We start from the raw sequence: 288358 nt of genomic DNA on the forward strand, positions 1-288358 counted from the left end.
AAATATTTATGAAAGGCACTTCTGATAATCTGCACTGCTAACAATTTGTGACAGCTAAAATCTTTTGCTGTGCTCTGTGCAGCTCATGTGCCTCCACCTCCATCCCCTGCTTATGCCTGCCCAGGGGCTGCCTGGCCCTGCCCGGGGGCTGCCAGAGCGCGGGAGAAGAGGCTGGAGCCGGGCATCCCCTCTCCCAGCTCATCTTGCCGTGGCTGGGCTGGAGCTGTCAGGTCACAGGGAAAGGTCCCGCTTGGATTGGGATGGTACGGGAGCTCCTATAGGGCCTGTTCAAGCATGACAACGGCTGTAGCTCATGTGAGATCTAGTGAGCGATAATCAGTTGGTCTGTGTAGGTTTGATATTTTGACACCAATATGCATTTCAATACAAATCCCTGGAAAGGGGCTGTACCTCTTTAGTTGTGCGGTTGCCTACACTTACTACACAATGAATACCCAACTGCAAGGCAGTATTAGCAAAAAAAGGCTCACTTTTGCCTTTTTTGATGAGCCAGTGGGGCTCATCTTCCTGGCTGCCCTATAGTCAAGGGAGGGAAGGACACCCCAGGACACTGGGTAGCAGGCAGTAGGCAGGCAGCCTCACGACTAAGAGCAGCCTTTGTCGATGTCTCTCAGTGCCTTGGCAAGCCTGTAAGTCTTTTCCTCCTATGAGCATCCTTTATCATCAGGAGAGTTTCAATATTTCACATCTCATCTTAGCATAAAATGTACATTTCTTGGGAGTGTAAAGGACCATGATTTTATCACCTTTAGAGTGACATAAACCCAGGGCCAATGTATGCAAAGTTACATAGGCACAATAACAGCCAGAGTCTCACCAGAATTTAGAGGATTATTTTTACTTTAGGAAAATACTATTTTTTCAGCTTGTTGATCCAAAATTTAATTATGTGACTGTGGAAACAAAGCCCTGCATCCAGCCCTGGTTACAGCTGGGGCAATACTTTTGGTGGGAAGCAATGTAACGCTATCATTCACTTATCATCGTGGTATCCAGGTATTAATTATTTTTCTGTCTTCCTGCAAACTGCACACATTTCTCAGCTATGCAACCTGATATTCCTGGTAAAAAGTGATTAAAAGTATGACTCCAGCAGCCCTGGTATCTCTGACAAAACAGGCAATGTCAAGATAGACAGGGAAAGAATAATTTAAATAATTCATAGGTTCATTTCTCCCCCTGTATGACATATTGTTCTGTTTAAAATTAATTTGTGTAACCTGTAAAATAGGAAGGTGATCATTAGATTACTGAGCAGTTGGACAGGAATTTGAATGAGGCAGATTTGATCTCTGCATGAACCTTGTTGCAAAAAGCTGGCACTTGAGTTCACTTCCTTAAAGACTAGCTCAAACCATAACATTTTACAATTATTTTGAATAATTTGAAAGAGCTGTATTTCAAAATCTCTCTGCTTGCTGCACTGGAGCTGGGCCTTTTCCCAGTGCTCAGGTGCTGACAGAGGAGCCCTTTTTCAAAGATGCTCATGGCCTAACTCTCATGCTCATTTCATGTCAAAATCTAACCACTTCTGTTTTGCTTAAATGCATTTCAAGGTCTCTTGAAAAGCCTGTCCTTTATTACTAGTATTTTAAAAAAATAAAAATCCAACAAACTAAACATTGCTAGTCGCTAGCGTCAGTCTGTGGGCAGTGGATGCAGTGGCCACAAGCAGTGCGTCCCCAACAGTGGGATGGGGGCTCTGGGGAGGGAGCAATTTTAAAACTAGCCATTACTTTTGTTATAGTGGTAGAAGAAAGCATTAGACTTTATGCACAGTAAAACTCAGGGCGCTGCCCTAATTTTAGGGCTACATTTCATTCCTCTGTTTTCGTTATACTATCAAAGTTTTGTCATTTTTTTTTTCTGAAGTTCTGAGGTCATTCAGCTATTTTAGCAGCTGGCAAAGTGCCACTGCTGAGTGAAGATAACAATATTTGCCAGTTATTCACCACATTCATCAACATGAAGGCTTTTTGGACTGCCCTCTCATAGGTAAAGAAGAATCCTCTGGACAAGATGATTTTACTGGCTGGTAGATTGGTGTATAACAGAGATGCTGCAATAGGAGCTTGCTATACCTATGATAGTTGACACCACCACCGCCCCTCTTCTGCTCCGATATGTCCAGTGTTCACTGGTATTTCCAGGACTCTTTGCTTGTTATGTGCAGGATGCTCTTGTTCCTCCTCTGGGCTGTGGGTGCTGCCAGCACGACTAGGTGCCTGGGCGTTTGGCACTTCTGTCCCTCTAGCTGTAAGAGTTTATTCAGAGCCTGTTGCAGAAGTACTTCTAAATGCCTAAACCCCAGATAAATTCTCTGTGGCAGGGGTCAGTAGCTCCACTGACATCAGCAACTCTGTAAACACTTTTAAATGGTCAAGACTAGGAGCATAAATCAGGTACTCCAGGAAGAGTACTATGATGTTTGACAAGCAAGAGATGATGGCAGCTACCCAGGGCTTCTGCAGCTGCTGTGGAGAATAAGTTTGGTGTGTGATGTGGTTGGCTGTAGGATGAGCCAGGTAGGATGATCCCATAGGAGACGCTGCCTGGCTGGCTTGGTCACATAAGCGTGAGCTCCTGAGCCAGCACAGCCTCGCTGCCAGTGAGGTGGCATGACCCAAGGATGGGAGCTAAGTTTTAACTGCCCAGGAGTGAGACATGGCCCATGAAGTATGGATTGGCCACATCTGCACTGCAAAATGCCTTTTATAACAGTAATAACGGAAAGAGATGACAGTATGGAGAGAAAAGGCCCTTTCCATCCCCAGGGTCACTGGTACTGAAGTGGGTTCTGGCTCTGAATGTCATTAACAATTGAGCATGTAATAATGTATCTTCATCAGCAGTTTCTAGAGCCCGAGAGAAGATTACGGTGGGATTTTCCTGCCAAAAAGTAGGTCAGGGATGTTAGAGGTCTCCTCTCTCCCTGTTTGTGTGTCCTGGTGAGGTGCTATGCTCCCAGTTAAGAGTGGGGGCAGAACCATGCATAGTCCTTTCTGCCTCCAGCCACTACTGCTACAGAGCAGACTCTGTTGCATTTGGTTTTACCCTGCTGCTCAAAAGCACTCTGATTTGCTTTGGCTGCGATAGGGATGGCCAGCTTCCCTGCCTCCTCTAAGCCTCATCTGACAATCTTTGTAAGGGAAAGAGTCATCAGATTCCCCCGTGCCTCCAAATACCCTCTCTAACAGGAGAAAAAGACCTTGAGAAGATGACGAGCAGAGATGAGAGCAGCTCCTTGGGAGTTCCGCTGCTCTGCTCTCAGAGGATGAGGAGCAGGGTCTGCAGATGGGTCCCTGACTTTTCCCATCCTCCCCGCAGGCACGTTGCACTGTTTCCCATCGTGGCAGCTCTCATACCAGCACAACTTCACTGCTTGTCATGTGGTGTTAGCCAGCGCCGCGGTGACGCCTGAGATGCTGAGAGAGGTCATGGGCTGTAGCTCACCCCTGATATATACATTATAACTATTACTAAGTTGATGTAAGCATGCTGTTGAAAGGTGATCTTTAAAGCATACTTTACAGGGTGTCTGTCTTCCAAAAGATAGCTATTTAAGGTAAAGGACTATGTAACTACTGGATGTAGATAGTCTGCTATTCGAAGTTGATTACCTCTGCTAATGGAAGGACTAATATTCTGCAACCGTGCAGCGTATGTTTATTGTGGAGCAGATGTTGGGATTTGGAATATATATTGAAAAGACTCCATTTTCTGTTTATTTTCAGCGTGGTATTTGTTGCTTGAATGTATGTTATCGTGACTCATTTCGGAAGATTAAACTTGTGCTTACCAAGCTCCTAGCGCACAGCAAGGTGCCTTGAAAGTTCTTGATGGTTGATGGTAGGGTTTGCTCCTTCATTTAACCATACTGCCTTAATGAGGAGTGCATTTACAGCACCCACGGGTCCCATCCAGATGACACAGATTGGAGTCCCCCACTCCAGAATATCAACACAAATCACTTCTGCCACTAAAGTTCAGCCAAGAGAATTAAATTATTCAGCAGTGATTTTATTTTTTTGCCACATGGCTTTAAAACAGTGTAGTTGAGTGTTGTGGCATTTCTCTGTTGTAATCTGTAGTCTCTGTTCAGCTGTAATTACTAGAGACTTTCCAGATCAATATGTTCAGCATTTTAAATTTTAGATGCTAATTAAAACGTTTTTCCTATTACCATTGATTTCCTTTTTTTGACTTTTTCCATCACAGTCAAGAGGAACACTGTTACACCCTGTCTCTGTGGAAAACGTACGGATGAGAGCAGCTAGCCATGTTTGAAGCAGTGTTAGCTAGAAGTGATACAATCAGTATGGCTAACTTTTCCTCTGATGCACTGTAAAACAATTTCAGGGTAAAATAAGTTCTGAGCAAGTAAAAAAAAAAAAATCATCACTACAGCCTGCTCCTGCTGGAGACAGAAATATATGGATTAACAGGAGAGAGGCTTTTCTGGGTGAAGTCACTAAAAAATTCAACAATTATCTCTTGTATCCCGTCAGTTAAGAAAATTGCACTGAAAGGCTTTGATTATAGTGTGGAAAAAGAGAAGAGGATGAAAGATTAAAGGAGCTGAAACACAGGTTATTCCACATGGAGTTAGAAACGTCTGTGTCTGATCTGTGGCTTGAGCATTGCCTGCTTGCAGCTCTCTCCTGGCCAGGGCCATGGGGATTCGGGGGCACTTCAAAGGAGTAAGAGAATTGTTGTTACGTCCCTGCTCGCTATGCGGTTTCTGGCTGTTCAAAGTCGTGTTGTGATATTGTTGGCTTTATCCTGCCTTGTACCATGTTGCCAATGATTTACTCCAGAAGTTTGAACCTGAGAGCCCCAGAAGAGAAAGTTGCACAAGGCCATGGGAGATCCATGGCAGCCACCTAGTGCCTCATCAGAGAGGAATTAATTGCATGTAAACCACCTTTGTACAATTTATTCCTTGGACTAACCCAGAGAGGAACCTTTCTCAGCTCCCACAGCCATCTACTCTAGTGTCATGCTATCTTTACTGCTAGAAAAAAATTCAAATTGCAATTGAACCCTACTAGTTCTTGTTGCATCCAGCAAGAGCACAGCTAATGCCCTCCCTTTCGGCAGCAGCCTTTTACATGTATGGGTGTCCTGGTTTCGGCAGGGATAGAGTTAATTTCTTTTCTAGTAGCTGGTACAGTGTTTTGGATTTAGGATGAGAACAAAGTTGATAACGCACCGATGTTTTAGTTGTTGCTAGGTAATGCTTACACTAGCCAAGGACTTTTCAGCTTCCCATGCTCTACTGACTGAGAAGGCTGGAGGTGCACAAGAAGCTGGGAGGGGGCACAGCCAAACTGGCTAAAGGGACATTCCATACCATGGGACGTCATGCTCAGTACATAAACTGGGGAAAACTGGCCGGGGGGGCCGCTGCTCGGGGACTGGCTGGGCATCGGTCGGCGGGTGGTGAGCAATTGTACTGTGCATCACTTGCTTTGTGTATTATTATTATTATCATATTATTATTATTATCATTTTATTTCAATTATTAAACTGTTTTTATCTCAACCCATGAGTTTTTCTAACTTGTGCTCTTCCAATTCTCTCCCCCATCCCACCGGGTGGGGGGGAGTGAGGGAGCGGCTGCGTGGTGCTTAGTTGCCAACTGAAGTTAAACCACGACAATGGGTTTTCTCAGTGTGGTGGGTTTTTTTATGCTAAGCCCCGGTTCTTTCATTGTTTCCTCAGAGGCTGACGTCTGTCAGTACCACAAAACCTTGTTTCTCAAAACCTTTGCATTGGGTTTCTTTCGTGTCAGCACATTATTTTGTGATTTGCTGTAACGATTGAACTTATCTCGTTGTGAACCTTGAGTAGTGGCTCAAACAAGTGTGGTTGGCTTGAAGTCTGAGTGAAAATGTGTAAATCACAGTTATCTTCAAAAGTCTGCAGGACCGCAATCCTGAAAAACACTGTCTGCACCAATGATGCATAGGCTGACAGAGAGCAGAAAACAATGTAATACATGGTATGAGGAGAGGGCTGAAACACTGTGAGGAGTGAAGGTGCCTTGGAAATAGTGCTTAAAAGAAGATGCTGAAACTAAGGAAAAGGATGTTTGCAATGGATTGATGTCATTTTGAAATGGATTCAACAGGTAGGCTGAATAATGTGATTTTCCCCTCCATATCCTTAGTGGTTCCCCTAAAAACATCCGTCAGGAGCAGGGATTTTGATGTGATCAGGCAGGCTTGTGAGCACCCGCTGAGACAGTTCAAACATGGAGAACAGTTCCAGTTTGTGTAAAAAAAGGGGGATTTTGCTTTGGAGGACTAAATTACAAATTGTTTTACTGTACCTGAGCCATCTAGACATGTGTAAACCTAGGGTTTAGCTGTCAAACCCCAAAGAGTCTGAACCTATGTTATCACACACTTTTTTTTTCCATGAACGATGTGCTAGAGTGTATAAAAAGATGCAGGCATCAATAGATTAATATAACTCCCCATTCCACTGCCAGTATAAACTAAGCAATACAGAAAGAATTTCACTATTTCAGTATTAACAAGATCATAAAAATTCATGAGGCATTCAAAGCTGCTAGTTAAGCTGTGTGAGAATTTCTGAATATGCTTTGTATAGGACTAGACTAAAAATAACTCATGAAAACTTATTTTTGGTGGCTTTCTAAGCTGCTCTAAGTTCGGCAAGAGTTATGATTTGCAGCCTATTATTATTTGGCCCTAGATTTGCACAGACAGCTTGCGTGGAAGTACACTGATAGTTATTACAAACTTTGCATCAATAACGGAATGAATGTAGAAAAATCCAAACCAGCAGGGAGCTGCAATCCCTCTTCGCTAGTTGTGCACAGTTGCATTTGTATTTCAAGGACTAGAATTATTCCAGTGATGATTTATAGAACTTCTCCTTTCTAACTAAAGAAAGCAAATCACTAAACTCTTCACAGATACATGAATAATTTAATTTAAAAATCTATGAACTGGTCTGGAGAAATGCTTCAGTTCATGCAATTTAATAAAGTCATACTTAATCCAACATGCGCAAGGAGATACAGTTTACCGTATTTATGGATTACGGCTATTGGAATATGGAAATTTATTTTTTTAAAATCTTGTAGGGCACATAAAGTCATATTTTTATATATTTTATATATATAATAAACATATATATAAAAAAAGAATTCTGCACATGAAAATGCATATATAATTATTCCTTTAGTGTGCATATGATTTCCATTATTCTGGGAATGGATCTGGTAACTAAATGCAATTATTCCAATGATAGGCCATTTTTGTACACATTCTCTGTTTTGAATAAAAAGTTCTCTGCATTTGTAATTTTGGAAATTAGTCACATAGCTGCACTATTAAACCAAGAGCAAGATTTTTCTTGAGTCTGAGATGCACATTTCTCTGTACATAACTATTATTTGAATGCATTGTAGAAGAAACATCTGAAAACAGCAATTATCTGAAAATTATCTGAAAATTATCTGAAAACGTCTATTCAAAAAACCTCCAAACCCTTTCACTACCATCGTAATAACAGAAGGCATTTAAAATTCATGAGCATTCTTGATAGTATACTGAATGTATCTAAGGAATAACTGACTAATATCTAGCTGTCTAATGTATGTTTTACCTTCTGTTTTGCATTGGGATACATCTGATGCAGAGCCATTAGTCACTACAGAGACAGAACTGCATTTGATCCATCAAATAAAAGTGAGGTCTAACCAAACTGGTATATGATTGCGGTGTCACTGTCAGTGGACTACCACACCTGAAGTTAAGCAAACTTTTGACCACTACACATATTTTTTTCAAGCTGTGATTCTTCCTTGAGCTAGAAATGTTTGTAGACGTTTATGCTATGTGTTAAGTCTAATGTGCTGAGGCTCCACCTTAGGTCAGAGGGTCAGCTGGCAGAGCCTAGCTGGTCAGAGCCTGGTATTTAGCTGCTATTTCTGCTTCTCACATCCTCTTCACACTTTGGGTTTTGTCTGAGAAGCTGTTGGAAACATAAGCAAAATGCAGCGAGGCAGAGTGGTGCTGCTCCTTCTCTTGATGTGTGGTAGGAGCTTTGCAGCCCCCAAAGCTGTCGTGCAGGTGGGAGGTGGGCTGGCTCCTTCCAGGTCAGAGGCAGCTGGAGGAAGAGGGACTCTTCGAGCCTCAACACCTTTGTGGACCTTTATAATGTTTGTTCTTGTGCTGCTTTATCCTTGTTCTCTTATAGCCCCCAGGTAAATCCAGCTGACAAAAATACAGATTTTGAAAGGGGTTGTGATTATGTTATCTGATGAGGTATTAAACAAATAAAATTCAAAGTTATATTTTGGTTTTATAATGCAAGAGGATCTGGTCTCCCAGGTGTCTGCAGCTTAGAAAGAGGCAAGGGCTGGAGTTCTTTTGCTATGAAAAATATATGTACAAATGAAGAGACCACCAAAAAATACAGAATGAAGCAACTTTTGAAATTCATAAATATGAAGCACAAAAGGTCATAGAGCAGATTAAGCATTTATCATGTATCTTCTCAGTAAGTTGTAAGGTTTTGTCCTTTAAGTAACTGTTAAAGGACTAAACCAAGCACTTCTGCCAGGCAGAGGGAGAGGGACTGGATCTCAGAGCTGCTGCCAGCAGTGACGATGTGTAGGAACTCGGTCCAACACAATCAGTTGTCAGGACCGCGTGCTGGTCGAGTTGTATATGTAGGTCAGATGAAACATTACAAATAGATGCCCAGGGCAAATCCCTTCATTGTACTAATTCCTACAGAGCAGTTTCTCAAAGTACAAAGCAAATTGTAGAGGTGGTTTTAATTTCACTCTTTTTAGGTGGTAGTAGTAGTATTCTGGTTAGCTCCATAATAAATCTATAGGACCACAGAGGTGGGAGACTGGTAATATCTGCTGTATCTGCTGTTTGAAGAACAAGGACCCAGTCCTGCAAATTTTTCACCTTCTGATTAGCCCTCATTTATGTTGGTAATCAATGACTTTCACACCACCTCAGGCATTTATGTGAATAATCAATGCTGTGTAAAAGTTTTGAGTGAAATCCTAACCTGCGATGGAAGGGAAGGGTAAAATGCCAATTAGCTGCCTTCAGGATAATGCCCACCATTAGCTACTTCAGATCCCATCTACAATCTTTAATGGTAAAACCTCTCCAGGAACTATGGCCTGGAACTCCAGAGCTGTATCAGTTTTATACTTGGCTATTTTGTCATTTTTGTTTTGATCATGAAGTAGGAGCAACCTAAAAGACATTATCATGTGGGGCTGGAAAGAATTTTCTACTGTTGGTCTGGTGGAGCTGTTCATGGTATAATTGATCAAAAGTGGCCGTCAAATAGGTGTCCATGATCTAATATTGTGTACAGAAGAAAGTATTGTCAACATCTTTCATTTGAAAGAAAAAAGAAATGTCTTTGCCTTCAAAGTCATATTTTTGAAGTAGTCCTGAGTAGCTTAATGACAGTGAAAGCATGTATGATGTGTTACAATTTTCTGTCACTTCTAAATTTAAAAAAAAAAAAAGTCTTAGAGCTGTGAACAATTTTGCATTCCAGAGCGATCATCTCTTCAGCACCATCTACATCCCGCGTGCCAACATCACCCACTTCATTTGGACTCTATTTCTTCAACCTGTTAGTTTGGACCGCAAGACTGACCCCATTTAGCAATATAGTTTGAGAGTATCTACAAAACCTACTTATTAGGCTTTTTAAAGTTTAAATAATCAAAGCCAGCTGTCCTAGTTCATAGAAAATACACAAGCTTGCCAGACATGCTGATTGTCCTACTATTGCTGAATTATTACCATTTTTTCCTGTCTTACTAACGTTCATTTCTAATGCTTATTAGCCAAGGCTGTGAGCAATCAGAAGAGGCTGAAACTTGTACCATATAACAGCTTTGCAAAATTGAGTTAATAAAATGTAGCAAAGCTCTTAAAAGAGCAAAGAAAGCTCAGCACACAATTTTCCAATGGTTATCACTAGGCGTAATGTTCCAATTTTCATCTAAAAAGTTCCCTTGTATGGAGAAAACTTGGTTTTTTTTTCTTTGGAAACAATTGTGAGACTTAGAGTCTGATTTATTCATTGATTGGGCAGTGGTGGGATTTCCCCACTTCTATTGTATTCTGGGTCAGCTCATAGTGCTTACTGCCACCTGTAAAAATTATGGCAGCATGTCTGAGCAATGATCCACATAGAGTGCTGTCTTGTCTCCATAACTTATCCATACATCTCAAAAGAAGGTGAAAGAATGATTTAATGGTCAATTATAGGCTACTCAGCTCCTCAGAAATTTCTCATCTCCTATTACTGTAGCTTTTCCCTTTTTTATTTCTCTTGCCTAATTTAAATTTGAATGATTTCATCAATTTAAATATCTAATCCTATAAAAATTCATTAATTCTAATTTGTGCCAATGAATTCTACAGCTTTAGTTATGCATTTTTATATTTTTCTATTAGTTTTAAATTTATTTTTAATTTGCTCATTGAATAGGTCCTGAGTCATGTACATCATGTACTGTAAAAACAAGCCATCCATCCGTCTTGCATTTTGTTTGCAATGTTTCATCATGTCAGCCATGTTTCTTGTTAAGTTTTTTAACTCTAATTTTCCATTAGAAAACTTCAAATAATTATCACCTGTGTCCTCCTATGCCCCTTTTAAGAGAGGGGGACCAGACTTTTAATATTACATTTTTCTTGTGATGTCCTTTGCTGTCCCTTTGGCCCTTTTTCTTTGATTACTGTTGCAAAGCGAGCAGCGCTTTCATCATTAGCTCAGTGATACCTGAGATGCCTTCCTGTATGTTTTATACTAATTAAATCAACTGCGGCAATGTCTAAGCCACTTGGATGATTTCTCAGACACGGATTTCATCTGTTGGCAGCTGCTCGGACACAAACGCCGAGTCTCTTCCACCGTCCTTGCAGCTGCAGCGTTCATGCCCTCTCTAAAGTCTATTAAAAAAGTTTAATAGTGAAGCCATACCTGTCTGCAAGAGGTCCACGGGTTGCACAGCGTCATCCTTTCATCCCACTGAGAGCTGACCCCCCTTTCTGCCTCTTGATAGTCTTTCACTTCTCAGCTGATGAAAATGTCGTTTCTAACGACATGCTAGTGCACCTCATCCTGGAGCGTGCCGGCATGAGCGGCAAAGCGCAGCCCGTGGCGGGGGAAGGTGGGGATGGAGGAGGGAAAGGAAGGGAGGGGGTGGCAATGAGGCCTCCCTACCAAAAGGTTGAGAGGTTCCGATGTACAAAATGCATCTGAGTTTCACTAGATACTGGAAGAGTATATTTAGCTTAGTCCAGACTGGATGCTAATACATCCTGCTTCTTGAGGGACTTCACTACAAATCTGTCCTCTAGTTGGATGAGAAGACTTTTAACTTTTTAACTTTTTTTTTAACTTTGATGCTTCAAAAGAAAACCCAAAAGTTACCATTAAGGATAACTTTTCTATTGATAATTATCAAAGCCTATTTGACAAAAGGAAATTGGTTCTCTTACTACATGTTGGCAATTATTTTAGCATCAATGTCCAGAACTGGAGCTATCCTGAGAACGATTCCCCCCAGCTTTGCATCAAGGTGATTGTGCTGTGCAACAAGCACGTGAAAAGCTCTTGTTGACTATTAGTCATCCAGATGATCAGTCTATCACAGCTCAGTGAGTGTATTGATTAGGAAGATAAGGCTTCAGCCAGTCAGTGACAGAATATAAATTGTCTAACCTTAGTTTATTGCATTGTTGTGTTAATATATAATTTCTTATATTAGCTATTTACCTGACATATGTTTAACAAATCATAGTTCAGTAGAATTTAGAAAAACTCCATTCTTTTTCCTCTGAAGTAAATTATATAATACTATCTATATTAAAAGATGTTATATATTTTAATACGTATTATAATACACGCAAATATAAATAAATTTTATATATATAAAAATTAATTAAATTATATATCTATTAGCATAGTAGTCTCCACCTAGCAGTTTTCTTAGAAAAGTGCAAAAAGAAAAATCTAAGGCTGGCCAGAAGGAGACAGCCTTGCTAGACAACATTTCCAAACCTAAATCACGCAAACTTTAGCTAAGTTCGTTAATGCAAGTATCTGAGCACCATCAGAGTCTAGTTCACAACTTGACGTAATATCCAAATGGCCCAATTTCTTTTATGTATGAGAATTAAAGCAGCTGAACTTTTTCCATGGAATAACATAAAAGTCTCTCTATATATACAAATGCATATATATAGTCTGTAGAGTTTAATTCAATGGGATGAAACCATATGCAATTTGGATTTAAGTGATTGACTCTTGAACTAATCTTTGAAAATGTCAGCCTCCAGAGAAAATTGTATTTATCATTTTTTATAATCTTTGGCATGTTTGTTTTTCCTAAGTTAAGTATTGCTTTCCTGTTTTCAAATCTGAACTGTAAAAATATTAATATAATTGGGTGGAACAAGTCAGAAACAAAAGGTGGAACAAATGTAAAGAGGTGAGCATTGCATTTAGCTTGACTGATTTTTTAACTGAGAGAAACAAGAGAAAATGAAACAAAAATCAGTATCTCTGTGTGGCAGCTTACATAGCAGCAGACAAATTATCTCCTACCCTTACAAGATCATGCTCTTAATGTATTGTGTTTCAGGGGTCTGACAGAGTTACACTTTGCTTTTTACCTTTTGGGAATTATATTAAGACAACCAGCAACTCCAGCAGTCTCATGCTCGGTATTCTTCTTTGGCATATGGACCAGACATAGTGCTCCCACTTAAATAAAAAAACCCAACAAACCACCAACTAACCAATCAACTCCCCGCCTGCAAACTCAGAAGAAGAGCATCAGATTAGTGCTTTTGCAGCATCTGAATAATTATATTGTTTTCCCAGATTGAGAAAGCAAGCCATCAGTTTACTATCTAAAGAAGATAAAAATGTGCAGGGTCTTCTAAGCTTAAAACTCCTTTATGTGTACCGTGCCTTTCTTGGGTACTTTTGTGTGGTTGAAGATGCTGGAGGACACTTCTGTTGACTTCACTAATCACTGGGTAAAAGTCTCCTGAAAGCTTTTCTTCTATGCTTTTTAAAAATCAAAATCCGATGTTTCAAAGAATTTGACTGGAGTGCAGCCTTAGCAGGAACATCTCAAGAAGGAGCCTGACCATCCACTGCCTGCGTTTCTCTTAGGTCATGGCAAAAGCGAGGTTAATGCAGCTTAGCTTGCACAGAAGAGGGTTGTAGTGACTCAGGTTATGCATGATTGCTTATTGAGCTGTGGTAACTTGATTAGGAGTCCAAGTACCAAGCTTTTGCTATGAAGTTCACCTTTTCACAGGGCTCACTCCCAAATAATATCACTTGCAGAGAGAATTAAGTATGGACCCAAACCTGATTTTTTTAACAACTTGAATATTTGCATTAACAAACCTGCTTCATAGTTTGGGTCTATATAGTTCAGGTTTTTAGATTGTATCTGAACCTTATGTTCTGGAGTCAGGCTGAAAGAAAAAGACCGCAGGCATCTCCAAACACTGCTTTACTCGGATTTGTTCTTCCTGCTGTGTGAGGTGATGGGAGCTCTAATAGTTTATATGGTAACTTCTGTATGAAAAAGCACATAAAAATAGTCAAAGGGAAGAAAACAAATTTCAAAGAGTTGTTTTTGGTGTTTCTTTTTTCATTTTACTCTGAAGATGAAAATTGTCCCATATGGCTGAACTACTCACATCTTCCCCCACTAGAAAGCAGATCCTTGTGGAGTGAAAATTGGCTTCAGAACCTGAAGTATGAAATTCAATTTTTTATACATATTTCAGATCTCAGGTTTTGCATATCTTTGTAGCAGAAATAGTCATTTGACTGAATTTCTCATGAGAAAGTAGAGCTTTAGCAACCCAAAGTCATCCACTGCAAATGACAACTTTTTGCAAAAAAGCCTCACCAGATTCAATAATTCTTATACACAGTTATTACTATTACTAACCAGTTTTAATCATTTACCTCTCACCGATGTCTGTATTTTTATTTCTAAAGCCCACTATAAACATACGAATGAATGAAGCATGGAATCTGATTTGAGAAGCAAAATGTAAACAATGCTCAAAAAATATACAGTTTCAGAGATTATTTTCTTCCCCGTAACTCCCAACCACCCAACTGTGGAGTCCAAAATTACTCGAGTCATCCAGACATAGGACTGTACGGTCTTGTAGTGGGACATACAAAAACCCAGGGAATCGTATGATGAAACTTGTACAGCTGTAGATATTCAGATTTACCCAGAACAAAACCTACATCACTTTAGTTTAATTCCAAAGGTTTATTTTGCAATCACTGTGCATGGACATAGTTGATTGCACACACGTAACCCACTTGTGGTACTCGTACAAACACCACCTCGCAGTACCTCATCCCAGTGTCACAGACAAGAAAAGAGAACGTGGCACCACACAACACTTACTGACAAACACATGGGCTGTAGACAATTTTATACATTCAACAAGAAAACCAAATGATAAATTGCTGATATTTTCCACTTTGTCCTCTCTTTGCTCGAGAAGCTCTAGCAGCATAACAATGGAAAAAAAACATTACGGAACAACTTGAAGAACAACACAAAACTCTCGTTAGGGTCAGAGATGAGAAAGTTAATGCAGTACCGGCACATCTGAAGTTTCCTCAGAAACTTCCACAAACCAAGGCAGAGGAGACAGCAGCCACTTTCCCTGGCCAGTGAGCAAAGCACCTGCACATACACGTCTGGAGACTGGAATTGCTTTTAACCTGTACCATGGGCTGGAGCAAACCGCTGGCAACACGTGCTACCAGTCCCATGGCGTACTCAGCATGTAGCAGCTCTCTTTGCAGTTGCACAGAAAGTGCTTATTTGGAGTGTGCCTATCTCAGGTAGGGCAAGAGATGGGCAAACGGGGTTGCAGAAGAGGAAAACGCAACCCCCTGTTGCTAAATCTGTACAAGACCCTGAGCTGTGATAGGAAATTCTATCGAACCATCTCTTTACCAACACATTCAGAGCTGGGCTCCAAATGCAACTGTAAGCAACTGTAAGATGATTTTATCTTGTTGCAGAAGTCCAATACAACTGCCATATCAGGCCAACAGCATACTTTACTGAAGATATCCAATGGCAACATTATCAACACGTAATGCCTGTAATGTACATTAATGAAAAGCACCAAGTGCTAAATTCTCCTAATTCTAGTAATAATGGTTTCCAATCCTGCCACCTTGACACAGATCAGATCACATCTATGTTAGTAGCCCTAACTGCAATGTAAGGTAACTCTCAATCGGAATTAGAGGGCCTGAACTTGCCAGTCTTGCTCTGCAGGCAGAAGAGGAAGAATTTCTTCCTGAAATTGTCTGGAGGGGTGGCATTCAAGCTCGTTTTTTACATAGCCATTCACTTAGCCTCATGTAACACATGGAATAGGCAGCTAAAGCCACTGAAAGATGATTTTTACATAGTGGTTATTTTACAATAATTTTACAAGTGGTTATTAGAAGACATCTTTCTTCAATCTTCTCCATAGTATTTGATTAGCTTCTATATATGGTTATCAGTTGGTATAATCCCTCTGTTTCTTAACAGTAGCACCAGTATCATAAATCTGATTTTTCATTCTTAATTCTCTTCCTCATATATGTTTTCATTTTCTTACTTGTTGCTGTACCTCTATCCCAGTAAAATAGCATAAATCCTGGCATAAAGGCTCAGACCAATTTTTCTTCTATTACCCAGTAGTGAAATTGCCCTATTAGGTCAGCTTACAATGTGTGCAGTAAATATGCCACATATAAATAAATCACAGTATAAAACCATATACATCATCTAGTACTAACAGCTGAACATTAGGATCTCTGATTTTGATTTACAGTATAATTTACAGTGTAAAACAAAACAATAAACAGCTTATCACTTGGGGAAACCTGAAAAAAACAACTATTGGAAAGCAATTCTCCATTGTATATGTATATGAATATACATATTCATATATTTCTATATTTGGAATATATTCATATATATATGAATATATGTGGATTTTTTTTTTCCCAAAAGACCCCCAAATTTATGAACTTCTGGATTAGTAAATATAACTTGTGGAAGCAGCTGGCTCTACCTAAATGCTTCACTTGCTTCTTGTGCCTTACTCCTAACTGAGAGCAGCTCTAAGACTTACTGACTTTTCATATAAAACAGCTAACTACTTAATTTAAAAGTGCTTATTACCCCCTCAGCATCCAGGTACCTAGAAGGATCAACAAAAAGTATTATTAAAATTAGAAACTGGAAAGATGATGTTCATAAAGAAAAATCCCATGTGGAAGGGAATGGATCACCTAACTCCCGACAGCCTGCTGAGTCTTTCTATCACAAAATTAAGCAGACTCTGAGGACAGTTTTACAAAGCATTAAATAGCTTAGAAACTTATTAATGTGAACTAGGTCTGGAGCTTCAGAATCTAATGCCCAAATGAAAATTAGTGTTTAAATAAGAAATAGGCAGCCAAATTCCTTTGGAGATCTGTGTGTTAAGAAATGACAGTTATTGGGTCTCAGGGAAATTTTGGCTCCTAAGACTTGTTTTAAAAGGAACTTGAAAAGAAAAGCAAAAAAACAATCCAAAAACCCCAACCCTTGGAAAACTTGGTGTTTGATTTTTTTTTTTTTAATGCTACACCCTACACGTACCACCAGAGTTCTCTCACTTCACCATGAGGTTTAGTTTTCTTTTCATATTACAGCTTCTATAGCTATTCTTAAAAAATAAAATTAAAAAAAAAAAATATGCACAGAAATGCAGTGCCAGCAAACCCAGAAACTAGAGGCAACTCTATTACTAGTCAATCAGGATTTGCTGGAGAGACAAGGAAACCCATCAGGACCCAGAGCTCCCCATTTATGAGAAGCTGGGAGGCGTTGAGACGAAGCAACTGAAAGTCAAAATAGCTGGAAAAGGAATGGGAGGTCAGGGGAGTGTCACGAGTCTTCTTTCAAATCCTCAGTTCTCACCTGCAACTTTAATGACGTATTGGGAAACGTGGAGAAATGCAAGCCGCTACCATTTCAGGTTTGCTTGCATCGATTCTTAGCAGACCTCTGCTGGGATCTCTTCCCTTTTCCCTGCCTCCTCCTCTTCCTCCTCACGACTGCACACAGGGGTGCTCAGCCAGCTGCTGCTCACAGCCCCTGCTCCCCACCGCCACTTTGCTTCTCTGAGTCTATATTCCCCACCCCACTCACCACAGCACCAATTTCACAGGTGCCCAAGAAAACTCCGGCTCTTATTTATTTAACCAGCTGCTGCTACTCCCGCCTCTCATTTCCTCAACCATCACCCTAGCTGCTAACAAATTCACCCGTGCTCACTTAAAACATACTCAAGGGGGAAGCAGTTCATGCTGTCACATAAAAAATACAAGTTGTGCGTTGCTATAAACATACTGAATGAGAAGAGCATGTTTTCCCCCGTCCCCCGAAACAGCATCCTGGCTTTACACAATCCCTTTTTTGGTTTCCCCATTGTCCACCGAAGACGTGAAGTTTGATTCTTGTTCTGCACTCGATTTCCTCTCCCCCGGGTAGTGGTTCATTTCTTGCATTTCTAAAGATACTTTATTCCTTTTGGCAAATGCCTGGCTGATTTCATTAAATGTCTTATTTTTTGTTTCAGGCAGGACAAAAAACAGGTAGGTAGCTCCCGCAAAGCAGATGGCAGCAAACACTAGGAAGCAGTATGTCTGTAAACCACCCTGTGAATAGAAAACAAAGGAGAAGGTCATTATAAAAGAGACCAAAGTCAGAAGAAAAGCAACATCAGGAATGGTTTGAAAGAAAAAATGGGTGGTATGGAGCAATTTTTAACCAAGTACAGTAAGTGCTGGCATTCATTGCAAGTCAGAGTGCTTAGTTGTTCATAAAAATGCATGAATCATTAGTTCTTCCAGCACTGCCTGTGGCCCATCGATGGAAAAGCAGGCTCCTGGCAGAGGCGTGCAGATCTGCAATCTGGGCGACGCTGGGAGACACCAGACTGAGTTCAGGCACGGCGGGTGTGAGGAGAGCAGGTGGCAGCAGGGCTCCTGCTACGTGCACGGCTTAACTGAGCCTTGCACTGCCGCGGTATTTCTGGAAATGAGGCAGATGTTTCACCGGCTTCTTCTGCACACTGCCTTGCAATTTCTAGGTACAAAAAATGAGGCCTGCTTTTGCAATGCCGTGCACCTGTACACAACACACGGGAAACCTGCCATAGCCAGGGGCATCTGCATCACAGTAGTTACAAGCTTTGAGATTTGCAAAATAAACAAGGAAAAAACACCAAATGGCAGACATTTGTATCATTTCTAAGGTTACGGGAGCTTACAGCAGGAAAAAATCCATTAAATGCACTTCTTTCATGCTAGAAACTAGTGTAAGAATGAACTGAAAATGAAGTACAGGACATATTTGAATGTTTCGGATTTTACTTCACTGCAAAAAAAACCCAGTATAGACACAAAGAAATTAATTTATAAACTGATTATAAAGGCTCCAGCCAACTAGTAGGAGTTGCACTTCACTGAAACATAAGTATTTCTTGCCTGGTATTATTAGATCATTTAATAACTTTCAGTTACATTTCAATAGTACGGTTTCGAAAAACATTTGATAATTACGATATTGCCAGCTGCGCTTTGTTGAACTAGGAAGAGGTTTGGTATCCTGCTAGCCCTTGAGGAAACCTCCCTTCCTCCTCTATTGATTTACCTCACTCTGTGTCCTGAAAACAACTGTCCAACGAACACATATTTGTGACTTGTTTTTATTAACAAGGCTGAATTAAACCAAAAGGGGTATCTCCAGCTCCAAAAATAAGGCGACCTTTCCGTGGTGCCTTGTGTGAGGTCATCAACAGCGAATATAAGGAGAGCTGGACCCCTCACACATCACCCCAGGTGTTGCAAGGCAGAGGTTACCCCAGGGAAAATCACTCAGGATGGAGGAAGCAGACGTGGCTTCCTATATGTACATATTTACAATTGCCATTAAAGGTATGTACCTGAAACAAGTAAGACAGAGCTAGACGATGTAACCCTGACTTTCCACGTTTTTCTAATAGCTCCCATCATCGTTAATTATACCAGTCCTACACAGCAGGCTGGTTAAGCTCCCTGCTTCGGGGGCTCAGCGTGTACGCAATTCCTAGGACTATTTTTATGTTTCACTTGCTCAGTATACATCATATATGGGGTGGAAGAAGAACGTGAATTCGTGTGTGGAACGAGACAGAAAAAAAGAAAAAACCCTTTTCTGCAGCTGCTTTTTAATACCATGGCTGATTGACAACCTGCCTAGTCACAATGTTTTCCATGGATAATTCATTACCTAGTTCAGTCCTTCAACTCCTGTCTGTAATAGGAAAAGCTGGAAAGTGCATCCTCTGATATTGACTATGGACTCCTGAGATCATCAATGCTTTTTTTGTTAAATCCTAGAAGCACGAACTCCTGAGCAACCTGACAATCACAAGCCAAAGAGCATGGGTGATGAGGGGGGAAAATATTCTGGCATGGGAACAGATATGACTTTCAAGCTTATACAGAGGCAGAAGCAAATGGATTTAGTAGACAGGAAAAAATAACTTCACAGTGCCTCAGAAATCATCCTGTCATGTTAAGAATTCAAATTTTGCATCTGGATCTTCTGCATTTGAAATTTGAATTGAACAAAAAAAACTTGTTCAGCTGAATGGTAGAGCTCCAATCTGGAATCATGTTTTTCCCTTTTTAAAATCTTCATTGAACTAAAACTTCTCTGTGATGAAAACGAACCATTAATGCCTAGTATGAATAAGCCTGGCAATCAGATGCCACAAGTTACCTGCATCTTTTGGTGGTGCAGCCACAACTTTGTCCCACCTTTCTTATTCCCGTTTATTTCTTTGCTGTCCATGATCTAAATTAGCGTTTATTATCATCTTTGATTCATGTCTCCTTAAACCTTTTCTAGTTGAACTGAACACTCTCATGAGTGCATATTTTATTTGCAACTATTTTACATAATGTATTTACATTTATTGGTAATAAACTTGCTCTCCTTAATTTCTGCAGATCCCTTTAGAAGTAGCGCCCAAGGACCTCCAACTGAAGTTCCACAGAGAATAAGCTAAAAATTAAATTTTGTTATAAATCCTACAAATGGGGTTGTGGGAAGAGACCAAGACTTTGCACTCCTTGTGTTCAGCAGGATTAGCACAACAGAGCCCTAATTCCCAGACAGGAACACTGCAGGGCGATCACAAAATGCCCTTTTCTCACCTGCTAGTCTTCAGTCACAATATTTCCTTAAAGCTGATTATTATTTTACACACACAGGACAGACAAACACTCATATTCATAACTCATATCACCCAAACCTGCATTTGGCACAGAAGAACGTCACATGTGAATTACATTACTTGTTATAAGCACGACACCTTCTACCTGCTCCGCACACTGATAAAGGATGTAGAACAGAAGTACAGGATAAAGCGGAAGGAAAATGTTAAATCCTGAATCCTAACTCAATAGAAACACTTAGTGGGACACGGGTGGGAAACAGCTCAGCCTAGATGTTTAATTTATTTTTATCTGTTTCTGATGTATTCTGAATTGCCTGGTGCTGGAGGGAAGATCTGATGGGTGGAACAATTAATAGATTGGCCACAGCATATCTGCTGTGCCCATCAGGGGAGCCAAAAGGTAGGATAATGTGCTGGGAAAAGGGTAAATGCTGAGTTACTGAATGACAGCTACTACAGAAAAGGTACTGATACACATATCTGAGAGAAAAATGGATCTGTGTCTTTGTTCCATGAAATTACTATACTTTCTCTTATTTCTATTATATTATGTATTATTTATATTACGCCCATGAAGCCTGTATCTCTCATTTACTCTTTGACATCTGTAATCTCCAAATCCACAGCCTCTCTTTGTTGTTTTACTCCTTCCAACTTGTCAGAGACAAGACATCTATAGAGACTGCAGCTGCCACTCTAGAACTAAAACCCCAGAGTTTTGCTTACCTTGGGCTGGGGTGGGAGTAAAACACTAAGGAAGAAGTTCGGTTAAAGTGTTCGGTGGCAAAGCACAGATACTCTGCAACTCTGTGTATTTGGCCCAGTGGACATGGTCTCAAGATCCTTTACCGACATGTGCATTCTCAATGATACGAGAATAATGACAACATATATGATAAAATTTGAAAAGGTAAATATATTTCTATACTTCATGACATTATTTCACTAACTACGAGGGATACAAGCCTCAGTGTTCAAAAACTGAGTACTTTTACCTACCTGAAGAGTAGCTGACTCTTAATAAAAAATACCATATCCAAATAGCTGGAGTGGAGGGTTAAAAGAGGAAGGGAAGGGAGGGGGCAGAAGCAAAAGCAAGCCAATTCTGAATGGAAACCAAAAGGTTAGAAGGAAAACAGAACAAAGCACTACAATGGTCCGTGCTTTGTAGCTGTTCTCCCCTAACATTTCTTCAGTACGCCCTGAACATCCAAGGTTCAAAGTTGCCCAAAATTTCAGGTGGTTTCCTAAATAACAATGGCTCTATCTCTTTATAGGCTCATAGATATTCATTCAGAGTCACGATCAGATACACAGGCGAAGGTCCTTGAAAGGCCAGGCTTTCTGTGGGTTACTGAAGGTCACCCGCCCTCCCAGGTGCACAGGGGAAGGCAAGAGAACAGCTGACACACTTACTGATGCAATCTCCCGAGGAAAGCACCTTGAATACCTGTAAGTATTCAACTAAGTTCCTAGTTAGTCAGCAGGCTAATAAAACCTCTCCAAAGCAGGATTTACACTGGATTTTTCAAGGCTGGTGAGGGCTATTGCTATACAGGATATTTAACAGTTAAGCATAAACTTTCAAACTCATCACCTTCTATTTTCATACCAGCTTTCTAAGCAGGCTATTTCAAACACAGCATTTCTGAAAATGTCCTGCCAGCTGAACCTTAAATTACTCATTTTTATCTTCTCTTTTCTGCAGCCGATCAAGGCTCTGTATTTGTCAAAAAAAGGAAACCAGGAAATGATTCACTTAAGACACGCATGCAATTACCACAAAAAAGAACCAAAGTCGAAGGACTCGGGCAATTCTCCCAAATCAGATCCCAGGCGTGGCAAGCAATCAAACCTGACTTTGAGGATGAGATGTAGCTGCATAAGCGAGGTGTATGAATAAGTAGGTGCAGCTCAGCCACATTTTCTTAAGCAAAGAGGTTAACAAACATATTCCCAGCTTGTGTAGGGCTGCTATACACATTAGGCAGAATGTACAGGCATTTCCTCCACCTCCCTTTAAATAAAATGGTAAAGAATACTTAATTTTTACCATTATGACCAGACTTAAAGTGCCCAGAATGAGCAAGAGAGCTCATTTTTTCAAGCTAAAAAGTAAACTGAAACAAATAAAAAAACCTAGCATTGAAATGATCACATTTCTGGTTTTGATTAAAAAAAAATTAACAATTTGCCACTTCTAAAGTCTGTTAGCTGAGAACAGTCCTCCTGCTAATAGCTTTCATGCTGTGAACACCGTAGTCTGGAAATACATAAAAGTAGTTGAGTAGAACATCATCACATGCTATTTAATGATGGCTGCTTACTGACTTAACTCATTCTGTAGCAAAGGTTAAATTCTAAGCGGGACTGTGATACTGAAAACAGGAAAGTAGATATTCTAGGGCAGAAGCAGCAAAATAAATGAGCAAATGAACAAATTCTGAATCACATTTAGCAAGCTTAACAAATTAATATTTTTAAAACAGAACTTTTGGCTCTTCCCAGCAAATGCCAAAATGTGATTCTAAATTCTCAACTTGCAATGTCACAGCCCCTTGGCACCGGCAATGGGTGCTTGTATTTGGAAGTTGCCATGAAGATTAGCGTCATGAGGTGGGGGTCAAACTGAATTTTGAAGTGATGAGGTCAAATGATAGTGGTTAGATGTCTTACTAAAATGATCAGCAGCAAAACAGTTATTCATGTAGACATTTGACTTTACTTACTTTGCTTCCAATTAATATAACCCACTGAAACAAATGGATGAGAGAGTTTGTGTCCTTTACCCGTTGTCCTTCTTCAGTTTCAGACATAATTTAAGGTTCTGCTGAAGGTGCAGGACAATGAAGAAGGACAGAGCACTAAAATATAATGTACGAAACAAATTTCCTAAGTAAAAAAAGAGACATTTTCAGACAGGAACTGCAATTTCAACCCCAACCCTCACACATTCACTACCTTAACTTCACAAAGAAGTTAACAGATCCTTGTATTTTATACTTGAAGTGCGTTGCTTCTAGTTAAGAGCATTTTTTCTCATATCTAACCTTCTGATAGCCTACATTTCGTTTTCACATCTTTGAGGGGAACTTCAGCCATTTCCCTTAATACAGGTGCACTGTAGTTACTTTAAACATCAGATGTATTTGCAAAAGCTCAAAATAGCTTGGCCGAGGGAATTTATATATAGGCTTCTGTGCACACCTTTGTTATTGAAATTCTTGTACCGCATAATAGAAAAAGCCAAGGGGTATTATTACACAGTAAGGAAATAATAAGGAAAACCAAAAGACAATCTTGCTGGGTAAATGAATCTTGATGCACGAGAAGGAAAATCTCAAATGTAAAAATAAGGAAGAAACAGAGCAGAAGTGCAGGAGAGCCTGCAGTAACAAGTATAATGACTCAGAAGTATTACTTCACAGGCAGAAATAAATTAGTTTCTGAAAGGGGGAAAATAAACACACATACAGATCTTTGCATTGTGCTAGTAAGCAATCTGAACTAAGGCTACAAGCCTTGTAGCACCTGTATCCCATGTGATACTGAGCTCCACCTGGATCACAGATCCAAGCAGGTTATTTTTCAAGACACCTTAACTAGTCTAAAAAGAAAAGAAAATAAAAGTTTACCCAATTTCTAGCTAGTGACAATTTATACTTTACTTCTTTCAGATGTCTTCTACCCTCATGTAAGTAAAAAGCTTATATGAAGAAGACACATGAAAATTCAAAGAGTACTGTCTCTGAGTTCCTCACTTAAAAACCCAGCTAGTAAAAGCACTCACTATTTGGGGGACATGATGTCCACCCAGCTGTTTGTTCTCCTTTCCTGTCATCTCAGCATCTGCCTCTGCCTCTCAGCATCAGCCAACCAAAGCGCCATCCCTGACTTCCTACGCCAGGGCACAAGAATCAGACCTCCACCCACCAGCTCAGAAACTGAGCACAAGCTGACTACGACGGGCTGCAACGAGCTGCTGCACATCTACAGCTATGTCCTCATTTTATTGCCCTGATCCAGAAAGGTCAGGCAAACATCAGCACTCAACGCCAAGGATTTCTTCATTGAAAAGGTGTTTCCCAGCCACAACTACAGAGGATATAGGCAGCTCTTCACAATAAATATTTAAAACTGATCTTTTGTCACACACTCTCTATTTACTATATAATCTCCTTCATATCCTTCTTTGCTCATGCTCTTACACTGTTATTGTTTTAGTTTTCTGAGAACAAAGATATTAACAGGATTTTTTAGTTATTTTAAAGGTTTTCCTAATGTTTGCTATGGCTCAGAATAAGCTATCACCTTGTTGGCTGAACCTTCCTGTGAAAACACACACCATTATGGGAGGGACACTGATGGGGTGCGACAGGACAGCCCCAAAACTTTCCATCAATTTCTCAGATATTATTGAAGCCTGCCCCAAATCTAGTGACTTGTTTGTCCATCATAAAAAGCACATAATTTTCCATTGCCAGTGAACTGGACAGGAATTACAGAGGTCATTTCTGTCAGTTGCTTGGTTCCCCAGCCTGATGAGCCAGGCTGTAACAAGCTTTTTATGCAAGTCTTCGCTAAGGTCTGAATGTTCATCTCTGAAACCTACAGCACAATATATATCTGCTTTACCAACATGCCCCAATTTCAAATTACAGGGAAACAATGCAAAAAAATAGATGATGGAGGATAGATATAACTATTACGACCTTGTAAAATCAAGCTGTTTTTCTGTAACTGGACAAAACATTCAAACTGCACAGTGACATTTATTAGTCCCCGCAAAAATGAGATATTCAGTGCTATTGCTCTGCCAGAGAGCTGCAAAACATCTTGCAGTTTATTACTATTATTGCCTCAGTTTTGCTGCAAAAATGCTGCAAGAGAATGATGCCTTTGTATCCCATTTTGTGATAACACAAGTTTCTCCTGTGGCAGAAGTAAAAGAGGGGAAAAAATCCCTGCAGTCCTCGGGGACTGTACGTAGGCCTGGCAAGATGAAAAAGAAGTTCCTCCCATTTCTAAATGAACCTCATTTAAGTCCTCTCATTTTCTTAGGAAACCATAGCAGCAATTCAGTTCTTTGTCATTTTGATAGGAAGCTACATCACTTTCTAGTACAACCATGCAGAGGGATTTGAAGACCTCCATCGATCACTTCCCCAACACTTCTAATGATTTCAAAACTCTCTCTTTCCTTGCTGTAGATGTGTAGCCCCGCAGTGCCAAAGGTAAAAGTCAAACCCCAGCCGGGAGTAAAATCAGCTTTCCGCTTAGTGGTCCTGTAATCATAACTGGGTATTCCTCTGCGATCCCTGGTTATTGGAAACATCTGTATTAGGAGGGAAGCCCGAAGATGAGTTGTTCTGGAAAATTACTGATGGGATAGAGAGGGAACCAGAGGAGCAGTAAAGATGCAGCTGGTCTCTGCAAGGCAGAGAGGTGGAAAAGGAGGGCTCTGAGTGGTCAGTTTTGGTTGCTGAGATGGAGCAGCCAGGCAGAGGTATCTCCCTGCTAAAGCACACTCATCAGACTGAAGGCCAGTTGAATGAGGATGGCACAGGGGCTAGCAAAGAAGGGTACAAAACAGAGGCAAACATAAGCTCAGCCAGCTGCCATCACCATAACCGGGGGGGGGGGGGGATGTGCATGGGGCAACGTGTGAGCAGCAGGCACAGGTAACACAAGAGATGTTTACAGAACCAAGTACGAAACCCCAAGAATATTTACAGTGGATAAAAATGACTAATTTCCTTATTTCCTCTCTGGCTTACGTCTGCTTCCAGTATGTTACTGGGAAAGGAAAGCATGTAGTTTAGTATATCCATGCTAAGATTCTAGTTTCAATAAAATACATAGCAATTTAAGTATTTCTTGAATATGCACTGAATATACACTGTGACTTTGACACCAAAAAATGACTCTGCACAGCCTTCTAGAAAGAGAAATTATTATGACAGAAAACTTCTGGAGAAATCTGCTATGTTGGCCTGCAGTATAATACTAATTTATCATGTAGTCTTTAAGTGCCTCATAACAATCTAATGGAACAAACTGAAATATGAAATAAGAATGCATCAGCATGTAATGAAAATAACATGTCATGAAATTAATTGCTAATTATTAATGCTTAGTAATTCTTTGTATTTACACAATGCATTACAAAAACTAAACAGCACCTTTTTCTAGATAACACATAATTTAAGGTCCTGCTACGCCATTGAATTACAGAAGTCTGTCCCTGCAAAATTACTGTTACTGAAGAGTAACAGCTTAACACATGCCTATTCTATTGCACCAGAGGTTTTCAAGCCTTTTAGATTGTGCTTTTCTGCTGCTGTAAGTTTGTTGTCCCCTCTGCCTGCTTCAGCTCATTGCACCTATTTCCACATATACATACACTCTAATTTCTGATTTACCAAGCATCCTGTTCTCCACACTCCAGCACCTCCTCAGCATATCAATTTCTACCAGCTATCACTCACTCTTTAAAATAGATTTTTGAACTGCAAGCTCCAGCAAAGTCAGGCAAGACCTCAGATTTTGTTTCCAGCAACATAAAATAAAACAGAAAGTCTAGGGAGGTGATGCCAAGCAATATCCACGAGTAACAATTCTGAGTCTGGCTAAATTAATAAGGGTGTGCCTGTATCCATTTGTGCATGTGCACATTTACAAGATCGGGGTTTTGTTCATCTGAGTGCTTTGGAAATAGTTTCTGTTTATACATGTGCCTGTGAGAAAGACAAAGCAGGAGGCTTATGGAGAAGCAAGCATATTTGTTTTATATGCTATTTAGCCATTCATTATTCTTCCGTTTAAGAAGTTCTTCATTAAATCAAGGACTGGAATAAATATCCTGTGGGATGATGAATTCATGGTTTGCAAGTGACTTACAGAAACTCCACTGCTTGAAATACATTCACATGAACTCTTCAGCCAACAATTAAAAATATATCAAAACCCCCAGTCTGTTCTGTTCCACAGAAGATTAAATAAACAAAAATTTGCAAGAAATAAAGTATCTGATGGCTGAAGGGTAAAGTCAGTTAAATTTAAAACAGAAATAGAAGCTATTTAGAATTCATCACTGAATTCCCTATTGAGAAGTATGAAATCCACTAGAAACCTTCAGTGGTAACTGAGTACTGTACATGTGAGAGACACGCTAGTGCAATTAGAACATACTAATGCAGAAGTAGGTGAGTGATATTTGACGGCTTGTACCTTAAACCAGACAAGAATATATAGGTTCCTCTGGTCATATTTTTTTTCTTTTTTTTAATGAGTCACTACTGCCAAAGGGAAAATTATCTGTTTCCTCTCATTATCCATAAAAGAAGGAATATATGAAATAGTAATAAGCTTCCAGAAGGATGACTAATATAACCTTGAAGGCCTCCAGGTTAGAGATTCCTCAAATTTCCGTGGATGCTTGATTCTTGCCCAAATTGTTCTGAAATCACAAGGTCTTTTCTGATGTTGGGACACAGTTTAGTGGGCATGGTAGTGTTGGGTTGACGGTTGGACTCGATGACCTTAGAGGTCTTTTCCAACCTTAATGATTCTATGATTCTATGTGTCAGAGAAGATTAACACTTTCTGATCTTTTTGAACTGAAGAAATTGTGATCTCTTCTACCTCCTCAGTTGTTCAGTTAGCCTTTCCTTTCTCAAATCTTTTCTCCAGATGGAATATTTTTAGGTTTGCTTTCTTTCACTCCAAGTTGATTGCAATTTTTGCCATTTCTTCCTCTTAATTTTTCTGCATTTTTCAAGTTAATTTAGCCCAAAGCATCATTACAGTATTCCTACTATGCCATCACCATTTCCAAGGAGAAGAGTAATTACAGTTGTCTTCTACTTTTTTTTGGAGTTTGGATTCTCCTGCCACCACAACCTGCAGCAGTCCTTCTTGCAGTGACATGTGATGTATCACAGAAACAAAAAAAAAGCTTAAAGGAGCCTTAAAGGAGCCACATGCTGTGTGTACACTTAATGAGAGACACTTCCTGCTCTGAAGGCTTCAAAATGTCAATAAACTCATAGAAAACCAGGAACACAGATGCCAGCCAGTCCATTCCCATTACTAAGGCAGCCTCAGTTCTTGACAAACATCTGTCTGCCTGTCTTTTATAGATCTCCAGTAATGGACAAGCTACAATTTCTCCACACATCATTACACAGTTACACTATTCTCATGATTAAAAGGTTTCCTAATATCCTTCTTGATGCAGTTATCTGAAAATATAACGTGCATTCTCTCTGCTTCATCACCTTTCTTGCTGGTGAAATCACTGAACAGAACAGGCCTGGACCCAAGATAAATAGAGGATGGGGAAGCAACTGCAAGTGGGTCTGGCATGCCTGGAAACTTTCTAAACTAAGTTGGGTATCAAAGCACCTCCCTGCTAAAGCTGTTAGCTGAACTAACTCCTTTGCAATGCTCAGTTACTGCAGAGGACCTTGTGCCGGACCTCATTAAATGAGAACTTCGCATTCACTGTAGCAATCAATAAAAGAATCAATTCATTCTAATGGAATTTGATAAAAAGGTTTTATTATGCTTCATAAGGGTTGCAGAAGCCTGAAAAGCAAGGCTCGTCTGCTCATATCTGACAGGCAGCAAAAGCCACCTGGGACGGGGACTGGGAGCTGGGGCCTCTGATTGCTATCACTATTCAACTCTGACCAAATGGGCAGGCTGCTGGACACAGTGCAGACAGCAATAAAATAGCATCCCGTTTTTAAAAATACATACTACGGTCTCTTAAGTGCTTTATTCTTTCTGTATAACCACAACCAAAAGGAGTATCCCACCACCACTGCTATCACCTGACTTTTTGAACGTGTGGTCTCATCTACCATTAAGTACTTTGTGCTCCGTCTTGCAGATTAAGGCACGCATGGTATCAGCATTTGGCAGCTCTGCCCTTGATTACATTAATAAGATTCCTAAGGACATAGTACTGGACCAGTAAACACTACTACCTGTGAAGCTGGGTCCAAGTGCCCTGTTGAAAGTGAAACACGCTGTGTCCAGATGAGCAGGGATGCAAATCTAAGTTCCTCACATTTCAAGACCCTCTTCTGAGAAAAGGTTTAGGTGCAAATGCAACCCCAGTCTGGTTTGGGGTGTGGATAAGTAGGGAGAGATAAAACATCGTTGCTGGAGATTGTACAGTGCTAATATAAAAAGAGAACTACAGGCACTAATATTGTTCCTAGTGTATCCATATTTAGTAATCAAGCAGCTCTGTGCAGGAAAACAGCTTTGCATATTTTCCAGACTAACACCCTTCCCACTGGCAGTGATGAAGATGCTCTTAACTGACTTTGACCTTAAAGAATACTTTTCTCATGTCTGCTATACAAACATTCACGCTTTCATAGTGTGGAGTCACTTTCCAGGAAAGAAAGTTAAGATTTGATATCTGACAGGCTCTACATGTTGGAACAACAGCCAGCAAACTTAAACCACATAATCTATTATCTTGGGAAAAACAGAAGCCACATAACCACTGCTGTAATTAGTCTAATTTTAAAAGGTCTGCAAGTGCTAGATTAAAATTGCTAGGAAGAAAGCAAACAGAACACAAAGAAGAGACCTTCAAAATTCTCCTTTATGCTGCCTACAAACAGGTACGCTTTTGCCTCCTGCATAAAAAGCTCGCTTCTTTTTTTAAATCTCTTTGTGAATTCTAGTCAAAGACTAATTGATGTCATGTATTAAGCTTCTTAGCAACCTGAAAGATTTATAAAATACCTACAGTGTAATTATTGAAAAGAATGCTTCAGTCTAACCACGCAGATGAACGTTACACCTATTAAAATACCTGGAATTACTCGCTAAAACTTACCACAACAACAAAAATTTAAGAATATGTACGTTCTTCTTCCCCCTAGAAGTTCCATTGGCTAAAATAAATTATGGAACTAAGTACTAATTATTCTGCCAGTGCTATCCATTCTAGTCAGTAGATTTAACCTGAAAATCTGACATACTCAGGTTTGTTATCCTGAGCTGTGATTTTATAATGTATCACCGTTAATGACATTAGAACAAAGACAGAACAGAGGCATTTAAAGAGGAAACCCCCAGTGATGAGGAAGATCTCCATGTAAAGCACGTCTTGGTGAAAGTGGGCTTCCTACTCCCTTAGTTGGGGACAGTGCTAGTTTTACCCGCAGCATGAAAAGATCTTCACGATAGCTTACTCCTACAGGAAATAACAGTAGCATCATCGACACTCGTGTTCTCATCAAAACGGCATTAGTATTTTTCTCAAGAAGAAACTAAAGAAACTGGTTGCCTCACATTGATTTCTGCAGACCACTAATATGACTGATCTGTAAAGCGTAAGGTGAGAAACGTCCCACATACACCTGCAGCTCTGTGTATCAGAAAGAACCATTTGGCTGCTGCTTGGTTATTCTGAAACATGGGAGAGCTTGAAGGCAAACTTCTCTACTTCACTATTACAAATATTTTGCACTCTCAGATGTGCACAAAGTTCACAAAATTCATATGATACAGGAACTTAAAATGGTCCTATTTTGATTTTGTCTGTCTTCTAAAAATGAAATCTGTATCTAACTATACAATCTCCCTTTTCTCTCAAGATGAACAGATACCCTCTGTCCCATAGACTCTTCCTGGTTTTCTAAATAGAGTTTCACAGAGGGAGAGTAGAACAGATGCACCTGTTAACGTCCAGAAAGCATCCATTTATTAAGACAGGATGAAACATTTGCCATAATTTACCCTACAAAATACATTGATGAGCAGCAGGAAGCCTCAATGTCTTTTCCAGAATTTTTAGTGAGTTTTATTTCAACTCAGGATTGACAGTGAATAATATTGAATTTTTAAAACTGAGATTAAAACTATTCTCAGAAATGGCCAAACTCTGGCTGCATTTTAGCTACCGTCAGTTTTGATTCCAGAGTTCTCTGAATTTAAAAGCTAACTAACATAGGAGTACCAGATCTTGGTGATTTTTAAGACACAACTGGACAAGGTCCTAAGAAACTTGGTCTGATCTCACAGCTGACCCTCTCTGATGAAGAGGCTGGACCAGAGACCCCCCTGGAGTCCCTTCCAGCTGGAACGATTCTATAATTACATCCACAATTGCCCAACACTTTCACTCCAAAAACTTTGTTGGTTTGTTATGTCTGCTCATTTGAGACATAAAATATTATCCCCATTCCCAAGGGATGATATGAATAAATGATGGAATGATTTGTTGTGGATGACTACAGAAGCTCATTCTCAATACGCTTTCTGCACACAAAAAGAATGAAGTTAAGTACTCACAGGTTTGCATACTGAGCATAAACTCTTTTCAGGTACGAGCAAATACCTGGAGTCTGTTTTACAACACTCAATTTGCTCCATGTGTTGCAGCTAGCTTAGAATTTAGTCAGAAAGAAACCACAAAGAGAATCTGTGTCTTATATTCCCAGAAGCTAAACCATTAGGAAATAGAAGTTACACTAGCAACACACGGAGAAGATGACTAATCCTCTGAACTTGGCATACCACATTCATACGTTGAGATACTCTGTCGATATCATAAAGCACCCAGAAGCCCATTTCCATCAATTCATACTATTTTAATATGAGTAAGTGAATTTTACTAGTAGGGACAACACCTAGCACTTTTTCTCAAGAAGAAAGACAACAAATTGTCTATGAGGGAATTTCAAACCACATTCATGCTCCCACTGCAAGCTCCGCTATGACACAACTTACGTGCCACATGAGGATTACGTGCTTGGGTGATCTGTACGCAAGATGTCCATGATGGAAATGCTTATTTTAGAGCTCAAGAAACTGCATTATTTGGAGGTCTCAGGAGAACAGCTAGCCTTTGGAAGGCTTGGTTTCATCACCTTTTCCTTTTCTAAAATAATTTCATATATTAAAGAGTCATATTTTCAAAGACTGATTTGATATGAACACATCAAAAAGAACAGTTGCGCTTTTATATGCGTTCTGAGCAAGACAGTGCTTTAAAACATTTTTCAGAGGCTATTAGTCACAAAAGGAATAATGGATGATTTGTAACACCGCGCATCAAAACTGTAATATAGGGCAGGAGCTAGAATCAGTATTATTTATCATGATTGTGAGACAAGCCCTGCTGCTACCCTGAATTATCTATAGCAACTGAATCATCACAAAGAGCAAGCAAGGGAGAAAGACTTGGTGTTTGAGGGAGTTTAGCTGAGTTGGGTCTTCACCCAGCCTGCTATTAAATGCTTTCTGTGAGATGCTGACCCTGAAGCATTTCTGCTGAAATTTCAGCAACACAGCTGAAAATCAGATAAATTTTGTAATTTAGTTTAGGAACTTACAGGAATCTAGCTTTAACAATTTTGACCAGATAATGTGGTGTCCAGTGTAGCAATTTCATTTATGTGGAAGAACACACTGCACAACTTTTTTCTTTTTTTTTTTTTAAATTTGAGTCATTTATGTGAACTTTTTTATTAAAAAAGCTTTCTATTTAGAAATCTTTTAGAAAAGTGAAAAAATTAGACACGCATAAGGAAAAACGCTATTATTTTCACCTCTACATATTGAAACAATGAAAAATGTAACAAACAACAGAAAACAGACATGAATTGAACAACCAATACTGGATCTTTTAGGTTCGGATCTTTCAAAGGCCTATGAACGCACATTGATAGCTTTATGAATGCAAGCCACCTTTAAATCAAATGCTGGAATTAAGTGTTTGCATAAGGCTCTAAGAACAAAGCCACAACACACCTATTTAGATATGACAATATATTCAATAAGCTTTTCATCAGCTCACACAAATTTTGAACCTTTCTAAATAGCTATTTTGGTTAGCTCACAAAAATTTGAAATTCAAATCTGATTGCAATGCATTAAAAGTATAAAGTATAGTATATAATGTAAAGGCAAAATGAAAAGTGTTGAAGTTGTAATTATTTCAGATAAAGCATTTTAATTCCTTCAGGCTTCCACAAGCATTATTATAACCTCCAGCATTCTTCTCCAAGTGGCCAAATTACTTTTTTACTATTATGTGGTTGATTCAATGAACGTTGTCACATCCTGTGGTTCCATTCTGAAGAGAAGCTCCCTACGCCACCGCTCACATGGTGCGAAGCAGGAGGTTGTTTATGGACTGCTATGATCTCCTGACATGCAAGTGCCATGCAAAAACATGAGATGTGCAAGTCAGAGGAGAGGGCAGAGGGCTGAAGTGCTTTCTTACCTACTCCAAATACTCACTGATGGATATTTTGCAGGAATGAAAATTTGGAGATTTGGCATCCAAATAACAGAGCATTATGACCCAGCTCTAGCACCTGTAGGAGCACTGAAATGCTTTGAAGGGAAGGGGTCACCATGTCTTTATGAACCGTTTCAGGCATAAAGCTGGTCTACTGGCTTATCAAAGCTTATCAAAGCTGTCTTCGTCTCTTCACAGCTCGTTGTTCAGAAAAGCCTCACGCCTTCATTCTCACGTGACGGCAATGGCAAAGAGATGCTGTTGGGTGTCACTCAAGGTGACATGTTTGACATTTCACAAGGTAAAGCTCTATGTTAAACACAAGTCTGAAATGCCTTCAGACCTAAAACCAGATCTTCTGTAATTCCTCTGTATGTTCTAAGATCCCATGCAATAAGGCTTCTGCAATTACTGTATTTTGCACTAAAAAGAGATTTTTAAAAAGGCACATTTTTGACACCTACTATCAGACACCTCCTAGTTATCACATAGTATCAAATGTACTTGTGAATTCAATATAGTACTGGTTATCATTTTAACCTCAGTTCTGATTCTTTGCACCAACAAATTTCTCAAATAGGCAGTGATGAAGGCTGGAACAGTAGCCACATTTTGTATTTTTTGTAATTTGTCAAAAATTGATTTGTATACTAGCTTTTCAATCTCATCCATACATTTTAATGTATGACTCAAGCCAGTGTTTTATTCTATTACATGTATCTACAGATGGTTGAGGGGAGAAAATCTAGGCATTCAAACTAGTTAATTGGTGACATTTGGAGAACTAACTACTGGTTGATTTTTTGAATAACTCTAAAGTTAACACATTTGTTTCCCAAACGTTTTTTTGTTTCCCAAATTATCCCAATTTTGTAGAAGCACACCAATGATCAAAAAAGTGTCTGTTGTCTCTCAAGCAATCAGATTAGTATTTAAATACACAGAAGGTATTATGCATTCATTCTGTGAAGTAATTTTAAAGATTTTTTTTTTCTGTTTTAGAATTACAAAAATGAACTAAGGAGGGGCTATTGCCTTTCTGTAAAGAAACAGGTGACTCAAGCTGAATTTTGAGAGTAAGGTTGACTGAAATAGGAAAACAGTGAAAGTTTGGGAGTGAGGAGACGTCATAGTTTGATCTTGCGGAAAAGCTTTAAAAATCAAAGTCTGAGTAACTCTGCTTTCATCTTTAGGTGCAAACTCTAAGCTCTTTCTCTTTATTACTTTTTAAAGAAGAGAAAACCAAAAACCCTGCAAGGTAGAAATATAATTTACCTTCATTAAAACTAAACTGGTAATTTCGTAATCACACAACAGCAAATTTTTATGGCACAAAATGATAAATTCCCCAAGGCTACAGCAAACTTCACATGGATGCATACTAAATCACTCAAAAAGATTTAATATGCATATGGGAAGTTAGAGAAAGTAGATTGCGCCTTTTTTATTTGAATTTACTGAGGCCCTTTTTAAACAGTCCCCACCAGGTGATCTGTCAGGTGGGATTAGCAGGACAAGAAGGGAGAGCCCTGAGTTGCATGAATTCAGATCCGACTGACAGCCAGAGCTCAGGTAACTCCTCAGTTTTGTGCAGGAGGCAAAACCCACAATTTTGGAGAAATGTGATTATTCCTTAAATGTCTCTGGATAATTTAAAAACATAACAAATAAAAGTATTCTGATTATACACCCCTAGATTTGAGACCTCGTTCCCTGCCACCTGCCCGGCCACCACAGAGGCAGGCGGTGGGACCACTAGTGCCTGGCCAGCCAGAGTGGAAGGCAATCCCCAACACTGCTTAAATAGTCAGTCTCCATCTTCTTGGAGAAACAGGTATTTATCCACACAGAAGCATCCACTTGCTGGATGAGCTCATGGCTGCCTCCTGGACCATACTGATGCTGATGACTAAGGTTAGGTTTTCAAAAACACAAGGGAATTGTCTAATTCTTTCTCCGCTGCATATGGTAGATGTTCTAACGACCTCAGTGTGAAAAGAATTATGTCTCTACCTGCTTTTGAAAATCTCACCTTAAATGTCTAAGCTGGCAAGTCCTTACTCTGTGTCATGAAACTGGGGAAAAACACTCACTGATTTCAGTAAGCATTAAAACAAGCTCTTAAGACTTATAGCTCTGAGCAGTCTAATTGAAGTTAATGTTAGTAGGAGTGCAGAGTTTGGAAGGATGACAGCCTTTATACTCATGCTGACTTTTGAAGGTGATCCAAGTAATCAAAATGACTGGAGACTTTTTCCTTTTACAAGAAATTTTAAATTAAGTGTGAAACTTAGATCAAGGGTCAGACTTTGTAAGACTTTCAAGTTCTCCCATAAACTATCTCATACAGATAATTTTAAACAGTACTACTTAGTAAAAGCAGTTTTACTTGTCAAATGAAAATGAATATATAGTCTTACAGTATAATTTTACAGTATCTGCAAATACTGTTATACAGTATTGCATATGATAAAGTATCAGATAATTTTCAGTTGTAAGAAGGCACAAAGAGCATTAACACCTCCTTGCCTGTTATTCAAATCTCTTACTCGGACATGATTTGAAAGGTAATCCAAAATCTCTCTCCTGGTTGTGAGGACCTGCAAGTAGCCTGGAGGGCTTGCTCCCCTTTGTGCGCTTCCCCTGCCCCTAGTATTTTCCTCTGTGCATTTAAAAAAAAACAATTGGGACTTATTTATTTTGTGCTGAAGTTGTGAGCTTCACTCTTAAACTGTTATCAGTGGAGCAGGATGTCTCTTTAAAGAGTTTGGACATGGTTGGTCAGGGGACTGATCAGCCGTCCTTCAGCTCCTGAGACAGAGAATCAGCTCCTGTGTGAGCTCCAGAGGCTGCGGACGGTGCCTGGGAGAGGTTCATGGTCAGGAAAAGGACCTCAGTGTGGTTTTGAATGAGAAGCTGCTTGAAGCCTCCTTTGCCAGACAACGACACATGAACAATGATGAAGTGTTCTTAGGAATCAGAGGGGTAGATTGCTGCTCTATGTTGAACTTTGAATTTTATTTTTTCATTTTTTAAAAAAATTTAAATTTTATTTTTTTAGAAAATAAACTTATCCTGTTAGAATACAAACATCAGTTGTCAGACAGCTCTTGATGAAACTGGCCTCTGTCCTCCATGTGAGGAGGACTAGTTCAGCCATGAAAATAAAGCAATCCACTAAAAGCAAAGCTTATGGGAGCCTGGGGAAGCTGGGACAGGAACAACTTAATCCGTGCAGCAACTAGGCTGCAGCAAGAAGGAACCAGCTAATGAAAATAAAAGCTTGACAGAAGAGATTGAAAAAAAGAGAGCCATGAAGCCAAGCTTAGATGCAGGAAGGAGAGGAGAGGAGGGAAGGGGAGGGGACGGGGGAGAGGATCTATTCCCCAATGAGACTAATAAGGATTCTCAAAGCCTAGGGTAAACCAGAAGATGGGTGGCCTAAAGGCTGAAGAAAAAGGCAGTGACAATCATCATCAGTGACCATGAACTCTTGACACAACCATCAGACTACATTGCTAAAGCACTCCTGTGGGGAATTTGCCATATTCCACAGTTACAATAATTTTTCTTCTGCAAGACAATTTTCTCCAGGACATTCAAACAAGGAGATATGTGGGTAGCACAATTGAACTGTATCAAAAACATGGTGGGAATTTCATCCACTTCAATAAAGACATTTACTATTACCTGAAAATTACTATTCAAACATCATATGCTACACTATACCAGCTATATCATAGTATATCAGACATCAAGGCTGCCGAGTACCTGAATGAAAGGGAAGAGCAGTCCGACTGCGAAGTTGGAGAGCCAGTTGACTGTCCCAGCTATCATGAATGCGGCCGGCCTCTGCGACTGCTGGAAAAACTCTCCGGTGAGGACAAACGGAATCCCACCTGAAACAGGGTCCAACAAGTCAGTGGATTTAGTAAACTTCCTCTGCCAACAGCTGTTTCACATACAGAGATGAACATGCTCTGTGCCGCACACTTCAGTGACTAGCTCTACAGCTCTCTGCTCAGGTGTACACAGGGGCTTCTGAGCCAGTAAAATGTGATTTGTCAAAATCATCCTTTAGAGAAGTGACACTTTCCTCTTTCACGCCACCGCATCTCCTGTTTTACATCCTTTCAGTGTTGGCAAGCAAGTAACAGAGCAGTGAATCCACACAACAGCTTCTGGAGTACCATGTGACGTGCCATTTATTAGAAATAAGAATGACTGTTTCTACTAAAATGCTTGAAATTCTGAAAATTCAGAAATACTCCAAAATACTTTCAGACCTTAAGAGTTGGAAAAATGGCTCCATAGAGATTAAACAGTATTTTTTAATAATTATTACTCACTTTATTTCAGCAATAAAAAAGGCAAAACATTTGCTTCTCTATGAGCATACTTTTCATTGATGCTTATTTAATACATTCCCTTACTAGATATACTGCTGGCACTTCTGGCAAGGTCTATTTCTCCCATCAGCCAAGGACTCTGACCTCCATAATAACAAGCTCAGTTGAATACCAGATTTGTCACTCGTGTCTCCTTCCACTTAGGCAGTAGACTATTTTGTACAGCACTGGCATATTGCTGGCCTGACAATAATCCCTAGGGAATAGCTGTCTAGTAGCTGAAAGTCTCAATTTATGATCTTTGGCTTCCTTCATTCCAATAGGATATTTCAACAGAAATATTTCAATTTTTATAGAATAAAACATGTATTACATTTGCTGATTGGCTACATACATCAGTTAATGTTGCACATTAGACATGCATCTACTTGCAGAATTATTTCACCACAGTTTGGAGAACTGTAAACCTAGTAACATCAGTCAGGTCTTCAGTATTCTCGTGCTACCAATTTCTACCTCTAGGTCCTCATATCTGTCAGTATCATCTGCCTCACCACTTAGCTTTGTAGGCGAGATCCATGTACACACGTACTATCTAAGTCCTTTCTCTGCTTTAAGCATTTTAACAAGTTAGTGTGAACAATCAAAAACATATTAATGGACACACTTCCTCTCAAAAACCTCTGTAACAATCCTGACTTCCAAAATATATATAAATTAAGATAAATACACCACTAAAGACTTATCTACCCACTGGATCGTATTGCATGTTTTTGCTTGATCTGTGTGTTTATCTTTTGCACTGCCCTTACTCTTGGACAGTTGTGAAGACATCTGTAAGTGCCTTATGGTGACGCATTGTCATGTAGCCCCTTGTGCCCAATGGCACTACCTGTAAACACATGCACCAGAAGCTGTCCTATGAGTAGTATGACACAGGAACTTGTCAACACGTAACAGGATGTGCAGATGACACATGGTATCAGATATTCCTCCATTCCAGATCTTTCAGATGCAGACACCATGAATACGTGCATAAAAGAAAGGCAACATGATGCACCAAATGGCTGTATATGTTAGTAGGCATCACTCTCCATCATGAGCTAATGTGACTTTTCGTGAGAACGTATCTACAACGGTAGCAAAGGCTTCAACTGAACTTTCTGTCCCAAAGACTGCCAGTATAAATTACACCAAAAAAAGTACAGAGCAAATAAATTTCTTTACTCCTACTTATACATAGGAAACTGAGATATGGAGAGTTTAGGCCATCCAAGCCCTAGTTTAGTGTCCTTCTACAAGCTGTATGTAGTATCTGAATTCTGTGACTAAAAAAAGTGACCTCTCCGAATAGCACTTTGAACATGTACAATAAGCAGCTGAACAGGCATAACATTGAAATTCAAGCAACATGTGGTCTATCAATCCTTGGTGGCTTCCACTGCCTATTTTGTCATACACTTGGGATTTGGGTTCAAATCCTAAGATATGGCAGGCAAAACAATCACATCTGTTCTGTCAGCATCTGCTTTAGGTCTCAAATGCCACGCAAGGCAGTGGTTTGCCAGGGCACTTGCCCCTTGGAGAAAGGAACTGAAAGACTGGAAACACAGAAATCATGTAAAATGATTTATTTATGATCATTTATTCTGTCATGCCTTTGCTGTAGGACAATCTACAGAGGTGTTGCTGTTCTTGTCAGTATAATAAAAAATGCTCTTTGAGACCCATTTGGGAAAATACACATTGTACAAGACAGGAAAAAAGCCAGAGGCAAAAAAAAGACCAAAAAAAGTACAAAAGGACAGAAACATACCAGAAAGCATAAATGTTATGGAAATAAAAATGCATGGGCACTATCTTGGAAAAAGGTTCCTTGAAATTCAAATGTAATTTCTAGATACATATTAATCATCACTAAAACTTATTATTAGTCACACTTGCCACAAAAGCTCTTCAATCTAATTTGAAAAAAAAATCAATTAAACTAGTGCTGGTAAAAATAGGATTTTGCAAAGTCTAAAAAAAAAAGAAATTAGCAGCTGCTCTGAGTTCTTTCAAATGTTCTGTAGAAGAATAGGAAAGGTGACACAGACAGACCTCCAGACTTTTTCGTGGCATAGACAAGCATCTCCATAGCATCACAAAACAGAGAAAGTCAGTTTCTGTAGAGGGATGACTTAAGACAAATTATACTGAAGAACCAAGGAGCCTGAAAAGAGAAATCAAATGGAGCCAGGTCATTGCTGTATATTGCTATATGCCTGGAAGAGCAGAGACTTGATCTTACTAGCATGCAGAGCAGGGGATTCGAATGCCTGCCAAGAGCCACACCACTGTGAAGAACACACTCCACAACTGAGTGAAGTGAAAAAGAAATTAGGGCAACCTGAAGGAAAAATGTAAAGCCTTAAGACACAAACAGTGAAGACACCTGAGATCAGCTGAACTGATAGCTCCAGGAGTCCATCCCCAGCCATTTCATGGTGTCAGAGGTGTGTTCAAGGACCCCTTTTCTCCTGGAACTTGGTTTATTTGAGAAAGAAATCTGGGTGCATGGGATTGAAGGAAGCTGTAGTATGCTTTGACTAGGTCAGTGTGGATCTGGGCTGCAGTGTGCCACTACTCAGTCTGCGGATGCAGGCCTGGTCCTCCCTCACTCTCTACAAAGTCCCAGGATTTTCCATCTTACTTTTTGAGTAGTTGAGTCATGACAACAATATGGCATGGCAACAACCGTTCCTTATAGAGTCAGTCTCATTGCAGGGTTCTCTACATAATCACTAGGCTAGATGGGTCCATACTGGCCTGTGTTCAAATATAGATACTTGGAAACCACAGCCAGAAGCAAACCAATCAAACCACTGTATTTTTTGAAACAGTCTTTTTGTCATGGGTTTTGCAACTTTAATATGTGCTTGAACGTGGGTGAAATCGCTTCACAAAAAAGCTAACTGATGTTCTTTCTCATGGGGGATGAACTTGGCATTAGCATTTCCCCTGGAAGGCTTTCCACACAATTTTCAGTGAAACAGCTTTATTTTAGCTCTGATCATAAAAACAAAAATGTATATTAGGATTTCCTGTAGGAGTTTTTCAGCAAGTTGGCTTCTGAACGTGAATTTAAAGAGGTAATGCTTTGACCACAATAATTATAGTGATTCATTTCTAATACGTCTGAATTCTAATACGTTTTCTGAATACAGAAAACATGAAAAAGGAAAGAAAATACTGAGATCCTCATTCTGTTTTTATCCAGTACCTAACTGGGAGTTGAGCTCATGGCTATACATATGATTTATGAAATGAAACTGTTAAAAGAATAAATGCCTAATACAAATCAGGGATATTTATTACATTGGTAAATCACCTCTAAAGGCGATGGAAACTTTGTACCCTAAGAACCAGTGAAGAGGAAGGAACTCACTCCCTGAGCCAGCAGCTCATTTTTCAATACACACTCAAGACAAAACTCTGTGTGTTCAGGCAGTGGCCAGGGCCAGCCGTGGGGTTTCCAGCCCCAGCAGGAGGACCACCCATGGCCACACAGCCTAGTGGCTTCCTGCACGACTCGGCACTCCAAATTCTGCCTGTATAGGGGGGAGTCTAGAAATCCTGAGAGCCCTGATTAGGGCAAGAGCTCCCAGACTTTCCAACTCCATGCTTTGAGAGTAGGAGTCTTCAAAGTAAGATGTTTTGAGAAAATAGGCAAGTACTTTGCAACCATGTTCTGTTTTAGAAAAAAAATGCCTGTGCAGCTCTAGACAAGATCAAGCAAAACAGCTTTTGACTGCATCGCAAGGCTTGTAGAGAAGACTGATCTTTCCTAATAGTGATGGGAGATAAAGTACTATCTCAACAAAAGGCTTGAGTATTTGCAATTCAAGGGGCAAAAGACAACTCCAGAGGGCAGCTGTGGGAGAGAAGCAATGGAAGCGAGACAAAGATCCTGGAAGAAAACTGCTGGAAAAACAACCCAATATTCTTCAGTGAGAGAGCAAAAGTTTCTACCCAGACCTTAGCTATTAAAAAAACAAACAAACAAGAAACCCACACAAAAACCCCCAACCAACCAACCAACCCCCCAAAAAATCCCCACCAAACCCATGGGAAAATATACTGCAGGAGTACTGCTAGTGAGGGATGCAATGCAACTACTGAGTTTCTTCCATCTCTAAGGGTCTACAGATAGAATAAGAATTTTGCAAAATACATATCTCAATCTTTAAAGAGGTGTTGTGTAACTTGTCAGAGTATTTTAACTTGTACATCGTAATTGATAGAATAATACCCCACCAAATAACATTGCATAGTCAGATATGACAGCTGTATTGCCCAGCTAATCCTGTTGAGAGAATTGGGAGCAGAACATGTGATAGGGGTGTACTGAGTCAGAGCTTCATGCTACAGACTCTGCTATCTGTCTCCAGCTCTTCTCCATGGGAGAACTGTTGATCTCACCTACCGCAGAATTAAGCAAAACAGGCACTTGTTTTGTATACTTGCTTGTATAAAACAGTATAGTTCATTAACCACATTAATTTGTACCATTTGAAGAGCACGGTCTTTTCTGCCTTAGATTAAAGGCACGTGAATAAAGAACATTTAGAGCTAAGTCAGTCTATGGCAAACCAAAAATGCAAACCATAACACCAGATTAGAAAACATAAATAATACAAACCCTGGCAAAAACCAATAACATAATAATTAGTACCTATAGTTATTAACAGTCTAGTTTTTAATACAATATTTTGTGGAAAGTGTTTTTGCATTAACTGGCTCTTGGTTTAGCATCTATAAAACCTGTTACTCTAACAGCATATAGAAAGCCAGTTCTGGAGGTATTTTGAACTTTGTTGGTGCAAGGTAACCCACATCATTCAGGGTAAAGAAATAAACTAAGCAATGGTGCAGAACAAAAATATTGATATACTCTGTTGTAACATCATTAGTTAAAAATGTTGATTCTTGGTTCTCAGGTAATTTACACTAAAATGGCTGACATACAACAACAAGGCTATTATTATAATAATTCCTTTTAAATACAGCTGTTTCCTGGAAGCCTGAGTAATATCTTCAATTTTTAATAGCTTTCCCTTTTCTGCTTTTTTTATTGTAATAGAAACCAGCAGTACAGATGTAGGCCATTCTGTCAACTGCTGTACAAATCCAATACATCTTTTTTTAGTGTTTTGGTAACACTTTCAATCTGGTGGGGTATTTTGTGATTTTTTTTTTAATTATTTTTGTTTGATTTTTTTTTTGTGTTGGCTTTTTTTTTTTTGGTAAAAACTGAACATCAACATTAAATTTCTACTGTAGCACTTAGCAATTTTTTTTTTTGGTTCACCATTATAATTCTGCATAACTACTGAAGAATAAAATACAATTGAAAAATACACTCAACTTTTAACTACATGTAAATAGTATTTTAAACATTTCTGCTATATTTTCAGACTCACTTTATCAAATCAGAACCCTAATTACAGCCTGACTTTGTTCTTCTATTTGAACATGAAGAAAAAATTTCTTTACTGAGCTATGACTAAGTCTTTATGATATAATTAATTTTATAATTATTCTCAGTAACAATGATGATCAGACACTGATTAACATCACTTCTGTTAATATTACATTATTAAAAACAATTATCTCAATGACAAGATCAATGATGAGAGTTTTTACTTTAATAAAAGCACCAAAGGATCCCTTACATTTTCATCCACTATACTGATGGCAGTATTGTGGAAATACCTGAATTAAAGACTCACAAGTGTGATCAGTCCTAGGTAAGTGAAATATTCATACAGTCGCATCTCTATGACAGGACGGAAAACAGAAAAAAACCCAACTCCTATCTAGTCTAGGGCTTATTACTTCTACAATAATCTACTGGAAAAAATACAAAGTCATCAGCATGATTTGCCTGTCAGGAATTCAGGTTGACAGCCCATTAGCACGAAATGCTGCTGGTTGTGAACCTATGCAAGCTAAAAGTCTTGAAAACTCGGTGTGGCATGTCAGACTTTCCTCATGAAATATTTTAACAAATTAATCACAGTAGCAGTGCACAATTATGTCATTGTATAGCTGCATTCATCCTGAAGGACCCCAGGAGTAAAAATAGTGGACCAAATTTTCAGAGAAGCTGGGACAGAAGAGTCTCTCCCTGTCCTCCTTCTGTTTAAGATGGGTAACAGACCACGTCTTCACTGTTTATCATTTCTGAAAACTGTTGAAGTCTTTAGGACATGGGGCCTCAAATGCCAGTGACTAAAGAATTTGGCTGCTGCTCCAGGATGGTAGACAGGGTATGGAGAGCAGTAGATGTAGAACTAATGAATGTAGGACAATAAAAATATTTCATTTTCCTTACTGTGGCCAATAACCAAAATAGATATAGCAAATAGCAAGATCTGTTTGCTACCAAACAGAAAGGAAAATGAAGAGAGAGCCAGAAGGCGCCCTTTGACTAGAAGTACCAGCTTGAAGAAAGACAGTAACAGTCTTGCTGCAAAGAAAGATATAAACCTTCTTTCTGATGAAATTCAGAAAGAAGTCGCCAAAGCCATAACTGAGCGTTCCCCAAAAAGTGAAGTTTCTGGAGTAGGACAGATAACATCTGGAGATTCAAAGGAAACAACTGCTTACTCGGTCAAACTGACACCATCAGACTACCCTTGTTCATGCAATTGTCCTTCTGACCTATTTTTCCCCCCTGAGAGTCTCTTACTGCTGTTTATTTAGCTTTCTATGTAGTAGGCTGGCTATCAAGAAACACTGTCTAGTCCCTAGAGCAACTTTCATTGAAACATAAAACTAGTAAACATTTGCATTTAAATGCTAGCCAAGGAGCTTAGCCAAAAATAGATGAGATGAACTTAGAACTTCTCTGTGCTGTGCACTGTGCCTGGGCACAAGGAAAATAAAATATTTTTATTGTCTTACATTCATTAGTTCTACATCTACTGTTATATATATTTATTAGTTTGCACTTTTATAAGTATAAATATTTTATACTAATTCACAGGAGAAACAGTACTTTTTTTTCCGAGGCTTTCTATATCCAGTCCCCATTAATCTGAATAATGTACCTAGTCACTTACACAGCTTTTGAATAAATCAATTTTTCATGGTTACATGAAGCTCTAAAACACATGGGTGCATTCTTCCAGCAGTAAATTTCTTAAGTGTTGGAGTTGTGTGCCATCAGCAAGTAATTAACAATCATTCAGGAAAACATGCTAGTTCAGGTAAGAAGAGTGCTCTCAAGTGTCAAAGCATTCACATTTTGAAAGCTTCAATTAAGATAATTTGTAAATCTATTGTTAAAGGGATAAAGTTCATAAGTTTTCCTGCTGCTAAGAACTCCATGTGTCATCTCCAGCAATTCCTTTATCCAACAGATACGGTCGCCTTTAAAATACTAGGAGTTCATTTTCTTTAGAACTTCCACTAATTATGAAGAATTGAAATCACTTCTGTAACAGAACTGTTAAAAGCTACACATTTACTCTATGCTGCTCCTTAAAGAGAGAAGTATTCAAACAAAACATAAAACAGGTGTTAATCCTAAAATATATGCTGAATGACACCGTATTCAATATATTCAAGGGGCATGTTATCTTCCCCCCCAAAAAATTCAATGAAGATGCAGCCAGATTGAAAGCAATTCTAGTTTTATTTCTTAACAGCCCCAAAACTCAGTTTATTCACTGAAAGGCAACCAAAAGATAAATTCTCATGTGAAACCCTTAAACTTCCCATCTTTTCATCTCCTTGACTTAGTAGAAGCAGTTGAAAATACTCCTGCCCCCAAGTGTAGGCAGGAGCTTTTTCTATTGCTAAAGAAAAAACAGAGAAGGAAAGGTAAATCAGATCTCCTGTTGCTGTGCTTCACAGCCCACATAAATTAATGCAATGGCATTAATATGGCAGGCCACGATGGCTGGCAGCTGGGAGGCTAAAATGCCAACCCTAAGGCTACCCGTGTTGGATGGATGGTAGTCTACAGCAATGGAGCGGCACAATGGGGCAGGGGATGGGGCCAGAGATCCCTCAGCAAATCTTCAACTGAGACTGATACATACTGCATAATAACAACAGATCTCCAGGTTATTATGAGTTCCTGAACTGAACTGTAACTCCTGTTTGCAATATTTAACTGCTTTTAATGCAGCATGTTTTAAAACCTACTGTTGTGCCCACAAAAGCCTTACAACTATCAACGAACCAAACCTTTTCTTAAATACCCAAGAAAACTAAAGGTTACTTCTGCACAAATACCCTTCTTATCTGCTGAGGGAACTATCTGACATTTTCAAAGGATGCTTACCTGCTAGAAAGACTGTAAAGGCTTCTAGTTTACAGAATAAAAGACATTTGAAAATTAACCTAAACTTTCAAATCTACTACTTTTTAATTAAATATATAGCAACACGGGTTTATTTGTTTCTTTTTAACATGATACACTTTTCTAATACAAGGAGAAGGTTTTTTTCCACTCAAGCAAACTCCAAACTCTTTCTAAAAGTGTACTAAAAGAAAGTGTACTAAAAGAATGCCTCTGTTGGAGGCCACGAGCATTAGAAATTCTTACATCCCATTCTAAGTGGAGAAGCTAACACAACATCACATAAAGCTTCTGTAAATCAGGCAATAATACTGATGCTGACTTTCATTTCAGCACTTTTATGTCTACGTGTGTGCTATCACACCTTCGTTTGTGTTTCACATCCAAGAGAAGATTTTTTTTCTTCCCTGATGGCATTTCAGATTGAACAAACCTCATGACTTTCAAAGTGACCCTTTTAACACAACGGCTCCGCTGTCAATACAGCTGCATGTTGGCATTCAGAGTAAGAGCACAGGCTGATTTAAACTTTAAATATCAAAATACCTTTGATACACCTCAGGGCACAGCAATGATTTCCTCCAAGTTTTCTTTTGTTTCCTTCATAATGTCAATTTAACACATGCTGAATATACCATTATCATCTTTCCACTGTGTCTGTATTCAGCTGTGCTAGGAAAGGCTTCACTCACACTCCATAAACCGTGACAAGTTTTATAAAACTCAATTATAAGAAAAAACTCTCAAAAAAGATACAAAAAGTGAAACATTTTTCTGAAATGGTCTGGTTTGTTAATGTTTCTTAGCTGCGTCTGAAAATGCAATTGCTATAAAAAGCAACAGTTGAAAAATTAAGATCTCACTACCATAAAATTACTATGTTTTCAAATTCCATCAGAGAGTGGATTTTATCGATTTCCCTCTTCCGTAATGAGAGTGTGACTGGAAACACACCACTGATCTGATTTTGTCATCCTTATGCATCCTGAATAGGAGCTTATTTTAAAAGTAGGAATTGAAGCAAAATCACACTGATTCACGTTTGATCCTACTCACACAAAATTCAACCTTGCACAAACTCCAGTGAAGTCAGCGGGACTTCTTCTGAAGGGAAGCACCACTCATCCACAAAAATACCTACAGGATTTAGGACCAGAATAACTACTTCTAAGATGTTACACAGCATACAACAATAAAGTTAAATGCCCTGAAGCTACTATGTAAGAACTAACCAGAGAATAGTGCTTTCTTCTCACTGTAGCACCACTGATTTAAAAATAGCAGCTATTGATGTAAATTAAGTCAGGGGCTGAATGCTCTACGTAATGACCAGCTAGAAGATCCTCTCTCAGAACATGCTCATCTTCAGAGACACATGGGCTTTTTGACAAATGGAAACAAAGACAGACTTTAGACAGAGGATCAAGCATCTCCCTTAGAGATAAAGGAAGAAGAGGGCTTTAAACTAGAGAGGCCGGGGGAGGGGAACCTCAGTCCATCCCAATCCTACCAGTTTGATGCCAGGGCCAGCAATAGATGCCCAGAGCCTGGAGAAGGAACACAGGTCAGCAGGAGAGCGCCTGAGGAGCAGCACAAAGGAACTCCAGCCACTAAGACAGCTTCATCGGGGGCCCAACTTAAACGCCTCTATGCAAACGCACGTAGCATGGGGAATAAACAAGAGGAGTTAGAGACAGGCACACGCCTGCAGGGCTACGACCTTATTGGCATCACGGAGACGTGGTGTTCCATAGGAGCGGAGTTCCCGCTCCTATGATTGGAGTGTTGGGATGGGGGGATCCAGGCTCTTTAGGAAGGACAGGCAGGGGAGATGAAGAGGGGGTGTTGCCCTCTATGTCAATGACCAGCTGAAGTGCATGGAGCTCTGCCTGGGGATGGATGAGGAGCCGACCAAGAGCATATGGGTCAGAATTAAAGGGAAGGCAGGGACAGGTGACATTACGGTGGGGGTCTGCTACAGGCCACCTGACCAGGAAGACCGAGTGGATGAGGCCCTCTATAGACAGATAGAAGCAGCCTCATGCTCACAAGCCCTGGTCCTCACGGGGGACTTCAACCACCCCAACATCTGTTGGAGGGACAACACGGCAGGACATAAGCAATCCGGGAGGTTCCTGGAATGTGTCAATGATAACTTCCTTCTCCAAGTGGTAGAGCAGCCAACGAGGAGAGGTGCTCTGCTGGACCTTGTTCTCACCAACAAGGAGGGGCTGGTGGGGAACGTGAAGCTCAAGGGCAGCCTGGGCTGCAGTGACCACGAAATGGTGGAGTTCAAGATCCTTAGGGCACCGAGGAGGGCGCACAGCAAGCTCAGTACCCTGGAATTCAGGAGAGCAGACTTTGGCCTCTTCAGGGATCTGCTTGGTAGAGTGCCATGGGACAAAGCCCTGGAGGGAAGAGGGGCCCAAGAAAGCTGGGTAGTAGTCAAGGATCACCTCCTCCAAGCTCAGGAGCGATGCATCCTAACAAAGAGGAAGTAAGGCAAAAATGCCAGGGGGCCTGCATGGATGAACAAGGAGCTCCTGGACAAACTCAAACACAAAAAGGAAGCCTACAGAGGGTGGAAGCAAGGACAGGCAGCCTGGGAGGAATACAGCGAAATTGTCCGAGCAGCCAGGGATCAGGTTAGGAAAGCTAAAGCCCTGATAGAATTAAATCTGGCCAGGGACATCAAGGGCAACAAGAAAAGATTCTATAGGTATGTCGGGGATAAAAGGAAGACGAGGGAAAATGTGGGCCCTCTCCGGAATGAAACGGGAGACCTGGTTAGCCGGGACACGGAGAAGGAGGAGGTACTCAATGACTTTTTTGCCTCAGTCTTCACCAGCAAGTGCTCGAGCCTCACCACCCAAGCCACAGAAGGCAAAGGCAGAAGCCGCCCACTGTGGGAGAACATCAGGTTTGAGACCATCTAAGGCACCTGAGGGTGCACAAGTCCATGGGACCCAATGAGATCCATCCGCAGGTCCTGAGGGAACTGGCGGATGAAGTTGCTAAGCCACTCTCCATTGTATTTGAGAAGTCGTGGCAGTCCGGTGAAGTTCCCACTGACTGGAAAAGGGGAAACATAACCACCATTTTTAAAAAGGGAAAAAAGGAAGACCCGGGGAACTACAGGCCAGTCAGTCTCACCTCTGTGCATGGGAAGATCATGGAACAGATCCTCCTGGAAGCTATGCTAAGGCACACGGAGGACAGGGAGGTGATTCGAGACAGCCAGCATGGCTTCACCAAGGGCAAGTCCTGCCTGACTAACCTAGTGGCCTTCTATGATGGAGTGACTACATCAGTGGACACGGGAAGGGCTACAGATGTCGTCTATCTGGACCTCTGTAAGGCCTTTGACACGGTCCCCCACAACATCCTTCTCTCTAAACTGGAGAGGTACGGATTTGATGGGTGGACTGTCCGGTGGGGGAGGAATTGGTTAGATGGTCACATCCAGAGGGTGGTGGTCAACGGCTCAATGTCCAGATGGAGATCCGTGATGAGTGGTGTCCCGCAGGGGTCCGTATTGGGACCAGTACTGTTTAATATCTTCATCAATGACCTAGACAGTGGGATCGAGTGCACCCTCAGCAAGTTTGCAGATGACACTAAGCTGAGTGGGATCGAGTGCACCCTCAGCAAGTTTGCAGATGACACCAAGCTGAGTGGTGTGGTCGACATGCCAGAGGGACGGGATGCCATCCAGAGGGACCTGGGCAAGCTCGAGAAGTGGGCCCGTGTGAGCCTCATGAGGTTTAACAAGGCCAAGTGCAAAGTCCTGCACCTGGGTCGGGGCAACCCCTGGTATCAATACAGGCTGGGGGATGAAGGGATTGAGAGCAGCCCTGCCGAGAAGGACTTGGGGGTACTGGTGGATGAAAAGCTGGACATGAGCCAGCAATGTGCGCTCACAGCCCAGAAGGCCAGTCGTATCCTGGGCTGCATCAAAAGCAGCGTGGCCAGCAGGTCGAGGGAGGTGATTCTGCCCCTCTACTCTGCTCTGGTGAGACCCCACCTGGAGTCCTGCGTCCAGCTCTGGAGCCCTCAGCATAAGAAAGACACGGACCTGTTGGAGCAGGTCTGGAGGAGGGTCACAAAAATGATCAGGGGGACGGAACAGCTCTCCTGTGAAGAAAGGCTGAGAGAGTTGGGGTTGTTCAGCCTGGGGAAGAGAAGACTTTGGGGAGACCTTCTAGCAGCCTATCAGTACTTAAAGGGGGCTTATAAAAAAGATGGTAGCAGACTTTTTAGCAGGGCCTGTTGCGACAGGACAAGGGGGAATGGCTTTAAACTAAAGGGGGGTAGATTTAGACTAGATACAAGGAAGCAATGTTTTACACTGAGGGTGGTGAAGCACTGGCACAGGTTGCCCAGAGAGGTGGTGGATGCCCCATCCCTGGAAACGTTCCAGGTCAGGTTGGACGGGGCTCTGAGCAACCTGATCTAGTTGAAGATGTCCCTGCCCATGGCAGAGGGGTTGGACTAGATGACCTTTAAGGGTCCCTTCCAACCCAAACTATTCTATGATTCTATGATTCTATTACACAGGACTTGGAGATAAAGGAACACAGGATCAGATTGGATCATCTGGTTCAAATCCAATCCTCAGCTGTTTCAGGCAGCATTTCATACAGTCCTTTTAGAAATTTGTAAAACTCGTGTGTTTAGTTTCTCCTTTTGCTGTTTCCATTGAGAAGCTGATACAGAACTCAGCTCCTCTAGTGGATAGGAGTTTTCTTCCAATTTCTATGCTAAATTTATTTATGGCTAGCTAGCACCTAGGTTTGGGTTTTTGTTGTGATTTTCTGCAGCAACATTTGCCTTCAGCTTATTTTCTCAGTGTTATTCTCCCTTTCAACCATGCATTTAGAAAGAGAAATCATATTCTCAGTCTTTTTGGTTAGACGCTATAAAGTTACTCTGTATCTTTTCATATAAAAATGTATTTTTTTCACCTTCACAGCAGCCCTTCTTTGCAGCCTTCCTAGCAAACTGCTGCATGAGCATTTTTGTGCTCCAATGTTCATCTCTAAGTCATCATCTCAAAAATGATGACGTGACACGACAACACAATAAGCATTTTTCACATTACAATACAGAGCAACAATGAATGACAATATGATGCATTAGGTCTCAGAAAAAATGTAAAAGAATGTGCATACAGTGTTAATATAAAAAAATCTTTCAAATTACTTTAGATAAAATATAAACAGCTATGGAGAAGTTTTCTGTGTGACACTTACAGATATCATTCTTATATTCTCCCTTAGCTAACTGGCGTTTTCAGACATCCTTAAATCCTCACCCTGTTCCTGAGTTTCTAAGCCTCTTTTTCTCTGCAACTGCCTGCAGTTATACATGTCCTATTACTAAAAACGGGTAAACTGTGAAAGATGAAGTGAGATTTCAAACAAATCACTAATCTCAAACTTAGAAGTGCTACCAAAATAACACAAATTTCCTGCACAAAGATGGCTTGAGTTATGACAATCAAGCAATGGGTATAAAAGCAAATCCTCAGATTTCTGGAACTTCCCCTAGTCTTACTGCTTGTTGTAATAAAAGCTGATTTTCTTCCTTCCAGAGGACTCCAAGGAACTCCTGGGGAATGTTCCCTGGAAGAGGGGACATTACTGCACGCCTGCCTGGGCACACGTGTGACTGACCTCCCTCCCAGCTACAACGGTCGAAGGAAGGGCAACACACTTGTGCTACACAAACACCTTTTACAGGTCTTACTGCAACAATAGGGGTTTGGGTTATTTCTACTCATTCCCAATGGTAAAATAAGTCCAGTGCTCCAGTTCACTGTATTTCCAGAGCCACAAAATATGCAAAGGTTTGATTCAAAAGAGACAATACTTTTTCAATTTCTGAAAGAAGGTGATAAAGGAAGGATTACTTCAAAGCCAGGCATATTATTAAAACAGTCCACCTCCTCCCACCCTTTCATTTAGTTAAAGACAGGCATCATACCTAACATCCCCCACCATGGTTTCCTTTCCCGTCTCTGCAGCATTGCCTCCTCCGTTTATGAAAACTGGATAGGAGGACTTTACACTTAAACAGAATATTCTTCTAAGGAAGAAATGTTAATAAATCTCTTCATACAAAGATAATGCATGGAAATGCCTTATGCCAAGTTTCCAAAGTTCTCAGGGCCTCGCTGTATCTTTGTCATGCTTATTTCCATTGGGAAGGTTATCTGGAAGTTCATGCCAACATTGTGTCCTGGTTTCAGCAGGGATAGAGTTAATTTCCTTCCTAGTAGCTGGTACAGTGCTGTGTTTTGGATTTAGGGTGAGAAAAATGTTGATAACACACCGATGTTTTAGTTGTTGCTAGGTAGTGTTTACACTAGTCAAGGACTTTTCAGCTTCCCATGCTCTACTGACTGAACAGGCTGGAGGTGCACAAGAAGCTGGGAGGGGGCACAGCCAGGACAGCTGACCCAAACTGGCCAAAGGGATATTCCATACCATGTGACGTCATGCTCAGTATATAAAGCTGGGGGAAGAAGAAGGAAGGGGGGGACGTTTGGAGTGATGGCGTTTGTCTTCCCAAGTAACCGTTACGCGTGATGGAGCCCTGCTTTCCTGGAGATGGCTGAACACCTGCCTGCCCATGGGAAGTAGTGAATGAATTCCTTGTTTTGCTTTGCTTGCGTGTGTGGCTTTTGCTTTACCTATTAAACTGCCTTTATCTCAACCCATGAGTTTTCTCACTTTTACCCTTCCGATTCTCTCCCCCATCCCACTGGGGGGGAGTGAGCGAGCGGCTGCGTGGTGCTTAGTTGCCGGCTGGGGTTAAACCACGACAGTCCTTTTTGGCGCCCAACGTGGGGCTCGAAGGGTTCGAGATAATGACAGGTTTGATTGGAATGTGCTAGATCGAATTTATACCTGTTATAGCTGTTTAGCTATTAATTGGCAGGCTCCTGTGCTTGCCATGGGGCTTGCTTGCCTTACTGTATATTAGAGTCCAATGCTCGTTAGTGGCTGTTTTTTGCTTTCACTGCTTGCTGTACTGCTTATCATCGTATTCTGCTGTGCCTGGGAACATTTTGATAACGCAATGGCGATGTGCCTGGGCTGGCAGATGGCCAGGGCATCCCTGCTGTTTCTGTGCTGCTGTACTGGACAGGCTGGAAATCCAGTGTGAACTCGAGTCGAAGGGACTGTGACCTGTGGATGAGTCCATGCGGGAGCAGGACACCCCAAAGTGTCTGTGGCCGTGGATAAGCCCATGCCAGAGCAGGTACATCTCGAAGCGTCTGTGGCCGCGGTTACGTTTGTGCTACAGCAGGTTTACTTCTGAAGGGACTGTGGCTGCGAGTAAGGCCACGCTGGAGCAGGTATATCTCTGAAGACATTGTGGCCCATGGAGAAGGCCGTGCTGGAACAGGTGCATCTCAAAGTGACTGTGGATAAGTCTATGCCGCAGCAGGCGTACCCCTGGAGAGACTGTGGCTCATAGATAAGGCTCCACTTGGAGCAGGTACTACCCTAAGGGACTGCAGTCTGTGGATAAGTCCAAGCCAGAGCAGGGGCAAGGGGAGGAGTTTATTGCAATGTTAAACCCTATGGTTTGATCTGAAGGGACCAGGGGTGGAGATTGTAATGGAAATACCTTTAAATTGTTGTAACCCATGATTTGAGTTGCGTGTTATAGGAATTACTATAGCAGGAACCACCCGAACAAGTGGAGGACAAGCCTTACAAGAAGCAGTGCAAGTGCAGCAGTGACCTGACCTGAGCTGGCTTTGGTACCCAGTAACTCCACGCAACACACCACCTCTCCTGTCCTGAGTGACCACCATCACAGATGGAGCCCAAAGTCACGGACTAAATGAACTCAATGGATATTTCATGGACATTTCTGGACATTTTACAGACATTCCACAAGGGTGGTCCATAGACTAAGGGAATGATATCTGTGTGTTATATCAAAGGATGGAAAGCGGGGTGGTTGGTTAATGAGGTTGCACTGGAAAATATGGGACTTGAGCATGGCGTAGATGGTATAGAATAAGGGGTGGATACTGTCCTGGTTTCAGCAGGGATAGAGTTAATTTCCTTCCTAGTAGCTGGTACAGTGCTGTGTTTTGGATTTAGGGTGAGAAAAATGTTGATAACACACCGATGTTTTAGTTGTTGCTAGGTAGTGTTTACACTAGTCAAGGACTTTTCAGCTTCCCATGCTCTACTGACTGAACAGGCTGGAGGTGCACAAGAAGCTGGGAGGGGGCACAGCCAGGACAGCTGACCCAAACTGGCCAAAGGGATATTCCATACCATGTGACGTCATGCTCAGTATATAAAGCTGGGGGAAGAAGAAGGAAGGGGGGGACGTTTGGAGTGATGGCGTTTGTCTTCCCAAGTAACCGTTACGCGTGATGGAGCCCTGCTTTCCTGGAGATGGCTGAACACCTGCCTGCCCATGGGAAGTAGTGAATGAATTCCTTGTTTTGCTTTGCTTGCGTGTGTGGCTTTTGCTTTACCTATTAAACTGCCTTTATCTCAACCCATGAGTTTTCTCACTTTTACCCTTCCGATTCTCTCCCCCATCCCACCGGGGGGGAGTGAGCGAGCGGCTGCGTGGTGCTTAGTTGCCGGCTGAGGTTAAACCACGACACATTGCTGTAATCCCCAATTAATCAGTTGATTGTTTTTTTTCCCTGCATGTTCCACCATCCGGCGTGAATCTCTTGACACATGGCAGAAGAGCCATTCTCTGGTTCAGAGAATGAACATTTAGTTGTTTTATACAAATTGGAACAGCATCAAAAACAAAGAATGAAAGACCCTCATCCCAGAATACATGACAGCCTCCCTGGCAGGTGGGGTCACATCCCTGCAGGCAAATACGGAAACTGTCCCTGGACAGTTTCCCTGACACATTCTGGGTCAGTTGTTTTTGTTGTTGTTGGTTTTTGTTTTGGTTTTTTTTAAACTATTTGGCTGGTAGAGAAAAGGGGTCAATCTCCAGCGACTTTATAACTATCTCCAATCACCCAATGCACACACATGCATATAGATATTTTTCAGTTCACCCAGCAAAATCAAAAATCAAACAGTTTGCACAGCAACTGTTGCAAAGACACAATGGATGAACTGGTAATTCAAGTAAACAGATAAAAATAAGTAGAACCTACACTTTTTACGCTTAAGTCAGATTTTAGTGTGGTTTTCCTGAAAGAGACATAGATTCTGCAAGCACAGTTCAACATGCTTCAGCGTCCACGAAGAGGCAGCCACACAGGTTTAACTGAGAAAGTAGGGATAACTGCTTTTAGCTTCTCCTTTTTCCTTAAATACTATCTAAGACAAGCTTAAAGAAGGAAGACATTTCGCATATACCTAAGCCCATCTATCACAACCCAAATTTCCAAGGAGCTGCACGTTATTTACCCACTCGGTAAAGGCATTCCAAATCAATGCATTTGCTCATGACGCCTAACCCGAACAGCACAAATGTTTTGTGGAGATACTGAAAATGTTCTCTTACTATTTTACTTTGATTTGTTTTCGCTATTGATTTTATATTTTTTTTTTTGCTTTTTGTCTTCTTAGGAGCCAGAACCAATCCCCACAGTTCTTTCTACTTCCTCTTTGCTGAATGACAATTCTTCAGTTGAAATGTATCATATATTTATTTCGGGTCAAATAAGTGACCAAGAAAAACATTTCCATGAAGCTTCTGCCTTTTTCTTGAAGTGAAAACTGTAAAATTATTTACTAACATGTTCCCATAATCAAAAGTAATATTGGAAAACAGTATGTTTCTCTGCAACCGAATACCTTCACTTGTGTATAATTAACCCAATGGGCACAATGAAGCAACTGCCTGGAACAGCATGGCTCCTTAATCTATAAAACAGTAAGCGATTTTTGAAGGGTATTTTTCTTTCAGATCATAGATTTACTATCTTGAACATAAGGGTCCCTTTAATTTTTAGTAAATGCATGAAAGCTTTCTGCTGTTTGTCTTTTGATAAAAATGAAGTACCAAATCACACACATGCCTGAACGTACCTGTTGTTAGCATTACTGTTTCAGTCCCTAGCAATATGCCTGAAAAACATCTGCAAACTGAAAAGCCGAGTTCAGAAAAATGAAACAAATAAAAAAACCCCACAGTTTATAGTAACAGCTGATCCTAGCTGTAAAGGAGCAGATGGGACTCATCCATATGCTATCAGAAAGTGGGAGACCACACAACATCTAAGCTATCAAGAAAGTATCAGATGTTCTAACAGGAGAGAAAATATTGTATTTTTAAAGGCAATTTTATGCTCTAGAAAGTTATAGCAGTATTTTTATAAGCTCAATTCCTCACGTTATTTACTATTTTCAGATGGAATAATTCTTCCAAGTACCAATAGCTCAATGAACGTAAACTGAATTCATTCTAGATGAAGATCTGTATCTGCAGAATCATTACAAACCGTGTGGAATTTATTCTGAAGAATGCTGAAATGCTCTAAATAACTACAGAAGGAATTAAATAAGATACTAAACATTAGTAATACCATGACAATTGTACCTTTTTAACCAACACAAACAAATGACGCTCAGCCTTCTACAAAAGGCTAAAAACATTAAAAATCTGCAACAATAATAGAGTATGCATTAATTTTCTTGACGAAAAACCCTTTCACTGACCAGAAAGGTGGGAAAGATATTCCTAAACTTCAGCCTTGTCTTGTTGAACTACCAGACTGCTGCAAAAGAATACTAGATTATTGAAATTTTCCTGCTAAAGCGGTGTCATAAAATACCACTGAGAAGAAAGCAATAAGAAATAGCCACTCAGTCTGGAAAAATCTGAGGTGATAAGGTAAAAGTCTACAAGATCACAAGAAACTTGAAGAGGGAGGAAGGGGATCAGTTGTTCCACTTCCAATGAAAGACCTAAAGGGCATCACACAAAACAAAACAAAGAATGTCTTCATGCACATGAGAGGTGGTAGACATGTAGCTTTCTTTGCTAAAGGATGCTAAAATTTTGCACAGTTTCAGACATGGAAGACTATTAAAATCTTGGAAACTATGTCTCAGGAAGACCTTAAGCTGAAAAAAAAGTGTACTGGTTCTGGAAAAGTGTCTCGCCTGCTTGCCCTGTTCGTACTTTTCTCTAGACACTCTCTAACAGCCACTGCATTGGAGATGTGTTCAAAAATGTGTTCTTTCCTACTTACTTCCTCTTGCTAAAACTCTAACATTAGTAGGAAATGAAAGAGAAGGTTAATTTTCAGCAGTGACTTTCCCATTAAAAGGAATTATGTTTTTGTGTACCATGACACTCCACTAGCATTGCACACTTCTCTGAGAAAGAACTTAGTTCCTTAGTATATGTATGATACATATATATGCATATGCCATATCTGTCACATATAGGGTATCTTAGTATAACTGTCACAGTATAGTTTTGAACAAAACAAAGCCAATTTTAAATCAGTCAGTAAGTGCTAGTGAGTAGCACTTGCCCTGTCTAGGAAGATCCAGAAATACAGATTTCCCACTGGACTACAGAGTTCTGAAATAAAAAAACAGAAGTACAAACTATTCAATTTTGATCTTTGTATAGTAATTAAGGACTCAAAATCCTTGGTAGCCTGCTCAGCTGTCTGTAAGCAAAGAGCTTTTCCTTATAGTCACTGCATCTTTCTTGTTTCAACATACGCCTTTTGTCTCTGAAGCACTCCCACGACACACCACCAACAGGAGCCTGGCTCTGTCATGGCAACATCCTCCTCATAGGTACTGGGACTGCTCTTAGATGCCCCCAAAGCTGTCTCTTCTCCAGGCTGAAGTCTAGCTCACCCAGCCCCTTCTCACAGGGCTCCTGTCCCTGACTTGGTGACTCTCCAGTGGACTTGCCCCAGCTTATTGATGTCTTTCCTGTACTGGGGAGTGGGGGTAAAACTTGACACAGTAATTGCACTCAAATATTGAAGTTGTGCTTCAATGTGTGTGATACAAAAAGCAGTGGATGTCTCACTTTTTGGTAACACTTTCTTTGTTCAGAAAAAAAATATACACGCTTTCTTCTCATTCATCCATCTTAAAACACGGCTAATAACGGAAGTTGCTTTCATATTCTGAAAGAGAACTGCTCCCAGGTAAGAGAGAGCCAAGTAGTTTAGATCTCCTAAGCCCCACTAAACAGAACAGAAAAGTTTCACTGAAGAGAAATCTGGCCCTACTGAAGTCAGCTAAAATATTGCTATTGAGTTACAGAGGAACCAGAATATGATTCCTCGCAACTTCTTCTCAACAGCTGAAGTTTCAATTAAGAAAATTTTCATAAAAAGCAAAGCAACGTTCAATGCTACTGAAGTATTCCCACTATTGTCAGGTATTAGAAATGTTTGAACATACACAGGAAAGGTGGAGAGGCCAACTAGGTAGCTACTGGTATAGTATTAACGGTTTTTGGCTTTAAAAGCAACGAGCACAATGAAAAACACAAAAGAAGATTTAATTTTAAAGAATTTCTGTAGAAAGCAAGTAAGTAATATCAAACAAAAGCTGTTTGTCTTGCATGTATCTGCAGACACTGTTCCAAAGAGACTGCAAAGTACAATAGAAAATCCTGAATAGCATCGGTAAAAGGAAAGAAGCTAAGTGAAGAAAACCAGAATCCATTCTGAAGAATGGTGAGGTGAAGGAGAAAAGTAGAGGGTTAATCTTAATATGCTGAAAATACAACATGTAAGAACATATTGATCTGCAAGTTCTAAAAATCGGTGGAACATGTTTGGTGAATGGAGTTAAATCCAGTTGGCGGCCGGTCACGAGCGGTGTTCCCCAGGGCTCAGTTTTGGGGCCGGTCTTGTTCAATATTTTTATCGATGATCTGGATGAGGGGATCGAGTGCACCCTCAGTAAGTTTGCAGATGACACCAAGTTGGGCGGGAGTGTTGATCTGCTTGAGGGTAGGAAGGCTCTGCAGAGGGACCTGGACAGGCTGGATCGATGGGCCCAGGCCAACTGTATGAGGTTCAACAAGGCCAAGTGCCGGGTCCTGCATTTCAGCCACAACAACCCCATGCAGTGCTACAGGCTTGGGGAAGAGTGGCTGGAAAGCTGCCTGGCGGAAAAGGACCTGGGGGTGCTGGTTGACAGCCGGCTGAACATGAGCCGGCAGTGTGCCCAGGCGGCCAAGAAGGCCAATGGCATCCTGGCCTGTATCAGAAATAGTGTGGCCAGCAGGAGGAGGGAAGTGATCGTGCCCCTGTACTCGGCACTGGTGAGGCCGCACCTTGAATACTGTGTTCAATTTTGGGCCCCTCACTACAAGAAGGACGTTGAGGTGCTGGAGCGTGTCCAGAGAAGGGCAACGAAGCTGGTGAGGGGTCTGGAGAACAAGTCTTATGAGGAGCAGCAGAGGGAACTGGGGTTGTTTAGCCTGGAGAAAAGGAGGCTCAGGGGAGACCTCATCGCGCTCTACAACTCCCTGAAAGGAGGTTGTAGCGAGGTGGGTGTTGGTCTCTTCTCCTAAGTAACTAGCAATAGGACGAGAGGAAATGGCCTCAAGTTGCGCCAGGGGAGGTTTAGATTGGATGTAAGGAAAAAATCTCTTTACTGAAAGAGTGGTTAAACATTGGCACAGGCTGCCCAGGGAAGTGGTTGAGTCACCATCCCTGGAAGTATTTAAGAGACGTGTAGATGAGGCGCTTAGGGACATGGTTTAGTGGGCATGGTGGTGTTGGGTTGACGGTTGGACTCGATGATCTTAGAGGTCTTTTCCAACCTTAATGATTCTATGATTCTATGTCTGTAATATGGAAAAAAATTACAATTTGTTTCAACAGAGTTTTTTAGATAAAACAAAGGTAGATGTTGCAAGCAGCTGCACTCACTTGAATTGTTTAGCTACTTAAAACACTGGGAGGGAAGTTTTCAAGACATTTCAAGTCAACATTTGACTTTCCTTAGGTATTCAAAATGCAAGAGCAGTTCTATTCCACAGAATTCTTCTTTCAAAAAAAAAAATCCCAGTCTAAGAAACATAGTCTGCAATACTAGGGACTCAGCTGAACCTGAGATTTGTCCTTACGGAAGGACAAAGGGATTGCAAGATTGTTTGCACTATTTGCCTTGCATGAAGAGCTGGAAGTGAGGAAGGAGAACAGTCTCCATAGGCCATCTACAGTCCAACATCAGGTGCATTAATGACGCTAGTCAAGCCTGTTTGACTCCTTCCTTCTTCTGGTCAGCTACCATATGCAAAGGAATAAGCACAGAGATTAGTGATAAACTATTTTCCCAGAAGCAAGGGGAAAAGGAATATTTTGATCTTCTCTCCTTTTTCCTCTAAAGCAGCATAATTTGTCCTCAGCTTTTCCAAAAGAGGATCCACAGAATTACAGCCCTGTAGAGTCACACGGAATATCAGCAACTTACTTTCCCCAAATAAACCACAATCAATTAATTAGATCACTTCAGTGGTGAAGATGTATAAACAGTTGATTAATGTTTAATGTCAAACTCTTTATAAAGAAAAAGAGGCAATAAATGGTGCATGAAAAAACCTGAGAACTCAGGGGAACAGAAGTCTTGCTTTCAGGTTTACAGCAGAACACCTGTGAAAAAACTCCTAAAAAGCAGTAGATTTTTCCCACTTTTGTGGAGAACAGTTTGTAAGAGAATCTTTGAAAATTTAAGCACTGTTTTGACATCTTACTCTGTATGTGTATTGAATTTGGATTAAATTCCTCTTTATCTGTCTGCAAATAATTTTTGTTAACATTTCATTATTTGGTAACTGCAGGATCCGATTCTGATTAAGTACCCGAAGGCTAGAGCAACAATGTTTAGAGAACTACTACACAGGTAAGTATTTGCATATTATGCATATCTATTAAAATGCATTTTCCAAAAACATGATGCAATTAGAATCACAGGATAAATTAGGTTGGAAGGGACTTCTGGAATTCAGCCTGTGGTCAAAGCAGGGCCGGTTGTTCATGAACTTGTCCAGCTGAGTTTTGAATAGCTCCAAGGATGGAGATTTAAAGTCCACTTTGAGCAATGTCTTCCAGTGTTTAACCACTCTCAGTGTAAAATTTTTTCTCTTCTATCCAGTCAGAATTGCCCTTGCTGAGACTTGACTGTTGCTCTGGTCCTTTCATTCTACACTTCTGAGAAAGGTCTGGCTTTATTACTTTTTTATTCCTTAAACATGTTCTTTGTTAAAGCAAATAAAATACAAAAATTACAACCTGGGAATACTGGACTTTATAGAAAGTTGTATCCATCTCTAAGTAATCAAAACTGGGCTGGGGAAATAGATCTGATAAACTCATTACAACCTACAAAACCAGTTACCTGAGGGCATCAGATCTGAAATGTATGCAGTCAGTAAAGAACTGCCAGACAAGCAGCAGCTCCACCATTAGGACATCTACCTTTTCCATCATCTTCCTAAAGAGAGCATGCTCTTGCACAGCACTTCTCTATCTTTGGAAAGGAAAAGAAGAAAGGAACCACACACAACTGTCCCCTTCCTCCACCAGTGTCCAATTTGCATCCTACCGGCATTGAGCTGCTAACACAAGCATTGATAAATAAAACACTCAGCTTCCAGTCTGAGTGTTTTTTATAGATTTACAAAATCATAGCAATCCTACAATAACAGCCAACATTTTAATTTGGTACTGATTGCAATTTAGGCACTCGTTCTCAATTATGCTGACAGCTAAGTGGGAATGCGTGTGTACATGGGTTTTTATCGAGAATATTGCTATCACTTTGTGTTGCTATCATCTTTTACTGTCTTAGAACCCTTGTGGTCATCAGATAAGGGTAAAGTGAAGTTCCCTACAAGGAATTTGTTAACATAGTGCCAGTGCAAAAATACCTGTGCTTTGATGTACAAAGAAACATGAAAAAATATAGACATACCTGGTCCAATGCAGAACGATGCAATGATTGCAAGGATGCAAAATATACTGAGGTAAGGAAGCCAATGCACCGTTTTCTGGGTAGATAAAAGACAATCATGGTAAGTATATTGTACATACCAATATTAAAAAAATCACAGATAATAGTGTTTTCAACGATTCTTTCTCTATTTCAGAATTTAGTATAGGATTACTTTAGAAAATCACAGTATTTCTGTAGAACTTTATTAGATTATTTGTATTAAAGGTCTTGGTCTCTGTGGAATCCCTGTAGAGAAACACTAGAGAAGCTCTTGCACCACAGAAGTCACAACTCTGAAAGTTTACAAGTTCTTGTGCTAAAGTTCAAGCCATCCTGGAAACGAGTTTTTCTTTCCATTGAACAGATTTGGCGCCTCCATCCTCCTCAGGTATTTCAGCCATGTTTAAAAGGAGCAACTATGATGGCCCATAGAGCTTCAAAGTTCCCCAGTTAAAGGCTGGGCTGAAGTCTAGACACGACAGGCTACCTTTCGGTAGGACAGCTGTATCTGAACCTTAGCAAAGCATGTGAAAGTCACAGTCTAGGGATTTTAGCCATAATCTAATTTTGCAGACAAGGAGGGCCATGTGTGCAAACAACAGGTACAAGGAAAAGAGAACAAACTATAAATGGTTCTTTAATGGAATTGTAAATGGAATCATTCTTGAGTTCTCGTCTGAACTCAGATCCAAGGTCTCTAAAGGCACTGAGAGAGAGAAGGTGCAAAAACAGAGTAGATATAAATTCCCCTGAGATCAAGCCTACTTGTACCCTAGGTCCTTTGTTCAAAGCAATACCTAATCTCTCATACTTAACAGATTGAGACACTTCTGAAAGGAACTAAAACTGGAAGGCACTCAAACTTCAGAGATTTACAATAGCTGAAAGTCCTCACGGATCAGACTAGGTTTTAAAAGATTTGGAAGAGAATTTTTTACTGTTTACTTGCAATAACATCTCTCTTCTGGAGAGCTGTCTTCTAGTTGTCGTGACAGGTATGTGAAGTAAAGCTTTATTGTGCTGTACATACAGGTAGGTCAAATAATACTTTGCAATGGTGTGGCATACACCTGCTAGTCAAACTGACTTACTGACTCTCTTCAACCAAGAAACAAGATTTGAAAGTCAAATTAATGGCAAGACACAGGAATCAACAACAGCAGAAAAACAACTTGGTGAAAGACCACCCAAAACCATGCCATTGCAGACTGCCAGTTTTACTTCTCAAAAGCCCTCAGGAACAGAAAGAAACTGGTTTGTTATGAAAATGGAAGCTAAACAAGGAAAAATGACTCAGGGTCAGTATTTAGATTGGTTTAATAATCCTCCTCTGACCATCTGAAATAGCTGGGGAACTGACTGCTAATAACATCTGAGCACTTAAGTGCAGATGTTCTGCAAAGGCCAAGTCTTTATATTTTCAATAAAAATATCAGATATGTAACTTGAAAGAAACAGCAAACATGGAAATTTTTCACTACTGGAAAAAAACATCCAAGCCAAGAATAAGAATGACATATAATGTATGAAAGAAATCTCAAAAAGACTGCATTACAAACAAAGATAAAAACCACAGAATATGGGTAAACTATTTACCCAAGTATGGGTAAAATTGTCTTCATAATAGTTTATGATATGCATGGATCTTTTGAGTTAAGGAGACTGAACGTGACAAAGCCCCTATGGCTTTTTAATGCAAAAGCTGCTATGGCTAACCATAGTAGATTGAAACCAATAGATTTCACAAAGAAACAAAAGAGACCTTCAAATCCTTATGTCAAACTGATTAAAAGGACTGGCTTATGTAGGAATGCCGAGGCAAACAGGTATCGAGCACCTGGTGTTTAAAACGGGCAAAAGAGAGTAAAAATAATGTAGTGACTGTAGTGTTACCTGTAAAGTCAGAGAGACAGTAAGTACTGCGAAGAAGACAACCATCAACCCAAAACCCCCAATGAGAAGAGGCCTGCGTCCGAGCCGTTCAATAACTAAGCCCTGGAAAACAAAAAGTGGCATTTGACTTTCCTGATAAAGCACTGAAGAACTCAGACCATGTAATATGTTCTCCTAGTAAACATGAACACCAAAAATAAAACCATCAGAGTTGATTTTGTACTATTTATCAGGTATGATGTGTTCGTAATTGTGTTCACAATTATGTTTACATAATTCAACCTCTTTGAAAAAACAAGTCAGCATAACATCCTTATTTAAAACCACTGAAAAAAATGGGAAACCATCAAAACCAGTACTTGTTAATAGTTTTATGCCTGGATTTCCTCCTACAGAACAAATATCACCATATTGGTAAGACAAAAGAATGTGCAACTGGTAAATTCAACTTTAATACTGTTAGCGTGGTAGATTTCTAAGTTACTACTACATTAAACTTCTTCCATAACAATTTAATAGTAAAACAAGGACTGTACATTAGCTATATAAAAATGATTAATATGATGATAACTACACAAAGTTTTATTTTTTTCCTTATTTATTGTTTATCTTTTTAGGGGAGAAATAACTCTACATTGGTTGAACTGCTTACAAATTTGCACCAAACTCCTATAATAATGTTCTTAAAATATGTAATTTTTTCAGTGTCAAAAAGTTCAAACACTTTGACTATTTAATTTCAACATCTCTCTGAATTTAAGCTTAAAAGGCTTAAAATCTAAGCTTAAAAACTTTTTAGCATAGATTAAATAATTTTTTATTAATCTAAAATTTATTTTTAATTTCTTTTTTGTCCAAACAGAAAAAAACATTTAGTCATGATCTAGGATAGTTAATGTAATTGGAATAGCCAGATAAAACACATCCACCTGTCAGAAAATTTTGCTCAGACAGGGGATTTTAACACTGATACTTGTGCACTCACGCACATTTTGAATTTATATTAACACCTGAAGATAAATCAATTTCGTTAAAAGCAATCACAAAATTTGAATACTTATCTGCTAGAGCAGAACACAATGAAGAGATTCTTGAAAAGCTGTAACATGGAACTGTCTTGTCTTTGCTAGTCTGACTCATTAAAATAGGCTAATATATATATATTTTAGGTCATAACATCTAATGTACTATTCCTGTTGATAACTACTGTAATTGCTAACTACAGTTGGCTTTCTTATGAGAAAGATAAAACAATTTCATGAAGCCTGAAATGTATCACTTCAAATAACCTGAAGTCAGAATCACACAACTGTTTGCCACATCATTATTTACTGGAGACTGAAATCACCCTTTCACACCTCCCTCGAGCAGAAGATAAAATGAGCAACTAAAATGAAATCTGGAGCGATACCCTTAATTCTGGGAGACGATGCACACCGTTCCACTGTAAGCATCTAGAAGAAACGTGTTAAAGGAAAGTACAAAGTCACCCAGGGAAGAAATGCCTTATGTGGCAAGCGCTTCTCCCACAGCATCAGGGTCACCAGCAGATTTTAGGACAGGCTTCAAAACACGCCGACCCTGCACCCTGCCGAGCTGGACTTCCACACTGGAGACACGCACCGTGATGCTGCAGAACATGGAAAGCAGCTCTGGGGCGAGCTTTAGCATTCTTTATTTCTTTAAATGAGGAAATATACTCATTTTGACAGTTTCCACAGCTTCCGTAATAGAATTTATTTCAAAGTCATGTTTAAAATAGACCCGCACTGATGTTATTAACATTTCACATTGTGCTCACAGGGTCCAAATGTTCCAAAACTGCAACTGCTGCACTGTCAAAACCTCTACAAGATGCCATGTATTTTCCACTATGATTAATGAATCCATCTTGCAAACACACGTGGCCACACATACACTTAACCAAGAGACATTTTTTATGGCTGTGAGGGATGAAAAGTTATCTGATGGGTCCATAAGAAGACGGAGACTTCTGCAATAGATGCTTCACATGTAATTTGATATGAATTACACGTTCAGCAATAGATGCTGCGCATGTAATTTGACATACCAAGGAATTTCCCTTATTTTTTTCAATTCTGGATTGGTGGTTGTGATTAAACAATTTTGGTGTTACACCAGCTGGTGGGGTTTGTATTAAAACGGGGTAAGGGATGAATGTTTCTCTTAGAGCGAAAAAGGTTCATAGACGGCTCTCATACAGAGCAAAACATGGGAAAAAAGTGCTACATGGTTTCTGGTGTTAAAGCTCAAAGAAAAGCAAACCCTACTAAGGGAGGACAGTTTGGACTAGGTCCTCCAAAAAGATGTGTGTATGCACTTGTGCCTAAATGCATTGAGAATAAGTACTCTGGACACTTTGGGGCAAATCTAGGTGGGTTGGTGAGGAAATCCCAGTTTTAACTGAGAGCAGCCAAGTATAGATACAGTTACAGCAGATCTGCGGGCTCCATATCCTTTTTACTGAAAAGAATATTAGTTTCTAATACATTTAAATTCTTTTTTATTCAGAGACAATTCAGGAAGAAATAAAGCAAATCCACGTACAGTCATTCTTTTCCCTGAGCTGATGCCAGGTTTCCCAAGCATTCATCATTGCTATTTATTTAATACAGGAGCAATGAGGAACTTGAATGCTTCAGCTTCTGGGCACTCCCTGCAGTTTCCATCCCAAAGAATTTACAATTACAATTCTTGGTGACATTTCTTGTGATTTATGGAATGGACCAACTTTGTTCACTGGAAAAAATAAGCAGCAATTTTGTCCTTATTCACAGAGATGCTATGATGTACCAGAATTGCTGGGAATCGTATAATCACTTCCAAAGTTGATATGAAGTTAAGTACACTGACAACACTAATAAATCTAGGAAATAGAGACTCAAAAGGCTTCTCAATTAGACATGATTAACTTGCACAGTTATGGGGAGAGAAATGCCTATTTCCATTTTAAAGCTAAGGACACCCCTAATTTGTTCAAATGCGTGACCTGCCTCTTGTATCACCAGTTCCAACCCAACAAAACACATCTGCTTGTGGCACAGATTCAAACAAGGCCCACCAGTCTCTGCTGAAATGGGGTACTACACAGAACCAAGCTCATGAAAAGCCAAGCGCAACAATCAAAACCATGCTCCCTACCTGGTTATAAATTACAAAGCTGTGGTCTCGTGAAAGGCAGCATGTGTGTTTGGAAACACATGGGTCTGTGGCTTTGCTGGTCAGGAGGCAATGCAGAAGCATCCCAGGACCCATTGGCAGATCAAAGTTGTTCAACTGGGAGCCAATCCACAACAGAAAAGCCTCTCAGGAGGCACCATCTTTCATCAAGGCCAAAAAGGTTTTTTGAATCGTTTACGAGCACGGACACTTCAACAGCCAATCCATCAAGCTGTTTAGGTCTGCAGTATTTCTAACTAAAATTTGATTTATTTTTGAGGATTTCTTAATAAAACCTATCACAATACATCAGTACCTCAAATTTCTCTGCTGAACTGTTTGTTCCCCTTTTCTTGATGGGAAAAAAAAAAAGCTCAGATAAACTCTTAAGTTTCAGCAAATACTTGAAAAGAAAGGTCTAACGTCTTCTATAAGAGCGAGTTTGCCTGGTGAAAAAAATGCTGGTTTTGAGTTTATAAACAGACAACAACTTCATTTTTAGTTATGATTATACAAATCCAAAACTTGTTAACTTGCAAACCCCATTAAGACACTTATGACTCATAAGAAGTGGAAGATGATTCACTGGTTTTCCAGTATTTATAGTTATGAATTCTCCACTGCTATGTGCTGGTAACTGTTACCTACTGAAGACCTATAACAAGTCAAAATATACTATATGGTAGAGTAAATGAAATAACAAGAAATTCAGTATATGCTCAAGTACAGTCAAAAAAGATTCTTACAACTGCTTTGTGATAGCACACTGAGTTATTTGCCAAATTGTGTAGGCTGATAGTTGTTTATGTGTGATCATAAACATGCATTTGTAGAAGCCTATACCCAGTCATGGCAATTAACACAGCTGAAATTACTGAAAATGTGTAAAAAAAATTTGCAACCAAAATTCTCTCAACACAAATGTTTGGTGATAATAAGGCAACTGATATGCAAACTAAGTTAACAGTTCACACAACTTACTTTTGTCTGGAAGGAAACACTTGTGAATAAAGTTAAAAAAGCAAATGTCAATCTTTTCACTTGAGTCAGCTGCAGATACTGGGGCTGACATAATGAAAGCAGAGCACATTAAAAAAGATCAGACAAGCTTCTCTGGATAAAATGAATGTGTAAGCGAGTTCTACAGCCCAAATGGGAGGTCACCGAGTACTATTCCCTACTTATTTCCTGGCCCTAAATTATACTAAGAAAACCCTATTAGATTTTCTTGATGTCTCAGCTCTGTAAAGAAGTTTGATCTATATGCTAACATCAAGAGTAGCCACATCTTTTTTCTCTCATGTATTTTGGATATAGGACTGAGTAAGACTGTACGTCTAGATTCAGACTTAATGTGACAAGCTAACTCTGTGTTATTTCCATTTGAGATAGCAGGATTAAAATGGATAATCACATTTATATCACTGTCAGGTCTATTCATGACACAATGTGTAGTATTTTGCATCCAGGAAAAGGAGAGAAACAGAAGACTGAGGGTTACAAATTGTTTTTTGATTCACATTTTAATGTATAACCATTTACCTACTGTATGAGTTATATAGTTGTAAAACAAAGAAACAGGTTATTTTATTTAACTACCCAAATTGGAATTTAGAGGCCTAGCACCAAGTTTGACCATCAAAGCACAAGCCTTAAATAAATCTGTGCCTACCCTGGCTCTCACATCAGTTTGTCTGTATCTGTGTTAATGCCGTGACAGGATAAGATCCCACACATCACCTATAGTTACCAGGCTAGGGATTAGTATCAGCAACAGGTGGAATTGATTGCTAAGTTTCTAAGCTCAGTCTGAACTATTTTGCAGTAGAGCATCCTTAATCAGCTTCACTTGGCAGTGAAATTTTCCATTCACAAAAGAGAGTCTCCATACTCAATGCCTGCTGGACCAGCATGACCAAGACATAGTCCATGCAGGGATTTGCTCTAGCTGGCCGCTTTCACCTCAGCAGTGCCTAGGAACAGCCCTTAGGGCAGCACAAAAAAAACCCATTACCTTGTTCCTGTTGTGTCCTTGCAGTAAATTCTAGATATTTTTGAAGCAAAGCTCCTTCTGTTAATGATTTATTTGTTAAAGGCACTAAGTTTTGTCTTGTGTCAGGTTCATGTTATAAAAGCTAGACTAGATCTTGTCCTTGATCTATGACAGATTACCATGGTTGGTGCTTTATTTTCTAATGATGGTATTATTAGTAATGATGGTACATTATTTCTAATGACGGTATTATGATGCAGATCATCTTGAATAGACTGGGAAAAAAACTACTCAAAACCAATTTTTTTTTTAAATACTCAAAAGCAGGGGATACATCTTTAAAACTTTCAATTTCTGAATATATCCTGCAGAAGGATTTGTACTACATAAATACAGTCTCTAACCCACTATATCTTGGGTCTTAGGAGTATTGTTGTAAGGTAGATCTTCATAAGGAGACTACTTCTCCCGGAAGGCACTACATGGTTATTTCAACACTTGTAATCTTTGTCCATCCAAGAGCCCAAGTGTAATAAAATGATTAAGAAGGAATAATGTCTTTATCTAAAAACGATCCCATTGACCACGTGTGGATTAAGGTAGAACGCATTAACACAGTCACATTCTGCAATTTACCCTGCAGTGAAAATGTGCCCACATGCACTCCGACTGTTGACAAATACCATGGTCTGGGAAGCTGCTTGGTCAGTATCTCTTTTTTGTACTGCTGATTCTTTCTGATTACATTTTGCCCAATACAGTGACATAAATCTGACTATTTTTCCACTCACAAATTTGCTCCATAAAGATTGCACACATTTACATTTGAGATCTGAAATGAGGATTAATTTGTGACTAGGGAGTAATTACTGACTCCCTGAATCTAAAAGAATTCAGTATCTTATATTCCAAATGAATCACCGAGTATTTTTTTGGATTTCACTTACTAGACTACTTAGCAGTGCTTTTGTAGGACTGAGCAAAGCTTATGTAAATTATCTAAAAATTCATGCAATTGAAATTTTATATTGGCCAAACAAATTAGTGTGGTAGGCAATTTTGGAAGCCAACTGTTTGCTCATGTAGGCAACTATTTATGGCTTCTTAAAATTATAGATGAGCTGCATAAATATTTCTCTTGGACAAAATTAACAGTCTTCGGTGCCAGGTAACTTCTTCCCCCCAAAACAGGCAGTAGCATATTGACTAAAGACTATTTTTTCACCTCACAATTTATTAGTTAAAATGAGGCTTTCATAATGATGATTACTGAAAATCCCAGAAATCTTGGTGAGTTGATGGCAATGTCTGAAAGCCCTGGATCTGGGCAGACGGAACACCTATCTTCTGTTATGCAGGGAGAAGGAAGACAGGGTCTGGCTTTCATCCCCTCCAAAACACTAGGATGAATTATTAACCGATCAAACAGTCTGACAGCAGCTAGAGGAGAGCAAGGTGATAAGAACAGTCAAAACAGATTTGCTCAGTGCAGATTAGTGTGACTTCTTTCACTGTTGGGGAGGAAGCTGAGTTGATAGAAAGAAAATGACAAACATGATAGATTTTGACTTCAGTAAGCCTTTTGACACAGTTCCACATGACATTTTCTATTTGTGCATATGATTTTTTCCTTTCCAAAGTGCAGTATTGGGTACCTTTCCTTGCTGAACTTCAACTTACTGATTTCAGGCCACATGTCTGATTTCTTATGATCTTCCACAGTTCTTGCAAATACTTTTTGAGTTTCTCCCTTTGGAGAGTTTGGATGACACAGTCGATTATAAAAGGCTCTGTTACCTCTCCCATATTATTAATGGATATTTTTATGATTAATTAACCCAGGGCAAACCACCACAGAATATCACTTGATATTTCTTCATATGACAGTGAAGTGTGATTACTACTCTCTCAGAATAGCTTTGCAGTTAGCTGAGCATCCACACTGTTATAATTTCATCCAGCCCACACCTACTGGACCTTATATTCTCTAATCTCAATATGAGGGACTTTTTCATACAATATGTAGTTAAACCACGAAATCCACTGCTTTAGGATTCTGTGGGTTCTAAAAACATACGAAAGTTGAAAAGTAACTAGACAAATTCAAAGAAAAAATTCTATCAAGGCTGTTGAAGACCAAGATATTACCTTCTAATTCTGGTACTCCTTGAGCAACAGCTTGTCAGGATGAGAGGAGCAAAAGGGGAAAATGCCATGTTTGCCCCATTCTTGCACTCTTCTCTACTTACAGCCTATTGGGGATTCTGGGTAGGTGAAGGTTGATTCTGACCTAGTGCGAACAATGTCACATGGGACTGCATTAAAAGTCTTACTGAAAATCAGATTATACCAAAACTTGCTAAGAACCCTTGAGCTGGAAGTATTTGTCACCCCATTTTTTCCACTTGCTATGACTGGCTGTCACTGCAATGTATTTCTTCCTGTTCTGACCCCAGCAGAGCCACAGTGTTTCAATGGAGATATCCTGCATTACCCTTTGGATACCATGGAGGAAATGTGTTAGTGATGAGGACACTTACTGAAGTGTCTGGAGTACCCTTGTTTTAAGATGTACCATGCCCTAAGCGGGGAATCCCTTCTTGTATGTTAAGATCTATTAACATTAAAAGAAACACAGAACAAGTCTAAGAGCCCTTTCTCATGACATCCCAAAGCAGAATAACATCATCTCACCTAAGAAAGCTGGCTTCCTTGACTTCTGTGTGATACTGCAAAGGACTTCCTATATTCTTTTGTGGTCTACTACTGAATTATATTTTAACTCATTCCAGGCTTCGCACGGCTTGTCTCTGTCACAGGCTTTGGAAAGCACATTAGTAACATCTTGATGCATCACCTTATGGGAAATGCTTAAGGCATAATCTTCTCAATATAGTCATAGCTAGCCTCTTTCTGTGAACATTATATAAAGACCAAATGTGGTGCCACAGATGGCAAAATTGGACGCGGGATGCTTAATTTGAATAACATTCCCTTTTGTTCTATGCTGGTTTCATGGAGGGGGGGAGGAATTTTTTCACGTTTACTTCTGTCTCCCTTTCCATTCAGCCTGTTGCCTTTTCAAAGAAAGGCACTGGCAAATTGTTCTTTCTGTCCACTAAGAGTAAGACAACAGCTAAATTAAATTAACCTCAATTACTAAAAATTACAAAAAAGCCACAGTAACCAATCTTACTAAAGAATAACTAAGTTTGTAGAGTCCCCTTACTGTAGAATTTAAAGAACAGACTTGTAATCAACACATATTTGCCAGGGAATTATTTAGGTATATTCCATCCTGCTTCAAAGCACGGCATCAGGTTAGATAACTTACTGCTGCAACACGTCTATGAGTAGGAAATCTATTCAGTATTTCATTCCAGAGGGTACCAAACTTCTTCAGAAGCAAACTGAAATTAATGGGCACTCATTAAAAAGTAGCTTGTCTAGCCAGTCCTCTAAACTGAATCTGTGTTCAGGACAATGGGTGGAGGAGTCTACAACTAACCGAAAAACACAGAAAGTTTATATTGTCTCCCCAGAGAGAAGCCAGGGCACCAAGTACGCAATGCTACAACACAGGTATTTCATGAAGTGAACTAGGAAGTGATGGTGTAAGCAGGAGTTGCAGCCAAATTATATAAACGTCAGGAAAATGATGATGCACGTTTCATTTTTCAATGTCTTGTTTATGCAGCTTTTGCTTGAGAGGAAGAGGGATGGAGCTGTAGGCAAAGCATGCTACTAGCAGGCATATCACGTGATCTGAGGCAACACAGAGCTATAAAAAGAATGGGATGTTGTTTGCCTTTCCTCAAGGACCACATCAACATTATTACTATTATGCGGCTTCTCCCAGGAGACATGTTAAAGGGAGACTTCCAGTTTGAATGATATTTTATCTCCTAAATATTATTTTGCTTCTTTGTGAAATATATCTATTTCAATCTTTTCCTTTAGCATTCGTATGGGGCTCATCAATGGATGAACCCCAAGTATTCTAACTGAGGAAGAGAGTCTCATGACCACCTAACATATGCATAATGATTGGAGATGGTACATGATTTCATTATGGACCTCTCCAATGGCTATTTCATTTACAAGAACAAAAACTCTACTTCTGTTACTGATAGGAGTACCTACTGAAATCCTGGAATTTATTGTTAGTAAAATCTGGTTTCTGCTAGCAAGCACAATATATGAAAACAGACCAGGAAAATTAAGCTCTCCCCTTGCTTTCTCCTGCTTCTTCTTCCCTTCTTCCCTCTGAGTAGTATATAAACATATGCACCTGACTTAACATTAAATGCTGTCAAATAGATTCAAAAAGAGGTAAAAAGAGCAGCTGAGAGGTTGGGAGTGGGAGGAAATTCCCCATCCTTAGTTCTAGGCATGAAAAAAATTTAGAGGAAGTTACTTGTAGAAATGAGAAGCTGCAAACCCTTCAATTGAAAAACTAAATTCATGTTGTTGTTCCTTTAAACAGCAACAATGAAACATTTATGAAGATTACTGAAATAAAATTAAGGCTACAAAGCAGCATTTCTCTTGAACTGAAAGGGCAAATTTGAAGGGAGTGGAGATATCAATACATCAGCATTTCCAGAGGCACAGCAAGTAGCTTAAACAGAAAAAGCATTAAAAACACTCCTCTTGGGCATAAAAAAAGCTACCACACATACCAGGAACTAAAGCAGACACATCCACCTCATTATGTATGAACAGCATGCTCTGAATAAGCCCCACAAACCGATAGCACAGAAGGAACTGAAAAGGTGACAGACCCTATTCACAGAATGGCTTTAATATCATGGAATCATCTCAATGTAATTTTCATTTGTTTCCACAAAAAAGAGGTGTATTCTTCACTTAAATCACTGGCAGAATTATTATTATTTTTACATATATCTTAAACAAAGAAGCATTTCTGCAGTATCACGAAGAAGAAATTGTAAGAGGTAGGGATTTCCATACTTCACTATTTCCACCTATTAAAAAGAATGTCCCTTTAATTAAAGAAAAAAAAAAAAAAAGATGGTTTACCCAAAAATAGATTTGTGGAAATTTACAAAGATCAGAAGAAGGTCTTTGTGACCTTTGAAGAGTCCTTATGTCCTAGACTATAAGAAAATATACTTGATAGCTGGATTTAGTTTAACATTTTATAGGTCATAAGCAGTTGCTCTGCCACTGGAAAGGATTTTTTTGCCAAAACCATTCTTCTGACATTTAAAAATGCTTGTCTGGTGTGTCCACTATTGTGCAAACACAGTTGGTATAGAATATAAGAAGGAAAAATTCTAACAAAGAAAGAAAAGAGTGTTTACTTGTTTGCAACTTTCCATTCCAAAGACCTCTCCCATTGTTTCTTATTTATTGCAGTGCAAACGGAAATGTATTTCCTTTAGCAATTAATGGTGTATTCACATACAAAAACTTTCAGGTTTAGTTTGCTCATTTAGTGTATTTTTTTTTCCTAGTCAAGTTTTCCATTTTGAAATAGGAAAGAAAAAAATGTGCATGGATAATTTTTTCTATTAACATCCTCCTCTACATTCAGTGCACAGCAAAGGTACATGACCTACTCAGGAGCCCACGTGTTATGAAAGGATGCCCGCTTGCCCTCAGTGAATGAGATAGCAGAATTTAACACAACATGGGACAACCTTGTTCTAGTGTGCTGGCTTACTTTTCCAACAAGCTGGGTTACAAACATTTACTCCCATATTTTTAAATGGCTGAAGAATTTTCCTCACTGTTCGTAAGCTGCTATACAAAAGGTGTTATTAAAACATGCCCAGTAAGACACATGGCTGTTTCTGGGATCCACACTGAACACACCTAGCTGTACTATGCTTGAGCCTTCTCCAGCAACACTGCCTGCTTCCCAGCAGGCACACAAGAAGACTCTGAGATGTGAATAAACTGCTACCAGGTGAAAGAATTTATGAGTTATCACTTAATATACTTCAGGTCTTGCTGTTCCTGCCTTCTTCCTCTTCACTCATAAAAAGTACCTCAGGATAAATGAACTTTTTTTGCTACTTTTATGCAACTAAAACTAGAGAGCATCTTCTTAAAAAAAAATCCCAAGCCACAAAACTGGGCTTAGGATTAAACCTAGAAACAGTATTTTCAATTGCTTAATCAACCATTACACTTAATCCTCAACATACTATTGTGTTTATATTTTAACCTGTATAAGGAAATAAGTAGTTTAAATATCAAGCATGTTAATGGATTTTTATGACCATACTTACAGAAAAAACAGCAGCCATAGTCTCAACAGCACCAGTACTTAGAGTAACATAGGGGATTGTTTCATGATTGATCCCAGCTTCACTAAAGATGTTGTTTGTGTAGTACCAGATCTGTATCAGAGAGAAGAAAATGAGTTATTAATCATTATGGCTTGAACTACAACATACCGGTATTCAGTTCAAGCATCTGACCTGCTAACGGCCAGACTTGTTAAAACACTGAGCACTCCTGAATGACCGAGGGCTGGGCAGGACAGCAAATGAAGAGAAGGTGCAAATTTCAGGTGGATTAGTCACAACACTGCTGTACTTCTGCTTGCAGACCCAGGCAGAATTACAAGCAGCTTTAACTCAGTTTAGCTTAATTCACTTTAGGAGTAAATCAAAGAAACTCACTTTAAGCTTGAACAAGAGGATACAAATAGGTTTTGTGTGGCTGAGCCGCACTGCTTAAAAAGCAGGTTTGGGTGGCTTTATAGAATACTTCAATGGCATGTAACAACAGAGGAGAGAACAGGAAAGAGATGCTGAGCGGCATGGCAGAAACTGCTCCTTTTCGGACAGAAGGTGTGAGATTTATCTCACACTAACCTCACTGCAGCGTGGACATCTGCAGTCAAGCCATCGCCCTAATCTCTCTTTATTATCAACAGGAAGAAAAGACACTTTTAGAGTGAGAGTTGCTTGGTGAAAAGTAAAAAGCCGCTTTTAGGTTGAAATGATTCATAGGCTAGAAGGAGCTGTCACTAATGGACAGAAACACAGGGAGCATAGCGTTACTAGCTTAGAGAAGTCATTCATGTTTGGTCAGTGAAACCACATCCAGTGGTGACAATATCCAGACAGAGAATATATAGTGATAATACCCTAAAATAACAAGTCTGGTAAGTATCAGAGCCCCATTCACATCACAAATAAAGTATGAAACCCATATAATATTTATGTTGGACTCAAGGTGACAGCAAAGAACTAGCCAAAGATTTTGGCTGCCAAAAGCATGCAACAAGGAGAGACTGCCTCGGAGAGAAAAAAGATAACTGATTTACTAGAGAAGATGAAGAACAATTGAAAAAACTGATTATCAGAAGAAAATAAAGTTCTAAACCACAGCTGATTACCTGCGACAACAAAACTGAAAGCCAGAGAAAATGATGGCACTAACCATAAAAGTAGCAGTTGTATTTTTTCCCATATGCTGTCCATGTGACAAGCCCTAACAGGGCAAGCACTGCTAAAGAAAAGGCTTGTCTGATGAATGGAAGTGTTTTGATCGTGTGAGGAAAACCCTGCTGCCTGCCAACATATTATACACATGCTACATCTGTTCATCAAGCTACTAAACTCAGGAACTTTGGAGAGGAAAAAACAAAAGTAATTATAAATTCCCAACTAGCCCTTCAGCAAAGCTGCTTGTCCCACACCAAAGAAGAAAATCCAACTCATCTTATATAAAACAAAAATAAAATAAAATACCAAGGACTGAAAAGTCGCCTGTATCACCTTACAGATAAAGAGAAGCTGACTGAAGACTTTTATGCCTACTGCTGGCACACCAGCTCTCACCAGAATAGATGCAGTGACAATAAGTGATAGCAGCAAACTTCTCTATATGAAGTAATCTGCCTTCACGTAGCGTGCACTGGTGTTAACTGTGCATTTCATTGGCCTGGTGATACAGACCACAGACTGAAGCAAAACCAAGGATCAGCTCCCAATTCCCTCTGAAATGTTTATACCCAGTGACAAATTTTTGGGACCCAGTACTCTGACAACGTGTTTACCTCCCATACCTCTATGCAGAATATAAGGGAAAAAAGGTAGCATGAAACCATGATAAAAGTAATTTTTTTCTCCTTACTACAAGTTACAAGATTGAAAAACTCATGCAATGAAAGTTAGAAACCATGTAATTTAGGCATTTCATTCTTGACACCAGTTTTGCATAGTAGGTAGAGCTTCTAAAAACGATGGCGGCATTGCAGGTATGCAGACCTTGAAAAAGAGGAAAGAGGCCGAAGAGTCACTTAATCAGACAACTCCTGAATGCAATTTGTCAAAATGTAACAACTAGAACATACGGTATTTCGCAAGTGGTTTTACAGAAGAGCATGCCTGATCATTGATGGTAAAAGTGGCAGTAAAACAGCTAGATTAACAAACCAGCAGAGCAAAGACAGGATGAGGTTCACTGACTTATTAGTCCCTGTAGCAGCACAAAAATAAATTAGGGTAAAAATTAACAAGATGTGCACATTTCAAAACAATAAAAGTGAATGTTTTTCAGCCTGTGTATCATTAAACAGGGAAATACATTGCTCTAGGATATTACCGAGATAAACTTACTAGGCTAATGATGACTACTCTACTTTCACTTAAGTTATTTGTCTAACATGGTTTTTGTTAGCTAATGATTTCATTAGCTAACAAAATTAGCTAATGATTGGGCTAAAAGTTTTGGAATTAAAGAGCTGTGGAAAACGGGGCAGAAGGTCCAAAAACCCAGAAATAACTGCTGTCAAGTCCAAATCAACACAGGGACATCTGACTTCCTACGTCCATGGTGGGTTGCTGTTGCTTCACAGGCTGAAGTAAAACTTGGCAACTTTGGTCAGTTAAACAGCTGCCATGAGGAACAGCTGTATCTCTGCAGTCCGATTTCTGTGAGTTTGGAGGTAACAATTTAGCATTCTTGCCTGTAGATTACAGTTAGCTGCATGAAAGTTGCTTTCTTTGCTTATCATAAGGTTTTACTTCTATAAGCTCTTAAAGCGGCATGTGTTATACATTATCAGTGGCGTTCCCAAACTTTCTCACACCATTGACCCCTCTAGCATTGACTCAATTTTCCAGTCCTTTTATTTCTCATCCAGCTCCCTACGTACATTTCTTCCTAAGAAATTCAACTCTTCAACAGGAAAAGAAAGCAACAAAAAAAAAGATGGGCAACAACACAGACATACACTGTGTTGCACACTGCATACTCATCCCTTCCCACACTATCTGATGCCAGGTCTTCTCCATAGCAAATGTGAAGAGCATACTATGGTAGATCTTTTGCACACTGAAAACACGCGTTGCTGTTTGGACCCCCATCCCCAGCATGATTTCTTGCCATTTGAAATACAGCCCTCTACCTTAAGGCCAGACCCCACAGAAGCCTAGGGATCCCACTTTGGGAATGATTTCCTTAAAGCAATATGCAGTACAGTATATTTCTTGAGATGAAAAAGGATAAAGTTCACCAATGAGAACATCACTGTAGTTTTGTGTCTTCTTTAGAACTGAGATACAATGATGGAAGACAAATAGATTTATTATGGATGATATGTATCATGGATAAATTTTATCAGATGAAAAGAGACTAATGGATTCATTTATTTATGTCAATTTAGGTAAGACTGTCTGGTATTTTGTTATAATTGAATACATTAATATGATCAGGTCTTCACCAGGATTTCTGTTCCATGTGGAAACCAACAAATGTACTGTTTTTAAGCAAAACAAATTTTTATTGTAAAGTAAAAACCTTAAAAGGAAGCAAGTGTTCTCAGATACCAGCAGGATGATTACAGAAGTCTGCCAGTTGGTAATTTCCCCAGAGAGTGACCTGAGACTCTCGCCTGAAAGAAGTCCAACTTTCCCATATGCCCTGCCCAGATGGTAGCTGTGGAAAAGACCAGACTGACTCACAGGGCACTACAGACAAAGCAAATGATGAGAGCTATGAGTTAGAAGGAAGCGTTTGCAGCCAGTTAAACCTTGCTGACGCTGGCTCGTACCCAGCAGGTTAGCTCAGATGCAGCCAGGCAAACCAAGACCCAGGTTCAGCAGTATCTGTCACACCTGTACCTGCCCATTAATCTCTGAGCTTCAGGTGACTTGAGCGAGATCAGCCAGGAAAGACATGCAGAAGAGACAAGGAATTGAAACCTGGTCTCTCAATCAAGTGGTCCAACTATTTCTCTTAACCTCTCTTATCATTTGCTTGTTTTTCCTGGACGAATGATTTAAAAAATCAATTTCAGAATTCAGATTTTGTGTGAATAATTTTTTTTCATGTTTAGTGGCATTATAAGGCAGGAGAAACAAAGTAATAATTAAAAAAAAAGGTAAGGCTTAAAACAGCCAAGTTGTTTCCTGACAAAAATAGTTTTTCTGAGGCATATTTTCAAAGTGGCCACCTAATGATACTTCAAAACAACTCTGGTATTCATTTTGGACTGGACATGTCTCACTATCCCCCCACGCCCCCACTCAAGCTGTGAGAGTGTGGCTTTGTTCTGCCATGGAATACTGGACAGTATCTGTCATCTATTAAGTGTCCTCAAAGCCATGACACTCTTCTCTTTCCCCTGAAAATTTATCTGTGGCATTCTTTTTTTTTTTTTTTAGGCAACGTGCTTCATTATTTTAAGTCTGTTTTTTTACTATAAGTGTCATTTTATTTCACTTATGCGTTGATAAATCTTAGAAAGACTGGATTACAAGATAATTCCATTTCTTTTCTTAAAAAAACATCCACAATGAGGAACAAAATAGCCTGTCATCAGCACCAAAATCCTACAATTAGAAGAAAACACCACCTATACAAACATTTTTATATTTCACTCCACAGTATGAAAGAATCTTCTAGTTCCCTCCTAGTATTTCGTTAAAAACTTTTAGATACCAGAGTTCTAACTGCATTAATCTTTCATACGGTCTTGGACAAATTACTTTGTATTAGGAGTTTTAAGGCTATAGAGCTACCTGAGATAAGCCTGAACTAGTTGTCTTAGATATCAGAGGCATTTACATTTATTATCACTGATTAGCCCTGGGGAAAAAAACTAGCTGAAGTACGCTGTAATGCACAAAGCCACAGTGAGAGCTCCTTTCAGCAGCGATAATACTGCCTTTCATATACATAAGCAATTAACGCCTTTGAACTATGACGAAAACCCCTTTTGCTTTGAGGCGCTTCATGAGAACATTCATGTTGCACAACGTAAAGCATCTAACCCAGATGTCACAAGCTGCAGCAAGGAAAGTTCTGGCTGGATATAAAGAAAACGCTTTTCACAGTGTAAGTAGTGAAAACACCTGGCACAGCTTGCCCAGGGAGGCTGTGGACTCTTCAACCTTGTTGAGTTTTAAATATCTCCTGCACAAGGCCCTCAGTAGCCTGAGTCAACCCTGAAGTCAGTCCTGCTTTGGGCAGGGTGTTGGACCAAATGACCTCCAAAGATCCCTTCCAACCTAAATTGTCCTGTGACCCTCTCCTAGCTGATGCAATAGGGTCAGACAGATGGAAAAGGAGACTTTGATATCCATTAGCCTCAGACACATTAATGGTCAACAGGACTTCTCACTATTGACCATTTTGTGTCTTTTTTCCTCTTTTGCTCCACTTTCCAAGAAAGGCATATTGAAGTGCAGCTTATTCTTCAAATTGTATGAAACAACAACAAAAATCAAACATCCAGTGCAACCTCTTAAAATCACTTACCGGAACTTTTGCTGACTTCTGTAAGTACAGAACTGAATTAATCCAAGCAGAAACATCTACTGAAAAGACCAAGTTTACCTACCTTGGACAAACATGGGGCCAGATCTTAACTGACCAGAAACAGGGAATCTGAGTATCAGAAGCAGAAGCTGCACACTCTTTCTTTGCTGATCTGTGCTACCTTTTCATGTGTTCCTTCAAAGTTAACACAACATGGCTTCCCCCGCTTTTTTGTTTAAAAAAAAAAACCCAAACGATACAGCTCCCCGTGGACCTTCCCACATGCTGGTGTAACAAAATCATTACTAATAAGAAACAGCCAAAACCAGAAAGTCATAGAGGTTGCTGAATGGTATAGCACAAACCTTGTATTAAAAAGAAAAAAAGGAGCACCCCAAGAGATGCCATAGCCTGAAGAAGGACACTTACAGCATTTAGTCCACAGAGCTGATAGCAGCCCATGGTGACGACCACGGTAATGACCTGCCATCGCACAGCGTGGGTTCTCAGGAGCTGAAGTACTGACACTAACTTGGTGTTTCTTTGGACTCGAGACTCTGCCAAAACTTCTTCTACTTCATGAGACACGTCGTCTTTCCCAAGGAAGGTCTGAAATGCTACAAAGAAAGGACATGTAATTTAGGCCAGACACTTGGCACTATATGCATTTATAACAGACTTGTTTCATAGAAATGGAAATGTGTGACACAAACAGGAGACATAGATGGGCTACAACTTAATTATTCTTCTACCAACAATTTCATTCTGCTCTGGGTATGAGCTGGCTCATCCCTGCAATTGGTCTCAGAAACTGCAACAAGAATACAAATTATTTGACAGCCTACCAGATCTCTCCTTACATTATTTCATATATAATACAGCCTAAGGTCCAGTGCAGAGTCAAAACCCTGTGTAATCTGAAAAAAGGGTTTAATAGCAAAGGAGTTCGGAACATTATTTGACTTGGCTACTTTTGCAGCCTAACAATATAGCAGACTTCATTGCTGGAGATAGATTGGATACAGAAGTAATAACATGTAAAAAATGTATGTAAGTCTGGTAAACCAAGAAAAGGCAGACATTTGAAAGGAATAGCTATTACTTTTCATATTACCTCTTGTTTTCACTAGCATATAGACAAGAATTCACTTTGTCAAGATGATTAATATTAGAAAGAACTACCCAGAGCAGTTCAAGACTTTCTATTTGTCAATGCTGGAGACACGGGAATGAATTTACCTGGCAAACGTAAGCAAACAACCAACCTCGTCTCCCCAGAAAACTGTATCATTTAGTATTTTATTATTGCACATCGATGACTTGCTGAGATATCCTTCCACTGTGAATAATAAAAGCTCTCCATCTCACACCTCCTCCAAGAGGTACTACAAACAGATACCTCCTAATGGAGGTGGTGTATCTCCACCAACCTTGTTTTACAGATACTGTATATGCTGATGATACTTTCCTCACAATCTTATGAACATACTCCAGGGGTTGGCTTTTTAAGAGATGTTTAAAATGCTCATCATCTTGGAATGACCGCAGAGAAACAATTACATTACACATACCCATGCAACAAGGCTTTGCGACCCAGTAGGATACTAACTCCAAAAACAATCTTTACACAGCAGGTCACTTACAATTGTTATTTTTATTAAGTGAATAAGCTGATTTAGTTCTCCTAAGAGCCAAATCCATTTTTCTCTTACCCACAGCTTTGCATAGTACTGCCTATAAATAAATGACCTTCAGCTTTTTCAGTAAGTATACATTCTTTTGGATCATAGAAAGGACTTGGACGGTTAAGAAAGCCACAGACACTGACTAGTCATGATTAAAACACCGGGACTCCATTTAGTTTTTGAAGTTATAAAATTTAACTTTACCCAGTAGGTGAAAAGGCCAAGTAATGGCATTTCAATGTTGTGAGGGATAGGTCACACAAATGAACTGATGATCTCCCCAGAGCATCCTTCTCCGTCCCTTTGGCGAATGTGCAACGCTGTGTGCTCTGCCTGGCTCCCAGTCTGGCAGCACAGAGAACTAACTTGAGCTCTGGGCCAAGATTTTCACATGCAGTTAGCTCTTCTATTGCATTTTAATAGGCTCTAAGTGACTCTGCTTAACAAAAAGGATGATTTTTTTTAAGGGATGAACACTGACCACCTCTGGTGTTGAGTCAATTCATAACATTCATTTATTCTGATATGCAGTTTCTCTCTTGGGGGAGGAGAGGTCAGAATTTTTAAATCCTTCAGAAACAGCATGAGATTTATCTTTTCACATAGGCCTTACAATCAGAAATGAATTAACAAATTCGGACCTCAAAACCCAGAATTTAAGCTGCTGAGTTTTGCCCTTGTGCCACTGCCCACTTATTATTAAATGACATGCTAAACGCTTGTTAAAATGAGTGTGATGTTGTTAAAGGCTATGATAAGAAATGTAAAATTAGAACAATATGTGCCTATGGTATGTTACAGTCCATGTCTCACGCTTAAATTATGCTTTCCTCAGTATTATTAGAGCACTGATAAAGAAAAATACAGATAAAGATGAGAACAACCAGACATATATCACTGTACTCTTCTTTGAGAAGATTCTCTCAGATTTTTAAGCATCTGCTTTATCAGTGTGAATTAGGTCAGTGCACAATTTTCTTTATTTTTCCTGTCCTTAGAATCCTCAGCATTCCTGTAGGGCATACAAGTCAAAAACATAGGTGCAGTCAAGTAAAAAGATAGCAATCTGTCTTTTCTGCACAAGGGAGCTTGCTATATTTCTAGAGGGACCAGGAAGTAAAAAACCTGCAATTACCAAAATTACCAAGTACAACGCAAGAAAAATATAACCTTTCTTTTTCTTGCCTCCCTGATATTAGGACCAGAGAAGTAAATGCCACTAGGAAACTTTGATGGATGCTTAAAATTACCAACGAGTCAAGAAATGCTAAGAAAATGCTATGCTATATATGCATAGTTTTGAGTAGACAACAGTCAGTTGTCTTAGAAAAACACATTTTCCTGCTATTCAACACATCTTTAATTTTCTTCCATTAAGAGTTTTTCAGTACAGTAAGAATCACAATTTTATACATAATTAATGTGGAAATAAATTCTACATTAGCAGGGAGATGGGAAAACTCAAAGGTCTTTCAATGCGTGATGTTCAATTCTATTCATTTTACATTTTAAACCCCTGCATTATTGGCACTGAGAAGCACAGCAGTCATTCCTCTCCCCGCTGTAATGACTCATTTCCCTCCATCACTGGCTGCTTCTCTCTATAGGGAAGTCTTATTTTCATGTCACACTTAAAACCATCTAAGGAGTTACCATCTAAAAGTTCTAGCAACTTTTAGACCTTTTCCAGATTTCTTTTTAATTCCCTTGGATCAGAAGGTCCTAGATGCTCATCTTTCAAAAGCTGGTACACTGCCTTTATAAATAGCAAAAGAAGTGGATGGTTCCAGTCAAGGGGAAAGGAGATAGGAAACCCTTCCATTTACACCACCAGCTTTTATTCATCTCAGCTAAGTGAAGACAAAGCATCTGAAAGTGGTTCGAAAGTCTGAACAAAATCAGGTCAGTACTGTCTTTAAAACCAATCAGGCCTTTAAATTAACTGAAGATGGGCACTCAGAAACTCAACTACATGGGGAATTACTAATTCTTTTTCCACTGTAGTGCTTCCGTGACTGTGAAAAGAAATCAGCTGTTATCACAAAGACTGAATTAGTATGTAAACTTTGAGAAGACATTTAAAAGGATCAAAATGCTATTGTGTGGTTTACAGAATAGAGCCAGCCCCAGGCAAGAAGAGGCAGAAAAAGAGAGAAGTGGTCACAGGTAGTAGTTTGGGCAATAGGGCTTATGCCTTTAAAAACTAAAAAAAACAAACAAAAAAAAAAACCTTAAAAAAAAAAAAAAAGAAGCTGCATGAATATTATTGTCATCTGTTTCCCATGGACACGTTCATTTTCACTGCACTGACGATTAAGTATATTAAACCCAGTGTCTTTAACACAAAGCTTTGTCTAAGCTCCGCTTAAACTGCATCTTCTTTGGCCACTGTGGGAGACAGAATACTGGGCTGTATGGATGCAGTCAGGCATCTTCTATTAATGCTGGCTGCTACTTTGAGTGGCATTAAACATACGGGATGCCTCGCTGTTTGCCTTAGCACTTGCAAAAAGTTCACCCAACTTCAATGCTTTTGAATTGAGTATGTAGTAATTTCCCTGTAGTAACTTCATGTCAACACAAAAATATCTGGCAACGTGAAAAAACAGCTATTTTCATATACCACTAATTTTATTAGAGTACTGAATAGCCAGAAGAATAATTTAGATGTACCTTGCTAGAAGAGATTTAAATAGCTATTTAAATCTAGCAAAATATTAATTAACTACTAGCATGTAGCATAGCAAAGTTTAAGAATAAACCTCAAATTTGCTATTCCAATTCAGTAAATATAACTGCAAGCAAAAGGCTTTAGGCTTTTCCCATGTGTCACCTCCTTCTCCTTCTAAGTAAAAGAACACACAGATCTTCTGTGAGTTATCATCCAGTTTGGGATTACATCTTTACCTGTTCTTACATCTGGTTTCACAGATCATCAATACAAAATAGGCCTGTTCAGGTTCACTTGAAACTAGCCAAGATGTACCGGTAAAAGAAAATATCCACATGCCACCCTAAAATAACACAAGAATTGGTACACTGAGTTGTATCAAAGGTCCAGTGAACCAAGTATCTTTTGTAAAAGACAGGAGGTTTAAGAAAAGCTTAAAAACAAAACAGATGCACCATGATCACTCCAGCTTTTGGCAGTCAGCAACCATCTGAGATGAAGCCTCTACCGTAAGCCAGGAAGCGTAGTAGTCATAGCTGTCTCTTCCTTTCCAATAAGCATAGCTTATAATGCTTAGAGACATACAAAAAGCACAGATAAGCAAAAATAAATCACGTATGTCCTTATTGTCCATCATAACAACTTCATTTAAATCACTGTACTTGCAGCAATTTGTTCCTGCCGTAACTTTGGTTTTAATATCTCTCCTGTCCATGTGGGTCCCATGAGGGGCTTTGTGAAAAATTAGCTACCTGCCTTTTTAAATCAGGAATGGCCTCACTTTTTTATCACATCAAAAGGTAACAACTCTAATCCATCTTTCTAAGAATTTACATCTACACTTCTCGTTATAGCTGGTATAATGCTTCTTTCATAACCATGGGAGTTTTAATGTATGACTGAACATACTAGATGAACAGATTTTGTACATCACTAACATGTTACTGTGGCATTATATCTAAGTTATTTGACTCTTAAGACATAACAATATTCTTGTTCTCTGGCAAGCTGGGATGCCAGCTGAATTCCAGTATTGATTTACACGACATGCTACTGTAGCTACATTGAAAATTCAGGTTTCCTCCTTGTAACAGTATTCTTCAAGAGAGACACATCAACCTACCAACTGAGAGTGTTTATAAGCAATGTAGTTAGTGATAAAACTGTTCTGTTTTATCACACTGCTACTACTGTTTTTATTTATATTGCGTCATGGCCACAGTCACAGATCAAGGGTCCACTTGGCATGCAACTAATAGACAACTAATGTCAAATTCCTGTCTTACCATCCTAGAGCTTGGATAGTAAACTGCCTGATGTAATTATAGCAGCAGGTTTTTCTTTTTCTTGCTGTTTCTATCCCTGTTACTCTTCACTCCCACTGCTCTCTAGCAACTGAGTAACAATCTCCTTCCAAAGTCCTTCTCCTCAATCACTTGAATACCCATTTCTCCTCCACTGTCTGGTGAGCATTATGAAGAAGGATCACATCAGTTAAATGTCAGGCATTTTTCTCCCTTCTTTTCTTACCAAGAGAGAAGAATGTTAGTTATGGGACCTGGGAGGGGAGCTGGGATGGTTCTTCCCTCTCCCCATTACCAGACTTTTAGCTCTTGAGCAAAGCAGGTTTATGGATTGTGCTGTTGGTCCAGTCCACCATTCTTCCCCCACAACACATAAATCAGTTCTCCTACATTCAGCAGTGAGACAGGAATATGGGAGATAGTTCAGCTCCTGTTGGTCTCAGGGAGTCAGATACAGGATGGTGACCTCCAGGAGGACAAGCAGAACTTGGCTGCTAGCATTGCTTCTGGCAGCAGACAACTGCAAGTCAGCTACAGTGTCCGAACGGCAGCTCAGCCACCCACAGCGTGCACCGTTTATGCTGCTAGAAAGGGGAAAGCAGGGAACCGGGTAGATCCCTGTTAGTGGAGCTCAGGAGACATCACTCATCTGAGGCCTTGATACTCCTGTGCTCATGGAGTAGCTTTCTCTTGTGGTGGCATGGTTTACGTTCGCACATCATGCCCGCCTGCTCTAACCTCACCCCTGCTCTTTTTTCATCACTTACACAACACATTTTGGTCCTTCTCCCTCTTTCAGTCTCTTATTTGCCACTTAAAGGCATCATGCTCTTTTACACCTCTGCCAAAAAAGAGAATGAGGCCGCTTGTATTTCGGTAGTTATAGTCTGGTTATCTCCTGAGGACAGAAGAAAAGGAGGGGATGAAAGCAGGAGCAGAACTTTGTGGAAACTCCATGACCTACATTATCCCACCGGATTTTTATTGCTCTAAAACAATTAGGGAGATTAATGTTGTCATCTCCATTTTAGAAGCTTTGACACACACATACATTTTAGAGTATTTTATAAAGACTAATGTAGTCATCTGACTTAAATACAGCAGACCTTTAACAAATAAGTTTTATATTTCTCCAATAAGATATAATCCACAGTGAAATGTATATTTGCTTGAATAGCCTTGATCCGTTAAGGGAAAGAAAAAGGATTTAGTCAGAAGAAAGACTTGCACATTTCTGGTATTAATATGCAGATTTAACCTAAGAGGCAAAGAATTCAAAAGCATTACTGTAGCCATCATTAAAATGGAGAATACCGCATTGTCATTATATGGCTTACAAGCAGTAGTTTTTTTTTTAAATAACCCACAAACTCCTCTGGTCTCCCTAATACTCAGGCTTTTCCTCCCCCATTTCTGCAGATAATGCTTAAATCCAGATGATTTTTCTTGATTGTTGATTCACAGCTATTCACCCTCCTATTTTGTGAATTCCCCCCACTCGCTTTCATTATTCCACTGCATTACTCCAGATACCTGAGACTTGGCTCGTGCCTAATCTGGATTTCTCCAAGTGCCCTGGGGCAGGGAGGAGGGCTCCAAACCCCACCTCTGGGCTAACATCACAGGTGTCCTCTGCCCGGTCCTTGCATGAATCAACCCAACTCCTTTCCCCACCTACCCCCATGCTGAACAGAGATCCGAAGATACTCTCACTTACAAATCTACATTAGGAGAGGGAATACAAAGGATGTGCAACGGTAAGAAAATTACTTGTGTTCCTAACATGCTTCATAATAAGGCATGTAGACACTTTATAGCACAGAAGTGTAAGATGATATGATCTATGCTGCCTTACAGGTGCATTTTATGGATTATGAACTCCAAAATTATGTTTAAGAATCATCCTTACCTATTTTGCAGCTGATACCCTACAGGCTACCTTGCCCGTGCAACAAGGTGGCCAATTCTGGAAGCATGGCTGCTTGATAGGCAAGGAATGGGAGGGAAATTCAAGGGGATGTGTACACCTCACTGCCCTACGGTCCCTTGCAAATCTCTGTCTAGAATCATTGGTCCCTAGCTGTTTTGAAAGCTCTGTAGACTACACTCAAAATGAGTTTCACTCTGTACTACAACATATCTCAGTATTAAATTTATATTTTAGAATTAATCCGGTCCAAAAGCTTCTATTGATAAGCAGTTACTTTGAAAAGTTTTTTATATCAGCCTCCTTTTTTTCTCAGTGTCTAAATTTATAGTCTTTAAGGTGGCTCATGAAAGCCACTTTCTCATAATCAGCAAGTCAGCTGCTAAAACTCATTTCCTTTCAACTACCAAATAAGGTGTGGGTAACTGCTCTCCTGACGTCTTCTACTCCAAAATCCACCTCCAATGCTTCTAGATTAGCTTTCAAATCATTTTCAGAACACGTATGCCGAAAACATCCCAGACTGCAGTTGGCCCATTACCAGCAACAGTAAATGGTGTGAATTTCAAGGCAGGTGGTGTTATTTTACTGCCAATTTTTTACAATTTTTAAACTCTACCTGTAAGAGGCCCAGCTTCACTGTCAGTGCTGAGGTTTCCAGGTACTGTGGCAGTATTTCCAATAGATCCCTATAACAAGTGTGACATTATGCAACAGCATTGCAGATGCGGACTCTTTGCCAGCCATAGCTCCGGAAATACATTTACAATTTTATCAGGTAGAAATGAGCCAGTTTAAACTTGGCACCCAAAGGTATTTCTTCCCAGCCCAGCCGTGGTGCTGCAGAGGTTACCACCCAACAGCCAGCCCCAAGCTGCTCACCACTGCGTCCCTGCTGGGCGCTCTGACCATCGCTGGCAGGCAAGCCCTTTCCTTCATGGTCCCTGGAAAACCTGTTCTCTACCTCACCAAATCTCTCCTGACTCTGTAAAGCCGAAGAACTCTCCCCAATGTCTTCTTGCTTTTGTCCTCTCCTTTTTTCTTTTCTTTTTTTTTTTTTTTTTTTTTTTAAAACACTACTGTATCCTTAAATGTTTGAGGCTCCAACATTTACAAAATTCTTCATTCAACACCAAACTGAGACAACATGGGAGTCTCTTCATTAGTATGCCATTTCTATTTCAGAGTGCTCATCAGAACAAAAAAAGGCCAGTTTTTCATTTCACAGTAGAAGAAACAGGATCGAGTGAGTTACATTCATTTCATGCTGAAAGATTATTAAATTTACGTTTCAGGGGCTGATTCACAATTTGCAGGTGATTTTGCAAGCGACTGAAAATGTTAAGAGTTATATTCAAATGAAGTTTTTTAGGAATAATTTTCAAAGCTCAGTTATGTTCTGCAAACATCTTGGTATTATAATCAGGCTCCTTCCTTCTTTGTACACTCCTATTTTTAATGCATCCTTATAATATGGAAAAAATTATTTTCAATGTTCTCTCAATCATAACATGATGATATATTGGAACTTACAAATGACCATAGTAATTTTAGTGGGGCAGAGTATACAGCAGCTGTGATCACACAAGCAAATTTTTTTTATACATAGAACCTAAAGAAAGGACAAAATATTCTGGTCTGTGTCTTTGAAACTGAAGTAAGCTATATGGAAACACTGAAAAATTTTAGTTAAATAGGTGTACGAGGTTTTTATTAGATCTACAAATGTTAATGAGTTACAGAAACACACGGTCAAACACAGTGACTACTGAACAAAACCCAGCCACAGTATCAGTATTTTTCTTATCTACAGTCTTTGCAGTTTGGCTAAGAGAGAGTCATGAAGACTGAAATCATCTTTCATTCCTGAATGAACCCCGCATATAGTGGCTGACACACAACAGGAGGATGATTTGGTTAGGTTTGTATCACCATGCATATTGCTATATAGGTTAGTTTCTTGGAGAATTTAATTTATTTTAAAAAAATCAAAGCAACAGTTATTTTTACACATACACACAGACAAACAAAAAAGGTGAGGGGGAAAAAAAAAATTGCCAAGAGAATTTCTCCTATTGGAATATTCTGCTTTTACTGTGGTATCAGAATTACTTTTCAGCCTGCATCCCTACAATAAACATCCTTTGTTGCAACAAAGTAACACATCATACCTTTTTCTGCCTTGCTCCTGTTATGTTTTTCAAGTAGGAGGTAACGAGGACTTTCAGGAAGAAACGGCAGAATCACGATTTGTATCAATGAAGGAACAATGATCGCTCCAAATAAGTAAGGCCACCGAGATTCCTGCAAATGGATGCAAACGCAAGTCAGTAATACTCTCCCATAGTGATACCAGGAAGAAAAATAGCTTTGATAGGAAATGCTGTAGCTTTTCATCATTCAACATATTGTGTCAGTGAGCAGAGTGATGTTTTCTGCCTGAGCTTAGTAAGCAGTTTGAACACTTCCCCCTCAGATCGCCTTAGTCAAGGGCCAAGGAAGACAGAATTCAAGCCATCAACTGACTGGGCATGGAAAGCGAGAGGCAGGGAAGCTGGAAAACAGCAAATACATAACATGCTTTTTCTTTCCATCAGCATCAACAACGATACATGTAAAAATATGATATATACTCAAATATATATTCTACAAGTCATCCCCACTCACAGCAGTATCACTCATTAGCTTTAAGAAACAGTACAACACTATTTTCATACAGTTACATATACCTGCATGTTGTCTCTTTGTCTAATCTAATTGATCTAAAAAAAAAAAAATATATATATATATATTTGGCTCAGTCCTCTAATTGTCATAGTATGAGTAAAATCCTGATAACACTTTAGCTAATCTGCAGTTTAGCACAGTTTTGTGGTTCTCGGTGTAATACAGGCAGTGTCCGTTCAGCATTTCACAGCTGCTGGGAATGAGCCAAGTCAGGTAGAGGTCTCACCACAAGCCTCTTCTACTTGGAAGAACACAACATTTGCCTTACCGGTACAACTAACACACAGTTGGGCAGTTTTCATTTCCATTCAGAAAAGAAGACATATAGAGTTCAACGCAATTAGTGAAGACAGCTATATAATTTAATGACAAACAAGATATCTGGTAACCTGAGTGAGGTTATCTTTATGAATGTTTTCTCTTGCAACCATTGATTCCACCTCTTAAGCTGGTTTCCATGCTAATTTAAGTATAAAAAAAATGGGTTTCACCTATCCTCCTGCTCAAAATCATAGAATATCTCAAGTTGGAAGGGACCCATAAGGATCATCAAGTCCAACTCCGTGCTCCTCGCAGGACTACCTAAAACTAAACCATATGACTAAGAGGGTCGTCCAGACACTCCTTGAACTCTGACAGGCTTGGTGCTGTGACCACTTCCCTGGGGAGCCTGTTCCAGTGACCGACTACTCTCTTAGGGAATCACAGGACCTTAAAGACATCCTTTGGTTCTATGGTAGTGTACCTAAGAATAATACATTATACTGTTTCCCACTCTGAATTAACTAACCTAGCTCAGATGTTCAAATGAAACACTGACAGCCCTGTTTCCCAAGTCCATGAAATAGAAAGTACTTTTTCTATTGCCTTGCAAGTGATCTGCTGGAAGTCTCCAGCAAGGACCTGAAACACGAGAGCCATCTGCAGCATCCCCACCAACGCAAAGCACTGATGACCCCTCTCTGGCAAGTCCCTCTTACAGAAGGCAGGCAGTTCTAACCTGCCAGAGCCCCACCGCAGTGTAGGTGAAGAACACAAGGTGCTGCACTATCCAACGCTATTAATATGAATCTACTCAACTGCTAGCAGATTTCAGATACAACTTGACTTTGATAATTTTCTTTGAAATCAACTGAAATTAAGTTGTTAACATCCTCAAACACATTCATTATTTAAAACCAGCTACAGAAGGTGACCTGAGCAAAGCTCTTCCAGGAAAAGGCTGGGAAAGGCAGTAGACAGCTCAAATAGCTCTCTGGACTTACTCTCAAGACAGAATACCTTCAAGTAGCTGAAGGAGAAAGGTGCCAGCAGTATTATTTTCTCCTGCAAAATGGCCCTCGATCTGTCCATGTTCTTAAGATGTCTTCTGTTCCAATTGAATGTCAAGATGAATTTTTTTAGTAATTTTCTCCAAGTTCAGCATTCATCTATTTAATTCAATGCTTTCTAATTTGAGACTTGGTTCTTAACTGAAAAGCCTGCTGAGACTTCAGTGGGCTTAATGTTCAGGCATCATGTCTAGCACATTTTCAAAAGCTTGGCTAGATCAAAAGCAGACTGCACTGCATCCTGGCTGACTGAGCTCCGAGCGGCACCAGGGGTTTGGATCCCGTCCCTCCATCAGAATGAATCCATCCATTCAGAGCCTGCATTTCCCCAAACAGAGCTGGATAAATTTTATTCCAATATAATTTTCCACAATTAAATCAAAGGTCAAAAACCCCCAAACTACTTTCTGTTGATAGTTTTTATTTTACATTCTCCCACTTCAGCAATGCAACTGCTAAAACACAACTTATTGCACGGTACAGGATGTAATCCAAGCCTCGAACCTGAACTGAGGCCTGAGGTAACCTAACATAGAATATGCAGGGTATCTCCTAATGAAACTTTTCACCTGCCCTTTAAGTGACAGGTTTTCTTTCTTTTTTAAAATCTCCTGGGATGGGAAAGCAACTTGAGAAAGGGATTTTTTCAAACAATTTAAAGCTCAAGGTTATCAGTCTTCCTTAGAGCCTCCATTACCATGAAGACTTCAAGATCCTATTTCTTCATTCTGAATTTTATTTTTTTTTAAATGCAGTTGAGTGGAGAACTTTATCTAATATAGGAGAACCAAGAGTGGCTAACAATCTGTTTATAAATAAATGAGCCTCAGTCTTATTTTAAAAATTAGAAAATTAAACTTATGTTAAGACTTCAAGATCAGTTAATGAATCACATTAAAAAATAGGTACCTGTTTGTAAAGAATAACTTAAGAAAACAGGCAGTACAACTGATCAGTTTTAGTCTATGTCTGCCTGGAATCAGACATTTCTTTCATACAAAGTAATTAAAAAAATTTTCATTGTTTTATTTAATCTCTATCATTATTTCCTGTAATATAAATACACTTGCTATGTACCACATTAAAAAGTTTATAGGGCATTAGAACTTTTAACAATACTTTTAGATAAAAATCTTACTCTTGATCAGCACATCGTCTTTCATGCAGGTTTTTTCCACAATGCCAAGGACACTTTTTAAAGGGGGGGGGAAAAAAAAAAGTCTCTCCTGTATATTGTTGTTAACATTCTGCCAACCTATGGAGACTTAATTGGAATAAGCTTTCACCCCTTTTAAAGTCTCCCATAGTGTATGGTTTTTCAGTCGGTTACATTTCTCTCAAATAACTCTTCTGAAAGTGTTATTCTGAAAAAGCTATGAACGAGACTGAACTTCTGAACTTACCCTTTGCAATAAGTAACAGACCCTGACAGTATAATAAAAAGCCCTCTATTTTCACCACATAAGACACTGAGCTTCCTTTATTTCCTCTATGAAAGATTTCTGTTTTACTTTTTATTATGCTAACTTTTAAAACCTTAAAGTAAAACAATCATAAATATGCTCCCACTTGCCATTGCTGGCATGAGTTGATCAGTAAGTCACTGAAGTCAATAGAAACTTCTCCATTCATTTCAAAAGTTCTTGGATGATGCCTATTCAATGCTATAGAACATGCATTCTACTTGCTTTTCTCTTAATTTACATTATTCACGTTCAAATTCTTCATCCCACTACAGAAAAGAAATAAAAGGACTAAAATAAGTTTAAAAGGTCCATACGTTTGTTGGTCTGAAAGTATAAAATACAAATTGCTGAAAATCAAGCTGAATTAGACCCTATAAAGCAAATTAAAAGAAGCCGGGAAAAGAGAGGTTCCCTAACCTTTTTAAGAAGGAATAGGACAAGATACAAACTGGGACAATGCTCAGAAGCAGTAATAAGGTAAAGGCAGAAGACAGCGTAGGCATAGAAGACAGTGTAGGCATGACTTAGAAGACACATTAACACTTCACCTCAGTTGTCATCAGTAAGGAGAAGCACACAGGCACTACTGAGAGAAATGAAAACAACCACATCCCATTTTATCTCAGGAAAAACTTAAAAGAGCATTAAATATTTTAATTACAGGGGACCTGACTCATCACCTGCTCAGAATCGGTACAAACAACATGTCAAGATGGTAAGATTTTAATTTTAAACTGTCACATTATGGATATTTGCTTAGGCTGGAGCATGAAAAACACAGCTTCGATCTATTTACAAAAGACAGTTAATAAGCAGAGCGAGTTTGACAGCCACAGACTCATTCAGTGGTTGATATAATAAAGTGCAAAGCTGCAGAAATACCAGGTGGGGGGGAAAAAAAGGAAATGGATAAAGCACGACATGGATTTATCAACTGCAAATTAGACAAGATTAAATTATACCGGAGATTTATCAGCTAAAGTGCAGAAAAGGGAACTTACTGTAACAATTAAAAGGTGGAAAAGAAACTGGCATGGGGAAAATGTCAACAGGCACTGCTGACAGCTCAACCATTAGTCTATACAAAGTTCAATGACCTATTTAAGCACGGGTTACATTTAACTGATTAGGAAGATTTCAATAAAATTTGAAGACACTTTCAACACAGAAAAGGGTAAGAATATGCACATATATATAAAAATTTTAAAAGGGAGAACTGAATCGTTGACAAGGTCATACAACAGAGGTGGGAAGAAGTGCTGTACTGCCCTGTACGTGGGCACTCATTTTTGCAAAGATCTAGTGAGGCCCAATTAAGTATTCCAGTAGAAGATGTACGACAGGATAAAAAAGACTGAGTAAGGAAATACATGACTGCCACAGGCTCTACTCCACCTCTCTCCAAATAATTTTATTTATTTAAAAAGTGTAATCTGGACATGCATCCCACTCCCCATTCCCAACTGAGTACCAACGACTACACCGTAGTCAGGCTCCTCGTTTGCTCTCTGCACCAAGTTTGGTTTTCTCTGCTGTGGAGACCCCCACATCCAGCCGAGCATCCCTGACCCCAACTGCCCCAGGGCACGCTTCCCACATTCCTGTTTCCTGTCCATTCTAGAGCCACAGGGAAATTACTGCACCCCAAACGCAAGCCCCAAACACCTCCTCCTAGGCAGCAGCCTGCACATGGGGTAGCACAGGGCACTGCCCAGAGGACTCCAGCCCTGCTTTGCATCCCAGCATAACAGCCACGCTGCCTCACGGAGCTATCGAGGGCTCATTTAGCTCTACTGCTTGAAACTGGCAGGAGATCGTACCAAAATAGATACTCACTCTCTCTTTTTCTCATTCAGTGCACAGGATGAACTGTGATCTCTCAGTGAGCAGGTCTGTTGACCAGTCACTATTCCAAACTCCTTTAAATATTAATTCTGCAATTAATTCCTTGGGGGTTGGGGTTATGATGGGTTTATTACAGCACTGAACACTTTAAAAACAGCAGTGGTTTTTTGTATAATACCTTTCCCACGTAAAATGACGTTTTACTCATTTTATATGCGGAGAGCAAAGAGACAAAAGCCTCTTGCATCCAATGCAAGATACTCAAAATGTCCAGGAACTAGTGATGTGGCAGTCTCTTCTTTTTCATGTTCCTACAAGAAGCAGGAACACATTTTAAACTTTAGTTTAGCAAAATATAATCTCACACACAGAGACAAGAAGAATTACATCTTGTGTAATTTCTAAATGCCCTGAAGCATCTTGCCTCGCCTTCCGCTGCAGCCCCAGGGGTTTTCTGTGTCAGATCTGCCAGTCCCACAGCGATATCTAAGGTACCCTAGGGCATCAGAATGATACTATATGCGTATGTTCAAGTAATTGAATCTTATTATCTTTAATAGAGTTGGCACGAAAACTTCATATCTTATGAGAAATATTGTTTGCCACACAAAAAAAATCACATCCCTGCTCAGAACAGACTGAGTAGACTTACTCGCGTGTGCAAAGCTGAGAAGCCTGCACAAGTCCAGCATTTCTCTGTTAATCTATTCTGTGCCACATAAAATACTCCTAAATGTAAAGGACAACCTCACTGGCCTGGCACCAAGGACTGAAAAAGCATTGAGATGGAACTAATTTCTTAGCATTAGAATTGCCTTCTCTTCCTTGAGTCAAGGGTATGGCACAGAGGTGATGATCATGAGGCAGCTGAGAAATGAGTACATCTTCTGTACGTCCGGCTTCAGACCAGCTACTCACATAACATGCTGGACAACTACCTTCCTCGTGCCACTCCAAATGCCGCTCTACAGCCTCCTCTGGCTGCAGAGGAGGGCACTAACCTCCCCAGCTCACAGTCGCATCCCTGCTGGATACAGTTTTCTCTTTGCATGACCATTCCTGTAACCCACTTCTGTCAAAATATGTTTTAATAACAGAGTTACAAATTGCTTACCTTCTCATTTAAAACAGAGGCAACCCAGGTAGTACGTGTATTTCACCTCTGTTCTGCACCCACATGGATATTTATTTTTATATGTCACTACTACAGATATAGCTCTGACAACAAGATTTCTGAAGTCTCATGTCTTCCCAGGTATTAAACAGTACAGCAAGTTATCAGACTTAAGGGTGTACAATCCTAAGTTGAAATTCACAGAAGTCAGCGGGAGGTTTTTGTTACTGAGTAAACCACCTTTGGACCAGGACTTAAAACAGCCTTTAAAGTGGTTGGTGTCCAAATCCCATGACCTTCTGTTCATTAAATTGCATGTTAGATCATGTTGTACATATTGAGAGGGAGAATTAAAGTATCTGTTACAAGTTCCCAAGATGCTTTTTGGTCCAACTTTTTATTGGAGTAACAGCTAGCTTTTTACTGAACACTCAAATGGCGTAATGTGTCTTCACTGCTTATTAATTTCTGAGAAAAGCAAAAATTTCTGAGAAAAGCAATGGGAAATGGCAAGCTTTCAAAGGGGATTATTATCAGCAGCCAGCATATATACTTGGGCTTCTTTAGAAAGAAATATTAGAGGCACGTTGGAACTACGCAAAATTTCAGACACACTTCCTCTCAGCAAAGCATGTAGACTCAGGTTAACTTCTATAAATAATATAAAACAGTAAATTAAAATAATAGTAAATTAATATAATTGAAGAGGATAAGATTCAGTTGCTTGAACATAAGCATATAGTATCATTTTGATGCCCTATGGTACCTTAGAAGTCCCTGTGGGACTGGCAGATGTGACACACACAACTCCAGAGACCTGCATCCTCCCGGGGCTGCGGCAGGAGGCGAAGCAAAATGCTTCAGGGCACCTAGAAATTACATTAGATGCAATTCTTTTTTTGTGCGATTATATTTTGCCAAACTAAAAGTTATAAAGGTCAGACTAAGGTATATCAAAGATAAGGAAAAAACCAAAGAAACCACAAAGCACATCTGTTGTTTTTAAAAAAACTGAAACAGCTGAATATTTAATCTTGACACTGTTTTAATGGCGACATCTGTTTTAGATTAAAAAAAATTTCATTTTAATTTGACATTTACATTAAGTTAAAACAAACCTTCAAAATATTAATCACAAATATATCTCCTGATTTTTCTTTTTGCCAATGGTTTCAAAAGCAAACTAAGAAACACAAGTCTAGAAAATACACCCTACTACTCAATAAGATGACTGCACACTACCCTGTGATGCTTGACCAATTTACCACAGCATTAATATCCAGTTTGTAAAGGACAAATTTACATATTAGGAAATGAATTTGCAATAATGGGTGATTTTACAAAGGACAATGGAAATTAAAACTGAAATGTTAATCATCTAGAACACTCAAAAAGGTTTAAATGGTGCTTATCTCCCCAGCGTGTGAATCACACTGGGAAGGAAGTCACAAGTCAAGTCATTTTAGATTTATTGCTTAATAACAGATTTGTAAATATTATCAGATACTCAAGCACTAAGGAGACAGGCACATCTTCATCTAAAAGGTTTACTTGCTCATAAACTTCTGAAGCAGAGTCTAACTAACACAGCATAAGATGAGGTTCGTAGACAGACACTGTCTGTTATTAGGTCAACTACAATAAGTGAAAAAGTCAACCTTTTTTAAGTCTGACAAAGAAGCAAAAAGTCAAATCATATATATATATAAACAATATAAACAATTGCTCTAAGTTTAGTTACATGTGTTAACTGTGTTTCAGTGGAACAAGAGAAAGCAGTACAACAAATTATAAGCAACTGCTCTCAACTTCCATGGTATTTTGAGGTCTTTACTTCAGATCTGTTGAAGGACTGCTTTCAATGAAAGCTTGTCTACTGCTTTTCCAACCGACCTAACTAAACAGAGTATCGCTACATAGAAACCTTATCTTCTCCAGGTGGGCACTGTTTCAACTGTCTATGCGACAGTAGTCCTCACTGATGATAAACTGTCATCCAAACATTAGATGCTCTGCCATTAAGTCTGTTGTTCCGCAGTAAGTCTAAAAATAAATAAATATATATCTCTCTATAGTTCTCTTTCTTCTGTAACCACACTTCCACTTCCACATTCAGACAGATTCTCTCCTGCAGGATGCTCCCCTTCACAAATGCAAAACTGCAACATTTGAATATTACATATGGCCAATCAGCCATGTGTTGTTCCTAAAACTTCAGCAACTGAAGTCTCACAGCACAACTTTAATGGACTGAAACTCATTTGCCAATATGAAGACTCACAGCTGTTTTCCCATGCATTACTTAATGAGTTCTGTACAGAAAAGGGATGAATAAATACCTTTGTGTCTGTCTGGGGGAACCAATAAAACATTGATTTATAATCTCCAGTAAATACATAATCTCAGCTGGTCCACAGCAGATATAAACAAAATACCTCATTTAATGTCTCCATTACAAATATATCAACACCCACCACATCCCACCAACAGGGCTGGTGTAATAGAGCAGACCTTCTCTTCCCATGGGTACTACTGAACTATGAATATGCAACAACCCAGACGGTCCTGGCAGCGTTCCTGTACCCTTGTCAGCACCACCAAGGCCGTGCATCTCTAGCCTTGTGGCTGCACAGCAGCTTCCCTTGGCTGCATCAACTGTTGGGTGAGGTGACCTCCAAGCCCCTGATCAGCAACTCACAGCTTGTAATTAAGTGCAAGTGCCTCGATAAATGACGCGGAAATTGCTTCAGCAAGAAGAAAGTCTGTGTTACTGTGAAGAGATGAAGGAAATTTCCCATTGCTAGATAAAAAAGGAACCCAGTGCGTACTTCAAAAAGGATTGCCATCTTCAAAATCACTACCTAAAGCAATTCTTAATTGGCATGTCTGGTACCAGTTTGGAGGAAGTGCAGGCAGATTTCCATCCAGATACGCATAATCAATCCAGGCTCAGAAAGGCATACAAACACGTGCTGAAATCGGTGATTATCTGAATAAATGCTGAAAGGTTTTCTTGTTCTGGGTTTCTGTGTTTTTTCTTTTTTTTGTTGTTGTTGGTGAGTTGTTGGTTTGTTTGTCTTTTTTTTTTTTAAAGATTGTATTTAGAAGATCCTTTCTTTTTAAGGGTGTTTTTCTTGAGCTATTCTAAGCAGATACCATGCCATTATGGATTTGAGCAGCCATTTACAAGCACCAATGTATCTCCTGCATCCTCAGCAGAAGTTTTAAAATACTCTTCTGGGCAGGCTCTAGCCTTTAAGTCAGAGTTTTGCATTTTATTATGAGAATATAAAGAAGCTTTTTTATAAAGAAGTCCTGTCACTGGGCATCAATGAAAGGAGCCTGGCTGCATCTTCTTTGCACCCTCCCTTCAGGTATTTATATACCTTGATAAGATCCCCCTGAGCCGAGCCTTCTCTAGGCTGAACAGCCCCAGCTCTCAGTCTTTCCTCAGTGCCCCAGTTCCTTCACCATCTTAGTAGTCCTTCTCGGGACTCTCTCCAGTCTGTCCATGTCTCCCTTGTACTGGGAAGCGCAGAACTGGACACAGCACTCCACGTGGGGCCTCACCAGTGCTCAGTAGAGGGGAAGGACTACCTCCCTGCTGGCAATACTCCTCCTAATTTAGCCCAGGATCCTTTTCTTTGCCACAAGGGCACATGGCTGGCTCATGTTCAACTTGGTGTCCACGAAGACACCAAGTCCTTTTCTGTCAAGCTGCTTTCCAGCTGGGTGGCACCCAGCATATACTGGTGCACTTCCTCCCCAGGTGCAGGACTTTGTACTTTTCCTGGCTGAACTTCATGAAGTTCCTGTCTGCTCATTTTTCCAGCCTGTCGAGGTCCCTCTGGATGGCAGCATGACTATCTGGCGTATCAGCTACATCTCCTAGTTTGGTGTCCTCCGAAAACTTGCTCAGGATGCACTCTGCACCATCAAACAGGTCATTAAGGAAGATACTGGGCAGGACTGGACCCAGTATTGACCCCTGGGGCACACCACTAGTTACTTGCCTCCAACTAGACTTTGTTTCACTTTGTTATATTTCTAGAATATAACTAGACAGAATGAAGATGTTACGTTTTTCTATTCTACACAGCCAGATGTTTGAAATCATCACAAATAGGACACTTTGGGAATTAAGAGTGATTCTGGAAAATGCTAAACTAGTGGATGCTTTTGTCCTACTCTAATGAAAGCTACAAAAACCTTTTTATATTCTGTAAACAGCATGCATCCATGAGGCATAAGCTGCTTTCATTTCCAAGATGCTTCCAGTGGCAAGAGTTCACCTGCCTAAGTTCTCCTCTGTCTCTTATTGCCACAAGAGCTCTCAGTTCTATATTCTGAAATAAATTCTCACTCATATCTTGAAAGATAAATATCTTTAACTATAGTCACTATCATGGCTCAAGGGGAAGATAAATGTATAGAACAAAAGAGCTCACAGAAAAATACGAGGAAACTGGTCGATTCATACTTTGTGTTATCATGCTAATGTCTAAATTCATTTCAAGAGCATCTCCAACAGACCATTTTGTCACTGGTGTCCACCTGCAGGCTGCAGGTTCCCAGAGCAATTCTGAATTGCTTTCTTTTCTCATCTATAATTTATTGACAGTTTTTAAGGAATCCTTGAATATGAGTCAAGAGTCTCAGGAAGAGGGATCACGTAAAAAAAAAAAAGAAAAAGAAAAACAAGGGAAAAATCACACTAAAAATGAAGCTTTGACAAGTAAAATAAAAGCTTAGTTTTCAGAACAGCCTTCAACTGCACAGGCTGTACAACTACCTATTCCATCACTGTCTATTTTAGTGCAAGTGAAGGAGTACTTTTAAAAGAACTTGGTAAAGCAAAATGAAAAGTTCCTATATAAACTTTCCTATATAAACTATCTATCACTTCAAATATGTCATTTTTCAGAGGTCTTGTAAAGAAAATCAGTTTGACACAGCATCTACAGAAGTTTAGTTTCATTTTAAAAAAAAGAAAAAAAAAATCACAACTATTCCTTGCCAAGGTCCACTTGGATAAAGAAGAACTAACTTGAAAGGGACTCATCACAGAGATCTTTCCTTACTAGACATATAGTACAGTGTCTATGAAGTTCATTAGTCCTTTCCCAAATTTAGCTCATTTTGCTGTAGAAATTGATACTTATATCAGCAACAGAATTTGCTAAAATAATCAACTGCGGAGGGAGGACAGTTTGGCCAGTATCACCATGTGTCACAGACTTATTTCCAGCTAACTCCTTTTTAAAAAGCAGATAATCTCTAGCCAGATATGCATTAAAGCTGCCCAAATTCTTTGAAAAAGTGGAATGTAAAACTGTAATTCATGTTGTTTCAATGACAAAGACAACATCCAATTAATAAAGTTCATAACCGTAACCACTTACACAGCAGTTCTGCAACATGGCAAATTCCAAATGTGTTTAAAAAAAGATCGAGGAAAATCTAGACAAAGACAGCATATCATTTAAAGACAAATTCTGAGTCTTCTCTGGTGTACTTCGTTTTGCATTGCTTTAAGTGTTTACCCAGCATGGGGTGACCCCATAGGAGCTGTGGAGCCTTAACCCAGCCTTTTCTCCTTAAGAAGCCACTTCCCATCTCTGATCATTGCTGCTCCTTCCTGTACCTTATATTGCTCGATTACACTCTTTTTAAAGCAGGATGACCAAAACTACCTGCAACCTTCAAGAGATGGACACATCAGGAATTTTACTGTTTTTCTGTTTGCTCTACTTTTTTTTTTTCTGGAAACACCTACAGTAGCAATAGGGATTATTCAGAAAGTGTTGCCCTAATAAGTCTTAGAATGCAAGCAAAGCAAGGTTTTTAGGACAACATACTATCCACTATGAAACAGTGCAATACAGTTAGACAAGCTTGTGGGTGCACGACCTAGAAACACTTGACATGTACAAAATAGGGTTGCCGAAGTAAACAAAATCTATTTTTCCATTGGCCTACCTATGGCAAACAGCTGTTCTGGTCAGAGAAGCAGCTGGAGCCAGCCAGCCACTGGGGGCAACTCCAGGGGAAACAACTACAGCTCGGCAAAGCCTTACACACCACGGGAAAGGGGGCTCAAAGCAGAAGTCTGAGGAAAAGATGGCAACAGGCAACAATTCGTTTTATCTGTTCTGAATACATACACACACTGTGAAACATTCCCCCCCCCCTTTTGCATATCCGTACACAGATGAAAGAGATACTGAGGCTCAACGTATAAAAAAAATTATGAATATATTAACTACAGCAAATGTATTCATCAACTAAATCCTCTATCATTTAAGTAAAGATTAAAGCCCACCTTCATTAAGCAGGCTGAAGCAACAGAAGAGAAAGCCTGGTGGTCTACAATATTTAAAAGATGTTACCATCCTAAGGAAAACCTTTGGAGCAGGACATTACATGCAGGAGGAACTACATGAGTTAGTTACAGAGAGATTACCCGAGGATACACAGAAATGCCAGAATCAGGCCAGACAATATTCCCCCAAGATGCTAAGTGTAAATTTGAACTTTCAAAACTGAAGTTGACAATGCGCTGGCTTTTGCTTTGCAGGGAGCAATCTGTCTTGCTGGGTGAAAAATGGGCTGGGTGATTAAATTGCAGAATCACAGAAACAGAGAGAATGGAAACACCTGAAGGGCAGTGTTTGAAGTGACAGGTCTGAAACAGTTCCTCCTTATCTCAACATCTGTTTTTTCCTTCAGTCAGATATATGGAAAGCTGCACATGCTATACAACCAAAAATGCCCCAAATTAAATAATCTCGTAGCCAGTAGCAATAATTCAGTGCCCACATTTCAGCAGATAACATGGTTGCACTCCTGTGGGCCAGCACCAAGTTGTCATCTACAGTTGCCACGGCTTCCTGAAGAATTAAGGGCTCTGGCTTACAGAAGACTAAACCAAGATGCTAGCACATGAAAACGAGCACACTTCTCTCAGCAGTCAGGGTGGTGGAGAGAAGCAGGTCACCAGCACATAAAGTGGTTGTGCTCTGTAGTCTGATCACCAGCCAGCTTTACCATCATGTGACTTTCCAAACCTCAACGGAGACATAGTAGATGTGGTTTCCCATAGGTTATCACCTACATGAGTCAGAACCTTGAATAAAAAGAATTGCTGGGATTTGTTGGATGGGAGGGAATTAAGACAGGGGAAAGAAAAGAAGAATATCAAACCACAGCAGCAGAGGACCCATGTCATGACTGCAGCTTTTCTCCTTCGGAATAATCACTCTTGGTAAGCATTGCTCGCTAAAGGAACACCTTCCTCAGACTTAACACTCTAAAATTAGTACCCCTGGAGACAAATAGAATAAAAGCCTATATATTCAGAATCCAAAAGAATGCCTGTATTTAAGTATTAAATCATTATTAGATTTTTTTTCATCTGCTCTTTTATACTATAATTTAAAAATTGGATGTAGTAGTGTTTGGCAAGTTCATGTCAATATGGTATGACAGAAAACAAAAAGTAAATGCACTTCTAGAATATTTCAGCCAAAATATTTCCAGGAGAACCAGGAAATAAGGGAGTATTTCATATAATTCTATTTTAAAAAGTACCATTTCATTTGGGTTATCTGTATAATCTTGTTCTCTTGGGTTCAAATTTAAAACCAGAATTGATACAGAGGAAGGCACCTAGGATGAGAAGGAGATTAAAGAGCTTGTTTTACTAGAGGAGATGAAGTCTAACCTGAAATGCAAAGATCACAAGTGACGGGGGGGAAGAGAAAGGAAACACACTTCGGGGGGAGGGGGAGGGGGGCAGAGAAAGAAAGATATTAAGGGATAAATAACAGTTGAATAATGAGAATAAGCTGACAGAACTGGCATGAAAAGGTATCAGAGGCAAATGAGAAGATCCTCAACTATCAGCCCTTCCAGTAGAAAGCCTGGGAAGGCTGAAGGAATAGGAAATAGCCAACCAGCCTTAAGACAGTAACACGGCCAAAGCTGACCATTGCCCCCCAGCACCGAACGCAGGGCTGCCCACATGCCTCCTGCTTCACCTGGGCTGGTCTTCATAAATAAAAGATTGCTAAAAAATCACTTTGGGGCTGCTTAACCTACTTGACACAAAAAGCAGTAAGGACTTTCCGAATTGCCTCAAGTAATAAGTGCTTCGGCGCTATTTTTATCACACTTCCACATTTAAAGGAACACTGTTGCATTTGATAACAGAGGAAGTTATCAATTAGGTTGTTAATAAAAGCTTGTAAGGCTATGTCCCACAGCCTACATAAACGCTTTACTTTTCTGTGGAAAGACTTCTACGCAACCATTGAAAGCAGCAACCTCATATAGTCCAGATAAATGCATCAAGCTCCAACTTAAAAGTTAAATTTTCTGCTCAAGCTACTTCAGCTGGGAGTCTGTTCCAAACATCACTCTGCTGAATTTCAGCATAGAATTACTCACAGAACATTTATAAAAAGTTAATCTTGTAGCAATACTGTCCTTGAGATTAAGCCACTCTATTCCCTCTGTAGTTCTTCTTTCTTGTGTTAACACGGTGCAGTCAGTTCCTCTCCCTTCCCTCTATTTACTTGGCCACACAAGCAATGTTGCTGTCATCTCCTTTTAAAGACAGGACCTTGGCCATGCTTGCAGCCCTCCCCATCTCCATTCCTGTTCCAAAGAGCCTCTTCCAGCAAGATGCCCAACTAGGTCTTTGTCCCTTTCTTCAAAACCATTACTGCTTAGATACTATGGTTAATAACCTCTTAGATACTTGCTCAAGTTACAAGTAATAGATCCATGAAAAAGCTCAGGAGAAAATTGTTATGAAACCATGACAGAAGGCAAGTATTTGTAACTAGTATTATTTGTAAATAATATTCTGAAAGAAACAAGCAACCAGCCACAGAGCAACAAAAACCACTCCTGTGAGGTTTTAAGCCATGAAAAAAAGCTGGACATTGTTAGACAGACTTAAAGGTGGTTTTCCACATGCTGGTGCAAACAGTTTTGCCGAACAGTGATCACTGCCGACAAGCTCCTACTGATCACAGTTGTCCTGCCTATTTTCTTTAAACAATTCATGAATTTTACAAAGGTAGAATTTTACCACAGAATGGCATATTACAGTCTTGGCCTAAATATAACGCAATGACCTCAGGCTTCTGAGGAAAGCAAGAGTTTGCTTTACAGTTACAGCTGAAGTCATTAATAAGACACCATAAATGTACAGCTGTCTCCAAAATACAGTGGCTGTGGATCTGGAAACTGGCCTCACTGCAAATGCGACAAAGATTTCTCCAACAGAAGAAAGGGGGGGGGGGGGGGGGGGGAATTAAATAATATGGGAACGATTTGATATGAAGCTTTTACATCATTAGTGAACAGAAGTCATGAGGTAAATCCATGAGATGCTGACAACTAGAAAATAGCCTGCAAATGTCTTGAACCTACTTTTGAACTTGATCGAACAAAGTGACAGAAATTTGAGCAAGGTGTTTGCCAGGGAGGGGAGAGGGGAAAGTGTTGCAAGGACTAAAGAACTCAGAAGCAGGACACCATGTTTGCTGCCTCCCAGCTTCAGCAGAAGTGAACTCATCACACATACCCTCTGCAGCAATGTCCTCTGGCAATGACTGCTGTTCCCGGTGCAAAGCTCCCACTGACTTCAATGGGAAGCACACGAAGCTAGGGAGGAAAATCCTGGCTTGACTGAAACCAACAGAAATTTTGATAAAGCCTTCTAAGAAGGATAAGACTGCACTAGGGAATCATATTTCAAACAGCCTGAGGTTTTCCCTCAGTGCTAAATTTTATTAATATATTAAAAGGAAAATATACCCACATACCCAACTGGCTCCAATAATTTTCCTGGAAATATGCTAATTCACACCAGCCAAAACTTTGCTCCTTTTACATGGTGACGTTACCCATCTTGAAAAGAACTAATTCTACAGATAAAGCATATTTCTTCTTACATAAATTAATGGCTATCTTTAATGGTATAATATTAATTAACTGCATACTAAAGCAGGTTGTAGAAGCAGAAACACAACTTCCATAATTTGGTAGTGACAACAACTGGGAGGGAGGCAAGGGAAGAAGAGAAATAAAAAGAGCAAGAGTGACCTGAAACGAAGGAGTAAGTATTTCCTATTCAAAATATCTCAAAGTCCTAACAGGGAAATAAGAATTTGCATGACAACTCACCTTTAAAAGTGTATGCGTGTTTGAAAAAAAAAAAAAAAAAATCCCAAACCAAAAAAAAACCCTACATATATTCTAAGCAGTCAGATCAGCCTCTTGACATTTAATATGCTCATTTGTAACAGACTAACTTTCAAAGCAAGAGAAGGGACATCTGTAGAAGCCACACAATGAAGGTCAGTGAAAGCCATTTTAAGCTTTTTCCTAAAATCTGTTGCTTTGGTGGTGGTGGTGGGGTAATCTGTCCTTCAATAAAGGGTAAACTGAATCAAACCATTTGCCTTCAGGAGAGCTGAACAGGATAAGTGAGCCCAAAGATAAAGGGACAGAATAGGAGAGCCGGTCAGACAAAAATGTAAGTGTCAAGGAGGATGGTATCATGTATTTACAAAGAGTTGAATTTGGATGGACTCAGGAGGACAAGCTCTCCTCACTTTTCAACTGTTTACTACTTTTGCTGGCTGTCAGAAAGGATTCTTAGTTCAGGTTTCATTGAGAGAGGATTGCTGCAGACATTTCCTCCACACCGCCTTGAAGATTCATCTCTGGATGAAAAGTGTTTCCAAGTGCCAGCCTGAATAAACCTCAGCTTCATTTATTCAGAGTACTGACGACATCCAGTGGCCACCAAGTTAATCTCAGCCTATGACAGCAGATAACTTATTATATCAGAATAGATAATCTCTTTCCATAAAGTTATCTATCAACTCTGCTCTTCCACCTCCTAGTCTAAAAGTAGGAGTGCATTACAAGGAACACTATAATCATTGAGCAAGAGTCTTCCTATTCAGGTCCTCATACAAACTCTAACCAAGCCTTTTTCAGTTCTATCTCACAGTGAAAAATTATAAATGAAAAGCGCAAAATCTCTTAAGCACTTCCATGGTACTCAAAGAAACTGGAAACCAGCAAAAATAAATGTACATCAAGAAAGGGGTGGGGGGTGGGAAAACCTGCATACGCACACACACAAGCTGCTCAAGGTATTAAAACTGCTTGCCACATCTACCAAACTCAAGTCACACGTACACACTTTTAAAACACATGGAAGAAACCACTTTTCAAAGTGCTTCAAAACAAAAAAACCAATGTTTCTGTTTTCCACTTTTGTAAGGAACTCAGTCAAAATATGAAAATATAACACTTTAAGCATGCTTGTGTTCTTTCACAGAAAACATCTGCTAAATACTTACTTGCCCGAATATTTCTGGCAGCCCCAAAACTTGACCAGTGAAAACACCAATACAGATGAAAATTGCTGTGACCTGACCCAATGAACCACGGATTTCCTTAGGAGATATTTCACTCAAATACATGGGAAGGGCACTCAGAGAAATGCCTATGAAGGAAGGAAAAAAACACATATTAAGTCAAATCACCTTTTCATTATGCCAGGTACAAAATAAACATCTATTGAAAGGAGTCCGAGTGCTAATCTGCTCACAAGAGTGGCATAAAAACATGCAAAGAACAGAATTATATCTGTCCACAGATAATATGAATTATCTTCTCTGCATGTCTAATTACTCTTGCACCATTTAATAACTATGGCATTGATTATCTGTTACAAATCTACAGTGATGTGCGTAGGCTGCTATTCGATGAGAAGCACCAAAGGTTACTCAGAGATGAGAATCACCAGGAGAACAGATTTTATGTTTTAAATTTGTTCATTCCAAAGCAAGCAAAATCATGTTAGCACTGGTGCAGGTAAGGAAAAAAACCCCAGTGAGTCAGGCAGAGAGAGCAGACACCGTCAGATGAAATATTTTTACTGTAAAGGGTATTAGCAGATGTTCCTCTCAATACAGGCTTACAGCTGCAATGAACTCTTAATAGCAGGCATAAAATAAGGGTGAGAATGCTGCTCAAAGCCAGGAGAAAACAGATGCATGACCCTGGTTAGTATAATGACAATATTTACAAAGCTCCTAAAGTTCTGTCATTTGGTGGTACTCTGAGACAAAAATTAGCAGTCAGCACCAAAATTACCTATGAGCTTCACATTGCAAGTGACAGACACATCCACTTTCAAACAACCGTAGTTTGTGCTTACTAACAACATAGACAAAGCTTGCCAGGCAGGGGGCTTAGCGATGCAGAGGTCAAAGCATGTTCCGTTGTTTAGAGTCATTACACTGAGAGGATAAAACCACCTTAATTCATCAAGTCTGTCTCCACATTAGGTAAATATTTCTCACCATCTACCGATCTGTGAAGTCGCTGAGAACCTCACTGCTAGCTGCAAGACTATTCTGATGCAGCAGTGCCTCCATGATTTACTTTTAAACCGGGAAGACCATGTTGCTAGGAGCAAATGCTGATGTACCAAACCTTCCACTTAATCCTACTGGTATTAGCATGGGATCCAACAACTTCTAAACACAAAGCAGCAAGCAGCTTTAATAAATAGACTACACCCTCCTAGCCAAAGGATTTTCATGGTATGAAGACAGATACACTCTACCAGGGCTGGAGGAGGAAGGGGGAGAAACAACCAGGGTGGACAGCAGTGGCTGGCATCCATTCCAGTGTCTTCTCCAAACATCAGATCCTCCGACCTTTATTCTGCTGGTTTGCCCCAGTGAAAACAGTGTGGCTAGTCCCTGAAATGCCTCTTTAATGTAAAGAAAGATCTAACGGCAGGAGAGGAGAAAGATTATGCATGGCGCCGGCGCTTTGGATATGTATGGCATGATAAAAGCTTACCTGCATCAACACCCATTATAATGCGGCCCAGTATGAGCATTTCAAACGACCCCGCCAAGAAGGAGAGGGACATCAGCAACGCAGCTGTCACTGCAAACACGTTATTGAGGAGCAATGTACATTTCCTAAAACGAAAAGATATTTTATTTAGATACCTGCATCACAACAGTTAAATCTAGTCATATTCAAAACACACTAGGCTTTTATTCTTAAATATCCATAAATAAAAATAAAAAGTGCCTAACAAACACTGCCTCTTACATGTTGCGTAGAGTGCCAAAATAGAACACTATACCCAAATGGATACAGTTCCAAACCTATGCCACAGCTTTAAAACATATCATAGTTAACTAAAGAGCGGTACTTCAAAGGCATGGCAATTAGCCATCCTACACATCCTAAGAACCCAAGTGCCATGCCCAAGACTCTGTATATGAATATGAACAAGCGTACTCTGGCTGAATGTATGTATGTAGGAACCAGAGAATATACTTCAGTAGCAACAAGCTGATACAACTACAGGCATTTTTATGCTACATATAGTTTTTGCCATTTTGAGAACTTCCCAGCACTGACGTATTTATGTCATTATAATTCATCCTTAAACCCATGATACTAAAAACATACATTGAGGAAAATTACTACTTGTAGAGTTAGAAAAAACACTTGGGCTCACAGGAATGATAAAAATCAACCTCTTCCCAAAAATTGTTTAAATTAACCAAAATATTGATTTACAAATTTTTTCCCCCAATTTTGAAATTATTTCGTTCTATAGCAGTCAAATAAAATGTGAAAAAAATATTTCTTTCAAAGAAATGAAATGTTCCTTATGGAAAATTATTACTTTGTTGGAAAAAAAAAAGAAAATAATGCAAATATATTTTTAAAATTTCAAAATGTCTCAATTTCTCATTCACACTACACCAACAGCTGTATTTCTTACAGTTTTCATCTTACAGAACTTTCTGCTCAAGTTTGAGGGACTCATTAATTCAACAGTGACTCGTAAGTCTCATAACTTCTGCAGAAGGAAATAATTTACAAAAGAAATGATATGTAGGATTTCATGGGCCTTTGACAGTCAGATTCAAACACTGACATCCAAGGTCTCATTTCCTGGACACTTGGAAGAAGAATGGTTAAAGATATAAGATCAATAGCTCTGCTGCAATGATTCTCTATTGTCAGATGAAGTAGAACACCCACCCAGCACTCAGAGAATCACTGCTACCTTATACACATCTCTCCACAAATACGGATTTAAATGGCTTTTTGCTAAATTACAGCCTGCAGCCAAATGGCTAGAGAAGCCATTATCATCAGGTTCAGCCTTGTGAGCGACTGAAAAGTTTCTTACGATTCCCAGGCAGAGTCACAGCCAGGACTGGGATATCTGCTGGAGATGTGGTGGCCTCTCTACAACACATCACGAGACAGCTGCTTTGCATTGCTTATGATCTAACACAAGACAAGACACCATAATTTTCACAATTACGTGGCAAGAGAATGATTGTACCCTATGTTTTCCATCTGTGAGTCACCTCAGTTATACGTGGTAAAGCAACGGAGCTTTGTCTTTACCAGTCACATAATTAAGCACAGTCTTGTTTTGGCTCTAGAAGTACAAGTCAATACTGAAGCCTCCAATCCCACTCACAACAACATATGAAGGAAACAACTGATTTGAAAACAAATTTACCTGGAGATAAACAACACTGATGATATAAATTATGAGGATTCTTTTAACTTTGACAGTAAATAGCACAGGCTGAAAATATACCGATTTTATTAAAAAACTAAAGTGGTATTAAATTTGTACGTATTCTCAATGGATTTTCAGTCTTTATATATTGTAATTTCCATGCAAAAGAAGAGCAATGACCAGAAAGGCTGTCTACCCTTTTCTTTTCCAAAGCAGGTAACAAACTGACCCAGCGGTCCTCATTCTTCTCGAGTTCAACACATAGGTACCAACTGGAAATCTCCCACTCATTGAACCAGTCATCCAACTTGTTACAACAGATCAATACATTTTTGATAGGAAACATTTTTAATACTTGTATTTTTAATTACTGCTCCTGCTTTCTAGTGTTTTTTGAACATTGTTGGAATGAATAACATTGTTTGAAGATCAAACAATGAGAAACAGCTCATTTAAAGTACATGTTTATACAACATAGCTGTCAAGCATGATGACTTTACCATTTGAAACAGATTTTTCAAATGGATATAATTTGAGAGGGCTAAAGTAATATAAATAATGCCAGAAACAGAAACAAAATGTTCATTCAAGTCAAACAAGTGCTATACATTCATCTGAAGTTATTACTTTCTTCTTCTTTAATTTAAATAAAACCTACAAAATATTTATCTTCTTAGAAAAAGTTGGCCAGTGACCCCTTATTCTATGCAGCAAAGAACAGAAAAGTGCAGCCTAACTAACAAAGATAAAAACAAAGAATTTTGTCTTTGCCAGATTGAAAAAAAAATGAAAACAAGGAAGTAATATGCTGTTTAGAGTGTTACTATATAAAGCATGTAAAGTTTTGGTAATGAAAACACTGTGCTAGGTGTCTGTGGCAAGGTTTTGGAAGTGAAGGGGCTGCAGGGGTGGCTTCTGTGAGGAGACGGAACGAGGGAATAACAAGGTCAGTGGAGGAGAAGGTGGTGCAGGACTGAGCAGGTACATCCCCTGAAGGACTGTGGACCACGAAGGACCAATGCTGGAGCATAGAGAAGAGTGAGAAGGAAGGAGCAGCAGAGGGAAGTTGCTGTGCACTGACCCCAACCCCCTGCACCGCGTGTTCCCTCACTGAAGGGACTGAGTGTGACCTGCCGTGGTACCAAGGGCAGGAGAGAAGCCTGGAGTGATGTTCAGCCTGGGAAAGTGGGAGGAAATGTGTTTTAACATTTGCCTTGTTTCCCAATACCTGATCGGTAATTAAGTATTTATGCTAATTGGCAATAAATTAAGTTAAATTCCCCAAGTTGAGCCTGTTTTGCTCATGACAGTAATTGGTAAGTGTTTTCCCATTCTTTAGTTTGATCTGTAAGACTTCTCGCTCCTGTTCCTCCTATTTCTTCCCCAGTGCCCCCCTCCCACTTGGGGGGTGGGGAGTGACGAGCAGCCAGGTGGGTGCTTGGCTGCCAGCTGGGGCCAAGCCACCACAAACATAAACAGTGGAAACAACTTCTCATCACAGCTCCTAAGAAAAAAATACAGCAAAACCCTCCAAACTCCCCATGCTGTCTGAGTTTACTTCCAGTCAGGTCATATTGTATTCAAAATTGTAATAATCATAAAACCCCCTATGCTTTCCTGGTCACGTAGGCCAAAACCGTATTACCTTAGCAACAAGGCATAGGGAAAAAAAAGACCCAAACCACTGCTTGTATAGCTCTAATTTAAGTTATATAAAGATACCACACTTAATAAAGCACTGCAGCAGACACTTTCCCTTGGGAAAGTCCAACCAATCTTGTCAGATAAGTGTGCACACCACACTTACAAAATATAAGCGTGGAAACTTCAACACTAAGCCACCATAACAAAAGACAAACACTGATGTGTTGGTCAGCCTAGTCATTTCTCTCACATCCCAAATCACAAACTGACAACGTACCAATTGTCCAAATGGTACATGAAACCTATTGAAGTATAAATATCATACCTAGTTCTCACGTAGCACATTTCATTTTTCAGTCTTGCTGAAGGCTACAGAGCACATCAATATCCCTATTTCTGTAACTGGGTAAACAGAGGAATAGATAGCGAAGTGGACTCAACCTAAAGCTAACATGCAAAACAGCGCCAGACCTGGGAAAGGGAACCTGGACTCAAGTTCCAGTCCAGAGCCCCACATGGTTCTGCTGCAGCTACTGCACTAAGAATACTACACTAGCATTCATTTAGAGATGAAGATTTTTGTTCCTTCCATTCAAATAATTCAGAATTTTCTCCAGCCAAAAAAAATAAAGCACTTATGCGTTCCAAAAGGAAGATGCTTTCAAAAACTTCTGACTGAGCAGAGAGCGTTTGTCACAAGCAGCTACGTCCTAAGCCAGGCAGTAAATGTTGCAACTTAGTGCCAAAACTGCTTCTCTCTAAGACTGACTACCCGTACTGCTGCAGGAATGTAACTTCCAATCCTGTACTCAATCTGAAGTAGTCCCAAGAGAAAAGACATTTGCTGAGTAGAAATCCGTTTCTATAAGCATTCCAGCTGAGACAGACAGTTCACCCATCAGCTAGACACAAACAGAGCTAAGCTTTAAGGATTTTTTTATTGCCTTTTTTAGGTATTTTGGATATTGAAAACACTTGAGAACCTCTTCCTCAGAATTGCCCTTGTCTTTTTGCAAAATCACATACGATTAATCTCTTGTGATTTCAAGGTTGTCATTTGCTCTCATGATACTGGATAGTTCCAGAGGCCAGAACAGAATCCTAGCAACTACGTGCCCTCCACAGCTGCAGTAACTTTAATTAGGGATTTGAATTAATAATCCTTTTGTCTAAAACGCACAACTAGGAAAATGATAGAATTAAAAGTTTTGTCAAAAATGTATTGTTGTCTCAAAATTCAGTAATAAAAAAGACTCTAGAAGCTCCACTTGGGAGCAAATATGATACCTTATACAAAAAGGATAGTAAGGGAACTAGGTGTTTAAATAACAAGCTGTGTGTTCTTTAAACTAGGTGTTTAAATAAAAGCCAGTAACAGATTGAATACTAGAACACCATTTCAACTACAGTAGATGACTGTGGTAGCATTCTAAGATAATAACGATAGTGGTAGCATTACTAAGATAACCCAGAAAAATTCCCTTAATCGCTTCATACTCAAAACGGTTCAGTGTGCTAGAGGGAAGGCCTTGTCCCTCTCCTGCAAACGCCTCGCCTGCAGTGGCCTAAGCAATCCACTGAGCATGTCACTCTGGGTGTTCAGGATACGCAACAGCAGCTGCTCTTTGGTAGAAGATAATTTAAATTATGAAGTGTCAAAGACACATTTGAACATGGGACTTACGCTTACGTGGATGAGGGCTCTCTTTGAAAAAATTACATCTCTCGAAGTAAGTAGGACCTAGGAATCTGGTAATTTGCAAATTATGTTATTAACCTTACAGCAATATGACTCAAGAGTGCTCTTTTTGAAGTCATACATTATTTCTGACTCATGCTTCTGATCCCCCTTAGTTCATTATTCTGTGTCAGTGCAAATGGAGCTCTGCTTCATCGTACGTACAACCCTCCAACCTACACTTGAACAATTTAACAGCAAAGTATTTTATTGTTCTGTCAACATGTCATAATGTGCTCCTCAATTACCGTACCAGTAAGTCAGTCCGGTTTCCTCGACCAGACGAACACATTGCAGTGTGAACAGCAAACTCAAGAACCACGCTTTGATGAACAGCCCTTATCCACTGTCCCTGAGAGACACAATCCCTTCCCATCTCTAATCAAGTACTCGTACGCCGTATCTATAAGAGAGCTGTTTTCATGATTTAACAGGGATAAACATAATGAACAGGGGCAGAGTCTGCAAGCTTTGAAGCTCTGTCCTGGCAACATGATCTGCTCCCATCAAAGTGGTATTCATATGACCGAGATCAGCCACCACTTTAACAAACCTGCACACAAAGTTGTTCTACTCTTCACCAAAAATTCAAGTCTTCTATGAACCCATTTTTTACTTCACTTTTTAATAAAGTAAAGAAGACTCAGCAACAATTCTGGGAATTAATCAGTGAGTCAGGCATAGTTTCATATATTTAAGAACTGTGTAAAAGCCAAATTGATGATTTGGCAGAAGAAACTGCAAACCTTAAAAAAAAAAGTGACTATGAAAAATATTTAAGAATTGAAAATCAAATGGTGAAGTGAAGGGACAGAATAAATTAATGAAGAACGGATAATAGTTTTACTGTAAGCATGAAATGGAAGAACCTGAAAACATGATCTTTGAGGTGAAAAATGGGATGTGGAAGAGTTGGGAGAATGACAAACAGGCCTAGGAGGGTACAACCTAAAGTGATGGAAATAGTAAAAATGTAGAACAGAAAAGTAAGAACAGTGGAGGTGGACGCTTATATTTAAGCCTCCATGAGGACCTTCTCCAGTGATTTACCTGAGCAAAAATTATCAAATGATATAGAATTTACAATTAAGGAAAATCCAAATGAGCAGTTAAGATGAATGCTACAATGGCTTTTTTTTTTTCATGCCCTTCTAAATATAGGTAAATTACAAATTACTTTTAAAATTCTCTTTGGAAGACTGTATGAAACAAAAACTTGACAGAAATATCTAGTTAGTACCTGCAGCAAAAATGCAAACACACACCAGCACAAACATTCCTAACACACTCATATTCCCTATGGTCAAGTCTTGGTCAAATACTGCATTGCATAGAACAGGGAAGGCGTCCCCACGCTTGAGGAAGACCAAACACAAACTTCATCCTAGTTTAGTTCTTCAAACTGTGTTTTAAGTTGACACAAGGAAGGGGGGGGGGGGGGGGGGGGGGGGGGGGGAAGGAACAACAAATTTTTATTACCATATGACAACAAATGTTGTTGAGATGCAAACAAGACATATTGATAGCTTCACCTGTGGACAGTAAGATACTCAGCAGACTCTTGAAACAAGAATCTGCCAATCCTTTGTGACATCTTTCCTATTTTATGGTATTTTCCTTTTGCACTCTTGACAATTCAACCTCCTTGACATCTAAACCCACTGCCTATTCAGAGCAAATGGCTTCTGCGACTCAAATGATGCACAGTAAGGCCAGTGAGAAAGGTACTAATTTTACTCTTGGAATTTGGAACTCTTAGAAATGAGTTTTCATGATTTGAAGATGTTTAAATTTGCATTCTGGTGAAGAGGGTTTTTTAAAAAAAAAAAAAAAAAAAAAAGTAAAGCCTTCTAGAGAGACCAAGTGAAAAACTGCTTTAGAAACTAGAAGTTTTCCCATACACTTACCGCCCGAAGAACTTCACAATCGGGGTAACAATAATGGCACCCACAAGGCCACCAATGGCAAAAACAGAAACAGTTATAGACCAGAGGAGAGTCAGCGTGCTTTCATCCACTGAGAAGCCATATCTTCTTTCCCAAGTTTCATTGTAAAACTTCTTGATATACTAAAAGAAAACACATTATAATAATACTACATGTAAAAATCACACTTTAAGAACACAACTGACAGAAACAGAATAAAAAAACCAGTAGCCTGCTTGCAGGAATCACCCTTGCTCTTGTATCTCCCTCCTCCAAAAAATGGGGCCTCATTGCTAGATGCAACTGCAATACAGGCTAACTGAACCAGTCAAAGCATACGTACATTTAACTACATGCCAGTCATATACAAGGTGGGGAAAAAAACACAGGTAGACATGAATGTAGAACAGGCTGATAAAAGAGAAACTCCTATAAAGCAAGCATGTTGGAATAAGTAGGAATTCTTTTGGTAAAAGCCTACACTCTGCTCACCATGAAACATTTATCATCTCTATTTTGTATTTCAGTCCTAAAATGCAGATCTCAGATTTGCTCAAAATTAAGTGCCTTTTACTAGACTATTTTTTCCAATGGGACAGTATTGTAAAAGTAAGTGACTCTATAGCAATTGTTTAGCGTAACACTAGAAAAAAAAAAATAGAGTGAATTGAAAACAATTGGCATTCATGGATTGAGGGAAGAAGGGAGGCTGTGTCCACTTTTACACTGTATTTATGACACTGCCGCATCTGGCAGCCATACAAAATCAAGGACCTACTAAGCCAAGCAATGAAAGATAACATTTTTGTCCCAAAGAATTTACAGCCAAGACAAATAACTTTTAGAGGAGGGAGGCAAGAGCTGACAGCTGTTGGTTTGATACTGATGGGGGAAAAAAAAAGCCCACAGTATCGGTCAAAAAGAGCTAGTTGTCTGACACCATTAAAATTAAGAATCCCAAATCACTTTTATAAGTATGTTATAGCTTCTCCCTTCAAATTTATATAAGCTGCTTTTCGAATGAAGTTCAGGCTGCTGAATAAGGTAAGCAATTTCTTTTCAGTAATGAAAGATGTATCAAACACGAAATCAGACACCTAAGATCCTGATATGAATCTATCTGCCAGACAAGCTGGTTCTCTTGAAAATGAAAATCTGAGACCTATCTTCTAACTCTTCAGCTATCCTGAAACCTACAGTTTTCTCCCATGGCAGCTTAATTTCTTAAGAGCCTTCCATAAGGGCCCTTCCAGGGTATCTTTTGAAAGTCCAAGTGCCTCCTGAATCTCTGGTGAACTCAGACAGATGCCTGAGTCACGGTTCTCCTTTGCAGAAGCCACGCCAGCTCTTCCCCGAATTCTCACTTTTCTACTACAGTTTCTGCTAGTTTGTCAGGTACAAATAACTAGCAAATTCTTAGCATGTATGTTCCAAGTTTTCCCCCTAAAAACTACTTTTTTCTTAAAGTCACATTAACCCTCTCAGTCTCTCAGTTACTAAAGCTATTTAAAAAGAAGCTGAACTGTGATAAAAAATAATTCAAAATATAGGCTTTGTCAGTCTTGAACAAATGCTAAGGTATTTTGGCAACCTGACACAAAATTATCACTAATTTTATTCCATATCTCTACTGACATTTCAGCTTCTCCAACATATCCCCGATAAAGAAGGTTCCAGTGTGGGACTTTCCCAGACTTTTCCAATCCAAAACATTAATCCAGGTTTCTTGTTATGTCCTCGTATTTTCTGAACACCCTTTTTCAGCTTCATCTATTAGCCTTATATCCCCAAGCCCTCTGTCTGGACATTTTTTGTGCCTGCTGAAAGCACCCAAACTCCAGGACCAGCTCACTCTTTAAGCCTTCAATGTGCCAGAGTTTATATTCTTTTTCTGCTTTCCTCACATGAGCACAACTGCAGGTTTTTGAAGAATGTCTTCTAACAACTTCCCTTCCCTGATGTTTACTTACAAAGTTTCTTCATCTTTCGAAAAGATAAAGGATGTCATAGCTCCAGTATGACATTTTTACGCAGTCTCTGTATCGCTTGCAGAGACATCGCCTATTTATTTTCTTTTTAGTCAAGCTTCCTCATTTTTATGCTGTTCCTGTTTCGAAATCAAGGAAAGCTCCAATGCCACCGTGGTGTCTGATGCTCTGGCGAGGATACAGTACCAGGCAGTCACTACTGCAGAAGGGCATGGCACGCTTGGGCAACACTCTTACCTGTTCTGTGTCACCACTCTCTGACAAGCTCTACAGTGTCCCAAAGTTTAATCTTGGCACTTTTCCCCAGTTTCTTCTCAGATTTCCTCCAGCATGTCATAGGTAGTAAATTATCCTGAGGCAGGACTCTGCAGTACAAGCCTACCACAACATTTTCCCTGCTCAAACTAGGGATTTCAAACTTCAGGTATTCCAGCCTTGGACACATAGACTATTCGATTTGAGGACTTTATTTAGATGAAACACTACCTTTCCACCTGCAAAGTACCTAAGAATGGTGGAGGTAAACGTAGCACTTACTGTCTTACTTCTATCAAGTTTCTCGTAGGCCTCTTGTGCCCTGAGTTAAAAGGAGGACAGGGACATTTCTCCCATCCTATCTTATATGTTTCTATACAAATAGACAAAAAAAAACCCTCAAAAAAGAAAAAAAAAGTCAATTTGGTGCTTGGCCCATTTAGAAGAATCTCACAGTAAATTTTCAAATGAATCTGCCATTAAATCAAGTAATACATCTTCTCTTTTTAACACCAATACTCAGATTATATTTAGATTCAGATATCTACTGATTTATTTGAAGTTCATTGCTGATAGTAATGAATACTAAGAGAAAACATTTTTAGAACACTATTAGCATTTCTTGCTAATGATAATGGCTAAAAATAGTATGCAAATTATTCTCCCCTTGTGTTATGACTAATTTTCTCAGCATAGCTTTCTTATTTACATGGAGACATCAAATAACTGCAAATATTCAAGAAAAGAAAGTACAAACTACAACACTCAATAGTAACAGATAAATGTGCTGGCATGTACATCACCTGTGTCTGGATTCCCACTGCCAATAAATGGGAAGCTAATAACACATACAGGTTTTGAGGAGTCGCACACGAAAATGAAAACCCAAAGAACAAAACAAATCTGATCCAACAAATCCACTGGATTTGAATCCATTGAATTCTGTGGAAAGGCTCCTTTGGGATTTTAATCAGTTGTCTGAACAACGCTAATGGCATAAACGTGTATACAAAAATTTTAGCCCCTAACCAAGCCTACAAGGAGTGGTAGCTGACTGCTATCAGCATCTTGTCTTCTGCTGCCCCAGTTCATTAAGGTGCTAGGGTGGAAAATATAAGGGGAATAAGGGATATATATATATATTTTAGTTATTTATACATACATAAAAATATAAGGGATATATTTTAAATATAAGGGAAATATTTTCCTTGTCTCTTTAACTGTAAATAACTTACATCAAGGGAATAGATGAGCTGGTCTTTAGAGAAGAAAAATTACCTTACCCATAGTTACAAGGGTCACTCCCACATAGCGACAACTATCCAACTGGCTGACAGCAGGCTATACATTTTTGCAATAGTCTCACTTTCTCCGTACCAGCTCTAAAAGGAATGCAGAGCTGCAGCCGCCTGCAAGAAGGGGCAAGGGCTGCGCGGCAGTAAGTGGCAGAGACTTTGCTTCCCGCACAGGGCACAAAGCACATCACTGTTCTACGGACGTTGCCCACAACCAGTCCATGGAATGAATTGTAGAAATTCAGCTCAGAAAAAGGCAGCTTCAACTTGTATTCAATTAAAGCATTTGTCTTCCTACTGCCAAATGCTCCCACACGTTTTTAATAAATTCTGGTAACTCTTTGAACAAGCCCATGGAGACTTCCAATTCTGGGTTTATTACGTGGTCAAGCACTGTGTGCAGGGGGAAGCACACCTGCGACGGGCCACTGATCTTTCCCGCAGAAAAGTAGGGGACCGAGTGGGAAGCGATCTCTGCTCTGAGCAGAGTTGGTGCAGTTTATTCCCCTCTTGCAACAAAAAGGAAGTTGGACTGACTCTACCTTAAGAGATGACCTGCAGTAAAGTTCACTAGTGAGAACTGCAGGGGTATTCCCCTGCAGTTTGATGAGCTGGCACAACGTTCAGCACCATAAGGAAACATACACAAGCATTTACAAACAGTTCTTCAATGTTTCAGTCTTAAATGAACTTCCCCCCACCCCAGCTTAGTCATCGTGCTGATGTGTTCAGTTCCAGGATCCTGGAAACATGCCATGTTTCAGTCAACTGTCATTATCAAGCATTTTTTCAATACCTCTCAAAGCATCACACAGTCCTTCTCTAAGGTTGGAGGACTTTAGGCACCAAAAGGAATTGTATTGAAGTAAATAGGGGCAGAAGATATCCAACACCCTACAGAGAGATGCTCATACGATGCAGGCTGTAAGCCACACATCACCAGAACAAGTTATTTGTCCTACCAAGTTTATAAATGAAACTCAGCTTACAGCTTTTAGGAATTACTGCACTCCCAATATAACCTCTTATAAGAGTGCTGTTCATCTACAGCTAAAAACTGCTCCCCTTTGATTTTCCTCAGTCACCTCACATCAGTATTCCCAAAGGGTCACCTTGCAGCAGATTTGGTGACATACAGGGGGGAAACAGATGGGGCAAAGGTTCCTTTCCTTATGCTGCAAGAAGCACAGCTTTGGAATGGCTCGCTCCTCCCCACCATGGCTACGAGCAGAGCCCAGACTCTTCTCTTCAACCTGGTCACTGCAGCTCCGGGGACAGGGTCAGGAAGGTGGCCTGCCCTAGGCAAATGGATGACACAGATTAATCCTGGGGCTAGAGAGAGGACCAGCGGCCACACTGGTATTTTGCCCTTGAACTACACAGCCATGTATTCCTTGTCAGTAGGGTGTATAATTAAGACTGCTCCTTAGCCCAAGCTAACGTATGGCTAAACATGAATAAGAAGGACATGAAGCTCTCAAACACTGCAACACCACGCTGGAAAAAGGCAGACTTCATGCATACCTGTCAACAGTATGACCAAAGCCATCAACATGGTGCCCAGTTTCAGTCCAAAAGCAACAGTAAAGATCTCAAGTGAAAACGGACAATCCTGGAAGCGCTGCTAACCACAAGGCCTGGAATTTAGCATTTGTCACAGCACGGTTGCACCTTCAACCTCCCCGCCCGCACTCTGGTCACCACTATAATCTATCACATGGTTCAAACCTAACCATCTGAGTGTTGCCAAAGAGCACGCCCTATCATCCTTTCTTTCCCTTACTCCCGCAGGAAGTGGCAGCAGAGCTCTGATTACCAGGACGGCCCATTTTCTAAATGGCGCTTAAAAGTTTAGAAGCCGGACCATTCTCACTGCTCTGCTGACAGTACCGAGGCAGTGCAGGAACGATGTCTACCATCAGGACAATCAACACCATTGCTCACAGAATTTCAGCTTCCTGCTGATTTCTTCCAAGCCATGTTTATCTTCTGATGACTACTAAGGTGAAATGATGCCTAGACATGTCATGCTAGAATAAACATCCAATCTGTCTAACCCTGTGTTATTGGTACAGAAAGTACCAGGAACTTCAAGAAAATTCCCAGAAGTTACATGGGAGGCAATTAAAACTTCCTACACGGTGTGTCTCTTCCTAGTCCTTTGGGTCATCAGTTTACCAAATAAAATACACATATGAAACATAAATTTAAAAAAAATTCTTCTTTCATTATTTGCATAAATATTGCATCCATCTTTAATGTGACCAACCAGTTCAGGTGGAAACCTAGCCACACATTTTAATAAGAGATTTCCATAAAAGAAGGAACTTCGCTTTGGAAAGGAAGTATTCTGAAATGGAATTTCCACCATTAGTTTCCAAAATTTACTAGCTACTTTTTCAAAATAGTATTGCTTGTAACTCCATTGAATTGCTTACTGTTGTGCTTGACTGAATAAGGAGGATCTCTAGACAGCCAGTGTGAAAACAGAATGTTCAGATTTCCATTTGTGATAACTGGTATTTTAATGAAATCACCCCAAATACTGTAGACTGATTTCACAGTGCTCTATTCATCAAATCTATTCCATATGTTGCAGCCAACAGATGGTCAACACAGCAGTTTTGAATTCAGAACCAAACAAGGCATCACCGCGAAATGCAGAAGAAGAGGCCCATTATTTAAGAGGAAGCCAGAGACATTTTTTATAATATTGGTACTGTGGGAATGAAACATTGTGCAACCCTCCAGAACTGAATGATGCAAACAGAAGTTGCTGAACACGTGCATAGAGCTACCAAATACTCACTAGTCAGAAAGATAGACTATTAAAAATACCTTATCATGCAAAAGCGTGCAAGAAGATTAAGTATTATTCTGGGCTTGGGGAGAATGAGAAACAAACCACGTGCACCTACTCACCTCAATCGCAGCGTTTAGTTTCTTGATAGCTACTGAATTTATGTGAAAACCTCACAGACAGCAGAAAGAAGCTTTTGGGCAAAGGGAAGTTACCATATGAGATTTAACCTCTTCTACTACATCAGGAGGATTATAAAAGCAGGATGTTGAGGAGTGCACACTAGCTGGACAAGGCTGCCCTCTACCGATATTCAATTCCAGTTTTGTAGTCACTTACCGCTGCAGGAGCATTCACCACCGAGAGATTGTAACCATAAAGAAAAGACGACCCAAAAGCACCAGTTAAAGAGGCTACAATAAGACTCCCGGACCAATTCTGAAAAACAAAGAAAAGATGCAGCCATTGTTAGCATACTGTAAATTAACGTACCTCAGGTTTTAAACACTCCTTACACTATCTTGCATAGCTCCTGCAGGCAGATCTCCTTGCTGCAGAATGGCCTGAAACACTTCCCCTTGCTGCAGTCCGAGGAACAGTAAATTTGAAGTGACAGCAACTCAGTTAACATTTACCGAGGCACAAGTGAACATCTGAACTTCTTTCAACCTCACAGATTTTTGCTGCAAGCATCCCATCAGCCTCCACACCAATAAGTAAAATGCTGGAGAAGCATATACTCAGCAAAGGAAACTGTTGGCAACATACCACTAACATAATGAAGCAAGGAGTAGTGTATATTTGATGCAACAGGTCTGTGGGTAGACCTGACTTAGGTGAAAGCCTGTGAGATGGTATGCCCCCTACTCCCATGCATATAAGGATTAGTGAAACTGTGACCAAACAAATTAAAATGATGCCTACAAACTAGGTTTTGTAATCCACATGCAAGTCTCCAAGAGTAATTTGCTGCCACACACACATACACACACACTCCGGTGGAGATGCCATTTGCCCTTTTTCCCCAGCGACACACCTGTACCTCTCCCTTTTCAGCTCTCCTCCCTCCATCCCCCTCGTCCCTTTTTTAGCCCACCTCTGCTAACAATTTCTTCTTCCACATCAGCTGTTGAATAAAAGGTAGGGCTGCTTAGATACTGGAGTTTCAGTCAGTTAATTTGACAGATTTTTGCATTTTAGGGTCCTTTCCACCTTCCCCAGTGTTACTTTCTGCCACTCAATTCTCCTGCTGCATTACAGAGAATGGCAGAAGTGACCATTGCCATTCCCAAGAGACATTAAAGTTAGTGTTTTGGTGGCTGTTGGTTGTGAATGTTGTTTTGTAGATCACGGAAGACAATGCACCTTTCTTGACTTCTGGGTATGTTAAAGTGGATGGCTTTTTAATGTGTTTTTAATTTAAAAAAAAAAACAAACAAAACTCTGCTAAGAATCTAGAATTTCAGGCACAGCTCACTGTCATTTTATGCCCAGCCTCATCACTCATCGAAGCCTCAATCTTTTCAAAGGGAGAAAGAACTGCTTAAGGAGGCCTAATAAACTCAGCTTCAGTTATATCACTTATAGCAGAGTCAATACATTCTGTCAACTGCACAAAGCTGTATGTTTGCTTTGGAAAATGAAGACTTGGAGCATGAACTAGCTTTGTGTAGCTAGCACATGGCATAGCAGCAGCGACAACGGACTGGAACGAGCTCCACCAGCCCCACAGGCACAGCAGGGCAAATGAATGCACCATGGTTGTCAGCATATGCCAGAACTCACGTTCCACACTGTCGCTGTAGACTCACTATGATCCGTGAAGAAGGGATGAGATACTCGGGTGCCAGGGCAGGGACTGCAGCGTACAGCCCAGCACGCGTGGGGTCTGCCACGCTCCGTAGCTGCCACTCCTGAGGGCTCAAAACGTGCCCTGTGGGACAGCTAAGTGTTTTTAACTTCTTCCACACAATGTGGGAACTTTTTAAGAGATTACACGGTTTGTTAACCAGCCTGTTTTCGGTCAGGTCAGGAGGAAGCATACGGGATGGGGGGGGAAAAGCCTCATGTAAGAAATATATCCCGTTGAGTTCATTACATAAGCCAAACACAATTTCTTATTATTAGCCAGCTTCTTAAAATGAACCTGCCACACACACAAAGCTTTGCGCCATTACTTTGGTAGCAAAAAGTAGACATTTTGACACAAGGCTTTATTGAGCTTCTGGTGATAACACCTCATATTAGGTGTCCATTATTTCTCCACTATACACAAGCATTCCTACACTTAGGAGGAACTGCTACTACTCTGAACTAATGACGCTGAGGAGAATATTCCTGGAGGTCTACCAGGCTGCTCCCAAAGGGCTCACAAATGATAAGCACGAGTTCACAAGTGCTACGTGGTAATCTTGATGCAATATTGCTAGCCAACAATGCCAGACCCATCAGAAAAATCCTGCAAACAAAAGGATTCTGATCATACAGCCTCATGTATATTAAAAACTCCCGTGAATGCTTAAACCTTTCAGCACAGACAAATTATATGCACATGGGGCTAAGGGGAAGATAATGCAGGACAAATCACAGAAGTGCTGCCAAATTAGAAAACCCTACATCCACTTTATTTTCAAGTGTTGCAAATAGCTGGATTCAGAGCCTACTTCAACACCAAGAATTTTTCAAGTATACAGCCTGCTGCAGAAAACCTCAGACTTACTCAATTCAGAGTTTTACAGTTCTTGGAACACGAACTTCAACTTCTCTGTGACCTGTCTCCTCACACACTATTTTAAATATTTGCTTGGACTTCAGCAATGCCAGATAAAAGATGAAAGCACAATAAATTAAGAACGCAAAAAAAAAAAAAAAAAAATCAAACTGTTGCTCAGAAAAATATTAACCTGTGACAACACTAACAAAAGGAAAAGAAAAAAAACCCAACCCAATGTGTTTTACAGTGACAGGGAAACAAGAAGGTGACCACGCCTCCCTCATAGTTGTTCCTTCACCACCATCCGTGTGCTCATGCGTCGCTGCCGTGAGCGTAAGGGCAGGTAGGTGTGACCGTCACCACAGCAATAAGTGTTCAGTCAGGAAAGTTGCATGTTAGTTCACAGCCAAGACCTCCAGATACCTGAGAACTGCTTATTTGTGGGAGTCCACATTTTTGGTCTTATCACAGATCCCAGGGCACCGTGCTCTGAAAGATGCTTTTCCCAACTCCCGTCCTTGTTCAGCGTAGCATTTGTGTCAGCTACCATGAGCCTTAAATTGTCTTTTTCAAAGTGCATGTCAGTTTGCATTTCAGTTTTCAAAACACAGTTTAGAATACTGTGTTTTGGTTAATTAGGTATAATCCCCTTCTCAGATTAAAACACACTTGTCAGCGTACATAAGGAAGTTTTAATACTCTTAAACGGATACCGCTATGACTTTCTATTGATATTGAGAACCTGCATTTTGGAGCACCTTACCCGATACCCTTAACGAGATCCAGTTTCAGGGAAGCACCGGGTACCCAAGCACTCCTGAACTCAGAGAACGGCCGAGCCCCTGTTGAGCACCGCCGCGAGGCCGGTGGCTGCCGGCAGGCGCGCCCGTTGGCACGGCGGGCCTTCAGGCTGCTCTGCCCCTCGGGGCTGCGGGAGAAGAAGGGAGACCTCCAGCCCTCTCTCCGCGGGTTTGCCCTTGCCCTGAGGACTTGCCGATACGGGCGGTCTTGGGAAGAAGCGGTGAAGCAGCCCGCGCCCTCGCCTTGTTCTGCTCCCGCCGCCTGTGGCTCCACCCGCGGGGGCGGCTGCTCTCCCGTGCGGGCGCACGGCGGCTCCCGGCGCTGCCCTCCGCCCGTCCTCTGGGTCCCGGCTCGGCGGCCGCGGTATTTTTAGCTCTGCCCCCGCGCCTGCTCGCCGCCGGCCTCTCCTGCACCGGCACCAACAACTTTCCGAGCGGGGAAGGGCTCGGCGCCGCCGCTGTGCAACCTGAGCTCTGCCTCGCTCTCGGGGGAGCAGCGGGGAGTTACTCCGGCTCCCACAGACACCGTGCACCAGCCTCGCTTTTCCTCCCTCCCCACCACGCTGGGGAAGGACGGAAATCACCCCCTCTCCGGTTAACCGTCCCCGAGGCGCGGGCAGCGCAGGCCGGGCTCCCCGCCCGCCTGCCTCCGCCGCCGGGCTCGCTCCCGCCCCGCTGCCCGCTCCGCCGGTTACCCACCGCTTAAACAGCGACAGTCATTTCCAAAACAAAATACCCTCGGGGAGGCGCCGCGCTGCTCCGCGCTACTTACGCTCCTGCCTGCGCGGCGGCGGCCGCCCCCCTCTCCCCGCGCTACCAGCGTGGCCGCCTCGGGCCCCGCCGCACGGTCCATGCTGCTGCCGCACGTGCGCAGCGGCCGCGCATCTCCGCCGGGCAGCGCGGGGGCGCGGCCGCGGGAGGCGGCGGAGGCCGCAGCCGCGCGGGGGGGGGGGCCGCGCCTGGCGCTCGGGGGGTGCCCGGGCGGGCGGCGGCGGTGCCGGCAGCCCTGGCCCCGTTTCGCAGCGCCGGCCGCGGGAGGACGCGGCTCCCGGGAGGGGAGAGAGTGGGTGCCTGGCGCACGCCGGCCGGGGGCTGCAGGCAGGGCTCAAAGGATGGAACAGCCCGAGGTCATTTATCTGCGTGCTTGTACATAACTGAAGCAAATGTGCGTGCCCGGCGCCCTGCGTGTGGTTTCCCGGCAGGCCTCTTCCCTCAGCAGGCATCCACCCGGCAGCGCAGGGAAGTGTCACGAGTGGGTGTTCCTCCCGGCCCCCCGCCGAGTGGCACGGGGGCTGGGGGACCACGGCTGGCAGGGGGCGCCCACGCCGCGGGTGCCGTCTGGAGACCTAGGCTGCCTTTCTGTAAGCAAGACGCTAGAGTAAGGAGGGGAAGCGTTTTCCCGTGTTGCCAGAGGCTGGAAAGTGAAGATACCACAAGACTTGTAGCCAATTAAGATGTTAACTACGCGGTGTATGGATGTTTCCACAGCCTTAGGAGGCTTAGCTCTGACATGCCACAGTACTGCTGTGCAACAGACGGTGATTAGACGTGCTACCTGGGGAAGATAAAAGCTTTCGGCTATTACTTTTGAAGGTACCTATTTGCAAACATGGGGATTTTGAACTGCTAAGAGTTAAACTACACCTAGTTGGCAATGGATGAGTATTAAGTGCGTCTGGGAGCTACTCCCGGATGACTGCAGTTAATATTGGTGTAAATCTGTGCTGTTTCTGCTTCTGACATGCTACATACCTCACAACTAGCTTAGAGCTCTCAAAGACACAATAAGTAATGCTATAAAGCACTGGAGGTTTGAAAGCAGGTTATGATGCAGCAACTTTGAAGTTTCTTTGGCTCGGATCAAGCTGAGCAGTGTTTGAATAGAAAGCCAGATGCTACTCATTAACATGTAAAATTATCGTACATATTGAGAAATGTCAGCATAGAGAGATGATCCGGACATCATTTATAATCTCTTTGAATAGTCATAAGCAGTGAAAAAGTCAAGTTAGGAGAATCAAGCCTCTAAAATACATGGAGTGTATTTGAGGTGAATCAGACACCTGTGTTTTATTTAGTTTCATTTTAAATAGCACAGTGCAAGTAGTTCAGTTCATACTCAAATACAAATAATATGGCTGCGTGTGATTAATACGTACATTGTTTTTCACCTTAGCACACTTGCATTTTTTGACCTTTTACAATCACTGTTAGTAAGTTACAGAAACTAAACACATGCTCCTTTCTACAGCCCTCAAATTTTCATCCTGGCAGCTTCCCCTTGCTCAAATCTCCATGTTCCCGTGGAAAGAAGCATCAGTTTGCTCTTCTCTTACAAGTCAGAGCAGAAGGGGAAAAAGGGGAAGAATGCACAGCTTTGCGGATTCTTGTAGAGGAAAGGTGTCAGAGACAAAATCAAAGCTTTTTTTCCACACAATACATCCTCCCCAAATTTCCTTTTGAAGGCACAGAAACTCTCCTCCAAAATGTTACCACTGTCCTCAGTGACGGAGTCCCTCTCATAAAAGTGAGGCTTTAACCTATCCTAAAGTCACGCAATCCCAGAATGGTTTGCCTAAACAGTCTTTTGGCTAGTTCAAAACCAGACATACATATAAAGAGAAACACAGAACAAAATTAGAAGCCTGTGATGCAGCTGCACAGTAAGGCCATTAGCAGTCTAGGTACCAAAGGGAGAAAGGAAACAGCAGCATTCCTGTGTTTAGGATGCTGAGCCCATGCCTGCAAGTATTCATATAGGTTCCAAATAGTTATTTTCTGCCTCCAGTCCCCAAATAGCAAATAAATGTGTTAGCAGAAGATTTGGGGAATTCACTCACCATTTTTTTCTTCACTGCCTTATTTTCTTTCATCTCACTGTCGCTTTGCTGTTTGTTCTCCATTCTGTTACCTTGTTAGGTAATAACTGAGGAAGAAAAGAGAGAAAGTTGTGGTACTGTTCAGCTGAGGGAGGTTTTTTTTTTTAATAAAATCATAAATCTGACACAGGAAGGACTTGAAAAAGTGTGTAAGAAGCCTAGCTACTCCCTTCAAAAGTCAGACCCTCATTCAGGAAGGCACAGAAGCACCAAACTGAATGCAGTTAAAAGCAACCAAAAATACATGTTAACTGTGTTTAAGTAGTCTATGCGGAGGGCAGCATGCTTTTTGGAGCAGGAATAGTAGTTCTTAGCACAACTAAAGCATGAAGAGGAAAAAAGCTATGATATCAGGCCCTTCAGTGGACGCGCTGTCTCTGTTAGAATAGGAACATCAGACCACTGCAACTACAAAAGGAGTTTAGATATTCAGGTGGAACTACATTACTATGCTTGGGTTGCAGCCAGGACATTTGGATTAATTAGTGGTGTGATTCTAATGTTTATTAGATCTTATATTAGCTGGGGCATTGCCTGAATGCATTTGCAAAGGAGGGGTCCATTTATTTACTGCTCTGTCAAGAAAATTCTTGCCTGAACAGAACCATATGTGCTTTAATAGTGTTAAAGAATATTTTAATCATCATTTATTAAGAAACTAAACAGATTTCTGGGGTTTCGGAGACAGTGGATTATCTGTCATTTACACTGTGCTTCGTTGTATGATCTTGGGCAGTCTGTCAGTCTGTTCAGTTCATTTGGAATATGGATTACTGGGTTCTTCTATCTCAGCATCTTGAGATGACAGCATGTTTCAAGATCTTTGCTTGCTTGGACATTATGGTAACGATAGATCCAGTCTTGAATATAAGTTGTCTTGTAGACAAGAGTCTACAAGATTGTGAGCTATGATACACAGGGAGGAACAGTCAATTTAGTGAAACAGCAGGTTGGAGTAGAAATTGTGTTGAGGCCATCACACATGCAAGAGGTTTTCTAAAAATGAATTCTGTCTGATAGAAGTACTGCCATTGGCAGTGCTGGGGTCATTATTTCAGATGGTTCCAAGAAATCAGGCTGAGCTTTTAAGCAAGAGAAGCTAGAGACGTGACAGCATCCTATAAATGCTAAAGCCGGAAAAATTACCTTCTTCCCTCTCTACCTCCCAGTGCAGTCAATACTGAAAACCTGCAAACAATTCCTTTCCCTCTGCTGCAAAGAGCCTTAGTCAATTCCTGCTAAATTACTCTTCAAAAAGAGCTTTCAAGGCAAATGTATTTCACTTTATGAGAGATACTTAGTCTCATCATCAAAGAGTTCACCTGTCCCATGCCACATTTAACAAGCATACCAAAAATGTCAGACTTGCTCACTGCAGCACCCGCATGCTATACAGTATTTCATACAGAGATAATGTGGATAATGAAATTAATGAAGGTTCTGACAGAGCACAAACAAAGCATGATTAAACTGGAATTTAAGAACTTACAAGACAAAGAGTATATGGGGCATAGCACTGAAACAGAAACAGCACAGGCTCAGTCAGAAACAGCTGAGCATCTAAAGAGACATAACTCAACCTCACAGCTAAGCCACTAGCAAGGACAACTTGTGTCTGCCCTCCCTTCCCTCACTGCATTTTTTTTTAATATGTCTGAATCCTTCTCTTGTTCTTTGAGCAATCTTTAAAATACTTTTAAGATATGTCTGTTGTGTCTGGAAAGTTTAATTGCTAACAGTGCACCATCCGTGGAAGTGTTCAGATTGAACTGTCCCTCCAATATTTTGGGTAACCCTAGTTTCAAAACTTTTTAAGCATATCTACTTGACTGTAGAAAAAGGAATGTTACCATATCCAGGACAGACACCCAATGTGATGCAAAAAATGGCTGGACTGGGGAGGGAATAGAAATCACTGAAATCTTGCACGGATTTGTCAATGTTACTTTTGCAGTCTTGTTGACTTGTGTGCAGGGAAGAGAGACATGATTACAGCAAGCAGAAACCTGATCTTTAGATTTTAGACAAAATCTAAAGAAGCGACGTTCTACTTAGGGGAATGAAAGTCTGAGATTTGCACTGCTGCTGCTGGTGGCCATTCACTGACAAGTTTTAACAGATAGGACAGAAAAGTGTATTCCTTCCCCCTGAAGTTCATATTGCTGGTACCAGGTAAGTTGCTTAAGTTGTGGATCCAGAAATATTCATTCATTATTCATTCTTTATCATGGAAGATTAGATCTGTCTGCTCCCTGGCTTGTAGAGTTAGTCAGGAGGTGACCCACAATCAGGAAAGGCTGATTTATGTCAGGCCAGGGGGCACCTTCCATTCCAGCATTACAGAGCTACAGTTCGCTTACCCACTTACCCAGCAGTTTATTTAGCAATGTATAGGTTGAGTTCATTAGTAGGACATGCAATCCAGTTGACTCCTACAGATTGTTAGCCTTGGCAAGGATGGCTCAGCCGTTCGCAGAGCAGGAGCATTATGACTGGCACAGCAAACTGACTTGAGAGAGGTATGAATAAACCTACTGTAATCTAGGTTTGGTTTTGAACTTCCATTGAACATTCAGCATTCATTAACTGACTGCAAGTGAGGAAAACCAAAAGCTATCGGAAAGCTGTTGTGTTCACAAAAATGCAAATATGCAAAGGGAGCAGTTTGAGATGAACTCAGATTTTAAATAGCCGTATTTGTTATGTTAGATGACAAAATCACCAAGGAGTTGACCACCTCAGAAAAGGTGAGTTATAAGTCACAGTTATCAAGAAAAAAACCCGAACTAAGAAGAGTAAGACCTGGAACAGATTGATTATTGTTGTTGTCCAGTCTGAGTGCAAAGCAGTGTTTGGGCTAGCACCCAGTCACAGCCCATTTGCCATCTTGTTCAGGTGGCCTGGACTTATACCAAGCCACTGGTCACTCCACCCAAGGCACAACACAAGCAAGCTTCAGACAGTTTATCTGCAATATAAAAGGTTCTGCTGACACAAATTCCTCATGGTGGGTGTACACGGCTTCCATGTCTGTCTCCCAAGTGCAAAATACATCACCTGTATAAAAAGATTATGTCTGTGTCAACATTGCACTGCTATGCACAGGGAAAACGTGGAAGTCAGAAGAGCAGCTTCCAGCTGACAAAATTCACTTGTAATTATAAACCAGCACAGCTTCTCAAGGAGGGAAAGGGACTGCTTTGCACTCCTCAGAGTAAATCTCTTTCAGGTGTAGCACAGAATAGTTTGGTTTCTTTTAAAAATGGGAAAAAGAAGCACTGAGAGAGACAACACTGCAATAGGGGGTGAATTGCAAAGCTTTGGAAAACACGGTGCAAAAATAACCCGAACAGACTCAGTAAGTCCTATTAGGTCATGGTAGACTGACATCGAATAATTTTTGCCTTTGGGAAGGCAAAATTGTCCAACTTGAGAACTTCGCATTCTATGCAAAGTTCCCTTATGCATTGTACTGGAAATAGGTAGGTGCTTCAGAAGACTTTTTTTTTTTTTGGTTCAACACTAAAACTCTAGTAAAAGAGGACGGAGGAGAAAAGTTTTGAATCTCACTCCTATCCTGTAGCTTGTGTGCTTTAGAGCTACTGCTGCTACCTTTTTCCACTTAACTCACAGCTGAAGTTCTCTGTGGCTGACCACTTGTGCCTTTCAGAAAAGGAACCATCCTTGCAAGGGTCACAGACTTAAGCTGAGGACTTCCCTGTACTTCCAGCTGGGTGCTTCTGTCACTAGTCTGCGGCGTGTACTTCAATGAATGTGCTCCTCTCCCTGGTACTGTAAATCACACGTACACACTCACACAAAAGAAATCCACCATCGATTAATGAAAAGATTGATTAATTAGAGCATCCAATGTGAAGAACACATTTCAAGTTTCTGTGTCCCCCAAATCAGGAACAGTTTATGTATTAGATCCTGATAAGTGACTAACTATCTGGTTAAAATAGGTGTTCTGGAACTCCATTAAGAACTGAAGGGATTATTTTCTTCTCAAGTAGTTTTGCTAAGATAGGTCTATTCTGGTGCAAGTGAGACTGTACAAGTCAATGCTTCTTATATTGTTTATGGAAAATGTCAAACAGTCCCAATATTAAAATACCATTGCTGGAGTCAGGTGTGGCATGACTTTAATTTGGCACAGAGCATTCCCATGGTACTGACCCATTTAGACACCCCAGCTTCCAGAAAAAAATGTTCTCTTAATGAATCAGTTGACAGTGTTAAAAAATGTGTATGTCTCTTTTTTTCTATATCTGTAGTATCAGTCCTAAAGTGTTTTTACAAGATGATTTATTGTATCTGGATTTCAGTATTTCATACAAGTCACAATCTGATCTCTTCTACTGAGAAGAGGAAAGATTGAATTTCTATTTCAAAATGAAGGTGGGTTTTTTAATATAAATTGGGGGAAATATTAAAGCTGTTTTCCATAGAAATCTATTAACCAGGAGAGGAAGACAGAAATTTCAGAGTAAATGACTGCTTATATAGAAGCTGAGTACTTGACTAGCACAGGAAATTGTTTACAAATTTCACAAAATTGGTTTATACCAAGATAAATCTATTCCTTCCTCCCCGAGTCAAGCCCTTGAGAACATTGCCAAATTTGAGAAGTTGCTCCAAAGTATCAAGTCCAACTTCTAGGCACTACTCACCACTTATCCAAAGTATTCTTCACTTCCAGTGATTTCTGAAGTTCAGTGCAGTTCAGAAGCAGCCCTCTTCAGGATTGTTACAGCAACCCTCTTCTCTGAAATAGGGACAGTTAAATCATTGAATTAAATTCAGAGCCAGCTTTAACTCTTTTATACCTTTTCAGAAGTAATAAATAATTAACAGTAAAAACAAAGACTAGTATGATGCTTCAGCTGGAATTCATGCAATAAATCTTTCCTACCCAATAGAAAACAAACTGCCTTGTATGGCTACAATACCATACAAGAGGTCTTTGTTTCAGTTGCCACACAACGTGAAAAAGCTTTGCTTCCCACATTCGAACCAATAGACGTTTGAAATGCAAGTGCCTAAGGCTAGGACTCGCATTCACATACTCTTACCCGATTACAAGTGACCAGGTGGAGGAACACCCACAGCATTCCATGTGCTGTAAATGGCTTTTAACAGTGATGTGTTGGTCCGCTACTTGTGCAAGAGAGACAGTGTGTCATACTTGTCAGGAGTCACCCCTTTGCAAGGTTTTAAAAGGCTGAGACAAGACTTACTGTACAGTAACAAAAACCACAGTAGTTTGTAAAAAGATTTACCTTGTCTACCATTCTGAGTTTGTGCCATAGAGAGGCACTCCGTATCAGTGTTAGTTTAAATACTAAACAAAACATGGTCAGGACAAGAGTGTAGCAGTTCTGACTTTGCTTTTGCTATCAGTTCCTTACATCCCAAAGCTAAGCAGAGATAAGAACACTCCAGTTTGAAAAGGTGCTCTCTCTTTTGGCTTTTCCCTGCTGGTACACATAGGGCTTTCTCTGAAAATCCAATGTATGTTAAATTAGGCTCATCAGCATTTCCTCAAGGACCTTAATAGCTAATTTAATTGGATTATCTGTAAGCTTGCAGATGCCAAGCTATCCAAAATGCGTTAGGTAGAGAGGTGGCTGTACAGACGTGAGTTGGCTGAAACTGTAAATTCTGGCTGGGATTTGAAGTAACCGCGTTCTTTTAGGGAAGGTGGCATTATTGAGCATGTGGTGCTTGGTTGGTATTTCAGGTTATGATTGTTCTGGCAGCTCCTACGGATCACTTTTGACCCTGTTACGTAAATCTCAGTGAAGTTCTCAAAAGATACTACCATCAAATTTGCTTCAGCTAAACATAGGCATCTTTCTACGGTTCCAAGATGCTAATCAATGAAAACACCACTTTGGGGGGACAGGAAAGAAGTTCTCCATAAGATCCCCTAGCATATTTTATCTAAAAGTGTCTTAAACTTGGCACCCAATATCTTACAATTAACAGGAAAAAAGTAAATTCTCGTACCTCAGCCCTTTGTAACACAAGTGTTACAGTGGTTATGAGGAAATAGGAGATTGTCTCCTCACTCTCTGGAGTGAGAGTGAGGCAGCGGGCAAGTGAGGTTCAAACATATCAAACTTGTATCTTAGATGCAAGTGACAGATGATACCTTCCAGACCTATATACATTTAATTTACATTTTACATAATCTACATTTTAACTGAAATCTTCACAACTTTTAAATTAATCCTAAGTGATTGGTTTGTGACATCTAAAAGCAAGATGCACTACTTCTTAGTAGCATCCGTCATTTGTGGAAAGGACTTGTTGCTCAGCGTGTCCCATGATTAGCATAAGGACAGGAAAATAAGCAAGACAAGGCTGTAAAGCTGGCACTGCTACGTTATAAAACCAGTTATACGTGGTTATGTAAGCTTTGGGAAGATGTGCCTGTTCAAAAAGCATGAATTCAATGATTATTGAAGAGCAGCCCACTCTGTGCTAGAACTAATCCTTTCAGACTAAACAAAGCTACCTCTCTGAGCCAAGTTTTCCCAAGTTTTAGATTCAAGTTTATAAATTTGGCCTGTATCAACTTGAGCAAGAATACAAACCTTCTCAAGGGCAACTTACACAGTCATGACCAAGAAAGAGGACAAACAAGATACCACACAAGAAAGAAGGAAAGATTTTTTTAATTAAAATTTAAACACAACAGAAAAAAAGAGAGAGAATCTTTATAAGCAAGCCTAACTTGAAAGCTTACCAACCGAATATTCAGATAGAAGTCTGTGAAATTTTAATTTCAGGTTCAAGATGAATTTTTTCATTGTTAGGAAGTAGAAACAGAAATGACAGAGCACATGTGGTAACCAGAGAGTATACAGTGTCTGTAACTATATGTGTGAATGCTCATTCATACATAAAGATGTAGATGGTTTCTATGCAGGTAGGTCCCTTTGGTAATTCAGTCTCAAATTGGTAAGCCAAACTGATGCTTAGATTTTAGTTCTATAAAAATGCCCTGATATAGCAAAACAGCAGTATACAGTTTAGTTTTAAACCTAATTCCATAGGAAAATTAAACATGTACATAAATACTTTGCTAGTGAAAGTGAGAACATGTAGCTTCTTACTTAGTCAAACCCCCAAAACTGGAATTTGGTGTTTTTCATGGCTGCATGTCCTTGATGGAAAGGTATCGCGTTCCTACACTGCTAAAAACATAGTTTTGAGAGAAAAGCCAGTACACTGACTATTTTTATTTAGTAGTCTTTTCAGCTTAAAAACGTCCAAGTTCCCAATACGTAGGTGTCAGTACAAGCAGGTGTAACAGATCAGGGGGGAAAAACAGAACAAGAATATTGAATATTTTAAAATAGTTTTTACTGATTATTACATAACAGTGCCTTGGATCAGCTACAGCAGAGTATTTCCCAGTTCTTTGGAAGAAAAAGTGGTTAATAATTACCCTTTGTTGTGTTGGCCATTAGTGTTGTTTTAACCATTTTCGCTCATTTACACATGCAAGTCTGGTATGTCATCATTTAGGAAAAATCTTACGAGCCATGAGTTTAATGTTATCGTTATGTTAGGGTTATTTCCAACATTACCTTCCGTGTAGATTAAAGCTAGTTAAATCTTTGCCAAGTTATTTCCAGTGAAGTCAGCCTAGCATCCGCCTGCCATTTAGTAAATGTTGAATTAAATATTGACAAGTAAAAGCTTTTATGTTGTAAGGTCATGCCCTGAGCTAAGACCAGAGCTGCTCCTGGGTACAGGTTCTCTGCAGGTGGAAAGGAAACATGCTCAAAGTAACTCTTGTTATAAAGAAGGATTATGCCCCAAAATGAAGCCCTTCTAAGGGTGGAAATTTTGGACTCAGTCCTGAAGAAGGCAAAGTACCCAGCATCTAAGGGTTTTGGTTGAACATAGAGTAGTTTGGGTTGGAACATCGGACAATACTTTCAAAATTCCCAAGACCGATATGTTTGAGAAGCTTCTGTTGTCTTTATTAATGCCGTAAGCAAGGAAACTTCTTCTCACCAGGGTACTAAGGGCTTGAGCCTTCTTCCTCTCTTAGTGTAGTCACAAAACCTGCTTCCAGCAGGCAGATATACCCTGACAGATGAATTCTTTACCCATCTTCTCCTAAAGTCTCATTATAGACGTCAAGAACAGGCAGGCAATTTCTACAGAAACAGTTTTTCCAATCAGTGGTCCTATTACACTTAGGAATTGTTTACTACTCCTCTTGACATCTTCAGAAGAGAATCGGTGATCACTTAAAGATCACTTAAACTTCTAACACATCAGGCTCTAACACAAGGCCCCTCCAGGTGAAGCTCCATGTTCTGGCTCACAGTATCGTCCTTGACAATATGATGACTCCTTCTAGCCTTAGACATCACTCTTGACCTCTGTGGAGGGGGAAATGAAACAAAATGTCTTTGCGTGCATTGCACTCTCAGCCAGTCTCTAGCTTGCTCAAAACTTGAGTTGCAGGGCTCGAGCTCCAGCCCCCTGGGAACAGCAAGCACTGCTCAAGCCCAGAGTCCACACATTCCTCACAATGCTGAATGTGCCTAAAAAGGAGGCAGAGCAAGCCCAGAGTAGAACTATATACTCATGTTGCTTTCTTGTGAAAGTTGGTCCTGGAAATCAAGCTAGGAAAATAAACTTTGCCAAACTTTACCCTATCCAACCTGCCCAGTTATTTTAAATAGCCCCAATCCCAGCTTCACTTCAAGCTGCCAGACCCTTTTAGCTTGTCTAGCTGTAGTTTTAGGTCTGATACCTCATTTTTCTTCATCTAGGGACTAAAAATAATGCAGAGTTATTTGTGTAAAAAATTACTCTCTCCACAGATTCATGAAACCTGGCAAGCAGCAGCTCATCATTTATTCTCTTGAAGGCTAAGAGATATTACCAAAGTATTCCCCTCTAAAAGTAGGGACAGATAATGTAATACAAGAATTGTCCTCAAAGTGTCATTACCTTAATTTGTGTAATTAAAGCTTTGTATGTAAATATGGTAAAATTCTGCGTGTTATGAACATAGGTGTTTTTCTCCCACTTTGAGGAATTGGAGAATGAAAGAAAAAACTAGTGAAATAGATCCTCCCACCTCTCCCAAGCTTTAGCTGTGATTTACAGGGCATTTAAATGTCTTTTGTTGTAGCTTTAAAAAAGTTACCAAAAATGTTTCGTCACACTCAGTAGGTTTCAATTACATGAACATAAAGATGCGAAACTCCCTTACATTTCCAGGGGTTATGAAATACTGGAAAGGCTGATGGCTGAAGTGCCTGCTTTGCATTTCAAAAGCTATTGGGGTCAAAGTCTGTTAGTTATTACCGTTTTCAGCAGTTCTTGGTGTCAGGGCCCCGAGCACATAGCCCATCCTGGGCTCAGGGTCAGCTTAGAGGATGGGTGCAGGCACCCAGCCGTGAGGAGAGCCTCTTTGAACAGCAGAGACTCCCCTCCACCTTCACTCAGGAGGGCACGGTAAGGGGACGTTCTCGGCCGATGTCCTCGGTCCAGGTTAAGCTGATCTGGACCTTTACCCTGACCAGCAGGCCTGACTTTGCGGCTCAAACTCGGACCTGCCGCGTCACCGTGGACTTGCCTGTTGATCACAGGGCTGTGCCCGACCCTGGGTGCTGGGGTCACGGGCCTGACCCTGACTTGCTGACTTCAATTCTCATCTGAACCCCAGACCTGCCTCATCACCAGGGGGTTGTCTGCAGATCAGGGCTCTTGGCTGAACCTGGCGACTGCCACCAGGTGACTGGCAGTCAAACAAAGAAATAGTAGCTAACATACATAAAAGGCACCGTTATATAGTAAATTCGGGTGCCACATGGAGCTGCAGACCAATAAAAAAAAGAATAAAGGACTGGAGGTGCAGATGATGATAACCCACCCCCACCAGGGTGAAACCGTCAGCCTTAGGGCCCAGAGGAGCGGGCGATGTGTGAGCGTAACGCCAGGGAGAGGAGCAGCAGCTGAGGAGTACGTGTGTAGCACTTCTGACTGCATTGTTATTCTCTCCGCCTCTGTAATAAATAGATCTGGACTAATAACGAGACTCTTAAAATTCCGATTATAGTAACAAGCTCACAGTTAACAGTAAATTCTTAGTAGATCTCACGTGTGCTTCCTCTTTGCCCATAAACAATATCTTGAGCATAACAGTGTTTCCGTTCCATGTTCTTCTGCTCTGGAAACCAGTCATTTGAACTGTGTTCTCTGGAAAGGGAGGTGGATGACTCTACAAGAGTTTAATATAGTGCCTTTATTTGTCAAAAGCAGGATTCTTTTGGCTGGTTAACACTAGTAACAGCAAAAGGAATTCTCCAAGAAAAAAGATAGTCTTTCCTTCAGTTGCAGTCAAATTGTAAAACAATTTTTCTGCAATAAACTTAATTGTCAGTCTTTGCTCAAGATGGTAATACTTCTTAACCACCTAATTATTTAGGTGGTCTAATCATTTACAGAAATGATTATGTAAGCAGAACAACATATTCCAGGAAGACATTAGAAATGAAATTAATTTCACTGATTCCAACTGAATAAGGTATCTTTCTTTCTGGAATAAAAGGGCATTGACAGAAATCCATTATTTTGGATCCAAACTTTTCCTATGGAGAGGAAGAATAACTTGAGACAGGTGAACTTACATTGCTCTTCTTCACACAAGGTTTACTACATTTAAAGCCCATTTCTTTAAGGAGCTGAGCATGTCTCCTGCAGTGGGACTGAAGGCTGAGGATGACTTTTCAGGAATAACTTCTCACCAGTTCAAATCCTCTACATCATATTATGAAATAGCACCATAAATCTTATTTCTCATGCTCTCCCTGTAGTGTTGACTGTAATGTAATGGACAGAACACAACTTTGTAATTAAGGGCAGGGGGGAAGAGTGGCCTACCCAAGGACTGCTGAAGTGTTTCCCACTGCACTGTTGCAGGCACTGATTACTGATGTTGAAGAACGCACCCTGAGCCTTCAGAGAAGATCCCTAAACCCCACAGGAAGGTATCATGCATTTGGTGAATGGCTCTTAGCAAGAGAGCTCTTCCAGTGAGAAGATAGCCTACCTTGTAACTGCGCAAGCTTCCAGACGGATGTATGCACAGCTTCTCAGGTAACGTAAAAGCACCAAGTTATAAATCTGCATAACACCCTATGGTGGCCCAATATCCTGTTTGGGTTGCTACTGACAGCTACCATATAAATATCCTTTCCACCTTTTCTGCTTCACTCATGCTCAAGCAATTCCCATTGTAGCACAACCTTTTGGTCTGTTGAGTCTTAAGTACTGGCTTTTAAGTTCAGTTGGAGTTGACCTCTGCCCACTCTTGCTGATGAAGGTTTGCAAGTTGAGCAAGCTACTGTAATTTCATGGTGTAAGCTAGTATATGAATGGAAGAACACCAATATAAGGCAAGTCATCAACAGTAAGATTGTCACTAGATTATCAGAAGAACCTAGGATATTTCATGAGACTCAAATTTTATTGCCTTTTATACCAACAGGATGTGATAGTGACTGAATTATATCCAAGTGCATGACTCATGCCATGTATTTCGAAAAATCCTGGAACACTGTGTTACTGCATTCCAATTTGCTGTTGGTTCAAGGGGCTTTACTTTCATGTTAAGACTTATGTTGTTAATTAATAAAACATTAACCTGAGAACTGAAACAGGAATCTATAGGTAGTACACAATAAGCCATCGGGAAGAATGTACAAAGTCCTGAACTTATTCCCCAAGTAAATATTGAAATAATTGGTAATTGCATAGCAGAGTTTTGGGTATAGATCCCCTCACCTCCTGTTTATGATTGTAATGAAAATCAAGGTTTTAAGTACTTCATGTGACCCAGTCTGTGAAAGTTAATTCACTATTCCAGACCAGTGCAGGATGCAAGAACATGCTATCTAAGCACACAAGCAAGTTATGCAAGCGCTAAAACACATGCTAAACTGGATATTGGTCATACTGCTGAATTTAGCTACTTCTGCATAAAATTAATTCCATCAAATGTTAGAGTAATGCACAATACCACCATTATCTGGGGATTGTATTGCTCAACCTATCATTGAGTTATTTCGAAAAGGAGGGCAGATGTGAGGAGGATGTTTGTGTAACAGTGTACTGGGGACAGTCAAATCTAAAGCTGATTGCAGAGAGTTGTAGAAAGTCACTTTGTGTTTTAAGTGACAGATAAAATTCATTGTTCATACATGCATATTAATGAATGTAGAAAAAAACCCCTTACTACATATACAGTAATGGACTCACAGGTAGCTATTTTAATTTGGGAAGATCTTGAAACCATTGTGGATAGTCCTAGGAAGCTGTTAGTTCAGTTCTCTGAGGCAGACAAAACAAGCAAAGCATTAAAATAAATCTTAAGAAAAGAGTCCTTATGTTGCTACTGATCCTGACTGCAGCCAGCAATACATTCTGTTACAGACCTTTCCTCTCACAGAAGTATTGAGGAGCTAAAAAGGATGCAGAGAAGGACAGAATTGATGAGTGCTATTGTGTGAGACTAAGTATACTAAGGAAGGAGATGTGCCTTCCTATAGCTTAGGAAGGAGATGTGCCCTTTCCCTCGAGTTGTCCTTTCCTTGCAGAACCTTTGCAAGGTACAGATAACTACACAAACAGTCTCGCTTTAATAAAACTAGCCAGCGCTCTATTTGGTCCAGCCCCGTAGTCACGTCTTATAATGGCTAGTAGTGGATATTCAAGGATGCAAAGAGAAACAAAGCAAGGAAAAGCCTTCCACAATTAACCTGTCCAGCTTCTGGTTATTGGTTCCGTAGGAACTTCCTAACTTACAGTATGTATTTGGATCCACTTTCCATGCCTCTGCCTCTGTTTCACTTCTCCAATTTATTTATATTTTTTGTTCCAGCATCCTATGGCAATGAGTTCCCCAGGATCAATACATGAGGTTGTCAATTTTAGCTTATTTTCTGATGACTTCTCTGGAAGCTCCCTAATTCTTGTGTTGAGAGACTTATCGGCCATACCTTTCCTAAGCTAAGTTGTGCTGGTTTATATGCATATTTGTGCATCAACTGTTTGGTTCCCTGAGCACACTCCTGTTGTGCCATATTAAGCAATTATGCCTTACAGGCTGTATCTAAATTGGTCATTAAAACAGTTCTCATTTTCCTAAACTTTACAAGACATCCAGTTCACATGCTCCAAGACATCTCTGCCTCACAAGCCAGAACACATCTTGGTTTACCACAATTCAAACAAAACCACCACTTTGGTTGCACCATAATCTTCCCAGTGTGCCCAAGGAATGCTGCAACAGGCAGCCTCAGCCTTAGGTTTCTCCCCTACCAATAGCGGTTTGGTATGTTTATTTTAAAGAGGAATTGCTCCACATGGGAAATGTCTGTTTTGGTAGAGATTCTCCACTTCTCCTGAGTGGAGTGCTGCAGTACTGCCAGGAACTGGTGCAAGACATCGCTCAGGGCAGAGGCGAAACCAAGCTGGAGCCAGACCCTCCAGGTCAGAGAGAAGCAGGGCACCATAGCCAGCACTGCTTGCTGGGGAAGCCAGCAAAGGGGAGTTATCAACAAAATGGAGCACTGCAGCCTACAGAAGCAGCCTGTTGCTAGTGTAGTCCTACAATTTAAATACTCTCTTTTAGAGCAAGAGGCTGAGAGTGGGAAAGGAAGAGCAGAGAAGTCGATCACATCCTGAGGAAGACTGGACTACTATCAGACTATTCTGAGTTATCAGTTTGCCTTTGGGGCAATATTTAATTAACTTCTTTTTTCCTTGCCTTTTCTCCATCCTCTCAAGCTTCCTGCAATAAAGTTCCTTGTTCAGTTGTTTACTTCCATTTTAGAATGGGTTTAATGAAAGTTCTCTCCCCTTCACTCCCATCTTTATTTGATAATTGCTTATGCTGTTTGTACTTCATGATACAGCAGATCTTTAGTGTCTGTGGGGGAGAGGGGTCTAACAGCTCCTGGCTATCTATTCCTAAATACCTGTAAAAGGAAATACTGTAATTATGTAAAAATGTATAGATTCTTGTATTTGCGTGTTTTTTGTGGCTGAGGAATACAACCCATCAGAGTGTTAAATATCACAAGTGTCTGTCATGCCTGCTCCCCTTTCCTCCCCAGCCCTACCCCTCTCCGAGAGGACTGCATGCACATTAGGCTTTCAGAGTGGTTTTTGTTCACTGACATTGCACAACGAAGGTTTGTGCACATCAGATATGTAAGGTGTGCTCCTGAGCCCCACAAACTGCTGCAGTCCTGTTACTCTCCAGTCTCACTATGGAGGGGCACAGGGAAAATAGGCCTATTGGCAAACTCATTAACCATTTCCTTTTATGTATTTATAAAACAGAGTGGATTCTCAATTAGCAAGACTAGGTCTGGCTCAGCCAGGCAGGTTAACTGTAGCAGCAGAAACAGATATGTCTTATAGGAACTTCTGAGAGCTTTGGGGGGGGGGGGGGGGGGGGGGGGAGAGAGAGAGAGAAATACTCTGGTTTCATGCACATTTTCTCTTCTTCTCCTCCCCACCCCCCTGACAATTAAATTCTGAACGTGAAACTCGCAAGTCTGATATACAGCAATAAGAGGTCTGCTCAATAGATGGTTAAGTCTAAAACTGCTTATTGATCTTCTGCATGGCGTTTAAGCTTCAGACTAAACAGTGAAAAAACCGTAACATGATGCTTTGAAGAAACACTGAGAGCAAATATCCACCCTGTAGTTTAATAACCGATTATCAACAAGTGGTATGACATTTAAATAGAACCAAATACTGTTTTATCAGCTGCACCAGAACAAGATGATAATCATAGAATCATAGAATGGTTTTGGTTGGAAGGGACCTTAAAGATCATCTAGTTCCAACCTCCCTGCCATGGGCAGGGACACCTTCACTAGACCGGGTTGCTCAAAGCCCCATCCAGCCTGGCCTTGAACACTTCCAGGGATGCAAGCAAACATGATAGTAATGCCACTGCAGTCAGTTTTTCCAACTTTGTACTCAAGATCTTAACAAACATAGAGAGAAGAGCCACCACGGAAGAGGGAAACACCATGAATTTGTCTAAGCTGAAACTCATGATGATGTTTCACTGGTGAGTACAGACGCTGTTTGCTATTCCCCCTTCTTCGCTAACAGAGAACAGATCAATTCTCAAGCAGTTAATAACAGCTGGAAACTTGCCTGATTGTTTCATTAGGCTGCAAAAGCATAACCCAGGGAAGCAGGAACAGCAAAAAAACTAACTTGTGTAATTACTGTTGCAAAAGAGGCATGCAGCTTCTAGCCAGCCTGTAAGAAAGCTATCATCTAATGTGCCAGAATAAGCTAGACAAACTTTCAATGTAGCCACTGTTACTGCTGTAACTTCCTTACTGTCGCAAAGAAAGCAAAATGATGACGTACCATGTGGACATAACCTCTCTCGCTACAGTACCTGCCGTCATAGCTGCATTAGGTGGGCACATATGCCGTACAATATAGACATATATGCTATTTCCATGGAATACCCTGCATATATGTCACTCCTTGAAATAGTTCAGTGCTGGTGTCAACATACGCTATAAACATATATGCTATTTTCGTGGATTACCCTGCGTATATGTAACTCCTTGAAATAGTTCAGTGCTGGTGTCAACTCTAGTTTGATATGCTCTCAACAATCCTCAAGGCAGCAAGGTAGCGTAAATGCTATATTCTGCAGATCTGAGAGACTTTGCAATTCTCTCGAAACAGAAATGTTGATAATTTTGGTGATTTCCTCCATTCAGTCTCCTGTGGCTGTTTTTTGTTACTACAGTTTCCCATTCCACCCCCCACAGCATTCAATCAAGGCACAAAATTCATTCCTGAAGCTCCTTAAGCTGCTGTCCCCATCTTGCCTTTCCTCACATTTCTGCAAGACTGGAACATGATGTTATCCAAGGCCCCCACATCCTCGTGGCTTGGTTTGTCACTTAATTGTCTTGATTAATATTTGTTTCACCCTAGGTGCAAAGCACTACCGCAGCATCCTGCTGTCTGCAATTATCCTGGCCTCAATTTTGCTTGAAACCCTAGCTTTAACTCTTCAGCTCCTTTCTCTGTGTATAAGTAATTTAGACCTAATTCTAGTTGGAGTGAATACATAATGTGCCGTTCCTCATCTCTTTCTGGGACATTATCTTATGCTCACGCTTCACCCCAAAATCCACAAGAGCAGATACTAATGCCAAAGACTGTTCACCACACCAGACCCTATGGCATTCAGACCTCATTAAGTGACCTTTGTCCTGACCTACATTGGTTGATTAAAGCCTTTGTGGGATAGGATATACCAAGGACAAGATAACCTCTCAAATCAGAGGTTAGATTGCAGCACATTTACATGCACATCTTTGCTGTGACTCATGCCTGTGCACATAGTTCCACAGAAGCCACAGCCCTCTCTGGCCAAATCAAGACTTGTTTGTGTTATGCAAGTCTCTGACTGACCACAGATTTTCGAGCCAGCCGATTATATATGATGTTATTTCTCAGATCTATGCTTCTCTGTTGCAGTGGGCTGTACGTGAAAGGGAATATGGAGAAGACTCCGACTGCATTTGGACACTGACCATCCAAACCTATCCTAATTCACCGTCAACTCTAAGCTGAAGTGATCTTAACTACTGATACGAATTGTTGTTCCATCTAGGTTGCCAAGGAAATGCTTAGAGATCAAAGTGAGGGAGCTTGCAGATATGAATAGTGAGAGTGATAATGTGACAGCTTCAAATAACTACGGAGGTTGAGAACAAGACCTCACAACTTGTGATCACATGCTGCTTAACTTCTTTTTTCTAAAACCCAAGGAGGGAGGAATCTGGCTGTGACTTTGTTTTAAGCTGCCCTCTTCCCTACAACATGTTCTTTCATGTTTGCAGGGATTGCCTTGAAATACTGACAGCTCGGCAGACAAAACATTTTTTTAATTATAGTTGCTCCTTCTCAAGGTTACTGTTAGGTGTTTTTGCATGAAACGGATCCACTCAGTTTCTGTAGCAGTGTAGGATGACTCCAAACTCTTTGTCAGAGTGTAAGAGTTGATACCACTCTCTTCAAAGTGTTCTGGCAATACACGCTCTGTGTTATGGTCTCATTCTATCTGCTTCACTTGCTCAAGAGCTCCAGTAAGTTATTTTTTAATCCTTTTGAAAAACAGCTTGCAATCAAAAAAATTTGTACTGCAATAGCTTCCTATTATAGAACCTGAAGTTCCTCTTCAGCTGGAAATCCAGGTATCTTCTAATATTATATTTGTTCTTCCTTTTAAACTTAAATTAAAAATGTATAGTTGTTGTATGACCACAAAAAAAACTTGCCAATTTGTAAACTAAGAAGCAGTAATAAAGTAATGGAACAGTAATAAACATTTCTTCCCCAAACTCTGTGGCGCAACACTAAATCCTTTTGCAATTATAGCAAGCTGATTTCACAACTCTCTAGTTAAACAAATCTCTAGTATTTTTCCTTCTACCCATTGTCTGTGATGTTTGTTCATAAAATTTCTTCGTAGTAAAAGTCTAGGATGAATCAAAAGCTTCATTGCCCCCTCCACTATAACACCAGCGTTAGGAATGAGGAACAACTTCTGGCTGCTACGACAAAGCCATGAGAGCACTGTGTCCCTCGGTAGGATTCTTCTGCTTCAGTGCAGTGGGGAAGAGAGAAAATCCCTTGCTCCATTACTTGTCCATTTTCTTCTTTCTCATTCATGGACCAGTTTTGTCCGATTTGAAAGACAGAAGTAGAGATAAACTCTTCTCAAGCAGTTTGGATTATAGCCTAACACCAGAAATAAGGAGTTCATTTCTATTTCTTACCTGCCACTGTTTTTACTATGAAGGAGGACTGAAGATTAATCTTCAGTGATTTGCTGTACATTTTTAGAATCTATAATTTGATGTTTTGTTACTATAATATGAGACTCACAGGGAAACATACACTCCTGAGGTACAGAGAGAGAACCAGGTGCTTAGGGTCTGGCATTGGATGAGGGAGACCACCCCATGCTTCAGCACAGTGCTATTTGGGAGGTTTTGTTTTGGAAAAACTAAAAAACACACACAGAGATTACCAGAACTGAGAAGCATATTTTTCTGTCCTTTGGTTCTCTCCATACAGCCACCTTCTTCTTCCTCTTCTGCCCTTGCCCTCTCACCGCTATGGCTGAGCAACACAGAAAAAATCTCATCCTCAGGCTGAGGACCGAAACTCTTCCTCAATGTGAAGAGGAAAGGAAGGGATGAATGGGGTATACGAAGATGGCAAGACTAGAGCATGGGCTTATAGGGAGAGAGCTAACACTGTCCAGACTAGGAGCCTGGGAGGTGTCAAGTCTTATTGCTTAAGGAGCAAGCAGCGCTGCATGCAGAAGCTAGCATCAGCTGGCTCTCTTGTTCCCTGCCAGTGGTATTGAGTGAGTCAGGCCAACCATTGCAGATATCTGAGACTATTGGAAACATTTGGATTTTATACACATTTTGACTCATCCTCTTATATTACAGTTAAATACATTCACTAGGATAGTCTACCAATACGAGACGGAAGTGCTTACTGCCAAACTGCAGTTCTTGACCAGCCTAACTTCCAGCTTTGCAGCCTTAGAGCTTTGAACTCTATGACTTAGTGCAAGTGGATTTTTTAGCTCTTCCAAATAAAGTATTTTGGGGATGGAGCCATTATGTGGCACTCCAAAACACTGGGGACAGCCGATGATACCATTTCTGAAAAAATACATAGAAACAAAGTTCAAAGTAAGCCGGTAAGCAAGCCTACAGACTCCACCTCTGGTTTTGTCAGTTATTGCCTCCTGCCTCTGAGGACAGATGCCCCAAAAAGCACTTTCAGGAGGAAGGTATTTTATAGGCTTTGGGGTATTGTTCCTCTTAAAAACCTTGAAGTGAAAATTTACTCCAAATCAATTAACACCAAAGGTTATTAAAAAGAGATGGGTTTGTTTTTCTGATCTGCTTGACAGACTTCAGGCAGTCTGTGATCCTTGCTTGCCTTTCACACTGTGTGCCTAAGCAAAGGGTGCTTTCTGTGATTTGCTTTCTTCTATCTTAGGACTCAAAAAGATAATGGATAAAAAAAAACATATACAAGATCAGAACTTCAACTTAAGCCTACAGTACTGTTCAGTGTTTTTCAGGAGAACAGCTTAAATCTTTCCTCCATGAATTGCCTCACCATAAGTAACATACGTAAAACAGAATTAGGCCCCTTGACTGAGTGAGGAATGTCTTAGTTTATTTCATTAAGAAGGATATAGTGCAAAGATTTCCCAACCCTGCTTTCCTGCCTTCCAGTTAAGAAAATATCCTTCACAGTTTTAAAAATTTATTTAGACCTAAACTAGATTCCGTAAGATGAAATGGAGAAATTCCCATTAACTTACACAAATATTTGATCAGCCCTCTTAAATACAAACAAGCAAGGATACAAGAGTCCCCATCTATCTGTTGCAAGTTTCCACATACATTACTACACACTCTAAGAAACCACCATACCTACCCCCTTTTTTCCTTAGATCGTACTATTGTAATGTTATTTCCTTGTGTATTGGTTAGAATACTTATGCCAGAGCCCAAGTTCACAACTCAGAATTTGTGCCAGGGAGCTGAAACTCCCCATGATTTTTTTTTTTTTTTTATAATGAGCATTTTACCGTGCTTGAAGACAGAAGCAGTTTGCAATAAAGCCACTTGTCAAGTTAGCATATGATTAATCTATACTTACATCAATTAAAGAAAGCATTAGAGAATTTGTTGCCTCCAAGGAATGCCGTGGTCACAGAACAGTGCCTTCAGAAGATAAAAGCTGTGGCATTACGTGCACAGACTCCTCTCAATCAGAAGATTTCCCTTAAAAACAAACCTTTTGTGAATCAGTAATCAGATGTGTGATTGCTGGGCATCCTCTGCTGTGCTGGCACTCAAGAGAAACGATGAGAAAGTGAAGAGCCTCTTCCTTCCCTCCCAGTCAGCAGAAAGGACTCCGGACAGTATTAGGAAAGACAGCCAACCCCTATGTTTGATAGTTGGATTTCAGTCAGTGCATGGCTGATGGAGGTGGAGGGAGGCGTGCCTGCCGTCCCAATTGGCTAGAAACTGCTAAGGTCTCACTCTGTTCCTCTTGAGTACAGTAGCCAAATACATCATAAAACATAACTCTCTGTTCACTAAGAAAACTCTTCCTATGTCCAGCACATTTGCTCCCAGCATTGGGGTGATAAGTACTTAGCCTTAAGTTTCTCAGCCAGAGGAAGAAGCTGAATGGTACCTAAGGGAGAAAGTCAGTTAGCAGGTGAAGAAATGTACAGCAACTAAGCTAAACTGTTGGCTTAATATTAAGCCGTTAAGTGTACTAGAATAAAGATGAAATAACAAAGATCAGCATAGCAAGTCTTTATTTGCTTTGTTTCATTAGTTTTCCTGTCAGATAATCTGTTTTACTGCAACAAAAGCCTTAAAAAGACAATAGCACCTATCTTAGAAGGTCTTTGGGCTAAGAAAAAAAAAAAGAAGAGTTTCCTATATTAGACATTAAAACACTAACATGGAATTAGTATTCATTGAAATATCCAGTTCTGTACTTGCTATTTTTTGTTTGGTCTTACAGAGAGTTCTGAGGAGCACACCACTGAGTATTTAAAGAATAGGCACATCTAAGAAATCCTGCATTTTATAGCTTCAGTCACATAGTTGCTAAGTTAATTAAATTTGAGGTTGACTCCAGAGAACCTAGTTAGTTCTTTCAGAATTCTTTCAAATCAGTATCTTTCCCTGTGTGAACTTTACTGGAACTCGGCCTTGGGCTCACAACTGTCACAGAGATTAGCAACTTCCACAGACTCAGCACTATCCAGCCAAAGTGACCACACACTGCTTGAATAGGTACTGAGGGAGAACACGCTGTTGTATTTACTTAAGGGTCTAAGTGTGCTTCCTCTAACATCTGCCAGATCTTCTGGCTTGGATCCAGGAGACTGTAATAGCAGTGCCAGTAAACACTTATGGGTGATACACCCTTTTTCCCAAAGAACCATTATCACTGATATTAAATATTTACTCAGTAGTGACTACAAGCCCCAGGATTAGCGTTCTACTTCACTATCCAGTAAATAAATTGTTTCTTGGTAGGGAGTTCACAGCACTTTGGATGAAGAAAATAAGATGAGAACAACAAACAAAAGGAGAAAGGACAAATACCAATTAGTCATGCGATACACTTGCATCTCATCCTGCTGGAATGTCCTGACCACCACAGTACAGGATTATTCTAAAACTTTGATGAGTTTCTTCAGGAAGTACTAAAGAGTTATGCTAGTTTTCAAGACTATGGCTGAGCAATGAAGAGTTTGCTGAGGAGTTTGTGTCTCAGGACTATGCAAATGCTTTAAAGAAAAGCATATACCATGGACAGTGAGTCACAGAGTGTGCTGCTGAGTTTCTCTTACACATCATTCTTACTGCTTTGGAGATTTACAGCTCAGAAACCTGCTGTGAGGACAATGCCAGCAGCCATTCTTTGTGGGAACAGACTAACACCCACTGCCTGTTTGTTTTTCCCCTAAAAACCCGGGCCACTTATGATTCCAGCAATGCCACTACCATCACTTGTAACAGCCTAGGAAGTGGGAAACTTGGTTTCAGTCTCTTCCTCAGCATAAAGAAATTCGGTCCCATTCCTCTAGTACCTGGAAAGGTCAGGCTCAGCCTACAGGAGACTTAGAAGGCACTGCTCCAACCTGTCCTGATAAAGTGGTACCCATTGTGCGGCAATGAAGATGAGGTTCACTAGGGAAGAAAGTGTAGCTAAGGGAAAGCTTGAGGCTGTGGCATAAGTGGGTATGGCACTCCAGTATAGAGCCAGGTTTACAGCCTAGGAGACACTCTTGCCAAACAGGCACAAGACAGACTGTTGTTGGTGTGATCTTTTGCAGAGCGACACAGTCCTAATCCCTTCAGCCATTCAAGAGCAGCCGACAGCCTGTGACTTGGGGTGAGCAAGCCTTTGAAAGCTGCTGGAATGAAGAGGGCATTGAAACTGCTCCTCCAGCTGCATGTCCATGGCTGCCTCTTTTTGTCAGGTCTGGTCCTAGCTGCTGCATTAGGGCATGCAATAAGTACACCTGCTCAGAGAGCTTCTCAGTGTGCTCAGAGAATATTCCTGGTTGAGACCATTTCTCTCACTTTAGACCAAACTGAGCACTAGGGCTGCTGCAGAAGCAGCAGATGCCTAGAGTGAGTTACCTATTGTGCTTAGGGCTATCAGCTTCATACAACTGAGTTTAAAATCAAAGTTGGCTGGGCTTTTATAAGGTCAGTTTTGAATGTTCCAATTCCATCTAAATCCTGTGTTGAACTAAACCTAGTATGCCAAATAACCTCTCACATAATCCTGTTAACCTGCAGTCACTAACTGATCATCGTTCCAGCCTGGAGTCAGATTTACAGGAGATTAGAGTGGAGAGCTCTCCAAGCTGGCTCAGAGACAAGAGGTAGGGTTAGGCACATCAGTCCACATCAGCCCAGTGGCCACAGAGCTGCACATGGGGAAGGGCACAGCACAGAACCAGATCCCAAGACCTCACCTTTCACACTGGGCTGGGGGCGTTGTACCAGCTCACTGTGCTAGTTTGGGAGTCTCGGCACTATGCTCCTATAGTCACTGTAGAAGTAGCTGCAGATAAGAAAAAATAGGCTGTGCACAGACCGCACTAAAATAAGTCTTAAGGAGTTTTCCTATGAGCTCAGATACATTAATAAGACAAGATGCTGCAAATGTTGAGCTAGCAGGGTAAGTATGAAAGGCTGTTAACCCCCCATCGGTCAAGTTAAACTGAGCTTAGATACATCCTGGAATGACACAGGCCATAGCTGAAAACAATATACAACTATTCAACCCAGTGATTAATCTCTGATCTCAAGAGACAACATGCTGATTTTCATGATGTCTCCTGTATCAGAATGGCTTCTCTGTGGAGCTGCATGAGAACTTAATCCAGAGACTAAAACTTTGATGAAATAATGGAAGAAACCTGTTGAAATAATGGAAGAAATTTCATGCACTTCAATACTCACTCAAGTATATATGCAGTCCTGCCATATATCCTTATTTTCCACAGGGAATCTTTTTCTGTATGTATCTAACCTTATGCTGAACCAGAACAAGCCATGCTTAATTTTGGAGCACAGAACAAGGAGTACAATTTACAGAAATATGTGGATTAATTTATATAAGGCTTTATGTGAGCACAGTACCAGAACCGCCCCCCCAAAAAACCCCTGTATATATGTATAAAGTAGTTCTACATTCATACACAGAAATAGAAACCTTAGAAGATAAGTAAAAACCCAAGCTTGGTTTCAGTGTATAATATTTATGTTTTGAATAATTGAATACCTGGCCTTTAAAATTAACTTAGTTTCTTTTTTAAAAATTATGTTAACTATACACAAATGCTTACTTGAATTTGTAAAAAGCACAAGCTATATTTATTATTCCATAACACAACATTTATGTGACAGATATTTCTGCTCCTTTCTATTATTATTTGCATTGGTTGTTGCTTTATTCTATTTCTTAGGAAGATTATCTGCACCTAAAACAGAGTTTAGTCTTGCATGAGAATGTCCTGTTCTAACACCCCTGTCTGATCCTACTAAATACATGCTAATGTGAGAGGTAGCATCACTAGACTAGATTATGCTAATAAATATGCTCCATTATGCATAATGTGATGAACTAAGATTTTGTGGAATAAAAACATGCCTTTGGGATTTTATGGTAAATGCTAAGTTTTATTCAAGAATAAATTGTGGTTAATTATGTGTCTCAAAGGATGGGACTTCTGGGGTTCTTATTGCTAATGCAAACAACCACAGTGTCAGTTATTCAGCAGTAGTAGCAACTAGAAAGTTATCCAAAGGAAAAGACCCTTCCTGGAAGTTGTGCAAGTGCTGTAGGCAGGTCAAGGAACGTAAACATTTCATAGTTTTAAGGTCTGTTATAAATAAAATCTAAAAAAAAAAAAGTTGCTTAGCAATGTTTCTTTTTTGAGCCATATCCTGAGTAATTTGAACAGAATAACAGATACGAAGTTGGACATACAAATGGAAGAAAAACCTGGAATCTGATGTGAGCCAAGACAATTGTAGTAGATACGTTTTTAAGAAGAAATGCACACCCCATAAATTAAACACTTGCTTGACGTACAAGACAAAAAATATATATGGAGACATAAGTGATTATAAGGAGATGGTATCAGTCAGCACGTGAGGAGTCTGGTCGTATGAGCTTTAAACAGATCACAACTTATGCCAGCATGCTGTATTTATATACAGTTGAAAAGGGAACAAAATAAGCACCTATCTCCCCCTGCATACATACATTCTTCTCTTAACATGCTAGCTCAGTATGCCCCATTTCAACATCCCAGCTTGTAAGGAACTACATAAATATATGGGAAAAAAAGCACACCTATTTTATTAGCTATAGTCGTCTACTTACTACGTCCTTAATTTAGGCTGAAGTTTATTCTCTTACACATTCTTCCAACAAGTCTTCAGTTTTTCTTCTTCAGCACTGCCAACCCTCTTTTATACTACTTGTCCTAGTACTGTTAGTCCATCCTTACGTCAGATAAACTGACTAATTAAGCGAAGCAGTTCAGCTGCATTCCGTCTGCTAAGTGTTCCTGGAAGGGGAGGAACTCTTAACCCCACTCTGAGAGGAAGTTTCACACCTAGTGACTGCATTTGAGATATGAATACAGATCTTTAGACTCACACAACCTAGAGAAATTCCCAAATTAGATTCTCAAAGAAAAATTATAGCTCTGAGATCTTGTCAATAATTCATTAGTTCAATTCTTTAGTATTCTAAGAGATTTCTATATGAGTAAGCACTCATATAGTCTTAAAATGTGATTACAGGAAAAAAGCTAATGGCACCCTGGGCTGTAAGTCAAGGGACATGACAATGGATGATAACTTGGCACTTGCCTTTGCAATACCCTGTCAAGCTCTGGGTCTCCTGGTACAAGAGAGAGACGCGCAGATGGGTGGGAACTCAGCTGAGGGCTATGAAGCTGCTCGGGTGGTTGGAGCATCCAATATAGAAGCAGAGGCTGATGGTGCTCCAGGCTTGTTCAGTCTGGAGAAGAGGTGGCTTAGGAGTGAATTTAATTGCTGTCTTCCACTTCCTGAGGTAGGGGGAGGCAAGAGAGTACATAGCCAAACTCTTCTCAGAATCAATGATAACTGGGTGCAGAAAGGGAAATTCTGATTGTACATATGAAAAGACAATGTTCACAATGGTTGTTGAAGCACTGGAAGAGGTACCTGAAGAAGCGCTGGCTTCTGAGCAACCTGATTTAGCGTTGAAGGTAGCCCCACACCACTGATCCAGGAAGCTGGCCTAGGTGAAGTCCAGAGGTCCCTTCCAACCTAAATTATTTCATGATTGTATGACAAAAAAATTTTAATAGACATAGACTTTGACAACATAAATTATACAAATTCCCTTAAGGAAATAAATTGCACTACCAAAAGCGCTTTCTAATTGGCATACTTCAATTTATTTTAGGGCTTTTCCTGTATATAAAGGCCACAAAAGCAGTCAAACAGATAAAACCATTGAAGACATTGTCATAGTGACAACCGTCTACTGTAGTTCCAGTCTAAATCTCTAGTCAGTGGTCAGCATGATATAAAAATCCTAAATCTTTCTGATTAAGTTTAGAAATGACATCAAGTCTTGAGAAAAACACATTAATGGCCACAGAATATTTCAGGCTGTTTATCATTCTCCACTGGACTTTGAACTGCTGGACTTTTAGCTGATACAAATGAAAAGCTCATTGTAATAGGCACTTCCCGCATTTACAAGAAATGACTAATTTGTTGTCTATCCCTAGATTTCATTCTTCCCAAAAATATTCCCCCATCATACTTTGTTTTTTTTTATTTCTGTCATACATGATATGCCTAAAACAAGTGGTTTGCCAGTCATATTTTCTTTACAACTTGAAGTTTGCCAAGGGCAAGTGAAAATTTGAGAACTTTTTTAGCAGCTCCATAACCATTGGCAAGTTAGTAGTTTGAGGAGTTAGATCCAGGCAACTCACAAAATCAGCCTAGAAATAATTGATCCATTGATAAGCTTAAACTAGAAACCCCTTTAAAATGTAGGAGTTGAAGGATCAGGACGTATGTCCCAAGTTGGTACTTAAATTACTTTGTACATAATTTACTTATCTAAAAGACAGAAGTATCTGTTCATCAGGCAAACCTCAAAAATATAATTCCCTGTCAACAGACTTTAGCTCAATTAGGTTTGGACAGAAGGGGACTGAAGATTAGAGTTAACAGCTCATATAGATTTTACTGTGTTTGAGATCTCTGTGCCAAATTATAAATGTAACATGGATTCCATGACCTTAAGTAATGTTTTGTTTCTGCTTCATTTTGTAGCCTGGCCGCACTGCAGAGAAAGCCAGTTATTGGTACAGTCTGTAAACATGGCCAGTGATAAGGGTTTAGAAATGGTCTGAATGTTGGAGTTAGATAATAATTATGAATTGTTTTCATATTAGAGATTATTTTGACTACATAGCTGATGAGCTGGAGCAGTTCACAGAAAGAAAGTCAAGATCTGTTCCCACCCTAATATTAACCTATTTCTGGTTTCCACTCCTGTAATTATATAGCTTACTCAATTAGATAGTTATTTGTCATTATCTCTTCTTTCCTGCTATTTGTGTTTTTAGTCTTTTCTCTTTCTAGTCCAGCTACATTTAACACTACTTTCATATCCTCTTCTCCTTCCTTCCCTAGAATTGGGCACCAACACATCACACATGCTCAGGAAGAGCCCTAATCCACTGAAGTCCTGACCTTTCTTACACATTGTGACACAGCTGTCCCTGACCCTGATGATCTTAAGGGTCTTTTCCAACCTGAATGATTCCATGATTCTATGACGGGCAAGAAGCTGGGGTGATGGCCCTCTTGGCCACCCAATGCCCTCTGCTCATGATGAGACTTCAGGCTCTCTAATCTTTCTTGTTTGGTCTTTAATTACCTGTCTCCCCTTTCCTTCTCTCTTTGGCTGTCTGGGAGTCTTGTTCTGCCCATAGGCAGCTTGCTCTCCTTCAGAGGTTCAGTCCCTTCTATTGCCATCCCCGATCTGTGATGGGATGCAAATGCTCATTTCTACTCCATACTGCACAGTAGTTGAGGTCCCTGGTGTCTCGCCTACATCCCAGCACTGTGCTTTTCAGCCAGCAGGTAAAGATATGGAATATTTTGATTTTGTGTATAACAAAGTAGAACTGAGTGGAGACTTTTCCCTCTGATAGAAATGAACCTATGGTGGATCTTCAAGTACCTTTTAAATTCAAGAAATCTCCAGGTTGAAAGGTTATACATATATTAGACACTTGATTTACACATCATTTAATTGCATGAATAATTTTACCTTTATCATCAACCCTTGTTTAGAGATGAGGAAACTGAGGCATAGAAATTGTAAAGCCCACAATTCTGATATACGCTATCATGCCATACTACATAAAGACCTGACTGGAAAGAGGTTTTAAGGCTATGAGCCCTTGTTCAGTCCTGATCTCTCCTGCCTGACTTGCTTAAACTGTCTCTTTGGGGTACATATAGAAAACATACTTAGGTCCGAACTCAAAATCAGAGTGTCTCAAAGAAATAAATGTAAAATGCAATATGTGAAAAAAAGCAAAGTGAAAACCAAAGGTGGAAATATGACCCTCCGATGAAGAAATAACTTAAGGCTCAAATTGGAAGTACAGGCCAGAATAAACCCCTACTATTTATTAAAGACCACCCCGATATCTGTCTCTTGGGAAGAGTCACCTGGCACTGTAACAGCACAGCATGAGTGCTTAAAATGTCACTGAATAAACAACAGAGATTCTGAGTCCACATCTGGGATCCTTTCAAATCTTGCTCCTCTGGTTTGTGTATGTGGGATTTCTCCTGGTTCATCTGAAAATGATAGCTTAGGAGGTTCACTTGAAGGCTTGAAGCCTTGGTGTCTGCACAAACCAGGGCTTCTAGAGAAATCCTTGGCATTCTTCCTCAGGCTCTTGTGAACCTACTTTTTTTTTCCTTTAGTGCTGTCAGTGCCCATACACTATTTTCTTCCTTTGCTTTCCTCTCAGAAAGGGTTGTCTCTAATTCATGAAGGACTGTTTTCTGCTCCAGGGAGAGATCTCCCAGGGTACAGTCCCTTCTCACAGAGCATGCCGAGTAACACAACATGTCTGATTTTTCGCTTAAGGATAGAGGAGGAGTAGGAAAACTGAGGAAGGTGGTGCCAGAACACATCTGCTAGACTCCAACAACACCTTCATTTCTGTTTTCAGGTTTTGCAGGCTGCTTCCATCTCTGAGTAAATCATGGTCGTCCTTCCATTTATTTCAGCTTCCTGTTTATATATGGACTTTGTTCATTTTTTAAATGCACTTCTCATCCATACAGTCCAGGTGGCCTATTTTTTGTACTTAACAGCCACAACTGAGAGGTAATGATTTCCTTTGCTTTATCTGTAAATGTGACTCATTGGAAGTTAGGGCACTTGGTAAGCACATCGGTCATGGTATTCACTTCCTACTGGAACTTACATAGGTTGGTCAGGCTCGGTATTTGTAAAGACAAAAGGAAACACGTTTACTAGAAATGTAACTGTTCTTAAATGTTGGTAATTGTATTGTGGATAATTGCACATCATTCTCAGGTTTGGCTGAGAAAATATAAGCACAAGTTAATGTGGTTAGCAGGCTGGGAATACCTGTGATTCCCTAAAACCCATATGCTGCTGCTATGGGCTGGCTGGGCTACTTACTTGGCTGAACTCAGAGTTGGCAGTATTAGCACTGTACTCACTCGCTTTAATGTCCAAAATGCATGGAAGGACAAGGACACAAGGGAACCCACTCTGTCCCTTTTCCCTTCACTGGAAGATATACGTGAGGATTTGGAAGAAATTGCCCATACTGAAGAGCCATTGATGTGCAAGCGTAAGGAATGACCACCCTCTCCCTCACCTCCCCTGTACCTTATGATTACACAGTGAAATACACAACTACTCAGACTCGGGAGTCAATGTTGAATGTACCACTTACATTCCTGGGGGTCTTTTTGTACATGTACTATGGTATAGTCATTAACTACAAAATCATGTACTGTTTAACAATTCTAAAATAGAGAGACTCAGTCTTCCACCAGCCTTGACCTTGTATTAGTGTTTGTGCTGGCTTTGGCTGGGATAGAGTTAATTTTCTTCACAGTAGCTAGCATGGGGCTGTGTTTTGGATTTGTGCTGAAAACAGTGTTGATAATATAGAGATGTTTTCGTTATTGCTGAGCCGTGGTTACACAGTCAAGGCCTTTTCTGCTCCTCACCCCACCCCACCAGCGAGCAGGCTGGGGGTGCACAAGGAGTTGGGAGGGGACACAGCCGGGACAGCTGACCCCAACTGACCGAAGGGATATTCCACACCGTATGACGTCATGCTCAGCATATAAAGCTGGGGGAAGAAGAAGGAAGCGGGGGGGACGTTTGGAGTGATGGCGTTTGTCTTCCCAAGTAGCCGTTACGCGTGATGGAGCCCTGCTTTCCTGCAGATGGCTGAACACCTGCCTGCCCATGGGAAGGAGTGAATGAATTCCTTGTTTTGCTTTGCTTGCGTGCGCGGCTTTTGCTTTACCTATTAAACTGTCTTTACCTCAACCCACGAGTTTTCTCACTTTTACCCTTCCGATTCTCTTCCCCTTCCCACCGGGGGAAGTTACTACTTCCCAAGTAGTAACGGCTACTTGGGAAGACAAACGCCATCACTCCGAACGTCCCCCCTGCTTCCTTCTTCTTCCCCCAGCTTTATATGCTGAGCATGACGTCATACGGTGTGGAATATCACGGAGTGAGCGAGCAGCTGTGTGGGGCTTAGTTGCCGGCTGGGGTTAAACCACGACACCAGTGCATGTACTATTCCACCATTCTTGTTCTCTTTCTCACAGATGGTCAGAGCCACCAAAGAAGAGGAAGGGCTTCCACACACAGTAGTCGCCCTTGACGATGTTGTCAGTTCATCCTCTCACATGCAGCATTTCTGGCAGGGCAGTGGAGAGAGGCTGACCACCATTGGTGATTCCAGCCACCATCTCAGTGTCCTCCCAGAACAGTTCATCGTACTCCAAGAATACACCAACCTACAGATCATGTCGGGCTGGAGGTCGTCCCTCTTAGCTGTAGCCTCCAGGTCTGCTCTCCAACTCCAGTCCCTTTTCAAGGACCCTTCTCATAAAAGCTTATGACTCTGGGAAATCTCCTCTTTGCTCATCTCTGAAGGTGTTCAGGAGGACTCCTCTGTACCTGGTTACAGGATACCAAAAAGGAAATGAGACCGAGGCCCACACTGGGTACAAAGAAACTCAGCTGAGTTGGGTTGTCAAGGTCAAGTCCAAGAGAGCACGGCCAGGAACCGTGCTGGACCACACAGCTGCTTGATTTGCATGTCTAGTGTGAACAAGGCTCAGTGTCACAGCAGCTGGCTGGACAGCAAGGAGGAAGGTTGCCGTGTGGCCCTGCCTGGCCTATGGCACCCTGGTCCCTGGAGAACATGCTGGTGGGACGGGGTGGGCTGTGCCTGCCCTCACCATAGCTGGGCACACTCAGTGGAGACACTGGGAGAGCCGGAGGTGGGCACGTGGGCTGGGAGACCCCACGGGGAGAGCACTGGGGTCTGCGGGCGGTTCACCTGGGGACAGAGGGAGACAGTTTTCCCGTGCATCCAGAGGAGACTATGTAGAGTTGGCTGGATTTGTTAGAAATCTTTTTCATCCCACCTTTTCCAGAAGGCGAAAGTTTCTTTATCTGAAAGTCCATAGTTCAAATTTGTATTATAATCTAGAGTCAAAGCTCTTTCCATGTGCCAGCAGCGTGCATTTTAAGGAAGAAGCACGGGCCGCTGCATTTTTGAGTCAGGTTCCCGTCACAGCAACTGGGACTGGGGAGCAGGTTTTGTACGATCTGAGTTTTGCGTATCTTACCTGGCACTTCTGTTTTTCCGGAAAAGAATCATTGGGAGCTTGGGGGGGCACCTCTATCATCAACTGGTTCCCACTGGTTCCCACTATTTATTTCAGCTGTTAACAAGTTCAAGGGGTTTTTACCATTTCTTCTCAACAGTGGCCCATCTGCAGAGGGCAGGCATCGTGGCACACCCATATGGACAAGTGGCTGAAAGAGAGCATTTTTTAATAGCAGGTAGCAGAAAACCTCCAGCTCAGCCAGACAGACTGCTCTGTCTTCTCCAGGAAGTTCTTGGATTTTATTTGATGAGGTTTCCAACACTGACAATGATAAGAATCTGCTACTTTTTGCCAGGCCCTGGCCAGATCATAGCTTTTGATTAGGGGATCTTTGAGGAGGACCTCCCTAATACCAGCCTTCCAGACCAAAAAATCAGGCCTCTGCTTCTGAAGTATTTCTGCTAGACGCCTGTTTCATCCCTTATTCAGATCAGGTGTATGCCTGGCAGTCCGTGTGGCTGTTCTTCCATTCTGCATGCTCCACCAAGAGAAACAAGATCTCACCAGCCAGCACTCGCTAGCTCCAGCGTGACCGTTTCTGTTCCCAGAGGGTCTTAGCCTGTCGTCACGAGGTCCTGCTAGACCTTTGGAAATGCTGTCCTGAGATAGAAGCTACTTAATTTAAACTCTTTCGGTCATCGCATCTCTTCCTGTTCCCTTGGAGTAGTGTCTGAGCGGCCTGACCGATGCACTCTCTTCCATGTGGTAACAGATGGACAGCACAGATCGCCCCATTTCTGTTCCAAAGGTAAGGAACTACTGACAGGTTTATGAAAGAGATGATGTACACCATGCGCTCTCGCTGCTGGTTTTTCCCAGATCCATGGAGAGTTTAGTGGAATGCAGCATCCACCCGGCACTGCGGGGCAGATGTCACATTTATGGGCTAATCCTTTTTTTGACAGCTTTTCCTTCTGCCTGGCGATACGCGGAAATGTAAGACTGGCTTCGAGTGATTATTTACGGAATGGTGACTTTCCTTTCCCAGGTATCATTGCTTTCAAGGCTCTGCATCTCCTTGGCATTAAAGTAATATAAGCATTAACCTCTGGGACACCTGCGTTGTACATTAAGCAGCAATGCTGCAATACTGGGTTTTAGGATATAGTGTGCCAATCACTTCCCGACATTAAGTTCCGCCAAGTATTTTTAACTTTCTGGATATTTTTAAGGAAAAGAAAAGAAAGTTTGGATAATGGGAACCTGAGTGTCAAAGACAACATCTCCTAGGAGTGGTTTTCTAAATGGTGCCAGATTCTGATAAATATAATAGATACTCTTTTTGAATATAAATATGTCTGTCTGTTTTGGCATTGGGTTGTGAAGTTCACAGTAAATCATTAAACTTTAGATTATTCGATTATGATGGCAGCATAAAAAATGCTATACTTCTAAGAGGGATTAATACATAAATCGTAACTGTCCTAATTCAACTCACAGTGGTTTGATTTCTCCATAGAAACTAGGATCTTAAAGAGACAGGCTCCTAAAGAGATCAGCTACGTTGTATTTTGGCTACTCTTTTAGGTGGAAGTCAATAGCTTAAAATTCTTCAACTGTAAAATCCTCCTTCTTTACCATGACCTAGGCAAGCCCTGTAATAACAACGATGCACTTACTGGTATGTGTACTGGAACAGAACTTTTTAAAAATTGGAATTCTATACCTAAAAATCTTCTTCCTGTATTTTTATACGGGTTTCTCCATTATTGGCTAATGCGTGACGTATCAAATACTTAGCTGATGTGTTTTCATGACCAGCGGGAGGCTAGTGCAGTATGTATTATTCCGAGTATGTAGAACTGGTTTGCACTCTTTACTTATCTGTTTAACTCCTCGTTTTGCTCTATTGTCTGTCTCGTTCGTTCGTTCTTAGTACTTGCCCTTTCAATACAGAAGGAGAGCCCAAATGTCCACCAGCAACCACGTTAAGAGTATTTGGGGAGGATTGCCCTTCAGAGATGTGCTGACAGTGTGCCCACCTCCCATTCACAGCACGAAAGGTCTCACTTCAAATGGTTTTTGTAGAAGAGGAGCCTAGAGTCACTCAACACCAATGTTTTTCTCTGCTGAGTCACACATGCCTGCCTTACGAGCATGGCAGGATTGGTACTCTGCCAGTATGAGAAATTTGAAAATAAAAATACCTGTAGCTATATATCATTCAGTCATATTGCCCAGGAACTTTCAAACATATTTCCAAAAGGAAATTCTTGAACACCATGGGATTTTTTTTTTTTAAAAAGGTTATTGTTGGGAATCATGGAATAGCCCAGGTTGGAAGGGACCTCAAAAGATCATCTGGTCCAAACTTTTGTGAGAAAGGGAGCCTCAGTAAGAATATCCAGCACCGTGTCCAATCACATCTTGAAAACATCCAGTGATGGGGACTCTGTCACGTCCCTGGGGAGGTTGTTCCAGTGACTGATGATATTCACCGTAAAGAATTCCTTTCTTATATCGAGACAAAACTTCTCCTGGTGCAACTGGTACCCGTTGCTCCTTGTCTTCTCCATGTGACTCCTTGTGAAGAGAGAGGCTCTGTCCTCTTTGCAGCCTTTAAATACTGGAATACTGTGGTGAAGTCCCCCGAGCCTTCTCTTCACCAGGGAGAAAAGACCTAACTCCTTCAGTCTTTCCTCATAGGGCAGGTTCTCCAGCCCTTTGATCATCAAATGTATCATTTCAGAATTATAGTGACCATGCAAATGAAACACAACCCATTTTGAGCCAAGTCTTGCTTGCTGTCTTCACATGATAAGAGAATGACACTTCCATTTTGTATAAAGCTGGACTTTTATTCTATCCATTGTTTTTCTAGCACATTGCTAACAGCTTTCCAAACACAGCTATTAATAGATGGAAGATTCTAGATTACAGGTTAAAACACTGGGTGTATAGTTATTTGTTGCTTGTTGTGGGATCAACAGATTTTGCCAAAGATTTTGCCATAACATAATAAATACTTCATATTAGCTATTGCCCAATAAAACATTCATGTAACAGGGCTCACAGAGAGAAAAAAGAAGAAGGACAACATTTATACATTGAAACACAAACAGAAAGAGGTTTTTGTTTAAATAGCTAGGCCACTGTTTACAGGCAATAAAACCATAAACTTTGCTCTCAGTGTCATGACTTTCTTTTATATGCAGTTTTTCACTTTGACATCAACAACCATACACTTAAATTACACCTGAGCTTCTACTTCATAAAAAGTGATTCCTCATTTATACTTATCGATTGGAACAACAGATGTAGATTGCAGCCCACCTCCATCTCCTATTTTTAGGCTAAAAGTAAGCACTTCCCTTCAGCACTTTTGCTGAGAGTGTTTTGGGACTGGAAGCTCTTGGAGGATGCAAAGACAATCTGCCTGTAAGGACAGAAACTCCAAGGACTCAAGTCTGGCTTCTCATGTATGAAAAGCATCTTCAGTGTTCCTGTTTTCACACTACAATGATGCAATCTGAGCAGTTTCCAACCCTACTCTGGCTGGTTTTAGGCCACAGTTATCATCAAGATCATGTTAAATAGTGGATACTAAACTTTTCATCTAGGTTCTGCAAAATAGTGATTAATAAAGTATCTAATTCATTCTCATTGAGTTCTTATCAATTAAGGTCTGAAAAGATCACCTTGTGGTATAGCCTGCAATATATGGAAGCTGGGTACAGCATTTAGAATGTCAGAGTCTTTAGCCTGATAATTTTCTGTGGCTTACTACATCATTACCTTTTGTATATGACAATAAATTATATGCATTATATATTGTAATATATAATTGCAATAATGTATTGCAAGTCCAATCGATATTAAAGTATATAATTCACTACAATATTACATTACATAATGCATTTTTATATATTGCATTATATAAATCTTACAATTTATTCCAGGAATTATAACTTCAGTTTTCATCTGCAGAATTCAAACTATTGGTTGAGCCTTACAATTTCCTGCCTGTTACCTCAAGTTCATTCTATTCCAAGAAGATCAAGACGGAAATGAAAAGGATTTAGAAACAAAGTTAACTATACTTTTCAGCATTATGGCACAGTGAAACATTTCTCCAAGTCATTGAAAATAATACAAGGACATTACTGTTACAACGGATCTCCAGGTTACCATTTCAATATTCTGGATGAGCTCCCTTGCTGAAGACTCCTTAAGGAGATACTACCACCAACTCCTCAGAAAGTTTCAGGCCCCCCAAGCTGTGAGTGCCTGTCTTATCAAAGAGCTCTCCTGCCTCCAGCTGCCACCTGAGAGACAAGAGTTCTTGATCCAATCACCTAGCCCTGGGTCGAGTAGTAAGCCCTCAGATGGACACAGTCCCCTTTAAAGTTTGAATCTTCTGATATACTGATGATCTCGGGTTTATAGATGACCGATGTAAACAAGCAGATGCACAGATAGTCTTTGAAGGGAGTGTTTAACATTCTATTGTTTTTTGTTCTCAGGTTAGGAACAAGAAAGTAAAGATCATTTAGAAATGGCCCGTTTCCAAAATGCAATGCCCCTCTTTGTGTTCACCCTTCACTGCTGATTCCTTCCTTGAAGCCCAGAAAAGCCAGGTCCCCCCTCCTTCATCAGGCTGCTGTAAGCACAGATTAGTTCCTCCGCTGAACTTTTGTCTGGCTGAGGACCAAACCCTCTTTGTTATTTTTTTCTCTCTCCTGCCAAAGTCTTCCTGTGCGAGACGTACTCCTTTCTCTTCTAACACCTAGTTTCTTTGTTCAGACCCTGATAAGATTCTATTGCTCCAAGGGCTCTTCTGAGGGAAAAACTAATTTATTTTCTGATTTATGCCAATTCCTGACAATTCAGGTACTTCACTGGTCACAGTGCAATTGTTAATAAACCTTTTTTTCCTACAGTAGGAATACTGCCCCACTATGACTGAGGAAGCATCCCTGAATGGGGCTGTTATGGGGTTTGTAACTGAAGGAGAACTTGGAGAGCAGGGGAAAAATACAAATGTAAACAGATATCACTGTAAATCAAGTGGCAACAGTAGACTGCTTTAAGGACCAACACAGCGGTAGTGTGTGGGATTCTTTGCCTGGCACTATAATCTAGCTTCAGGATAGGAATTTCCTTCCTGAGAGCTCTGGTTCTTTTTCCCTCACTCCAGCTTCTGGGCAAGGGAATGGAAAAACGCTTTGCTAGCGCAGTCAGTTCTCAGATGGTGGAACAGGCCATGGTAGTTATCAAGAGCTAGCATAAACTGGAGTAGCCATTTCTGTCACTTTTTACTGGATTCAGACCCATGGATTCTTGGGTAAGAGCTGTCATCAATTCAGATCACAGTCTTTTAAAAGCAGATTCAGAAATGTGATACTTCAGCACTGTGCAAAGAATATAATTTGGTGTAGACTCTCAGAGTCCACCTTAAAAATATATATATACAAAATTAAATGCTTCTTAGTTGTAGAATAACTCCTTGTTGGAGTTGGTCAGAAGCTACACTATAAATAATGAGGAAACCACTCACATTGCTACTTGTTGAGTTTTTAATAGGTTTCAATGTTCAAATGAGAAGAGCATATTCCTGAAGATATGTAGCAATGAACTACCAAATAAAGTATTTAGAAAGAAAGGAACACTGCCTTTTGCTCTCTATCTGCATTTAAAATGCGCTTTCAGAAACACTGCAGTCAGCAAAGGGCCCGTAGGTGCACGTCTGACACAGAACAGAATAGGATCAAGGTGTGAAAGTCTATCTGCAGAAATAACAAAATTCTTCACCCTCTATTTCAGCGGCTGAACCCATTACTCAGAATGATAAAGTCAAGAATGCTTTACTGCAACATTGTTGGAAGAAAGACCAGGTTAAGAAATTAGAGCATTGTACAAGCCTTAGCCACAGGATTTTTCCCTGAAATGAAATTCTCTCCATTAATCTACCTTCTTATCTCCTGCCTTTCTTATACTAACAAGAAACTACTTTAGTGTTTTCCTGTATCCTAGATAGTGCTCCAGTTACTGTGCTGCAGTCCGTCTTCTGGAGGCAAGGCCGAGAGAGTTACCATCATCATTTTCTCCTGGTTCTCAATGAAAGTTTAGTCCAAATAAACATATTTTCAGAAATTTTCAATTTAAAGACAAACGATCAGAGTGTTCCTGATGAATCCTACTAAGCAGATGAAGTAATCCAGAAAGTTAAAATATGCCATGTTTTAAGATAAATATGATAGTGGTTTTTTGGAGCTAATAGAGTAACAACAGACCTGTGGTGAACAGGTAGAGCATGACTCAAGTCTATACCCATCTCCACTACTTTCCTAAGGGCATTTCCACCACAGTACGTCTTGAATTTCCTTCCTCTTACACAGAGTAAATGACACAAAGAGCAAATACAAGCATCAGAGAAACAAAAAGTAACCACTCCTTTTTCCCAGGATTAATGTAAAGACTATGTAGTAATTTCAGGAAACAACTGCCTGGGGAAAACCTTTTTTCTACCTTATACAACCCTGAACCTCCTGCAGCCATAGATCGTAATGACGTCAAGACCCTCTGACTGGCTTTGACCCATGAATCCTAATCCTACCAGCAAGCAGAGCTCATTTATTTTCTCTTCCTTTTCTTCCAGACTGTTGTTAATTAGTTAATACTTCCTGAATTGTTAACAATATATAGTTCTCCCTGTCTCTCTACATCTGCTTCAAAAGATGTGAGTCAGGAAATGTAAACTCCCTCTGGGAAGGGAAGTGGCAAGAAGAATAAACAAGGATGAGAACAACAAGAAACAGGAGAGTTTATACAATACACATTAATAAGTAGAGCTAATTTGGAATAACTTCTCTCCTGGTTCATTATAACTGTCTTTTATAAACACCAAAATAGTTATTGTTTTAGTGAAAGTTAATGCAAAAAGGAGGGTTTTTTTTTTCCCCATTTTTAATGGTTTAAATTTTTTTCAGTTTTTGGTTTACCTTTTTTAAGTGTCTTCTCAAATTTATGTAAAATAAAGAACTCTCACAGAAAAACACATTTCAATAAAAAATAAACATTGTTAACACTGCTGGTAAGGATTTCATCTTTTTGTGCTATGATCTTTTTTTTAACAACCCAAAAGACACTCTTAGCTGGGTTAATTTTTCCTATTTAAAAGGATGCCGTATTAAGTTGAGAAGTTCATTTAAATAAAAATGCTCTAAAGCTGTTTTGAAATGAGACCTGAAGGAAGCAAAGGGTTGGGGGCTGGGGGAGGTCAAACAAAATCATATATTGCATCTCTCTTTCTTGGACAATTCCTTCTTGTTCTGTGACAGTCAGAGAATAGTTATATCTTTCCATACATTGACCTAAGTTGTAAATGAGATGGATATCAACTGCATTTGAACTGGTATAATAGCATAAGTGAGGTCTTTTAAATTCTGTAAAAGGTGCTCTAAAATGCTTTCTTTATCATTAGCTCCTGAATGTGATAGCAGATGTGAAAACTACCTGCCAAAACCAGGAATGATTAAAGGTATTTTGTTAGTTTTGAATCCTTTTGTTACTTACTAAATTTTTAACCTGAAGGTCTCAGCATCTTTTTCCTTGTGGGACAGACCTAACTGTGAAGGAACAAACATATTTGAAGAACTCCTTCGTAAATGGCCCAGAAGAATCAGGAGAGACTGTAAGGAACTTTTCTTTCCAAAAGTACAGAAAACAAATAAAATGTTCAAAAGTTTTCTGTAAAAGCCAGAGGCGATGAACAAACACAGAGTCTGTAAGCAATCAGATCAGCAGTCACCTCTATATTGATTCATGTCTGCAGTGACGGATCTCTCTGATATATAAAAAGGATTTCAGCACTGGGAAGGAGAAGTTTCCTGATGTCAAAATGGCTATGACAGCCAAGTGTATGTTTCACAAGCTTTCCAGAGGCCGAGGCAGCAAGTGACTTCCTGCTTACATTATTTTTTGTTTGTTTGCTGGCTCAGGTGTATGTGACGTACGCAGGCTTCTTAGAGATCTGACACATCTCCTGTCAACCTAATGAAATTTGCATTGTCCTGAACTTTCAGTATGGACTCCCTTCTTTTTTTAACATCAGAATACCTCAAAAAATTCAACAAAATACCAGAAAACATTGGAAACAAAGTAAGTTAGTGACATTCTCCTCATCTGGTCTGAGTCAGGTTTTTCTTATCAGCTAATTGGCTTATATCAAAGCTAAAATCCACTACGAGCTGTCCTATAAAGATAAACATTTTGAATGAAAGAGAAGAACACAGAATTAAAATAAAAAGACTAGGAGAAAGCATAAAATTATATTTTTTGTGTATGTGTGTGAACATGAAATACAAATCTTCTATAGTGCTCAAATGATGCTGCTCAAGAAGGAGAAATTTCCGTGAGTTCACTTTCAGTTGAAGTTTGAATGCTTCACTAGGTTCTCATTTGTATTAAATGAAAATTGCACTTTAAATATTAAAAGCAATATTAAAAACGGACAAACGTTAACATATTAATATGTTAGTATAGGGCTGTCCATATCCTATGTCAAGGAGATGCAGAATATTTTCTCTCTAACTGCACCAAATGGCTGTTATGACAGACAACTCATCGAAGAGGCTGAGCCATAACACAAGTAGGCAATTTCCACAGTATCAGCAGGTCAGATTTAATCACAAGACCTCAAAATTGGGTGCTGCTGTCCAGGAAGCATGGATAGTGATGCTGGGAATATATGAATTCAATGTACAGCCTTCTAGTGAAACTCCTGTTGACTCATTAGTAAAGATTAAATCTACCCTCACATCAAACACTGATGTGGTTTGATATGTATGATAGGGCTTCCTTACTGTTCTGTAAGTGAAGTGCCCTGAGACTCAGCTCTGCAAGGAAATGCCCTCGTCACAGCTTTCAGGAGTTCAAAGGCTCAGTTTGCCCTTCTACCTATTGTTAGTTAATTTGAACAATTTTCTAGAAAATGAAGGCTTTTGACCTGTTTTAAATTTCAAATTTACCTTTTAGAGCAGGCCTTCTATGGAGTACCCTTTCCTTCTACGAGAGAGAACATGGCTGGACAAAATGGTTGCACGCTCTGTATGGCACTGATGTCTCCCTGGGTACTTCTGTACAGCACGAAGCACACCAGGTGGCCTGGCCGCCTGCTTCTCCACCTTAGGGGAGCACTGAGCCAACATGGCCTTTCTCCTTTTTGCACCTGAGGCAGCTCAGTCGTCTGTATTTGGCACTGCAGCGCTCTGGGCAGATCTTCAGTAAGATGCAAGGAGCACAGCATTTTTTTTTGTTATACACAGGCTCCAAAATACCTGGAACTGGACCCCAGTTTTTACCTTGAATGCACTTGTGGAACTTGTTAAATATAACCTGAGTTTCCTAACAGCAAAGAATTTACCTGGGTGTAAACATGGGCCCAGCTGTCACTGACAGCTCTGAGTCATGCAACATTGAGTTCTCTTTTAAGTAGATTTGTATCTTACATATAATTATGAAGTGCACTTCTGGAGACAGAAAGACAGACAGTGAAGAGATCTTTTGCATTTGTACAACGTCTAAAGCAACAGGACCTCGGGTTTGTGATTCCATCATTTGCGATGGATAATGAAATAGAAATGAATGAAAATCAGGTTGCTTCCTATGAATCCTGGGCCTATTGAAACCAATGGACGTTTTGTTACTGGCATCAATTTCATAATGACTTCTGCATCTTTTCTCACATTTCAGATAAAATGCAATCTTTCAGCTCAATTTGAAAAGTAGTGGGAAAAGAACTCAATAAACTGCAAGTTTGGAGTTTTCTTTATCTGCTTCTTTGTCTTTGCTAAACTCAGTTAAGTGGAACCTTTAGAATTCAGGGTGGTATTAACAAGGATGAAAACATAATAAAATTATGAGCCCATTTGAGAATTTGATACAAATTATTCATTGAGTTTTACAGCTGTCTAGCTATCATAAAAGCATGTACATTTATGCATTTTTAAATGCTGCAAAGTACAGGCTTATTTCTGCAGACACCTGGCTTTCTCCATGGGCTTCCAGAAACACCTTCTCTCCCTCCCTAAAGAGCTTACCAGCTCAGATGGAAAGGAAGAAGGTAGGTTTCAGAAGATTCCTTGCCTACCCTTATAGGAACAGTTGTTTGCTCGGAGGAAAGAAAGTGTCACTTCAGGCACTTACACTAAAAGATCCCTCCAAACATAAAAGATCCCTCTTTTGTCCAGAGGGGATATTTCTTTGAGTTCAGAGTCCGTTTGTAGAGGTGTCAGCCATTTCAGTGTCAGTCAGAGGTAAAGGGTCATCTGACTCCAGATGTTTTACTGGAGAACTTATGCTGGGAAACTGCAGAGAATCTCTGCAACTCATCAGTTTTCCAGTACTGTCCCATATGTTAGCACCAAGTGAGAGCACAGAGGTGGGTCCAGTCAATTACGGAGGGTAAAGTTTATATGATAACAAGATATGACATTATATGTGCCAGTTCTCTCCTTTCTAACAGATTTTAGGAATAATAACACATTATAAATATAGACAAATGATAGCTGCAGCTGCATGTGATCTCCAAAGATGTCAGTGAGGTTCCCTGATTAGGATTAGGAACAGAACTTCAAAATCCCTGACTTTTGCGCTCCTGTCTCAAAAGGCTCAAGATTTGTGCTGATTTGTGCTGATTTTTCTTTGAAAAGGAAAACGGAAAGTGGAGTAGGTATCCTTTCGTCATATCTAGGATAAGGCCTCAGCAGTATTTAGCAAAAGCTTAATTGTTGAACCAAAAATGCTATAGTGGGTGTGATTTAATTGCACAAGCAATAAAGTGGCCTGTTCCAAACCTTTGCATCTTGTCATGTAACATACTAGGGACAGTCTTGGGCTGATCATGGCAATAAGGGAAAATGTTATAACATATTGATATACTAAAAATCATACAAGAGTCATAATTCTTGTTTACTGATAAAAAGTCCAAGTTTTTAAAACCATAGCTCTTACTCTCATGTTTTTTATTTAACAGTTCATTACTGTTATGAGTCCCTTGCAGTTGAAGGTCACAGTACTGGAATTGGGATGGGTCAAGGCTAACACGTACTCTCCTGACCTACTTGCAAAGGGCAGCTCTGTTGCAAAATTAATGACCCTTTTTAACCTATAGCCCGGCTTGCCATTGCCACCACATATTTCACCTCAATACTTGTCTTAACCTTGCTGTGCCTGCTTGCTCAAAGATGCCATAGCTTTCCCTCACTTCAGATTTCTATTGCTGCTTATTCACAGGTAAGACCTAAAGTTGTACTCTGCTGTTATGTTTTCAAGGCACGTGAAAAACAAACCACACACATGGACAAGGAGCCTGGTTTGCTCTAGAGAAGCACTTTTTGGTGTTATTTCTTGTTATATCTCGATAATAGTTTTTATTAAGGGCTGCACGAGCTATGTTCATAATAGTGACAGCAGGACTCCAAACAGCTATTTAAAAATGTGTTAATCTACAAGACACCTGTAGTTGTAAAGAAGACAGGCTGATCCCTTGTGCAGGGAGTGGGGCATCAGGAACCAGTGAACTGCCCTGTCCTGCTTGGTCACCAGGCTGCAGAGGGGAGATCATGCTCTGATTCTGTTGGGAAAGGATTCTTACCTTTAACTCTTTTCTCATGTTCAGTAGTCAAGGCCCACTGTGAGAAACATTTCATAATCTAAGGCACAGCAAAATGGATTGAAATCTGCAGCAGAATCTTGAGTACATGAGAAGGCCAGGAAGGCTGTCATATGCAGTAGCATGGCTTTCAGAAGGAAGAATCCCTCCCTTTTTAATGAATAACATGGTCACAGGCAGTGCCCCGGTTAGTTACTTAAAGATTAAATTCTATTGACTTGCTGCTAGTTCACAGTTTTGATTTGGTCACAGATGTTTTGTGCTGAGTGCTGTCATGAATCAAACTGGAGCTGAATATGAATTGGGGAATTTAGGACACATTGGCAAAGCAGGTCTTTAAAAATTATCAGAAAAGAAAGACCAAGCAGTATGGTAGACTGCATTGCCAAGAATCCCAAAAGGCAGTTCACAGTTTGTGAGCAGTTTTTTTCAAGGAACTGGCAGATTCAGGAAGACCAATCTAGACAACAATAGACTTAGTCCATATTTTCAAAATTGTTTTGCCAGGTAAAAGAATTGAAAATACTTTTATGAACATAATTTTAAAAAGCAAACAATACTCCACAAATGGGTAAATATTCTGTTTGGGGTCTCTAACGTGGAATCATGGAGTATACAGACTCCTGAGATCAGCACTGCTGGCGTTATTAGTCTTACTTAAAGACACTCAAAGAGCTTGGCTGGGGATGATGAAAAGGACAAGTTTGCTCTTACAAAGAGCCAATGATGAAATTATAATTAAAAGTCATGCATGAGTGTCAGGAGGAAATATTTATGCTGCTGTTATGATGTCTAGACATGACCTAGACACAGTCCTCGGCAACTGGCTGTCGGTGGCCCTGCCTGAGCAGGGGGTTTGGACAAGATGATCTCCAGAGGTCCCTTCCAACATCAACCACTCTATGATTCTGTATAGATACTATACATATTAAAAGAGAATGATTATTTTTAAAAGTCAGGTAGTTTCAATGGCTGTGGCAAAGCCACAGTGAAAAGAGCATGAGGAAACAGAAACAAATAAAATATTGCCTCTATGTTTTTGCTTGATCGATGACTGTGTTCCTTCAGGTTTTATGTCAGTATAACTTGACTGAAATCAGCTTTTTCTGGCATCCCAGGGGATTCTACATCCAGCCAGTTCCTTGTCTAGCAGTTTGTTACAGAATCAAGGAATCTCCTGTGATGTTTAAGTAGGTTAGTCCTTCATTCAGTGTTGGTGATTTTAAGGGGAAAAGACAGAACTATTCCGTCACCATCCATTTTTCATTTCTTCAAAAAACTTACTGTTCAAAGACAATCCATCTTTAGTCAACTGTCCTGGTTTCGGCAGGGATAGAGTTAATTTCCTTCCTAGTAGCTGGTACAGTGCTGTGTTTTGGATTTAGGGTGAGAACAATGTCGATAACACACCGATGTTTTAGTTGTTGCTAGGTAGTGTTTACACTAGTCAAGGACTTTTCAGCTTCCCATGCTCTACTGACTGAGAAGGCTGGAGGTGCACAAGAAGCTGGGAGGGGGCACAGCCAGGACAGCTGACCCAAACTGGCCAAAGGGATATTCCATACCATGTGACGTCATGCTCAGCATATAAAGCTGGGGGAAGAAGAAGGAAGGGGGGGACGTTTGGAGTGATGGCGTTTGTCTTCCCAAGTAACCGTTACGCGTGATGGAGCCCTGCTTTCCTGGAGATGGCTGAACACCTGCCTGCCCATGGGAAGTAGTGAATGAATTCCTTGTTTTGCTTTGCTTGCGTGTGTGGCTTTTGCTTTACCTATTAAACTGCCTTTATCTCAACCCATGAGTTTTCTCACTTTTACCCTTCCGATTCTCTCCCCCATCCCACTGGGGGGGAGTGAGCGAGCGGCTGCGTGGTGCTTAGTTGCCGGCTGGGGTTAAACCACGACATCAACAAAAAGCTTGCATACATGTCTGCCAGGAAGGCATGCGACTTCTTCATGGGTTCATGAGTCCAGGGTGAAAAGATGTGCCAGATCTTCTTACTGAGTTTGGGACTCTAGGTCCCATTTCTGTACTGGTTCTTAATCTGAGCTGGAATCACCTTCTTCCTAAATCAGAACCGCTGCTTAACACAGTTACAAGCTATGGGTATGCTGCTAAATAACAGGGAGAGGCAGCAACCTAAAGCACTGTAGCAACTCAGTGTAGTCACCCTGTGGCATGGTTTTGATCTGTCCCAGTTATCCCACTATGAGATTATAACTGGGCCCAGTCTGGAAGATAGCAGACTACAAGGAACATTCACAATAGGCATTTTGGACAAAACTGTGTGAGGTTTGGCTTCTCCACCCTACACAGTCCTCCAACATTATCCCAGCAGACTTTGTACCCTCAGGTGATTCCTGAAGGCATGCAACACACCCAGGTCATGTCATGTTATCAAACTATGCCCCTGATGGGTTGCAACACAGCGCTTATATTATTTCAGACATGTTGAACTCAAAATTGTGTCTTAGGAGCCCAGAAACTGTAAAGCTCAGGAGAGGTACAAATCCAATCACTGCGTGGTGTGGACACGAATAAACTGTTCCACTTTGACTCTGCTTTATCTTGCAGTATGTAGCTGGCCCTGCTTTATTTTGCAGTACGTATGCAGCCATGGGGTCTTTGACCTCCGGGCTTGTTTATCCTGGTGAGAACAAGAAAGAGTATTTCTGCTGGGGGTAGAGGGAGGGGTCAATCTTGTTAAGCACCAGACAATGGTGTACTTTTATCACCTGAAAACTTAATATGTAACGAGTAAGACATTCCTGGGTGAAATTTAAATGCCTTTGATATGAATCAGGCCAAATTTGATGATCTAATAGTTCCTTCTGAACTTAACTTCGGTGAGATATGCCACGCAGGGAGGTGTCTCACCAGGGGTCACTGGGAAGCAAACTACAGCCCACAGAAGAATGGCCTGAATTCTTTCCTTTAGCAATTTTTTTAGCATGACATATTACCATCTTCTCAGGTAATAAATGTCAGGGGAAGCCTTTTCTTGCCTAGGAAAAGAAATGATACAATTTATGAAAAAAAAACCCCTAAGACAGCACTGTGTTAAATAAGGTAACAGCAACATAACATCAAGTAAAATTCTCCAGTAAAATTTACTGGCAAGTAGCAATGATTATAATGTAGGTGTTGCCTTAGGTGTAATGTGATGGTACGGATTGCAAAAGAGACGTGGAAACTGTGATCATGTTGTATAGCAAACAGGAAATGGTTCCACTTACAGCACACAAAGAACAAACTGTCACCTATAATCAGATAAACCTAAATAAATTGTCAGGATATCATCAATTGCACTTCACGAATGGTCACTTATACTGTGCAGAACACAATTTTGGCAAAGCATCATGCTGGCAGAGTACCAATCCTGCCATGCTCGTAAGGCAGGCATGTGTGACTCAGCAGAGAAAAACATTGGTGTTGAGTGACTCTAGGCTCCTCTTCTACAAAAACCATTTGAAGTGAGACCTTTCGTGCTGTGAATGGGAGGTGGGCACACTGTCAGCACATCTCTGAAGGGCAATCCTCCCCAAATACTCTTAACGTGGTTGCTGGTGGACATTTGGGCTCTCCTTCTGTATTGAAAGGGCAAGTACTAAGAACGAACGAACGAGACAGACAATAGAGCAAAACGAGGAGTTAAACAGATAAGTAAAGAGTGCAAACCAGTTCTACATACTCGGAATAATACATACTGCACTAGCCTCCCGCTGGTCATGAAAACACATCAGCTAAGTATTTGATACGTCACGCATTAGCCAATAATGGAGAAACCCGTATAAAAATACAGGAAGAAGATTTTTAGGTATAGAATTCCAATTTTTAAAAAGTTCTGTTCCAGTACACATACCAGTAAGTGCATCGTTGTTATTACAGGGCTTGCCTAGGTCATGGTAAAGAAGGAGGATTTTACAGTTGAAGAATTTTAAGCTATTGACTTCCACCTAAAAGAGTAGCCAAAATACAACGTAGCTGATCTCTTTAGGAGCCTGTCTCTTTAAGATCCTAGTTTCTATGGAGAAATCAAACCACTGTGAGTTGAATTAGGACAGTTACGATTTATGTATTAATCCCTCTTAGAAGTATAGCATTTTTTATGCTGCCATCATAATCGAATAATCTAAAGTTTAATGATTTACTGTGAACTTCACAACCCAATGCCAAAACAGACAGACATATTTATATTCAAAAAGAGTATCTATTATATTTATCAGAATCTGGCACCATTTAGAAAACCACTCCTAGGAGATGTTGTCTTTGACACTCAGGTTCCCATTATCCAAACTTTCTTTTTTTTTCCTTAAAAATATCCAGAAAGTTAAAAATACTTGGCGGAACTTAATGTCGGGAAGTGATTGGCACACTATATCCTAAAACCCAGTATTGCAGCATTGCTGCTTAATGTACAACGCAGGTGTCCCAGAGGTTAATGCTTATATTACTTTAATGCCAAGGAGATGCAGAGCCTTGAAAGCAATGATACCTGGGAAAGGAAAGTCACCATTCCGTAAATAATCACTCGAAGCCAGTCTTACATTTCCGCGTATCGCCAGGCAGAAGGAAAAGCTGTCAAAAAAAGGATTAGCCCATAAATGTGACATCTGCCCCGCAGTGCCGGGTGGATGCTGCATTCCACTAAACTCTCCATGGATCTGGGAAAAACCAGCAGCGAGAGCGCATGGTGTACATCATCTCTTTCATAAACCTGTCAGTAGTTCCTTACCTTTGGAACAGAAATGGGGCGATCTGTGCTGTCCATCTGTTACCACATGGAAGAGAGTGCATCGGTCAGGCCGCTCAGACACTACTCCAAGGGAACAGGAAGAGATGCGATGACCGAAAGAGTTTAAATTAAGTAGCTTCTATCTCAGGACAGCATTTCCAAAGGTCTAGCAGGACCTCGTGACGACAGGCTAAGACCCTCTGGGAACAGAAACGGTCACGCTGGAGCTAGCGAGTGCTGGCTGGTGAGATCTTGTTTCTCTTGGTGGAGCATGCAGAATGGAAGAACAGCCACACGGACTGCCAGGCATACACCTGATCTGAATAAGGGATGAAACAGGCGTCTAGCAGAAATACTTCAGAAGCAGAGGCCTGATTTTTTGGTCTGGAAGGCTGGTATTAGGGAGGTCCTCCTCAAAGATCCCCTAATCAAAAGCTATGATCTGGCCAGGGCCTGGCAAAAAGTAGCAGATTCTTATCATTGTCAGTGTTGGAAACCTCATCAAATAAAATCCAAGAACTTCCTGGAGAAGACAGAGCAGTCTGTCTGGCTGAGCTGGAGGTTTTCTGCTACCTGCTATTAAAAAATGCTCTCTTTCAGCCACTTGTCCATATGGGTGTGCCACGATGCCTGCCCTCTGCAGATGGGCCACTGTTGAGAAGAAATGGTAAAAACCCCTTGAACTTGTTAACAGCTGAAATAAATAGTGGGAACCAGTGGGAACCAGTTGATGATAGAGGTGCCCCCCCAAGCTCCCAATGATTCTTTTCCGGAAAAACAGAAGTGCCAGGTAAGATACGCAAAACTCAGATCGTACAAAACCTGCTCCCCAGTCCCAGTTGCTGTGACGGGAACCTGACTCAAAAATGCAGCGGCCCGTGCTTCTTCCTTAAAATGCACGCTGCTGGCACATGGAAAGAGCTTTGACTCTAGATTATAATACAAATTTGAACTATGGACTTTCAGATAAAGAAACTTTCGCCTTCTGGAAAAGGTGGGATGAAAAAGATTTCTAACAAATCCAGCCAACTCTACATAGTCTCCTCTGGATGCACGGGAAAACTGTCTCCCTCTGTCCCCAGGTGAACCGCCCGCAGACCCCAGTGCTCTCCCCGTGGGGTCTCCCAGCCCACGTGCCCACCTCCGGCTCTCCCAGTGTCTCCACTGAGTGTGCCCAGCTATGGTGAGGGCAGGCACAGCCCACCCCGTCCCACCAGCATGTTCTCCAGGGACCAGGGTGCCATAGGCCAGGCAGGGCCACACGGCAACCTTCCTCCTTGCTGTCCAGCCAGCTGCTGTGACACTGAGCCTTGTTCACACTAGACATGCAAATCAAGCAGCTGTGTGGTCCAGCACGGTTCCTGGCCGTGCTCTCTTGGACTTGACCTTGACAACCCAACTCAGCTGAGTTTCTTTGTACCCAGTGTGGGCCTCGGTCTCATTTCCTTTTTGGTATCCTGTAACCAGGTACAGAGGAGTCCTCCTGAACACCTTCAGAGATGAGCAAAGAGGAGATTTCCCAGAGTCATAAGCTTTTATGAGAAGGGTCCTTGAAAAGGGACTGGAGTTGGAGAGCAGACCTGGAGGCTACAGCTAAGAGGGACGACCTCCAGCCCGACATGATCTGTAGGTTGGTGTATTCTTGGAGTACGATGAACTGTTCTGGGAGGACACTGAGATGGTGGCTGGAATCACCAATGGTGGTCAGCCTCTCTCCACTGCCCTGCCAGAAATGCTGCATGTGAGAGGATGAACTGACAACATCGTCAAGGGCGACTACTGTGTGTGGAAGCCCTTCCTCTTCTTTGGTGGCTCTGACCATCTGTGAGAAAGAGAACAAGAATGGTGGAATAGTACATGCACTGGTGTCGTGGTTTAACCCCAGCCGGCAACTAAGCCCCACACAGCTGCTCGCTCACTCCGTGATATTCCACACCGTATGACGTCATGCTCAGCATATAAAGCTGGGGGAAGAAGAAGGAAGCGGGGGGGACGTTCGGAGTGATGGCGTTTGTCTTCCCAAGTAGCCGTTACTACTTGGGAAGTAGTAACTTCCCCCGGTGGGAAGGGGAAGAGAATCGGAAGGGTAAAAGTGAGAAAACTCGTGGGTTGAGGTAAAGACAGTTTAATAGGTAAAGCAAAAGCCGCGCACGCAAGCAAAGCAAAACAAGGAATTCATTCACTCCTTCCCATGGGCAGGCAGGTGTTCAGCCATCTGCAGGAAAGCAGGGCTCCATCACGCGTAACGGCTACTTGGGAAGACAAACGCCATCACTCCAAACGTCCCCCCCGCTTCCTTCTTCTTCCCCCAGCTTTATATGCTGAGCATGACGTCATACGGTGTGGAATATCCCTTTGGTCAGTTGGGGTCAGCTGTCCCGGCTGTGTCCCCTCCCAACTCCTTGTGCACCCCCAGCCTGCTCGCTGGTGGGGTGGGGTGAGGAGCAGAAAAGGCCTTGACTGTGTAACCACGGCTCAGCAATAACGAAAACATCTCTATATTATCAACACTGTTTTCAGCACAAATCCAAAACACAGCCCCATACTAGCTACTGTGAAGAAAAGTAACTCTATCCCAGGCAAAACCAGCACAACTGGGCAAGCCTCAATTTTCTCAGTCATCTCCTGTGTAGAAGGACTGTTGTGCTTCAGATTTTTTCAGGCATGCCTTTATCACCAAGAAGCCTGGAGATAGCTATGCTGCCCGGAGACCTAAGTCAGGTGTTGTCTTCTGGGTTAGGTGCTATCCCTGTGCCCCTTGAGCGATCTGCTGATGGCACATCCCTCTTTGCCCTTGGGGCCCTGCCCACATTGCCGCTGCAGGACTGGCTCTGCAGCATGACCAAACCAGTCAGCTGTACTAGGCTGCCCTCAAAACCCAATAGCACTCCCCTGCCAAGCAGTGTAATCTAACCTTGAAAGACCTCTCCTTCATATCAGTCCTTTGTTGGCTCAGCTGGTCATTGACTCTTGCACAGTCCAGCTGTGACGTTCTCTATGCATTCATGGTTATCAGGGTAGGGTCAGCAACTCTCTCCAGTTCCAGCTCTTTGTACAATTGATTTTGCAGCCTTGTTATACAGTGCAGATTTTACTTCTGCTCTCACTGACTCTGTTAACCTAGACATTAATAAATCAAGTTGTGCTGACCATAATAAAGAGGAATTGATTTAACTTGTTTTGTTGGTAAGTCATATATGATCTGGTCCCCTGATAAATAAAGGCTCATTTGTTCACATTTTGTTTCAGTATCAAAGCCACTGTACAAACCTCCACTGTTTTCAGCTTTGAGGTTTTTCTTAACTGATCAAGCACCTCATTGATTCTCTTGGCACTGTTCAACCCCTACAGTGACCACAGGTGTCAAAGCTCCAGTGCATGCATCTTCCTTCAGCTCCTCTTTCCTGCCTTGTGAACTGAAGACTTACCACCTTGTCTTTGATTCAAGTTTGATCAGGCATCACTTTCTCTGCTTTTGTAAGAAAACATTGTTACAGGCTTGCTCTTAAACATAGGCATATAAATATAGTAAAAATTTATGAATGCATATTTCTGACACTGCCTGCCTTTTCTTCTCTTAATTTCTTTTTGCCTGCCTAAGTTCTAGCTGCCTTAGTGGCCCTTTTCTATATAGTACATAATAGAAAGAACCGTCTTTGCTGGCATGGTGATACGCTGATCTGACATGATGTACTGACTATCAACTCCTTGACAAGCGGTCTTCTTCCCCGTTAGTCACACTACCCTGTTCTGTGGGACCTTGCTCACTGATAGCGCTGAGTAAATGAAGAGCGGCAGAAGAGAGCTGGGTAGCACGTACAGACCTAACCAAGATGTGAGCTATGTTTGGCTGGGGCTGTGAACTACCCTTGTTACTGTGTGTGCTGCAGGTTGCAATCACACACGGGAACAGGTAAACCATTTCCAACACAGAAATAATTTCATAGTGTCAGTCTGGATAGGACAATCAGCTGAACATAGTGGGAAAAGCCAGAGTGGGAGATGCACTTGGCAGTGCTGCTCTGCCACCTGGTGCTGGAGCCCTGTCCCGGCAGGTCACCGCAGCTGCCCTCCCTCCCGGCATGTCACTCCTTCCTGGGTCAAACCTGGCACCGACTGCCTCTCCTATCAGCACTGCCGCCATTACATCTAGCAATCTAAGAAATACATGCACCAGATTACTACACGTAGCTATAAAAATGTTCTTTAACCCTTTATGACTTCTAATACGAATAAATATCATTCCCCTTTGCACAGGGCAGTGCTGGAGACTAAACTGTGTCCTAGAATGTGGTAACTACTTGTTGCAAAGATGCAACTACTAGTTCGCCATTTTTTGACATTTATAGGCATTATTTTCATTCTTAATGTCTAAGTCTAAAAAGTATCAAATATGTACATGTATTAGGTGTACATGTACATGATTAGGTGTGTTCTTAACACCTTCCTTAACTTGATGTTTCTATTTTGCATTTTTATATGATGCAGGTGTTTCTGTAGTTGTAAACTGAGGCATGGCTTAGCCTTCTGCACGCACTAAAGATTTGTTTTTTAACTGCTTGGAAGTGCATTCTCCATGAAGATTATCAAAAATACTCAGCAGAAGGGACCGTTTTCCACCTTGAAATAGATGCTGTTGAAAAAGCTGCAGGAAGACTGTGTCTAAGTAACTTTGGCTGCAGCTACTTCACCACACAATTTCCTCATCCTGAAACCACCACCCCTGCTTTGTGGGGTCATACCTGGGTGCAGTCACCACCTCTAGAGTCTCTGCACTAATAGTGATACTGAGACCCTAGCAGAGCAGCAGCAAGCCAGTGCTGCACCCCTGCAGGTCAGTGGATGTGTGATGGACCTTCAGAGGCAATGTATGCAGCAAATCTCTAAGTTCTGTATAGGCCATGCACAGGTTGCAGGCTGCATATAGGCAACAGGGTACAGGAAACAAAGGTTAAATATGCCAATCCAGAAATCTGTGTCATTTCTGGCCTGTCTTCAGAGCATGTAAATCACAGCATAGACACCTGTTAATATTTATTTGGCCTAAATATTCACCCCTGGCTACCCTGAGGAGACTCCCCCCTTCCCATTTTAATGCTTGCAAGCTTTACGGAGTAAAGCAAATCAACAGGCAAACACTGAGACCTGGCTGACACGTTAAGCAACTTTCAGGTAGTCAGATCCTCTGACAACCCAGCCTGTTGATAAGCCATGTTTTCAGGGGTTGCTAAATACGGATGACTCATTTCTTCATGTGGAACAGACTTGCTGGCAGTCATGCAGACCAGGCAATCGGGAATGACAAGTGTTTCTGGGTATCCAAAAAGAAATCCCTTTCAGCGTCAGGGATAAACTGCACTTCAAACTTTTATCTTTTTCTAAGGGAAATCAGAACCGACCGGTCCAACTCACAGACACGTAAGGGCTCACTGCCCACAATGCAAGCTGGCTGGTCTGAACCAACGGTAAATAACCCTACTGCAGATGCTCACAGTTACATAGGCAGTGTATTAGCTGCCGGCTAACCTATAGAATGGGAAAAGAAAACAGCTAAGCCTGGCTTGTATTTTGTGTGTCTCTCTCTCAGCTTGGCTTATAGAGAGCTAGTGTGAACCATGAACTGTAAAACTTCATGAACCTACAGCCATCTACGAATCTCCTCTCATCAGGATTTAATTGTTATTACAGCTACATGATCGAATATTTCAGAAATAAAGATGGTAAGTTCAGAATGAGTTTGAAAGTGAGGCATATTCCTCAAACTCGATATACTTCCTCCAAGTCCCAGGCAACTAGGCCACAAAATATAAACAAAGTTTCTTCTGCTTTAATAGAGAAACATGGCAGTGCTTCAGATAACAGTGCACAGTGCAGTTTTTTCTCTTGAATTTTTCAAGGAAAAGTGGAGGTCTGTTGTTAAATGGGGGAAATAACCTGGCACCAGATGATAGAAAAAGCTGAAATACTGAACATGTTTTGGCCTTGGTTTTCACGGACAGGCCTGCTCCCAGACCTCTGCATGTGCCAGTGTGCTCTGAAGAGGAGAGGGGTGGCCATCAGGAGGAAGTAACGTTAGGGTCTACCTAAAAACTGGATGCGTCCATAGGGCTGTGATGGGACCCACCCAGAGCTGTTGAAATAGTTGGCCAATGTGATTATGAAATAGTTATTTATCATCCTAGTTATCTATCATCCATGAAAAAATGACGTTTATCATGGGAGGGCCCCAATGACTGGGAAAAAACTGATGAACCCAACACACTGCTGCAACTTTGAATAAAAGGAAGACCCAGGGAACAGGGACTAGTTTGCTTCCACCGCAGTCCCCAGAGGGATGAAGGAATTCCCATTGGAATTCCCATTGGAATTCAGTCCTAAATACTTGCAGGACTGTCCTGGTTTCGGCAGGGATAGAGTTAATTTCCTTCCTAGTAGCTGGCACAGTGCTGTGTTTTGGATTTAGGGTGAGAACAAAGTTGATAACACACCGATGTTTTAGTTGTTGCTAAGTAGTGCTTACACTAGTCAAGGACTTTTCAGCTTCCCATGCTCTACCGACTGAGAAGGCTGGAGGTGCACAAGAAGCTGGGAGGGGGCACAGCCAGGACAGCTGACCCCAACTGGCCAAAGGGACATTCCATACCATGTGACGTCATGCTCAGTACATGAACTGGGGAAAGCTGGCCGGGGGGGCCGCTGCTCGGGGACTGGCTGGGCATCGGTCGGCGGGTGGTGAGCAATTGTACTGTGCATCACTTGTTTTGTGTATTATTATTATTATTTTATTTCAATTATTAAACTGTTCTTATCTCAACCCATGAGTTTTCTCACTTTTACTTTTCCAATTCTCTCCCCCATCCCACCGGGTGGGGGGGAGAGGCTGTGTGGTGCTTAGTTGCCGACTGAGATTAAACCACGACAAGGACAAAGGAATAGCCAACACAGACTTGCCACAGGCAAATCACACTTGTCCACTTGATAGCTATGCATTTCACCACTGATAGCAATGCAGATGAGGTGAAGGACATAATGCAGCACATCTGGACTTCAGATACCTCCTCCCACAGCAGTCTCCCTTAGAAGCTGAGGTATGTGGGCTGGAGGAATGGACCACCGGGCTGAGAGAGCAGCAATCAACAACTTAACATCCAACTGGTGGTCAGCAGGTAACAGAGAAAGTATTCCAGGGGGACAATACCAAGGCCATAGTGTTCAACCTCCTCCTGCTAGTAACAGAAAACGTGGACAAGGGACAGTGGCCACACAATATAGCTTGGGAGTCTCAGGTTGGACATTAGGAAAAACTTCACTGGAACAGATTACTCAAAGAGGCTGCGTAATCTCCATCCTTTTAAGTTTTCCAAGACTTGGCTAAAAAACAAAACACAGCTGACCTGGTCTGGTATTGCTCATAGCCCTACTTCATACATGAGATTAGACTAGTTGGAGGGATGAATGGGGTCTTCAGAGTCCCTTCCACCAACATGTCTATGAATTGGTGTAACTGATTTCATTCCTGTCAGTAAAAATAATGGTATTTCAAAGAAACTGCCTTTAGTATGCAAAAGACAGGCATGTTTTCATTGCAGCCTATAACTTCCTCAAGGGGGGCAGTGGAGGGGGAGGTGCTGATCTCCCCTCGCTGGTGACCAGCGATAGGACACAAGGAAATGGAATGAAGCTGTGTCAGGGGAAGTTCAGATTGGGCATTAGGAAAAGGTTCTTCACCGAGAGGGTGGTCGGTCACTGGAACAGACTCCCCAGGGAAGTGGTCACTGTCAGAGTTCAAGGAGTGTCTGGACGACCCTCTTAGTCATATGGTTTAGTTTTAGGTAGTCCTGCGAGGAGCACGGAGTTGGACTTGATGATATTTATGGGTCCCTTCCAACTTGAGATATTCTATGATTCTTTCACTGATTAGCTTCATTCCCAAGCCTCTCCGGGGAGCTTTGCGCTCTTTGCACAAGCACCTACTGTATATATGAGAACTTGTAACTCGTTCTCAGCTCAGCCAGTTAACTGCATCATTCTGCTCCTGGGCACAAGGCAGGCACTCAGTATACTTCATCGCAGAGATAGCCATGGCTAAATTTATCGTAGGGAAAAGGTTTGATCAGCAAATCCGCATGCCACAACCATGAAACAGTATCTGCAGTGACATACTAACACATGCAGTAGGAGAAATTCTTGGAGTCTCTGCTTAGAAATGTAGCTTTAAAAAATTCAATTCCGGTTTGAAGTATCACACAGCTTTGGCATTTTGCTTCAGAAAAACATTCATGTAAGTAAGATTTTCAGGCAGTTACCCTCACTCTGAGAAGCTCTAATGGTTAAGAGCAAAAGCATTTAGCAGAGGAACAGAAGTGCCACAACATCTTTTGTGGGTCTATCCATAATTCTCTGATGTCTACAAAACAAACAACTTCCACCTCCAAATGGATTTGTGATGTCCTTTACCTTTCCATTTACCTATTGCCAATTAAAGATCTCATTTAGGATTTGCTGATGGTATTCCACATAACAGCTGCTGTTAGTTTCTGGCTGACAGTATAGACCAGCTTCCTGGAAGGCCAATGTTCTGTACAAGCATGGCAGAAATGGAACAGGCAACTGGGATTAAATCACACTGTTGAAGGGGGAGGGGAGAAGAACCCCAGCAATACAGCCTTGTGAGGAATTACTGGTCACGTTAGTTCTCCAAATCTATCCCTAGCCTAATTAAGCTGCATTTTCACTGTAAAGCAGGCAAGCTGCAAGTCATGGTGAAGTGAAACCTGCTTTCCAGTAACTGCCAGCTAGAGCTCAAAAGCATGTTCATGCTTAAAACAGAAACCTTTAGGAGTAATGGGGCTTGAGGAGCCATGTTTGGGCAGGGCTTGAACTAGCATTAAAATACTCACAACTCTTACTATAGCAACATGTATGTTTTTTTTTTTTTGTTGTGGTTTTGTTTTTTAATTTGCATTCCCACTTACAGCCTAATTTCATATTCATGTCAAGTATCTCACATATTTCCTTTTGAGGTCACTACAATCTGTACAGTAGTGCTGAAGAACAGAATTTGGGGATCATGGAAGCCAGGACCTCATGACAGTCCATCCAGTCTATTCCTGCTGTTTCTCTGTTCCAGAGCAGGCCAAGGGGTCCATAGCTTGCTGCAAGAGCAGCCTGCCACCAGCTGCCATCTCCACCCTCTCTCTCTCATCAGTCGGAAGAGGGCTCACAGAGAGTGGGAAAGAAAAACAATGGCTGAAACAATCACAATCTGTCCAACAGAGAGAATGGCTTCCATTCCTACACATACCTTTTATAGTCGCCCTGACAGTGAATGGCTATCCCTATTGTTTTGCAGAGGCTGACAGGCTACAGTTTTCAGACCAAACAGGGTTGTTGAGGAGAAAGCTTAAACTCAGCAATGCTCTACTTCCATGTAGCTATCTCCAGAAAGGCCTGCATTCTCTTTGGAAAAGGTCTTTTGCTTTATCCAGCCAAATAAGAGTTCAGTATTTGTTTCCCCTTCAGAAAAAAATTAAAACATGATACACCTGGCATTTTAAGTTACCAGTGGAAGGCTCAGTGAAAGAAAACCCAACTTTGCAGTTGTTTTTGCAATTGAGATTAGAAAGCAAGAGTCATGCTGTAGCTAGGTGCTCCTGCCCCATCACTATTTCTTGATTTTGAATTTAGTGCAAGACTTTTTCAGCTGGGAGAAATACAAGTAACATAGAGGCCCGATTCTGGGTCCTTCGTCTGTTTGTAATCTGCCTATGCTGGATCAACAAGCAGCCTGTACAATGACCTTTAGTTCAACAGAAGAGTATCTTTTCAGTTTTCTAGTCAGGATTTGCTATCTAACTACAAACACCGTATTAGTCCTTAAGTAATTAGAAGCTCAGGCCATATGCCAATAAACAAATCCAATGGAAGCTGAAGCACGAGCACGTACCTCCACAGGCAGGCATCCAAATACAAGTCTTAATACAGGGTTTCTAGCTAACAGGCATTCCACAGGAGCAGTATTACAAGGTCTTCCAGGAATCAAGAAAATACCTTGTCCTACACATCACCTCTCAGACGTGGTGCACAAGCTCTGATGTGCAGCAAAGAATCAACTTGTAGTGGTAGGAGACTTCATGAAATTATGCTATTTCCCTCAAAAAAAAAAATGCATTTCACTAGCAGGCTCATCTCTTACAAAAAGCAGGATTTACCAGTGAGTTCTGTTCTTTGCCCATAGACATCTGCTTAACTCGCCCCCTGCCCCACCTTCTAACATTACTTAAATGACAAGGATTCAACTACAACAGGAACCCACTGAGCAGATGCAATAGCAACTCTTCCGGATCAGACCTGGGGAACAATGGATGAATTGCACAGGGATTGGCATAACAATAGTAGAACAAGTTTTAGGGGCTAGACACTGAGAAATCTTGTTCATTTGGATCTTATGCCTAATTTCAAACATGCCCTTTTCCAAAACTTCTCTTATCCTTGCATTGTTAATAAACAGACATGCCAAATTGTTAATGGAGAGATGCAGTAAGCACAAAGAAACCACGAAGCAAAATATTCTGCTTCTTAGATAAAACCTGTCAACTGTTCTAATGTATACATTGGTTTATGTGCCAGAGGACATCTGATCACCACTCCTTAAAAAGAAATCAACATTTTTCCTTTTAAGATGTTTCACCAAGTCATTGTGACAGGCAATTTTTTTCAGCAATTGAGCAATGGTCCACAGTATGAGAAGCAGCAAAAGCGTTTTATTTGCTGTATAATTAGTGTCATTAGAAATATGATTGATAAAAAAACAACACACAAGTCCACACAGAAAGGAACGCTTAATAAAAACCGAAGAGCACTGGAGGGATGGTGGTGAAGACTTAGCAGAGAGAAGGTTTTTTTAAAAAGTCTTCCAAAGTTCTGGACAGCAACAACTTCTTTTGGCCACTAGAGATGGTAAGAAATCTTCCTACTACTTTGCATCAGAGTGCCCTCCTCCACCCTTGCTGGACTGCTAGCTTCAAATGACTTAGATGTGCTGTAGAGTGTGAGAAGGGAACTAAACGCAAGACCATGATCTGTTCGCATTAGGTAACAGCTTCCATGCAACTGTTCTGCACATGCAAAGGCATAAAACTTACTCAAACAGTCTTCTCAAAAATCACTTCAAGTCATAACAATGCTTCACTTTGTTTAATTCCTGTATTTTCAAAAAGGTGGTAGAAGTACTGCATTTTTTTTTAAACAATAACATGCTTCTCCTCCTTCAAACAGAAAATATCTTTAATCTTTGAAACAGAATGATTTTTTTTAGCTGACATTGAAATGACCAGACATTCTTAATTCATGAAAGTAACAAATGTGTTTCTGAAGCAAGAAGTTGCCACAACGATTATTTGTAAACATTATACCCACAACAGTAAGTACATCAAAACCCCACACTTGCACCTTAAAATAAACCACAAAGCTTTGACATGAAATACGTAAAAAGTTTATTATGTATGTACCCCATTTTGTTATCTGGAGGAGAAAATCTGAGGCAACAGTTTGGTGCAGTACAGAGAAGCAAAGCAATATACAGTAGCTGCACACAGCTTGATTGGTTTCAGATCACAACTAAATACTCTTACTATGACCGTTAGTACAGAAATGTTCTGTAATTAGAAAAAATGAGAAGTATTACTCTCATGCTGTACAGTCTCATGTTTCTTGGTTAGAAAAGAACAACTGATTGAGTTTGAATCTTTCACGCCTGAATCTTTCACACCAACTTGCTCGGCTGTTGCCTCTGGAATGTTCAGCACAAAGGTTAAGCTCCAGACATAATTTAAGTGCTTTTCATGTGCAAACTGTTACTGGCTAAAGCTTTCAAAGTACATTTAATTACAGATATGAACACCCTGTAAAGATATGAGGATATGATAGCAGACCCAGAGGCCAATACAGATTCTTTAAGAGAAATGCTATGTTCCAACTGCAGTAGTTCTAGTCCCTGATTAGGTCCTTCCAAAGAGAGGGCTTATTTCAATTGTAAGAGATAGACCACTCTTTGACAGAAGCATCATGGGATGTTGTTACCAGAGTATGTTCATCCAACCACGCCAAGCCGCTTACATGATGTAGTCTGTGAGCATCTGTATGGCAGTGCAAAATAACAGAAAAGAATTAGGAAGGCTAGGCTGACAAAACAACTTTAGCACATATTCCAAATGTGATTTTCAGCTGCATTAAATACTAGCAGTGTATTTTAAAAGTGACTACAAAATAACATAACAGGAAAGTTTTGGCTATTGTAGCTAGAGAGAGATTAACATAAAGGCTAAATTAGTTTGGGAACAAAGCCTGCTTACCATTAGTTCTAGAAAACAGGTACTGTGTTGAATTTCAAGAGCTACTAGCAACTTTTAAAAGTAAGTTTTTGAAGGAAACATACCTGGTATCTTGACTCTGGTCTCTGGATCACTTACAGTCCAAACATATACCATCATGTCCATGCCTCCAGAAGCAAAGTGTTCATTGTCTGGTGACCAGGCAATACAAACAATTTTTGCATGGTGTCCATAAAAGACGTTATGTTCCTATTTGAAAATTAGAGATAGTGTTATTTCATTAGTTTAAGTTACTTCAGGAAATCACTGGCTTTTAATGTGTAGCATCACAATAGGCTACTGCAAGACTCCAGACAAGGTACATCTCAGGTGCAGATGGATGCCCTAAACCAAGTGGTGGCTTCATTTTATGCTATTTATTTAAACACTTATCAGGCCAATAAAATCCAAATCTTTTGTAAAAAACGCCAAGACTTTTTCTATGAAAAAGCTTTCAAGCTGGATCTGTAAAGTGCATATGCAACACGTCACTTCTTGCTTAGAGGCTTTTTCTAAAAGCAAAAAATTCTTTCAATTTTTACTTAGAAAATGAAACGTTTTTGTGGAATGCCATCCTGCATTTTTTACTTCAGTGTGGTTTCGGTCAAAGCTTAATGACTTTACAGGCTGATACACATATTGACTGCTCAGCTGAAAGGTGGAAGTTGCCCATTTTTGGTTCTTGGTTAAAAGACACTACATTGAAGGATAAAGTAAGATTCCCTGCCCTAATGTATCCCTTTCATTGCTTAGTTCTTACCATGGAACTGTGTGCCACAGCCAGCAGAATTTTATTGCTAAGTCTGCTTAATTTACTTCATTAAGTTTTATTGTACTGCACGATTCTTAACAAATTGAGCCTGCGTTCTTGTCCATTTTGCAAAAATGCATAGAAATTCTCTAACAGGCATGCGTGTGTTTCATTGACTTTTCTTCCTTTAAAAAAAACCACACTAGTGATTCAGCTGACCCGGATAAGGACCCTGCATACTTCGTAATCTTTTGTATTTAACTACTGCTAGCCTGTGGAAATCCAACCCCTCTCCCATTTAACTATGTGTTTGTTATTAGATGGGTTTGAGCGTTTTCCCAGTAGCCAACCTATGCTGTACATTTCCTCACCTATTCTTATGATCTGGAGGCTTCAGGTAGGCTGCTGTGAAAAAGCAACACTAACTCAAAATAGCAGGTAAACAGACAGTCACAGAAACACCAAATATACATCAATGATTTAACAATTAAGTCTCACCAGCTACACTATATTTCACCACAACAGATTTAGACATGAGATGCCAGTCAATGTTTTTAAACAAACAAAACTCCTGATACAACATTTCTTACCGCATAGCCATCAGTGACACTGAAGACAGTGACAACTTTGTTTGCATCACAGACTGCAAGAAAGGCACCATCGTGAGAATATGCCAGGTCAGTAACAGGACCTTTAGCTTCCAAAGACTTATCATCATTTTTCAAAGAGGTTCCTTGGATTGAATACAAACGGACATTCCCATCCTGCAAGTTAATAGTGAAAAAGGGAGGGGGAAGGTATAAAAATCACTTTACAATAGAAAGAGGAAGGGTTACTGAGTTTCTGGAACTTTTTGCATCAATTCTATCTGGTAGTGCTTATATTAAGAAATAATTTAAAGAACCTGCCATTTATGCTGACTACAATCCACCAAGTCTAGAATATAGACCTGATTTCTAGAAGTTGCCTACTTTAAGCATACACTGAGTAAAAACAATTTGACAATTTAAAAACAGCAAATACAAGATAAAAAAAATGAAACAGACATTAGGTCACAATGGTGGGAGAACCTGGGGAATGAAAGCTGAGGAATACCCGTTACACACAGTTTACTTGTTACAATACTGCTGCTGTTACAAACTGCCACCTACTACTTCTTAACACAACACACTTACTACTATTAAATGCTTCTGTTACTAGTTCCAGTGTTCAAAGTAGTACATTTTTAGGAAGTGCAACCTTACCGCTCCTCCCACTGCTGCTGTACCTCCTCCAGGGTGAATGGCTACAGCTTCTGGCTCATAGCCAAGGTCATCAATTGCAAAACATTTTTTCTTATCTTTCATCAAGACAATCTGTAAATAGAAAACCAGAAACTAAGACCCTTCTTCAAAGTGCCTAATACAAAACTATGACTAAGCCACATTGCTTAGCCATAAATACAAATCCACTCTGATTGCTCAGAAGTTTACTGTATTCTGATCTTAAGGGAACAGTTCCTTTTTTTTTTTTTAAAAAAAAAAGAAAAGAAATGCCTATGTGTGGTGACTAACTAATCTGCTGTACTGGAGTACTTATGTGCTCTAAATTAGGTAGTGCAGTGCATGCTCTACTGCCTTCAGCTTCACCTCATTTGGTTTGAACATGAAAGAAACACGGACAAAACAGTAGTTTTAGCAATGCTTACTCCCTTCCTGGTTCACTGTTAAAGGAAGGGAGGCAGGGCCAAATTAGTAGCAAGTTAATACTGCAATGTTAAATTTTAAGGGCTATTTCCTATCCAGTTCTATACTATGGACAACTGGAATTATAATTCACATGGAAAACAGGTTTGGACAACACTACTAAAAGCATAAAACCACCATCCATACAGAAGGCATAAATCATTGTAAGTTAAGCATTGCTTTGATAAAAGATAGCCCTAGTGCAATCTCTCTGGTTTTGCGTGATCTGAATACTACCAGCAAGCAAGCTAGAGCTACCTATACTGGACAACAGCATTAGTTAATTGGTTAGTTGGATTAGTTAAAAAAAAAAAACAAACCACCAATGCAGGAGCAAGACATCCTTTCCCCAAAAATCACGTCACTGAACAGATCAGGCAAGAGCATGATTTAGTCTGGTGTAGCCTTCCAGAACAAAGCTGTATTGATAACATTCAGATGCACCCACACAAGGGACTGTGTGAAATTTAAATCTATATATAAGACTGTCAAATTGGTACAAGATGCAAAAAGACAAGCTTATCAAGTATCCTGCTTAATTATGTTCCCCATAGCTCTTATTAGGAAATTCTGCAGATGTGCAAGGTGATCCCACACTAAATAGGTTTGTCAGAAACCATCATGTTACCATACATGGCATTATTAACAGAGCAATTGTGTTGATAATCCACAAGTTAATACTTACTTGTCCAATGCATAGAACTACAGTATAACCACCAGGACCCACAGCTAAACATTTTGGTTGAACATCCATTTTCACAGCATCCTGGCCACTGGAGGAAGGAGTGCCAAGGTGGAGAAGTGGGAAGGACAAAACAGAAAAAAAATTATTCCATGCCTACCATTATTTAAAATTGCCTATTCAAATAATCACCCACTAATGATCAAGAACATGCATTATTTATTTATTTTTAAAATAATCTGCAAACTTTCCTTCTGTTTACTATTTAAAGCATTAGTATCTCGATCAGGTAGTACACAAAGTGAAAGTCAATGTTACTACACTAGAATCTAATTTTTTTTTTAGGGTAACTAGGTGATCTTAATAGGATTCCTGAAAGTTTTTTGCTTCAATTGTGGTTTCCATGAAGAAACAGCTGTGTCCCACCCCTCCTAACCACATTTATTACTAATATTCCTGGGTATTTATGAATCATAAAACAGACACTCTTCCCACAGTCCCCTAACTAAGCCACCCAATACAAGGCAGATCTCTACCTAACCTGTGGAAGGGATGAGAAACTGAAAAGCCTGGGATGCATTTCTTGTTGTCACAGAAAAAAAGCAAGGTTGGTACAGCAATCATTTCTACAGTTTCCATGGTAACTTAAAACCTGAATAAACTGCAGCATAAAATTCTTTACTATATAAATCAACAAAACTCTTGCTGTAAAATAATTAGGGCTGCAATACTACAATAAAAGGCAACATTTTAACTAACCTGTAGTCCCTCTTGCTAAGGTTGGTATAGCGCACAGTGTCATCCATACTGCAGGTAACCAGCTGATCCATTTCATCCACTGCCATTCTAGAAACCTGGTTTGTATGGCCTTTCCCAGAAAAGCCATCATTCTCTCCAGTTTCAGAATCCCAATAATGTGCATAATAGAATTAAGGAACATTTGAAGATACTGGTGTAGTCAGGTACAGCATCACAAAAAGTTAAATAATTGACAGAATAGCTAAGGTTAGAAGGGACCTCTTGAGATTGTTTAGTCCAACCTGCTGCTCAGTATCAGCTACAACAGGCTGCCCATTCCGTTGGGTTTTGAGTATCTCTAGGGATGGAGACTCTACAAGCTCCCGGGGCAACCTGTACCAGGGTTCAACCAACCTCACACCCTCAAAATACTTATTAAATGAACCTCTGAAGTTCTGTAATGAGCTAAATGACATACCACAAATAGTAGCAAATACTGGAACAATTAGCATTAGGTCTGAGAATAGGAAATACTTTTTAAAGAATTATATAGTTAGAAGTCCTGCAACATTGGCTTTCCCTAATGTTGTATGTTAACATCAGTTTGAACTATTAACACTATACTGTAGGTTTGTAAAAAAACAAGTCCTATATTTATAACGGTTTATACCACTGTGACACCATTTTAATGCATGACAGCAAGCAGGATGAAGGACTGCAGTTTTATTTATAAGCTTCAGAACATTGAAGAAAAGCCAACAGTCTTCTAGCTGAACACATCCCAACCTCACCTTTTAACATGCCCTTTGGGAATGAGACTGCATTCCCAGTGTTTTGCTCCAGAAACCAATAGGACTGAAATAGAGTCTCAAAAGAAGTACAAGTTCTCTTCAGTAGTGAGAAAGCCTGATGACATTTGGGATACCAAATAAAGAACACAATCAATGTGTCACAGAACTACAAAAAACGCACACCTTAATACAAGTGGGAAAAACACAACTGTAAAGAGAAACGCATGTTAATGGGTCAGAGCTAGATCAACAAGAATTTATCTTTCTTGTCCTGAACATCTAAAAACCAAGACACATGACTTTCAGCACATGCTAAGCTCTACCTATCACATGTAACAGACAGCAATACATATTTTGCCTGTATGACAGAATACGTGGAAAGTTACAAGAGGCTAATTTATATATTTATTTGCTCCTCCATACTAACAAGCTATCTACCACAAAGAAGTAACAACTGGAAATTAAGAACTAGCTTATATTTAGCAGGCAAATTTAAAGGCAACCAGTAAAATAGGCAAGTTAGGGGAAAGCAAAACAAAATTCTTCAGACATAAAATATTCACTGTGTCCAATAAACGTAAGTTTTTGTCATTGGCAAAGCTTTTTTTTGTCCTAATGAGCTCTCTCAGACTATAAGACTAGAACAAATATCACAATCATTCAAAGGATATTAATATGACCATCATTACTTCCAGAGTAAATATAGGACTTTCCACCGTTTTTATGCACTGTAAGACACTGAATTGATTTACTATGACCCTGTGAATGGGACACAAATAATTATTGATGGGCAATTTTTCATCTTAACACATACATAAATCAAACCTATTTGAGAAGAATTACAGGTTATTCAGAAAATAACATATCATTTTATTCACAAGCTTTGTCACCCAGAATACAAATCACTAGTTAATGGTGCAGTCATTTAACTGTTGCAGCACTGCTATTTCCACGTACTACTCCTTGAAGAGAAGGAATAGGCACTGTGAATATCTTTATCAGCCTGCTGGGCCAAAATACTTTCGTGGCCTTTTCATCAACAAAGTTTGCTTTTCAGGCACTTCATGATTCAGGGAAGAGAACTAAATAAGGCCATGTACCCACACCAACTGCCAGAATTATAGCAGCAATAGCAAGAATCTGGGACATTTGTTTCTAGTTCATGTAAAAATGTAAGTTCCCATGAGAGTGCTGTGTCAGCGAACTCTTTAATTCCTAAAATTAAAGCTCGATTGCACAGTAACCCTAGTCACCTTGTTCACAATACACTAGCTCTGGTAGAATGAGACATCACTGGTAGTTTTCTATCTATGCTGTATTTCTTTTCTTATCTCAAGAATGCTTAAAAGCTGCTATGAGAGATAAATTGATAACCTTAATTGAAATCAAAATCAGTCTGTATATTTGCACAAAGCGCATGTAACATTTTAACGCATAACGTTTTAACTTCTTGATTCATGTAACTTGCAAGAGTCAGTCGCACATAGCTTGTCTGGCAGTGCTAATTTAACAAAACCATTTTTCAAGTTATTATTCTATCTAGACAACTTCAACCACTGAGTCATTTATTGCAGAAACCAGTGCAACAACAGAAGTTTAACCTACCTTTATAACACGTAAAGGCTTGTTTGGATTGTTCTTGTCCAAATAATTGATATAGCCAGACAGGGAGATAGTCAGTAAGTGGTCTTTCTGCCACAAACAACCCAACTGCTGATCCAACACGTTTGATCCCATGTTAAAAGTACTGACAATAGAATTAGCACCAACATCCCAGATTTTAGCAGTTTTATCTCCAGAAGCAGAAAGCAACTGACTACTGTCAGGGCTCCAACTAATCTGTAAAAACAAATGTCACCACAAGATAGTAAATGCATTTATTATTGCAAGACTTCAGTCCATGAACTTGGTAATGAAATACTACAGACCATTTGTACAAATGAAGTGATACTTACAGCATAAATACCTCCATCATGCGCTTTGCCTCCACCAAGAACACACACTTTCTCTCCAGTCTTCCCATCATAGACAAAAATCTTAAGAGAGCACACAGACATATAACTTAAAGGGAAAAGCAGTAACAGAAAAAAAACCCAAGAACCGAAACACCGTTACTTGCACTGCACAGATCATTCTTTTGTTACATGGCATGCTTGCAGGTTTAGCAAACACCAGATTTTTGAAGAAGAGGCACAAGTATTCCTGCATTTAATATTTAAGACTAAACAAATGAGATGACAATTGCAAATAATCACAGTAAGCCACTCTGTACATTGGATCCTGACATTTGAAATTCTGGAAGATGTTACATTTTTGACTCCTGCTGCGATGGCAGCTGCTTAGCACTGCAGTCATGGGAATCTGTCTTCTTAGAAGGAGGAGCTACCTATGGTAACAGTGTCATTGTCAAACCTGCCCTCATCAGTAGGGAGTCCACATGGAGCTGGGTTGCTATCTATGAGTTAGCATTTCAGCCAGACTTCTCAGGATCATAACAAGGACATACACATTCCAAAAGTCTAGTATGTTCTTGCCAAAATAACCTGTAAGAGAAGTAATACGCTAGGGAGATGGAAGGGGGAAAAAAACTGAGTGAGAATAGTCTGTTTGACATCAGTTGTTACAGCTTTATAGGAGGATACTTAAAAGTTTAAGCCAGTCATTTCTTGGCATGAAAAAAGAAGCAACATAGATTTTACAATACTAATCTACTCCCAAAATGCACAAGAAAATCTTCTCATGCTAAAAATCACTACAAAGAGAGTTCCTTGTTTTTTACCTGGCCATCTGCACTAGCTGTAGCAAATCTGTTCCCATCAGGAGAAAACCTCACACAGTTCACAAACCGTGTATGGTCCTGTAGGAAAAAAAGTACGAATCAGCACACAAAATAAGAACAGAGCTTTTTACATAGAAGATAATCCAGTAACAATGAAGTTCTCTTACATGCAAGCCATAAATTAGCTGTGTAGGACAAGTCTGTTGTAGAGAATTGCTATGGAACAAGCCTAGACTCTATCTAAAGAGGATCATAGGGACCAAGAATAGTCCAGGGAAGAAACTGTGACATCAATACTGATGTAGTTCAAACAGCTTAGCACACCACCAGGTGAATGAGTACCCAGTTTCAGGCATAGGTAGGAAAAAACCTCTCAGCTGCAGCCTAGATGCAAACATGGGATTCTTCCCTTCTGGTCACTGAATTCTTCTGCAACATTCTCCAGATTTTGACTCTTGCTTCATTGTATAATTAAGTTTTATACACAGAAGGGTACTTTATCCTTCTTATTGTAAAACACACAGGCATGAAGAAGAAATTATTATTTTACTGGAATTCCATTTCTGGGAGATTGCATTAGTGGTAGCTCTGTAAAGTAACCAGGCAAGACTGATGTATGCTCCCCAAATAGACTATTTACAAATAGGAGACTATTCAAACCATGCTAACTAGAAAACACGCGTTAAATAGGGAAGCATCACAATGAAGCCAAAGCTCCCATGCAAAGAGATTTGGGAGACTATTTTTAGAATTATGAAAGGCAGGTTCTAACCTACTTTTTTTTTCTGATGATACCTCAAGCTCTAATCTAAAACCAGAATCCCATAGATCAACTCAAATACCACTTTAAAAGGAAGACTGCATCACATACCAGTCTAAGCAGCACTGGTAAGCAATTCAGACTTCAGAGTTCCAAAAGAACCAGCTTAGTAAAATGCAAGTATCAACTTAAGTTCAGAAATATATTAGGCAACTACATCATTTCATTGGATTGCAGAGCTCAAAACAATTCCTTTTCTAGAACTAGAATGGAATCCTTACTGAAGTCAGTGTATGAAAACTACTCAAGGCACAGACTTAAGAAAGTAAAAGGCCTACTACTGTGTTTTTAAAAATAAAATAAGAACGAAACATTTTGAATTTACTACTGCAATAACATCCAGTGTCTCTGCAATAGTTTTTTTTGAGGCAAGAGACATGTCTTCTGCCATCAGAAACAGCTGCAGAAGCTTTTGGCTTTTTATTTTCTTTGGCCTCAAGTAACAATGAATGTCTTAAATGTGGTAGTTCCAGGCTTTGTTTCATTTACATAAGAGATTTTAACTAGTAGAGTAAGAAAAAAGCGAAAAGGAATGTAGAAACAGAAAACTGACCACACAAGTTACATACCCATTCCTCATTGTATAAATCAGTTACATTTTCAAATATCTACACTCACCCTTTCTAAGCTGCCCTGGGATTTCAGATTTGAGCACTCTTAAGCAGATTGGAAAATTCCATTCACACCACCACATTTCTTGAATCAAGCACCCTGGAGAGTATTAAGAAATTCTATGCAGGTCTGCGTAGCAGACTGGGAAGCAGAGCTCAGAAAGTACCAATAGGGCCAATGAAATGTCCTACTTCTTAAGTTACGGAAGAGAATGGAGAGCCATAAAAAAAAATTGGAAAAAGTGCTTCAGATTTTCTTAACCAATCATTTATTTCAGTTTTCTTGGCCTGAGACGAGCCTTCAGTTACATTCATACATGGGTTTAAGAAAGCCACTTGACATCAACTAGCCTCAAAAGGGGGAGCTAAGAACTTTTGTTATAACAGCTAGTTGTGACAAGAACTGCAAGCTTGTTGGAAAGCTTTTAGTCAGCTTGCTGCACAGTTTAATAGAGCCACATCTAAACTTAAACTCACGCTTATTGTAAACTTGAACTTGAATGGCGGTCCCTCAAAGAAAGCGGCACAGTTGTCATCACTGCCAGTTGCCAGACGATATGGTCTTGTTTGTTTAATGTCCACGCTATTGATCACTTTGTTGTGCCCGGTAATCTCACCAACAGAAGAACCACTATCCCACAGGAACACTGCTCCAAATCTAGTTAGAAAAGCACACGATAACTACAATTCATAAAAGTTACATGTAGATTAACTCCTTGAGCATCTGCAAACAGCAGATTTGAGTGCACTCAAAGAAAAGAAATTAGGTCATCTCGTTAATCTCACACAAGCGCATCATAGTTCCCTGAAGGATATTTGAGATCTTGCTCAAGAGAGAATCTAATCTTCAAGAGACATTTGCTGAAGGGGACAGACAAGCAAATTTTATGTATAAAGTTTCTAAAATTCAGAGATCCAAAAGATATTCTTCAGTAAGTCTGTCAGTTTATAAAAGCAAGCAGTAAGTTATTCCATCTGCCTAGTCACTACACAGAATGCAGAAAGCTAGGAGAACAATGATATCTGATAATTTATCTGATTATTTAGCCTAGATTGGGTACCATCACTTTTACAACTATTATTACTTAAAGGTCAAGGAAGAAGAGTCATACCACAATTTTTGTCGGTTCTTACTTTAAATCACCTTAAAAAAAATTTCAGTATAATCAATACAGTGACATTAAACTGCCAGAGTATCACTATTAAAAAGGGGTTCTACAGAATCACTTCAACAAAGTTCTAGGTTGAAAGTACATCCACCTAATAGGAAACTGGCAGACTTTTTGAAGTAGGAGAGCAAATTTGCATACTATCTAACCAGGCACAAGGGATTGAGGACAAAGAATCTCTCTCAAATATCAGGACACAGTACATGATGGTGATTTAAAAAAAATGGTGCAGGGGGTCAGGGAACACGACCACACCATGTTTTTCAGACCTTTAGGCATAAGACTACCTGGTCTGGACTCTGCCTTAAAGATCTGTCAGTCTTTAAACATTAAAGAAAAGGACAAACCTGACGGTAATGGGCACCTCATTTAGTCAGACAAGGACAACTGGTTGTGATTTTCTTTTAATTACCAAAATAAGGCCTAAAAATATGGGCATGTTGCTGAGGAAGAAAATTCAGGTACACTTTTTTCTTTTTCTCTTACTCAATCACGGCCTCTCAATTTGGGAAGGGTGAAAGAAGAGGAAGAAGAATTGTCTTGTGGTTCTCCCTTCCTACTCTATCAGAATTAGACAAAAAAAAAATCCACCAAAAGTCATACTGAACAGCTATCACTGAATGCAATACCCACCTCTAAAAAACAAGCAAGACCCACACAATTTTAAACTGAGCAATTCTAACAGAACTCTATTTTCTAAGTAGTTTTACAGCTGTCAAATACTGCATAAAGAATTCTGCTGCAGAACAACACAACTTGAAGCCTAAACAGGGAACAAGCCATGATTTTCTTTCCTTGAAAAATTAAAAGCTTTCTGCAAAGAACCTGCTTTGTTAGAATAGAGTTTTACAGTATAGGTATGTGTGTGTATATATATATATATAGACACACACACACACAAGCAAAAGAATTACTCACTTTTCCCTTCCTTCCCCAACCACAGCAATTCTCTTGCTGTCTTCAGTCCACGCAAGGTCCTTTATTTTTCCTGCAAACGGCTGATACTCATACTTCAGTAGGTGTTCCCTCTGTGTAGTATCCCAGATTCTCAGCTTTCCAGAGACATCTGCCATAATAAAATAGAATATAACTATTGTTGTTCCAGCATGACTCAGTCACATGACTCAGCAATCTGCCAGGATACAGATTTTCAGCTACACTGAACATTTGTGCTAGGGACCTATTATCTTACCCTATTACAATTACTATAAATCACTTGATTTAGGAACACTGAAGACTACATCCGTTTCACTGAATTATGTTTCTAACCAGATATTAAGGTTCAAGATACGCAGCAATAAATACAACACACAGAGCCAACTTTTGCAAACAGACACGTGAAAAAATTGAACAGTAAGAGGGCAGGAACTCTAATGTTATCAGCCGGTATGTGTTAAGTACCCGTGTTACACAAAAAAACCCCAAACCAGCCCCACCTCGCCAGAAGCTACAAGATAGCTTACCCACACTTCATTGGGAAGTAAGCCACCCTACGTCTACAGTAAGAGAGCAATCTCGTGGACAGTGGCTGATGCACTAAAATTCATACTTCAGCTTTTTTGTACCTTCAAAGCAAACCTGTTTTGCTTACAAATACCAGGTATATGTAAACATACAAAGAGACTTCTGCCCACAGAACTTGATTCATTCACACTCATTGGCATACTTGTTCTGTACAGAAGCATGTACATGTTGCATTTGGACACCTGCACTATATGGATTGCTACAAAGGAATCCAACACAATATTCAAAAATGGTAATGTCACAAGCAGCAGACATAGCACAGGTCATAACAGTTTAAGATGTAATATAATGAAAGCTTCCTTGGTCACTGTTTCCTCTCAGTATTACACAGCCCTAGAGCTTGCTTCTATTCAGAGCAATTACTGTGGTGCAGCATTGTAACCAGAGGAATTGTTCTATGCACAGACAGGTTTACACATCTCTGATGAAACCCACACAGCAAATTCTGTGTGTATTGGATCCTTCATAAAACCCACTGTTTCAGAATAAGCCACATGCTAAAATAATACCTTTCACCTCAGCAGAAGGTTTTAAAGTTCTGTTCACCGCTTATTGGTGTACCTTTACAGTTCAATTTAAACATACAGCAACCCTGTATCTTTGGGACCTGATCATGGACTCATCTTCTCCACTTCTGCTAAAAAGACAGATGCAGAATCCTCCATTTTACATAGAGAATTTGTTATTGAGGCAAAATTTTAACGTGGACTTCAAAATCTAATAGATGGAACAAACAATTAATAGATAGGACACATATAGCTTTAACTTTGTGGTATCTCCCATTACTACATCTGTTATGACTGCAGTAAGAGAAATTATCATAAAAGCCACAAAGCATATTGCCAAAGGTCTGTCTCATCAAGTACATGAAGTATTAATGCAGGTTGCATGGCTAATGCAAATTTCTCTATCTCTATAGATAGAGAAATGAATCTTACATGTTATACTTAGGCTGTTTAAGCTGTTTCTGATACTATCTTCAGACCCCATGCTCAGCAGTATCACAAAACTATTTATAAATGACATACAGAAGGCACTTTTTAAAGGGAAATACTGCAGCTTAAACTCATTTACTTGGGTATGACAGACAACTCCTGAGAAGAGTCAACTGAATACTCCCCCCCCCCGAATCAAGCAGCTTCTTGAAAAACTTCTTCACAGATCAGGCTATGTATATATTACTGTTCTTTTACGGAGGACTGAAAATCTACAAGCCTGCACGAACAAAATAATGGTTATTCTGAGGATTAAGTACAGCACAAACCTAGAGCACCAAGTCTGTAGAATAAAGAATGCAAACTGGATTTTAAGGTATTCAATTTGACATATGGTCCACACACAAGACTGAGCCAAGAAAATCCTGGCTCTGGTTCCTTTCAGACGGGGTGGGGGAAGCAAAAAAAAAAAAACCACCACAACAACACACCACCACTGTGCTATCAGTGTTCTTAAAGCTTCTCCAGTACTCAAACGATACATGTTCTAATACAGCTTTCTGATATGCAGGAAGCCAAGGAAAGAACATTTTAAAAAATATTGTTCCCTTAAAATTGCTGAGAGAGAAATTCCCATTCTACTAAGACCTGTGCATGAGTCTGGACTCCCTTTCTAAGGAGCTCATATTCAGAATGTTTTATTTTCAGATATATTACTTAGAAAGTACTTCTGTATTTGGGCACATTACTTGCTTCTGAAGCATTTCTAATTGACAATGGCAAGCAAATTTAAAAAAATTCCATAGATTAACCACAATTATTTTTAAGAAGTGGAAGCTATAGTATTGTATTTATCAATATTCTTCAACTGTATACCAGTCGTCCTGAAAAAAGATCAATTATTTGAAGCAAGCTTCTATTAAAAAGGGTTTGTTTAGTTCTTTGTAAGTCATCAAAAACTGTAGCCGTTTCCGCTAACAATCCAGGAAATTCATGCTGTAGAAATTCATGTTACCCATTCTGACTATTGATTCACATACATTACACAGAAACTGAGAATCAGTCTTTTTCCCTGCTAACTTACCAAAGAAAGCTTTTTTTAGTTCAGGTTACAAAGGTAAGAAAAATCATGCCAAGTCTTGCCAAGTTCAGTCAGGAAGAAGAGGGGAGAGAAAAGAAAGGAGTATACACTCTTCTAGAATCCCTGCCCTGCCCCAAAGTATGAAAGTTTATTAACAAACAGAAACAATAGTCCTGTATTTCAGAAATAACTTTTCATTCTGCTGCACGTACACAAATCATTCATTACACTAAGGTTTCTTTTTAACACTTCACATTTAGTATTTAAAGTTCATTTTCCAGTTTTGATTTAAATAATAAATTTTAAAAAGACAAAGCATGTCACTAAACTCACTGCTTTAGAAAGAGGTTAGAGGAACAACTACAGAAATCGTTCCTCCCTCAGGCATGTGTACATAATTCCACTGAAGCATGTCACATTGACTATGTATATTCTGTACATAAATGTGAAGCGTTACTACTCTGTTTTGCCAGTAAGTTTTGCGTCAAGCACTTTAACAGCTCTATCCACCTATCTCATGCAGCATGTGCACTGATACTTTACCTCCAGATGCTATGTAGAATCCACTGGGAGCATACTTGGCAACTACAACCTGATGGGCATGCTCAGTGTAGATGTCAGCAATTGCAGGATTCTAGTTTAAAGGAAAAAAAGTTACTAAGTTGTATTTCCTGGTTTTCAAAGGAGTAAAATCAGACATTGAAAGATAAAATTCAGAATTTCTCCTCACACACCCTTCCTTCCAGCTTAAATTGAGCTATTGTCTAAAACTGAGAAGTGCAGTACACATTGCAGAACACTGCTGTCCAGTACTACTAAAACAACACACTAATTTCTAACAATTGACACAAAGTATTTCCTCTTTGAAAGGAGGAAACAGCCAGAACTTCTGTGACCCTTTCCTCTCCAATACCTGCTGAAAGCTAGAAAAACATTCTCCAAAATAATAGGCCAAGAACTGGACTTTCATTTTACGGGGCTGACCCAGGTAAGGCAGTTACCCAAGTAGAATACTAAACATGAGCTCTGCTTTGCAACACACATATCCGAAAGTTCTACTGTAGTCGAGTATGAAGGTTAAGCATACTGTTAACCATATTGCATGTCTGTTAATCATCACCATGTACTCAAGATCACTCAGTAACCAATGAGGTGTGGAAGGCTTGATCTTTCTTGCCGGTTGCAATCTGGTTAAAAAGCTAGTAGACTAGCACGGGAAAAGACACTTTCCCTAGTATCAAGAGTTGTACTGGAATTCTGAAAGAAATTCACTGCCACTCCATTACAAATTTATCTCTTCAGTCTTAAACATGTTTTCAGATGCTTCAGGTTGGACAATAAAACTGACTCAGTGTCTCAGCAGACCAGTAGTGTCACACTACAGAGGTGCCACACAAATCAAAAAAGGATGACATCAAGGCAAAATCTGCTCTCAAATTAACTGTATAAAAAAAGCCATTCTGCACATCTTCCAAATATGGTGCATATATGTTACAACAGTAATACACTATTCCTTCAAAAAATTTTTCTACCAGTTAACAGGTATCTTCCAGTTCCAGAAACTTGACTCATATGGTCAAAACAAAAGTCCATTTTAACTGCTGTAATTAATACAGATTTATTCAACCAAACCAGAAAACCACCTGATGTAATGGTATGACCCAGCCATCCAATCAGGAAAAACTAAAACACCTGCTCTGTGTTAGAAAGCAGACAGCCTCCCTCTTGAAAGAGTTCTTGCTGTTGCAGTACTGTTACATCTCAGGAGACAGAATACAGCTTATTCAGGCAAGAAGCAGCTCTTTTTCATTCCTGCTTTTGTACACTGCTTGAGTGCATCATAGCCCTACTTAAGTCACAATCATCTGCATTTACAGCAAGCACCGTCAGTTCAGGGAGCTCAAAAACCCCCACACTTCATTAGTAAAACAGCAGCTACTAATGTATGCCATTACAGCAAAAATCTCCAAGAGTCCAGGAAGCTAAGATGATGAGAGACTGGACTTAACAGACTGACTTAAGGGGTTAAACAAAAGATAGACTCCCAAATTTAAGATATAATAAACAGAATCAGGAAACCAGGTAATAAGTTAGAGCTGCCAATTTAAATGCTGTTTATTTGATAACATTATTTCTGTTTGTAAAGTCAGTTTTTTAACTTGTATGTCTTTTATATCAAAAACAAAAAAAAACCCCCACTTCTAAAGAGATTGTAGGATAAGATTATATTGTTAGCTGGGACAAACACAGTACCTAATACTAGATTCAACAAGAAGGGTGAGCTTATGTGGCTTATTTCGAACACTGAAACCAGAGCCACATATGAAAGTGAGCAGTTGAAGTTCCAAGCTTCAAAGTAGGTTTAGACCCATGAAGACGATAAAATATTAATGAGGCATGAAACCTTACAAATATCACTAGTCCTTCTGACTCTCGGTGCTTTTCCAGGACTTTTTCCTCATTGAAGTAAGTCTCTAGCTCATGCTCAAAGAGCAAGCATCAACCCTGAACACAATATTCGCCACCACTGATTAGCTAATACTAGATAGCTTCAGACTTAAGAGAAAGGTGATCACTGCATTTTGATGACCTGTTTTTTTTAGAGTACAACCATCCCATTAGAGAACTGTTCATGGAGGGATTACACACAGACCTCCTAGTATGTCATTTGGTTATTGCAAACTATTATACAGGCTTCCATATTTTTCAGAGAAGGCATAGCTCTCAACTAAAAGTGGACACACTTCCACGTCGGGTTAGGAACAAACGGCAACGTTCTCCAACACAAAAGCCACAGCACAGGCTTTGGTTGGTTTTTGTGTCACTGCTACAATACATTCTGTAGTTGTCTGCAGAGCATCACCTGTCAATTACTAACAGTAGCAGACTCTCCTTGCCAGTTAGTTAAGTTTGCATATCAGCATGAATTACACCATAAAACTGAAGTATTTCTGACTTCCATTCTCAACTTCCCTTGAGAGTTTTAACAGTCTAAATTTGAATTCCCACAATCCCACCTCGCCTGTACTCAGACCTTGCCATGTGCTCTACGTTCCAGCTCATGCTGGGACTAACATTTGCACTGGGCAAATCTTCAGTGACTCGACTCAGGAAGATAAAAGCAAATTGTTTTCTTCCAATTTAACCCCAAAATAGGGTCAGATGAGCACTAATGACAGTGCAAGGGAGGAGGTCACAATCCGTAACTTTGGCAAAAACTGTAACATAAGCAGAGTGGCTTTTCTCTCTTCTCTCATCACACTGTGTGCCATTACAGCGTTTAATTGGGGCTTCTGGTTTCAGAAAATTGAACTTTTCTTGGTACCAAGAAGAGTGAAACACTATTACAACAACATTATACTGAGACACTGAAACCAGAGTGCAAGCTCATTTTTGTTTTTAAGTGGATGAATTTAAACTGATATCAAACAAGAAATTTGCAAAGAATTAAGTTATTAGTAGCTTTTGTATATTATGGCATGACAATGAAGAAATGTCTGAATATAGTGGGGATGATGAGCTAAATCGGGAAAACAGCTCATAAAAATTCAGTTTACAAAGGTGATTTACAGAAGCAGCCATAAACAAATTCATTGTTGTGGAGACCTAAAAATTCCAGAGAGGTATGACCTGCCCCCCTGCAGCCCTCCCCATTGCAGGCCAAATCTGCACTAGGAAATCTAGGGGAGAATTTGATTTTCTAAAGAACAAGCATTTACTTTGAAGAAAAGTATTTTTTTAAAACCAGTAGCAAGACAATCGCCTACACATGCAATACTTCCTCCATACTTCTCAAAGGGATGCCATCTTTGAAAAGAAATAATTTAAATAACTCACTTCACATTTCTCTAGTTACCACCAGAGAAGGAAAAAAAAAAAACCCCAAACCTCCACACCACTGAAAACATTAACTGGGGCATTCTAATATTTAATCGATGGGAAGAGTTCCCTGTGACCAGGGCTGAGAACTCAACATGCAGACAGCTTGCCACAGAGTCAAGCAACTGACAACTGTTTTGATTCCTGGAGCGGGGGGAAGAAACTACGGACTAATGCATTTAAAGATAGGTGTTTGCAAGTATTTGCATGCTTCTCTTACAAGCTAGAGGCCCAATACAGCAAATAGGGAAGAGTTCATTTATTAGGCAAACACAACACTCAACTTCATAATAGTGATACTTAAGAAGATAAACAGGGCCAACCAGAATATACCAGTCTCTCGTCTATACATCCTATCCAAAGAGAGGTAGAGAACTGCACATTTTACTGAGATTTTCTACAGGTTTTTACAGTCGCTGCCCATGGTTTTATGCCTGAGTCATGCACCCTGCTTATTCCCTTGCTGCTGATCACAGATCTGTGACCTCAATTGAAATTACTAAGTGTGAATGAAGCACAGGCTATTAAAGGAGAGGGGCTGCGAAACAAAATGAAACTTAGCGAAAGCTCTATACTACGAAACAAAATAAATTAGGATACATTACATCAATGTTTCTGATGACGACACATTTTCCATTGGTATAAAGAAAATTGTTGCCCTTAGGATCACCTCCGATAATTTTGGAAACGCCTCGTTCAACCTGCGGGAGGCTGGCGAACACTTTTTCTACGGGACAATGAGAAAGGGGGAGAAAAAAAAAAAGACGTTTTATTTCTCCCCGTTAACGGACGGCAGCCGAGCCGCCAAACGCCCCGCCGGCAGGCGCGGTCACTTGTTGCTGTCAGCGGGCTGTGCGGAACCGCCGGCTCCGCGCCCGCCTTCCGGGGCGGCGGAGGGCCGCCCGGCAGTCCCCCAGCCAGCGGGGCTCGCCACCGCCGCCACCCGGTCCCCCTCCCCAGCCCGGCACCTCGCCGCTCCGGCCACCCCGCTCCGCCTCGCCGGGGTCTTACTGATCTCGTACGGCATCTTCGCCCACTTGTTACTGCGGCGGGCGGTGGCGCTGGGAAGGAAGGGCCGGGAAGGGCGGCGAGCACAGCCCCGCGCAGCGCAGGCGGACCGGCCTCTCGCTCTCCCGCCGCCGCCTCAGCCCCGCGGCGCCCAGCGGCACGAACCAGGAAGCGCCCGCGCGGCGCCGCCGCTCTCCCCTGCCTTTGACCATATATAGTCAACTCTGCTCGCGCCGCGCCGCTCCCCGCCAGCCCGCGCCCCGCTCCCTCCCCCGGAAATGCCGTCGGCTCGGACGGGCCCGACGGGGGCTGCGCTGGGGCGGCCGCAGGAGCCGGCCCCGCCCCGGCAGGGAGCTGCGCGCAGGCTGCGGCGGGCGGGCGGGCGGGGGAGCCGCGGCGGGCGCCACAGGGCGGCTCTGCCCGGCCTCGGGGTGGGCGCCGCTGGGCGGGCTGCGCATGCGCGGGCCCCCTCCTCCGCGGCGGGTCCCCCGGCGCATGCGCGGGAGGGGCGGTGAAGCCGTGCTGGCCGCGGCGGGGGCGGGCTGTAGGGACGGGCACCGGCGTTGTTATGGGGACAGCCGGGCCGGTGAGGGGGGCGGTGGAGCTGTGAGGGGAGGAAATCCGCGCTGATCCCAAGGGAAGGGGAGGGTGCGGGGAGAGAAGGAGGCCTAGGGGCGCTGGGGGAGCGGGAGCTGCGGGTGTGTGGGGAAACACGCCACGGGGAGCCCCCCCCCCACTTGCGCTGTCGCCCCTTTCCCGCCCTCTTGTCGTCGTGTGGTGGGCAGCTGCGGGGCGGCTGCGGGGCAGCTCCCGCCGGCTCTCTTCACCTTGAGGCAGCAGCCTCTGACTCCCACGGCATCACTAAACGTAGCTGCTGTGGGGACTTTGTGCGGGTGATAGCTGTTGGGGCACCGGCTGTGTGCCTTAAGTTACTGAGAGGACAGACCTTTAGTTTTGCTTGGGAACCACCATACTTGTAGGTAGGGATTGCGTCAGCTGTAGTAACCTCCTGCCACAGAGGCTGTGCAGGTCTTTGGTCCTTGATTTCCTCCTTTTGTAGAGGTGTTGGGAAGGTGCTTCCTGTCTGCAGTCAGCGTTTCCTTGAAGATCAGTCTTAACCCTTAAACATTTACGATTGTTAGAATCATAGAATCATTTAGGCTGGAAAAGACATCAAGTCCAACCATTATTAATGTCTGGGGCATATTCCCATAGTTTTGTGCCACTCAATTCCAGATACTGCTGAGCTGCTTTACAAACTGCAAGTTTATCTCAGAGTTGTCCCCTGAGGCCAAGTTGGATGTCCGCTTAAGTTAACGTGGATAGCAAGCTGTAAGGAGAACCACATACTATCCTTCACGTCTCCTATATAACTTTGGATAAATTGTATTTTTCTCTCTTTCCAATGCTATTAATATAAATCATGAGTATACCATCAGTTCTGCATGATACAGCAAGGCAAAGCATTTATATCTAAGTGGCAGAAATGCCTGAAATGGGTGCTGGTTTGTACTTTGGTCCCTTTAACTTGCCTCATTCATAAAGTGAGTTAGTTTTTTCACATCAAACAGGGAAAAAGCATCAGGATAGATGGGTGTGACAGGAATGCCTTGCACAGCATATAAATATAGTATATAGTAACAGCAATGCTCTTGGTGTGGTCTCGGCCAATTGACCTGTAAAACAGGCATGGGGAAGCCCTGTGGGATTCTCCTTTAGGGTTTGGGAGGATGGGTAGGGGGAAAAAAAAAAGAGAAAGCTTTAGATTCTCAAATGCAGAAAGAATCAGCATTGCAGTATAGGGCTATAGAGACTTTCATGCAGGCAGGTATCAGCAGTTCAGGATGAAAGGATGCCAAAACTTCCCCAAGAACCTGTCTTGAGTTGGCTTGTGCAGCCACTCTGCTTAAGGAACATTGCGGGCAGCACACAACTATGCTAGGATTACTGTAAGAGGTTTCTGTACTTTTCACTTTTGCCCTAAATGGATTTGGGTTTTTCCCTTGTCTAGTATGTGGCCTCATAGAGTTACGTTTTCCTTGAATGATTGCCATGTGCCCAGTAAAAAGCAAATTATCTGTATGAAAATATTTTTTTTTTCTTCACCTGTTTTGATTTTTCAGAAATAAATGAATCTGTATGTATTTATCGAGTAAATATTTCATGCTGAAGACAAAATAAAGATTCTGCATTTGCCATAAGATGTTTTTGTGCACCAAAGCTGTATTATCTCTTATGTACATGAATAAAATCTTACATGCCCAGAATCATGTCTACATTTTTTCAACTACATTAGTTTATAGAAGATATTTTCTCTCCCTGCAAGGGTTGCCTTTGTAGTTTCTTAAAGCACTGACCTCTGCTCACATCCTAAGATTTTTAGTATAAATTTGACAATGACTTGAAATGATGTAGCTAATTTATTACAGATATGTTACTCATTAACTTCTCATAAATATCCAAATAATGGCCTAGGCTTGGAAGTAGCAAGTATGCCTGCGGAGAATCCTGTGAAAAATGTGGAATCAGAGTTTCAGAAGCAATTGTTGGTTTTTTTTAGTGCTTCAGGTATTTAGGAGGCTAGAAATCCAAATCTGAAGTAGACTGGTAAGACTCGGCGTGGTGGTCCTGGAGCTTCCATTTTATAGCTCATAGTGGGGGATGGAATTGATGAACTTTTCCCTCTGCAAAGACTTGACTTAGTTTTTATTAACTTGGTTAGCAAATCTTAGCATTTTTTTCATGTTTCCACAACCGTCCTCGCACTTTGGGTTTTTTTGAACGGAGATTTCCAGCCAGCTCAAGCTGCAAGTGCTCAGCCTCTTGGGGAATCACAGCCGACTCCTATTTGGTGGCAGATTTATTTGTAAGCGTTGAAGAAGTTACTGCTCCCAGCTGTCCTGTGGCTCTTCTCTTGAATGACTACGTGGGGGTCTGCCAATGTCAGTTTACATCGGCATACCTGTGGAGAGGGCAGTCTTTGGCAGAGGGTGGGCAGCAAGTGCTAACTGCTTCGTTCCGCCATACTAAATCTGCCAGAAAAGTCTGCCACCCCTGGGCTTACGCTTGACACACATCAAGACATTTCTGAATACTTTGGAAAGCCAAGTTTCGCTACCTCTTTTTCAAAGAGTGTGACTGTGCCACCTGCTAGAGTATGTGCTTCATCTTCATAGCATTAATTACACAGTGACGACATGGGCATCATATTAGGTTGCTTTAGAGAATGCTCAGATGTTATTATTTATTTAGTTGATCACAGATACATATAGTGGATTGTAAAATATGTAATGATCAATTTCTATTCCAGAAGGCTCATAACCTGCAGCCTCAGTTCTCCAGGCGTGTAGATGTTTACCATTAGGCATGTGATATCAAAGATGTTGTTCACGTGTTTAGAGTTGAATACTAATGTTATGCTTAAGGCTCTGGGCCAGCATTAGGATAACAATACGCATAAATGACAACATTGTGTGAGGAAGGTGTGTGTACTTAAGGTTGGACTTCAGACCATTAGCTAAGAAAGTAATGAAAAATCAAAGATTATGCTGTTGCATTGCTCAGCACATGGAATTTCTAAAATTTATAGCAACTTTTCACGTTTTTTTAGCTTTATTTACCATTCTCCTTTGCTCACTAACAAATATAACTTGAATAGTGATGAAAACACGCCCCTCAAATTTGCAACTCAGCAGTATAGCCTCAGGCACATGTTAACAACTCCTTAGAAAGTATTTCACAGTCTTTCGGTATTTCCACATCACTTAGCATAGCATTGCATTTACACACAAGTTTTGTCTGATGCTGAGTAGCCATCAGCTTTTCTTAAAGGAATGTTAAATAAAATACTTCTTTGTGCTGTGTTTTTTTTTTTTTTCCAGGCTGCAGCTAGTTTATCTCCATGTCTTGAGATCTAAATGGTGAAAAAACTGCTCCCAGATAGTCAAACAGAAATGGAACAAGAAGTTTGAAATGAGAATTAATGTTACACATCATATCTGCTGCTATTATGGCAAGACTTTAGAATGCCAGATGTCAATATGTAGGTGCTTTAGATATTATATATTATTAATAAAATATTTATTACAAATACCAACAAGATAAATACTCTGTTTTGTGCCCTAAGAAATACTGAATTTTGATTCCAGATGGACTTACGTGGGGTCAGTGTCAGAATGCTGATCATCGAATCAAGGAAAAAAAACAGACTGTGATGAATATTTTCTGACCCTGATACCCTGAAATACACTTAAAGCTAAAAAATACAATAGTTTGAGTTACTATCTTCATAGAAATACTATAGCAACATGATCATTCAGTATATAAAAATGCAAACATACTAAGAACTAGGGTGAAATTCTGGTTTCACTGGCCTTTGTAGGGTCAGAATTTGTTCTGGATGGGTGAAGGTCAAGCTCCCTGCAGTTGAAGAGAATCTCATTCTGGGTTGCTGCAATCCTGCACTTGGAGTTTCCCCAGGCCACACCTTATTCCCCCATCCCTTGTTCAGATACTGGCACTTGTGTGTTCCCATTCCTAGATCAGAGACCTGAACTGGGCCAAACCAAATGAAATTTTTGCCAGGTTGGTTTTCAATTAAATGAATGCTGGCCTGTTTCATGGGACTGTTAAATGAGCTCAGGGGTTGGTGCAAAGGGTTGGGAATGTGTAAGAGGAAGGTTGCAAAATCAGCAATACAGTTTTAGAATCATAGAGTCATTAAGGTTGGAAAAGACCTCTAAGATCATCGAGTCCAACCGTCAACCCAACACCACCATGCCCACTAAACCATGTCCCTAAGCACCTCATCTACACATCTCTTAAATACCTCCAGGGATGGGGACTCAACCACTTCCCTGGGCAGCCTGTTCCAATGTTTAACCACTCTTTCAGTAACGAGATTTTTCCTCGTGTCCAATGAGACAGCTTCAGCTGTTACAGAGAGATTATTTAGATTAGATTAGCTTCAGCTGTTACAGAGCTAAACCTTGGTTATTTCTCTCTTTTACAGGTTCTTAGCTTTGTCAGGGAGCCAAGGGAAAATCTGAAGGAAAGCTTGAGTGTCATGAGACAATTGGAATAATAACCACTTGTGCACTTCACATGTCCGAGCAATAAGAAATGGTTCTAGAATCCCTATCTCCCTATGACCTCTGTGTGTTGAAAAGAACTGTGGGAGCCCTAAAAAGCCAATAAAAGGTAAAGGCTGTTGGCGCTTTAGGCTGAGGATCACAGCTGGACCTTTCTGGAAAGGCCCAAGTTCTGCGCTCTTCTTCAAGATACATAATGTTAATCTCAGATGCTCTGAAATACAGGGTTATCTGTTAAAATACCGTTGTTGGTCCCCCTTCTCCAGAAGCTACATCCCTCTTTATGTTTGAATCGATACAGCTTTACCTGGAGCTATTAGTAATACAAGGATATGACCTCATTACACTAAATTCTACCTCAACAAAGGTAGTTTTTGTCAGTAACTGACAAAAATGTAAAGATGTGTTTCTAGTACCCTCAGCTGTATAAAGGAAAGGAAAAGAATATGGAAAATTTTTCAAAAAAAGAAAAAAAACCACCTGTTGTATCAGCCCGGTCTGTGTTTTCACCAGTAATATAGGATTCTGTTTTGGACATCTTGTCAGGAAATGTATCAGAAATAATCTGAGGCGATGACAAAGTAATTAACAACTAGAGGGAAGGCAGGCATTTTGATACGCGATCAAGTTAAATTGCACAGAAATACAGCACAGGAGTGTAAAAGTGGATTTCAGAGGGATAGGCAGTTACAAGTGGTCCACAGGGAGGCAATTAGATCCTTTTCACCCTCTTAAGGGGACAGTCATTGAAATTAAGAGGCAATTGATTTAGAAGTGATGGAAGGAGCATTGTATAATTAACGCATGGAATTCTTTGCCACAGGCTAACTTCCAGTCGAATTCCTTCACTGAATTCAGTCACTTACAAAGATAACACTTAAGATGATATATGCATTAGAATACTATCTGTAATTGCCTTAAGTAAGAAGAAAAACAATTGTTTTCCTAATTTAAGGCATAAAGTAGGTGTAAATTCCCCCATGTGAAACATTACTTGAATGTATTGTGGAGGTTTTATGTCTTAGAGCATATAGCTTTGACTGGTGTCTGCAACATGATATAGATTATGGGCTACTCTATTTTAGCCTATTGAAAATTATCCTGACTGAAAGAGGTGAGATCATGATTTTTTGTAATGGAGGCTTGGGAAACCGTATACGTACAACCATATATATTTATATCTCCATATGTCACAACAGCCTAAACCAAATTAAATAAGGCAATTTACTATTGCCAAAATTGTTGAGCAGTTAAAGCTCTCCTCTTCCTAACAAGCTTAAGTGGTGTAAAAAAGGATCTTTATCATCTGGGATCACAGGACAGGTTTGTCAAGTAAGGGAACACATTACACATTTGTTACGATGACTGCTATGCTCTAGATGCTCTGGTGTTAGCAATGTTACCACGTCTACTGCCACGCACAGGAGAAGCCATACCTGTGTTACTTGTAACAACAAAAGGAATACATAGCTTCTAAAACAGGCTAGCTTTTGTTCTTCCCAGAGATGTTTTATACACTGTCTGTAGTGAGACGCAGCTACAAACAAAACATATTCCTCTCTAAATGCTCGTTCTTGATTTGGTCTGACAAGAAAAGCTGTAATATTTGGTTACAGTGCTGTTATCAACATGAGGAGAAATGTGAAAGTATATTGGAGACAAATAAAAATCCTGGAAATTTCTCATTATACAAAGAGTTTTAGCTATTTCAAAAAAGGATTAAGAGTATTATGATCAAACATCATACACTTTTTAAAAATGCATTGGCTTCCAGCTGTCACTCATGTGCCTGGGATACCCCTGAGGGTTAGACAGTGTCCTTCATTTGCTGATGCTCTTGATGCCATATATGGGATTCAAATTTGACATCAGCATTTTATTTTGTGTCGTGGTGCTCTTTTCTGCATGTTGGCTTTGCAGCTGGTCACCAGCCACTCCATTTACAGTTGTCACGTTTCGCTGGTGACCTAGTCTCTGCTCCTTGTAGCATACCTCTGGTAAGAGCCAAAATAATTTTGACTGCCATGTGACATTGCACACTGTAAGATACAGCTCTCTGGGATGCAGTAGCTCTCCTGTGCCATTCAGTGTACTTGCTTGGATTCGGTGTGCTCTGATTTTTAACAGCTTGAATCCAAACTAAAATTGTCAAAGCGGAGCGTGTTAAGGAATGCCATTTAGGCCTCTAAATGAGGTTGCCTCATTTTCAGGTGTAGTGAATACATGCATGTTCCTTCACCTCCATTAAGAGGGGGGTGTGTGTGTATGTGGGTACCACCATAAAAATCAGATCTCTAATAGAAACAGCTTAAAGTAATTACCTTGAGGCACCCAGATTTGAAAGTGTTGATCTTCAGCCTTCTGATGGTAGCTTGTATATAGTTAAGGTTCCTATAGCATAGTTAATAACCTAAGGAATATTTCTTGTATCTTGAGGCATGAGAAGGTTCTTCCTCCTAACATTAATATTAATCTTGTACTGGAGATTAGATTGCTTTCCAAGAATTAGAATCATAACACAGTTTCTGCATTCTACATTAACAAGCTGTTTAGGAGTTGGGTTTTGTTCTCATTAGTAGAGCAGAACTGTACTCTTAATTAAGCAAATGAGGCAGACGAAGACTGACATATGCAAATTAGAAAGAAGCCTGGTAGGCAAGAGGAACAAAAAGAGGCAAAAGACTTCAGAAAAGCAGTAGTGTGACAGAATAATTCATCTAACTACAGGGAACTACTGAAATGAGTGTGGTGAAGAAGGATTCGCATCAGAAGTTGTGATGATGTATCCAGAAAAAGATGTAATCCAAAAAGCTTTACTTAGAGCTCTGGAAGAGGGACTGTCTCAACTCCAATATGTAAATCACCAAAATGTTCATTTACGGGGGGGATTACTCAGTCTAGCAAAGGGAACTCTTAATTGTGCAACATTTATGAGGACATACTTGAAATTAACTACAGCCAGGTTGGTATCATTTTCCATGTAGTGAAAATCCGATTCTGAACTATTTAAGTAGCCTTCAGAGACCTTTGTTTTCCATGCTTCTCTGAGCTTGATTTTTAAGTAAAGTCTGCCAAGATGACCCCACTGAAAGGGGAATCAGAGCTTCTTAACTGAGAAGCTCCTTAAGTGAGATTAGATTAACTCCATTTGTAACCAATTTCTTAAATGACTGTACTCGGGGGATTCAATGTGTTAAATGTCAGGAAACTCTCCATATTGCGTAGGAAGTAGTTCCAATGTGGTACTAATCCAAAGCCCAATACATTCAGTAAGAGTCTTTCCAATAACTTTAGGTCTATAAAATTCAAAGCTCTACAAATTGAAGAGTTGCTAGACAGGACAAAAATAAAACTTCTTTTTTCTATTTCAGAGGGCTTTAATGTAGGTGCAAAAAATGCAATGCTAAGTGGCAGAACAAAAATTAAATACAGTGGTGAAGTTTCACGTGGGCTTCTTAGCTCTATTCGCCTGTGTTCAGACATTATGATAGAGTTGTTTTTTTAATGGTGGAATTATTCATGCTTTAAAAGTGGATTGCTAAATATAGTTGATAATGGTCCAAATTTCTCCTAGAATTTCTTGATCATATATAATGACTAACTTTCACAAAGCCTAAAGAGCCAAAAGCTAAAATCATCAACACTGAACTGTCCGGAAAGCGATGGTGATCTATCTACTATAGAAAGACAAAGGCTTACATCCTTAAGGGAATTAAATGTCTAAGTCCTGTTTAAATTGCCTTCTTTCCACTGAAACCACTGAGAATTAGGTCTTTAAATAGAAGTTAAAACCTAAATCTCTCTGTGGTGTTGCACCAAAGTCATCGCCTGCAATATCTGTGTATATAATGGAAACACCATAAGGAGATATTAAACTGTTTTATCAAGTCATCTATTGATTGTTGTGCAATCTGTGGGCATCTTTGGGCTATGTAATAATTGAAAATGGACGAAAATAGCTTTTGGAACAGTTTACATGTGAGATAACATGTCCGTGAATTACTGTAGGCATACAGCTCTTTTGGATCACCTCATGTTAGCCAGATGTTATCATATAAGGAAGAATTTTGAATTTTTAGAAAGAGAACTCTCATGTTGCTGAGGATTTTGGCATGACTGTTAATGATGGCATGTTGTCAGGCCTGTCCTTACACGGGAGGCTTATCAGCATTTACTGGCGGGGACATTAAATTGTCCTGTGGGCCTGTTTGTTAGATGACATCTCGTTGAAAAGGGAAAATTCTAGAAATGATTGAGTTTGTGACACAGAGCACTTCCTGTAGATGCTCACATCTTCATTTCTGTCATGGCAAAACCATGCAGAATCACCAGCTTACTGAGAGGAATGCACTATAGTAATGGTAACAATTATTTTAAGCTGGAATTAATAAAAAATTGGTCTGCTGATTTCAACAGTCAGCTCAATTAAATTAAATATATCGGAAAAGGAGATACATGTGCCAATAATGCCTTCTCACATGTTTATCCTTAAGTATCCTCTAAAAAATACAGTAGACTGAACTGTAGTTGCTTGTGTAGGGGTTTTTTTCCTACAGGTTAAACTAATTCTTCTTCAGAGAAAGAGAGCCTTTGTTTTTCACCCTTTGGTTCTCACTTGATCCCTGCTTTAGAAAGTTTAGATGGTGAGCAGTCCTGTGCTGTTACTTGGCACATATGAATGTCATTCACTCTGCTCCTGACAACTTCCTCTAGAGAACAGGGAGAGAAGAGACTGAAATTCAGGCAATCCTGGTGATGAGAGACAGTTAAATGAGACATACCTATTTAAAAAAAATAGCTTCGATTACTGAGTAAAGCAGGAGAGTCAGGATATGAAATCTGTTTTTGTATAAACTCACTATAAAAAAAAAAAATCCAGCTCTTGTAAGGCTCTGTGAGATCCCCTGATGAAAGACTTTTCATAAATGCAGAGAATTATAATATGAAGTAAGCTGTCAAGAAATATTGTCATGCTGTAGAGATCACAGGCATCCCATGAAAGAATGAGGTGTGACATGTCATTCAGAAGCCTTTATGAACCTGGTGTGGCTCTTGCTAGACTGACAGAGCTTACCTGGGCTGGCAGAGAGCATGAGTGGCGTGTTGTGATTGACGCTAACACGCAGCTGCATCCAGGATTTCCATGTTACTGAGTGAGGGCCTGACCTGGATGTTTCTCTAACTTATATTAGTTACTTGATATTAAAAAGTTTTTTGTTATTGGATAAAAACATGATTAATTGTTGTTGTTGAAGCTGGTTATTATTATCCCTGACTGCCATGCTAATGTTAGGAAGAGAAAACACTTTCATGGCTGTTTCTCCTGGAGAACTCTGTTGGATTGATGTGGCTTTCCTTGCCAGTCACACCAGAACATGGCTAAACTGCAGCAATTATGGTGTGCACAATTTTGTTGTGTGCATTTTGGTGTGCACGTTTTCCAAGTGATATTTGTAAGAGATAAAAATGTGTTCTTCCTGTCTGTTTCTTTAGAGTGGTTCAGGTGTATAGGAAAGTAAAATTAAAAGGCTATTTGTGAGATGTGGTACATCTCCTAGTGCTTAAAGTACTTTTTAAGTTAAGACACAACGTACGTGACAAAGGACACTATCATGCACATTCTAGAGAATTTCAGTAGAATACTACCTAAAATAAAATTTCAACTCTTCTCCAGTTCTTTGGCCTCCTTTCTGCACAGGTCAACCTTCTTCACAAGAAGTGTCTGACTTAAAAGCGACTACATATTTGTCTTACCCCAAAATCGAGTTAATCTGTGATGGAGTTTTTGAAAGAACTCAGCATTAGCTTTATTGTCAAAGGCAGTGGTCTTTTTGTACTCTTGACTTCACAAGGAGAAGTAATAAGCCAGGAATGAGCATTTTTAAAACCCTACTAATAACCAAGAAAGATCTTTGTATGTGAGAGAGTTGTGGGAAGCAGGGCTCGACTCCAAGGGACTCTAGAGAATATTTTCTTGCCAGATTTTTAGAATTTAAATTGCAGAGTTAAGTGTTTTGCAAGAGCCGTTGGTTTACTTAATATATGACATTAAGAGTTGTGACTGTTAAAAGCAAAGCTAAAGGAACAAACAAAAAAATCCAGGTTCATAGTTTGCTTTTAGCCTCTAATAGCTAAAGTTAAGTAGGAGTTAAGAAATATCATCCTCATTAAAAACATAACATGGGTTTATAAAGAAACTGAAGAGAAACACAGATAATGTTCTAGATCAGTAAATCCCAACTGTCAAAAAGTCAGTGCCAAAGAATATGTTTATCTGAGGTGAAAGATTTCTTTGCTTGAAAGACTGGCTCTTCAGCCATGAAAAAGCTTTGGTAGTTTGAATACTGACTGCTTTCATTTTAATTATCGTAGCTGGTTTTGAAACGATCTACACAATACAGTTGTTTGCAATACCGGATTACCTCTCAGAAATGCGTGCAAGCTATTCATTCATTCATCAGAAGTGCTATAAAATGTTTCATCACCATCCCTGAGTGCTTAACAGCTTTGGGGCTTCTGTCTGTATGTGCCTACGGAATCACTGGCTGCTCTGTCTGGTTGCCCATTTGCAGCTTGGCCTGTCTGCCTTTTGAAGAACTCTGCAGTTTCACTGCAAGGTTATGTATGACTCTGACTGCTTTCTGAGTAGTCACACCTTTTTGGAACCTAAAAAGCAAACTATCCTATTAATCTTTCAGTAGTACTAGTTAAATATTGAGTTTCCATGGGATGATACAACAGTGGCATAAATAATAATAAATTAGTATATTTTTAAGGACAGGGCAACTGTAGCACGTAGTTATAAATTACTTTTCCCAGTTTATACAGGAATTTGTGGCAGTGCTGGGAACTGATTCTAAATCTCTAGAAATCTGGGCTAGAATTGTGTATATAATGATCCTTCTTTTCAGGATGGAGTGTCTCACAGAATCATGGTATGGTTAAGGTTGGAAGGGACCTCTGGAGATCATCTAGCAGAGTCAGATAAAGCAGGTTGCTCAGACCAGTTAGATTTTGAGTATCTCCAAGGATGGAGACACCACCTCCTCTCTGGGCAACCTGTTCCAGTGTTCAACCACCATCACAGTAGAAAAGATTTTTCTTATGTTTAAATGGAATTTCCTTTATTTCAGTTTGTGCCCATTGCCTCTTGTCCTGTCAGTGGGCACCACTGAAAAGAGCTCCATCCTCCTTGCACCCTCCCTTCAGATATTTATATAAACTGATAAAATCCCCCTAAGCCTTCTCTCCTCCAGCCTGAACAGTCCCAGCTCTCTCAGCCTTTCCTCATAGGAGGTAGATGCTCCAGTCCCTTCACCATCTTAGTGGTCCCTCTCTGGACGCTCTCCAGTCTGTCCATCTCTCTCTTGTACTGGGGAGCCCAGAACTGGATGCAGCTCTCCAGATGTGTCATCGTCAATGCTGAATAGAGGAGAAGGACCACCTCCCTTGACCTGCTGGGAGTGCTCTGTCTAATGCAGGCCAGGATAGAATATTTTGGTTGGAAGGGACCTACAACAATCATCTAATCCAACTAGATCATCTAGCCTGACCACTTCAGGGCTGACCAAAAGTTAAAGCATGTTGTTAAGGGCATTGTCCAAATGCCTCTTAAACACTGACAGGCTTGGGGCATCGACCACCTCTCTAGGAAGCCCGTTCTGGTGTCTGACCACCCTCTTGGTAAAGAAATGCTTCCTGAAGTCCAGTCTAAACCTCCCCTGGCGCAGCTTTGAACCACTCCTACGCGTCCTATCACTGGATCCCAGGGAGAAGAGATCAGCACCTCCCTCTCCACTTCCCTTCCTCAGGAAGCTGTAGAGAGCAATGAGGTCGCCCCTCAGCCTCCTTTCCTCCAAACTAGACAAGCCCAAAGTCCTTAGCCGCTCCTCATAGGACATTCCTTTCAGCCCTTTCACCAGCTTTCTTGCCCTCCTTTGGAGGCATTCAAGTACCTGAACATCCTTCCTAAATTGTGGGGCCCAGAACTGCACACAGTACTCAAGGTGACGTCGCACCAATGCTAAATACAGTGGGACAGTCATCTCTTTTGAGTGGCTGGTTATACTGTGTTTGATGCACCCCAGGATGCGGTTTGCCCTCTTGGCTGCCAGGGCACACTGCTGACTCGTAGTGAGCCTGCTGTCAACCAGCACCCCTTTCTGCAGGGCTGCTCTCCAGCCACTCCTCTCCCCATTTATACTTGTGCCTGGCGTTACTCCATCCTAGGTGCAGAATCCGGCACGTGGACTTGTTAAATTTCATCCCATTAATCATTGCCCCATGCTCCAATCTATCTAGGTTCCTCTGCAAGACATCTTGTCCCTCAAGAGAGTCAACAGCACCTCCCAGTTTGGTATCATCAGCAAACTTGCTAATGGTGCACTCAACTCCTGCATCCAGATCATTGATAAAAATATTGAACAGAACTGGCCCTCGAATTGAACCCTGAGGAACACTGCTGGTGACCGGCCACCAGACAGGTGTAGCCCCATTCACTACGACCCTTTCAGCTCTGCCCTTCAGCAAGTTCTTCACCCAGCACACCGTGAACCTGCTCATTACACAGTTGGACACTCTGTCCAGAAGGATGCTGTGAGGGACAGTATCAAAAGCCTTACTAAAATCCACAAAAACTACATCCACCACCTATCCTTCATCCACTAGGTGGGTGACCTTATCATAGAAAGATATCAAATTAGTTAAACAGGACTTTCCCTTTGTGAACCCATGTTGACTGTGCCTGATGATTGCATTATTCTTTAAATGCGTCTCAACAGTACCCAGTATAATCTTCTCCATAATTTTTCCAGGAACTGAGGTTAGACTAACAGGTCTGTAGTTCCCTGGGTCTTCCCTCACGCCCTTCTTGTAGAATAACATTGGCAAGCTTCCAGTCAGTGGGGACCTCCCCAGACTCCCAAGACCTCTGGTAGATAATTGAGAGGGGTCCTGCCATAACATCTGCTAGCTCCTTCAGTACTCTGGGATGAATCCCATCAGGCCCCATGGGCTTGTGAACATTCAGCTGATACAGCTGGTCCTGTACAATTTCAGTGTCCACAGATGGAAAGTCAAAGACTCAGGGGACCAGGCAGCCCAAGGTCTATCAGTATTGTTAAAGACTGAGGCAAAAGCAGCATTAAATGTCTCAGCCTTTTCTTCATCCCTATTAGTCAGGTGACCATCTTCAACAAATATCGGTCCAATGTTTTCTTTAGACCTCCTCTTGCTATTAACATACTTAAAAAAGCCCTTCTTGTTATCTGACACAACACTGGCCAGTTTCAACTCTATTTGAGCTTTGGCCTTTCATGTCTTGTCCCTGCATATATGAACCGCAGCTCTGTACTCTTCCTGCGAAGCCTGACCTTGCTTCCAGAGATCATACAATTTATTCTTCCTCTTGACCTCCATGAGGAGTTCCCTGTTCAGCCAAGCTGGTCTTCTGCCCAGCTTGCTTGACTTCCGACACAATGGGATTGCCTGCTCCTGTGCTCCTAAACGGTGGTTCTTAAAAACTGACCAGCACTCGTGGACTCCTAAGCCCTCAAAAGCAGATTCCCAGAGTACTCTGCTAAATAGCTCCCTGAATAGCTTAAAGTTTGCTCTCCTGAAGTTCAGGGTAGCAACTCTGCTGTCCTTTTTTCTCATTACACTGAAAATTTTAAACTCAACCATTTCAAAATCACTGTGGCCCACACAGCCACCTACCATCACATCTCCCATGAGTCTTTCTCTAGTCACAAATAGCAAGTCTAGGAGGGCATCTTTCCTAGTTGGCTCACTGAGTACTTGTGACAAGAAGTTATCTATCTCCTGCAAACTTCAAGAATTTCCAAGACCTGCTCATCACAGTAGTATGATATTCCCAGTTGATGTCTGGGAAGTTGAAATCTCCCACAAGGACAAGGGCTACCGATTCAGAAATTTCTCCTAATTGCCTATAGAGTAACTCATCAGTGCTTACATTCTGGCTGGGCGATAGGTAGTAGACACCCACTACAACATCTTCTTTGTTTTCCTAATCCACCTAATCCTCACCCAGAGGCTCTCAGCTACATCATCACTAACTGTAAGGGCTGTACAATCAAACCTCTCCCTTGCAAATAGAGCGACACCTCCACCTCGCCTGCCCTGCCTATCCCTCCTGAACAGCCTGTAGCCCTCCATCCCAGCACTCCAGTTGTGGGACTCATTCCACCAAGTTTGAGCACCCTCAGAGTCTGGACGTGCTTTCTTGTGTTCAGATGGAATTTCATGCTTTTTTCCTTGGTGCCCATTGGTTCTTGTCCTGCCAGTGGTCACTACTGGGAAGGCTCTGGCTCCCTTGCCCGCGCTCCCTCCCATCCGGCATACACGCACAGAGGCATCTTCCCCTTAAAATGGAAGCAGAGCAGAAAACTGGAAAAGAAAGGAAAACGGGGTCAGGGGAAGCATTCTCTTTTGGTACTACTTACTCACCTCAAAATGCCGCCCCGCTTCCACTGCGCCTGAGCAGGCAGCAACCTGCTACCTGCCCGCATTCCCCAACAACGCGTTGCACAGACACTCACAGACAGAGGGTTGCTTAAAAGAAGCTAATTTATTGTCATCTTTGTATCGCGTATAGGTCCCAGAGGGGATCAACTCTGTCCAACAGGGTGGGTGGTCCCATCCTGTTACAGGTGGTAGCAGGAGCCTCAGTTGCAACGGCATCTTCATCTGGACCGGGGGAGATTCCCCGAGCTCTGCTTATGCTGAGCTCCTCTTGAGCGGTGTCGTCTCCATGCCTAGTGTGCTCAGATCTGCGGCGCGGACTCCCCAGGCAGTCTCCGGGATGAGCAGATTCTCTGTCCCGGTGTCTGAAATTGCTCCCCGGGCCCCGCCAGTGTGAGAGGAAAGTAGGTCCTCAGGGTCACAGGCATGGGTGGAAAAGCCTGTGACCACCAGGATATGGGTGCGGAGCTGCATGAGGTGGAAATTGTCCTGCTGGGTGTGCCTCGCCGTGAGACTGGAAGGCGGCATCTCGACAACAGCGCAGCTCTCCGGCCATGGTGTGCTGCTGGTAAAGCTGGCCTCTGCCTACTCAAGGCTCAGGTAGGCGCCGGAGCTGCCTTGCTGCACTGCAAAAATCATCTCCGTGCAGATGCTCACCTTGGAGGTGCCTGTCAGCTGGAACCTGCAGGACCGGGAGGCGGGCAGCACCGTTAGCTGGCAGTGGTGCGACTGAGGCAAAAGCAGCCAGGCTGATCTCACCAACAGTCGGACCCAGCAGGCGATTTTCTCCACGTCTAAGTAGGAGCGTGTGCAGAGGGTGCGTAGGAGGTACGAGCTCCGATCCCTCAGCAGCTTGTCGTCGGGGTGGTGGAGAAAGCACAACGTATCCCCCAGCAGCTGCTCCCTCGAGCACATGCACTCCAGCACCACACGGGTGCTGGAGTGCCTTGCTGGCAGCTGCCCCGTGGTGTCCAGCTCCAGGCTGAAAGAGTGCCCGGGGGGTGGCCGCAGGAACACGAGCAGGCAGTAGGCGATGCTGTTCTCGTGGACGCTCCAGGCTTCATAGGTGCCGTCCATCCCAATGGCCGGGTGCATCTGCGGCATGAAAGTCCTCTTGCAAAGCACTCGGCAGACACCAAGGAGGTCACCCACCAGCTCCTTCAGCACCTTGCACGCGTCGGGCAGGCCCTGCATTGGCGATGGGCTGGACACAGCCAAAGACCTGACACCATTGCGTGCACGATTGAGGTCTTCCTCCTCCTCGTCGTCCTCCTCCTCGCTGCTGGAGCTGTCCTGCTCGCTGCAGCTGTCAGAGGCAAGCTTCGTTTTCCCGGCCAGCCAGCAGGCCTCGGCGAGCAGGACCAGGGCTGCTGCAGTGGTCCAAAACGGCCACTGCTGCAACACAGAAAGGAGCGTGGCTTCCTCCGCGCGCCTGCTCCGCTCAATCTCCTGCAGCAGCCGAGTCATCTCCTGATGCAGATACTCCTGACGCTGCTGCATCCGCTCAGCCGTGGCCACATCTGTCTGGCGATTGTGCTTCAGCCCGTGCTGGAGGGCCAGCGCAGCCAGGACGAGGGCGATTGCGGCAGCCATGGCCTGGAGGAGGTGGGAGAAAATGGGGCTGAGCAGGGCTGGGTGGGAGGGAGCACGGGGCTGGGGGAGCGGGGCAGGAGCCTCCTGGAGCTGGGGGTGGTAGGAGAGGGGGTGAGGGAGGCGGGAGGGAGCAAGGGCAGGGTTTGTGAGCACTGCATGGATGGGAGCACCCTCAGAGGCTGTCCCAGGAAAGCGTTTGGGCGTCGACAGGCTGGAAGGGGCCGCAGGCCCCGGCTGGAGACAGCATGGGGCCCACCCTGCCCAAGCGGCCCTGATGGCCAGCCCCTGGCTGGGCTGTGCCCCGTGAAAGGGCAAGGGACACCCGAGTAGAGTCTCCCGAGGCCCCATCCCTGCCACCCAACAGCGTCCCACGGAGCCGCGGGCACCCGGCCCATCCCCAAAGCCTCTCTGGGCACCTGCCACCACTGGGAGCCCCGAGCACCTCTGCCCCCAGCCCCCAGGGCGGTACCGTGCCCTGCCCTGAGGGGCTCGGCTCTCGTTCTGGGTTAGAAACCCGCCTTGGCCACCTGCCCCGTCCCCCATCCAGCCCAGCCTTCCCCCTGCATGCTGCACTCACCGATCGCCCGAGTCAAACAGCAGCGGGGCTGCCTGAGGATGTCCCTGGGGACAGCTCCCATTGTGACCTGTCCCCTGTGCTGTCACAGCCACCAGCGCAGCGTCGCCCAGCCGGCAGGCCCCAGCCTTCGTCCCCACCGCCCGGCTCAGCAGGTCCTGGCCATCGCACCAAGTACAAACCCGCCCGGCAGGAGTGAGCTCCCAGGGCCTCGCTTGACAAAGCGGGCAGACGCCCCCCAAAACCGTAAATGAAATGAAAATGGGGACTGTAGGTGGATGTCCCTGACTTACGTAGAGAGGTGCAAAGTTTTCTGGGCCAGGTGGTCTGACTCCGAGTTGTCTTGAAAAGAAGAGCTACGAGCCCTTGGGCAGAGGCAAAACTCCTCCTCCCTCTTCTCCTCTTGGGTTTCTTCTGTCGGTGCAGGACTTAGCCCTGCAAACCCTGACAATCAAGGCAAATGCAAATCGTGTCGCTGGTGCAAGTGGTAAAGATCCTGTGGCTCCTGTCTCCGGCTACCAACTTGCCCCCTGCAAGGGCAAGCGAGGGGCCTGGAGGGTCCACGCCAGGGCCCGCGTCTCTCCACTCCCCTGAGGTTTCCTCGCTTCAGGAGAGCCCCCTGTACACCTGTGGCAGATGCACCCGCCCTGACAAGGACTGGGGGCATTAAGACTGCTGAGTGCTTACTTTTCACGCCCTTACTTTTGCGCCTTTAAGGTGGCGAGTGCTGACCATCAGGTACACACCTTGGGCCAGTAATTACCCAGTAATTACATCACATATACACCTCGGGCGAGGGGTAAGAGTGTTCCGGCGTGTGTCCCCCATGGGGTCACAAGTGCTGCCAGCAAACCTGCTCCAGCGTGGGCTCCTCTCTCCATGCGTCCACAGGTCCTGCCAGGAGCCTGCTCCAGCATGGGCTTCCCACGGGGTCACAGCCTCCTTCGGGCATCCACTTGCTCCGGTGTGGGGTCCTCCACGGGCTGCAGGGGGATATCTGCTCCACCATTAACCTCCATGGGCTGCAGGGGGACAGCCTGCCTCACCGTGGTCTTTGCCATGGGCCGCAGGGGAATCTCTGCTCTGGCGCCTGGAGCACCTCTTCCCCCTCCTTCTTCACTGACTTTGGTGTCTGCAGGGTTGTTTCTCTCACATATCTCCCTCCTCTCTCTGGCTGCAGTTGCTGCTGCACAGTTTCCCCCGCGCCCCACTTCTTAAATATGTTATCCCAGAGGCACTACCACCATCGCTGATGGGCTTGGCCTTGGCCAGCGGCGGGTCTGTCTTGGAGCCGGCTGGCATTGGCTCTATCAGACGTAGGGGAAGCTTCTAGCAGCTTCTCACAGAAGCCACCCCTGTAGCCCCCCTGCTATCAAAACCTTACAATGCAAACCCAATACACCAACCGTAAACCTAACACTGCCAAGTCCACCACTAAATCATGTCTCTAAGGGCCACCTCTACACGTCTTTTAAATACTTCCAGGGATGGGGACTCCACCACTTCCCTGAGCAGCCTGTTCCAATGCTTGACAACCCCTTCAGTGAAGAAATTTTTCCTCATGTCCAATCTAAACCTCCCCTGGCACAACTTGAGGCCATTTCCTCTCGTCCTATCGCTTGTTACTTGGGAGAAGAGACCGACACCCACCTCGCTACAACCTCCTTTCAGGGAGTTGTAGAGAGCGATGAGGTCTCCCCTCAGCCTCCTTTTCTCCAGGCTAAACAACCCCAGTTCCCTCAGCCGCTCCTCATAAGGCTTGTGCTCTAGACCCTTCACCAGCTTCGTTGCCCTTCTCTGGACACGCTCTAACAGCTCAATGTCCTTCTTGTAGTGAGGGGCCCAAAACTGAACACAGTATTTGAGGTGCGGCCTCACCAGTGCCGAGTACAGAGGGACGATCACTTCGCTAGTCCTGCTGGCCACACTATTTCTGATACAGGCCAGGATGCCATTGGCCTTCTTGGCCGCCTGGGCACACTGCCGGCTCATGTTCAGCAGGCTGTCGACCAACACCCCCAGGTCCTTCTCCGCCAGGCAGCTTTCCAGCCACTCTTCCCCAAGCCATTGCATGGGGTTGTTGTGGCCGAAGTGCAGGACCCGGCATTTGGCCTTGTTGAACCTCATACAGTTGGCCTCGGCCCATTGATAGAGCCTGTCCAGATCCCTCTGCAGAACCTTCCTACCCTCGAGCAGATCAACACTCCCGCCCAACTTGGTGTCGTCTGCAAACTTACTGAGGGTGCACTCGATCCCCTCATCCAGATCATTGATAAAGATATTAAACAGAACTGGTCCCAGTACTGAGCTCTGGGGAACACCACTTGTGACTGGCCACCAATTGGATTTAACTCCATTCACCACAACTCTTTGGGCCTGGCCAACCAGCCAGTTTCTCACCCAGTGAAGAGTATGCCCGTCCAAGCCATGAGCAGCCAGTTTCTCCAGGAGAATGCTGTGGGAAATGGTGCCAAAGGCTTTACTAAGGTCTAGGTAGACCACATCTACAGCCTTTCCCTCATTCATTAAGCGGGTCACCTTGTCCTACCAGAAGGAGGTCAGGTTAGTCAAGCAGGACCTGCCTTTCATAAACCCATGCTGACTGGGCCTGATGATCTGGTTGTCTCCCTTCTCCTCTTTGATTCCTTCTGCCAGGGCAAGACTTAGCCTTGGGAACCCTGAAAGGATACAATAAAGGCAAGGTACCACTGTGTTCCTGTATTCATATATTTATAGAAAAAAGGAGTATAGAAGTTGAATAATATTTTTAGCAGAGTATATGGGATAATAATTTAAAAGCCCATGATGCTGAGAAAAGTTAAATCAATATGGTAGCATTATTACAGGATCTGGGACTGGTCTTCCTTCATTAAAGTTTTCTTACAGTATGCCTTTCAAATGTTGGAACTGGCCCAACCATCTTCTGGTTTCTGGCAGAGTTTCAGGTTCATCCTTGAAGTGGTTTGAGTTGTTGCTGAAAGTCCACTCTGGGCTTGAGCACAGTGAAGAAAAGGCTGTGCACCACGTGGCTTTTTATCCAGAAATAGTGGCTGGGCAGAAACCTCCAGCAGTGTAGAAATAGCTTTTGATTCTGTCTGGTTCTTGGTTTAATGGATTTATTGAGACTACAGGCATTGTTCATCAGTGAGGAATCCATGATATGTCTGGCTGTGCCCCCTAATCTACCATTTTCTGGATACGTGCTGTCATGACCTAAAGGGTTACCCTGCCTGCAGGTGTATAAAGATTGTAGCCGTGGGTTCGTAGGATTCTATAATATTTCTCTACTTTATTACAGATTACCACCAATACCACAAAAATCACCACTAGCAAGTATACCTATGATTAATAAAGCAAATAGATATGTGTCAGGCTATTACAAATTATTATTAGCAATCAATACTAAAGCAGTGATCAATAGTATAGCAGCAACCAATTATAGTAGCAACCAATGATAGCAGCAATCAAGCATGTATATATAATATTACAAGTTACTACAAATTTATTACTAGTGAAGCAAACATCAATAATATAACAGCAGATATGGTGTGGTTTAGCCTGGCAGGCAGCTAAATACCACGCAGCCATTTGCTCACTCCCCACCCTCAGTGGGATGGGGGAGAGAATCGGGAAAAAAAAAAAGTAAAATTCGTGGGTTGAGATAAAGACAGTGTAATAGGACAGAAAAGGAAGGGAAGATAATAGTAATAATAATAATAATGATAAAAGAATATACAAAATAAGTGATGCACAATGCAATTGCTCACCACCCGCCGACTGATGCCCAGCCAGTCCCTGAGCAGCAGCCCCCACCCGTGGCCAGCTTTCCCCAGTTTCTATACTGAGCATGACGTCACATGGTATGGAATATCCCTTTGGCCAGTTTGGGTCAGCTGACCTGGCTGTGCCCCCTCCCAGCTTCTCGCTGGCAGGGCATAGGAAGCTGGAAAGTCCTTGACTAGTGTAAGCACTACCTAGCAACAACCAAAACATCGGTGTGTTATCAACATTATTCTTGTACTAAATCCAAAACACAGCACTGTACCAGCTACTAGGAAGAAAATGAACTCTATCCCTGCCAAAACCAGGACATATGGTTATGATTGATTACTTGTATATATGCATAGTACCAAGCGCATTAAACAGTTCTCAGAAGGGGATCCAACTGTCCCAGAAGTGGGAGGACAAACCGAACTGACCCCACAAGTGGGCCCAGCAGGGGACCAATAAAATAACAGGCAGAGTCTCACTTTGAAGATGATCCACATCAGTTTGGAGTCAGCCAGGCATCTCTGGCGAGGGTCCAAGATCTCGCAGAAAGTTTGTGCAGACCCGTTTAGGAAAGGGAAAAAAAAGTGCATGCAGCATGTACTAACAGCTCTTGCAGTTGAAGATCCAATAGCAGCTACCGACTCTTACTTTCTCAGGATGTTTTCCCCCTTTTCCAGGCTATTTTTCACCTTTTCAGATGGTAAGTTCCTTGTTTTTGCGCTTATCAATGGTAGCTCAGGATATCTCTGGTTTCTAGGTACCCAGCTGTACTTCAAGATGCCAGCTGCATCAGCAAGGATGTTCTGGTTCACATGCCTAGTTCCCAGGCCAGCAGGCATTTTCTTCTGTCAGTATTTTTCCCTTCTAACCAGGTCACCTTTCTGGCTGCTTACACCTGCTTGCATGACTGTCTTCAGTTACTGAAGGACAGTTGGACAAGGTCTCCGCTGGAACAAGAAAAGTCCTCCATCTCAATGTGGGGCCACGTTCATTACAAGGCAACACTACTATTGTGTTCCCCTACATGAATTGCTCATGAATTGGAATTCGAAGGGCAGCACGTAGCTGTAGGTGTGCACATAGATTTAAATAGACAAGGGACGGTGCTACTGAGGATACACAGATGAAGAGCCAAATGATGAGAGGTGCAGGTGGACGAAACTGAACAAACATGCAATGTGTTTTGAAATTGGAAAGCATCTATAGCTACTTGTAAGGGACAAGGCCCACGTGTCTGTGCTGTGAGCACAGACAATGCCCCAGGGAAAGCCCCAGAAGCCAGCCACGGGCAGGGGCCTGGTGTCACTCTCCTTGACTGACTAATGTCTCAGCCACTCCTGGAGCTGGAGTGAGAGAAGACTCTAGAAACCTTGGGCTGGAGCCAATAAATAGGGGTGCACGTGAGCCTCCTTGGGGCACTCGCCACACTGACACCCCTCCCCTCATTGGCAGGTCCGACACCGGATCCAGGATTGGTGATTTCTTTATCTCTCTCTACCTCGCTCCCGCTTCCCAGCTCTTTCTTTCTTTCTCTCTCTCTCTCTCCCCCTCCCTCCCCCTCCTCCTTCTTGCTCTCTACTTTTGATGTTGCTAAGTAATACAAGTCCTACCTCAACTCCTCACAAAGCCGCTTAGCTTGTATTATATATTAAGACATAGAGGGTTGATGCTTATAGAAGTGTTTGTGCCATTAAAGTTGGAGTTTGTTTTTGGACCTTGAGTGTTATTTCACCTTAATCCACACTGAGGGGATTTGTGGATCTTAGTCACTCTCCCCTTGCCGCAGGTGGGACGTGACACTACTTCATTAATGTATATTCACATTGTATCTCAGTTAATCTGCCTCCAAGGGTTTAATGATATTTGAAATACAAAATTGCTGATAGCAAGTATGTTTCATTCTGTACATAATACTTGGATAAAGTATCACAGAATAGCAGAATAGTTAAGGTTAGAAGGGACTTCTGGAGATGGCCTAATCCGATTCTCCCTGGTCAGTGCGGGGTCAGCTAGTATAACTCTAGTTAACCCACAATAGATACCAAATTCTAGCAACACGCTATTTACCCTTTAACAAACCATATATTAATTGCATGCAGAGACACAAAGACACGCACATGTACCTTCAAAAAGGTATTATAAATAACAGCATGTGTTCTTACAAAGTTGATGACCACATCTGAGTTATAAAGAAATGTTTATTAATACCTGTGTAACATTGCATCCAGCCTATGTTTTAATACAACTTAGATTTGAACAGTCAAAGCCTAGTTTTGGTGAACTCATTTAAAAGGAGGAAGTCCAGAGGGGACCTAGCTCAGAGCCTTGTGACACAGGATCACACCACAAGCATTTAAGGAACTTGGAGTAAATTCACTCTTGTTGCTTTAGTATCAAGACTAAATTATTCAAAGGATGGACTTTCATCTGGCTTTGCATCAACAGTTAGTCTTGCCTGGAAACATGCATTCTTGCATCACTGTGCTGTACCCAGCTCTTACACACATGTAGGAAAGCAACTAAAAGCACATTCTCCCCACTCCTCTTCAATCCAAATTACACAAGCAGCACGTTCAAATTTAATGTAATATCCATAATCTAGGGCACCCAGTATCGACTTTAAACAACTTTTTAAATCACCCGGTTTATGAGTCCCAATATACCACAGTAAATTACGTGCTAAAAGCTTTGATTTTTTTTAAATTTTTTTGGCTGTTGCTATTTCAGGAACACTGAGGATTTATGGTCTAAAAACATTTCTGGCAGATGGAATTGTTAAATCATTCAGATGTTAAATCATTCTCTCAATGTAGAACAGTGAGTTTATAGGTATGATATATTCTCAGCCATGACCTTCAGTGCCTAAAAGCCATTATTTAGCACATCGGGCTTTGCAGGACTCAGCACTGGGAAGACAGTGACAACCCTGACATGGCCAAGTACACTGCAGCATTATGTATAGAATCAGGTACCTTCACAGGAGAGTAGAAGTGTGCTTAACGGGGTTTTGCTAGTCAGTTTTTACACATATTCTGTGAACCTCTAGAGTCACAATGACCAGTATTTTTGTGTCTCTTGTTATAATTTGCAAAGAGTGGAGCTGTAGAACATACGGCTTTTGAGCAAATAGTTGCATGAGCCACCATGTGTCCCCTTCAGGACATTCAGCTCATTCATTTCTCATTAATATTTTCACAGGATTTCACTAGCCAGTAGATTTCCTGTCCTCTTTCTCATACATATTATTTACCTGAACAATATGGACCAAAATAAGCATGTCAGGTGACACTCCACAGTTCCAGTGGAGTGAATGAACTGTGCCAAGGAAGGCTTTCTGGTGATAACGGACCTTCCAGACAGGGGCTGCGCTAAAACTGGCATAGCATCATTTGAGCTGTTGAGAAATTTATTGACAGATCACTGAGTGCTGATACTTCAATGTCCAGAGGCAGATTTAGAGTTGAGTCAACAGGAGATGACTGCTCCTCTGCATCAAGGAGACTAGCAGACTTTGGAAGCTCTAGGAAGGCAGCAGATGTTATACCTCATCTCTGACTGTGGCCTGTGGCCTCAAGGTGTAGTCTAGCAACTGTGCCCAGCACTGACAAATGCCTGCCAGCCATCTTTGTCATTTGAGCAACTCATTCTGAAAGCAGAAAATAGGACTTTGGGCACCATTTTTTGCCTGCTTTTCTTCTAAGGTGTCTGATCCAGCTGCTAGTGAGTCTTTTCCATTGATTTTGGGAAGAATTGACCCTAGGAGTCTTTTTTCCGCCCCATTTCTTCATACTGCATAGGAATATAGGACTGGAAATGAACTTGCGTGCATCAATTATCGTCCTTTATTATTATAGACATGGTATAATTAATGACTTCCAAAACCCAATTTAATAACAGCTAGGTTGTTGCTTTTTTTTGTTGGGGCCCTGAGGGCACCAAGAGGCCTGATAGTCCCTTCCCAGCCCCCCCGGGGCTGCCCTGCACTCTGCCCATGGCCCAGGACACCATTTCAGCCCCCACCTGGGGCCGTCAGTCCCTGCCCCAGTGATGCTGTAGGATACTGGTCCCCAGCTCCCTTGACCAGCCATGGGCCCCCCTGAGCCAGGCCCATCCATGGGCCGATGTCTTGGCCTGGCCTTGGGCTGTCCCCATCCCCAGGGAGGTGCCTGGGGCTGGGGCTGCCATGGTGCCCCCAGCTGCCCTGCTCCCAGGCTGGCAAGGCCCTGCTCTGATGACTCCTGAGGGGATCTCCCACCCGCCCTCGCTGTGCCCTGACATCTTTTTTGCATCCTCTGTTGCAGCTGGAAGGCTGTTTCAGAAGCTCAGTTTACTTCTTATGCAGAACTGTTTTCTAATTTTCTACCCTAAAGCTATTTATTATGAGCCTATAATTATTAGTGACAAATTGTTCTCTCACTTAGACAGAATTTTCCTTTCCTAACAATGCAATGATATATTTGTAATCAATGATCAAATCAATTCTCAGTGCTGCTTTGCTAGATTAAATAAGCCAAGCCACCCTTATGTCATAGGGTCTCCAAATTCAGGGTTGTCCTGGCCATCTTTTAGTTTGTGTCCCTCTCAAGTATGAATGATTGGAATGATATGCATTACCCCAGAGAAGACAGCAGAAACACTTCACACAATACCATCGGTATTTTCCTACCTCTGCTTGAAATACTGTAATTAATACATCCAAGGATTGACTTCGCCTTTTTCAGAGTTGCCCTTTATTGGCAGCCTGAAGTATCTTGTTATTTAGTACATCTAGATCATCTTGCCTCCAAAACATGAGATTCCAGCTTATAACAGCAGTTTGTGTTGTAAGTGCCCCAGGACACAATCGTCCATTTTGTACCTGTGGTCTCCTCTTTATTCTCTTATACTGACAAGAAATGGGAGAATGAAGAAAGCGAAGAGTATAGACAGTAAATTCCCAAAGAGTGTTGAGTTCAGGAAAATGACACAATGCCCTAGGGAAGGCTAAGCTATAATTCTGAGCTGTGCATTGTAAAAAATATCAACATAGTTTAAAGAGAGTATTTTCTGCTCTAAGGGGAAGACTGTAACTGTCTGGAGACCACCTGTGGGCCTCCAGTGCTGCAGGCTGTGGAAGAGACGTTTGGTTCTGTACAAGTGACATCTTACATTAGTCAGTGCATGAATAAGCACTGACTAATAAGCCTATCTTCCTGAGCTTTGCAAGTCTCCTTGTTTTCTTTTTTTTTGCATAAATGTCGTTTCATAACTGACATCTTAGTAATTTCAAAGAGCATCCTAATGGTTCTTAGCCAAACCCTGTGTACAGGATTGCTGCTGTTCATTCGCAGCTGTGCAGAAGCAGTAACTTGTAAGCAATCATGAAACAGCACACAATTTTGATTTTAGTATAGAATGCGATTTGTGCACACATAAGAAACACTCTAGATAAAATCATATTAAATTATTCATTTTTTTATGTGTACCAAAGGACCTTCGAAATTTGGGTTAATGTTTGTTTGCCAGAAGTTCTACAGCAACACACCTATGCATGTTAGTAACTTCAGTAAGAGAGTTCAGTATTTGAAGACTACAAGCAATGAAAAAGAGATACTTTCTACACTAAAGTCTTGGAAGAACAACTTATTACATTAATGATGGAATCAATAATGTCTGATTTCTAAGGTTTTGTGTACTCTTTCTACACTCCTCTCACTATATTATATCGGGATTCTCCTGCTGTGTCCCCTGTGACATTCTTTGCACCTGTAATGCCTCCAGTAACCCTCACTTAATAGCTAACCATCATTTCCATACAAAGTCTCTCTCATATATTACCTAAGTACAGCTGTATCCAGTATGGAGCTGTGTTGATGCTGTTTGGCTTTTGGCAGGGCAAACAGAAGAGAAGACTGTTGAGTTTATACTGGGGCCTTTCCCTGAGGGACACTAATTTAGGTTGCTTTCCTCTCCCTCAAAGACAATTATGTTCCTACAGGTTTCATGAAAACTGGTGAAACTTGTAGGAACCTAATTATCTTTGGGACTACAATTCTCTGTCAAACCTGACTGATATTAGACAACAGCTCACAAATTATGAGAGGGAGGGATGGATGGATGGATGCACACTACAGCCACAAAAGCCCCATTTTTGAGGAGACTAGAATGCAGCAATGGCTTGCTTCAGGCATATGTTCAAAGTCTAAAAACGCAGCATGACTTGTCTCTTCCAAAACCTAAAAATAGGGAAATGCTTTACTTACTGGTTGTTTACATTTAAGTAATAGAAAACAAGTCTGCCCTGATGTATCATTAATAAAACTAAATTGTAAAGCAGCATCAATCATTTCAGCAAAAATAGAGGTAGTCAAATATAACAACTCCTTTTGACATTTTGTGGGAACAGGCATTACAGTTTCTCTGGTTTTGGGAAAAGAAATAGGTGATCAAGTTGTGCACAGACCCTTGGGGTGTGAAAGTTACTAGTGCTGTGGGTTGTCAGTGGAGAAAGAGCCTTGAGAGAAGAGGGGAGAGTCTTGAAAAGAAAGGGGAAGAAAGGCAGATTTCCTGTGGGTTCTCAGTATTCGTGTGGGTGCTCTGTGTATCTGTGATCTGTGTGTCTGGGCTGTATATATATGTCATATATATGTGCTCTGTGTGCATGTGCCTACTAGGAATACATCTTCAGCCTCACTACTGGTTGGACCTGGGGACGTGGAGCTGCTGCAGCCTCGCCTCCCTTGGGCTCTTAGATCCAGCATGACATATCATCTTCTAACAGTGATACTTAGCCTACAGATGCTAATACTTTCAAATGATAGAACTGGTCCGTACCCAGTGAAATACATTGAAGACTGGATATATTGCAGCACTGCCTTAGTGCTCTGAAAGACTTCTAAGCATAAACAACCTCTATTTAGATAGATGTTTAATTTCCTAAGTGAAGGAACACAGTAGGGTGGTTATGGTTTCCCAGAGAAAGACTAGCCATTATTGAAGGAGCATTTATAAAAGGTATATTCTGACTGTGAAGGCATATTTTCTAGGAGGAATTATTGAAAAGGACCAAAACACAACACCTCTACATTCTATGTAACAGCATTATTTGGTCTTTGATGTAGACAGACACCATCTGATATGCCGCCCACATTCCAGAAAGCCTGACTTCTCTGGGGGAGTGGGCAGAGGCAATGCTGACAGGCGAGCAAGCACCAGGGAGAAACAGCTCTTGCTTCTGACTTGGGCTTCAGCTTACTCCCAGGGCCTTTCTACCAGAGATACAGGATTTCTTAAATATTTTAGAACTGTTCTCTTTACAAAGCCGTGAGATTAATGGCAAGTGTCAGTCGACGTAGAAACGAGTCCAGGATCATCTGAAACTGTGCCATAGTCTAAAAATAAAAGGAGTTTATTTTTTTTTCAGAAAGCAGTCATGCAATATTAACTTCAGCCCAGCAGGACTGTCTGTATGCGAGTGAGGGGACTGAGAAATGCAGATGATGCAAGAACATGAAGTGTGTCTGATCCAGGCAGGTGCCAAGAACGCAGAACTGAGTGAGCGTGCTTGGGAAGCAGCAGCTCTGCCGTGAGGTCAGTGTAAATCTGAAGGAACTGTTTTCCCCTCTGTGTACCAGGCTAGGGCTTTTCTGCAGGAACTGTGGCTTCTGTAGACACTCCTGCGTAAGCATATAACTATCTTGCTGGTGTACTTCTGGCAGCGAAGTATAGTAGGCTGAAAACAGGATTTCTTCCCTGTGTTAAAGTCAGGTCAGTCATGTTCCCTACAGTCATACCGCAGCATTGCATGGGCTGACATGTCATGCTCTCAGCAACCGCACAAGAAAATGCAGCCTTTTGGATTGCATTGAAGATGCATTCTTTGGCTGCTCTGAATGAAGCAGAAGAAAGCTTCGCAATGACAGCCACTGGTTCTTGTTTAGGGATGAGGGGAGTACGAGTGATTGTTTAACTGTGTTTCCATGACATTTTGTTCTGGCAAACCAGAATCTCTACAGCAAATTAGATAGAGTTTACCGAAACAAATCCTGTTGATTAATCTGATTCATTCCTGCAAAGAAAGGAGTCCTCATGATGACTTCTCTTGCATCTTTCTGGAAACAGTTAAAAGTTGCAGGGTGCATGGCTGGAGTGGAGATGTTTACTAAATTCCTTCCCCTAGCTGCAGAAATGAGTGAAGAAGACTGCCAGTACTTCAGATCTGGCAAAGTTAATGTACTGCATCCTTATATGGTTCAACGTCAAACCCAGTAGAACCAAAAGGGAAAAAAATCTTTTTTAGGAATCATTTAATGTTACACAAAAATGTACACTATGGCGTAAGGATTATTTTGAGAATAAAAATAAACATCATGAAACTAAAGATACAGTTTGAGATGCTTCCAAAATACTGTTCTGCTAGTGCTGTCTGTAGATCAAGGAACATTAATAAATTAATGAAAGAAAGAGTCCTTCTGAAAAATTAACAAGAGCATAATGGGGTTGTCACAGTTTTAGGAAAAGCTATCCAAAGGCAAAATTAAGAAATCCACTGTTAAAGCAAAGAATGACTGCTTTATGTCTCAATACACTTTCTTTGAAAATGGAGATGTCTGATAGATTATGCCTGTTATGCAGATGATAAATAACTTATTTTTCTTACAAGTGGTGCAGCAGTCTCTGAGAACAATAGCTTCCAGTGACATCTGATTTATGAAAATCCTAATCCTTGAAAACATAGCTAAAAACTGCAGATGGCAGCCCTCAACCTCTGAAAACATTCCTGGAGATTTAACTGAGCACTCCAATGATTTTGGCTATCTATCTGTATCATCGTGATGAGAAGCCCTAACTGAGATCAGCTGCTTCAGATACTGCACACGTTGATAGTGAGAAGCAAAGAATTTGCAGCCCAGATAGACAGAGACAAAGGTGAAAAAAGGAGTTGTGTTATTCCTGTTTCACAGAGAGAGGGATAAAAACACAGGGGAAGTAAGGAGTTGTGGCACTCTTTCTGTGATAGCAGAAGGGAGCTTGCTCCCTCTCGTGTGCCAGGCTATCCAGAAGCTAAGGCAGCTGCACTAACATAGAGTTGAATTTCAGCCCAGCTTGTGAATTTGAAAGCTATTAGACCCCCCTTGAAGCCGTCTCTTCTTCAGGCTGAACATGCCCAGCTCCTTCAGCTCCTCCTCTTAGGGCAGGTGCTCCAGCCCTGGACCATCTTGGTGACCCTCCTTTGGGCTGCCTCATCTATCTTTCTGGTAGTAGGTGGCCCAAAACTAGACACAATAAAATGTTTTTCAGATTCTTTGGATTCAGAAATGCACCACTTTCAGTTAAAGAAATTCCTTCTCCTAAAGCATTCTTCAAAAGGTGGGCGAGAACTGCAGTATGAAACCATGAGTTTCAATGCTTTGCAGGGTACAAAAATCTAGTTAAATCTTGGAGTTACTTGTTTTTAAGAATTATTAAATGCCTCGGGAGAGTTTTATGGTTCATAAAATCAGGGTTTCTAAAGATATAAACTCTCTGTATTGGAGTAAACTCCAACCTCTAATTCTTGAGGATTTGGTGGAAATATTTCCTGGAGATCAGTAATTCTCTAATCATCAAGAGCATCTCTTTTTTCTACCTTCTTAGAAAAACTTTGTTAGTGACCAGATACTGGGTTAGTTGAATGCTCCACTAATTTAATATGGCATTTTTTCCTCTTGTAAACGTGATCCTCCACCTCCCAACTGTGTAGGATTGTTTCCTATTTTTAATTCACTAGCATTTTTCATGGCACAACCTTAATACACTGTTTCCACCCCACTCCCCACCCCCAGCTACATCCGGGTCAGTATGAGAGAGAACAGGGGAATTTTCTTTGCACCACGCTGAAGGACAATAAATCTTTAACCCTGCATGTGAACGAAGCAGGGACCAATGAAATGCTGATATGACTGAAGAAGGTCCTTCATCACTCTCACAGAAAAACGTGAGGCATGCTGAGTGTGAAGAGGATGCTGCCCCATGGCTCCCCACCAACAGCGCGTGTGAAACTGGAACAATGGGAGGCCCTTCCAGCCTTCTTGCCAGCAATGTGCACAGACGGAGATATCTATCGATGTCTATCTTTACATATACAGACATAATGCAGGGGCAGAGTTGTAGGCGTGTTGACATCCCTGCTGGGTGTTGGGGACTTTCCCAAGGAATCGAGGCTTCTCCATAGCCTCTATTCCTGACTGATCCTCTCTCTTCAGGCGTCAGTCTGCGTCTGAAACGATAGTACTAAAAACAGAAGAAAAGGGCAAGTGTGTTTACAGCAACAAGAACAAAAGGTTTATATTCCTAAATATTGCAAATGCCAGCAAGGCAGTACAGCAGCCCTGCAGCAGGAGCCAGCTGTCCCCCCGGGAGACGCGGTGGCAACGACACCTAGTGTCAAGAGCTCAAATAGGAGGTTTCAAACCTGATCTGCTCCACTGGGTCTTTCTGCATGAAACCTATTTTATTTAGTCCTGTTTTCTTCCCAGTGTCACACCTTCCCCCCGCTCCCCGCCCCCCGTAATCTTTTGAAAACTACCCTCCTAACAGATACTGGATTTGAAGTTGCAACCTCCATAGTACGTGGCAAGGGTCCTAACTTGTGATTGGGTTATATTGCGCTAATAGCCTGTATGGATGTTCTTGGTAGATAGATGGGACACACAGTGCATCCCCAACTGAAGCTACAATGAAAATAGTTAGCCAGGTTCAGTAGCCATTTTGTTGATCACACATTTTCTCTTTCACTTGGTTATAGAAATTACGACCAGCTGCCAATCTTGCTGGTCTCTCTGCCAGATATTTTATTGTTGGAGTCTTAAGTGTTTTTATCCATTTAATCTGTCACAAGCTAGGGAGACAAAACCAAAAATATTTCATCTATCAGGATTGTTCCTCATGTTCCCAAACATATACAGGGCCAGGGTTGACTGCATCCTGGATGAGGAGGGAGAGCTTTGTTTTTAGAAGTGGAGAAAGGGATTTTCCGGTGGCAGAACTACCACACAAGATAGTGTGTGCTGGGAAGCTATAACCTCTGTAACCTGATATATCTACCTTATAATGTCTAAACAATAAAGTCTTTTTACTGTGTGTTCTGAGAAACTTAGTGTTTTCTATGGGATTCTATGATTCTATGAAGTATTTCCCTTGCACGCCAGGTGAAGAAGTGTCTCTGGCACTAGCTTTTCTGCTTGCAATGTCATACCTCTCCCTGCTCCTGTCCTGGAGCTGGGCAGACAGTCCAGACAGATTGACTTGATCTGATGACATAAAAGCATGTGGATTTCCTGGGAGTTTTACTTTTTAAGGATTATGCCTGAAAAGAGTAAAACTGAAAAACCTTAATTTTAAGTGAAAACAGCAATTAGACAACTGGTGTTATTATACTCTTGCTTCTATCTACTTGCCACAAATTTAAAGGAAGTGTAAGCTTTGACATCAGCTTGAGCATTATCTGGGGCTCTTTGCTAGAGACTGTGATTTCCAATGCTCATCCCTAGCAGTGGCCTCGGAGGCTTTTTGCAGTGATCAGGATTCCAGGACTCACTGTCATCTGCGCTTTGGATCTGGTTAAGTAAGCGAGGATGTGGAAGGAATTCTTCAGCCACTTACAAATGTTCCTTGACAATGAAGATGCTCCAGCTGTGAGAATCTCTCTCTAAAAGAAACCAAAGACTGGCTTATCCTCTTGATGAGAATACATTTTAGTCTTATTAGTAGAGTACCACTGCGACACACAGATCATGAGATCAGGTAAAAAATGTGAACTGTAAATAGCTTAGAAGTGTAAACAGCAATGACAAAGACATACAGTTCTCCAGCGTGCACAGATTTTTCTTTATATACGATCAGAGTGACCACTGCCATCTTACAAAATTTCCTGGTCAAAAATACAAATTTTTCAAATGTTATGTCAATCTGCAATGAGAAAACACAAAAAATATCAGCCAGTTACGGTCTAGAGTCTTCTCCTGCAAGTAAATGTGACACAACAAAACAGTGAGTTCAGTGAACTGGGAAGGACACATAAATTCAGTTTAAAATGTTCTTGAAGTCTGAAGGAGACTGTGGCTCAGATTTCAGAGAATGGTATCATTAATCAGTGCCTGTCTGCAGGGAGAGGCCTTGTTCAGAATGACAAGTTTCAGAATTTACTATTCCCTGCTGCGATCACTATTAAATGTAGAGCCAACTACATATGAAATATTTATAGTTTCTGTCTGCATCCTTTTTTACTGAGACATGGAGATATTCCAATAGGTTTGATGTTTTTGAACTGGTGCTCATTCATTTGCCAATCTCATCCCTGCCTATGTTGTCTCCTGGGATCTTAAGCTGAGTTTTATGAATTTCTGACCTTCTTACCAGGCAAAACTGTTGAGTTTGTATGTTCTGTGACATTGTTCCCAGGGGTATTCCTGGTACCCCCGGGAGTGTACACCTGGCTTCCTGGAGGCAAGAAGTAGCAGAGATTTCGTCTCCGAAACAATTGCTCAATAACTCCTATTAACTCTTATTTCTTACAGACCATACCAACAACACAGACAATTTTTGCCATGTCTGTAAGTAGTTAGCCTTCTCTGCCTAGCTGACTGTATCTTTTTACTTCTATTATTAGAATGACATTATATTCTGTTATTGGTTAGTGGGCTTTCTGTACCCTTTGTGGAAGTGGCAGCTTCAGGTTTGCTTGAAAGGATTTTTGTTGCAGCTGCTAATCTAAATGCAAAGTGTGAGATTGCCTGCTCTGTGTTGGGTAGGGGACACTGCCCAGTAGTTGGTATTCCACTCTTTCTAGTAGGGTAGAAAATATATGGGTATTCTTAGAATCATAGAGTCATTAAGGTTGGAAAAGACCTCTAAGATCATCGAGTCCAACCGTCAACCCAACACCACCGTGCCCACTAAACCATGTCCCTAAGCACCTCATCTACACGTCTTTTAAATACCTCCAGGGATGGGGACTCAACCACTTCCCTGAGCAGCCTGTTCCAATGTTTCACCACTCTTTCAGTAAAGACATTTTTCCTCATGTCCAATCTAAACCTCCCCTGGTGCAACTTGAGGCCATTTCCTCTCGTCCTATCGCTGGTTACTTGGGAGAAGAGACCGACACCCACCTCGCTACAACCTCCTTTCAGGGAGTTGTAGAGAGCGATGAGGTCTCCCCTGAGCCTCCTTTTCTCCAGGCTAAACAACCCCAGTTCCCTCAGCCGCTCCTCATAAGGCTTGTGCTCTAGACCCTTCACCAGCTTCGTTGCCCTTCTCTGGACATGCTCTAACAGCTCAATGTCCTTCTTGTAGTGAGGGGCCCAAAATTGAACACAGTATTTGAGGTGCGGCCTCACCAGTGCCGAGTACAGGGGCACGATCACTTCCCTCCTCCTGCTGGCCACACTATTTCTTCTGACCCTATTCTCCTTGTCGGGCATTACCCTCAGTTTCAACCCATCTCTATTCCCGGTATAACAATTAAAATTTGCTATACTTTTATATAAATTGCCACCATAAACTTGTTGGTTCCTACTGCAATCAGAAGGTGATGAGAACTCTTGAGTTGGCTGCTGTTTGCAGGTAAGTATGAGATTTCTCCCCTAAACTGTGCCACAACTGTTGCTGCCAGCCATAAACTTCTGGGTGGTTGATATTTGGATAGTTGAAAGGGAGAAGTGTCTGTTTAGCCTTGGTCCATAGTGAAGAGATTAATGACAGCTTTGTCAAATGTATTCCATTCCCCTATGCAATATTACTTGTTAATTCTAAATTAATTCAGGTTTTCAAGTTATCCTGAAAAGAGTGGGACAGTGGTATCTTTTAAGTTGTATTGCAGGGACAAATGTCAGGATTACATTCACTAATGCCTAGTTATATGCTGCATGTCTTAAAAGCACCCCTCCAGAAGGCAGATTAAGACATGGAAACATTACTAATCGTATTTCATTGAATGAGGAACAAGTTTGCTTTATTCTGTTTCTGAATATTTGCTTCTGTTCTTTTATTAATTTTTTACAAATTATTTTTATCTTAAAAAATAAGGCAGCAATAGTTATTAGCTAATAAATCCTGCCCTATAGGAATAGTCTAAAATACAGTTTCCTACTATACATAAATGCATTTTAATTTTTTTAATATGTTCATGAACTTTCTTGTAACTGACACTTTCTTATTATTTCATACATAAGATGTGGTACAGGTAATTTGTTTTCCTATATATCTGTTGAGTGCCTGATCCATTTTCAGTTATAAGGCAAAATAAAAGACTCATGTTAGGAAACAAAATCAATCTTGCTTATATTAGCCTAAGTGAAAATAAACCAGAAATAGTTGGAGTTGGATCACAGCAGAATTATTAACATTATTCTCAGTATATTTTTTTGAAGAAAAGCTCTTACATTTTTTAGACTGAAATTCTAGGAATACAAAAACTCAGGTCAGAAAAGTAAAGGCTTAAGGTGAAAAGATTCCTGCTAATTTGGCAAAATAAACAAATATAAGAGAAGAAAATGGTAGATCAAAAATACCGACGCTCTAAGAAGTGACAAGTCTTTAAAGACTCAAAAAGCTGAGGTACAGGAGTCTAACGTGAAGCAAGCACCATCTTCCTGGTCATCAGTGAAGACCTTACAGACATGTGTGTGCTTTAAATATAAACTGCAGAAACTGTTTTACCCTGTAGAAAAGGATGCTTGCAGGAGGCAAAGGAAAACTGAAGGTACCTGGGAAGGCATCCAGGCAGCCCTCAGAGCTGCTACATGGCTTGGGCCAAAGACAGGAAATGTTCTGGAGGAAAGAGAGGAGTTTGTGGTAGGGCGCTTAAATCGCTGTTCTATGTGTTAAACCTGAACAACTTCTTGGCCTATTTCGGTTATTAGTTTTTCACTGGTGAATCATGAATCTGCACCTGTCCTTGCATCGTGTGTCCAGTGCTGTGCTGCAGACCATCCCTGGCATGGCAGTGCATGACTCCCCGGCAGCTCAAGCTTAACACTGGTGACACTGAGCTGCTTATTTCTTGTCCGTAAGCCTCTCACTGCTGCCTTTCTCCGTTGCTGCTGACAACAGCTTCATCCTGTCACTCAGGCTCATAATGTGAAGTAAGGGCTCCTCCCTCCTACAACCTGACTTGGCTGTGAATGTCTTTCTGGTCCTTCGCTCCATTCAATTAAATACAGGTCCTTTATTGAAAGCTTAACTGTACCTGCTCTCCTTCAGGTATCTTTCCTCCCTTGCTGTAACTTCTTTCCTTGCAGCCTCACTGGGAACTGTCTCTCTCCACTCCCCATCACTCAAAACACAACACCCTGTTACACCTGCCACTGTTTCTCCTTTTTGCTCGTTTCCACTGGGCTGGTTTAAATGTCTCATCTTTGTCTTGAAGGCTCCATGTCATTCAGCAGTCTGATCTTCTCTCTTACCTTGCTCCCTTTGCTCCAGTAATGGCTCCAGTCTTTTCTCCGGGTTGTTTTCTTCCTCTATTCCTTTCTGCAGGACTTCTTCCACATTGTATTTTTAGAGCTAGACCTGCCATCAGAGGCTCAAAGCTTTCATAAAGAGTATTTATTATACTTTCATAAAGAGTATTATACTTTCTCCTGGTATCGGCTGGGATAGAGTTAATTTTCTTCCTAGTGGCTGGCATAGTGCTGTGTTTTGGATTTAGCATGAGAATAATGTGATAACACACTGATATTTTAGTTGTTGCTAAGCAGTGTTTATACTAAGTCAAGGACTTTTCAGCTTCCCATACTCTGCCAGTGAGGAGGGGCACAAGAAGCTGGGAGGGAGTATAGCCAGGACAGCTGACCCAAACTGACCAAAGGGGTATTCCATACCATGTGACATCATGCTCAGTATATAAACTAGGGAGAGCTGGCTGGGGGGCAGCGACTGCTCCTTGGGAACTGGCTGGGCATCGGTCGGCGGGTGGTGAGCGGTTGCATCGTGTTGCATCACTTACTTTGTATATTCTTTTATCATTATTATTATTATTATCTTCCTTTCCTTTTCTGTCCTATTAAACTGTCTTTATCTCAACCCACAAGTTTTCTCACTTTTACTCTTCTGATTCTCTCCCCCATCCCACCAGGGTGGGGGGAGTGAGCGAGTGGCTGTGTGGTGTTTAGCTGCCTGCCAGGTTAAACCACAACGTACTTTCATAAAGTATTTCTGGGAAGCTGATAGACACTGTATAAAACTTCACACACAACCAGCTCTTTAACAAGGTGCTAGTATGAATGCGTGAATCTCTGACTGGCGTCTCCCTGTCTGAACCTATATCCGTCTGTAGGACTGCAAGCTTTTCAGACAAGGGCTGGCTCTGACTGTTGTCTCTTTTATGTGTCTAACTGCCATACCTCGCAAGTAACTTTGTGAGAAATCTGGGAACATACTGCTGTAGATTTTAAGATACAAGCTGTATTTTTTATTATATTGCATATACGAGCAACCTTTTTTGTAATATTGGGTGACATATCTTGCTGTGTTGAGATGGCAATTGGGAATGCAACTGCAGACATCAGGAACAAATTTCAGAATAAATGTCTTACTGCCCAGTTGTTGCTTTGGCAATATCTTTTAATCCCAAGGCTTTTTTTCTGTAAGTGTTCCAGAAAAGGAGCTGAGAGATCTCTCTCTCCCCTCTATTTAAAATACCTTTAAATTTGGGTGAAGTCCTCTGATATTTCTTCCCCATTGATTCTGTTGTACATGTATCTCATAGCTGATGATACCTGCTCATTAAGGAAGATGTACTGGTCTCATTTGCAGCATGAATGCCATAATTTTAACTTATAAAAATATTACCTTTCATTGCTTTGCCTGTCAGCTGAATGTGAGATGATATGCTCATGGTAGAGCATGGTGACAATTGAAGTACAATATCCAGTTGTGTTCTGCAGTCTAGGAAAGCATTAATGTTTTCCCCGTCTGTTCTCACTTCCATTGTAGCGTTTTGCCTGCCACATAATATTAAAATGCTGACAATCTCAAGCAAAACATGGGCTGAATGTTTGTTCCTGTTCTTGCCATGCTCAAACAGGCTTGCATGTGGTTCTTATTTCACCATCACAAATTGAAATAATACATGCTGATTTAGCTGCAACATTCCCATGTTACTATGCTTGTACCTGTAATGTACCTAGTAAACCAGCATTTAATGAAAATTAAACTGGATGAAAAGTATTTTATTTATATGTTTTGTTTAGAAACAAATAGAAATTTTAGCAACAGCCGTGAAAGGCAACATTGTACACAGCTATGGATGGAGAAGAATACAAATCCAGTATATATATACATATAATATATTGATTATATAAATAGGTTTCTAATATTATGTTAGTGTTATGTCTATTAAAGCAGTAAATAACCAATGAAATATTTTCTTTACTAGCTGCTGTAATTTAATTATAAAATCCTGGCTTTCCCAGCCTGGTGAGTTGCATTCCCAGAGCAGTATGTCCTGTTTGCTAGAGGCCAGTCAGTAATCGTGAACAATAGGTCCGTCCGTCCTTTACAGTGCGTGAAATGTGGAGCTCACCCTCAGTTAAGAGTGTGCAGTTTCAGTTCAAAACAATTTTGTGGATCTGGATGTATTTCATATCCTCACTTTTCTCTGTTCTGGAGTTGTTTTTTAAACTCTGTATTTCTCAATATAAAAATGCAGAAAGCATAAGGTACTCGGTGTATGCTGTTACTGCCGTGAAAAATCGAACAATCTGAAAACACAGAGTTAAACTCTGTGTGTATGAGAGAATATATATGTATTGTGCTTTATCATACCAGCCCTTTGTGTTGTTATGTTGGCCTGATCAGGCAGACAGTGTTATGTGTGAGATTATAGTGCTGGCTTGTGAGTAAAAGTGGGACAGAAGGACAGAGTCATATAATCAATGCAAACTCATTTATTATACAAACAAGCATCTCTGCTTGGTCTAGATAGATTTTCCTTATGGACAGGTGGTGGCGTGGCCTTCCTTTTGGGCAGATGGGGTGATCAGGCTGACCTGGTTTTAGAAAAGATGAGAACTGGGTTTGTAATCATGTCCGTCCTTCTTCTTTTGGCTGGGTTTGACTCTCTGTTCTTACAGGAGTGTGCACGTAGGGGAGTGATGAGCCCCAGCAGCCCTGCCTCACTCCACACTGGTGCCAGCCAGTTCCTGCTGCTGCACGCGAGCTCTCATTACATGCAGGGCCAAGCACAGGCGAGACACCTTAAACGCAACAGTGCTCTGATCGGTCAAACGTGGAGTCACTTTGGCTTAAAGAAAAAGTGTTCAAAAACCAGGTCCTGGAGGTAGACTCCACTCATATACTGTATGCTCGCTGCTCATTTTAGACCAAACCAGCCTTTTTTACCTGAAGATATTTTGCTGTTAATGGTGACATACAGCATCATACAGCAATGACATCGTACAGCAATAGCACCATGTAATTCAAATCATGGGTTATTTTCACCCAAGGTTAACTCTCCTTGAGGTACACATCAGATTTCCCCATCCTTCTGCACTTGTTCGGGGTGAAGTCCCACACCCTCAGAGGTGAAAACCGTTCTAGGTACCTGCCCATATTCTCCCATGCACCTTGCTACCCATGACCACGCTGCATCAGGGCATATCCCTGTGTGATATTCCTAAATAGTTGGCTAACCTTAGGAAAGACCAGAAACAGATTCTTGAGAGACACCAATATGGGCATTCTGATTACCCAAGGGTGCTGAAGGGACTGAAGAGCCATTGTAACAAGGCAGAAAGCATCTCCCCACAGAAGAAAGGGAAGGTGCCATTCTTTGTTTCCTCCATAAATCGGCTCTCGGAGAAGAGGGAAAAGGTGTAATTGTTAACTGTCTCCATGAGAGAGGATGTTCCTGAGGTACTGGGATGGCTGCAATGCAGGGCCCAAAAACCAGATTAGGTTCACTCAAGGCCAGTGAACTTTTAGCATAGTTCTCCCAGGCAAAACACAACCAAGTGCTACACAGCATAGCAAACTGCAGAAGCCAAAACCAGCCTTTAACAAACTCTCACATTTGATGTACAGCAAGAGATGGAGCATGGCACGGAGCAGGTAAGGGAACAAACAAACTAGTGTCGAGAACAAATAAGTCAACATTGCAACCAGCAACTGCTAAACAGATATAATAACTAGTTCCCTCTAGCACGCTCTGATCGAATCTGTCATTATCTCAAACACTTCATGCCCCATGTTGGGTGCCAGAAAGGACTGTGGTGGGCTCACCCTGGATGGCAGCTCAGCCCCACACAGCTGCTTGCTCACTACCCTCAGTGGGATGGGGGAGAGAATTGGAAGGGCAGAAGTGAGAAAAGTCATGGGCTGAGATAAAATACAGTTTAATAAGCAAAGGGATAAAAAAAAAAGGAAAACCAAACCAAACCAAAAAAACCCAAGTGATGCAAAAGCAATGACTTCCCACCAACCGACCGATGCCCAGCCAGCCCCTGAGCAACAGCCCCCTCGGAAAACTCCCTCCCCCAGTTATTTTACTCCTGCATGTGACGTCATACGGTGTGGAATATCCCTTTGGTCAGTTGGGGTCAGCTGTCCCGGCTGTGTCCCCTCCCAACCTCTTGCCCACCCCCAGCCTGCTCACTGGAGGGGACAGAGTGGGAAACAGAGAAGGCCTTGATGCTGTGCAAGCACTGTGCAGCAACAGCTAAAACACTGGTGTGTTACCAATGCTGTTCTGGTCACAAACCCAAAACACAGCCAAAAAGGCTGCTCTGAAGAAAATTAAATCCATCCCAGCCAGACCCCATACGATACTGTAACTCTATGCTTGTGGTGTCTTTTAGATTTAATTTGGATTTCCTCTTGGCCACATAATGAGGAGGGTCTTTGATGATGTCAGGAGAAAATGTCAGAGCCCTTCCAGAAATATGGCCCTGACTGGATCCTGCGGTGAGGAACAGAGGGTCAGCTCAGAGCCCCACAGCCTGGAATCATCCTTGGGTCTGTCTCCCCATGTTGGGAAGCAAAGAGGCAGGTTTGGGCATGGTGAAAGGGGCAAAGATACTCAAATGCCTGCCTTACTGCTTGCTAACACTCTTATCCATATAATGTAACTTGTGTTTTCTTTTTTTTTGCATGTCACATTCGATATTGCTTCCCCCCAGAACTGGCAGGTGGCGTGCACTAGCCATGATGAATGTGGATCAAAAGAAATTCTTTCAAGCCTAATCAGTTTTGTTCTTTAATTCACCTGAAGTATGCTAAAACACAAATAAAATATAGCTGATAATTTTTGTTTGCCTGCTCTGCTTGTGTTGAGGGGATTTTTCTTGTTAAAAGTCTCCAAATTCAGAAAACCATCCTCACTTTGAAGCCTGACAAAAACGTGAATTAGGACAATTACAGCAATGAGAGCAAGTGCATAAATTTTGAAGCACACGGAGCATGTAAATCTTTTGTGCAGATTTTAAAGGAAAGAATAATTAAAGACATGAAGCAATCTGGAAAGTAGGGTAAAATGCAATATAGATTTACCAGGATAGATGGCATCAGGCTGTCTCGATAGCTCTTTCTAGTTTACTAGAGAAAGGAAATGATATGGATCTCATATGGCTTTCTGTAAACACTGTGTTATCGACTCATTTCTTTTGTGAAATGTGCTTGACATTTCTGTTCAAGTTGTTACATTTTAGATGGATGGATGCTGTCAGGGTTTATTAATCAAGAACTCTCCTAGTAGCCTTCCTATGGCTCAGAGGCACTATATGGGAAAGTGCTAACTAAGGTGTAGAAGATGGGAGTTAGTATGAGAATGGATAGGGAACTGGTGAAACAGGAGGAAACAGTGGGCTGCAGTGCAAAGGAATGTATCAGGTCATGGAGCAGTAAGCAAGACAGCTCCTTGAGCGTAAGTCCTAGGACTGCTCTTGTTTGAAGTCTTCTCTGATGACTGTGACTCAGTAAGTGCTTAAAAATGAAAATTTCTGATTGCATTGGACTTGGATGCATTGTCAAAACAGAAGAGGGCCAGAATTCCATAAAGGAAGAACTGAACAACCTTTGCTACTGTAGAGTTAAAATTGGCATGAAGTTCAGAGCACAAAATGAAAGTGCAAGGTCTTGTACTCAGGGCCTGACAGATACAAGTCCTGTAGAAGCTCAGCACTCCATTAGGAAGCAAAGAAAAAGAAGGACCTGAGAAGAAGGAGATGGATACATGAGCTGATCACAGGATAGGTATTGCTCGCTCATTTTATGTTGCCATGGAAAAGGCGAATGTAATTCTAGAATGTAGCAGGAAAAGCATTTCCAGCAGTGCTGGTATGAATGGCAGTGTGAGAGGGCCTGGTGAGACTCCTGGAAGACTGTACAGGCAGGATCACTGATGTTTCAAAAAGACTGGGAAAGAGAAAGGCTACTGAGATAGCTGGGGAAGGGAAGGCTTAAAGGAGATCTGGTTTCTGCCTATAAATGCATATTGAAGAAACTTCACAGGTGAATAGAGGAGCTATTTAAGGTAAGAATAAAGTTGGCACAAAAGCAGAGATATATAACCTTGTCCTGAAGATACCTAAGAAAGAGTCTCTTTAGCTTCTGTGCTGGGTCCCTCTACGCCCTGCATGCAAGGAGACCCCAAGGAAGCAGGTTCTTAGCTGTTTGACAGGATGCTTGGGCCAGGGGAGTCTACCCAGAGCAAACAGTGGCTTCTGAAGGAATGCTTATATCGCCCTAGCCCCTTTAGCTGGCATTAATCGGTTAGGGTGGAAAAGAAGGTTTAACCATTAGGCTTTTGAAGTGTCTTAAAATAATTCTGATTTTTGAAAATACTACCAATAATAGAGAGATGGCTGGATAGAAAAGAAAAGAAACTTTTTGTATTGAATATAGATTTCCAATCACAATAATATAATTTCTTTTAGAGATATGACTGCTAATTTTGATCACTGGACATATAGTTGCAATTATTTCTCTCCTTAAAGTAACATAATAGCATTAAAAGAATATTTTGTTGGCTAGTTGTATAAGAATGAACAAAATTAAATGCCTGAATCTTACGTTAACACACCTTCAGCCATACTCTTGTTCTTGCAGCAGATTATTGTCTTTTACTGCCAGTTAAATTACGAGTTCTCTGAACCGTGTAAACTGCCATTGACTACTTGGAAGAAGTTTTGCAAAAACGACAGACAAATGGTCTCCCAGTGCCAGACTTTCCCAGAACTAAGCAAGGAAGAGAGACATAGTCTTCCCTTCCTTACCCTTTCTGAGCATTTTTCTTTATTGACACTGAAGATTTGCCAGACTATATAAATTGCTACATTTTGTGAAATTAAAAATAGTCTATCTTTGTGGCTTTGAAACTATCATTTGTATCTTGCTTATGGGTGGGGACAAATAGTGGAGGGGTGGAAAAAACTGTCCACAAAATTGTCAGGTAATAGAGCTTTCCTCAAACATAATTGCAATTGCCCTAGTTCATTAGTCACGGTATTTGCTGACGGGCTTACGTTGAAAAAACAGCACTCTGCAATCACTTGATAGAAATATTTCTGGCAGAGATGTCTTTGCTCTGTAGACAAATCAAACCTGCCTTCTGTTATACAGTAATTAGTTTCTGAATCCCTATATTATTTGGGAAAAAAAAATATCTGCCTTTGAATTCCAGTTACTGGAACTTTTTATACCCTTGTCTGCTGACCTCAGGAATTAATTATAAATGCCTTTTCATCTTGTCTGGATCGAGAAAAGTCTAAGATTTGAAAATAAAATAAGGAATGGTAAGGCCCAGTAACTATCACAAGCTTCATAATGTTCTTTCTTCATTACCCATTTTTTTTTCTTAAAAATAACAAAGGAAACAGCCTTGTTTGCAAGAAATACACCTAGAAAAAGCAAGAAATCATGTTCTTATGATTATATCTCACTTCCCCATCACTCCTTTCCTGTTATAGATCTCTTCTACCAGCTTATAGTGTTCGTAGTGATGCTGCTTCTCTACAGATGCGCGTTGCCTTTCTGCAGACCTGGGGAGGTTTGTTAGGGAGCAGCACGAGCAGGGCCACTCCACGAGGGATGGGAGCCGGCAGCCTAGGGTGACGGGCTGTGCCCTCACCAATGGGGCACAGTCCCCTGGGGGCTGAACGTGGGGGGCAGAGCCAGGGACGGGCAACAAGGTCCATCGACAGCCACAGAAGCAGCAAGCAACAAACCAGGGCCAGGGTCCAGCCTGGGTGTCTGGTGAGCAGCAAAAGGAGATGGGACCAGAGACAGGCACACCTAACAAGGTAGCTTGGCAAGGATGGGGTGCCCAGGTCTGACCTGAATTGGAGGTCCTGGGCATGTGGGCTGGTTGTCCCTGGTGATGCCGGTCTGGGCAATTAAAGCCTGTTAGTGCCCTCAGGGCTCTCTCAATTTTCTGGCTTTGTTTTTTTTAATTCACCCTTTCTCTTTTCCTTTATTCTTAACCCTCTCCTTGATGCCTTAAAGTTCACTTTGATCTCATCCAGCAGTGTCAGCTAGCTTGTTTTCAGGTCTCACAAAATACCAGCCTGCTTGTTACACCTCAGCTGGGGATGTTGGAGGGAAATTAGCCATACGGAGACCATTGCTATAGCAGACTAGTGGCTGGTAACAGAAAGGCCTGAAATCCTGCAAGCCAATGGATTACAGTGACAATTTCCATGTATCTCATAAAGTCAGTCACAGCCCCTGGGGGTCCTTTTACCTTCTGCAAAGCAGCAGCATTCCACTGACAAGCAGAAACCTTATATCTCAGTCCCTCCCTGCTTCATGGGGGATGAAATCTTGATGCTCAGGCCAGTCTGCTAGAGGAATAAGGAGGTGGATGAGAATAATTCCTCCCTGATCCTGAAAATAATAGACTAGGTGGGCCTGATGCTTAGCAAAGGAGCAGTTGGCTAGTCACAAACACTGTTCTTCATGTGTGCCCCTCCTTAGTGTATGCCCAGAAACCCACTGGTAGGGCTGACATTACAATTTATTCACTATAAAATCAGTGATCAACACTGGGGGGGAAAACACTTCTGTTTTACATGGGGAAAAACGGTTATGTGGCAAGAATCCTGCATCCTGACCCGCTGGGAGAGGGGATTTGCATTGCCATATGAAATATGAATGACAGATTAATTAGAGCTTTGGGCGTTAATTATATTAGGGTTGATAATTGTAAGGTAAAAGCTGCACAAGAATGATGCGTATATTTTCACGGGAGAGTATTCAGTAACTGAAATCTGTAAGCTACTGCTACTTCTTTCTTTCATAGATTGTCTGAAACATGTCCAATGCATTGAAGTAAGGGATAATATTATTACAAGCTTGATTTGAATTGAAGAAATACCCTTTGGACTCCTTTCCTTGCCCTTGCTGCATCTTATAGTATGGAAATGTGTAAACGTCCATAGTCATCTGTGGTACATTTAATGGTACCTCACTCAAAATGGTGATAGACTTATTCCTGTAATAATACATTAAGCTGGTACTTTGATAATAATTTCACTTCTCTTGTTCACTTCTTTTTGAAGTACTGCATCTCCACAGTTGTGCCTTCTTGGTGAATATAAATATTCTGAATGCTTTTAGAGAAAGCTAGCTATATTGAAATACATTGTAGCATTGCTTATTAATATTGTAAAACCAGACAAATGACTCATAAACGATGTTGAGAGGATAAACCTGTGTTAGTACAGCACTGGATGTTTCTGTACTGGTTGTTGGTTTTTGTAATTGATGCATTATACTTAATATGTATTGTCTTAATAAAACATTAATTAATTCATCCATTTTTTTTGATACCCTGGTTTGCTGAGGAAGTAAAAGAAACTGGCAACGTAGGAGTAAAGAAATGTTTGCATAACTCCCATAGTGAAAATCAATGATGTACATGCGATGAAGATGTGTAAGATTTCCAGGAGTTCTGCTGTCATGGCTTATGACACCATGACCCATGTTTCATGTTTCAAATGCAACTCTGGAAAGGCAAGACATTAATTCAGTGAAGACACAGGCGTTCTTCAGAAAGTGCAGAGTTTCTGACTGTGTCCTTTTTAATTTTGGAATTTTTAATCTTTGGAGATGCCGGGTATCTCCCATGCAAAAAACCAAAGGGAACTCGTCCAGCCAGCACGGTCACTGGGTTGCCCACAGTACTTTTCCTTCCCAATGTAAGCTAACAAAATGTCAGCTGGTGGTGGCACACAGACGATAGGTGCAAGATACAAAGTGAAATATTGAAGACCAGTCTAGGCACTCCCTGCTCATGCATACTTGGTTGGGACAAGACATCTTGCAAACGCTGTAGTGTGGCTGTAACTTACAGGTTTTGGGTGTGTAAAAACCTTAAGTTTGAGAGAGAGAATAAGATACTGGCTTGTAAATTATAAGCAATATCCAGCCCGTGATAATAAGCAATCATTGAGATAGCTGGTGTCGTAACAGATGAGCAGAAAGAGATGATGCTACAACAGCACTTTTAGGGAGCATGTCTTGCTAAGTAGCCCTAACTGAGTACATGGAAAAATCCAAAGATTTCTAAGCAAACAACAGAGAGTAATACAAGTCCTGTCTTCATTATTTTAAATGTAGCCTATCTTTGTCCTAATGAGTAGTCAGGAATCCTAACTCATATTATTATCCAGGAGCAGTGTGGAGCAGGATGCATTTTAGCTAATAGCCTCTGGTCAAAAGATGCCTGAATTCAAAGCATATATATTTGGATTCCCCAAACATCCCTCACATTAACCATTATAACATGTAAAAAATGCATCTTTCCTGTCATAGTATACCATTAGCTGGAAAAGGAATGTGGCCATAGTTGCCACGGTCATTATTCCCATAGTTATAATTGCTAACTGGTTACTGTAGTCACTGGTTGTATTTGGGACAATTACAGATGGCATACATGGATAATCTATTGCCTGTTTGGGAGATGTGGTACCCTGTAGTGTACTCCAAGACAACTTTAGTATCAAGTCAGTGTAGTGTCTCCACGGGTGTATAAAGCACTGCAAGCCTTCCTTCCTGATTTCATGCAGTCTTTCAAAGATAGGTCTCATGGTGAAATCTCCTTGTGGTATCTATACCATTTTCAATTTGCAAGCCCGTAAATATTTTCTTCCAGCACTGGAGAGTTGTTTGAAGTGGATTTAAGCCTGAAAATATATTTATTTTTCTTTACTGTCTTTGGCAGACCCCTATTAGATAATCGAGGAACAAAATTGCTGATTTATAGAGGAATACTACACATCACTGGTCTGATTTCCTGGGTAGCCTGCATTTCGTTAGTTCAGCAAAATAAGAATGGCATTTTAGGGAGCAGAAGTGCCAAGAAGCATTGTTCCTCATTAAAAATCTAACCTGAGCAGCAAGTTGAATTAGTGAGATGCCACACTAGCAAGGTTATGTCATGTCCAGGATTAGATATGTTTCTCAGAAGAGGTTTTAATTTTTTATGGTTAACTGTTACACTAGAGCAACCACAGAACTACAAGACTAGAGTTGGCTCATACATGTGTGTCTTGAAGCCTGGCTCAAGCAGGCTTGCTGGTCTAACTGTAGGTTTGCCATTATTGTGACAGTTTCTGGCATTATGTCATGCTCCGTTTTGTGCATTCCCTGTTTAAACAATGAATGAACAGCAGAATGTGTTACTCCTTGCAATCCAACCCATATTCTATAGTTGTATGGGTTAATATTTGAGATTATAGATGTGATTATATATGAATTCTGTATTTTAAAGAGGTTTGATTTGATTCTTTTTCAGACTCTCACTTTATTTTTCTGAATCTCTGCTTCTAAATAAAAATCTTATATTAGATCTTTATTGGTCATGATATCTAACATTCTTTAAATGTACAAATCAGAAGCTTAATATTTTTTTTCTTTTATATTGATTAGCATTATAGCTGTCAGTCTTGCACTGAATTTGGTGCAAGCATAAAGATAGTGTCAAAGAGATCTAAAAACCCCACCCCAATTATTATTTTTAACTTTTTAACTCATGCTATAAGCTTTCTTGATAAAGATATTTGGCCCAAGAAACATTTTCTCACTTATCTTAACTTGTCCTATCTCATAATCTTAGTTTGGTATCAGAGTTTTCTAAGAACACTGATTTCTCTACAATTTTGTGTATTTTAAACAGTGACCAATTTGGCATGGTGGCTTATTTAAATACATATATATGCATACATACGTATATCTCTCCATATATCAATATATCTGCATATCTACATCTATATATCTCTATATATAATATCCATTGAAGGTTTTGATCTCTATGCAATTGATTCAGTATTCTCGCCCATTTACTCGTTTATTTATGTTTCTTAGACTATAGAGAGTGTTTAAGTTTGTCTAAAATTTTACTCTTGCCTGCTTGAATAGGAACAGTAGGTGACTGCAAGACTGGTTTCATTGCCAGTCAAAACAACAAGTAGCTGTAATTAGTTTCTAAGCATATATTTACTGTTCCTTTCCATGAGTCACATCCTTGATCATGTAAAAATTTGTTACTGAATTTCATGGGTAGATTGGGAAGATCTTCATTCATGTCTGTACTTCCCTATGTATTGGGGTGTGATCAGAAATCACAACACTCTCTGCATGTTTAATTTTTGAAAGATACCCTAAAGAAATTTGGAGGAGTTCAGTCTTTTTATCCCCATTTGACATTTGGTGGTACAATATGTTTCTGTCATGCAGAGAATAGAAATAGTACAAGAGAAGCTTTGCTGCAGAGCATATTCTTTGTTTTAATGGGATTTTGTCCACTGGATTGTTTCTGTTTGTCAGATCTCCACCATATACAGAATAATTATTACCTGTGCTAGTTATTTTTTAAACTTCCAACTTGAGATTCGGGGATATGTATTGATGCACAGGATTAGCTGGCTGTTTGAGGAGCTGAGGGACTCTAACCAGGTACATTTGTAATTTCTAGAAGGATATATGGTTTCTCATTGAAGTGTCTTCTGCATTAAAATACCTATAACATTCTTACACACCTTTTTCTGGCAGTATGTGACTTAATATTTCAGGCATTCTTGTGGGTGACGTAGGACCAGCAATGAGGTGATTTGCTCAAGTTAACCAACAAGCCCATCAGATGGAGGAAAACAGTTCCCAGGATTCCTGTGCATAGAGGCCAAATGACAAGATTGCACAGCCTGCTTTAAATTTCTACACATTACTATCAGACAGTATTTTAAACACTGAATCAAACCAAATTCTTTTTTCAAGAATAACTGGCACTGATTTTAGCACAGACTTTGAGGTAGCTTCTGTAGATCCAGTATTATGTATTTATACTCGAGTTCCCATGAGTTAAGGGATTGTTCTGTAAAATTAACAACTCAAACACTGAAGATGCCAAGGTAGTTTGCCCTGCGTAACTGAAGTGGTTGCCAGGGTAATGGTAAAGAACAACTCCTGAATGTTATGATTTTGAAAAACATACTAAAATGCAGGCTCACAGCTGCCTACATTAAATGTTGCCTTATTTCTTCTGTTGTCTTAGCCCTAAGTTTTCTAGGAGAGAAAGTGAATAATAGCCCCATACATACATGAGCCCTGTTTCAGGGCTTGTCACTACTGTACCAAGCAGCAGCAACCACTATGCCCAAACCCACTTGGATTAGGCTGAATTAGAAGAGTCCTACTGTGGGGGGGGAGCTCAGACCATTTTTCAGACACTGCTTGCACAGTGTTGCCACCGATGTGTGTGACATACCTGCACTGCTGTGAGCTGCTTATTGCCAGTGTTGCAGCGTATCTGGGGGGAAAATTCCTCTGTGTTCTCGAGGCACATAATCAGAAGGGGAATTTTCCCAGCAGTGCTTCTTAAATGGTGAGTCCTGATGCTCTGAGGTTCACAGAGGGACTGACAGAGGCTTGTGAAGTTTCAAAAGGCTGTAAAAAGACAGACATATAATTTTAAGAAATTCCAGTCAGTGTTCAGGGGTCTCACAAGGACAGAGGATCAACAAAAAAATTAATTATTCTCTCAAAAATATTGAGTAACTTGACAGTGCATTGTTCCTTCTTGTGCTTTTTCATTGCACGTTTTTGGGAAGCTTTGAATTCTGCTCTGAACCACACCCTTCATGCAGTGCTAATGCTAATACAATTGCCATTTTGAACTTAGGCACAAGATGCAGTGAGATGGCTTTTCAGCAGTTGCTAAATGCCCTCAGAAGACAGCAACATCCCTTGATCAGTTTACCATCCAAGCCACAGCTATATGTGATAAAGCTGTGGGACAAGTATTGCAGCTCAGTCTTGATACAGAGGCAGTTGTAGCCAAGGAGTGCAAATGCCGAATGGGAGGGCAGGATTGCAGGCCTTGGAGGAGCAGTGTTGCACCTGAATGTAACTGGTTTCATCTCAGGAGATGAGATAAGGAGATGAGACCACCTCACCAGGGCTCAAGTATGCAAGTATTTCAGATGTTCTTCCAGTTTACCGCATCATCTGCATAGTCAAGGTCTGTGAAAGTCATCTTGCCAACTACTCTTCCTCAGCTTGGGTTGCCTACCTGCCTCCGGCATGGCAAAATAATGAAGAAGGATGTAGGAGAAGGCTTCAGCTGCTTGTGGTTCTCTTCCCTTCTCCTGCCTCTCTATTTTTGCCCTGTGGGACAAGATAATGACATTTAGCAAGAAACCAGCTTTTTGTGCCTCATAGCAGCATGTGTGAGTACTCCACAAAGATTACGCATGTGGTTTTTGAAACATACTCTGCCTGTGTCATATTGAACCACAGCATATGCTCATTCCCTTTCTGCTAAAGGGAAAGTAAGTAAACAATCACACAAATGCGAGAACTGCGATGCTGAGAAATCAACCCATGGCACACAAGGATAATTTACACAGAGATACTGTCCCAAGAGTGATTATTATTCAGGCCATTTACAAGAAATCTGCTACAAGCACAGCGTGCAAGTTATTTTCATTTATAGGAATGGCAGGCTGAGCTTTTAGAAAATAGCTCTGAACTAGACTGCATTGTCATCCTGTGGAAAAAGCAGCTAGTGGATCTCAAATTTGGTATTTTAGTTTCCCACAATGTCAGCATTTATGATTCTTCCTGGTACGAATACATGCAATTCTGTGTGTTGTTGCTGTGCTGGAAATAGAGAGGGAAGTGACATCCAGGAGACACTGGTTCATTGCCTTGAGACTTGCAAGGAAATTATTTAAAAAGGAGTCTAACAAGGGATCTAGCTTTCACATAACTCACATTATCTGAACAAAATTCCCTTTAACTGATGAAATATTTGAATAAAACACATTGTCGGCGAGGCTAATAGCAGTTTGAAAATCCTGGCTATCAAACGGGGATCCACAAGAGAAGGAATACTAGGCAGAAAATTTTGGTGTGTTTTCAGAATGAAATTACACTACAACAATATCTATCATCGAGAAGTTTTCTAGCTGAATCCACCCACAGTCCTATGGCAAGAAAGGGACTAGATTTCAAAGGCTATGGAGAAAGTCTGCCTAGTCTGGTCTTGAAAACAGGCTGTAAGTCATGTAAAAGGAAAGACTCAAATCATAGTAATAACTTCTACTATTCTGAAATGATTTAGGACAGAGAGAGATTACCTTTTCATATTAAGAAGCAAGTAAATCTCACCATTTGGTGTATTGCTAATGTCAGATTCAAAGATACAATTGTGAACTACAATACTGTCCTTGCATAAATTGAAATCGTGGACAGTTTTGCAGCATTTCAGCTGAGTGTTGCAGTGTAACAAACCCTCTGAGTGTTGTTGATTCCAGAAGAAGAATTGGGGCATTGTAGAAAAAAAAATCAAGCTAACAACCAAACCCAAGAAAATAATAAGGACAAATCCATCCTGCATAACTCTGAAAAATCAGTTCATGCAAATGTCTAACCTTATGTGAAAGGGACACTTATTATTGTCTTGTAAATGGTGCTGTCTTAAGAAATGGCTAATCAATAGCTGTATTATACATTCCAGAACACGAAGCCAGAATAGGTTCCAGATGGGCTGGGGGTAGGAGGTCTGGGAAAATAAAAGGCATCTTGAATTCCAGTTTGGAGGAACTAGTCTTGTTTGTTAACTGCATTAAATGCTGCTAATGTTTATTTATTGGTAAAGAAAGATGTAGAAAGATTTGTTCTGATGGCACTTCTCCAAACAAGCTTTTAAAGAGAGGAAAAACCACATATTTTAACTCTCTTGTCAAAGCCCAGAAAAAAATGTCCCCTTCTAACTTTCTGTTTTCCACTAAGGTTAAAATGGTACCTCTGCTAAGTTATCTACTTCTTTCTACACAAAATCACCATTTCACCAAAGTTCAAACCTGCCAACAATAGAAGGATTTTAGCATTTATCAAATGAAAAAAATAAACTATAATGTAGACACATTCATGAGGGAGTTCAGCTGTAAAATGTGAAGGCCATGTTACTCTAACTTCTACCCTGACTTTGATCTCTTTTGGTAGCAGAAATTGGTATTTGGTTATACACATGAGCCAACCATGCCCATTCAAGTTTTTTTTCTTGCTGTGTTCATTGAAGCTGATAAGGATTTGGCAATAGAGAAGATGGTTGATGTTTCCAGCTGGCATTTTAATAGAGCATTATAAGAGTAACTGACAGTCAGCTATTCCATCTGAAAATCTTTGCTGTTATTTTAGCAAGCTCCAGTACAGCTGGTAACACATCGCATCCTGCTGCTGCCAGGGCAAGCCCTTTTCCTGCCAGGAGTCCTGGAGTTTCAGAAGTATCTCAGGCATGTTATAAATCATCTGATGTCTAGTAGAATAATCTAACATCAGGCACCATAATTTACGTTTTCTAATTACTACAAATATTATTTGGTGTCTTGTCGTGGTTTAACCTCAGCCGGCAACTGAGCACCACACAACCGCTCGCTCACTTCCCCTGCCCCGGTGGGATAGGGGAGAGAATTGGAAGAGCAAAAGTCAGAAAACTCATGGGTTGAGTTAAAAACAGTTTAAAAATTCAAATAAAATAAAGTAAAATAGTAGTAGTAATAATAATAACAATAATAATAATAATAATAATGATAGACCCTACAAAGCAAGTGATGCACGATGCAATTGCTCACCACCCGCCGACCAATGCCCAGCCAGCCCCCGATCGGGGGCCCCCCCGGCCAGCTTTTCCCTAATTTATATACTGAGCATGACGTCATATGGTATGGAATATCCCTTTGGCCAGTTTGGGTCAGCTGTCCTGGCTGTGCCCCCTCCCAGCTTCTCGCTGGCAGGGCATGGGAAACTGAAAAGTCCTTGACTAGTGTAAGCACTGCTTAGCAACAACTAAAACATTGGTGTGTTATCAACATTATTCTCATGCTAAATCCAAAACACAGCACTGTACCAGCTACTAGGAAGGAAACTAATTCTATCCCCGCCAAAACCAGGACAGTATCCACCCCTTATTCTATACCGTCTATGTCATGCCCAGGTCCCACACTTTCCAATACATTCCCATTAATCACCACCACTTTTCCTGTCTTTTGATATATATGCACAGAGATATCATTCCCTTAGTCTATGGGCTGTCCCTATAAAATGTTCATTGTGTTCATTTAGTCCATGACTTTCACAGAATCATAGAATCATAGAATCATTAAGGTTGGAAAAGACCTCTAAGATCATCGAGTCCAACCGTCAACCCAACACCACCATGCCCACTAAACCATGTCCCTAAGTGCCTCATCTACACGTCTTCTAAATACTTCCAGGGATGGTGACTCAACCACTTCCCTGGGCAGCCTCTTCCAATGTTTCACCACTCTTTCAGTAAAGAGATTTTTCCTCACGTCCAATCTAAACCTCCCCTGGTGCAACTTGAGGCTATTTCCTCTCGTCCTATCGCTTGTTACTTGGGAGAAGAGACCGACACCCACCTTGCTGCAACCTCCTTTCAGGTAGTTGTAGAGAGCAATGAGGTCTCCCCTGAGCCTCCTTTTCTCCAGGCTAAACAACCCCAGTTCCCTCAGCCGCTCCTCAGAAGACTTGTTCTCCAGACCCTTCACCAGCTTCATTGCCCTTCTCTGGACACACTCCAGCACCTCAACGTCCTTCTTGTAGTGAGGGGCCCAAAACTGAACACAGTATTTGAGGTGCGGCCTCACCAGTGCCGAGTACAGAGGGACGATCACTTCGCTAGTCCTGCTGGCCACACTATTTCTGATACAGGCCAGGATGCCATTGGCCCTCTTGGCCGCCTGGGCACACTGCCGGCTCATGTTCAGCCGGCTGTCGACCAACACCCCCAGGTCCTTCTCCGCCAGGCAGCTTTCCAGCCACTCTTCCCCAAGCCTGTAGCGCTGCATGGGGTTGTTGTGGCCGAAGTGCAGGACCCGGCACTTGGCCTTGTTGAATCTCATACAGTTGGCCTCGGCCCATTGATCTAGCCAGTACTTTGGGCTCCATCTGTCATAACAGTCCTTCAGGGCAGAAGAGATGGTGTGTGGTGTTGGATTGCTGCATGCTGAAGCCGTATCTGGTTCCATTATCACTGCGTTTTGCTTGGTTTTCGTCAAAGTTCATTATTTATTAATCTGGGTGATTCTTACTGTAATATCATTGATATGGCATATAACCACTATAGAAGTGATGATATACAATGTTATATAAACATTAACATAATACAATTTAATTCATTGGCTATTCTCACCCAAAATCAAATCCCCTTGAGGTACACATCGGACTTCCCCATCCTTCCGCATTATCCACCAAGTGCACCCAGGTCCTTGAGCAAAAGCAATCCCATGGATGGGTTTGCCTTTGCCTGAGGCAGGAATAACCCAGACTGTCTTCCCCAGCATATTTTTTATGTGCGCTACAGGGACTTTATCCACTTCTACAGTACGTAAAAGTTTTGACTGGGCAGGGCCAGCTCGATTGGCAGATCCCCTCGTGTTGACTAACCAGGTGGCCTTTGCTAAATGTGTATCCCAATGTTTGAATGTCCCACCACCCATTGCTCTCAGTGTAGTCTTTAACAGTCCATTGTATCGTTCAATTTTCCCAGAGGCTGGTGCATGATAGGGGATGTGATACACCCACTCAATGCCGTGCTCTTTGGCCCAGGTGTCTATGAGGTTGTTTTGGAAATGAGTCCCATTGTCTGACTCAATTCTTTCTGGGGTGCCATGTCGCCATAGGACTTGCTTTTCAAGGCCCAGGATAGTGTTCCGGGCGGTGGCATGGGGCACAGGATATGTTTCCAGCCATCCGGTGGTTGCCTCCACCACTGTAAGCACATGGCGCTTGCCTTGGCGGGTTTGTGGGAGTGTGATATAATCGATCTGCCAGGCCTCCCTATATTTATATTTCAGCCATCGTCCTCCATACCAGAGAGGCTTTAACTGCTTGGCTTGCTTGATCGCAGCACGTGTTTCACATTCATGGATAACCTGCGCAATAGTGTCCATGGTCAAGTCCACCCCTCGATCACGAGCCCATCTGTATGTTGCATTTCTTCCTTGGTGACCTGAGGTATCGTGGGCCCACCCAGCTATAACTAACTCACCCTTATGTTGCCAGTCCAGAGCCACCTGAGCCACTTCAATCTTAGCAGCCTGATCCACCTGCTGGTTGTTTTGATGTTCTTCAGTGGCCCGACTCTTGGGTACATGAGCATCTACATGACGTACTTTTATAGCCAGGTTTTCTACCCGGGCAGCAATATCTTGCTACAGTGCAGCAGCCCAGATGGGTTTGCCTCTGCGCTGCCAGTTACTCTGCTTCCATTGCCGCAACCACCCCCACAGGGCATTTGCCACCATCCATGAGTCAGTATAGAGATAGAGCACTGGCCACTTTTCTCGGCCAGCAGTATCTAAAGCCAGCTGGATGGCCCTTACTTCTGCAAACTGACTCGATTCACCTTCTCCTTCAGTAGTTTCCGTGACGTGTCGTATAGGACTCCATACAGCAGCCTTCCACCTCTGATACTTTCCCACAATATGACAGGACCCATCAGTGAACAGGGCATATTGCTTCTCATTTTCTGGTAGTGTATTATACAGTGGGGCCTCTTTAGCACGCATCACCTCCTCCTCTGGTGATATTCCGAAATCTTTGCCTTCTGGCCAGTCCATGATCACTTCCAAGATTCCTGAGTGACGGGGATTTTCCTATTCGAGCCCGTTGTGTGGTCAGTGCGACCCACTTACTCCCACTTACTCCATCAGTAGCATCAGTTGCATGATGTGTACATGGGACCCTCCCTCTGAACATCCAGCCTAGAACTGGCAGTCAGGGTGCCAGGAGGAGCTGTGCTTCAGTGCCGATCACTTCTGAAGCAGCTCGAACCCCTTCATATGCTGCTAATATCTCTTTTTCAGTTGGAGTATAGCGGGCCTCGGATCCTCTGTATCCCCGACCCCAAAACCCTTGGGGTCGACCTCGAGTCTCCCCTGGTGCTTTCTGCCAGAGGCTCCAGGTAGGGCCATTCTCCCCGGCTGCAGTGTAGAGCACATTTTTTACATATTGTCCTGCCCGGACTGGCCCAAGGGCTACTGCATGAACTATCTCCTCTTTAATTTGTTCAAAAGCTTGTCGTTGCTCAGGGCCCCATTTGAAATCGTTCTTCTTTCGGGTCACTTGATAGAGAGGGTTTACAATCAGACTGTAATTTGGAATGTGCATTCTCCAAAAACCCACGACGCCTAAGAAAGCTTGTGTTTCCTTTTTGCTAGTTGGTGGAGACATGGCTGTTATTTTGTTGATCACATCCATTGGGATCTGATGACGTCCATCTTGCCATTTTATTCCTAAAAACTGGATCTCCTGTGTAGGCTCCTTGACCTTACTTTGTTTTATGGCAAAACTAGCCTTCAGAAGGATTTGGACTATTTTCTTCCCTTTCTCAAAAAATTCTTCTGCTGTGTTGCCCCACACGATGATGTCATCAATGTATTTCAGGTGTTCTGGAGCTTCACCCTGTTCCAGTGCAGTCTGGATCAGTCCATGGCAAATGGTAGGGCTGTGTTTCCACCGCTGGCTGGGTCAGTCTGTTCCCGTTGTACTGGATGCCCCTCCAAGTGAAAGCAAACTGTGGCCTGCACTCTGCTGCCAAAAGGATTGAGAAAAACGCATTAGCAATATCAATTGTGGCATACCACTTGGCCTTTGACTCCAGTTCGTATTGAAGTTCTAGTATGTCTGGCATGGCAGCAGTCAGCAGTGGTGTGACTTCATTCAGGCCGCGAGAGTCTACTGTCAGTCTCCATTCTCCATTAGACTTTTGCACTGACCATATGGGACTGTTAAAGGGTGAGCAAGTCTTGCTGATCACTCCTTGGCTTTCCAGGTGATGAATCAGCTTAGGGATGGGAATTAGGGAGTCTCGGTTGGTGTGATATTGCCGCTGGTGCACCATTGTGGTAGCGATCGGCACCCGTTCTTCTTTGACCCTCAGCAACCCCACAACAGAAGGGTCCTCTGAGGGACTGGGCAAGGTAGACAGCTGTTTAATTTCCTCCGTCTCCAAGGCAGCTATACCAAAAGCCCACCGGTACCCTTTTGGGTCCTTGAAATATCTTCTCCTGAGATAGTCTATGCCAAGGATGCACGGAGTCTCTGGGCCAGTCACAATGGCGTGCTTTTGCCACTCATTCCCAGTTAGGCTCATTTTGACCTTCAATACAGTTAGCTGTTGGGATCCCCCTGTCACTCCAGAAATACAGATGGGTTCTGCCCCTTTATAGCTTGATGGCATTAGGGTACACTGTGCACCGGTGTCCACTAGAGCCTTATACTCCTGTGGGTCTGATGTGCCAGGCCATTGAATCCACACAGTCCAGTAAACCCCGTTGTCCCTTTCCTCCACCTGGCTGGAGGCAGGGCCCCTCTAGTCCTGGTCATAGTATCCATTACTCACTTCTTGTAAATATGAGTCAGAAGTCTCTTATTAAGATCAGGAGTAAGATCAGCCCTTCTACTCTGTCTGGGGAACTGCCCACTGGAAACTGGAGCAGCAATTTTCCTGGAAGAACCTCTTTCTGTGGTTGTTTTTCCTTGCAACTCATGTACCTGTGCCTCTAGGGCTGAGGTAGGTTTTCCATCCCACTTCCTCATGTCCTCTCTGTGGTCACACAGGTAAAACCACAGGGTGCCCTGTGGTGTGTACCCACTATATCCTCTCTCTTGAGCAGAAGAACGCTGACTCCTAATAGCTGAGATACTGGTCCGTACAGGTGAGGAGTAGGACCTATCCTCTTTGAGTTGCTGGACCTCCCGGGACAGTTTCTCCACAGCTGAGATGAGGGAGGAAGAACAACTTTCTTCGTATTGCCGGAGTTGGTCAGCCAATTCATCCACCGTTGGTCCCTCTCCGTCCTTCCAGGTCAGTATTGCCAATGAGTTGGCATATGACGCTGGCGCACTCTGTACCAACTTCTGCCACATGGGTCGTGTGCTCTGGACTTCATCTGTATCTTTGGATAACTTCTTCTTGTTCAGGTCACCAAAAATCACCTCCAGCATTGCTAATTTCCTCAGGTACTGGATACCTCTCTCCATGGTGGTCCACTTGCCTGGGTGACATATAACATCTTCCTTGAAGGGATATCTTTCCTTCATACCTGACAGTAGTCACCTCCAGAGGCTGAGGGCTTGTGCCCCTTTTCCAATCGCTTTGTCAATGCCCCCTTCCCTAGAAAGAGGTCTCAGCTGCTTGGCCTCCTTACCTCTAATTCCAGGCTACTGGCCCCGTTATCCCAGCATTGGAGCAGCCAGGTGACAATGTGCTCACCTGGATGATGGCTGAAATCTTTTTGTATATCTCACAGCTCACTCAGGGATAGGGATCGGATGGTTACCGCCTTGTTTATGAATTCTTCCTCTTCCTCCTCCTCTCCTTGTGATGGCCCTGCTTTTTCATCATCCCTTACTAAACGAGCTGACTTTCACTTCCAACATTTCTTCTTGTGTATAGGGGCAACTGATACCGGCACAGGTTGGTTCTCCGGTTCAGCTGCAGTACCTGTTGCAGGGGTTGGAGTATCCGCAGTGCCTGTTGCAGGGGTTGAAGTAGCTGCAGTGCCTGCCATGAGGGTTGGAGTAGCTGCAGTGCCTGTCATTTTGTTGTCAGATCCAGAGACCTTCTTTTCCCCTTGAGAGTACTGAATAGTGTTGAACAGGGCTCGGTAGGCATGGGCCAGGCCCCAGCACGTTGCAGTAATCTGTGTCTCCTTAGAATTGCAAGGGTGACAGCATACTTTTTCCAAATACTCTACTAATTTTTCAGGATTCTGCACTTGTTCAGGGATGAAGTTCCAAAACACTGGGGGTGCCCACTGTCCTAGGTACTTGCCCATGCTATCCCAAACACCCTGCCACTCATAACTATCCAGCCTTGGGGCAGATCTCTGGATTCTTAAATTGCTTATTAACCTTAGACAAAACCAAAACAATATTCCCAATAAATACCAATAGAAGTATCTTAACTACTCAAGGATGTTCAAGATACTGAAAAGATATTGTAATGAAGGAGGAAACATCATAGAAGAAGGTAGCGACGCTGCCATTCTGTATTTCCTCCATAAAAAACCTCTCAGAGGAAGAATTGTAATTGCTGATTGTCTCCACGAGGTAGTACCCAAAGTACAGAAATGGCTTCAGTACAAAGCTCAAATACCAGATTAAGCTCAAGGCCAGTGTTTTAATAACAAATCTCCCAGGCAAAATATCACTAATCACTGCAGAGCACAGCAAACTGCAAAAAACAACAGCAATCTTTAACATGCACAGCAAAAAAAAGAGCATGGTGCAGATCAGATAAACTAATATTGAGAACAGATGAATAAATATTGTGACCCAGAACTGTTAACAGATACAAATTCCTTAATACGCTCTTGTTAATCTGTTACTATCTCAAACCCTTCGAGACCCACGCTGGGCGCCAAAAAGGACTGTTGTGGTTTAACCCCAGCCGGCAACTGAGCACCACACAGCTGCTCGCTCACTCCCCCTCCCCCCCCCCCGGTGGGATGGGGGAGAGAATCGGAAGGGTAAAAGTGAGAAAACTCATGGGTTGAGATAAGAACAGTTTAATAATTCAAATAAAATAAAGTAAAACAGTAATAATAATAATAATAGAAGAGTATACAAAGCAAGTGATGCACAATGCAATTGCTCACCACCTGCCGACCAATGCCCAGCCAGTCCCCGAGCAGCGGCCCCCCCGGCCAGCTTTCCCCAGTTTCTATACTGAGCATGACGTCATATGGTATGGAATGTCCCTTTGGCCAGTTTGGGTCAGCTGTCCTGGCTGTGCCCCCTCCCAGCTTCTTGTGCACCTCCAGCCTTCTCAGTCGGTAGAGCATGGGAAGCTGAAAAGTCCTTGACTAGTGTAAGCACTGCTTAGCAACAACTAAAACATCGGAGTGTTATCAACATTATCCTCATTCTAAATCCAAAACACAGCACTGTACCAGCTACTAGGAAGAAAATTAACTCTATCCCTGCCGAAACCAGGACATGTCTCTTAAAAGTTGTATTGCTTTGTGTGGCGGTGTGCTCCCCCTGTCCCCCCATAAGCAATGACCACCAGTGGGGGTCCTGATGGCTGCATCCAGCTTATGCTGGACTTTGGGGGCAGATGGCAACATAGTAGCCAAGGGCTGCCTGGAGCAGTGACTCAAATGACTTGCTGGTATGCAAATATGACTGTAAGTCAATCATCTTACTCTATAAATAGTGGACAGCCCAGGGCCTGTTGAGCTCTCCTGCACGGAAGCGGGCTGCACGCCAGGATCTCCCCCTGAGTAGGGACGTCTCTCAAGGTTACTCCTCGAGGTTGAGAGATTCCTTGCCGCAACAGATCCTCGGCAAGTGACTAATAGCATGCTAAACTTTGAAATCTTATCTAAGTGATATAAAGGATTGATTGCGCATATATAATCCTTTAGACATAAACTGTTGACCAAGTCTGGGACTAGGATTGGATCCAGCTGCACCTAGACTCCTCTCTGAGAAGGAGTTTAGAAAGCAAGGGGGTCCTTTCTGAACCTCATGACTCAACGGGAGGGTCTCCCTGCAGTTTTGTCTGACCCTGTCCTCTATGCAGTAAATAATCAGGTGTACCTTGTCATCGAATCTTGTTAAATCACTGTCACATTTACCATTGAACATTGTTAACTCACTGTTTTATATCAACACAGTGTATTGTTGCTTCTCTCTTACGAGTGAAGTGCAGTCTCACTCCATCCGTGACACTTTGTCAGGAACTCTATCAATAAGAAGTCTGTATCTGCAACTCTCTGGGCAAAGGAACAATCTCCCTTCAGTATTACACCCCTGGCCTCCACAGATCAACTGACTACTGCTACAGCTGCCATTTGAGTTAGTCATTGTGATGCTAATCTGTATCTTCTTGACCATCTTCCCCAAATAGTGCATTCTACGTTTCTGCTTCATTTTGCATTAGTTTTAAATTTGTTTTTCAGTTTTTTAATCATTGGTCATTAACTGAAAATTTTGCCTCATGTTTGAGCCATGATTATTTGTTTGGGGTTGTTGGGGAGTAGGCAAAAGACTTCTAATATACTGACTTCTCATTTCAGTCTCCTCTGTGGGGTAGTAATTGAATTCTGTTTTACTTCCCACACCTCAATCAGTGACTTAAATTGTGGCAACTTTCCACAGCTACGTCCTGATTGCAAAGGTACATTTATTTGACATTTTGTTCTCATTGAGAGGTTTTCAGTATTCAATCTTTATTTAATAGCAATCCTAATTTCTTTTTCAAATTCACTGCAGCTTTAGTTTAATCATTTGGATAGAATTATGGTTAAGGTTTGGTTTCAAACAAAAATAGATTCCTCAAGCTCTATTCTTGCACTGGTCTGAATCATTGAATGCAACTGGTTGTTATTTACAGCTGGCTGACAGTTGTAATACATTTGAAGCCTTCACTACTGCAGACTATCACTGGCAGGAAGCTTTTATCAAGTATCCTAGCTGGAGCCACAACAAAATAATTTAGTGATTCTGTTATAGCGCACTGCATCTCACATCATGGGTCTGTTAGGTCCTGCGCTGCTGAGGTAGCAGGGCTGAGCAGCATCTGTCAGAGCAGCAGCAAAGCAATAAAAACAGAAAAAAGATGCAAAGACAGGGAACAAAAAAGGATGGGTTCATACTCCCACTGCCCTCCAAATAGCCTGCAGTGGAAGTAGGACACAGCACCGCAGTGGCAGAGGTGCAGGTATGAAGCATCCTCGTGGTCTACTACCACTCTGCACCATTTCTCCTGCCGTTTTTCAACAGAGTGTGAGCTGGAACACATTTGTAAAATTGTATGTACTTTATTCAAAATATATGGTGAAACCCAGAAGGATTTGGCTGTGTACTGACTAGATATGACCTTTATCCTTTGAAATATTTTTTTCCTATTGATTAGCACTCAGTTTATAATGTATTACTGTATTCTTCTTATGAACTACTGGAACTTAGGTTCTTTTTTCTTCAACATGAAGCGTATGAAAGGATTTTGTCCTATTTAACTGCCTCTTTTTTCCAAGAAGTCTTCTCTTTCACCCGAAGAAAAATGGTTAAACATGATGAAAGTACCTGAATAGTGATGTTTCTTAGACTCTGTTCTGAGTTAGTTTGTTCACCATTAGAATTATGACAACTGTCATTTGAATTTAACACACTGGCTCTTTTCTTATGAGGAGCGGCTGAGGGAACTGGGGTTGTTTAGCCTGCAGAAAAGGAGGCTGAGGGGAGACCTCATCGCTCTCTACAACTACCTGAAAGGAGGTTGCAGCGAGGTGGGTGTCGGTCTCTTCTCCCAAGTAACCAGCGATAGGACGAGAGGAAATGGCCTCAAGTTGCACCAGGGGAGGTTTAGATTGGATGTAAGGAAAAATGTCTTTACTGAAAGAGTGGTTAAACATTGGAAGAGGCTGCCCAGGGAAGTGGTTGAGTCCCCATCCCTGGAGGTATTTAAAAGACGAGTAGATGAGGCACTTAGGGACATGGTTTAGTGGGCATGGTGGTGTTGGGTTGACGGTTGGACTCGATGATCTTAGAAGTCTTTTCCAACCTCAATGATTCTATGATTCTATGATTCTATGATTCTTTTGTCCACTCTCTTTCTTTTATATACCCCTGGTTGAGGCACATTCTCTATTCTTTTGTTTATATGCTAAATTCAGGTTGTAGTTCCACCTAAAATAAGAAGCAGTGGGAAGTTTTAGCTCAGTTTTATATTTTTGTATGGTTTTAGTCTAACTGAAACTGCAACAACTGTCCCTTAATTTAAATGTAACAAGTTTTTTGCCTACATTCCCATTACTTATTCTGCTTTGTGTTGCATTTTAACATTGTGAGCTTACAGAGTAGTATAATTTCATTAGATATCTGAGTTCCATTTCCAATGCTGTTACTAAGTAGCTATATTATTTAATGCTTATATGTACTTCTTTTAAAGAGGTGATGTGATAAGTATTAAAATCATGACTGCTTACTGCAATTAACTCAGTAATGAGTATAATAATGATTACTATATAGAAGGCAGAAGAAGAATTCTTAATGCTTTCTCACAATTAATGAATAAAGCGTGCTAAGCTGTACGAAGAACTGACAATTGCTAAATATACCCTAGGGACTGCTGGGTGTCAGGCACAGTCCTCAGTGTATTACGCTAGCCCAGAGGGCTGCAGCTAATCATCAGAAGAAATGTCTGCCTTGTTCTGTGTGACCCTAGATCTCAAACTGGCCTGAGCAGCTTTTGTGAAAAAACATCCTATTACCATTTGAATATCCCGAAACAGTCTTTTGGGACATAATGTCCTTATTGAAAATTCGTTTCCTACTTTTAAGGAATACAACCACCGCAGGGCTGAAGTTGTGTAATATTATCCAAAGGCTGACATCCCATTTCACTTGATTTAGGTTAAGGTAAGTGGAGTGGAAAGTATTTATTTACAACATCTCAAACAGCCAGGACAGCTACATAATTTGTAAAAGGCATCAGTGAAAAAATGAAAGAAAACTACGCTTTAATCTTTTTATACAAAAAATTAAATCTAAAGTCTGCCTGCAATCAGCCAACCCATTGTAGGCTCTTTGCTGGCCCACACAGTCAGGAACTTCTCTCTTCATCCAGGATTTATGTCAAGGGTTACCTTTATCAGAACAAATCTCCTCTGTCAGTCCCTTTCTTGAAGTTCTCCTTATTCATCTCTAACATACTTGGAGATTGCTCTGACACTCTTCCTCTAAACTAAGGACTGTCTTATCTCTTTCAACAAAGAGAGGTCATTTTGGCAGATATATCCTGCACTTGATTGACCTATTGTGTTGGTTCTTAATGAAGAGGTAAACATTCCCCAACTGGTACTCCAGTGCAAAGTGTATGTACCTGATGAACTATAAAATTTGCGTACTTGACAAGCATCCTTAATACAAACATGCAAATGAGATTCATCTACCCATCATCACTGGCTCTTAGCTGAGAACAGACAGTATGGGAGTCACCTACTTTAGGGTGATATCAGCATTGTGGTGACTGAACTCCAGATCCTATCTTTGAAAGGTGCTGTAATAATAGTATAACTTCAAATGAAGCAGGCTTCTAGGTGTACATCAGGCACAGAGTCAGGAACAGCCTTAAGAAAATAACTAGGAACATAATGATGGGTGCTGCAGAGGTGGGTATGCAGGAAAATTCTAGGAGCTTAGTTACTGAAGCTCTTGAAGAGAGTCATGGTTCAAGGAAATGTCTGAATATTTTGCTCTACTGTCAGAATAATCATACAGAAGGAACATACTTCATCAGGAAGGCTTTTCCATGATACATACGTAGCCTTTCAGGCAGGCAAGAAAACCTCCTTCACTCAGCAATAGGATATTGATCATGGCATATGATAGCTGGCACGCTATCTATGGCATATTCCATCTATGAAGGAATATGGCAACAGTTTCATAGCTCAGCACAGTCATTCACTGGTGACTATTGTACATTAGATTGGTAGAATCCAGTTATCTACTCTCAAAATGATGGTTTTTTTGTCCAATTGTCAATTTTTTAAACACTATGAAAAAAACAGATGTATTAAGTCATTGGTTCATTTTGTCTTTCTCCTCTAATAGGTATTGTCACAGTTCACTTTGCCATCTCATCATTTTAATTTTAGTTTTTGGAGAAGTGCCTTGTTCATGGGATAGTTTCTGTGGAACTGTTAAACATTTCCAATGCATGCACACCATCATGACTGTTGCACCCTATTTTACACTGGTTTGGTAATAAATCACTGCAGTAATAAATCACACTGTCCTGTGGGAAAGTTGGAGCAGAAAACAGAGACACACAAACTGCTCTTAAAAATACTTATTTACTTAACCCGATTATTTGATAAAAGAAAACTCTTTACATATAACTACCGCGTCACAGGAGCAAAATGTGGGGAGTGGCAAATCAGAAAGTGCTCCTTCTCTACTAAAGGTGAGGGAGGTGGCAGCTGTGGCGGAGCAGTGACATTACTGAGACATTACTCCTCTGTAACTGGAAGAGAGGATACCAGAGCAATTCCTTTATTTCTGCTCTTCCTTTATTCCCTAGTAGGGACTGTGACTGTTATTTACACTTCCCTGTTAACTTCTTTGGGTTTTCACTGTATATGGGATGCTTTACATATGTTAGATACATCTCTGTCCTTTCTGTGATGCCCTAAAACCAGCTCTGCCTGGCTCCCAAGGCTGCATTCCTGCACTGACGAGTCACTGACCTTCTGTGGTTTGTGTTTACACCCCAGCGTGGAGCCTGGCCTCTGCTGTTATCCTCCGCCTGCACTCTGGGGGGCCTTTGCGATGCTACTGTGAAATCCAGCAGGCTTATGGCACATAGTGCCAGATCTTCAAAGGGGAGTAGCATCCCAAAGCTCAATATTAGCATAATAAGCCCCATTGCCCAAGCTCCCTGCACAGTCAGTGTAGAGAGATAAGCTCTCCAGAGAGAAATTCGAAGTGGTGAAATTGGAGTTTCACTCCTTTCTGAAGCTCTTTCTGAAGGACCCCAGCTCTGACTGTCGATGCTAGAAGGATTCCAAGATGTTCAGTCTCAGTAGGTTATATCAGCCTTTGAATATACTGCCCACCATCCATCATCCCCCACCTATTGCCTCCACAGCCTTGCTAAGCAAGCATAATTGTCCTGAGGAGCAATCAGTGTGGGATTGCCGGGCAGCGTAACAGGCGATACTAACAATAAATCCTCCCACAAACTAGTTCAGCCGAGGAACTGAATTCAGTTATTGAAAATACAGAGAGGAACAATAACATTTGAAGGACACACTTTAATCCCAGTAAAATCAAAGGAGTGAATTTTTCCATCTGGTAATGTTATAGTATCACTACAGTGTAAGTCTTCTTGGAGAACCTTTAAAGGACAGAGAGGTTTGTCTTAATTGTTCTCACTCATCAGTCATTCTACTGCTACATCTGAAAAGATTTTTTGGACAGACCTTTTCACTGAGCTCTTCTCACTTCATTCTTATCTTACTTTCCTAAAGAGTACTCACACCACTGGTGTTCATTGCTATGCTTAATTAATGAACTTCTTGTCTCTGACTCTTAAGCTTCCCATTTTTTTAATATCCAAAGTCCACAACCAAAGTGTCTCAAGCTTTGGATCTGTTCCTGTGGATTATAAAATGGTTTTATGAAGGAATAATATAAAAAAGATATGGCAGGTATTCATATTATATAAAATGTATAAAGTAATGATGCTATTTCATGGACATCTGAGCCAAATATCAATGGGTAAATTGAATTCCCACATGCTAAAGAACTCCAAATATGTTTGGACTTTTAAGTTACAATCTTGTTATATCACTTTTTAACTTACACCTTCTGCTCATGTCGTAACAAACCTGTTCTTATGTAAGAAATGCCTCTTGCTGTTCTTGATAGTAAAATCACCATCAATAGCTTATTATTTAATTATAGTTTCCTGATCCCTAGCAACAGCTCTCTGTTGCTCCTGTCCTTTCTTTTTGACATGGTGGAAGATCATTTGTTTAAGATACAAGCACATAACCGCAGCAGCCCGAGAGTGTAACAATGGCATGTTAGGCCAAAGGTCCTTCTAACCCAGCAACCTGTAGCAACCAACAGCAGATGCCTAGTGCAGAGTACAAAAAACAGTAATCATGTGGTGATATTTTCCGAGAGTGATGTCCCTCTACTTAGCCCTCCGTGGATATTTCTTGCATTTGCCCAATCACTTACTGAATCCATATACACTTTTACAATGAACAACACTATCACTAGAATTTTTGTAGTTTATTTACTCATTTGGAAGATCACCTCCTGTTGTTTGTTCTGCATCTGCTGCCTGCTTGTTTTATTTAACAACCCTGTCTCTTGGATTGTAAAAAACAATTGTCCTCTATTTATTCTCTGCGTTGCTAATGGCTGCAGAGGCCTCTATTGCATTCCCTCCTCAGCAGTTTCTTTGTCATGCTAGCACTTGTTCCTCACAGAGCTGGTCCAGACCCTGATCATCCCCGTTGCCCTTCTCTGAACCCATTCTAGTCCCTGGGATGGGAGGATCATAACATCCCAGAATACCCAAGATGCAGGCACATGGGTTTCATATAGAGAAAAAAATAATGTTCCCTGTTCTGTTCTCTATTCCTGTCTGTCATTTCTAGCATTTGATTTGTTTGTCTGACCCAAGCACTTGAGCACTTAGTTGACATTTTCATAAAATTCTCAATTCTAATGAAAGATCTTTTCCCTGAATGGTAGTAGCCGTCAGAGAGGCCATTATTTTATATATCAAGTTTTCCTGTGCGAATCATCTGATCTTTAATACTTTTCTCACTCTTGGTTTTGTTTCCAATACTCCTGGCCTTTATTACCAATAATTCAGTGATGGTTTTGAAAATCTTGTTTTGCTTCAGATAATTTTCAGTGGCTGCCTGCTTTGCATGTTGGAAGTACATACCCAATTATTTGATGTAAATCAAAGCTTCCAGGCTACAACTCAATTTCAGTTCTGCTTCAAAGCCATGCCTAATTTGAATAGAAAAGGTTAATATCCCCTCTCTTTATTCAGAGACATATTTTAATTCAACAAGGTTCTCATCACACAAGACAGTCCTAAGATTTCTACCTTAGACTGTATGCAGTTCTGTTTTAAAAATAAAATGTCCTTACACTTTTTCTCACAAAGAAATTGTCATCGGAATTTTTTTTGCCGTTAAATTAGTCCTGATCAGATATGTCATCCTTTATTTTGATCCCACTTTGCTTTTCTCATTCCTTGGAAGCCCTTCATAAATATCCTCTTTTCCTTCAGTAGCATGTATATTCTATGTGGAATGTACTAGGCATGACATTTCTTGAATTTCTGGATTCCTGGTTTTTACAAAACTTATGTTGTCATCTGACAAACTGCACTTGGTCATGCTGCATTATTTTTTGAGATTCAGGCATCTTCCTATGAAGCAATTCAGAGTTCACAACATTCTATGCTGTCACTAATTCTCCTGCCATTACGTACCTTGTGCATTTCAATCCCTTGAGGATAGAGATACTCTTCTGTTGTGCAATAGACTATTGTGTCAGTGCCACAGAGCTGGAAACTGCAGTAAATGTGTTTTCCCTGTTTGCCCTGTCTTCTTGCACCACAAACACATTGTGTTCTGACCAAAATTTGTCATTAACTGCTTGCTGATCATACTAAACATTCATTAAAGAAACCTCTTTGGGGAAAAAGGCTATCAGCAATTTTGAAGATACAACACGTGATGTTTAGATAGGGAGAAGAGAGGGAAAAAAGGAAATATTTCTTGTCCCGGTGGCGGTGGATAAGTCAGTGCACTGAAACAACATTATACCTGATTCAGCATTATTATACCTGTGCAATTATATGCTAAAGAAAAAGAGGTAGCAAAAAGGTTTTTTAATTGATGTAAATTTCTTTATGAATGTATATAATTTCTCCACTTGCAGAAACGTATTTAGCAATTGATACTGAAATAATTAGTATCTCCTTTTGTGTTGACAAATGTGACATTTGCAGTAGAATAATTTTTGTGTATGTGCGCTGCGAGGAGGGACTGGAGTCCTTAATAATTTTTGTTTTTTTCTCATGACAGATAGTGTAAATTGAAGATCATGCTGGGATTATGAATAGACCACCAAACATACTTATTAGTTGCAAATGTTGATGATAACCTTCCTAGAGTTGAACATCAACCAGAACCACATGAGGCTTCTGTATTGACTCTTAGAGGAGTTTACCATCTTGAGTTTTGGGTTACCTTTCTGGACGAAGAGCTGATGTAAATGGCCACTGCCCTGGAGACAACAAAGCTGTGATGGTTTGTCATAGGGGGGCTCTCATCTGAAGTCTCGTCTAGGTTTATGAATGCGAGAGAATTACAATTTCTTTTAGAAATGGTGTACAAATGTAAAAATTTGGCTTTTCATCCTTTGTTATTTTGTATTTCAGAACTGGTGTGCACACCATGCAATGCCTACTTCATACTCAGCTTTGTTTTGCTCACACGCTGGCTGTTCGCTGTGCTTATCCTGCAGTTTTATGTCTCTTCCTCTGCCTAGGGAGGCTTAGACTCACCCTGTGAACAGATTCATTAAAACTGATGTGGCCACTGGCATAGCGAACATTAGTGATGTCTTTTAAAAGGCACTTTGTTTTACATAACCTATGTAATAATTCAACCGACCATCCACTTTTAAGAAAGACGTGTATGTTGGGGTAGTAAGAAAAAACCTGAGACAGTTCAATTCCTGCTGACTTCAGACCTAGAAGCATGTGTGTGGGAGGAAAGTGCAGTGCAAAGACATTGGGCTGTTGGGCAGAGAGAAGCAGCTGGAGGCAAGGATTTCCCTAGATGGTCTGAGAGGACCACGTAGTCTTACCAATGGGGTGAATCTCCCTTCAAGCTTACAGGTCTTTGCACTGCACTCTACAACATTGTATGCATGCATCCATTTTGCCAACGCCAAAAATAATTGAAAACAAAGACAGGGAACAGAAATAGCATTCTTAAGTTAATTCTGAAATGTTCAGTTTGTAGCAGGTTGTATCACGGGAAATTACGATCACAGAACTAAGCTAATTAAATGACATTTGCACAGCAGGTTGTTTCAGGTCTGCCTCTTTAAATTCTGCCTTTACTAGTGTGCTGTTTCATCAGTGGTCTATCCAGTATAGTGAGATTAAATGAGAATTTTGACCTGCTTCATCACTGCTGTAAACAAGCAGATTCAATAAGTTTCCGCTTGTTCATTGACATAATTATCTAGGTCATCTGGAGCTTGACCAAAGCCCAGTGAAAATCAATGGAAAGACTTCCATCAGCTTTAGTGGATTTTGAATCCTGCCTTTGGAGCTTGGACTAAAGACGACAGAGAGGAAGGAATCCACTTCTGAGCATAAAAAGAAGAGATCATACTTCCGTATTTTGTTTTGATCAGTTAATGACTGACTTTTAAATACAGAATTGAATACAGGCATCATGATGTTTCTAATTGTGTTATGAAGTATCTTGATAGACAATTGTTATAAAGAAAATAGGAATATAAATGAAATAAATCTAATATTGGTAAAACTGGGTGACACTGAATGTAAAAGGGGGAGCCATTTGCACTTCTTAATTTTAGTTCTGAAGAAATATAGTTAAAGGTACTAGCAAACTATACAGCATTTTGTGGTACTAAATAAGTCAGTGATGTGTGCTGGGTAAGGTCTTTAAAGTTCCGTTGGTAGCTAAAGAGGCAGGTGGGGTCTTGGGGCCATTCAGATATGTAAGCACTGAAAGACCTTAAATAAACCATTTTTGGAGCTCTTAGTAGCCAAAATTAGTAATAATTTAAATATATCAGTGGTTGTTGAATTTTGCTCTACAGTTTTAGGGTTTTTTTAGGCAGAACTCCTAGAAATTCTCAGTAATAACATAAAACCAGACTAGTGCTTTGCTTCTATCATGGTTTAACCTCAGTTGGCAACTGAGCACCACACAGCTGCTTGCTCACTCCCCTCCCCCCTCGGTGGGATGGGGGAAAGAATCGGAAGAGTAAAAGTGAGAAAACTCATGGGTTGAGATAAAAAGTTTAATAATTGAAATAAAATAAAATACTACTACTACTACTAAGAATAATAAGAATAAGAATGTACAAAGCAAGTGATGCACAATGCAATTGCTCACCACCCGCCGACCGATGCCCAGCCAGTCCCCGAGCAGCGGCCCCCCCGGCCAGCTTTCCCCAGTTTCTATACTGAGCATGACGTCACATGGTATGGAATATCCCTTTGGCCAGTTTGGGTCAGCTGTCCTGGCTGTGCCCCCTCCCAGCTTCTTGTGCACCTCCAGCCTTCTCAGCTGGTAGAGCATGGGAAGCTGAAAAGTCCTTGACTACTGTAAGCACCACTTAGCAACACCTAAAACATCCGTGCGTTATCAACATTGTTCTTGTACTAAATCCAAAACACAGCACTGTACCAGCTACTAGGAAGGAAATTAACTCTATCCCAGCCAAAACCAGGACAGCTTCTAGAGTAAAACCGCTGTTTAAAGTTACATGTCTAAAGTCAAGATCTTATGCAGAAGAACAGTTCACTTTAAGGACTTGATGAAATTAATAAATTTAAACTCAAGGCCATGTTTTAGCAATATCAGCGCAGGACAAAATGCACTATGGTAAAGTAACAGCATGAAGAGTGTCTCCGTTGGAATCTTATCGTTGTTCGTTCTCTTTATGTTGAACTGTTTCCAGGAATGGAGACGGAAGACTATATTTTTCTTGAAAAAAAATACCAACTTGCAGCTACTGGGAAATGTATTCTAGTCTTGGAATTCTAATTTGACTAAAGATTTCCCTGTTGCAAACCTCATTATTTTATGAAATTATTTACTGCAACTAAAAATATCACTAAGGATGCCTGTTGAGACCTCAAATTGACTTCAAAAAGCCAAATAAGCTCATTAGGTGTATTCAAAAGATTAGCTGCATCCATTATTTGTTCAAAGTCAATTAACTGACTTTTATTTAAAACCAGAAATCCTTTCTACAACTGCGCACATTTTTTTTTCAGTGATGATTACAAGACTAAACATATGTAAAAAAGTAATCATACTTTAGAATACATTTATATCTAGGTCTCTCCCCATCAAAAGCTGCTCAAATCTATTTCCTTCCGATGTAGCTTATAAAAGCTGCAAAAGAAATGAAGTGTAACAGTCTTCAAACAGGAGTCTCTAGGTACCTAATACTCTGCCAGCATGGTTCTCTCCCAATTTGAGTTGCTTTCTGAACTGTCCAGACTGATGCCACCAAACTAGACTTAGGCAGCTAAATGTTGAAGCCTAAGAGACTCCCTCAATTACTCCTCCAAGCTCTTGCACGGCACCAATTATGTTTGGCCTTTTGAGCTTGTCTATAGAACTATGGAGGTTTAAAGCTCTAAAGGGGAGGAGGGAGTAAATTTAAGTATGTGGGGCTGAAAGTGGTTATACTAAAAAAGCTTATTTTTTAGCCTTATCTAAAGTAATTTATTGTTGACCACCTTTCTCTCTGGGCACATTTAAAATAAAAATACCTACAGTTGTAGTGTATAGGGAACAAGTGTAATAGTATTTATCAGATCTAATTTCTGATAAACAGTAGAGATGATAACCCCGAATTTATAGTATTCAGTGTGTTGTATTTGATGCTTAACAAATTGTTTTTCAGATTTGTGAACATCCAAGATTTTTGAGGCTCTATTTTGGAGCTGTTTGGTAGTGTGATGCAATGTTTCCTCTCACTACACTCGGGACTATGTCTGAAGATCAAGGAATTTGCTAAGATTTATTTTGTAACTGTACAAATCTGAAACATTGTTTTTTTGTTAGATATTAGATTGGAGAGAGTGAATGATTACTATAAAAGAGCAATGAGACTCTTTGAATGGAACTGGTAGTTCACCACAAAGAGAGTTTAATAGACACTTGTGACGCATCAAAGGGGTATTTAAAATGCATTTATTGCTAAAGTTGCCATACCAGCAGGTAACTTTAAAACCCCATGGGTCTTAAGTATGGAAAATCTGTGATTCTGCAGCGTTTCCTAAAATTCAGGCTCTTTTGCATCAAATGATAAATGGGGAATGAGTTCTACAGTAATAGGCTTGCTGGAAGGCTGTCCTAAAAACTACACTCTACTCTTAAATTGTATGGATGCAGCATTGGCACCCTTAACTATCAGGTGTCTGAGATACTTTCCAGCAATCTACAGGTTCAGGAAAAATTTAAGCCAGAAACTCTATAAACTTTTAATCCTTTTCTAAGATAAGAAATTAAAAGATGCCCCTTAAATGTGACTTTGAGAGGATAACCAGAATGAGGCAGTATGCAGTTCTCAAGCTTGACTGAAACAAGTATTTACTAACCCTAGAAGCTTGAGAACGACTAAAAGTATTTCCTTCTATTAATTCATCACCTTTACCTTTTCAGGAATTAAAATTCATGGATACAAAAGTGAAACAAAAACAGTAACAATGATCTGAATTTCTGAGCTATGGGAGAAAACCAAAACCGAAACTGACCGCAAACTCTTCTTTTGTCCTTCTTCATTTGTTCTAAAGAAAAAAGCACACACTGAGCAGTCTTCTTCTGGATTTACGTGTACTCGAATATCTTCTTTAATATGAAACTAGGAACCTTTTATTAAAAGTCATAAGGAAAAATTATTTTGCATAAAGAAATGTCATTTAAGGCCTCTACAGCTTTAACAGGGTTTGAATATGTATAGATTTAACAGGGATGATCTTCCACCTGTCTTTAATTTCTTCATAGATGACATGACAATAATGAGAAGACAGAAGCTTCACAGAATGGCTAATTATTAGAAAAAACCTCCTGTAATAGTTACAATACTTAAAAGAGAGGTCTAAGGCACCTTTGAAATGTTGGTGAGTCAGGGGAATGAGGCCCCCTACTGCAGTGGGGCAAAGCTGCTTTCACAAAAGTATGAAAACAGCTAATTTCTAAAGAAAAATATATGTAGTTTTGCTATCACACAGCAGCTAGCACTAATACAGGTAAGAGAATGCCCACACTGATTTTACCACCTGTTTGCTCATCACTGTGTGGTAAGCCTCTCCTGTTTCTCCCAGACAGGTATATTTTTCCTTGTATGAATACTCCCCTAAATAATCTGAAACAGATAAATTAAGCCTGAGGAGCCAGTGTTGATGGCAGTGGTTCCTAAGAAAGCACTGGGTGTTCGTGAGATGTTGGAACAGGATTACTGCAAGGTTTGTTTTTACCAGATTATACCACCATACAGTAGTAATGGATTGTTACTGCATGTGTATATATTTGGAAGTGAAACATATCTAGCAGAGTATTTATCCCACTTAAAATATACTACATCGCTGGTGGTTTAGTGAACCTGCAGACTGTATATGAAAAGCCTGAAAAGAGTATTAAGACATGTTAATGATATCTGGCTAAGCACTATGTTTTCTAATTTCTGTGTAAAATGGAAGACTATTTCAGGTTTCTCTTACTGTATCAGTTTACAGGATACATCCTTACCATGAACACATTTTTTTTCTTGACTAAGACTGTTGCAAGGAAGTTATTCTATCCTTAGGTAATTCCAAATGTTTTTAAGCAATAGCTACAAGCCATAAAAATAACTGGTGAGAGAGAACTGGTCACTTGTAACTGTATGTGTTTTTAATCTAGTTGATCTACTTTTAACTTTTGCTTTCACTCACTTCATATTTCCTCCCCATTCTCCTTTAGGAAGCTTTGGGGTGCACTGGGATCCCCACCACTGCCTGTTGGCTTCCTTCCTGGGGGCTGTCACTGGAGATGCACTCGCTGACAGCGGCTGTCCCTGGGTCCTTACCCCAGGGGCTTCTCTCAGCTCATCCATGACCAGGGAACACAGTGCTAGAAGGGGCTCTGGCTCAGCTTCGGTCTCTTTCTTGCAGGTAATCACTGCATGCTGCCCTTCACAAAAGTGCCCAAGTCACCCCCAAATTAATGATTGCTCACAGTCTGTCTGTTGAAAAGCTGTTGCAGAAGTTCCCGTCTCCGGTAGTTCAGAACCTTGTTCCAGTTTCTGCCCTGATCATACTCTCAGCTGGCTTCTCTCTTCTTTGCCTTAACTTTCACCTGTTAACCTGATTTCCCAAGGGAACAAGGTTTTTGTGATCACACGGCCCACAACCTTCACCCTCATGCTTAAATCTGTTTCCCAAATTAAACAATTTGATAAATGATTAGAGGTCTACATGAGAATGAGTTCCCTGTAAGACTGTAAAATCTGGTCATTTGCTGGAGGAGCAACAACTAAATTAATCCAAGTAGTAGCTGTTCTGCCTTGCTTGCTACTAGCTCATCGAAACATGTTTTGCTTGGCGAGAGGCAGAATGAGGCACTGCCACATAGCTCAGGAACAGGGGAGCGAGGCTTTGTGTTTTGGGGTGGAGAAAAGAGATAGTATCTGTGAGTTGGTGAAGTCACCAACAAATAGGGACGTGGGTGGAAATATTAGAAATGTTGGGGCAAGAGAAGACAGAAAAATGCGAGAGACCTGTATTTTGTCTTCCCCCGTCCTCGAAGTGTAAATTTCTTTAAACTGAAAGTGAATGTCTGCAGACAGGCTTAAATGTTACAGTGATACACTCTGATAACAAAACATTAAGGCAATCTTTGTAGAGTATAGCAGCAGGGTTACACATTGGCCACTAGAGAGCAATAGACAACCAGTAGTTGTATGCTTGGTACAGCAAAACCTGAGCATCCTATAGCCATGTAATGCTTTTAAAAATACAGATGCAGAAATTAACATCATAATGTAAAATTACCCTCTTGACACTTCTTAATAGTCCTAATGCCCTCCGATCAAAAAAAATAGCAGGAGGCAGTACTCTGGTAATTAGCAGCAACCTGTATCTAAAGAAACCTCTAGAATGCATCATGTAATGTATGCTTAGTCACTTGAAGCGGGAATGTATTGTACAGCATTAAGATCAGCTGCAGAAATGCAAAGCAACAACTAAGCTGGTTCCTTCAGTCTCAAAGTCCAAGCCTACATTGCGAGGGGCTGGGAAACTTTCAGAATTGAAACTTCTTTTGCTGCTATTTTAAATCCCGAGTATTGTCATTGTATGCAGTTTGTGCTTGCACATTTTGGAAAACAAAGATTGCATTTTTCTTTTCCAAGTGCTCTGAATGCTTACAAAGTAGTATATCTTCACCCTGAAGCCAAAATGTTCCACTCGACATAATTCAGATCTACAAAGTACGTTCACAGAATACATACCCAAAAGAAGCTCTTTCCTCTCCATTGCCAGAGTTCAATAGACTGTGCTATTGCGTTATTGCAGTCTATAGAGTGAAAAACCATATCCACCTGACTATAGTTATGATAGTGTCCTGAAGGGGGATAGGAGAAGCTGTTTTGTGAGGGTACTGCAATGGCTCAGAGGGAGATTCTGTACATCTCCAAAAAGTGCCCTTTTTCATTTTCAACTTGGGTTATCACCGTTGGTTTTCTCAGGTTTTCCAGTACACTGCTTTCTTACCTTTTTTGGGGGGGTTGCAAATTTAGTAACACACAAAGCAAAACTGTTCCACAAAAAGCTCCTAGAGCACCTGATTAATCTTGTAGCCCATTTACTCACCCTCTTCATTCTCCTTCCTCCTGAGCCTTCTCCAAACACAGCTGTTTCATAGTTTTGCAGATGAGCTGCAAAGCTGAAGCTGTACAGCAGCCTACCTGTGGCTCTCATGGCTCTACAAGCCAGGATCAGCATTTCATGTCAGATAATCTTCTTGGAGGGTGGAAAGAAATACAGGCTGACAGCAGGACAAGCAGCAGAGGAGTCGTGGTGAATTTCTGGTATGTGGGTATCCCACAGCGCATGACAGGACCGGTCTCACAGGGGATAGCAATGGTGCAAGGATGCAGGAAGGGCATCGTCTCTTTGCTATAGAAACTAGAACCCACTATGAAGTAAAACAGGCTACTTGCTTGGATGCTGCTTCTATTTGCTAATTAGTAGCGTTACCGCCAGCATCTCCTACCTAGGTAACAACCCCTACCATTACTAAGTGATGACCCTCCCTTTAGGGTCCTCAGCACAGATGCTCACAAGTGCCTAACTAACACTGTGGAGTTGGTGAGTCACAGGACAAATTGAGAAGGAACAAAAGACCTCCCAAGAGCTGGGAATTCAGAGGTCACCAAAGAGACTGGCAAATGGCAAGCGAAAGGGGAGTGATAAGGTGGTAATTGCAGCAGAGTTACTCCCTCTCTGGTAGCCTAAATAGGTTCAGGGCTGGAGACTAAGCGAGAAAGAGGAGCTAAGATCTGATCTGACTCATCTCTGTGAAGACAGTATTTACATGACAGGCAAAGGAAACAGAGTAGCTTTGAACACAAGACTAGAAAATGCAGAGAAGGGACTGAATTTATGTAGCTGGAAAACACTGAGGAAGATGCAAATTGACTCTCAGGCTTTCCATAACAAAGGCTCTTCTGGGTGACATTGTTTAGTCTCGCCTTATTTAAATACTGAATAATCTATTTGCATTCATTACAGACAATTGCCTTTAACATCAGAGCAAGCTAGCTACACATATCTAAGGAAGAGTGGTAGAAGTGCTTAACCAGTGTTGTGTATCAGATAGCTGATTCCATTTTACCGATATGAAGTATATTTATCACATTCTGGACTGTTTCAGATACAGATAGATGAGCTGAAAAAAAACATTTTGACTAGCAAATTATTACTTGTGTTACAGAATATAATCTTTTATTTTAGGAATGTTTCTAATTTTTCTGGTTTTGAAGAAAACGATCTACTAAGTGTAGCTCACTGTTAGGAAAATTTGCAACTGGCCCATGCCAACCAAGGAGAGAGGCTAGGACACAAAGTATAGAATTACAAGGGTAAATATTTATTCATGCACATGAGGTGTGCCAGCCAAACTGGGTCACCCTGAATGTGGTTTTACACAGGGTTCTTCTACCCTTCAACCATTCCGGTACAACATGATTTGACTAATTACCAAGACCCACACTACCAATTACTAATCATAGTAAAACTTTGCACAGCAACTGTATTTCCGCAGCATTCCTGCTGCAGATCCTTGATGTCCCTGGAGTCAGTCTTGCTACTGTTACTTATCTGTGATGCCAGATGACACTGGGAGGGTTTCAAAGATGCGTTAGAGGGGCTAAGATGCTGGCTTTATCATGGTTGTCCATGGGTATCCTTTATCCTTCGTGGACAGCTCTAAGCTTCCGAGCAGCAAAGTCCTTATTTCCAGGGCTGGGCTGTCCTTTAGTTTGTTTTACTTGAGCATGAATAATACCAAAGCCTCCAGTAAAATTCCACTATGTCATTACATTGCAGTGTATAATGTGAACTAATATATATTAACAAAGTTAATACACTTTCATATTATAAAGACTGATTGATATAACTGTTAGGGAAGTGAATTTCCATAACACCACAAGTCAGCAAGTGCAAGTTGTCTCTGGTGGCTTTCATGGGATCCATATACACAATTCCCACCTATATCTGTTTACATTACAATGTACACTCATGATTTTTAGCCCTTTGTTATACCAATAGTCATCTTTTTTCAGACAGAAGCTTACTCAGTTGTTCCTTACATGAAAGTTGAGAGCAAAGTACCTTTGATCGTCCTTTTTACCTTTCGTTGAACCTTTTCCACTACTATTCTGTCTTTCCTGAGCTGAGGGAACTTGGAACCACACACAGCTTTCAAGACGTGGTTAAATCATGAATTTACACAGCAGCATAAGGATGCTTTGTTCTCTGTTCCTTTTCAAATCTCAGCATACAGCTTGTTTTTCTGAACTCTATTATGCACTGAAGTGAGGTTTTCACAGAAACACATTGTCATTCCAAGATTTTGAGCCTGCACAGTACTAGTCAGCTTGGAGCTCATCGTTTTGTATTTGAAGTTAGGATGTTCTTCCCCACTGTGCATCATTTTTATCTATCCAGAATGTAATCTGCCATTTTACTGGCTAGTTATTCAGGTTCATAAGGTCCTTCTGCAGATCTCCAGTGGGCTTTTGTCCTTAAGTCCCTGAATAGCTTGGTATCATCAGAAGGCAGTCACTTGAGTGCTCAGCTCTTTTTCCAAGTCACTTGCGAGTATGTTGAGCAGGTCCATGCACAGATTGCTACAGCAGTGCACCCGTGACCTCTATACTACAAGTACTGCACGCTCACTCTCACCCCCTGTGCTCCATCTTTAACCAGTTACTCACGCATTCCAAGACATTTGGTCTTACGCCATTACTTAGTTTCTTTGACAGCCTTTGTCAAAAGCCTTCTAGAAATCCCAACGGGCTCTATCAGCCAGAAGGCCTTCTTCACAAGTTTTAAAAATGTTCAGTAAACTACAATGTTCCAAACTCCACCACGTAACAGTGTTTTCATACACTGCTGATCAAAAGATATAACAGACTCTGAGGGCAACATCTCATTTTGGAAGTAAAAAATTCATAGATGAGAGGATTCTTTTCCCCCAAAGTTCCCTGTATGATAGCTTTAGCTTTCCCTTTATTTTTCTG

The 288358-nt window shown here is 41.1% G+C and overlaps 2 protein-coding genes and 1 pseudogene across 5 annotated transcripts; all 3 read right to left on the reverse strand.

Moving 5' to 3' along the window:
• Positions 1-14523: 14523 nt before the first annotated feature.
• Positions 14524-154471, reverse strand: SLC2A9 (solute carrier family 2 member 9). Of its 4 annotated transcripts, none has more exons than XM_076335945.1 (14): positions 154421-154471; positions 134518-134612; positions 129806-129891; positions 123792-123890; positions 117097-117257; positions 110103-110227; positions 108587-108732; positions 90888-91020; positions 81559-81746; positions 75642-75752; positions 64209-64310; positions 62295-62370; positions 37444-37571; positions 14524-17826 (listed from the first exon to the last, which is right to left on the reverse strand). In XM_076335945.1, the coding sequence occupies exons 3-14, from the start codon at positions 129866-129868 to the stop codon at positions 17569-17571; spliced, it is 1590 nt and encodes a 529-aa protein (XP_076192060.1). In that variant the 5' UTR covers positions 129869-129891; positions 134518-134612; positions 154421-154471; the 3' UTR covers positions 14524-17568. The 4 variants fall into 4 exon arrangements, with proteins under 4 accessions (XP_076192060.1, XP_076192061.1, XP_076192063.1 ...); XM_076335946.1 differs by lacking the exon at positions 154421-154471 and adding an exon at positions 149783-149917; XM_076335948.1 differs by lacking the exons at positions 129806-129891; positions 134518-134612; positions 154421-154471 and adding an exon at positions 127738-127824.
• A 33658-nt stretch (positions 154472-188129) lies between these two features.
• WDR1 (WD repeat domain 1) lies at positions 188130-208463 on the reverse strand. Its single transcript, XM_076335949.1, has 15 exons — positions 208253-208463; positions 207847-207968; positions 203906-203996; positions 200741-200888; positions 199131-199311; positions 197223-197300; positions 196399-196479; positions 196049-196282; positions 195113-195202; positions 193674-193828; positions 192918-193005; positions 191753-191863; positions 191099-191272; positions 189823-189967; positions 188130-189523 (listed from the first exon to the last, which is right to left on the reverse strand). Exons 1-15 carry the CDS (start codon positions 208266-208268, stop codon positions 189414-189416), a joined length of 1824 nt encoding a protein of 607 aa, XP_076192064.1. The 5' UTR covers positions 208269-208463; the 3' UTR covers positions 188130-189413.
• A 15610-nt stretch (positions 208464-224073) lies between these two features.
• LOC143159945 (inositol 1,4,5-trisphosphate receptor-interacting protein-like 1) lies at positions 224074-225411 on the reverse strand (annotated as a pseudogene).
• Between the last annotated feature and the right edge of the window lie 62947 nt (positions 225412-288358).

The sequence above is a fragment of the Aptenodytes patagonicus genome, chromosome 4 (genome assembly GCF_965638725.1).
Source record: "Aptenodytes patagonicus chromosome 4, bAptPat1.pri.cur, whole genome shotgun sequence".
Taxonomy (NCBI): Eukaryota; Metazoa; Chordata; class Aves; order Sphenisciformes; family Spheniscidae; genus Aptenodytes; species Aptenodytes patagonicus.

What these genes read in the sequence shown, in the direction of transcription:
- SLC2A9 (XM_076335948.1), bottom strand. Translation starts at nt 127,818, where the DNA reads ATGGACCGTGCGGCGGGGCCCGAGGCGGCCACGCTGGTAGCGCGGGGA. An exon ending in TGGTGAATGCTCCTGCAGCG is followed by an intron (nt 117,258 to 123,791) that starts GTAAGTGACTAC and finishes GTTTTCTTTTAG; the next exon opens with TATATCAAGAAGTTTTACAA. An exon ending in CAGGAGCAAGGCAGAAAAAG is followed by an intron (nt 81,747 to 90,887) that starts GTATGATGTGTT and finishes CTTTCTTTGTAG; the next exon opens with CATTTCAGACCTTCCTTGGG.
- WDR1 (XM_076335949.1), bottom strand. An exon ending in GTTGGGGAAGGAAGGGAAAA is followed by an intron (nt 199,312 to 200,740) that starts GTGAGTAATTCT and finishes TTTTCTAACTAG; the next exon opens with ATTTGGAGCAGTGTTCCTGT. An exon ending in AGCCTTTACGTGTTATAAAG is followed by an intron (nt 195,203 to 196,048) that starts GTAGGTTAAACT and finishes TCCCATTCACAG; the next exon opens with GGTCATAGTAAATCAATTCA.